This window comes from Crocodylus siamensis, chromosome 11 (assembly GCF_052110815.1).
Source record: "Crocodylus siamensis isolate JL-2025a chromosome 11, ASM5211081v1, whole genome shotgun sequence".
Taxonomy (NCBI): domain Eukaryota; kingdom Metazoa; phylum Chordata; order Crocodylia; family Crocodylidae; genus Crocodylus; species Crocodylus siamensis.
Genome location: NC_143405.1, coordinates 46422031 through 46710388, shown reverse-complemented (window position 1 = coordinate 46710388; position 288358 = coordinate 46422031). Strand labels below are relative to the sequence as shown.

Genomic DNA, 288358 nt, shown 5'->3' with positions numbered 1-288358 from the left:
CTTTATTTACCAAAGTGACTCCCGTCTACTTTTTTCTGTTTTCCAAACAGAATATACAGTGTCCAGGTTAACAGTTTTTCCTGATGCTAAATGAAGTTTAATTTGCATTGGCTTGTCCAGATTACCAACTTCTAAACGATTTCTAGACTTCATTTTTATTGCATTCATGAGGCTAAACCCTCTCTCTCAATCTGCACTAGATGCCTGGAAAGTGGCACAGATGTCAACAAGTAATGACACTTCATTAAATTGTTCCTGTTATAGTAAGTAGGTGACCATGTCTTCAAAGGTCTTTATTGCCCCAGTTTTCATCTTCTCACTAACAGTTAATTTAAAATCCACATATTGTTTGCATAGGTTCTTCTTAGAAGTTCCTACAGATTTGTTTAGCAAGGTGCTATATCTTGTTGCCAAGTTTTTCAGCTCCTCATGCCCAAAAGAGAAATCATTCCTGTTTGATGAAGAGGAAGAAGGATCCTTATTGAAAATTGATCATTCTTTCAACTCGCCTTCTGGAAATCTGTTGTCCATGTATTCACATATATGCCCAATGAATTGAATAACTGATGTAGTGTCAACAGGTGATTCAAAAGATGACAGCAAGGTTTGAACATCTTCAGAAAAATGTACAGTCTCACCAAGATACTGGGAATGAACTTTGGCATTTCTAGCTTTGCAAACTGAAATGTTTCTACTGTTATTAGTGAACTTTGTTGAAGCATTCTGCACAATTCAGCCAGTTCACCTAAGACATCATTTAGTATGGTCAGTTCAACATGATACTCCGGTTTCTGCAGTTTGTCCAAGCAGTATTTGTGAATTGGGTCGTTGTTTTCAGCCACTCCTTGTGCACAGTAGTCCATCAACACAGTATAATTCTTCATCAAGGCACTAACAGCAAAATGTCTAGAGAGCCATCTGACCTTCAGTGGCCTAAATGAAACTGTTTCACACCCAGCAGCCTTAGATAGCTCTTCAAGTTTAGAGATATATATATATATTTTTTTTTTTTTTACAGAAGACCTACTAAAAAGTCTGTATATGGTCCGTACCTCATCAAAGGTACGTCTTTCCAAGCATCATCAATCCCCAAGTCTTCCCAGTGTGCCACGCAGTGCTGCTCAAGAAGATGTGGAATAGACTGGGGAAGTACTGCAGTCACAGCATTGCACTTTCCAAGCATTACTGAAGCACCATTGGAGGTGAACATTACCATCTTTTGCATATCTAAATTGCTGTCAACATAAAATTGCCTAATTGCCACTACAATAGCAGAGCTATCACAACCTGTCAGTTTTAAAATTCCAGCAAACCTTGTCTGATGAATGAAATCGTCCATAGTTCAGAATTTTACATATAGTATTAACATTTTGCTAACAGAGATTTCTGTGCTCTTGTCAACTATCGAAGTGTGGAATGGCGATGTACGCATTTCATTCAGGGCTTTCTGATGAATTACAGAATTTATGCAGTCAATAAATTCAAATGCATAATTCTTACTTCTCCAGCTTCCAGGAATTTTAACATATTTGCCAATGTGTGGATTTCCTGCACTGATAGCATTGATAAGTTTAACTTCACTGTGAGGAGAAGATTATCAATTAACGTTTTGACTTTGTCGGCATTTGATCGCTTCCTTTTACACAGTTCTGTCCTATTTTCCCGTGTCTCACGTGTTTCAGAAAATAAACTTTTCAGGATTCCTCTGCTTTGGTTGCATAGTTTCATCACAGAATCTGTGTGAACCTTGTGTGTCAAATGGTGTTTCAAATAGTCCAATTTCCAGTCACCCCATTTTTTTCTGGTTGTCCATTTGCTATTGGCACCTGCATGCACGGAGATGGTACACAGGACATCCCAGCTTTCACGATACTGAAAAATATCTCCAAGACTTACGCGCTGCTGACCAGACACATGTGGCATGGTGGTTTCAAACATCTCCTTCAACCAGTCTTCTTTGAATCTCGAGTAGCATTTCTTCTTAGCTGGTCCACTGTATTCACCCTCTTCACACTTACGTGTGGACATTGTAAAATGAATATAAAGATGATCCTTGCAGCAGGGGAGATATTGGCCTTCCTAGAATGACAGGAAAAGCAACTAACCACTAATTTACCCTAAGCACCTTGTCTGCCTGTGCCCTTAAACCAACACAGCTGTAACCAGCACCCCCAAACTCAAGATTACACAGCTTAGGATGTTTCTAACAAAAACAACACCATTTGCAATTTCTTTTTTTGGTTTAATGCTTTTAAATTCAAATGCATAAACTAGTGACAATAAAGACAAACCACTAAATGGCTAAAAAATAGCTAAATGGCTAAAAAACTGGTGCCAGCCCCAGCCCCCACCTGGCCTCTGGGAGTGCAGCTTGGAGGGAACCTTGGCCATAAACACTGGCCTTTCTTTTGATTTGAAATTTGCTTTTATTTCTGCAGCAAATGCAGTTTAGGGAGGAGAGGATTGGGTATTCATTTGGAATTCATTTATTTTTATTTTTCACTTATTACATGCCTGTTTTTGATGGTGGAGAGATAACAACCAAAGGTCAAATCTCACTCAGATACAGCTCCCCTTTATTTAAATATGCACATGAATTTCAATAAGAATTTGCTGTATTTTCCTAAACTTATTTTAAAATCATTAACTTGTACCATTTCTAGCTTTACTGCACCATGTATGTCATATATCGGCAGTGTAAAAATAGCGAATGCAGGATCCGCTTCTTATTTATTTCAGTGAACGTTGTCCCATGCCATCTCCAAAAATTATATATAACTCTTTCCGTTTGACAGTTAAAAACACTTATTGTGGAGCAGGCTCTTATCCTGAAACATCAACAAGCAGGTACCAGATTTCCCAGAGAATTTTGATCCCTTAAAGCCAGGAACCTCAGCCCCCGTCCCCGCATTGCCTCTGGGAGTGAAGCACTTTCCCAGCTCCAGCCCCTGCCTTGCCATGCCTCTGGGAGCAAGGAGGCACATGGCGCCAGGGCTGGGAAGTGGAGCAGTTCCCCAGTGCCAGCCCCAGCCCCCGTCCCCACTTCGCTTCCAGGAGCATATGGTCTTGGGGAGGAACCGCTGCCTGAGCTTACCTCCGGTAAGTGTCCCACGCTAACCTCGGTGCTGCTGCTGCGCTCAGCTCGTTGCCCAGCTCCTCTTGAAGCCACAACCCAGCTCCTCACCAGGTGGGTGCGTGGCATTAATAAGTTTTAAAGTGAGTGCAGCCACACACACACACAGCTTAGAGGGAACCTTGGAGTCAACTGTATGGGACATAGTTTGAATTTGTCCACAAGGGCATTTGTTGTCATTGCAAAGGCCCCATCGGTATAGGCTTGAGGCACAGTAACCCTGTCCAGTTTGAAAATGCTTGAGAAGTACCCAATAATGGCATGGCCAGTTAAATCCTGGTTGACTGATTGTAGGGTCAGAGATGATGTGGTGATTGATTCATGCTTATTCTGACCATTCTTCATGCCATCGAGTAAGAAAGGAAAAGGTCAAAGAGTTTTGAAAAGGCAGACTATATTGGGCCTCTTGAGGGGAACCGAGCTGCTGGGAAGTGGAATGTCCCAGGGCACTGTCAACATAGGATTATCATAGAGTCTAGCGAGTAAGTTTACTACAGCATTTGTGCGGTGATAGGGGGGAGCAATGTTACTGAGGTCTGGCAACCATCAGGGTGGAGTGGGGCACAATGTGCCCAACACAAGATGCATTAACATGCAGTTAGGAGTCCGCTAGTTTGCTGTGCGATGAACGAGCCCGTACAGAGGCACAGTATTCTGCAACTGAACAACACAGTGCAAGGGCAGATGAACATAGCATAGAGGCATTGGCACCCCAAGGGGAGCCAAAATGAACACCCTAGAAGAGGGGGTACAGGGGAACCGTATTTGCAAGAGCAGCTGCCATCCAAATGACATAGCCTAGCATGAGCCTTTGCCAGCATGGCACGGACACACCAATATCCAGGTGGATGCAGTACAGTCTGGTTCTCCATACCTGGCTACAAAGGCTCAGCCATTTTAGAGCAACTCCTCACCATGGGAAGCACAAGGCCCTGAAGCCAACAGCTCTTGATCTGGGAGACAAATATTGGGACCACTGGATCCATAAAAGTGCTAGAAGCCAAGAGCCTCAGGGCTGCACCTTCCCAAACTAGAAGGCATGTGGGGACAGCAGAGCCACATTGCTGAAAGAGCAAAACACCACCACCCAGAGCAAACAGCTGGGGAGTTTCTCAAGCAAGGACAGGTAGCAGAAGGGGAGGAGGGCTGGAGCCAGCAAGATTGTCCCTGTTTAAGCACGGTCTTTGCCAAAGAAATATGGCCTTTGGGATAAGCAGCAACAGCATGCTCTGCCTGCTCTTGGGAGAGGGTGAGAGCACAGCCATAGGGGTGCTGCAGCCACAGTGATCAGCTATTTGGACACTGGCCTGGAGGGAGTGCACTGGAGGGATATTTGAGGTGTATTACCCACAATGCCATGCTGAGGTGAACGAAAAAGCCAATGAGGGAAGGAGACAAGGTGAGGGTGGTTTGGGCCAGTTTCATTTCCTAGGGCTAAAAAAAGTCTTTGCCACCCCAGTCACAGAGGATCCCACACCCTAACTGCCATGTACCTCCCCAGGGTTGGACCCCTTCCCCAGCACAGACCCATGAGCTAGGATAGCAGGGCCACTGGGCAGAACTGGACTATTTGGTCTTTTCTCTGCTGAACAAGTAGCAGCTCCAGTATCAAGGCTGCAGGAAGGAGGGATGAAGTGGCTGTGACCCTTCCCTCTCCCAGGATGCAGAGTAAGGGTAAGAGATTGCATTGGTACCAGTCACACATAGAAGGGTGTGAAGCTTCTGCTCAGAGCCAGACTTTGAGCATTCAAGAGAGCATTATCACAGACCTCTGACCCAGTCTTCTATCCTCATGACCTGCCGGTTGTCAGTGCCAAGTACAAATGGCTTTCTGCTTCATTAAGTACCTGGTTCATTTATTCCCTTCTTTTCATGAGATCACCACCACTGCAACACAACTTCTTGCCCTGAAGGAGTACAGATGCCCTCTTTGCTCTAAGCTCTGGGACAACCCTAAGTAGATAGTTTCATAGTTGGTAGGGTTGGAAGGGATCTGAGCAGATCATCAAGTCCGACCCCCTGCCATGGCAGGAAAGAGTACTGGGGTCAAAAGACCCCAGCAAGGTGTTCATCCAGCCTCCTCTTAAAGACCCCCAGGGTAGGAGCCAGCACCACTTCTCTTGGAAGTTGGTTCCAGTTCCTAGCCGCCCTGACCGTGAAGTCGCGCCTCCTGATGTCCAGTCTGAACCTACCCTCTGCCAGCTTGTGACCGTTATTTCTAGTCACTCCCGGTAGTGCTCAGGGGAACAGGAACTCCCCCAATGCCTGCTGGTCCCCTCTGACTAGTTTGTAACACGCCATTAGATCCCCCCCTCAGCTCTCTCTTGTGGGGGCTGAACAGGTTCAGGATCCGTAGCCTCTCCTCTGAGGGCCTGCCCTGCTGCCCCCTGATCATGTGAGTGACCTCCTCTGGACCCTCTCCACGCTATCCACATCCCTCCTGAAGTGCGGCGCCCAGAACTGGACGCAGTACTCCAACTGGGGCCTGACCAGTGCCGCATAGAGGGGGAGGATCACCTCCTTGGACCTGCTCGAGATGCATCTGTGGATGCATGACAAGGTACGGTTGGCCTTCCTGACTGCATCCCCACACTGCCGGCCCATGTTCATCTTGGCATCAATGATAACTCCAAGATCCCTTTCCGCCTCCGTGCTGACAAGAGGGGAGTTCCCCAACCTGCAGGTATGGTGCCGGTTGTTCCTCCCCAGGTGCATCACTTTGCACTTGTCTGTGTTGAATCCCATCCTATTCTCATCCGCCCACCCCTGTAACCTGTCTAGGTCCAATTGTAGCCTATTCCTCCCTTCTAGTGCACCCACATCCCCCCACATCTTCGTGTCGTCAGCAAATTTGAACAGGGTGCTTTTTACCCCCTCGTCCAAGTCACTGATGAAGATGTTGAACAGTGCGGGCCCGAAGACCGAGCCCTGGGGGACCCCACTGCCCACATCCCTCCAGGTCGAAAATGACCCGTCCACCACCACTCTCTGGGCGCGGCCCTCCAGCCAGCTGGCGATCCATCTGACTGCGTAGGTGTCGATGCCACAGTCCCCTAGTTTTTTTAATGAGAATGGGGTGAGAGACGGTGTCGAAGGCCTTCCCAAAGTCCAGAAAGACTACGTCCACTGCTACCCCTGTGTCTAAGGATTTTGTGACCTAGTCATAGAAGGCCACCGGGTTGGTCTGACCGGACTTGCCTCTAATGAACCCGTGTTTGTTGCCCCTAAACAATCTCCCCTGCTGGTCCCTTGTGGACATGCACTATGATAATTCTCTCAAAAAGCTTCCCCAGGATCGAGGTAAGACTAATTGGCCTATAGTTTCCCGGGTCCTCCTTCCTCCCTTTTTTGAAAATGGGAACCACAGTGGCCCTTTTCCAGTCCTCTGGCACCACACCAGAGCACCACGAGTGCTCGTAAAGCCATAGCAGGGGTCCTGCAATGATCGCAGCTAATTCCCTCAGCACTCTGGGGTGGAGATCGTCCAGACCAGCTGATTTCAACATGTCCAGCCCTACCAGAAGTTCCCTGACTAGATCCTCACTGACCCTTGGCCTAGGTGCACATCCCCTGGGGCCTGCAGGGGTCCCGGTATGGGGGCTGATCCGGTCCCTGCACAGGAAAATGGAGGCAAAGAAACTGTTAAATAGGTTAGCTTTGTTGTCTGGTGTGACTACCAGATTTCCTAGCATGTCTTGCAGAGGTCCCACATTACCTAGTACCTTCTTTTTACCCCCTATGTATTTAAAAAAGGACTTCTTGTTGTCCTTGATCTGGGTAGCTAGTCCCAGATCATTCAGTCACCCTGAGGTAGTCGTCATTTTAACTATTATGGTCCACATTCTGCAGAAGACAAAAGCCCAAGGGAGACCCAAGATGAGTATACATCCATCTAGAGATATTTGGGTTGCTTGGGGGCTGGAAGGGAAGGTAGGGTGCATAGGCAGGCATGGAAGTGGAAGCGAGTGCCTCTGTGTGCACAGAGGAAAGAGGCAGCAATGGGCTTACAGCTGTCTTGGGAATATTTGCTTCAAGTTCCTGGTGTTTTAGGTGCCAGGTCTCTATACTTTGGCTGTCCTGACTGGACATTTTCAGAGAAGCAAGTCTGACCAGTGTAAAAAGCCGCTTGCCAGCCCAGCTTTGGAAAGGGCCTGTAGCAGCTCTGGTCCACCACTTGCACAGGTCTGAATCATAATCCCTCCTCTCCCCTCCAGTTTCCTACTCTCTCCATAGCTCCAGCCTCACATATTCAATCTTTCTTTGTTCCCCACCAAGCAGCTTAACAAAGGAAATGTACCAGTGGAATTGAATTAATAAATTTCTACTCCAGAAGCAGTAACATCTCCAAGCGAGGGGCCTGGGGACTTTTGCCTTTCACTGTCAGCAGCAGAGCAGCCCATTGGCACATCCAGCAGCAGAGCTGCTGCTAGCATACAGCAAGCCATTTAAGTTTGGGGAGACAGGCTCCCTCCGAACTTTATCCATTGTAAGGGCTGAGAGAAACAGGCAGCTTTCAGACCTGCTCCAGAGCTCATTATGTTGAGCACTAAGGCTAGGTACAGACAGTCAAAAAGCCCGAGGCTGAATTGATTCAGTCTTTGCAGGTTAGCCTAAACTGCACACATTAAAATGAAACAGAACTGAACAGACATTTACCTTTGACTCAGGAAATGCAGTCACAGGCCTACAGTGGCTCAGGCCAGAAACCAGGGAGCGCTAGAGCACAGTTCTCTGGCTGTGTGTTTGCTTCCACTTCCTGCTGCCCCCAAGGTTTCTGGGATTTGCAGACCAGAATTACAACAGCAGGACTCTGCAGGGTTGCTCATAACTTCCTCTCCCTGCTTCCAGATGCCTCTGGGATTTGTAGTTCACAGTTGCTGCCAGCAGTAAGTTTGAGTGGGGGAAGGGAAGTTTAACCCCCCCCCGGTCCCAGACCCCAGATGAGGTTTGCCTGGGGGGGGCAGCCCCCCACCTCTGTAGACTGGGCTACATCCCTAGCCAGCCTTGATCCCCCCCATCCCATGAGCCAGCTAGGGAGCAGAGGGGCAGGGGCCAGCCCTGCTCTCTGGAGCAGATAGCATAGCACAGCCCTGGGCTGGAAAGCATGCTGCGAGACTGATTTAACTTGAACCAGGAGGGGGTTTGGGACAGAAGTTTCATAAACCAGTTTGACCCAAATCAGTTAAGTCTACATTCAACCAGGTTTATCTTGAATTAGTTTCTACCATTTTGGAACTGGTTTATGTGCACTGAGCTTCTTTTCTGTTACACATGTAAACTAGTTTCTGATCATTTAAACTGGTTTATGTGTAACTTCTGTACCTAACCTGATAGGTTTTCCAGTTCCAAGTAAGAATCCCTACCCAAGGAGCAGCTGTTCAGGTGTCCCTAGATCTCCTTAGAGAGGGCCCCTGGCCTGTCCCACAGTCCAGGCAATCTGATGTGCATATAAACGCCTGGCATCCCTGGTACAGCAGCTGGACTCTCCAACAGCCACTGCTCCTTTCCTGGTCATCTTCCTGAGATTAAAACACATTGGAAAGACACAGCCAGATGCTGGAGGAACATTGGCCAAAAGACCTCCCTGACTCTAGTCAAGAAAAGACAAACAGATTTCCTGTTTCCATCATGAATGCCTGGGAACAGAGCCTTGATGTTCCCACTAGTCTGCCTGTATGGTGGCTTCACTTGCATAGCCAGAGAAATTGCTGCTTAACAGTCACAGCCACTGTAGATTTCAGCCCTGAAAGCCAGGCAGGAAAGTCTCAAAGAACAAGAGGCTCATCAAGTGACTTCTCCCATCCTGAGCACACACTCAACCCAAGCTGAAAACAGGCCACTGCATTGCAAAGCCACTGTATCTCATCACTCACAAACACACCTTCTTTATCATGTACCAGAGAAGGGCTGGCTTGCAAAGAATGCATTTGCTCAGGGAAGGCTGTAGATGGATAGTGATTCTGGTGCCCCTACTCCACAGCTGTAGACCCTAGGCAGGATTCAAAGCCTCTGAAAGAAACGGCCTCCAGAGAACAATGCAAAGCACTGCTAACTGCTGTGCCTGCCTTACAGAAAAGGGGTTGCAGTGGTCTAGTCTCCTTTTAAGGCCGCACCCGTTACCATGCAATGATCTACAGTTTCCTCCTGGGCGTGAATTGTTTTGTTTTTACACTGTGCCATTTCGGAGAATCAAAGCCAGCTCAGAACATTCAGATACTGTATGAAGTAATGGGTGTCCCGCCAGAACACACGCAGCCTGGCTGAGGGCAGGGGAAATCCAGCAAGCAAATGAGCGACAGAAACATGCTGCAGTCTGAGAGAGTCAAACTCCTCCTCTGGCTTCAGCCCTCATGTTCCAGGGCTCCCAAAGCGCCCAAAATCACACGCAGAGCTGCAGCCAGTGTGCTGCGCTGTAGGGCTATGTGAAATTTCACCAGGTGTTTCATTTCGACACTGTTTCAACTCATTTTGAGCTCAAAACAGTGAAATCAAAATGACACAAAAGGCTTCAAAACAGCCTCAAAACAGAATGAGGGCACTTGAAACATTTCAAAAGTTTCAAGTTTTGAAGCTTTGTTTGCTTGCAGGGAAGCAAAGTAAGGAGAGGGAGGAGGAAGAGGGGGGAAGGACTGCTCTCATATTGACTGTTTCGCTGGCCAGTGACTGTGATCCTTCCCTGAGGTCCCTCCCAATCCCAGTGCTCTGGGGGAGAGACAGAAAAACAGCTGCCCCTTAACACACGCAGTTTTGTGCTTCTACATTATAGCCTACGGATGAAATGTAGAAACAGCATCAAAACAATGAAACAGTTTTGGCAAAACAAAATGGAACAGTGGTTTCAAAATGAAATGAAATGAAATGAAACTCGAAATGAAACACTGTCCTGTCCAAACAATGAAATGGAAGTCTAAATGAAAGGGTGCTGTTTCGCATAGCCGTACTACACTGCACTCTAGGGAACGGCTGAAGTTGAGTAAATATTGGTCTGATGTGAGACTGCTAAGATCTCATTTTATTCCAGGCTCTATTGCTTTCTGGCTGCCTAAGCTACATCATGTCTCTCCAAATCTCATTTTTGCCCCCTCATGAAATGGGGATAATGCATGTCTCCCGTGGGATTGTTTGTTAGTGTTTGTGATGTGGATGGAGATGATGGAAAACCACCAGTGAGAGACAAACCATCCTTATCAAATGGAAAAAGCAACACCCATGCAATACAGGGAAAGTTGATCAGCATTTTTATTACAGGAACGTGGTTTGGCAGAGCATGGTGGATATGTGAGGAAGAGGAGTAACAGAGCACCCCATGTTACAAGTCAACACGCTAGGATAGGAGGTGGTGATGACAGGAATAGCAAAGCTCCACAACGAGCTGACATATCACCTGCAGTGTCCCAAGATCACTGTCAGTGAGAGACAGGTACTGCCTGGCAGTAGGCCAGGCAGGTGGGAGGAGATGGATGTGTGCATTATCAGCAAAAAGCTGATTGCAATAGCCATGCAAGAGATAACACTGCCCAAGGCAATAACACCACCCACAGGTAAAGAGTAGAGGGAGGGGGAGGAAGGCCTGCCGCAGTGCTGGCCAAGCTAAATTGTGCCCTCTCTTCTCCCAGGCCCACCCAGCTGACCAGGGCCAACCTGGGCACTCATCATTGTAGAAACACCACCCATCCAAATCTGCTCCCTTGGGCAACTGCCCCATTTGTCCATATGATGGGCTAGCCCTGATCTGCCAAAGGAGACCATGGAAGAACAGCCAAAGTGGAAAGAGAACTAAGAGGACAGAGCCATGGAGGCCAAGGAGCCAGAAAGCATCAAGGACAAGGGAGCCAGTGTTTATGCAACCTTTCAAGACAAAGGCACAGTGTGAGGCTCTGGCAACATTGTGACTGGTGACACAGATGCCATTCCCTGCAAATCCCTAATGTGTATGCCCAGTGGTCCATGAAGGCCAGTGAGAATCTGGGAAAGGTTAGCTCCCCATGGCATCTCGCACAGCAGGTGGCTCTGCTGTCATAGATGCCCTGGCAGAAAGGCAGTGCCAGATGCAAAGAAGAGGGCAAAGGGAATGACCAGATGGCACAGGAGATGCCGGTACTTTCCCATCAGGGCACCCAAAAGGGGTCACAGACAGAGTGGGCTTGGGCTTCATTTATCTTTTGTTAAACCTTTTGCCCAAGACAGAGCTACCAAGGAGCAGCTACTGAAGGATCAGGGGCCTGCTCCCTTGGAGTCTCTCCGGTGGATAGAAGGAGATAGTTGGGCGGGCCCATATCCCCACTTGAACTATTATACAACTGCGGGAACATGTGAAGGCGGCCTGAAGAGAATGTCAACATTGCTCGTGCCAAATACACAACTCGCAAGTCAGCAGGATTGTGAGGCCACGCTCTGGAGAGGCTGAGCCCAGAACAGCAAGGTTCTGCCACAAGCAGGGATCCAGCTGGGCTGGAAGGGGTCGAGGGTGTGGGCCAAGGGACACAAGAGCCAGGCTGCCCTGGGGCCTGCACGGTGGGAGGGCCTTGCTTCCCACAGTACTGAATAAAGAGACAGAAACTTCTTCCCAAAACATTAAAGGCCCTGGAAGTCTCCCAGGAGCTCTGGGCATGGACTGTGCTAGTCACACCCAAGGGGAAGGGGGTTTTGTTGCACACACATTATGTGCCTGTCTCACTCTGCTGCCCTCTGCACATGCCAGAGCTTAACCTGTTTAGGTCTTGAATTTACTTAAATGCCATTACTACCATGCCCCAAATCAGGGGATTGAAACAGGGATATCTCCAAAGCAGTTTCAGATAGCCTTTAGAGAGCTAGGACTCCAGATGCAGTTCCTACAGGCCAGGGCCAAACACTCAACTCTGAGAACAAGGTTGATGCAGAGCCACTGCACAGGAGGCTGCATTCCCTATGCCAACAACCCCCTCCACACAGCCCAGGGCCCTTACAGCATCTCCCTTTCTCTAGCACAGGGGTTCCCAAACTGTGGTATGCATACCCCTGGGGGTACACAAGACATCTCTGGGGGATAAGTGGGAAAAATTGTGTAATGGTGGATTTAATTTTTATTATAATAATAATTGGCATTTAAGGGGTTAAAATATAAAACTGTGCAAGCAATAGGGGTACATGGGCAGCTGGCAAGTCTGGAAGAGGGTGCGCAGTAAGAAAAAGTTTGGGAACTTCTGCTTTAGCAAACTCAAAAACTTTGCAGGTGTGTGTGTGTGCACGTGTGTGTGTGGGGCGGGAGTCAGCAACAGGCAGAGCATGCTGCCTGGAAGTAAACACTGGAGAAATATTTATGGGCGTTTTCCTGGCTACAGAGACCTGTTTGTATTGTTGGGTAACGCTGGGAAGGCAGTGAGGGCTAAATAAAGTCTCTTGAGAGGATACGCTGCTACTGCTGCATATTCTGTAGTGGGAGGTTTGATCTGCTCCAGCTTGGAGGCTTTTAAACAACCAGGCCTGACTACACTCGAGGAATCACAAGGTACCTCTTTAGGTCCTCAACAAGGTGCTCACCTCATGTGAGGTGCAGAGCTGTGGCTACCAGAGGTGGAGAGAGAAGGCCAGGCAGGTTGCAGGCAGCTCCCCACTCAGCTGTCCCCAAGTCACTCTTCTGCTCAGCTCCAGCTGCAGCAAACCCTCAGCAGCTGCACAACTGTGCACCCCAAAGCTCTTTAACCCTTTGGTCTCTGGATTCTGCTACTGCACTGTGCAGAAGCTCTCTCAGAAAAAATCAAGTGAGCCTCAGAGCTACTCATGGAGCCATTCAAAGCACCAAGATGACCTAACATTACACTGGAAGAGACTTTGGATTCTGGTCACACTGCTATGAAGCAAAGAGTTTCAGTGACAGAGGCCTTCCCAGCCCTACCTATTCAACCCTCCCTGCTCCCCAGCCCCTTCCAGTTCACCAAAAATGCCAGCTTCCCCTGCCTGCTTGTCCACCACTCACAGAGCCAGCCCTGCACCTCCTCTCCTGTCCTCACAGGACAGGCACTCCCAAATCCTTTGCCAGCTGAGCTTTGTGACCCTGACTGACACAGCTGGGCTCACAGATGATGCAAGTGTAGGTAGTTATACCAGAACCCCACTTCATGCATTGCTGGGAGAGGGGCTGGGCTGGAACAGGCTGCATCCACACCAACAGCATTTTGGTGGCACAGCCCACAGGTGTAGACAGAGCCACAAAATGCTCCCAGGGCAGAGCAGGTCAGAGCACCAGCCAGAAGAAATCTGCAAGGATACTGGGGCTCCATCAAGAGCTACACCACTGGAGAGCCCAGGGAGTGATGGCAGGACAAATGGGCAGATGGAGAGCTCAAAGATTTCATCTACTTAAACACTGAATAGATATTTTAAAACATCATTTATCTCCCTCTGAGCAACCCAGTCTTCTCATCTTCTATCTGCCTCTCAGTCCCTCACAGCTCAAGCTTTCTGGGGGTTGTGTGCTTACAGACCTTCACACAAAGAGGTCCTACACTACTGCGACTTCTTGGTGCCACAGCAACTCCTTGGTGCCTATGTCAGCATAATCGCTGCCTCCTAATGATATCCTCCAGCCTTCACACTGCTGCATTTCTGCCCTCTTCCCAACACTAATTCAAAAATTCACCTCTTCTTTCAGAGTGAGGTACCAAACAAGGAGTTAGAGCATCCTCAAGGACCCAAAACCTTTTCTGGTGGCACCAGCAAGCCAAAAAGCTTCAGCAAGCCAAAAAGCTTCAGCTTCTGCACAGTTAATGGTTTAACCCCTTTTGTAGCTGATTGGCCCTTAAGCTTTTGTGTTTAGATGTTTTATGAAAGGAGAGACTTTGACCCTGGGAGCTATCAGCTCTGAAAGGTGGCAGAAAACAGTGGGTGACTTGGACAATCTGGCAGGAAGCAATTGCTCACTTGTTCTTGTTGGTCTAGATCATGCTGGATAACACATGCCCAGAAAGAGAACCAAATACAGATACCAAACACAATGCCAGCTTGCTTAGCCCTCCAGAAAGCCAGACCCATGGCAGCCTACTGAATTCAACACAGCTGTTCTTCACATTAACCTCTTCTGACTCTGGCAAACAATACTCTCACCACCTGCCTTTCCCACCACTGGATGAAGAGTGCTAACTGAAGAGTGCTGCAATTGCCCAAGAAAATGGATACCACCGATTATCTCAATCCTGATGTTGACATATTAATTGCTTCCTAAGAGGTTCTGAAGGTTTTCCAGAGGGAAGTGGAACAAATCTAAAAATATATCAGCCTGATTGGACAATAATGATTTGGACTCAGAGTGAAAGCTTGTCCTAGGGAGAGGTCCATGGGAGTTATGCTACTGCCTCCCATGGAGACAAGCATTCACCCAGGACATCAGCTGCTGCTGAGTGCACTGGGGACCCCACCACACTCCTGTGGGACATGCCATGCACCCCAGCATCGCAACACTCACGAGCCCCTGCTACCTAGAGGTATATAGAAAAAACATTTAAAGCCGTGTCTATGTCCAAATCTCCAAATCGATTCAGAGGGTTCCAGTTCAATTCAGAGCGATTAAAGGGTCCTCTGATTTGATTCAGATTCAGAAATTCGGCCACCAAAGCAGATCAAATCTCTGCCAAACCAAATCAGGGACTGAAGCTTCACACAGCCCTACTGACAATACCAGCCCCAGACTGGAGAAATGCTGCCACCTGCTGCTTATTCAACAACAAATTACCCCAGTCTTCTGAATAGGAGGAGGTTGTAAACAAGTTCAATGTGCTCACTCCCAGCTGCTTAACAAGTAGCGAAGCCCCAGACTGAGAGCAGAGCCCTACGGCTCTGGGATGTGGCCAAAGGATAGAACCGTCCGTGGAAATGGGCATGAAATGGCAGCGGTAGCTGAGCTCAGAACAGTTCAGTGCTGATCTACGCTACATAGGGAGGCACCAAATCAATCCCTGCAGCCCCAGAAGGAGAGAGAGGCATGGAAGCACTGCAGGCAGGTTGCTGGTCCATTCCCAGAGGCAAGTCCCCAATCTGCGCAGTGAGGAATAGGGACAGGAAACCTCTACTACAGGGTTTGCACTTAGGTGAGAGGGTGGAGGGGCGCAGTGAGGATCTTCTTTCCCTCAAAGGCAAGCAGATGCCAACACCCCACCTTGCTGCAGAAAAGCTGGTCCATTTCCATTTGTGCAGGTGGGAGGGAGAATCAGCACCTCCTAACCCTGGGTCATTTGGGGACACTACCACTGGCCTAATTTGGATCTGGTTACGTGTTTTATTCTCCTCTGATCCAAAGGTCCAGGGTCACCCTGTCCTCGGAGCCAAGTGCCTCCCACCTCTGTGGGAGACCTTCACCCAGATCTCCAACAAGCTTTGACATTTACTCTGAACATAGGCAGCAAGCCCAGTGGCCTCCACATTAACATCCCGGCAGGCAGGAAACCTGACTTTCTCTGAAGGGCACCAGATGTTCCAGTCACGGGAAACAGAGGCACCTGCCTTTTCGGATGTCCAGTGTCTTGACTGGAGACCACGATGGATCTTTGTTCCATGGAAGAGGCCCACTGCTTTCTAGTGCTCCCATCCATTGAGCAACTCTTAGTCCAAATTCTGATCTGCAGTATTGCTGCTACGGTGCTGGGACACTGCTGAGCTCTGCAAATGCATTGGCCCCGATTCCCAAAGACTTTGCATTCTTAGCATTCAAGCATGGCGCTGCTCTTGCCTGCCATCAATCCAGGGCCTGTTCCATAAGGCTACATCTTAGTGTACAGATATTTTCTTCTGCAGTCATTTTCTCCCTCCCCCAGCTCCATTCAGCAGCGGCCCACCCTCCCAGGAGAAGAAGCGCTGCTTTACCTAGTTGGGAATGGACCATTAGCAATGGAGTGCTCCCAACCACATCCACATAAGCCAGTGCTCATCTGTGGCCTGGTCCAGCTTAACAAAAAAGCAAGCCAATCCTCTCCCCTGTGGCAAAGAAATGCGTCTGAGTATTTGTATAAGCCTTTGGAGTCTACTGGGAAAAACTGAGCCACAAATTTGAAGCAAAACACTGGTTTGGCTAGAAGAACACATCTCCTGCCTACAGTCCCGAACCTGCATGGCTACACAACCCTCTGTCATGGAAACCTAATTGACCCTCGAACAGACTAGTCAGATTTGCAGCAGAAACCAACAAAAGTCAATAGCATGGGCCTACCTTGGGCTACCCTTTCCCAGAAGTGAGGGGTTCTAGGAAACAAATTTAGGTAAAGAAGGGAGCAGAAGATACTTTCCACGTGATAGCGGAAGCAGACACACTACAGAGCATGGTCAGACAGAACAGCCGCAGAGGGCAGCTGCGGGCAAGAAAACACCTTCATGACAATCTGTGGCACAGAGAAAGAAAGATGAACCCCCAGATCACTGCCCGGTTTGCAAGCCTTCCTTGGACTGCTTTAGAGCCTCACACCTGCTGCCTGAAGTCCTTGTGGGGAAAATCATCCAAACCTCTGTGCCCAGATTCCCTTTCCATCACCGGAAATCTGCTTTGGCAGTTAATGCACCAATTGAAAGAATCAGTAGCGCAGGCCATCAAGGAGCTGTGCCCCGGGGAACTGTTCTGGGTGTCAGCACGCCCAGCAGAGTGAAGCTTTTCTCCCTCTGGAAGAACTGAGAGAGCCATTACAAGGTATGTACACAGTACAGCATGTTACAGGCAACTGATGGAGGAGAGAAGAAGAATAACATCTGCCATCAGGTGGAAAACAGACTCCGGGAACAATGTGGTGGCACCTGGGTTTTCTCCATGGTTTAGATCACTCACTCATCTGCCCCACTGCCAGCGATTCCAAAGGTTTCTGGATAGTTGGGCCATCTTCACTGCATCGAACAGGTTGTGTTTAGCAGCTTTGTGATTGAAGGAGTTCGGTGCTGTGCTGTGGTGCCAGGCATAGGGAAATTCCTGGGGATAGTTCTGAATTGTTGAAAAAGACTACTGGTAAGCAGCTGGCTCAATAGGCTAATTTGGCTTCTACCAGCTTGGCATTTATGCCCTACAGAGGCCTGAATTGTGCCTGAAGAAACTGCAAAGGAAAGGTGTTGTTTGCAGCTCATCCAGAGCTTCCCTCTGTAGCTTTGACCAGTATGTTCTAGGTGAAGTAACACCACCACAATTCAAGGGGCCTAAGAGGAACTGGTCTCAGACCTGCCATGGGAAGGTTGGTTCCTTTACTTTTTAACAAATGGAGCCATCTCCCATTGAACAATGCTGGCAACTGCCTCAAGAAATCACGTTGAGTTTGGGCCTAACTTTCTGCTAAGAAGCTTGTTTTTATGCATTTGGCTCATATTCATCATCTTACCTGTAACTAGAGAGATAGTTGAGTAGGACACGTCCACATAGGAGCATCTGTCTCCATTCCTGTGGGCATGCATGGCCACAAAAGGCCAGGGTTAACCATGGCATGCACGTGGCTTCAGAAGGGGACAGGAAATGGCTGGGAACATATCCATGTTTGTGGGGCATTTGACTGCTGGCTGTACTGCTCGGCTGTAAAAACTGATGGGGTCCTTTCCAGCAGCTGGAACATCCAGAGGCTTCTTGGGACATAAGTGTTTCTGCTTGACCACATTGCAAAACATGGAAGCCTTTGGACAGGTGGTCCCTGTTCAGGATAAAGTTCAAAGCCTGGTTGAGAGCTGGATGAAGAACCCCATGGGCACTGACAGCCAGAGCAACCTTGGACCTTGGCCAAGTGCAACAGAGGAGAGAAAGCCCTACATGGGAAGCAAATGAGGCCAGAGGCAATGGCCCCAAATGGCCCGGGGTTAAAAAGTTTGGCCCCCGTTCCGCATAATAGTGTACTGTGCACAAAAACATGCTTTGTTATACAACCCCAAACAAGTGGGCATTCAGCAGCAGGGTGGCATCTTGGCGTGCACTTATACTTCTGCCCTAAGGGTCTATAGATATAGGGGACAGAGGGGGAGGTGGGGGGCTGGCCTCACCTCACATGGACTAGGTGTCTGAGATAACACCCGAGCACATGAGCTACAGTGCTGCCCTCAGGACCTGGTGCAGAGATTTCCTGTCCCTGCTCCTCACTGCACTGAGTGGCCAAGTGGAGACAGCGATCAGGGAATAAGCCAGAAACCCTCTCTGCAGGGCTCTCACCCTCCTGTCTCCTCCTGAAGCTGGGAAACTGGGCTTGCCATCCCTGTCTGGTGGTATCCTCTGGCTGCACCATAGGCCTCAACTGTCACTGTAGAGCTTGCTCTGGAGGACCCATGCTCATTTCCTTTCTCGTGCAGTGTGCAGGGGGGCATAGAGCTGGTTTGCATTGCAACGTCCTGCTCCAGTGGTTTTCAACCTGTGGTCTAAGGTGTCCACAAAAGAGGACAGTGCTCAATCAAAAGTATGTGAATACCCACACCTACAATTCAAAGGGATTTGCATCTACATTAAAAAACGTTAGGGGTCTGCAAATGAAAAAAAGGTTGAAAATCTCTGTTCTATTCAGTCCAGCCCCTCAGTGCACAGCTTCTGTGAGGTAGCATCCAATAAACTGTCAGTTCTTCCTGGAATCAGCAGGCGGCAGCATCTCATCAGTTTGAAGAGTTCAGTAATGACACTACAGAGTCTTGATGCTAAAGACCCATAAAATTAACCTTATCCTCAGAGACGCCAAAGTAGCAGACGTGTAGGTAGAGAGAATCTACAGCTCAGAGTCTCTCTTACTACTCCTGATCTCACTAGAGTACTGGCAGGCCTGAAGCAAACCCACGTAGATCATAGAAAATCCCAGGGCTGCATCGGAGGGTGGCTGGGGGCAGGGGATGAACTTATGACAGCAAGGGTTTGTTGTCAGAAGGGAACACACTGTACATGCTGCTTTGTGGATCTTTCTGGGGAGGAGGGGAAAGAGGGACGTTGCTGGACTCTAACAGTTCAGTAAACGCTTGACTATGTTTGTGTGGTGTAAGAAAACCTTTGATCGTTTCTACCTGCCCAGAATCCGCAGAGTCAATGCTTTGCCAGACGCTGAACACTAGGACCTACCCAAGTACCCCTAGGGGTATGTGTACCCCTGGTTGACAACCCCTGCACTAGGACACAGTTTGTAACACAAAATGCTTGAGGAATGGGCTGCTCAGTGCTCCCTTGGAACAATCAGTGATGAAAAAGCAAAAGAGAGACAGGCGATTTCTCCTCCATTACAATAGCAAGTTTAAACAGAGATCGATCCCCGAGCTACTTCACTGAGTCCATCTTTTGATCCATTGCCACTCTGGCATAGTATCCTAGGAACTGTCCATACGTAGAGTGCTTAACCTTCCCATCTCCCTGTGTAGTAACATAAATCTCTTCCACCTCTTTCAGCAGTTCTCAGCCTTTTTGAACACAAGCATCCCTCCATAGCTTCCACGACCTAAGGGGCATCCAATTTCAAAAACTAATTTATATATTAATTACAGTCCTCACCCCCTTGGGGTGGGGGTTGTATAAACAGGGACAAGCCTGTACTTGTGCTTATCTTAAGCTTCCCTGCTTACCTCCTTACACCTCAGGGCACCCTTCAAAGGATCTGGTGGCACCCAGGGTGCCCCAACACCCCTGCTGAAAAATCACTGACCTAGAGAGAAAAGTTCAGAGAGATTTTCCGTGCGGTATCATTTCAAACCATCTATATTTTCACCTTTTTGCCTGGGAGTCACTACTGAACAATTTAAAGATGCAGGAGAGGGCTTGCCAGTTTACCAGACAGAGTCCAAACATGAGTGGGGGCCACTACACTAAATCCGCAGGCCATACAGCCCCAGTGGTCACCACAAATCTGGTCAGTGCATCATAGATCTCACCCTACCCACCCCCTTTTCCCAGTACAGGTTGGGTGAAAAGGGCTCCCAGTGGCCCCCAGCGAAGTCCGAGGGCTGCATTTGTTTCTAGGTGTTTCATCAGGTTCCAGACGAACCCTCCTGCCATTCAGAATTCATGCCTGGGGTAGTGGGGCTGAGCACTGCACTGAAGGGGCCTGCATCTCCTCCTCTACCACGGGAGCAGACATGGGTGTCCTGACCCTCGGGGGTAGAGAGGAACCCCTGACTCTTGCTTCAAACACTGTCAGCAGCAGCAAGAGCAGATGTTCCTTGCTGGCAAGGAAAACATGGCCATGTCCTCCCAGGGCCAGCCTGATGTTTGCAAAGCACTTGGCAGGCATTCAGTCATACCTCAGAGCAGCGGCTGCCATGAGCTCAGGAAGGATTATCCCCACCTTGAGCTCAGTGATTTACCCTAGATCCCACAGGGAGTCTGTGGCAGAACCAGGGGTGGGTCTTGGTGCTCAAACCCTGACACCAGGCTGCCTCCCATGAGAGACCAGCAGGAGCAGAAAGCCCAGCCAGCTCTTCAGAGATACATGGGAAACATTCCCTCTCCTTGTCCATCTGCCTTAGGTGCTTATGCAGCCCAACACTGTTATACTTAAGTCTCTCACACATTTCCCTCACAACACCCCTGGGACATAGGTAAGCGCTATATCCCCATTTTACAGATGGGAACTCTGAGGTGTAGAGAGGCTACTCCATTCTCCCAAGCCCTGGGCTACAGCCCTAATCACTGAGCTACCCCTTCTCCCCATGTAGTTTTTTATTTCCCCAGTAATAGGAGAACTTCACCATAAAAACAAGTTGCTTGGGAGAGACACAATGACTTCTAAAAGGTTTCAACTCCCAGCCCCTTTGTCAGGAACACGTTCAGCTGGGAGCAAATATGCAAGTCGCTAGATACCATACACAGAAATGAGATCTGTCTTTCAGTCTGAGCGATCAACGTGGAGACAGGCCTGTAGAACACCTTTGAGCTGATGGGTTTTGCATTAGTGTCTGGCACAGATAAAGGGGCCTGTTGGCTATTTATAGGAATGCCTTGATTTGTGATGTGCCTGGGGAAAGAGCCAGCCTTTGCCTGAACAGTTGTAGGCCTCAGCCTGTGCTCTTTCAGGTGATCTCATTAGGTAACAAGGCTAAAAGCTTCTGGTACCTGAAAGATGAGCTACAGGATGAGCTTTCAGAGCAGGGGCTAGGAACCTGCACAGGTCTGAGCTTTCTGGGTTATATACTTCACCTACTTTAAAAGATGCATCATGAGGTATGGCACGTTCTGGGCACACGCTGCTCTGTGGGGGGCACATGGGCGAGATACCTGCTTCCTGAGATACCCTCTGCTGAGGCAATTAAGGAAGAGAGGACACCAATGGATTTCATTCAGTGTTATACCAACCTCCTCCAAAACACACAACATCACCAGGCCCCCTCACCTAGTTCCTACAAGTCCCAAACAGTCCCTAATTAAACAACTCTCTATTACACATAGAGGCCCTCTCCCAGGAGTACACACAGCTGCCAGGCCTGATGATGTTTGATCCCACCTAGCTCACAAGCCCAGGGGGACTGCTGTGTTCCCACAGAGAACTGCATGTTCGAGGCAAGGAGGTTTGCTTTGCTACAACATTAGTCTCTGTTAAGCCCTTAGTTCTCCATCGCTTGTCATATGCTTTGTGACTTCACCCCCTTTTAAGATGCCAGACTTCCAGGAAACAACAATTAATTCTTCGCAGAAGCTATAAAAAGCAAGTCGAGCTACCAGTGGTGCTATTTAAGTTACTGTTCATTACTTACACTCCATTTAGTTTTCTGAGTTCAAAAAAAAGTTAGAAGAAGAAATGTGACTCTCCTGATAATTACAAGGGGGAAACACTTGCACCTAAATCACCACCATTTCAACAGAATAGAAGAGCACAGCAGAGCGCTCCCAGATTAATGGCGATTCACCTACAGCAGCCTAGAGTCCAACAGCACCCCGCATCACAAGTTGTGCCCGGGCACCATGCAGGAGACCCAGTAGTTTCCAGAGTTCCCAAGTCTCTTGGGACCTGGCCATGTGACAGTGCAAAGTGTCGTGGAGGGACAAGATACCAAGGAACACATGGAAGCCAGCAAAGCAGCTAAGCCAGTTCACATTACACTCTTTCTGCAAGGCCAATTATATGAGCAAAGGCAGAATATGCTGCCACAGAGCTATTCCCTCCCACACACTGTACGGTGAAGACAAATAATAGGCATCGCCCTGCCTCAGATCAGCAGTTCTGGCAGGGAAGGGTCCTGCAGGCATCAGGCTTGTGCTGACACAAAAGAGGGGGGCCAGGTATATCAACCAAGTGCTAGACATGGTTATAAATGACCAGGAACCAGAGAAGTACCCTGTTAACACTAGTCAGAGCAAGGCAGAAATATGAGCAAGTTCCCACCCAGCCCTGGCCTCAGGATTATCTGCTCATTAAATGATCGCTCCCCATCCGCATATCAAGCTTCCCTCCACCCAAGGCTCTGGTTGTGCCTTATCTCTCTGCATCCTACCTCCTCCCACACTCATCTTTCCAGGCTGCCCCAGATCAGTCATTCATCTGCAATCTCCCTTCTGGAGAAACCCAGAGTTACCAGGATGCTCCCTCCTGGTTGTTTCCATGATGGGCCAGGCAAAGGCTGGGTGCACCACAGGCCAAGCTTTTACTTATTGCCTCTGGATGGCATCCTCCCTCACTGAATGCCTGCTGCACCTATGACCCGAGGAACAAATGCTTCTCTGTAGAAGCCCACTGATGCCACAGGAATCAAACCAGTATGAAGGAACTGGCAGTGGTGCCCAGCTCTAGCTCAATGCAAGGCCTGCAGAGGCCCCAACAACCCAGCAAGCACACAGATCTGACCACCTACAGCAGCTCCCCAAGTTTCACCCCCAGCAGAACAGCACAGCAGCTCCCTGATCAGGACCAACGTTGCCTGAAGCCTTCTTGTATTCAAGGCCCAGACCAGGAGGACCCAGGAGCCTTAGCAACCATATGCAAACCACAAAACCTCATAGCTTAAAGTTTTTGTGGCACAGCAGTCAGGCAGCTAAGTGTTTGCCCCAACCCCTCCTGCTGGGACTGTAATACCATGCTGGACTCCAAAGACATCCACATGAAGCTGTGTTACCAGGCTCAAGGCTGTTGGGTTCGTTAGGCTAGCAGGGAGAGGCAAGCCCATAAACCAGGAAAAGTTTGAGGGCAGGGAGTGCTGGTGCCATCGCGCAGTCCACTCCCATGGCACACGTTTCCTTGCATCTTGCTCTAGTCCTTGGAGCTGCCTTTGGCCTAGACAGTGCCTGATAGACAAACACACCTGCACAGGGAAGGATGTGCATTTGCTCCAACCAGCAAGCAAATGAGAAGGCTAAGCCCTATGCATGATTTCACCCCAGCAGGAGGAAGAGTATCAGTGGGCAGCCACAGGGTAGCTGCCCATGCCTGAGTGCTCCACTGGGGTCTCTGTGCCAGAGGGCAGGGGGTGTGAGCAGGGGAACTGCAGTGGTACTGCTCATGCAACCAGGCTGCAGGTGCTGCTCCAGGCTGCTGCCACATGGCCAAGGAGCTAGGGGCTGTGGAGAACCATTGGCTTGGGGGTGGAATTCACCTGCACAAAGGCTGGTTGAGTGGGGCTTTATGCAGGTTAACATCATCTTGCAGTAAATCAGTTGCTCCCCACTATCCTAGGACAACCAAGGTCAACAAAGATCCATCTGGCAGGTGCCATTCTGATCCACACTCAGCTTTTTAAAATAAAAGTGGGGTAAAATCAAAGCCAGAAGCTGAACTACAACAGGGCACTGCATTCATGCTGCAAGCAGTATGCTTAGCTTCTCCGGTCCATGGAGCCCCAGGCAGTAGCAGAAGCCTCCCCGGTGACCCACGGTGATGTAGTCTGAGGTCCAAGCTGTGGAGAACTGGGGAGTGGGAGAAGGGCTCGGGTCTACCAAGGAGTGCAGCTGTTGCTGAAATGACTGCTAAGGGGGAACAGAGAAATACAGGAAAGAAATGACTGAGCCAGTTACTGCACAGGAGGGAAAAGGGCCTGGAAATAGCCCTCAAAGTGAATCATAGGTCAGGACTGACATCGCCTTCACATAAGCTGTCTCAGACCAGACCTGGGGAATTTTATTGCTTAACAGCAACCTTCTCAAGCCTGGAATCCAGACTCCCCGAGTGATGCCAATCTGCCATTTAGAAGCGAGGAGCAGAGCCAGCTCTGCGTTACACACTGGAGTTACTGTAAGCAGTGCATGGAGGGCAGCACTATTCTCTATTATTAATGCCACTGCTGAAGTCAGTTTTAGTCATTTCAGTAATGAAACACCAACCTTGGGATTAAACGCTTTGTAGCACAAGAACTGGCGTCTGTTAAGGCGCATGTCAGGAAACCGGCCCAACGGTAGCCCACAGATGTCATTCCACTTGCTTAGCTCCATGCATTGGTGTAGATCCCAGCTGGGCAACGCTACCTCAGACCCTCACCCCCAAAGGGGTCTCAGGCTTGATGCCTGGCTCATGCTCCCCAGTCCAGCAACTGCAAGTACTTCATGTCTGGGTGGGTGGAACTGCAGGCTATCTGCAGATTTTGCGGCAACGGCTTACAAGCTGCAACCTCGGAGCTATTCTCGGAGCTGTTCTCTGCACCACAGCCATTTCCAGATGTTGAGCTGCCTGTGACTGAACCTTTTTGAAATGCCTCAAAATTACCATTTTGTTTTAGAAAGAAACTGCTTTATGGTTAAATCCATGCACAGCTGGCGGGGAGAGAGGGGGAACTCATGCTGCAGCTTTTACAAGGACTCTGCAGGTTTTCCTCAAAATTAAGCAGCAAGGGACATGGAGGGATGGGCAGGAACATGGGATCCAGAATGCATCCCCACCCAGCAGCCCAAAGAAGCAAGAACTTGGAGGAAGTTCAATGAAGGCCTCCCTAAAGGAGCTTACTGTGTAAACGTATTTGAGCCTCACAGTCTGATGGATCAGGGTCTTCTTTGGATGCATTTACCCAACTCCAGAAAAGTATGACCACTGGCCGAGCTCTGTCATGCCACCCCCACCTTGAGGTTGGCATAGTTTCGGAGTCAAATATCTCCTAAGGGGAGACCAAGAATTTGGGAGTGCCAGGTCCTCCACAAGTGACATGTCCACACTTTGATATAATGAGATATTACAATCCGAATGATATTCTATAGATCTTTGGTACCAATTGATGCCTTCTGTACTAGACACATCAATATTTTACATGGTTTAGAACCAGCCTAATCTGCCTAAATTGAAACTTGGTTTTGCCTCAAGCTTTTAAGGTCAAATTTGGTTTGCATTGAAATGCCTCTGAAGAGATCAAAATTTGGCCCTATCTGCCACCACTATTTTTCAATGTTCCCAAATAGTTGTCATTTACAGCATGCAGGTCAGTGTCCATATCTTAAAAAAAAAAGGATTACTGAAATTAGAAAAGGCTTCAGAGAAGGGCAACAAAAATAATCAGGGCTATGGAGCAGCTGCTGTACTGGGAGAGACTGAAAAGGCCAGGACTCTTCAGTTTGGAAAGGTGGTGGCTGTCAGGGGATACAATAGAGGTCTATAAAATCATGGAGGGTGAGGATAAAGTGAACAGGGAACTGTTATACGCCAAATCCCAGAATACTAGTACTGGGAGGAACCCACTGGAGTTCTAAATTATCAGAGCAGGATTTTTATTTTTTTTTTTAACAGAGCACAGTTGACACATGTTGCTGCTACAAGAAGTTGCAGAGGCGAACAGCGCAACTGGGTTCACAAAGGGATTAGACAAATTCATGGAGGCCATGTCCACTGGAGCTATTAAACAGAACAATCAAGGATGCATCATCTGACATTCCTAAACCAATGATGCTTGATTCCAGGAAAGGTATGACAGGATCACTCAAGACATGCCCCATTCATGCACTCTCCCTCCGAAGAGCCTTCTACTTGCTGCCATCAGAAACGGGCTACAGGCCTAGGTGGACCATTGGTCTGACCTGCTACGTCACTTCTGACATTATTACAATACCCAGGGTTCACAGACATTCAAAAACCAGCCAACTCCCCCATCCATCTACATTCCCCCAGCCACCACCCTCTCCACCCCAAATAAAAGTTAATGTGTACAGGGCTGTCCAAGTCATTTAAGTTTAATATTAACTGTTTGCGTCCTGTGCATACAGCAACCTGTGGAATCCTCACAACCATGCGACAGCCAACAACTTTTTTTGCCAGCTCTCACCACACAAAATGATCAGCCACTGAGTTAATTCCTGTAGCAGAAACAATGACCAAGCAATTAAACGAACAACATACTTCTAATTTGCTAAAATAAAAAAAGAGCGAGAGGACTCTCCTCTAAAAAGAAGAGGCAGACTAGTAGTGAGGTTCAAATATATATATACAGCTCAGATCACACTGGAAAAGTAACTAAAAGGCGGCTTTTAGAAGTGGAAGCTTAAAACATACTGTCTACCAGAGTCTTTAGTTGAGCAAGTGTCCGCTGTTGCAAGTTCCAAGTGCAGTGTCCATAAGGGGGCCTGAGGGTGATAGCTGTAGTGACGTTCTCCCACACTTTCACAAGACAACATGCTCATTGGCTCTCTACTAAACAGGGCCCAAGAACCAGATCCTCACCCACGCCAAACAGCTGGACTCGCTGCATAGCTTGAATGAGCATCCAGCAGTTGATTTTGAAGACACAGCAACACACACTGCATTATCATAGGGGAGGGATGAATCAATACAAAAGTCAGTCTACACACTACAAAAAAGTGCGTCATGGGTAAGGAGACTCAACTAGTCTGGCTCTTTCATCTTGATCCATGATTTCATTTAGAGAAAAGTCACAAAGGGAAATCAGAGGTACGTCGCCCAAAGGAAACGCTACTGAACTTGTACTTGTCTGCACCACTACATTTTAAAATGCCTTTTAAAATGAGATACAATACACCTGCTACCAACTCACATCGTACAAGTTTAGGAATTACAGGAGTCTGTACAGTACCTAGCTGTTATGATGCTTATTTCATTTCACTTACGTCTTATACTTGTTTGCAATGACATTTACCAGTCACAGAATTCACGGAATTCATTAAGAGACTCATTATTTACATCAAAATATTCAGCAGCACGATAGAATAGAAAAGAGCTGAGATAAGAGATCACCCTAGTGTTAACCTGAATTTGATCAGTCATGCTTCTATCTACAGGATTATTGCTTGCTTAGGCCCCAAATCTAAAAATAATAAATAGGTCTGGGAGTCTCTTTCCACTTGCTTTAACCATTCTGAACCTGTTCTCTGTAGTGCTGGTTGTTATATACAACAGAGGCTTAACATCAAAAGAAAAATACCCTCCACCAAAGAGAGGCCAAGCTGTAGAAGTACCTCATTATTCTGGACTGTTAAGGCAGCAAAATATCTATCTATACCTAGGAATTGTTCAGAGACTAAAAAATCCACCTACAATAAGTATAAACATTTTGGATACACGGTCATTTTACTTCTGCAAATTAGGTTGTGTGTGTGTGGCTTTCATTTTCTGCATAAGTCAGAGGCTAATGAGCTACAGAAACAGCACTTTAGCAAATGCCTGGAACATTAGAATTCTCTTATAACAACTTATCATGCAATGCAATAGGTTCTAAAGAGCAGACACAGCTTAAATCACACTCTATGAAATTTCCCCCTTCCATACTTCTTATATATCCTAAGTGAATGTCGTTAACACCCTATGTTCCAAGACATTTACCATTACATAAGTTCACAGAACATGGGCTACAGAAAAAGTTTTTGGTGCATTCCATGGCTAGAATTTTCTGATTTCAGCTCATTTTCTAATTTATGTATAAAAAAATGAAAATTGTTCTATGATCCCTTAGGTCACTGTGTGTTGAAAGCACTACAGATTTATGTATCAATGATTCTGGCTTCCTCAGGGACTTCGGCACATTCACCCCACTTTGTACAAGATCCCTGAGAACTTATCAAAGCATCAGCACTTCACAACTCAAAACAGCTTGTTCAGGTGCTCAGCTCTACAAGAAGCTCAAGCGAGTTTTTTGCTGTTCTCTGTATTGTGCACCAAGGCTAAAAATTCTAAGATGAGCTTCGCAGTCTTCCTGGGCCTTTCCACTACCACCGAGTGTCCACAGTTTTCCAGAATATGCACATGACAGTCAGGAATGGAGTTCGCTAGAACATCTGCTCCAGATACATCCAGGACCTAAGCAACAGAAAAAAAAGACACCAGTAAACATTCAAAGATAGTTGAATCAAAACTTACAGACTCTTCTGGGGCCCTGCTTGGGCACCTGGCAGGTTTTACACATCCAAGTGGGATACCTGGTCACTCCAAACTGCCTTTCTTTCCCACCTCAGATTCTGAGGAATAGCTCACAAAATTATCCATGGCTTCTCCTATGTTGTTTCCACCATCTTTACAAGCCATGCTTCATAGTGGAAATAATTCAGGCAGTGCCACATAAAACTACACTGGTTACAATCCTGTTTAAGCCTTGCTGTCACTGTCAAGGCAGCAGGCAGATAGGTATATATTACACAAAATCATACCGCTCCCCCATCCCACAGCAGTTTGTAACCACACTTCTAATGTGGCTTAAAGACCAGGGGAAAAACTGTGTGCATGTATCATTCAGGGACAGCATTCCAGGACTGACAGTAAGCGCTCAGACAGCATTATTCTGCACCCAGCAAGAAGTGAAGCTGATCATTTCCACCACACCCACTCGCACTGATTCCTTACTTAAGCCCCTTCTCTGCTCTCCTCCCAGTTCCTTTGTCACTGAGTCTCCCCACCACTTTACAGGATCCACAAGTCCAGAAATAGATATGACACTGGACAATATCAGCACATGCAGATACAGCCCTCTGTAGCCCCTGCTGGTTGCAGATCTCATTAGCATCTCATGGCAACCCTAGGCAGAGCTCAAGCCCAGCTCCTTTCTCATCTGCTATCAGCATGAGCTCCAAAAGCACCTTCTCCCATAGACGCTCTGGCATCTCTCCCCACAGGGGCATCTACTCCCCATCTTGCTAAGCCATCCTGGAAAGTGGCATTGGGACTGTATGAAGAACCCTGTGCAGGTGGCCAAAAGTGAGGAAGCCAGCCTGGATGAGAAGGATCCTAACCTAGATGGAAATGACTCCAGTGGTAAATGCAGACTAAGGTTGGAAGGCATCAGAGCCCCAGCCCACAGAAGACCATCATAATAGGTCCTTTCCCTAGTGACATACCAATGCGTCTCAAGCTCACCACTCACTTTATTTTAGATCCAGCCTTTAGATCCACATGGCTCCCAGTCACCCATCAGTTCTGTTCTATGTTAGTCCTCCCCCAGGATATGGCTCCCAGTTCCTTCATCCATCTGCTCAGGGCTGCTCTAAGCCAGCCTTGTACCCCAAGACTATCTGGGGGCCTGCTCAGGTCTTCATTCAAATTAGGGCAGCCTCATAATTGTGCTAGCCCAAGCCCTGCTTCTCAAGGCTCTTTACAGGATGTGAAATGCAGAAGGCAGAGAGCACAAGGGCCCTTGGGTGGGACCAGGCCAGCAACTCCATCCTGGCATGGGAGGCCCCTAAGCAGGAGGTATTCCCTGCCACCTTTCTGCCAACAGAGCAGCTTGCTGGAGCCATGGCACAGGGAAAAGCACTACTTCCCCACAGTTCCACCCCACCCCCACCTCAGCTCTAATTCTCCTCTCTTTACCCACACACATCTCTATCTGCTTCAGCCCTCCCTATTGCTCCCTCCTTTACATCCCCTTGCTCCGCTCTCCATCCTGTGCCTTTCTTTCTGCTGCCCACCCACTGAACAACATCTCTCTTGTTGCCACGACAACTCCTCATTTGCCTTAAATTCCTCTCCCAAGCCCATGTCTCTCAAGGAGCTCTCCATCCCTCACTTCAGCTGCGACTGCTCCCTCTCCACTGACAACCACACAAAGAGGATCAGAGCTCTCGGTAGCCAATGCTCCATCCTGATCTGCTCTCCCTGCCATCTCCCCTTCCCTCCCATCCATCCCCTGCTACCACCCCTCAGAGACAGTACCACCGAGCTGAGCTGACTGTGCCCTGGGGCAGACGGGGAGCTTGCATGGTTGCAACTGGTCTGAAAAGCACCGGGCATGTCAGGACAGCCGGGTAAATCAATCCTGAACTAACATGACATTCCCCTTCCTAGGTGCTATCTGCTGTGTGTGCTCATGCTGCATCCATGCATTTGGGAACAGCCACAAGCCTCATGAAAGCGCACAGACATTGAAGTAGGAATAAGTACCTGGTCTTGTTTTCCCCAGATGACCTGCGTCGGGGCTTTGATCTTACTCATGTTCTCGTGAAGCTTGTATATGGACTTCTCATCAACAATTTCCAAGAACACTTTTCAGCAGGAAAGAGACATTAGTCTGACATGTGGAATTCACTCTATTCAGTGCTAAGCCATCAGCAGGCCAAATCACATTGCACCGCACTGCACCGCTCCTCTGGCAGGCTCCCTGAGAGCTCAAGGAGGGGACCTGCCCCAGTAAAGGAGGCCTTGGCAGGGCTGGAACTAAAGCAGGACAAAACCCTGCAGGGCTCACCTTGCAGTGGCTCCTTTCCACTCTATCCAGCAGGGAGTCGGTGCTCACCCCCCTGCAGAACCACATAAAGGGCTTACTTACAAACTTCCCCTGTATCCCTCCCTGGGAGGCCAAGGATCCTTTGGGCTCCACCATGGCAAGAATTGCCTCTGGCACCACCAGCATCAACTAAAGCTGACTGATGATTAAAAATACCTTAAAATAGGCAGGGAAAGATGTGTCCACACCAGCCAAGGTGAAGGGAGCTGCTATCCCAAGCCTGGGAGATGCAACACAACCCCTGTGGCTTCCTCTCATTCTCTTGCCCACTCCACCACCCCTCCTCTCCACCCCTTACTTCATCCCCCAGGGGAATAACAATGGCTCATGAACGTGAGGGCAGTGGGAGCAATCCAAAAAGAGGAGCCAGGGCTTGGGAAAGCTTGGTCCCAAGGAACTTGGAAAAAGCTTTGGCAGGACTGTTCTGGAATTACTGCTTGCTTAACAGAAGAGGCCCAGGGCTGCAGCTGAAGGGGTTGACCTCTGGAACATGTATTGCTTACTGGAGTTGGCCCTGCCAGCTCACATGACTGCAGGAGAGGGACTGGGACATAGAAGAGCATCTGGAGTCACCATTCAGAGAGCCATAGGGCAGGGAGGAGCAAATGTGCCCTATGTTCCCTCTCAGCACTGTCCCAGCCTTTCCACCTGTGGCAGAGATCCCCACCCTGTGAAGTATCCTCTGCAGGGAAGCCCTGGTGGCGAAGTAACTAAGCCCCCATTGTGCAGGGCAGCAGAGGAGGCTGGATCTGAACCTAGACTGAGCCCTCTGGATGCCAATCACAGACACACGCCCAAGAGAGCTTGTGGCAGGCACTCAGGGGCAGACCTCTCCCACTTACATTTGCGGTAGAATTCATTGTGGGGGATGCGGACGTCGACGAGGCCCTGCAGGATCTGTAAGGAAACAGAAGCACATCAGGGCAGCTGATAGGATGCGCTGCATGCATCCAGCGTAGGGCCAGGCTGGGGAGACAGCATAGGGAGCAGTCTCCAAGGACAAAGGATGGGTCTGCAGGGATGGCTCATCCCCAGCACGCGAATGCTACTCCCTCCAGTCCTCCTGCCCATTACATAATGTGAGGTTTTGTGATACATTTCCAGGCTGTTGCAGTAATAAAGAAATGAGGCTGCCTCATGCTGCTGTAGAGTAAGACAACAGCAAATGAGTTGTACAAGCTCTAACCCCTCATAAAGGGGCTTCTGGCCCACAGGACAAAGCACCTTTTTATGCTGGAAAATCAAAATGTTCCATCAAGCCAGATGGGTGCTCTGAGCAGGTTGCCTTCACTGTTATTGCTAATGTAACATTTCCCCTTGGTGTTACTTTACATTTTCTCTTAGCTGATAATCTACTCATCCCAGACTTCCTAAGGAAAATCAGCGTAATGGCGAACCTATTCCCAAGTTCCTCTATCCTCACAATGGAGCAATTAACATTTCCTTTATACTTGCTAAAAAATGAGCAAGCGAGCAATCCTCTTCCACGCTGGATAAAACCTGTTGTGTTTATTTAGCGCTTCCTGCTATCTATCTTTGCTAAAAGGACCCAGAGACTTCCCACCCAACTGCCAGAGAATTTCAAAGTCTTCAGCATGGAAATATCAGGTTGGTCATGCTGGAAAAAAAGACTGGGAAAGCCAAGATTAAAGGGCAAGTGCAAGAATTACTGGGTGAAGTACTCTGCTCTGCATTATAGGAGTGGTCAGACTAGACGATCATAGAGGTCCCTTCTAACTTTACACTCCAGGGACATTAGCAACTGTAGAAAAATATTCCCCTCCTATCCACCATTCTTTCTGCTAAGAGGAATAACTCTGCCAAGGATGGAACCACTGCAAAGGCAAGAGAGAACCTAGGCCCAGCTTCAGGAACACCCAAGTCATTCTACCAGCAAGAGCTTCTGCAAAAAGTTACTTATAAAATAGGTTTTATTTCTACACAGAAACCTCCCAATGTTTCTATGAAGTCAAAAAGGGAAGTGATATTTAATATTCGTAAAAACCATTATCAAAATGCCAAGCAAGTCAAAACGAATGAGCCAGCTTCCATTACTGCTCTTTGCAATTCAATAAAATGAAATTAGTCATAAATAATGAGCCCCTTTGTCCTAGAGATTCAATTTCATAGGTGCTCAAAATGCAGAGGAACAGATATAATGGTGAAGCCTTCTAAAATTAATTCAGAATACAAGGGGAGGTTGGGCTCTGTCAGAAGTCTCACCTTGACCCACCCCACCTTGTTAGGCTTTTGGTTTCTTGCCTGGAGCATGAAGACCAAATGTCACAGGTTCTCTTGCAGCATACACTCCAAGGTATACTTTGTCTAGGGTCATACAAGAAGGTACCAAAGCTCGTCTTATTTAGACAGAACTGCAGCACTGAGTTTGAACCAACATAAAACCAGATTTCTTGCCTTCAAGGATAGTTTCAGACTCTGTTTGAGGGGACCAGCATGGTCCCCACCTGGTCAAGGTTCTCTCTTCCATCCTCTAAAAGTAGTCATCCTACGCAGAGAATTACAAAAGCCAGGCTGCAGCTCACAACACGAGCTTCTCAGTTCCATCACCAGTGACACTACAGTTGAGTTTAAAATCCTGTTGTTCTGGGGGAAAAAAAGAGATTTCTCTCTGAATGTGTTTTCTGGCTCATGCCCCCTCCTGGCCAAGCCTGTAGTGATTGAAGGAGGTTAATAGGGGAGGATTTCTTACTTGTTGGGGTACTTTAAAGCGAACATAAGAACAAAGTTTGAGCATCTCAGCCATTTCTTCAGGGGTTGATGGAATTAAAGGAATCCTGTCAATGCGCTCCGACTCTTTCAGCTCCCGCAAAAACTTACGGAATTTGTTATCCGTTGGATATGGCAGACCTGAGTAAAAGGAACAAGACACACACCCATGTGTTAAAATTCAGAAGCAATAACAGCACAATGCAATCTAAAGTAATAGCACTCATGTTTCTGTCTAGAGGACACTACATAAAGGACTCTACATAAAGCCTCTCAACCTCATCACAATGCACAAATACACCTTATTGCCGGGATTCTGGAGGAAGATGCAACTTCCTACAAAGTCCCATGATGCTTAAGATGAAACAGTACAAAGCAGAGTTAACGAAGCTCCTGTTCTGCCATGCCACCTCCTTGTTAGACCTGTACCATGGGAGCCCCTCACAAGTACAGCCTATCAGCTTTGCCAAATTGCCTGAGAAGTGAACAAGTGGGAACGGAAACCAGACAACCTCTGTAATTTGACAATTAAACTGAGGTTCTGCTCTCCATCTGTTGGGCAGACTTTGAGATGTTCCCTTCTCTAACTTTGTAGACCTTTTTTCCATAATAAGGCCCTGTCAAAAGAACCATAGTGTTCATGTGATGGACACTATCTCTTCCACAAGCCCCCCAGGTTACCTCCTTTTATATAAAGTGAATCCCATACCCAGTTTCATCCATGAAGTTAGAACCATGGTGATGGCAATGCAGGGACAATATTCATGAAAAGGACTGACATTTAGCAGGGGGAAACTCCCTTACCAATGTCAGAGGTTAATGTCTATGGCCTAACCCCCTGCACACTTTTTTTTTTTTTAAATCAAAAAAGAAAATAAAGTCCCCACTTATAATATTTACCAAATAATTTCCCAGTTCTCCCTGCTCACCACTGCTTCCGGGTGCCAAATGCCTCCCAAAGACTAGGCAGAGAAATTGTCAACTTAGTCAAACCCAAGAGCCTTTGATGCACTAAAGATGCATTCCATGGGAGAAGACAAAAACAGCAGCAGGAAAGCCAATGTATTCAGTTGAGGGCATGGAAGGAGAAAAGGGGAACAAGGACCTGTGAGGTATAGGGAAGGTCAAGATAGACATTGTTAAATACTTTAGGTATGTCATGCACAGAAACCTGATAGGTGGAACAGCTATGCCACAAACGGCGAGCGGCTGGAATGCCTGATCACAGGCAAGGAGGCTGTTTGCATTTTGCTTTCTGTTTTTTAATCCTTTTTTTTTTTTTTTAAATAGTTCAAATTGCAGCAACATCCAGAACCTCTCCTAATGATGCGGCAGCCACAGCAGCCTATATCCCAAAATGAAATGTCAGACAGGGCATATCCAAAGCACCCAGACTCTTGCTTACTATCCATATCTTTTGCGGTGATAGGCGTCTAAACAAAAAAAAGCAACAAAAAAACAGCACCGAGCTTTACATAGAAAATGCAGAATCAATGGCATGAAATGTTCTTTTGGAAGGTGAGAAGTCAGGATTTAAACATTTTTTTGCGTATGCTTGCAACCAGCTCTACATCAGAACTCTTCAGTATAATCAACAAGTCACGTATTGGGAAAATATCGGATGATTTAGCCAGAACCTCTCCTATATCAGATGCCCAATGCACAGACTTATTTCCATTCCTTTCTTTCTCCAGAGCAGACAGGTGGTAACCAGGTAGCATTCCTCTTTGCCTCAATATTTATTTTTTTTGTCTAGAATCTTTACTTTATTGGCTGGGAAAGGGATGCAGCAGTTGCTATGCCGAGTACATAACAAAGCTCCCGCTGCACAGACTCACACCCATTTGCAGCATTTAAAATCTAGGCTTATACTTAACATTTTGGCCAGCCACCAGGATAGGAAATGGAGGTGGCAAAACACAATGTTCTATATACACCAGGTATTTCATACATTGCACTTATTAAAGTTTTTTAATGTCATGGTCTCCAAACAGATGGAGCTGAGGAGTGGTCTTTGTAACACACCGGGGCAGAATCAACTAACAAACTTACCCTCTAGGCATTCAGAATGCACAGGAGCTGGTTCTCAGCCTCACTGATGCTGCCCTAACACCACTCTGGGCCTGTAAGGCTGTTCTCAAGCAGTGGAAGTGGACTCTATGCCTGCTTTGAGACACTTTTACACTACCAGAGAGCTGCAGAGAGGTCTTAGCCTAAGTGAAAACCAGATCAGAAGGGATGGGACAACCCAACTGAATTCCCTTGTACGTTTTCAACAGAAGTTTCTTGTCAAGTCACTTCAGATTAGGGTGACTATATGTCCTGGTCTGGCCGGGGCAGTCCTGGATTTCGGAGGTTGTGAAAATTAAAATGAACGCCCCAGGTGTGGAGGCAGAACAGCAGGAGCTATGAAATAGGAGCTCTGGCAGGCAGCAAAACTGCCCTAAAATAGTGGTTAGCTTGATTAGTGGAATGACAGTTAATACTAACTGTTACTGCACAGGAGGCTGTTAACACCTATGATTTCATAGACACTAGGGCTGGAAGGGACCTCGGAAGATCATCGAGTCCAGCCCCCAAAGTAAAGCACGCTGTGTCAGTAACAGGCCAGTGACTCCCTACAGCAGCAGAAGAGAAGGGTCCTGGATTTCACATTGTCCCATATGGTCACCCTACTTCAGATTCTCCCTTGACCTTCCACTTTCCTTCATCTCAGCTGCTCCTGTGCAAGCCATATGGCTCTGAGAGGCTCTCATTTAGAGCAGAGAAGCTGGGTTAGACTCTCCTGAGGTGCCCAACAATTAATATTGGCCTGTTGGCAGTAAGTGTCACCTTCAGACTCTGCCACAATCCATGATGAATTTTAAGTCAATGTTGTTAAGAGAGGTCTCAGCCTTTTGTGACATGATGAAGATAAAAGCAAAAGGGCACATTTAAGGATATATTGGTTGCATACTCATTCCCAAAATAGGCAAAGATTCCCTGGGGAATTTTACCAGACAAACTCATTCTGATTACAGCAGTAATCCTAAAACTAAGCCCTGTGCAAGTTTTGAAGATGAAAGGGGCACACTTGAGGTGTTAGTTACTTCCAAATATGTACAGCAGCTCCCCAGAACAGCTGCAACTTGCTGATCTGTAAAAGCCAGTGATGATCTAGAATTGTCTTTCCTGGAACTGTAGATCCTACTTCACTTTTCTAGTCCCTTCTCCTATCTGCCCTGCCTCCCTTACAATGGAAGGCAAAGGTACTCTGCCTGAAGATGGTTTGTCAGAAAACCCCACCTTGGCATAACACAAGCTCCAAGGTTGTATAAAGCAAGGATACTGCCATCTCTTCTCTTCCTTTGCAGGAGTCACCTTCTTTACTTTCCTCATCCAGAACATCCATTGCAAATGCTCCATTTTCACAACAGTTCACCACTCAAGGACAAAATCCACAACTGAGTTTCTTTAGAAACAGAGACGGCATTTTTTCAGCTAACACTGAGCAGCACAAGCACAAAGGAATGCATTGTTCTGTACACACATCAGTAACAAGTTAATTAAAAAAAAATAAAACCACCTTGAAACTGAGGCCAAACATGGAAAAGTTCCACCCTGCAGGGAGCTTAGCAGAGAAAGCCACAAAAAGGGCTGCTTAGGATGGAGACTAGAATGTAGCCTTTGCTGGGTTTATATCACGGTCTATGTAACCAAGTGCTCTGTGTTTCAGGAGCTCATGTACTTTTTCAAGCAGATTTGCTAACTACTGTGATGGAATATCTAAACTGGGTTCTAGTCTTAGCATATCATCTCCTAGGGCATTTATACACCTGCACCAGGAGTGGGGGAGGGGTGCACTTTAATTAGAGCGGCTCTGAGAGTTGTTCTAATTAAAGTGCCCAGAGCATCTCATGTATCAGTGTTGAATGAGGGTTAGCTAAGCGCCTCCACTGCCATTTTTCAGCATGGGGATGCTAATACCCAAGACACTGGAGTCTGCTGGAGTGTGGTAACTACCATGCTCCAGCAGACTTGATTAATCAAATCTGCTCCAACACACTGTAATTACAATGCGTTAGAGCAGCCTTGCTGCATGTGTATAGGTGCCCCAAGTGCCAAATACACAACAGCAACTGCATCACATTTAGCACCACCTTGAGGTTCTCTCAGTCACTGGCGACACGTAGGGGGTGCACGCGGATGCATGTGTACCCCCTGAGATCAGCCATGCACCTCCTGAAGCAACAGCTGGTGATCAGCTGCTGGGGGATCCCTCCCCCATTGGTGATCTGGTGCCCCCCAGACTCAAGAGGCACCCGTCACCCATGCCCTCAGTTAATTCTCACCAACACTTGGACTTTGGTACACTACTCACCTGCAGGGCACACAAGAGACAGGCTGCAAACCTCTGCAGGGTACTGAGCAGCATAAACTCCTGCAACATTTCCACCCATTGAAGTGCCAACCAGGTGAAAGGGTTTTCTATTCAGCTTGATGCACTCAACAAACTGAAAGGGAAACCAGGTGTTATTAGGCCAAAGGAAACAACTGCACAGAATTAGTCACCGGAGAAAAGTAAATTAAAAGCATTCAAACGCTACAGCAGATTATCCATCGGGGAGGGAAAATCCCCTATGGCCAGGGGATCCACAAAACCTCAGGATGCTTGTGTGTCCCTTTGGAACCAGAAGGAACACAATGCTTGTAAAAAGTATGTGGTACAAAGACTTGCATGTGATTCATAAGATAAACTCAGAAATTTCCAACAAGAATCTGTACCGTCAAAACCACTCTGATTTGTGGTCTGAGTCCTTGGTAACAGAAGAATTGCTTTATTATTTTTCTGCAGACAGCAAATGAGCAAAAGCTAAAAACTGGCATTGTCCCCAGCTGCCTTGAGCCTAAAAGAGTTGGCCACCACTGCTCTAGGCTGTTTTTCACAGGTCTTCATGACTTTTTGGCAGCACCTGACCTCTGCCAAGGTAGGCAATTAATGGCACATATAGAAGTGGTGCTTTGGATGACAATGTCTAGCAGTGGGAACTCCATACATTATCACTGTTTTACAGTGCTTGAAAGACCAGCCAAGACACAGGTCCCTACCCTAGGGAAGTATACAAACCCAGCAGTCACCAATCAAGCATCAGGTGCTAACTTTCACTCACTACAGACCCTGGCTAGATTTGATCTGCTAACATTTACAGCATCTGTAGGAAGTTACTAAACCTGGGTAGCTCCTTTACTCATTTAAGAGGATGTGAAACTGTCTCTAAATATAACCTGCAGGATGATCTACAGATGATGACAAAATCATACTGTTTCACTCCTCCCACCTTCAGCTAGGTCTTGTTCCTGCTCCCTCCTCTGTTCCTGTCCCACTTATCTTGATTATCTCAATAAGGTAGGAGGGTGTGAGGGGAACAGGGGGATGGGGAGCAGTCTTCTAGAAACAAAACAGTACCCTACCTGGTGTGATTTCTACTGCACCTTTAGCAACTGACTCTCCATTTTAAGAGCTCTGCCTAGGAGCTCGAGAGAGACATGATGTTCCTACACCAGCAGTCGCTGTTCTGTATATGCGGATATGATGGCCCCTCCACACTGCTCTAGCAAGGTAAAGTGGCCTCAGCATAAATATGTACAAAGGCTGGAATACATTATACACTAAAGTCAAACAAGACAAGGCATAACTGTCATAGATGAGGCACATAGGAAAGCTGATCTGGCTATGATGCCAAAGGAAATGGGCAGAACAGACTGACAGTTTTGGCTGAGATGGAAAGTCAGCGCTATTTCAGCTGCACTCTCACCTGCTAGTGGGGTGTGAAGCCAAGAGGAGGCCAGGGTAATAGGTGGTGATCCTACTACCTTGTCAATTTTCACTGCTGGCAGTCAAAACAGGTTGCAGGGCTGAGATAAAGTGATCACTTTAGTTCAGGTGGGGAAACTGTCACTGCTTCCCGCATGTATGTGCATTGGAGTGCTTCCCTTCAGTCCTGCCCTCTCCCAGCCCTGAGTGATGCCTTTTTGCGCCACTCAGCCATTGCACTGAAAGGAAAGCTTTCCTTTTTTACCATCTATAGTGCAAAGCACAAGAACTCTGCTATCATCTTCAGCTCCTGTGAGCTACAGGGCATTACAACGGTGCTGGCTCCTGAAGCACCAAGTTCTGACTGTAATTTGTACATAGAATTTTATAACATTTTCAGCTAGGCCAGGGGCAGGCAAAGTCTGGCCTGCAAGCCAGATCAGGCCCGCGGCAGACTCCATTTCCCAGCAGCCCCTGCCTGTGTCACTGTGGCCAGTTTCCATGGAGTTCCCAGCAGTGGCAGGGCCAAGACAGTGCAGGGCCACCAGTACCAGCACGGGGTGCAGCTGGGTAGGAAGCTGCTCCAGGGTTGGGATCTTGCAGTTGACATGTGATCACGAACCGGGACAAAGCTGCAATCTGCTGCCCAAATGCCCCACGCAGGGGCATGCAGGCAGCGGATTGCAGCTCTGCCATGGCTCCGGACCACACTGTCACTGTGCAAGATCCTAGCCACAGCCTCGAAGGGCACACAAGAGCCTCCCAGTACTGCCGGGACTGGTCTCCATGGAAACCCTGGTCCTGTGCTGTCAGGGCTTCATCTCTGCTAGGGTCTCCATGGAAACCTGCCGCAACGATGCAGGCAGGGGCTGGTAGGAAATGGAAGTCTGGTCACCAGCCGGATCCACCATTTTGCCCACTCCTGGGTTAGGCACTCAGTACTTGAAGGAACTGAGGATTATTTTTTAAAAAGCCTCAATCAGGAAGTTCCTTCTGCAGGGTGGCTTGAGCTTGGCATGTTTTATATAACATAGAATGCACAAAATCCGAAAGGCAACAGTAGCCTAGCCAGGACAGAGCCGAGCTCGTAGCGTGGGACAGGGGAGCAGTAATCTGCACTTGCCAGGATGATTTCCATTGGAAATGAAAGGAAGGAAGCAACTGTAGCTTCCCTGGAATAGCCTGAAGTGTTACACCTACCTACTAGAGAGGTGCACTGATACATCAGTCTGATATCAGATCATACCAATATAAAGAAAATTAGCTGCATCGGAAATCAGCTCAATGCATCTGATAATTTGGGCAATAAGTGCCTCTGCATGTGTGCAGCCACAGCACAGCACATAGGCAGCAAGGAGCAGAGCCCAGCAGCTTGGGGGGTGCTTGCAGCTGGTAAGTCTGCTGTGGTAGAAGGGGAGGGGCAAGGGGGGGGCAGATCAATGCCCCTGAGGTGAGGGAAGGAGGAGACAGGGGGAGGTGTTGCCCAGCCAGGGCGGGGTGGGGCACAAGACTGAGCCATGGCTTGTCTGACAGTATGGCTCCCACCCTGCTTGCACCACAGGAGGCATGGGGTTGGGGTGGGGGAGTTCCCCTGGATCTGTGCAGGAGAGGGCGGGCGGGCTGGAGCCAGGGCTGTGCCAGGCTCTTCTCGGCAGGGGCTGGGCTCAGGGCAGGTGGCAGCAGTGCTGGGGTGGGCTACAGCAAAATTTGGGGTGGCTGCAGCCCCATAGTCCCCTCCCAGTGCTGCTGCAACTGCCTGCCTGGCACAGCCCTGGCTCAATGCTCCATTTCAACCCACCTGCTGAGAAGAGCCAGGGCTGTGCTGGGCAGGCGATGTGGGCTCTGGGAAGGTGGGCTATGGGGAGGCTACAGCAAAGTTTGGGGCAACACCAGCCCCCTCTGTAGCCCCCCTCCCAGCGCTGCTTCCAACTACCCCAAGCCCAGCCCCACACCAAGAAGAGCCTGGCGCAGCCTTGGCTGCAGCCCACCTGCCTGCCTCGCCCCATGCAGATCCAAGGGCACACACAGCTCCCCGCCCCCATGCCCTCACAGGGTACAAGCAGCTGTGAGACCCGCCCCCTTCCTCCCACCCCCCAACAAGCCGTGGCTCAGTCCTCCATCGTACTCCACCCCAGCTGGGCAGCACCTGCCCCTGCGCCCTCCCTCCCTCACCATAGGAGGCATTGATCCGCCCCTGCCACACCTCTTCCCTCCCCTTCCACCACAACACACTTACCAGCTGCACACAGCTGTATCAGAAATTGGATTGGTATCAGCCAATATGCCTCCTTAAAAATCAGCTACTGGCATCAGCCTCCAAAATCTCTATCGGTGTGTGGCAGAAGGCCACCTCTGTTTCTCCCAGAAAACTCTGCTCTGTAACAATGTGATTAAGATGGGCCCTGCAGAGGATACACACCTTGCCCTATCTTTAGGTAACCTGAGCTGGATACATTCCTGAGGGAGGGGGGAAACCTGCTCCCTCTGCCTATGTGTCTGGCATCACATACCTGGGTGAGGGGCTTGGGCTCCCTAGGGAGCCCAGCAACCAGTGATGCATTTCAAATTTGTTGGCTGACAGCCAACAGGTGCTGGCCTCCATTGGACCAGGTAAATGAGGTCATAAGGGCTATATAAGTTAAGGACTGCCCAGGAGGAGGGGGGCAGCAGCCATGAGAAAGACTCAGAGAGAGAGGAAAGCTGAACCATCTGAAACTTGCTCTCCCTGTCAAAACTCATGATCAAGGAACTGCCTGCCTCCAGAGGGAATCTCCACCTGCCTCTGGATGATACTTGTGAGTAAGCTACCTGAGATCTAACTAGATATATAGCTTGCAGTAACTCAGATGCATGATTAAAGGCTACCCAGCCATGCCAGTTTGCTCTATGGGATTTCTCTGATATTGCTCTACCCTGTACCGTATTGCAACCCTACCTCTTGTAACCAATAAAGTTCTCCTTTGTACCTAGCATGGGAGACTTATTGGGTGTGGGTCTAGATTATGCCTTGGGGTCCCTTTGGGTTGACTGACTAAGGGAGACCACTACTTGTGTTTCTGACTGAGAGAAGCACCCCCAAGTGCTTGAAGTGAGTCAAGTACCCTCGAGGGCTACTAGGCCTGCATTTCCCAGGGTGCACAGAGCCAGAATAAAGCCTAGTCCTGGGTGATGACAGTTTTTACCCCAGGCTAGCGGGTGTGCTCCAGGAAGGGGGTTGGCCAGACATGAGGTGCCCCCAGGGAGGCACTTGGAGCCTGGAAGGTGGTCGGGCGCAGTGAAGTGGGTGGTTCAACACAGGAATGCCCCCTACTGGCCCACCACATGTGCATCAGAAATTGGATCAGTATCAGTCAATATGCTTCCTTAAAAATTGGCTACTGGTATCAGCCCCAAAAATCTCTATTGGTGTACCACTACTACCTACTGTCCTTAGATTGGGCCTAAAAGAACGATACAGTCCTAAGTAAGTCCTGCATCCTTCCCAAGTGCCACTCCAGACCCCTTCCCCTGCCCCATCTGCCACTCTGATTTCTGCCCTGGCTGCTATTCTGCTTTCATCTCTCTGACCTACATGCCACTGTGCTGCCTCTTTAACCTGTCATATGCCACACACAGGGACTGCCAGTATCAGTTGTGGCATACCGCAGGTTGGCCATCCCTGCCCCAGAAGGTAGAATAAATACAGAACACACCAGAGCTAAGGACCTTACCTCATGAATTCTTTTAACTTGCCCATTAATGGAGTAGTCGTCTAAGGATGACCGGGTAGTGCCTTCGTGGCCAGGCATGTCAACACACACCAAGTGCAGATTCTTTGGCAGGAACTGTGGAAATAGAGCTCTGGGAAGTTAGTCTGCAGAAATGCTGTTATGAAACAAGGAAGAAAACTGGTGGCTGCAGGGGGAAAGGAACACCATTTCCCACTACAACCCCTCAAGACACTTGGCATGACCAACAGCTGCAACAATGGCTTTTCCAAGCTTGAAAACATGGAATAGACCAAAAGGAGAAAGAAAGAGAATGGGAACAGGATTATGAATGTTTGGTAAGTGAAATCATTACATGCTTAGGGCAAGACTCATTGCCCACAGAACAAGGAGGCACACACAACACTTCCCTGTCCCAGCACAGCCATGCCACAAAAGATCTGTCTTCACTGCCCTCAAACTATGACCCCAGTGTCTCCCAGACACACCTGGGCTAGTATGAAAGTAGCAAATTCAGGTACCAGTAGCAGCACAGCCATGAGCACCAAAACTGAGAAGCTGGGTAAATCCTTAGCATGAACCAACACAGCAGTGCCTTGGCTAGTCTAAAGTAGAATCAGGTACAGCTAGACAAGCTGCAGTTACTACAGGCATCCCGGAAGATGAAAGGCAGTTTCGGTGGATCTAAACCAGGGGCGGGCAATTATTTTGAGCGGAGGGCTTACCCAGTTTTGGCATGCTGTTGAGGACTGCATGGGTAGCCCCACCCCCTCGTCACCATCTCAGGACCAAGGTCTGAATGTCTTGGGACCAATGTCCCAGAGCCAGTACCGGTGGGGCCCAGAGCAGGGTGCAGGCTGGCAGGGGTCTGTGGAGCCGGGCTGGCCTGCACCAGCAGGGAGGGGGAGCTGGTCCGGCTCCATAGAGCCCCTGCCAGCTGGGACCCCACACTCCTGCCATCCTGCTCTGGGCCCCACTGGCACTGGCCCCGGGACACTGGTGCAGGCTCTATGCTCCCACTGGCTCCGCACCCACTCACACTCAGTGCCCCCCAGCCCCACGGTACAGGTGGGGGGCAGCACACAGCCCCAACCCCCTGCTTGCCAGCCGGGAAGAAGCTGGTGCTGAGCGTGGGGAAAAGCGGCCCCTCGCCCACCCCATGGCTGGTGCCCCGCGCTGCAGGCTCTCACAGCCAGTCCCGGGGCCAGTGCCAGTGGGGCCCAGAGCAGGCACAGGTAGACCTAGGCAGGCTGTGAGCAGCTGCAGTGCAGGGCGCTGGCCATGGGGCAGGTGAGGGGCTGCTTTTCCCCACGCTCAGCACTAGCTTGTAACCCGCCCCCACTGCCAGCCTGGCAGTGGGCCGTGTTACAAGGTGGTGCCGAGTGGTGGTGGTGGGGGCAAGCAGCCCCTCCCTGACCCGCTCGCAGCTGGCCTGGGGCTGCCTGTGCCTGCTCAGAACAACAACAACACCCGACCCCCCCCACCCCCCCACGCGGGCTGCGAGCGCCTGCAGCACGCGGTGCCAGCCATGGGGTGCATGAGGGGCTGCTTTTCTCCACGCAGGGAAGGAGCCCAGAGAAAAGCTGAGCATGGGGGGAAGTGGCCCTGCCCCATGCCCAGTACCCCACTCTGCAGGCACTCACAGCCCACATGGGGCTGTCCAGGGCGGCACAGACAGCCCCACGACGGCTGCAAGCAGCTGCAGTGCGAGGCATCGGGTATAAGCAGGGAGGGGCTGCTTCCTCCCCCAACTCCTTCCTTGCCCAGGGTCACCCCCACCCCCCTCCGCCCCTCTTACCTGAACTTCCCAGACCAAAAAGCCCGGCTGGGGGTCCGGCTGGGGGGCAAGGCCAGGTGGGCCCCACTGTTGTTGGAGCCCGCCAGGCTTCCCCTGGGTCCTACTGTCATTTTTGACAGGAACCAAGGGCAGAGAAATATTTATTTTCCAAATTTTTTTAGGGGCCCCCCAGGCCAGATAAAATAGCCTCATATGCCGGATTTGGCTCGTGGGCTGGATTTTGCCCACCCCGATCTAGACTATTCTCAGGTGTGGCAGATGACAGAACAAGGAGCAATGGTCTTAAGTTGCAGCAAGAAAAGTTTAGGTTAGATATTAGGAAAAACTCTCTCGTTAGGAGGGTAGTAAAGCACTGGAACAGGTTACCTAGAGAGGTGGTGGAGTCTGCAATCCTTAGAGGTTTTTAAGACCCAGCTAGATAAAGCTTTGGCTAGGATGATATAGTAGGGGACAATCCTGCTCTGAGCAGGCGGTTGGACTAAATGACCTCCTGAGGTCCCTTCCACTCCTAATTTTCTGTGATTTTCCTTTGTGGCCTCCCCTTCCATGCCATCACTGGAAAAGAGCAGCTCTGCTTCCAACTGGTGGCTCCACAGCAGCACTGCAGACAGGAGTCATCATAGCAAGGCACAGAGCCCCTGCATCCCCACTATTACTGGCTGTGCCATTGTTCCGTCATGACAAACTGGGTCCTACAGCCACGCCCGGCCTAAGGGAGACTATGCCCATTTTGTGCCACCCACAAGCTCTTCTCTCCTAGATTTTCTGGTCTTAAGGATTCCTTGCAGCAGGTACCCACAAGGAACAGAGAGTCAATCTAGTCCTGTGTCAGTACCAGAAATTACCTGTTATTTTTATTATTCATTGGACTCCATCCCAGTAAGTTTGGGCACACAAACCTTCTCACACTTCTAAAATTGAGGAGATGGAACACATCAATCTATCATGACAGCAGGAACTAGGATACTTCCAGCACTCGTGCTTACTACAGCTAGCTCTCTAGTGGGCTAGCAAGCAACCAAGAAAGTAAGTGTTCTTTTGTTGTGGCAAGAATTTATTACTGGAGAAGTGGAAACGCACCTTGACTACAGACAGCCACATGTCTTTGTGGGCAGAAAATCCATGTAACATCAGTATGGATGGTTTGTTCCCAGGCCTCCCTCGATAGGAATAGCAGAACTGGTAGTCATCATAATACGCGTACCTAACCTGCATACCCAGTGCTCGACGCCAGTACCTAAGAACAGAGAAACAGGCAAAGCCAGTTAGCAACATAGGACACCAAAGTGTAATCCAGTGTTCAGAGCACAGGGCAGGCAGAGAAATCTCCTGCGTTTGTGTCCCACCTCTAACTTGCTGCATCTCAGTCACTAGAAGGGGAGCCCTTTTTGGTGTAGCCCCAGCACAGGAACCTGGCTCCTCCTTGCAGCAAGCTGTTCCTGCCACAGCTGATTCCTACTCCTTTCGCTTACTTTCTGGGGAGCTTTTAAGGCTTCCAATGGGACACACCCAAATGACACCACTTCTGCTTTCTTACTAGGGCTAAGTGTTCCTCCTTAAAGGGACATGCCACCCTGTTACAGTGAGTTGCTACAGAGGTTCACTGGGGACATCAATCAAGCAGCTACCCGTCTGCATGAGTTCCTTGTGTCTTACATAAGTATGCTGACTCTCACAAACTGCATATCCACCACACCACCACAGAGCTCCCAGAATTCTTTATTAGTGGCATTTTCGGCTTAACGCACACCAAGAGCTATATGCTGCCAGACGTAAGCAAGACAAATGCTCCAGAAAAGGACCACAGGGCTATTTCCAAGCACAATCTGGGGAAGCAGCACTTGCACTACATGCTCCTATCAACTGCTAACAGAGGGACGGTGGTGGCCCAGAGGCTGGAATGGTATCTAGGTACAGCAATGTTCTATAACCTAGCAGGTGTTAATAAGAAAGTAGTGGTCTGGTGAATACTGGACACACGTAATCTGCTCAATAATGAAAAACAAGAGTACTTCAGCTGCTTAACCAAACAAGGACTAACTTGAGCCCTGTAAGTCAGATTCTAATTTATATTCCATTGAAGAGGAATGCAATTATCTTTACAGCAGTTGGCAGAGTTACTATGTATTCATATTACTCTGAGGTCACAAGCTAACCCCTGTCTGCATATCATGCAATGATTTGGCTATTCCTGGTTGTCAGGATGTTGACATATACATCAGAATTTGTGATACTGGACATATCAGAACCTATGATGCCACTAACAATGGGCGATGCCATCGTAGTTGACAGGGCAGGCAGATTACCCAGCACAAAGCTGAGGCACAACTGCAATCCTCCTGTGTTAAAACCCTCATTTTGAGGGCTTTCACTGGACTGAAGAGGTAACCAGGCTTTTTGCTTGTTCTATGCACAGACATAAATTTGACCCTGACTAAGTAAATGCCTTAAGACAACAAGTCACAAAGGCACCCATATAAACTAGTGAAGGACGAGACATTAATGTTTAAGCAACTGAGCCTGATGGATGAATTTAACACTCAACAAGAAAGGTTGTTCTGACCATCCTTGCTCGGGCTATTCTCAAGAGGCCTGCCTATTTTGAGAAGTGGAGATTGCCCATGTGTCACAACAGGACTGGATCACATTATGTACTAGCTGTATTATTTACTAAACGTAACGTTTACAGAGAGAATGAACAAAGATCTATTTTAATGATAAAGCATCAATAAGCTACGAAAAATTCAGAAGCAGTCAGATTCAAACAAAGCAAGGGCAGGGTGGGGGGTGCGAACAGATGCAAGCACTCTCCAGAGCTGTTGGAAATTCTGTAATACAATAAGCATATACAGGCAGTCCTCGACTTACAACGTTTCAAGTTGCAATGAACGGCACTTACAATGTTTATAAATTGACACCCTGTTTCAACTTTATGACATCAGTTTTGAGTTTACAACTCTTGAACCAACGTCATGCCACACCAGCGAGCAAGCTCGCTGTGTTGCCCATCTCCCTGGAGAACACCTGTCCAAACTTCCTTGGACACTTTCTTTAAGAAAGCAGACAAGACTCCAGAAAAACCTGCAGCCAAGCCTCCGGAAAGGACTCCAACCAAGAGCCCTTCAAAAAGTCCAGCAAAGTCACCTCAAAGAAGTCCTTCAGAATCAATGCGATTGCTATTTACAATTAAATGATTAATGTAGCTATATTACTCATCTATAATTGATAGAACAGAAAATTCTGGGTTATTTTTGGTCAAAATAGGGTATCAAGGCTTGGTTCAGAAACCAATCCCCCATTTATAATGTTGTTTCCTATGGGAAAATTGGTTCTGAGTTACAACTTTTCAACTTAAGACATGGTTGTCAGGAACCAATTGTGTCATAAGTCCAAGGACTGCCTGTACATATCGTATTGTTTGTAATATTCATAGAAGTTACTAGAAGAAGCAAGAAATCCAGATGCAACCAACAGGAATTAAAAAACTTGACTTCAGAAAAGAAAGATACAGATGCCTTCTTCAAGAGGAAGATATCCCACCAGCCTCTGCTCCCCACTTGCTGATGCAGGCAGCAGGTCCATGATTTCTCCCTTCCTCAGCCAAACTCCTATGCAAAGCCATTTCTGGACCTGCCTGCAGTTGCTTTCCTCCCCACGCTCCCCACTGAAATATTCACAAACAACAGGAAGCAAGTTCTAATCCCGTCCGTCCACAGGTGACTCTAGTGTCCCCTGAACACTGAACAGCTACGATTCGTAGTCACCCACTAAACTTTGTCTGCCACAACTCAATGTAATTTAGAGAGATAGGAAGCTACACCCGATGTGTATGTGGCTGCGACCAAATCTCTATTGTGGGTTTGCTGAGTTCTTCTGCAGGATTCCTCTACCCCTACATCCTACTCCCTTGCCTCAGGCTGATAAGCCTGCTCTGCTTTTAGGGCTTGACCCTCCCTTTTAGGGTTTGACTCCAGTAAGGACACAGAAATTAAGTAGGCGCAAAAAGGAAATAAACAACAAAACATCCATCCTCAAAGGGTTTGCTACTGTAGCCCACATCTCCACCAGAACTGCCATTCTGGATTCGGCCTAAGGTCCCACTAATCCAATACCCTATCTCCAGCCAGACGCAAGCACAGTAACAGATGTGTTCCTCTACCAGACACTGTCGAGAAAGCACCACTGTGGGTGTGGAATTTATCTAGAAATTATCCATCCTCACTCCTGATGGTCTGAGATTGATTTAAACCAGAGGTGGGCAAAATATGGCCCACAGGCTGAATCCGGCTCACCAAGGGATTTTATCCTGCCTGTGCCGGGTCACTTAGCCTCACCTGGCGCAGGCACAGAGGGCAGCCTGGGTCATGGCACATGCAGCTGGTCTTGCCGCCCAAAGGCATGCAGAGGGGCTAGGGCAACAGAGAGGCCAGACTCTGCATCCTGGCAGCTCCTTCTAGCTGCTGCCACTAACGTCACTGCTGGCGTTGGACCCAGCCCCACTGCCTGGGCACCGTGGCCCGTTCGCTTCACACCCACCCACCAGGAGCACCGGACAGAGTGGGCAGGCAGGATCTTCATGGAGATCAGTCCAGGACCCTGGTGCTCAGCCAGGGAGATGAGATGGGGCCATGGGCAGATGGGAAGTAACATCCAGAAGAACAGGCAGGCAAGGCCAACGACAGGGGCGGGTCTGGGATCCTGGGGCAGTGACAGTGCAGGGCTGGGGGCCAGGACCCAGGGTAGAACCACAATCCTTTGCCTACACATCCTTGCAACAAGCACCAGTTTCATAGATTTCATAGACATTAGGGCTGGAAGGGACCTCAGAAGATCTTCAAGTCCAGCCCCCTGTCCCAGGGGCAGGAAGTCAGCTGGGGTCATAGGATCCCAGCAAGATAAACATCCAGATGTCTCTTGAAGGCGTTCAAAGTAGGTGCTTGAGCCACCTCCGGTGGCAGGCTATTCCAAAACCTTAGGGGCTCAGACAGTAAAGAAGTTCTTCCTTATGTCCAGCCTGAAATGGTCATGGACAAGTTTGTGACCGTGTGATCTTGTTACCCCCCAGGGTGCTCTGGTGAACAGACGTTCCGCCAGATCCTGGTGGTCACCCCTTATAAACTTAAAGGCAGCCACCAGATCGCCCTTCAGCCTGTCATCATAAGGTCTGTTTTCCTGACCTCTGATCATGTGCGTGGCTCTTCTCTGGACTCTCTCAAGCTTCTCCACATCCTTTTTGAATTGTGGGGCCCAAAACTGGATGCAGTACTCCAGCTGCAGCCTTACCAAGGCTGAGTACAACAGGAGAACGATGTCCCGGGATTTGCTTGAGAAGCATCTATGGATGCAAGCCAGAGCTTTGTTCACTTTACTAGCTGCAGCATCTCCCTGAAGGCTCATGTTCACCTTGTGGTCAATCATGACCCCCAAGTCCCTTTTGTCCATAGTGCTAGCCAGCGTAGCACTGCCGAACCTATACATACGCTGCAGGTTTTTCTTCCCAAGGTGGAGAACCTTGCATTTTTCGGTGTTAAACATCACCAGGTTCTTGTCTGCCCATTTCCTGAGCCTGTCAAGGTCAGCCTAGATCGTCCTCCTGTCCTCAGGTGTGAATGCTTTACCTCAAAGTTTGGTGTCGTCAGCGAACTTGGCCTGTTTGCTTCTGATACCGATGCCCGCATCATTAATGAAGATGTTGAATAGTATAGGCCCAAGGACAGACTCTTGAGGGACCCCACTGGTCACAGGGCACCGTGACAATTGACTTCCATCAACAACCACCCTCTGGGTCCGACCACAGAGCCAATTCCCCAGCAGGTGAATCGTGGTGGACCCAAGGCCACAGTTGGCCAGTTTTGCTAAGAGGCGATCATGGGATAGCAGATTTAAGGCTTTTTTTAAAGTTGAGATATATGACATCAATCTCTTTTCCCTTGTCCAGGTGATAGGTCACCTGGTCGTAGAAGGAAATAAGATTGGTCAAGCAAGACCTACCCATAACAAATCCGTGCTGGCTATCCCTCAGGATACTGGCATCAGCCAGTCTATTAAGAATGGTGTCTTTGACAACCTTTTCTAAGACCTTCCCCAGGACAGAGGTCAGGCTGATGGGCCTATAGTTTGCTGGGTCCACTTTCCTCCCTTTCTTGAAGATAGGCACCACATTGGCCTTCTTCCAATCTTTGGGCACTACACCAGAGCACCAGGAGTTCTCAAGGATCCATGCCAGGGGCTGGGCTATGATGTCTGCCAGCTCCCTGAGTACCCTGGGGTGTAAACTGTCAAGGCCAGCTGGCTGGAAGGTATCCAGCCTCTCAGGGTGTTTCTTCACAAGGTCAGCATTGATGGAAGGTAAGGAATCTCCCTCACCCAGGCCTTCCCATCCTGTAAGGGCACCCTTGGGACTGGTGAAAAACCAACGCAAAGTATCCATTTAGCAAGTTGGCTTTTTCCTGGGCGTCAGCTGTCAGTTGTCCCATCTGGTTTAACAGGAGTCCATGTTGCCCTTGCTTTTCCTCTGGCTCCCCACATATCTAAAAAAGGACTTTTTATTGTTCTTGATACTTGTAGTTAATTGGAGTTCCGTCGCGCCATGGCTTTTCTGATTTGGTCTCTGCAGGTCTGGACCAGTGCAGATCCTTGGAGGTGGATCCAGTCCTCCATCCTTTGTAGGTGTTTGTTTTTAGATGCAGGAGGTCCGCTAGTTCCCTGCAGAGCCAAGGGGACTGCTGTGCCCTTTTGCTGCCTTTCCGCCAAAATGGAATAGACTTTGCTTGTATATCCGGGATTGCTCCCTGGAGGAGCAACCACTCTTCTTGAACTCCCCTCCCTTTTGCATCATGGTCCCTTGGGGCCTCACCGACAAGCCTCCTGAGTTTGTCAAAGTCAGCTTTCCAGAAGTTGAGGACTTCTGTATTGCTGACTGACTTGCCAGCTTTACGGCAGATGGTAAAGGTGATCAGCTTGTGGTCACTGTCACCCAGCTTCCCTTTGATAGTTAGGTAACCGATCAGGTTGTCCCCTGTTGCCAGTACCAGGTCAAGCAGCACTTTACCTCTTTTTGGTCCTTAGACTTCTTGAGTCAGGTAGAGCTCATCCACGCATGAGAGAAAGCTTTGTGACCATTCAGATTTGGCCAAGCACTCTTCCCACAAGATGTCTGGGTAGTTGAAGTCTCCCATGACAATCATGGGCAGGGGGGCATGATGGCCCTGTGCTGTCACTGTCGCAAGATCCCAGCCCCACCTGCCTGCCCTGCTCCCAGACGCTGCTCCCTGCCCACCCGCAGTCCCATTCCATCAGCACAATCAATTGCATCCTGCCCACAGGGCTCCCGGCCTGGTCTCCATAGAGATCCTGGGGCTGGGGCTGGGACCAGGATCACAGGGCTGTGACAGTGTCTGGCTGGGCCCCAAACCAGAACCACTTAGGGAGTTTTGGTGAGCGGGCAGGGATGGTGCGGGTTCTGACCTGGCCCGTAACAGGTCACCAAACTCCGTAAGTGGCCTTCCAGCCCAAATAATTGCCGCAATTTAAACCCAAACACGTGATTTTAACTTTTTGTTGGTGGTACCATAAGTATACATATTTGTCATCATGCAATCATCCAGTCCTCAGGCAGGCTTCACCCAAAAACAAACAAACAAAAGTATCAGGCCCCTCACCACTTCTTCCTTCAACAGGTACCTGCAGAAGCCACGAGAGGCCCAATTCTTTTTTTTCTGCGGAGCCTGCCCGCCTCTCCCACAGCCAAGGGGCAAGAGGACAGCTGCATCATTGCAATTTGCAGCATTGCAAACTCATCTAAAACCCCCAAAACTGACACATGTATAACGTATGCTGCCATTAAGCCACACAAATGACATTTTCATGACATGTACATCGTGACAATCATCACATGTACAAGTGCCCCTAAATTCCAGGGATAAAAGAAGATTCAAGGCTGGCAGCTCTCTCTCCTGTGATTGGAGAGAATGAGACGCAACCAACTAATGAGGAAGACTATAATACTTCTCTCGAGCACTTCTGCTCAGGAGAGAGATCCAGACAAACCCAAGTTCTATTAACCTGAAAACATTTTTACATTTTTCTCATTAACTACACACATACACACACACACACACACACACACACTTACACACACATACCTACACATACACACTATACATACATGTATATACCCACATACACTATATACATACACGCACACACACCCCTAAATATATCTATCTATCTATACAGGTATAGATAGATAGATAGATAGATATAAATTAATCCTGGGGGAAGATGCGACTGCAGAGAACATGACAAAGAACAGAACATGCAGGTTACTGTTAGAATTTAAGAAACAGGCAAACCACCTGATCACTGATCAAATCCATGACACCAGCTGATCGCTTACTAGTCTTGCCATTTTGAAATAAGACTGACCAAGCCATTTGAAGTACAATGGCAGTACATACTATAGGGAACTCACTGAGTGCTACTGAAGCTTCTCTCAGGGAAACCCATTATCCCATTCTCCCTTGGGAAACGGCAAGCTGCAGCAATGCAGCTTTTCATGAAATATCCATAAAAATTACACAGGCTCTCCTGACAACTGCATTTGCAGTGCAGATTACTGCTGTACAGGGGGTTTCTACTTTCGGGAGCGAGAAAGTGCCATGTTTCCAGTCCATCTTGCTGGAAGCTTGCCCCAACCCTGTCCACAGAAGCAGCATTAAGCCTTTGCCAGTCTCTCCTTTATTTTTAATTCCCTCTGTCCTTTTGTTTCTTTTTTTTCATAAACTGCTGGAATCCACATTCCACTGTGACAATTGCTCCTGCCCACACATTCCAAGTTGCCCTCTTGATGGATGTGGCTATCCAGCAAGCAGTTTGTCCCCAGCCTGCTCTCACGTACAATGAAGCATGCAAACGATGCCTGTTCCCAGAGGGAACTTGGCTCCTTCTCCAGTGAAAGCAGGCGAGGTAATCAAGATGTGCCTAGCAACCTGGAACAAAGGCACAGCCCAAAGACAGGAGCCCTACAAGTGGGAGTTCAATACAGAAATGCAGTTTTATTCATCCTGAGACTGTTTTATGTTATGAACAGTAAGAAAACAAGCACGCTGTGGCTGAGCTCTATTGACACATTAAGGTTCTAATCTCTATAATCACCAAACATGTCCAAAACATGTTAGTCATTTGACAATTTGTGTTACATTTTAGCAAGCCTCAATGATATTCCTTGCCACTAAAAAATCCTGTCTTTGAAAGTGTTTCAAAGCTGAACATTACGTCTTTCTTTCCTACAGGCCAAAAGGGACCACTGCATTGAACCCAGCTCCCCCTACCATGCAGTTCAATTCCTGCCCAAAGCCACAGAAGAGTTCTGTGCCAATCAAGTCACTCAGCCTCTGGTTCCCATCTTGCCTCCTCCCTCCTGCACCTGTGTTATCTTGTTGATGGCAAGCTCTTTGAAACAAGAGTCAGTCCAACATCTAGAACAACAGGACGCTATGTATGTGCAGGCCTGTTGGCAGTTCTCTACGAGTTAGTGTTAAGAATCATATAAGAATGGGAATAATACAAATAATAGGATGAATGGGGACAGCATCTTTGGAGAAAAACTGGAAGTTATCAAGCACAGTCTGTCAGCCTGGGAACCACACATTTTAGATTAGCTATGTTCCAGCATGGACCCAAAAAAAATTAAAAAATATTAACATAGGCAGTGCTAAAATTCAAGTGCTCTTGACTCACCAATAATAAATTCTGATCAGTGCTGAAGGCCACAGGAGAAAGGATGCTACAAATGCTAGAATTGGGATAGCCAGGGTGCCTCCAGCTATTACAAACATGTTCAGCACATCAAGGTCCATGTTGCTCTAAGTCTCGACTTCACCTGCATAAATGAATAAGGATCCAAAGGTTAATAACAAACAGACACTAACATCAATAAATAACTAAGTCAAGACTGCAGGGAGAGGAGGAAATTGTTAAAGGCACCACAGTATAGAGCAGATACCAGGCAGGCAGGCAGCTAAGTGGCTTTCAGCTTGAAAACAGTTATTGCTTTCATACCCGCAACAGATCTGACTTCTGAAAACTTATTCTTTCTCAGGATCATGCCAGGGACTGGAACAACTGCTCTCATGATGAGTTCAGACAAAAATTAAAGACACTGGATTATAATTTAGTTCTCACAGCACTTTGCATATATGCAAAACAGGGATTCTCTCCGCTCACTCCATCACACCACCCACACCGCCTGAGGGCTGAACAAGAACACAACTAAAATGAGCTTATTAAGAATTTATTTCACCCAGTCTCCTCCATCTCCCTTCCCCCCACCCCTAAAATCTGTTGTACGATAGCTGACCTAGAATTTGACAGCCTGTGTCCTGCTCCAGGCTCATGACTGCTTTATACAGACATCTGCTAATCAAGGAGCAGAACCTATTACTGGTCTCAGGAAAAATGGGAAAAGAGCCCTGGCATCTTTTACTGCATCATATTTTTACTCATGCAATCCAAATTAATCCCCCTCAGAAAAAATACCAAGGCACCCCACTGTCTTTCCACAGTGCTGAGAACACTTGTGCTTGCTATGTTAAAAAAGTCCCTGCTTCTACCATGAAGTACTCCAAATTCAGGATCTCATTATGCTACTACATTTTCAGGGACAGCTAACACACCCCACTTTTTGAAGTGCAACTATCTACCTACTGTGATGAGATCTGTTTGCTTGTTTCTCACCTTGCCTATCCCCCAGGGAGCAGGCAAGCACTTCAGTATTAAAGGATTAATCCTGCCCCACAGACATCACGAGCATATTATCCAGTTCCCGATGCTGAACATCTGACGTCAGTGGCAATGTGTAGGGAGTGCACAGGGGTGCATGTGCACCCCCTTAGAGCTCCAGTGCGTCTCCTGATCAGCCACACTCGCCACTTAGGTGATGGGTGGCGGGGCAGGCAGGAGCTCCGATGCCCCCCCTGCAAGCATCAGCCAATCGCTGCAGCCACTCCCAGGAGCAGCTATAGCAATCAGCTGCAGGGGAACTCCCTCCGGGCAGCATGACCTGCCGCCAGGGGACCCTCCCTCCCTCTCCCCACCTGGCAGCGAGATTGGCTGCAGGGGACCCCCCGCTTCCAGGCAGTGAAACTGGTCGCAGGGGGGCACATGTCCCTCCTGACTAAGGTGGCACCAGTCGCCCATGTCTGATGTGCCATGCATTTTCTCAATAACTGTTCCTTCACAAGAGCACATTTCAAATCCAAGGATTATCGAGTTCCAGGTCCCCTCCCTCACAATCTGTCCATGTTACGTCTAAACTTAATCAGATTTGTGGATAAATCTTTCTGAGTTTGGTGTGACTGTTTTAAGTCATTCTGATAACTGTTCAGTATACAGGTTGCCAAAGAGAAACCAGACAATTGTAATTATAAACTGTGCCAACATACAGCTGTGATACGCAGGTCCTATTAAAATAAGCAAACATATTAAAACTATATATTGTGACCCACATTGGCCAGAGGAATGAGCCTGGAAGCTGTTCTGCTATTTGGCATCCACCAGCCCTTGTACCACCAGTCTGCATACACTCTCCAGCAAATTAGTGGTATCACCAATTTGAGTAGGTCTCTAGCCATACACCTTAATCTTGTCCCAAAAACAGCTTGGAGCTACCATTTGGCCCCTATGAACATCTCACTGCACATCTTTGCATTAAACTTTGGTGGTACATGAGCGTGTAACAGATGAAAAACATTTACCATAACTTCTTGCAAAAATTAATTAGTTTATGGGAAGAGGAGTTACATACCATGATCCAAATGTAACAGTAAGAGTCTTTTAGCTTACCTTAGAGAGATGCCCTCCTCCAGGATGAGAATGCCACTGCCAAAATGTACCAATGATGTTCTGGAAAAACTAGTAAAAAGGAAAAGGCAAAATTATATTCCTGTCACTTTCTTCTGCCAGACCTAGAAACAGAAACACTACTCATTTAAAAAATTCAAGCCATCCAGCATGACAACACATTCAGAATAAACATCCAGTCCACATCCAGAACAAAGATTAAAGGAAAGCAAAAAGATTAGAAACTGGTGAGGTAGCAGAAACAATCCAGGGTCTACTCGTGGTACCCAGGCACTAGGTAACTTAGCAGTAATTGCTGGACTTAACTGGGGGGAAAATGAAAGATGGAAACTGAAAATGAGGATGATGATGGTTAAGAAAATTAAGGCAGACTAGGTTTCATAGTTTCATAGTTTCTAGGGTCGGAAGGGACCTGAGTAGATCATCTAGTCCGACCCCCCGCCATGGCAGGAAAGAGTACTGGGGTCATACGACTCCAGCAAGGTGTTCATCTAACCTCCCCTTAAAAACCCCCAGGGTAGGAGCCTGCACCACTTCTCTTGGAAGTTGGTTCCAGATCCTAGCCGCCCTGACTGTGAAGTAGCGCCTCCTGATATCCAGCCTAAATCTACCCTCCGCCAGCTTGTGACCGTTATTCCTGGTCACTCCCGGCAGTGCTCGGGGGAACAGGGACTCCCCCAATGCCTGCTGATCCCCCCTGACTAGTTTATAACAGGCCACTAGATCCCCCCTCAGCCTTCTCTTTTTTACGGTTCAGGTCCTGTAGCCTCTCCTCATAGGGCCTGCCCTGCTGTCCCCTGATCATGAAAGTGGCCCTCCTCTGGACCCTCTCCATGCTGTCCACATCCCTCTTGAAGTACGGTGCCCAGAACTGGACGCAGTACTCCAACTGGGGCCTGACCAGTGCTGCATAGAGGGGGAGTATCACCTCCTTGGACCTGCTCGAGATGCATCTGTGGATGCATGACAAGGTATGGTTGGCCTTCCTGACTGCATCCCCACACTGCCAGCCCATGTTCATCTTGGACTCAATGATGACTCCAAGATCCTTTTCCGCCTCCGTGCTGACAAGAGGGGAGTTCCCCAACCTGCAGGTATGGTGCCGGTTGTTCCTCCCCAGGTGCATCACTTTGCACTTGTCTGTGTTGAATCCCATCCTATTCTCATCCGCCCACCCTTGTAACCTGTCTAGGTCCGATTGAAGCCTGATGCTACCTTCTAGTGTGCCCACATCCCCCCACATCTTAGTGTCATCAGCAAATTTGAACAGGGTGCTTTTTACCCCCTCATCCAAGTCAGTGATGAAGATGTTGAACAGTGCAGGCCCGAGGACCGAGCCCTGCGGAGCCCCACTGCCCACGTCCCTCCAGGTTGAGAGAGACCCATCCACTACCACCCTCTGGGTGCGGCCCTCCAGCCAGTTGGTGATCCATTTGATTGTGTGGGTGTCGACACCACAGCCCCCCAGTTTCTTAATGAGAACGGGGTGCGAGACAGTGTCGAAAGCCTTCCGGAAGTCCAGGAAGACTATGTCCACTGCTACCCCTGCATCTAGTGATTTGGTGATCTGATCCTAAAAGGCCACCAGGTTGGTCTGACAGGACCTGCCACTGATGAACCCGTGTTGGTTGCCCCTAAGCATGCAGTCCCCTGCTGGCCCCTCCTGGATGTGTGCCAGAATACTTTTCTCAAACAGTTTGCCTAGGATCGAGGTAAGACTAACTGGCTATAGTTTCCCGGGTCCTCCTTCTTCCCCTTTTTGAAGATGGGAACCACGTTGGCCCTCTTCCAGTCCTCCGGCACCACACCAGAGCACCACGAGTGCTCGTAAAGCCGTGCCAGGGGTCCTGCAATGACCTCGGCCAATTCCTTTAGAACTCTAGGGTGGAGATCATCTGGACCGGCTGACTTGAATACGTCCAGTCCCTCCAGAAGTTCCCTAACTAGTTCCTCACTAACCCTGGGCCCAGGTATGCCTCCCCTGGGGCCCGAGGGGGGCCCAGCAGGGAGATGGCTGTTCTGGTCCCTACTTAGGAAGACAGAGGCAAAGAAATCGTTAAACATGTTAGCTTTGTCGTCTGGTGTGACGACCAAATTTCCCAAGGTTCTTTGGGTGAATCTGATCTCTTTTATTAGACCAACTGAAACAGTTAGAAAAACATTTTTAAAAGCACGCTTTTGGGTTTAAAAACCCTTCACCAAGCTGAAGAAGTTTCTGCAGTTGGTGTGTGCTCTTCCTGGATGAAATGAAAAGTAAAGCCAGAGGCCGGGCTCGTCTGCATGCAGGATAGGCAGTCAGCGAAGATGTAAACTGAGGAGTTAATAATGGGTGAAAGACAGGCTGGATGGAAGGAGAAGGGGAATGAATAGTGGAGAAGTACCTGGGGAGCCAGATGTCAGGCAGGTTATAATGTGTCGTAAATCCAATGTCTATATTTAATCCATGATTTTTAGTATCCAGGGGGGTTGAAGAAGTGAAGTTCATAGGCTTGTCTCTGAGAATTGTTTTATAAGTTTCTTTTGAGGATTCAAGCTGAGAGATTGAAGAGAGAGTGGTTTTGTTGTGAGAACGTACCCCCACAGGTAACTGGGTATTCTTGTCTTTGATGGATTTCCGGTGTGTGTTAATTCTGGTGCACAGTTGTTGTTTGGTCTCTCCTACGTATTTTCCATCAGGGAATTTGGTGCACTGGATGAGATATATTACATTTCTGGAGGCGCATAGAGATGAGCCTATGAACTTCACTTCATCAACCCTCTTGATACTAAAAATCATGGACTAGGTGGAGTGCAAGACTTTGGATTTATGACACATTATAACTTGCCTGACATCTGACTCTCCAGGTACTTCTCCACTGTTCATCCCCCTTCTATCTCCCCACAGCCATCATGTCTCTCACCCACTGACTCCTCAGTTTACATCTTCACTGACTGCCTGTCTTGTACCAGCCTGGCCTCTGGCTTCTTTACTTTTCATTCCATCCAGGAAGAGCACACACTAGCTGCAGAGACTTCCTTAGCCTGACAAAGGGTTTTTAAACCCAAAAGCTTGCTTTAAAAAAGATGTTTTTCCAACTCTTTAAGTTGGTCTAATAAAAAAAACTAGATTCACCCAAAGAACCTTTTTCTGCCTATGCACTGCTACAACATACACCCCTGCAACATATTAAGAAAATTAATGCATTTAAGGTATCTTAACCAAAATTTAGCCTGCTCCTATTTATCTAAAAAAAAATCATCTTTCCACAATGATTTTATGTAACTTCAAAACACTTGGATAACTGGGTCTGTAACGTACCAGACATGGACATTTCTTTGTACATCCAAATCAAGGGCTCTTTCTGCAAAATAGTTAGCAGTTCTAGGTGGAGCAGATTTCAGGCTACAGTATGTAATACAGACATTATACAACAAACTGCAACCGACTAACATCAACTGCATGACGGTGTCTGAAAACTTGGCTAACAGGTCCAGGTATTCTGAGATTCCCTTGAAGAGGGATAGGCTGGCATGGGTAGGAAGTGTTTGATTCCCTGCAGCAGCTCTGCATTAAGGTTCAACATGCAAAGTCATATTTACCAGCTCCCTGTCTGCAGCCTGTTCCTTGGATACCCATGACAGCTGTTGCAACTCACATGACTACAGATACCCAATGAACACTACCCTTACCCAGGAAACAATATTCCTAGCAAGCCAAGTGCATCTGACAAATCTGGACAGAGATCTTGGATGCCCTTTTCTCAGCACCAATGTCACACAAGCAGCTTTCAGTACCTCCACGTAAGTGCACACATGTGTTTCATGTCATTTCCTCTATTTCAGATCCGAAGCAGAATTTTTTAGGTTACTGAAGTGTTTCACCCAATTCGACTTTTGCTCCCTCCAAAGTAACTCTGCTGGCACAAACAGCATTACTAGACTTCGGGACAATCATCCTAAAGGATTGTTCTGCTTCCAACCAAGTTAAAACAGCTGCCAGGGGCTGTGGGATGGATACAAATAGTCAGACAACAACACAGCACCTATTTATTCCTCCCACACCACCTGCTTTACGGGGTAATAACAAAGGAGCCGCACAAGCCAGACAATCTAGAGGAAATTAATTTTACATATCTACTCCTGCAGCAGAGGTAACAGCAATACTGATGACCCCCAGCAGCTATTCACCCAGTCTTCTAACCTCCAGAAACAGTTTGTGACACTAAAGGAGAACAGCAGGAAATGTAACAGAGAAAAACCTTACAGCAAGACTGAGTATGTTTCCATGCTCCCAATACAGTGCCCTCAAGGACTAGGCAGAGTGCAAGAACAGCAAAACGTAGCCCTAGGGAAAGAATAAGACTAATTTTGTTTTGCAATATGCACCTCAGCTTTAGCTAGATTTTTTGTTTCTTCTTTTTTTTTAAAAAAAAGACCAAGGTAACTCTTGTTGTCTAACGAGGCCTACATTTTTCCTGTTCTAAGCCAACATGATCAAAAGAGGATGTGTATTTAACTACCTTTTAGAGCCAACAGGAAGCATTTTGGTTCTGTCAAAATTCAGTTATAACAACAAAAATCCATAACATTTATTTGTTAACAGCTAGAAGGCAGCGGGTTACATACAATCTGTTACCAAAAGATAAATTATCTCAACTAGTAGGAAGTAAGTTTAAAACCAATACAAGGAAGCTCTTTTCTACATAGCATGCAATGAAAGCATGGAATGCACTGTCACCAGATGTTGTGGGAGCTGACACAGTTTAGCCAGTCTGGAAAAGGGACTGGACAAATTAATGGAGGCAAGCGGTATCAGTAGCTATTGACTATGAGAATTAGGGGTACAGCCTCTGAATTACAGCTTTCCAAACCTCAAATGCTGGAGGCTGAAAGTGAGAAAGTAACAGTGGGAAAAACCCTGGTCATCCCCTGTTCCCTCTCCTTTTGAGCCTCCACTCTCTGCCATTATGTGAAATAAGCCCATTTGATGTGCCATGAGGTCATAAACTTCGGCCCATGATGAAAACTATAAGTCTCCTTTCATAAGGGATATGAGACACATCAACTGATTACTTGGGACAAGTAAAAACAAAACAAAACCAGGTGATGGATCAGGGCCAGGATCAGGAAGAACAGGGCGGCTGCCCCACGGGACATCTCTGGGAGGTGGCTGAAGTAGACCCTGTCTCCCCACTCCAGCCGCCAGTTGGCTTTGGCAGCTGGAGTTGTATGGGTCTCCTGCAGGAAAAGTACAGAGTACCTCCTCTCCTGGAGGAAGGAAGGAGAGTACCTGGCACCTGCAGAGACTCATCCTGCAGCCACGCACACTGAGGGTAACCACAGTGAGAGACCTTATTGGTGGGAGCTATTGTTAGGCGTGGCAGGGATTTCACAGAGGCAACACCAACCACAGGACCCATCAATCCCGCCATCCTGCCAAACACAAAGAGGGAGTCATAAAAGCTGTGGGACTCAGTGATAGTTTCTGGCATTGCTCCACTTGTGTCCCTTGTCTTCCTCCACCAGAGCCCTCACTGAGTTGAGGACTTAGTGGAAATTCCCCCAGCAGTCCAAAATGAGAGGGAGATGCAAGAACTGGAGCAACTCCTCCCTGGGTACCACTGGGGCCAAGAAGTCTGCCAGCTCTATGGAGCTCACAGACTCCCAGTTGCCATCCTGCTGGTTCTGTAGTTTGGTGGGTTCTTCCTGGCTGCCAGGTGGGGTGAGCATTTCCCCCTCCTCCACCCATGTGGGAACAGAGGCCCAGGGGAAGGCTGCCACATGGTCCACTACATAGTCTTGGGCCCCCTGGGCATTTTTTTACATATGCAAGCGCCAGGTGCTTTGAAAAGCACCTAGTGCTGCGTTGCTTTCAGTTGTATAAATGACAAAACGTGTGTTAGCGTGCAGAAAATGGCAGCGGTGCGCTTTTAAACTAATGCACAAGGTGTTTTAATTCAACAGTGCACTGCTGCCATTTTCTCCACACTGACGTGCATTTTGCCACTTATACAACTGCAAGCAATACAGCACCATGCGCGTCAGGTCGCATATGGAGCAGACTCACTTAATGGAGTCTGCTCCAACACATCGGATCTCCGGCACATCCGGGCATGAAAATGTATGTGTATAAATGTCCCCTGATACTGGAAAAGATGCAGTCCCTCAGGGTGAGGGAGGGGGTAGCATGGGTAGTGGCAGGGCAAATGGAAGAGGTTCCTGTGCCTTTGGGGATGGGGAGGTGTTCGGTGGGGCACCCTGTTTCTCCCCCTTCAGCACCAGGGCCACAGGGCACACTGGGGTAGCTTTGATCGGGGGGGAGGAAGTTCAGGCATCTGCAGGATGACAGTGACTTCCCTAGAGCCCTGGGAAAAGGACTCTTCCCCATCAGGCCCACTAGCATGACCCCAGACACAGACCCCCCACCACTGGAGTGGCCAGAGGGGGCGGGCTCCATTGCTGGACATTCCCCAGGAGTGGCTGGGGCCAAGGCTCCAGTGCCTGCAGTGGTAGGGAGCAGGTCGCAACCAGCACCGTTGGGATCTCCTCCATGGGCTCCTCTACCACAACATGGCCATGCCATCCTGGGCCCTCCTCCACAGTGGTAACAACTTATCTTTTTCAATTTTTGTGGGGATGGGATTTCTGCAGCTCAAGAGATGGGGAGCATGACATCAACATCAGCCCCCCATCTTAAGTGATGAGAGGGGAGCCTTCTCCATATCAGAGGGCCTGAACTGCACCTGATCCTCACACTTTGCTTTGCTCTGGATGCCAGATTGCTGCCTATATGGGACCAGCACCCACCCAGCTTCAGGGTGGCCCAGGGAGGGGTCATCCTGGGGCACCAGGAGCACTATGGGGATATGAAGGGCTGGTGGTGGGGTGGTAGGGGCAGGTGTTCTTTGGAACCCCACTGGTGGCTGTGGCATGGGGTCCCCTGAATTTGCAGAGGGGGCTGGATGCTGGGGTGCTGGTGGCACCCCTCTCCTTGGCAGGGGTTGCAGTGCCCCTCATTGCTAACTGAGGGGGCACTCTTGGTAGGTGTCCTGGTACCTGGCATTAGAAGCACCTCACCTCCCTTGACATGTAGCTGTAAAGGTCCCCCTCCCTCTGCCTCTGCTGTCAGTTGGATGGTGACTGGGTGGTGGAAGGACTGGATATGGCAGAAGCTGGGGTCCTGGCACCCCAGCAAGAGAGGGATGACTGGAGAGAGGACTCTCTCTAGGCCTTGCAGAAAGGGCATGAGGGCCCAGTTAGGAGTAATGGAGGGGACAGGGCTGATAACCACCAAGGTCCCAAGATTTCGAGGGAGACATGCTTGCCTCACACTGTGAGCCCCGTCCTGCCACCTCTTGCATGGCACCCTCCATGGCAAGGTAGAAGACACCGTTACCACAGTGCCCAGAGGCTGCCACAATCTTCAGGGGGCCCACTGCTCAAGCAAGCACAAGCACATAATTTTCAAAGGGGAGCAGCTCTACTTCAGGCATGTCAAAGCACACCCCATTGTGCCTGCTGATGGCAGGGAGGGGGCCACAACTGCTTGACATGGTGCGGGCAGGAGGCAGAGGACCGAGCTGTTGAGGCTGCATGGAAACCTGCAGGTCAGGTGCTGGGCTGAGCAGCGGGGCTTGCAGAGCTGAAGGAAGGCTGAGTGGGTAGCACTTGCTAATGCTGGTCCTTGCAGGTGCTGCTAATTTGGTTTTGGGGGGACCCCCTCCAGCTAACTGGGTGGTGTGGGAGGACAAACAAGCAACATACAGGAGGGAGTGGGGAAGCACGCCGCTGGCTTACTCAGCGGTCCACAAGACACTGGGAGAAGTGGAGTGGAGCACAGGAGTTACCACAGGAGGGTAGACATGGGGTTGCTGCTAGAGCAGCCAGAAAGCCAGCTGGTGGGGTTGATGATGGAGGGGTCCCACTGGCTCTGTGGGGTCCCCACTTGCTGCAGGAGGCTGTGGCAGCAGGTGGTGGGTTAGGCAGAAGGCCCCCCTGCCCCCACAAGGGGGGGGAGGGGGCTCTTGGTCCAGGCAAGGTGGTGGTCATGCAGGGGGCAGGAGCCTGCAGCGCTCAGCTGGGCTCCGGCTACTCCCTGGCCCGCAGCTCCAGCAGCAGCCAGGGGGGAGTTGTGATGCCCCTAGTGGATACAGGATATGGGGCAAGATGGGCCTATGGTCTAACCCAGCAAATGGCAATTCTTATATGTAATGAAGTTTACAATCAGCTAATGGCAGATCTGGGAGCAAAAGCCAAGAGCACTGCTTCCTAGAGACATGAGCTAACATTAGACCCAAGCTATTTCTCTAATTAAAACTTTCTTGAAAAAAATCCAGAATAAAACCCTGTTACCCAACAGTCACGGGGCTGCCAGAGACGATATGTAATTAAGCAGTGGAACAAAGGCAGAAGGCAAAAGAGTACTTACACCACCCAGAACAGGGCCCAGACAGCTCATAACCAAATGGCCAAGTGAAAATAATTTGATTCATGAGTATCAAAAGCACAAGGAAGAGCCAAAAGAATTACCACTAAGTACTCATCAGGCAATAAAAGATTCATTTCCATCAATACAACTGACTAACCAGAAGTTTCAAAAGCAAAAAATCCCACTTACCAGTACAGTACGTTAGCTGCATTGTCACACAAGGGCTGTCAGCCAGAAAGGACTGACATGCCAGGCTAAATGAGATTTGAATCTTAGTCTATACTCTCTCTTTTATGCCAATTCAAGGCTCAGCAAAAAAGAGAAAAAAAATTCTGAGAGAAATAACTCAAGCATTTTTCTTCATTCAAAAAAAGTTAGACCCAGGTAGGATTCAACAGCACTACACTGTGCAGCATGATTAAAAGAAGGAAGACAAGTCACAAAAACTGAATTAATGTAAACCGGTGATTTCCCAGCCAGGATACTGTGGCACCCAGGGGTGCCCTTCAAAAGTACCATGGGGTGCCATGCACTGTTAGGTGTGCAAACATGATTCACAAGATAAACCCAGGGATTTTTAATAGGAATTTGTTAAACACATTCTCTTCTGATCTACTGTGACCCTGCCAAGTTCTTTACAGCAGAAAAAACACTCTATTATTTTTCTGTAGTCAAAAATGAGTGAAGCCTAAGGACTGGAATCTAGTAGAGTACTTGAGAACCATTGACCTAAGCTCATTTAATATCATTCACGAGATTCAAGAAGATTTAAACATGAAGCAGCAAGATACCGGAGCATCATCCCTCGCGTGCTGACACTTCTCTAGTATTAGCAGTTTCTCATATGCTGCATCTCGGGGAATGTTACATAATCTACCCAGCAAACTCTTTCTGATGAAATCATGTTTAGCTAACGGAGGATAACAGACATAACCGGGAGTGCTGCTTCCAATGATTACTGAACACATATGTGTATTTAGGGCTCAGTTTGACAGAGGGAAGAAAAGGAAAGCTAACTTGTATGCTGCGCAGATCTATGCAAGGTCATAGAGGACTTCTATACTGCAGAAATTATATATATCATTAAGCAGGCAGACTGAATTCAAACACAGCAGGTATCTGCACAGAACTGTTGGGAATAAAAAGATCATTCTGCATCTGCTCTGTGCCCGATTTAGCCAGGTTTGTTCCAAGATGCTCGGTTTCTGACTTGTGTCAACAGATTTTTAAATTCAGAAGCTGGGAGGTTACACAGTCAGATGATATATATAAATTCATCTTATTATTTGAAATATTTCAAGAAGAAACAATAAAATACAGGCTTACTACCCCATGAAAGGAATCCCAGGGTTTGAGGAGCCTAGTACAACAGACTGGGCATGCCCGGCGCCACAATGTTCAACTTTTCCTCCTCTTACTTGCTAGCACAATTTGAACCAGGTCAGTCTGTTCTCCTTGAAAGCTGCCTCCTGCTTACAGCTCCACATCTACAGAGAAATAATACTAATCGCAACATGACTTATGACATCACTGCCTCTATGACATCACGTGCGTGTCACACTCTGGAATCTTTCAGCAGCTGCCTGTCACCTGCCGCAAAGTACCCGAGACGCCCCGATGTGGAGCCCAGCCGGGAATCCATTCCCGTGAGGACTGGCGTTAAAGACGAAACCTTTAGCTTTAACAACCACAACATCATTTCTGCCGGTCTTCAGAGGGAGGCTCCCGTCGACTCGCCTTCCCCGCGCTGGTCCTTTGTGCGACACAAGAGGCGCAGGCCTGAATCCACTCCTGCCCGAAACAGTTTCTCCCTCTTTCTCTCTCTCATGATACCAGGCCGCCAACCACAGCAATGACTGATGACCACCCCGAAACAATCCAATTCTTCAGGCAGCGCCTGCTAAGGAAAAGCCTCCCTCCTCCTGCCACCTCCGCAGCCCCTGTCCCTCGAGCACCGCACGGTTGAAGGAGGGTGCGCACAGCATGGCACGTCACGTCTGCAGACCCGGTGGCCTGGCCGGGGCCAGGGTCGCTATAACTTGCGGCTGCGGGGCCGAGGGGGGGAAAGGCCACGAGGGTACAACCCACGCCCAGGGCCCAGGGCGCCGGCACCCACGTGCGGGACAGCTATGCCAGGGGCCTGCGGGGTGGGGGGAGCCCGCGGCTCCTCTCTCTGCCCCCGCCGGGGACCACCCCGGGGGGCAGGATCCCGCCCGCCCCCCCACCCGCGCCCGCGCTCGCGCTCACCCGGCTCCGCTCCGGCCCCTGCAGCACTGGCGGCAGCGGCGCTGCCTCTCCGCGCCTTAAAGGCAGGGCGGCGAGACCTCCCCCGCCGACAGAAAACGCTGCGGCGCATCGCCGCCCCGCCCGCGCCGCAGAGCCCGCCCGGGTGTGGCTCCCTTCACCCGCCTCCGGCGGGGGGCGGCACTTTCCCTTCCACAACTTGACATTTTGGAAGAGGGTATGATGTATGATAAGACCCAGCTCCACTTCTTCAATGGACAAGGGAGAACCTACAACCAACTCTCGTCAGCGGCTCAGTTGCCTTCCACGAGAACCGGGAAGGCTCAATGCCCCTGCTATTTTTCTAGGTGAAAAACAGGTACCGAAAAGGGGCACAAACCCAACTCGTACAAATCCTTTGCAGGTCCCCTTTACTCTGACCACTGCTCTTAAATCTCACACATTACCAATATTTGCCTTAAATCTGTGGTTTAAAAGATATAACTCCCACCTATCTAGGTGATAATGGTTGTTGTAAAGATGTGCCATTCGGTTTTAAAGCCTTTTTTAAAACAATGCTTATCATTAAAAAGAAAAGAATACCCCTCTTCTGTTAACTTGGAAGACAATTAATTAACTCTATGTCCAGAGTAGCTGTAACATTGATTAATGATGCTCTTTTGCTATTGATAGCATTTTACACAAGACGCTCATGTTGGTGTTAAGCAGAAACAGCCACGACCGTTTCAGTTCCACATGACAAGCATACAAATCAGACTGTCCCAAAGAGAAATGCAAAGCTAGCAATACAAAAAGGACACTTGCAAGCTTAAAACAGGATTTCCTGCATTTAAAGGACCCCTCTTCACTCCCTTTTAATATTAAGCATGTAGGGAAGCATCCAGACGAGCATGGACGTGTGGTATACGGCACTGCAGACCCATCTGCAGTGCTACAGACCCCACATGCAAGCATTTCCCACACTCCCACTTTGCAGCTTGTGGGGTTTTTTGATCCGGGGAAATCCCAGGGTCAAAAAGACCCAAGCCAAAAAAAAGCAGGGCAGTACACATGGCAGCACTATGTGTCACCCAAGACCAGAGCCTGGCCAGCTGGAGCCACACACTGGCTGCCAGCCAGGCTCCCTGCTGCAGGTGCGCTGTGGCTGCATCTCCCAGGGCCCCTAGGACAAGGGCTGGATTAATGCATAGGCAAACTAGGCACATACCTAGGTCCCTACATGTAGAAGGGGCCCAGTTATGCTTATTTTATGTACTATAATTATTGAGTGAAAAAAAGTAGGGGCCCACAAGTTAGGTTGTCTAGGGCCCACTAAAGGGTTAATCCAGCCCTGCCCAGGACCGGGGTGGATAAGGCTGCTGGGAACAACATAACTGGTGGCCCCAACCTCCCCTACCCCACCCGGCATAACCTGCCACACACCAGAGCGCACACAGCACGGGCTTTCCTTGGGGACAAGTAACAGCAGCACAAGGTATAGCGCTGCTTTTTGTCCCCAGGCAAACATATTCCCACTCCTCTGGAGGTACCCACAGGGGTTTATTCGAGCCTTTTGCTACATTCTCTGCTTTGGGCCTGTGCAGAGTTTCCCAACTAAGCCAGGATATTTGGGTTTCACAATCCCTTCAAGAACGTCTGAGGTTATGTGCAGCTGCACCCTTTAGAGAACCATAGCATCTGCTCCCCTCTTATTATATAAAGCAACAAGAAGCTTTTCAACACTAATTTCCCTGGGTAGTCTTGATTCTGCCTCATCTTCAAAATCAGATACTAAATCCCTTTGCTTTGCTCTTCTTAATTCTGTTTAACATGCTTTCCCTCCCACAGGGCTTTAAATCAATCCATTTTGGATGGAATTTACCCTTAAAAACTTGCAATTGTTCCTCCATATTAAAAAGTTGCTAATGTTGCAATTAATAGCTTAAAAAGGAGTAAAAGGTAATCAAGGAAAATACAGACCAGGGAGGTTTACCTAACTCTCTTATGCTTGTTTTTGTCAATTTGTTAATGTGTGTGTAGCAGCCTTTGAACCTGGCTGTTGCATATTCATTTATTATGTAATATTATCTTACAAGTATTTCTATAACTTCAGTACCTGGCAAATACGTGGTGAAATTAATCCAATACCAAACAAGTTCAGGCCATCAGTAAGTGTGACTTCGCTGGATCAAATGGCTTTTCTGTTGTAAGAAAAACTGTGTTCCTTGAGCCTCCTGGGACCTTCTGAAGAAGGGAAATAGCTGATAAAGAGTGTTCTGGGGCAGAGTGCATTTGGGTTTTCTGAGAACTTCTGATAAGGTCCCTTATAAAAGATGTATTTGCAAGAAGATAAGGGAGTACTGAAGTACAAGGAAGAGTGTTACAATCTAGTTAGACACAATCCCTATGCGGACATTACTTGGTTTTGTTTGAACAGATTCAGTGTCAATTTTAAATAAATTGAGATAAAGCTGGATACATTGAAATCAGGGTTTGCACTAGTTTTAACTCAGTCAGTTTTCATGTAGACAAAGCTTAAATGATACCAAAATGGGGCCTGCTTATTCTGAAATAAATAAGATTTGGACCAAAACAATTAAAGGTGAGAATTATAAGTAAACAAGCTATTTTGTCCTAGTTGTCATGGCCTTAGCAACAGAGACTCAGTGAGGGAGTCAATGAATCAATATTCCTCTGAATGGAAAGAGGTTGATAGTGGAGGGCTTCAGGGTCTGTATTGAGACATCATGTGACTAAAGCATAAGCAGCTACACCAAAGCTTATCCTCCACAACACGCAGGGTTTGCAACAGCACAGCTGTAACTGTAGCTGGTCATTGATTGCTAGGACCAGAGCAAAATCTCAAGTAAAAAACAAGAAGAATGCTGTATTTACTTGAATCTAAGATGAGGGTCGCACCCCCCCAATCAGCATGGGGGGAAAGCCCCTTGTCTTAGATTCATGTACAAAGTGGAGTGGGGGGCAGATGGCTGCTGCAGCTTTGACTGGCTATGAGCCCAGGTTGGGGCCAGAGTCAGACTCACCCATAGCAGCCCTCTTCTCTCCCCCTTGCTGCTTGCCCTCTGCAGCTTCTGCCCCCACCCTGTTCCCCTCCTCCCTTAAGTTACTGTCAGGCACAGCCCAGCTTGACTGGGGCTGGATTCTCTCCAGGGCACAGAGCGCATGGCAACTCCATTCCCTGCCTGGCCAGTCAGTAGTGCCAACACTGCTGCATGGCCAGCAAAGACTGCTCTTCCATGTGCCGTGTTCCCAGGAGAGAACAGGGCAGTGTCTGACAGTAAATGGGGTGGATGACAGAGGCAGAGACTGGGGAATGGGGTGGAGGGAGGAAGAGGCAGAGGCTGCCAGGAGCTGGGGGTAAGAGTGTTGGGGGGGGCGGGGTAGGATGGCTGCAGGGAGAAGTCGGGACAGAGGGCAAGGGGGCCCCCACCTACTGCTTTCCCTGTTTTGGTAGTCAGGCTGAGGGGATGAATTCAAGACAATCCTCTGATACTTAGGTTCTATATCTGGAGAGTTATAACAACTTTTAAATTGTCCATATATATAATCTCATTATTATGGGGGCTGTCTTGAATTCAGGGACATCTTAGATTCAAGTAAATATGACACTTACACAGTTTGCCTCTCCCTGTGGCTGACATGCCCCTACCCCAAAGCAATCCCCAGCTGCCAGGACAGTGAAGCCTTGGAGTCAGCAAAAGTAGATATAATTACAACAGCTCTGAAGCAGGTCTTCACTTATGCTAAGGGCCCTGAACCTGCATAGAACAGCCCTGAGCCTGGGTAAAGAAAGTTGGCTTATTTTCTGATTACATCAGCAAAGAGCTGCCAGAAGACAGGCCAAGAGGCAAAACTGGCTAAAAGGTGAGTTTATCCATGGGTGGAAGTTTTATGAGTCATCAGCATAAAGATAGTATGATAAAAGCGCACAAGATAAGTTGCAGAGGGAGATGAGAAAGGAAAGGCCAGGAATTGAAGGAGTGAGGAGATAGGAGCCCGTTAACTGAGAATCTTCTAAGGCAGCATTTCTCAACCCATGGGCCATGACCCAAAAGTGGGTGACAAGAATATTTCAAAGGGTCATGAGCTGCAGTAGGGCAGAGGGGTGGCAGGAGGAGATGCTGCTCAGGGGTGTGAGAGGAACCATGACCAGGCTGCCCGGTGTGGTGCAGCAGCCCTGGCACAGGGCAGAGGGGGTGTGCCACAGGCCTCTCTCTTCTCCTCCTCCCTCTAGCCACTGCTGGAGCCGGACTCACTCCATTGCCGCCTGCATGAGCTAGAGCTGCTACAGACACTACACTCTGGTCCGAGTGGGATGGGGGCAGCTGGGTGCCCCTCTGGTGGGGGCTTGCAGTTCGGGAGTGAGGGACACGAGGATGGCCCAGGGAGGCAGGGGACTGGGGGTTGGGCACCAGCAGGGACAGGGAGGTGTGGGTCAGGACAGGCCATGGATCTTTGCAAATGGGTCCCTGTCAGAAAAAGGGCGAGAACCACTGTTCTAAGGGACAATTAACAGCTGCTCTTACCATGCACTCCAAAAGAGGCATCAAGAGCAGATGGAGAGTGCGAAGCTGTGTTGCTGTGACCATTGGGTTCTCTGGCAGAAGAATGACCATCTGCAGAAGCTGGGAAGGACTACTTGGACCCTTCCAGCTGCTAAATAGACAGCACCCAAGGGGCATGGTGACTGAGGCACCTCTAGTGTTTTAAAGCTTTGGAAGGATTATAACTGGGGCTCAGAAACATTTCCATCTATACATCTCTAGTCTGCACCAAAGTACTTAAATGACCCCAATTCCTGAAGTATCCAAGTAGTTAATGATATTTAATGTAAACCTCATGAGAATACTTCTGTCAGAGATTTTACAGATGGGAAATTGAAGCACTGAGAGGCAAGGTGACATGCCAGGTTCTCATAGACAGCCTGTGGCAAAATGAGGACTCAAACACAGGTCTTCCAAATACCCCAACAGCACCCTAATTACTGCATCATCCTTTCCTTTACATACAGGGGCAGCAGTCACACCTTTGAGCACTGAGTTTCAGTTATTTCCATGGCCATCACGGGTGTTGTTAAGACACCCTTTAGTCTAAAGATTAGTATTCCTCTGTTATGTGAAGAAATATTTCTGATAAATTCAAATAGTCTATTAGTAGCCTAGCAACAGTCAGATATAGGCCTGTGTTCACTGTCCTATAGTTCCAGCTAAACCCCCTGCTGTGCCTATAATCAACCCTAAGTATTTGACAAGCAGGAGGATGGATCATCAAAACCTACCCAGGCAAGAGGATATTTGTTAAGGGACTGCAACAAAAATCTGTGTTTGTGACTTAGGAAAGATCTAGGGAATCTGTTAATAATACCAGTAGTAAACTACTGCACTTAGGAAATGAAAATTGAGACCAGAATTGTAATACTTACTTTTGGCTGCTTGTGTAAACAGATTTCTGAATATCTCCATTTGTCTCTTCATTTGCACTTTACTGTTACTCAGCCTATGACATCTAGTGCAGATGGATACCATAGACTGCCATTTTACTCCATATGAATTAATTTTTGTAATCAAATTGCCTCCTATCACTTCATTAAACTCCATATTCCTAATCCTAGTGGTGGTGTCAGAATTTAGGCTGAATATTAACCCTGTAACGTGACCCAAGCCCAGTAGGGGGGAGGTGACCTAATTGAGCAAGTACGTATTCTTAATCTGAATAGCAGCACGGTTCAAGTTTACAGAATCAGAAATAACCATCCAACGTATCCAAGAAACAAGCCTGTGAGCTTAATCCACAAAGTGGAAGAACACTGAATATTTCTCCTACCTCAGAAGACATCGTTCGCAGAAGGCTGACATTGATGAAGAAATCAAACATTGCCTTAAATGTGCAAGTGCAGTCTTCAGATGCCTGAGGAAATGTATGTTCAAAGGTCGTGACATCAGATCCAAAACCAAGCTCATAGTTTATCAACCAGTTGTGATTCCCCACCTTACTGTATGGAGCTGAGACATGGACAACATAGAGGAAACATCTCAAGTCATTGAAGAAGTACCATCAACACTGCCTGCAGAAGATCCTTCAGATCAAGGGGGGAGACAGACACACCAACATTAATATCCTCTTGCAAGAAAACACCACAAGCATCAAGGTGATGCTCATTCGACATCAATGACACTGGGCCAGCCACATCATCCAGATGTCCAACTCCAGACTGTCAAAGCAAGTTTTATTCTCCCAGCTCAGTCGAGGCATACACTCAAGAGGAGGGTAAAGAAAGCACTTCAAGGACGTCTTCAAGGCCAACTTGAAAAAAATGCAACATCAACATTAAATCATGAGAGACTGTCACCCAGAACCACCCCAAATGGAGAAAGAGTCTACTGCAAAGATCTCAGTACTTTGTAACCTTACAATGACAGCAGGAGACAGAAAAGCAGGAGCAGCAAAAACTGCATGTCGTGGACCAAATCAAGAGTCTGGAGGCACCAATCCTGCATGGAAACATGGGCCCAAGTTCCAGCAGCGTGTGTCAATCCCAGATTAGCCTCATGAGCTATCTTTAGACCCACAGATAGGACAATCATGAAAGACAATCGACGTCTGTGAGGGATTGCCTAAGTGGTTTCAACTTGTATTCAGTACCGCATAGTTATGGAAAACTAAAGTTTTGATTGCACTCAGAATACCACATTTTCACTAAATAAAAGCCTCTATAGCATTTTGCACTGATGGCACAGAAAGCCTCTGAAAATGTAGCTTTGCATTTAAAATAGAGGAATCACTGCAAATATAGCAGGCAAACGTGTGTCTAGTCTGTAAACCAAAGATTCTTCTTACAATGCTTCATCTCCATCTATTTCTACTCAGACCAGTATCAGTGCAGCTTGGTCTTGAGTACTTTGAACTACTATGAAAAATCTCAATGGGACTATGAGTAAAACACAGCCCTATGAATAAAGCCACTTGTCATAATTTTAAATTACCCTTACTTTTACTCTTCATCAGGCAGAAAGGGTCCAGTATCCAATCAGAAAACATAAAGACTAACACTGTTTCTAGCTTCTAAAACAAGAAAATTAATTTTATACAATTAGCCAAGACATATTCACATATGAGGAATTGGGAATAGTACTTGCTTAATTCTATTAATCAGCACTTTAATGCATATATTAAACTAGCATATGCAAGTTTAAACTAGCATAATGCGTATATTAAAACTAGCTGTACAAAATAGTTTGCAATGCTTAGTCATTTACTATCTTAAAATTTTACCATGCAAATATAAATTACATCTTTTTTAAATTACATCTTTGACTACTAGGACGTACCACATACTACTAAAATTATAACTTCAGTCACTGTGACATATTTAAACAGTGCTTTGAAGTTACTAATCCATAATTTTCACAGGTCTGAAGGCTTCAGAATTTTTGTTTTCTTCTCAGATTATCCTTGCCCTCTTCTAAAAATACTGCTAGGTGACCTCTTTCAGGAGACAGGTTGAAAATGTGATGATGTGATATTCTTGAAATACATTGGAAATCAGGCTTTTGAATTTTAAATCTGCTATTTTTTACTGCCATTTATGAAGAGGTTTAAAAACAGTTAATCTAAAGAGAGAAAACTAGTAGTAATTTTTTCAAAATAAGACAAGGGCATTTTAGAATATTGGTAAATAAATACAGTAAAAATGTCAATCAAAGTAAAATAAGGCTCTGTTGATTCAAAGAGAAGATAATTGTCTTGCACACTGAATAATCTGATCATCTATCACTAAATTTAGAAATGAAACTGTGTGCGGTTCCTATTAAATTAGCCTGCAAATAAAACTTGCTGACCATACAAACATTTTGATCTACAGATATGTTTTTAAAACTAGCTGTACAAAATAGTTTGCAATGCTTAGTCATTTACCATTAAAATTAAAATTTTACCATGCAAATATAAAAATAAACCACAAAATGTGATAAAAGTCAGTAGAAGTGCTCAGAGGAGTTCAATCCTTAGTAAATCCAAGGGAAGTAAATGTACCTTTATAACGACATCTATGATTTTGAATACAGCTCTTTTTGCTTCTTCAAAAGACCTCATATTGCAGGAACAGATTTTTATGCTTAGAGTTGCATTACAAAAGAAGAGCAATACAGAGATGCCCAACATCTTCAAGGCCTTGGGCAAAAGTGAACGGCTGCAATCAGTCTGTGCATGAGCGACTGGTGCCTACCAAGTCTAGCAGGAGCCAGTGATGGGAGGTGGGAAGCCAATTTTAGGGGGGGCACAAGTTCTCTCCATGCCCCCCTACCAGCCAGAGTGCTTGCTGTCAGGGGGGGCACCAGCACTCTCAGGGGGGCACATGCCCCCCTGCACCCCACCTACATGTGACCTATGAGTCTGTGCATATGTATGAACTCTTCCAGTCTCAGCTTTGGCAGCAGTTTAAATCAAGCTAGCTCTAGGCTAGGGACAGACATTCAAAAACTCTGAGCCTGAATTGATTCAATCTTTTCAGGTTAGTCTGACCTGACTAGGCTAAATCAGTTTTGTAACTGGACAGACATCTCAGAAATGCAGGCACATGCCCGCAGTGACTCAGTCTAGAAGCTGGGGGGTGCTGGAGCATCCCATCCTTCCTTCAATAGCATGGAGCTGAGGGGAACGTGGCCAGGCTCTGGCAGGATGCTGTGACTAGCCCAGCAGGGAACCGATAACAGTGTTTATCACACAATTAAGGCAACAACAGAAGGACATTACCAGCTACTTGTTGATTCTGCCTGTTGATTCTATCTGTTGATTCAGCACAGCCCGTAGCCAGCATTTGGTCTACTAGCTAATACACAGACACCTCCACAGCAAGGCACAGGGGAGGGGGGAATTCCTGTTTAGCAGGGAGTGGTAAGGGGGAGAGGGGAAGCAGCCTGCAGTCTCTGAAGCTCTGGCCAGGGAGCAGAGGGAAGGGGCCAGCCCTGCTGTGGAACAGAGAGCCCTGCCTAGCCCAAAGAGCGTGCCAGGATGCTGGGGCTGTCTGGTTTATCTTAAACCAGCAAGAGGTCTGCAACAGACATTACATAAACCAGTTTGAGCCAAATCAGTTCAGTCTGATACTACATTGTAACTTGCCGTGCCCCTCCAGAGCTCCCCACTTAGGCTTTTCTAGCCGCCCTGAGCCAACTGCAGTCCTGCGGACCGACAGTTTGCCCCAACACCAGTTACCTAGACCACCAAAGCTTCTCTCCTGCCACATCTTTGATGGAAATTTTAATCTTTGGGGTTGCTGTTACTCTCAGCTCAGTGGTGTCTTGCTAAGGTCACTTGTTAGCACAAGGAACTCAGGGCTCCATCTCCTCTACACTCCACCTAATGCCAACCTGTTGTTACTCTGATGTTGCATGGACGCAGTGTTACCACTCTCATTCTGTCCTGTAGGTCTGGTGTTGTCCTCTCAGCCCTGTCCACTGTAGGGCTTCCAGGTCTCCTCTTCTGGTATAAACCTTCGATAATAGTCGGCCAAACCCAGAAAAGAGCATGTTTGTTTGTTTGTTTGTTTGTGAAGGTTTATATTTCTCTATGGTCTCTACTTTGCTCACCAGTGGGCGTATGGGCCCCTGTCCCACACAAAACCCAAGGTAGTTGCTCTCATGCATTCCCAATGCACACTTGTTAGGGTTCGTGGTCATCTTAAACTGGCGTAGTTTTTGTAATACTGTTCCACGTGTTGCTGATGTTCCAGCCATGACTGAGAATAAATTACAAGATTGTCAATGCATGCCGCTGTGTACCTTGTATGTGGCTCTAGGATGTTATCTATCAGCCTTTGAAAGGAGGCTGCCATGTCGTGGAGGCCAAATGGCATCTGTGTGAATTCAAACAGTCCCCATGGCATACCGAAAGCTGTTTTTTGTTGGTTTTTCCTTGCCATGGGGATCTGCCAGAGTAGAGATATACTTTGCCTGACCTATCCGTTCCAGTAGCTCTTCTACATGTGGCATGGGGAATGCGTTGAAATGTGCCACTGTGTTGAGCCCCCTACAAATCTTTAGTTACCTGTGGATTTTAGTACAGTCACCATGGGGCTTCTCCAGAGGCTTTGTGATGGTACTATCACCCCTTGTCTAAGCATTTTCTGTATTTCCTCATATACCTGCATTTGCAGGTGGTGGGGAACTGGTTTCCACTTTTCACCCCTTTTGGCGTATTTATTTTGTGCATCGCACCCCTAGCCTTTCTGGGTACCTTGCTGAATACATCACTGAATTTGTCAATGATCCACCTCAGCTCCTTTTGCTGTTCATTGGTGAGGCTGTCTGCTATCTGTATCCTACCCCTTTGTGTGCTTCCTCCTACCTTGGGGCCTAGCTCTTTGCTTATCTTTTCAGGACTCAACAGCCATTCCTCTGGCTCCCTCCAGGCCTTCAATAGATTTACATGGTAGATCTGGTGTTCCCTTAGGTGCCCTTGGTGGTATACTTCATAATCTATGGGTCCAGCTCTCCTTGTTATATAAAAAGGCCTTTGCCATTTGGTTAATAATTTATTTGCAGAAGAAGGAAACAAAACCAACACTTTATCCCTGGGCTGAAACTCCCTCTCTTGTGCCTTTTGATCATAACTGGTTTTCTGCCATTGCTGTGCCCTCTCCATACTCACCTGTGCTAACCACTGGGCTTCCTTAAGGCATTCCATCATGTCCTGCCTATATTGTTGAGCCCCAACTTGTTTGTGCCCTGGCCTTTTCCACTCTTCCCTGGCTGCTTGCAATAGGTTTTGGGGCTTGTGGCTGAATATCAATTTAAAAGGTCTGAACTGGGTGGATGCCTGAGGTGCCTCTCTCAGAGAAAACATTTGTTGCACAAAAAACAGGTCCCATTTCCTGGGCTCTTTCTGCATGCTTCATCACAATAAGCATTTAATTGTGCCATTTAGGCACTCCACCAAGCTATTTGTCTGGGGTGGTAAACTGATGATTGAAGATGCTTAACGCCCAGCATGTGACATATGGCCTTTAACACCCCTGACAAAATTTTTTACCCTGGTCAGTAATGATTTCCCTGGGTACTTCGAAATAGGAAATCCATTTTAACAATTCTTCCACGATCCAAGACATGGTGGCTGTTCAGAGTGGTATTACCTCCAGGTATCGTGTGGCATAATCAATTAAGATGAGTATGTACTGGTGCCCAGCACTACTTTTGGTGAATGGACCCACAACATCAAGGGCAACTCGGTCAAATGGAGTGTTAACGATAGGCATTACCTGTAAGGGTGCCCTCTGTGGCCGTCTTTCCTCCACCAACTGACACTCTGCACAGGACCCACACCAGCATGCTACTTCTCACATGCCTGCCCAAAAGAACCATCGTTTGATTTTGCCTAGCGTTTTCTGTCTTCTGAAGTGTCTGCCTATGGGTGTTCCATGGGCCATGTCCCACACCGTCCTTCAGAATGCTTAGGGCACCAATAATTGTCAGACATGCTCACACCCTTCTGATTGCTTTATCTGGTTTATCTGATTGCTTTATAACCCATCCCAAATCTTGAAATGTGGTCACTTACTTGTAGCTCCGGTCTCACAACTTGTCCTTTGACGCTGGCAACTTCATCTTCTCGGATCCTCGTGAACTCTTCTTCTTCATCTTGCACGATCTTGAAGCGTGAACCTGTTGGGCCCACTCCCAAGCTAATAAACGGTTCTTCCTCAGAGGAGCTAGGCTCTTCTTCCTCTGCTATCCAGCCTTCTACTTGGGGCCATCCCTTCCTTTCCAATTCTGCCTGTTTTACTTTGTTTAGGACATTGTATAATGGGGACCAATCTCTCCCCACGGTCATTTTCCCATCGAGCTCTGGGGTGAATCCCACCTTATCTGGCCTGCTCTTTTGGCTATTCTAGCCCTCATGTATCCTCTCCAATACCTTTCAGCCCTACCATGGATGCACCTCATCCTGGCTTGCACCACGTTATGGCGTTTTCTGGTATTATGCCAGATCATATGAGCATCTGCAAACAGCCTGTATTGAGTGTGGCCCATAAAGCCCATCCCACTATCCATGCTGTAACCTTGGGGTGGTCCCACAGCATAACCTCATTCCCCTCGCCGAAGCTACAGTCCATCTCTTCCAGGGGTTTTCTATTATCTCACCTTTCCCAGGGCCCTGTTGTGCCACCTGCTGGTCTCCAACAGTCATGTGGTCCTTGAGGACACTCTCTAGCCACACGTCCAGTATGCCCACAAGGTGGCATAATACTTTCTTCCCTGCCTGTCTTGAAGGGCCTCGATGACATTCCTCCTCCCTACGTACTGTCTCCTCTCATTTTTATAAGACTTTTCCTTCACCGTCTCTACATCTGATGCAGCATAAGCTTTGGCAATTCTCTGGGCCTCTTCAGCCGACTTAGGCAGATGTCGTCTTACCCATAATTGCATCCCTCCCTCTAGGTCTTGGATAAACTGTTCTAACAGTATTTGGTCTGCAAGCGCCTCCCTGCCTACCATGGCTGAGGGCACCCATCTGTCTAACAGATCTCTTAATAGCTGCATCAAGATCTGGGGTTTCTTATCATCTTTCTCTTTTTTAGCACTAAGGAGTCTCCTGTAGTGCTCTGGGGTTAATTTGAACCAATGTAGAATTGCCTGCTTGACTGTCATAGTCATATGCTTCATCCCTGGGGAGCACCCTATATGCTGCTTGGGCCTTTCCAATCAGTAGTGACCCTAACTGCCCAGCCCATAGGAATCTATCCAATCCAGTTTGTATGGCGCTCACTTCAAAGGCCTCTATAAATGCTTCAGCACCATCTTTTGACATTTTATGCATTTTAAAAGGCAGACAAGTTATGCCTCAACCATTCATTTGCTGTAGGGCATGTTGCTGTTGGACCTTAAGTACTTTCATCACCACTTGTAGTATATGTCCTAACAGCTCTACTTGTGGTATCATGTTGACCTCCATTTCGGTATCAGCCTCCAGGGTTCCATTAGAGCTTATCCCCCTTATTCATGGCCAAATGCACCAATTTGTAATTTGCCGTGCCTGTCCAGAGGTCCGCGCTTAGGTTTTTCTAGCCGCCCTAAGCTAACTGTGGTCCTGTGGGCTGACAGTTTGCCTCCGACACCAGTTACCTAGACTACCAAAGCTTCTTGTCTGCCATGTCCTTGATGGAAGTTTTAATTTTGGGGGTTGCTGTTACTCCCAGCTCAGGTGTCTTGCTAAGGTCACTTGTCAGCCTGAGGATCTTGGGGCTCCACCTCCCTTATGCCCCACCTAGCGCCAGCCCATTGATACTTTGCTGTTTAGATGGATGCAGTGTTGTTACCAGTCATTGCTCTCGTTCTGTCCTGTAGGTCTGTTATTGTCCTGTCAGCCCTCTCCACTGTAGGGCTTCCAGGTCTCCTCTTCTGGTAAGTGTACTGACTTCGCTGTGTCTCCGGGCTCCTGTATTTTGTGGATGAAGACCCCAGAATCTGAGTGATTCTGCACAAAACTGCATTCCATTTTCTCATTGCATTTTAATTTCTCCCTCTCATCCCTGCCAATCACAGTTATTGCACTGTTGAACCAGAAATATTTCAACTGCAGCTAAAAATATAAAATAGAATTAACAATGACACATCAATAAAGAAAGATGCAGCAGGCTTTAAAATGTTCTCTGTTCCAAGGAACAGCAGCCAACTGAGCAGGCACAGCCTGTTCTATGAGCGGCAAGGTTCACATGTCTCCAACACGGTCAGCTTTCTGTTAATCTTGAGAGTGAGTGGAAGGTACTATATCTCTCTCAGGAATTGCAGCCAGTCTGTGACTGGATTTAGTGGCATGAGACATAGTTGTCTATGAGAGTTTGATACATAAGCATGAAGGGCAAAGACTTGTTCAGTATGGATGAATGACCAGGGTGAGGTATCACACCTTCCCCTCCTTTCTTCCCAGACCTGTTCACTCTGGTGCTCCCTGATTCTGCACTGCATCTATTACTCTCTCCTGCTCTCTTTACTTGACAGTAGGTTCACCACCAAAATCTAGATTCAGAGAGTCTGAGGTCTGAAGGGAACATGAGGTCATTTAATTTGACCACAAAACACACAGGGCAGAGAATTTTACCCAGCTACCGCTTTATTGAGCCGAATAACTTTCACAAATGTATCTCTGCTACAATGGCAATGATTTGAAGACATTAAAGGTATGTCTTCACAGCAAAGGTAACCCAAGCTCATTCTACTAATACCCAGATTAGCATGTGACAATAAAGTTGTAGCTTGTTCCAGCTAAAGACATAAGATCAAAGATATAACCCAGCACCATGGTCCCTGACAATGTCCTCTCCCAAAGTACAGCTTGTGCCTGGCCATCAGAAATTTACTTTTCTGAACTGGGAGGCACTGAGAACTTTACACAGGAGCCCAGGAAGTACAAACTCTGCTACAATACACTGCCAGGAACACAGAGTGACCTGGGGAAATGTACCACAAAGAACCATGGAAAACCCTGCTAGAAATCCAACTCAGTATATGGGCTGGCCTGGAGCATTTGCAGGTGCAGTACCATTAGGTACAGCAGCACTGTTTCGAAGGCACTTGGAGGTCATGCATGTTGTGTACACAAAGCAGATCTCTCTTCTTGGCTAAGGATCTTTCTGCCCATTTGCTTGTAAACTGTTTGTTCTTTTTACAATAAAACAAAAAGCCATTGAATCACATCCGCTTCATCAGGGAAACAAGTCCCTGTATCACCAGGAAGCAATCTGCTTTGTTGAGATCTCCTCTAACTTTCTAGAATGGAAAAAAGTCCAGACATATCCTATTTTTAAATTTAGTTGGTTCATTGTTTGTCAGCCATGAGAGTCAACCCTCACCTTTTCCCTGCATCAGGCATTTAAGAAGCAGAAAGAAATCCCTTTTAAAGTGCTAAGTTTGGAGAAAGCTGCATTGTGACAGTGTCTATTTATAGGTATATGCTGGCCATGATATGTTTCAGCATTGTTATGAAAAGCCAAGCATGGTTTCCCCAAGGAGCAGAGCTGATGAGAAATGCTTCCAGACCTCTACAGCTGCCCAGTAAGACTGGGGAGGCTGCTAGCAAACAGCATGGACAACATTTGTGTTAGAACACTGCTGGAATCTTGTTGACTTCAGTGCTGAAGAACTTGAACCCAGTGGGCTGCTTTAGACACCCTCACATGTGACAAGTGAGACATAAGGAACAAATGTTCATCACGACAAGCAATTGTAATACAGTTCTAACCCACAAACAAATCTTCCTCAGTGTCGGCACTGCCTAGAAATGTAAATCCCAATGAGATCCTGCCCTTTTGACCACTGATTTCCTGGTACAAAGGGCAGAGGGATGAAGAATATTTTTTCTGCTTCTCACATGTGGTTTCGTTATATAAGGGGTAAAGATCCATGCTGCAGTTTCTTCTTGCTGACCTCTTGCACAGCAACCATGTGGAAGGTTAGGGATTGTCTCTGTATTTACAGGCAGAAAAATAAATTATAGAACCTTTGCTAACACCATGACCCCTTCACCAAGCCAGGCAAAGTGGAAAGAAGTGATTCCGATTGATGGAGATAAAAGAAGGCACCTTAGGAAATCCTGTCTCTCGAAAGCAAGCCAGCCACTCCTCCACTTTCCCTATGGCTAAGTGACTGAGCCAAACCTTGGTAGGTTATGGAGACACATCTGCACTCGCTCTGCCTCTCAGGCACATCTTTCCCCAAGACAGAGCAGAAAGAGCGACTGTGCAGGAGGCACCTTGGGGTGCAACAGTCTCCCTCAAGAAGGAGTGATATTCTAACCACTAGAATAAGCTGAGGCCTCAACATGTATTTGCTAATGCCCTCCTAGCCCCAGCTGCAGGCTTTTAGATTTCCAGTTTGGCAGCCTCAATGACCATCTGGAGTGAGATGTGGGAAAGGAGCAAATGGGCCTGGCAGGGCTTAAGCTGGGAGCCAACAAGCATTTGCCCCTGTACAAGCTCCTCAGCCCTGCTCAGGGAGATCCTGCTTCACATTTTCTGGAGCGTCACCATTTTTTCTACTTTCAGCATATGAAAATCCACACTTCTGATGAACAAATGGCATCTTCCTGACCAAATGCATTAACACCTACAGCTTGCTTCAAGGTCAGCTGTATTAAAAAATCAGTAATAAATTAGACACAAAAGTGCAGCATTAGAGTGATTTGGTAGCCATGATGATCCAAGAATTATGCAAGAGGGCAGGATTTCTTAGGGTGATATCTTTTATTGGACCAACAGTATAGTTGGGATAGAGTTAGACAAGCTTTCAAATGCTAGACATTCTTCACCGGGTTGGAGTGATCTGAATGACCACTCTCACATAAATGTGGCATTAACAAACAAGAAAATTAAGACCATTATGTGTCTGATCATTAGCATTTTCTGAGAACATGTGCCAGAAGCAAACGACCTACAAACTAGAAACATCAGCTTTTTTACCCTCTTGTCACCAGTCACACATACACATACACATGGCTGGTAAACAGTGTCTCTAGTATATTAACAGAAGTATCCACGTCCAACTATACCTGGTTCAAAAGGTAACAGAGAAACCAACAAGACATTTAAATAGTTAGGCAACAGTTGTGTGAAGAACCTACCATTCACTGAAGCAGCACCGAACCTCAGCCTTGGTGAGGCTGCAGCTGGAGTACTTCATCCAATTCTGGGCTCCACACTTTACAAAGGACGTGGAGAAGCCTGAAAGAGTTGAGGAGAGCCATGTACATGGTCAAAGGTCAAGAGAGCTGGCCTTATGAGAAGAGGCTGAGGGACAGGGGGCTCTTCAGCCGGGAGAGGCGAAGTCTCAGGGGGACTTGGCGGCAGCCTATAAGTATGTCAGGGGTGTGCATCAGGATCTGGGGAAACACCTGTTCACCAGGGCTCCCCAAGGGAAGATGAGGTCAAGCAGTCATAAACTGCTGGAAGACCATTTTAGACGGGACATGAGAAAAAATTCCTTTACCATCCGAGTCTCCAAAGTCTGGAATAGACTCCTCGCAGAAGTGATGCAAGCACCTACTCCAGAAATGTTCAAGAAGCGTTTGGATGATTATCACGCTGGGGTCATCTGACCTCAGCTGACTTCCTGCCCTTTGGGCAGGGAGCCGGATCTGATGTCTCATGAGGTCCCTTACAGCCGTAATGTCTGTGAAATCTACCTAGACTCCTGACAGCTCCGGGCAAACTTTTAGTATCAGGCCCCACCTTCACCAGAAATGATGATAATTTTTAAATGACCATTTTTGGGCCCACTTTCTGTCTGGGCTCTGGGTGGCTGCCCAGTTCGCCCATGCCTGTGTCTGGCTCTGCACTGAAGCGAAGCCTAGAACTGTCAGAACCAGTTCCAAGAACTATTACAGGGCTAATGCCTTCTGCCTCTTTAAAAGCCAGCAACACAGCTCAGTTACTTCTGTTCTTTGCTAGGACTAACCATGCGTGAGGCCTCAGAAAGGAGTCACAGTAACAATCCTTGCATAATGTTTGGACCAGCAGATAACTCTAATTTACTGTCCACTTTTATCCAGTTTTTTGTAAAACAAAAAACAAAGGACTCTTTATCTTCATTTTCCCCTCTGAGATTGTTCAGCAAGCTGAGGTTGTGTTTCATGACCCTGGAAGAAATAACTTGGCTCTGATTTACTCAGTTAGAAGACCTTTTGTAGGGGGCTGTCTCCAGTTGATACAGGAGGTGGCCGATTTTCTCACTTGTCAGCTATTCTTGAAGCAGATACAGTATTCCCCCATCTATCATCTCCCTCTGTTCTTCTAGGTGCTGTAACACAGCCAAAGAGACTTGGAAAAAAGGCTCAGATACATCTGAAGGGTGGGAAGCAAAACATGCCCTGCAGTAAAAAGCTGAAGGCTTTTTTATAATGTACCCAGGACTTCGACCACAGATACTGTGTCACCTCTTTCCCTTCTCAGGTGTGTCGGGTGGCACAGTATGGGGTGGGGTATGGCTAGAACAGGTAATGAAGATTATACCATAATGTGAATTCAAGCATCCCAGCTGAAACTGATCTGTTACAACTGCCCTGCAAGAAATGTGGCTTGTCCCATGTTGCATCTCTGCTGCGTGGAATAGTCTTTCCTAAATTAGTTTATTCTCAAAGAAGTGACCCTCATTCATAACTGGGGGACTGATGCAAAACCAGGCCTGAGCTAGGATACTGTGCATACTTTATCCTCACTGCTTTCCCCTCTTTAATGGTAGAGATTTTAAATTAATTCTTAATGAGTTTTGCAGTAAAGGGCATTTTCACACCTGCTGTGGGGTGGGGGCAGATGCTTTAATTACAGCATCTCTGAGAGCCTCTCTAATTAAAGCACATGCAGCATGTCATATATCATTGTCCCCATGCTTCAAAATGGCAGCAGGGGCGCTTTAAGTAAAGCTCATCAACCAAGCACATTATTTTCCCTTTGCAGGCTGGCTATTAATTAGTTACTTTGCACAAAGGCAACTAATGCTGTATTTTTTATATACATCTGTACTGATCTAGCAAGCCTGCAATGCTTAGAAAACCAACTTGCAACAAAGAGAAGACAAAATATTGTTTTCTGTGTTACAGCCCTATAAGAAAAGGAAAATCTCTGATTTTTGAGTGCCTAATTTTTGTGCTCTCCAAAGCATGCCTTATTTTCAAGGGTGTTAGGCACAGTGCCTGCCATTGACTTGGCCTCCAGTTTCAGGTGCTCAAGATAGGTAAAAATCAAGCCCAAAGCACCTCCAGCTGGGCAATCAAAACCTGTTATCATATCTGAAATTTTGGGTTTTTACCCATCTGTTAGTTTCATTGGTGGTAAAGCAATGCCATCATCCTACAGGGCTATGGATACTTCACTCTGTGGCTCACATGCACTATAGAAATGCACAGTTATCCCATTTAAAATCCAATATCTTAGAGCTCCTTCAGGCTAGAAATCTAAGTTCCATACTATCAGAAAGGATAAGTTTCTAGCTTTTAAAAGGAGGTGAACAGCACCAAATACCTCTAGACATTGCCAAGATGTCCTATTTTAAAACTAAGACAATTTATATACAGAAAACCTATTTTAGGCGTTTATTCAACTATTTAAACATTTCCTTCAGAGGCCTGTTCATTCCACAGATTTCATGAAAAATTGGCAAGGATCAAGCCTAGATAAGAACACAGTTGCATATTCTATTCATGATGCGTGTGGGATTGTTGGGTGGTTGTTGCATGACTGAGCCTTGGAGAACTCCTGATTTTGGTACCTGTCAGCAATGTTACAATTCCAAACTCATGAGAGTGCAACTTTCCACCTCACCACACTAGGAGACATTCTTGCTTTCTCCCTCACTCACTTTCTCTCTAGAGAGATAATAGTAATGCCAATGGTAAGGTACATGTGGCTATATTTATTTATACATAGCTACTATAAATCCACTTCTTTAATCTCTGCCCTCATTTCGTCATCAAGAAAGCAATTTCCCCTGACATTTTACATGGCACAAAGCTGCTCAAGACAGGTTTTTTGTTTCTGTTTTTTTTCGAGAATTTAGAAAAAAAGTTTATAAAGGAGTTTGGTATTTAAAGGGTTGATATTTAAAAAATTTTCTTCTTGTTGCTTTTTCTGAAAGGATTCCAAACTTTTTCTCTTTGTATCTTCAATTTGACTTGAGCTGGAAACAGTGCTCTTGCTTTGTTGAACAGACAGAGGAGAATTTTTTTTTCTTGAGATATAGGCAGTCAGGCAGCAATGTCAACAGGGCATGATTAGGTGGGGAAAACTGTCCAGTCAACCTTTGCTACCCTGGACAGTTTACAGGTATCCCTGACAATGTCACAACTAGGATCTCCAGTTAGAGGACATGGGGCTACAGCAACCTGCAGTTCCACTCCCCCATCCCATGGGAAGTTTGGGGGCTGAGCCGACTGTCAATGAGCACACTCCTGTCTGATCCACGTATGTGGTCCCAGAGCCCCACCACCACTGAGAGACTGGAGACCTTCACACACCACCAGCACCAGAAGACCCTATGATCTCTGCTGGAACCAGGAAACCAGGCACAGAAAGATAACACAGAAACGGAGAGTGAGAGAACAGGAATCCGAGCTCCAGTAGGAGATGCAAGGCCTCCCGTCTCCCAGCTCTGCCTGTGTCTTGAGTGCCAGGAGTGGTGTAGCACTCTGAGAACTCAAAATCAGTAATCATGTGGCCCTGAGCTCTACACACCTGCACAGTTTGAAAACAAGGAAAAATAGACCCAGATAAACTTCAGTAACAAAAAACTTAAATGTCTGGGGTTTTATTTATTTATTTATTTTATTAAAGAAATAAGACTAATGATCAGAAAAAAGAGTTCCAGCCAATTGATGGTGTCTCTTGTTCTCTTAAAAATATCTGTGTTAATTCATTATCACTCTCCCAGGCAGTCTCAATGAGGAATCATTGCTACATGTCTGTTGGCACTGTATATTAATATATAGTGATAATTAACTTATGGCCAATGTTTCCACTTCCACAATATATGGCACTGAACATTTTGAGCTAAACTGAGTTTCTCAGCTAAACAGTCATCTCATTCCTCCTTTCAGATCTGTCATCTTTTGTATCTAGTCCGAATCATTCAAGGGACAAGTGCTGCATTTTGTGTTAGTTCCATTTGTACCTATTTAAAATATTTTGAAGCCGCTACTTGGACTTTTTGGTTTTTAAGTATCATTCTTTCCCAGGACATTTTGTATTACCTCAGCTCTTGGTAATTGATATGAGATAAGCCCCAGCTTGCCTCATTCCTCTGCTGTGACTTGTTAGTTATTTATATTTGCTTACTTGTTAATTTATTTAAAGGTTTTCTTTAGTTGCTTTTGATTGTTACCTTCTTTTTCTAGTTTTCTTGGTGCTTTTCTGTTTTGCCTTAAATGTTGCTCTTTTGCCAAGATAGTTGTGCATCCATCAGTGAAGTACTAAGCCATTTAGAGTCCTCACTCTGCAACTTGGCTACCTCCTGTTCCTCCTTCTGCTTTAAAATCAAGTAGATGGCAGTCAGTCCCATGAAGAGAGCTATAGGTACCTATCAGAACCTCTTACCCTCCCTGCAGCCCTTCCCCAGGATACATCCCTACTGTATCAGCCCCACAGACAAGACAGCAGCCTCCAAATTTTCCACTTGTTTTTAAATGAAGGACAAGAAGTGACTTGATGGCAGGACATAAGCACCAGCAGAGGGAGAAAACACTGGTTACAAAATGGCTCTTTAACCTAGAAGAGAAAGGTGTAATAAGAACCAGTGGCTGAGAGAGAAAGCCAGATGAATTCAAATTCGAAATAAAACACATTTGACAATGAGACTGATCAGCCATTGGAATAAGCCACCAAGAGAAGCAGCGGAAGCTCCAACTCTTGCGTGAGGCTTCACTGCACATGCAGCCCAGGACAGGCAGAATATCCTCATTACAGAGAAGTGAGGACTCATTCATACTAGGCCATGCTATGAATTCATCAGCATTGCATTGGGGAAAATATGTCCGTCCTTCCTGGGCCCCTGCACAGAAGTGCTATTTACCTGCCAGGTCAAGAAAGCTAACAACTGGTGTCAAGCCATAGGTCCCACTCTGGGAGAGCTCCTAGCCTAGCTGTTGTTAATGCAACTCACATATCATGAGAAGTATAAAAGGAAAGATACGGGGCATGAAACATGGATTACGGCATTTCAGCAATGATACCTTGTGCTGAGAAGACACAAGTGAGGAGATCAGACAATGCACAAACATATGTGGAGAAACAGAGATGCTGACAGATGCAAGTTGCACTATTAGTGCAAAACCATCAGCCCAAAGTGGTGGGAATACAACAGGGTCCAGACCTGGGGTAAACAGAGCAGATTTCCCTAACTGCTGCACAAGGAAGGCTACCTTCCTGAAACTGTGAAAGAAGTTTGTTTCATCTCTCCAGCACCTGGACACACAGATGACAGAGGCCAGATCAGTCCACCAGCAGGTTGCTATTGCCATCCCCCAAACTCCTGAGAGTCATTGGCTAGTCAGTTGATGTGGATAAATTAATTGTGTGTGTTGTGGCGTGGAAGACTGCCCAGTAATTCTGGCAGTAACTTACCCAGGCTAATAAAAAATAACTGGGTTTCAAGTAAATGGGGCTGTCTAAACTGTGCTGTGCCCACTGCCGTTGTGCAACCAGTAACTGATTCGCCTGGCGGTGAACATGAATACGGCAATCAAAAAGGACAGAAACCGCTCACTCATTATGCAAGACTCAGTTGACCCGAGAGGTTCATGACACCAACAGGGAATAAGCTGACAGGGTGCATGTGACCAGAGTAGACTTTGATCTTGTGTCTTCTAATTAGAACAAACTGCAACTTTATTCTTGCCCAATAATCAGGATATCAATGGGGGTAGCTTGCAGTGACAGCATGCCCTCCATATTTTCTCTGGCTAGCTGTTGTGCAAGATGTGTTTTTGTCAAAGCCAAAGGTGTCATGCTCATCCAAGGATAACCTGTGTCACTAAATCTGTTATTGGTTGGACCCAAAGGGCCCTCCCTTCCTAGTGTCTATTGTCCAGTGATTCAGACCTTTGACTAAATCCTAGATATTTCAGTCTTCCATCTCATAGAATCGGCTAAGTTCTTTAGTTTACTAAGTAAACTAAATTCTAAAGCAAAGAATGACATTCTCAATATGCTATTGTTGATTTTATTTTATGCATTTAGGGGCAGGTGTTCTAGTTACACCAGTACCACAATGACAATCATCAGGAGCAAGGTGGAGAAATGAACATGTGCTGAGAGAATGGGGTATGATTTTGTGAAGAACAACTTGGACTTGGGGGCTTTCATCCCCAAAGCAGATCTAATTGAGGCTTCTAGCCACCACATGCAAAGCCCTGCATAAATCTGCCCTACCATATTTGTGCTGTCTTGAAATGCTTTACATGTTGTCACCTGGCTATGCCCTCTGCACTGCCCAGCCTTGCCAATGCTTTCAGCAGCTTTCCACACAAGCACCTCTGGGCTTTCTTCCACAACCTCCCTTGCCCAGGATGACTCCTACCAACCCAACAGCAAGGTCCCTATTCTGCCCACACCCATGTAGGCTCCTTTTACAAAACACTTCTCTTGAGCTGCCCACAGTGAATCAAGCTGACAGCCATAATCAGTTTGTGAGGTCCTGAGAGCAGAGATTGACTTCCCCTGGAGTTTGGAAAGCTTCCAGCATACTGGGACTGATATTTCAATTAAAGTAATACTAATATCAGTAACATTTTATGTAAGCCTAGGGACGGGATGCTGTGTTTCAAAGTGAAAGAGCAACTCCTCCAGATTCGGGAAGTTGGCTTCAAGCTTCTGGTGATCCCTTGAGGCAGAAGTTCAATTTCTCATCATTCCCTGGCCCAGCACAAAAAAAAAAATAAAAAAGGAGGAAGTCAGCAATTCTTGTTAAGTGGTTTGTGATCCCCGCAGTTAACTTAATTTAAATAGCAGCCTTAGCTCTGGAAACAGGATTCCACACGCACGCACAAACACACACACACACACAAGCAGATTGTACCCGCTCACTTTTGGCCGAGGTTTAAAGATGTTGGGCATCTTTTTTGTGTTGCTCTTCTTTTGCAATGCAACTCTGAGCATAAAAATCTGCTCCTTCAATGTGAGGACTTTTGGAGAAGCAAAAAGAGCCATACCTGAAGTCGTAGATGTCATTGTAAAGGTACGTTCACTGCTCCTGGATTCAGTAAACAATGAACTCTTTGAGGACTTTTATCTAATTCATCTTGAGGCTTATTTTATTTCTGCATGCTTGAATTGCAAGATAATAGATGCCCAAGCATTACAAAACATTTTGTACAGCTAGTAGTAAAATATATATCTGTAGACCAAAAATGTCTGGTTGGCAAGTTTTAGTTGCGAGCTAATCTAAATATAAAAATTCTAGTTTCCTTTGGAAATTTAGAATTATGAGGAAAGAGTCTGACTGTACAATGTGCAAGAAAAATAGTTTTGCTTTGGTTTTTTACTTAGAAAGCTTTCATTTAGTTTGATCATTAGCCTTATTTCTTTAATGGTAAATCCGAAGTGCCTGTCTCATTAAGAAAAATCATCATTGCATGATACTTCTGTTAGCTGGACAGTATAACCAGACATCAAACCTTCTTCATAAAGGATCAGTACAAGAGCACCGATTTATAAGTCAAGACCCTGATTTCTAACCTTTCTCAAAGGAAGTTGCATTACCACTTTTTCAAAGCATTTCTTGAAAGAGGCCATCTAACAATGTTTTTAGAAAGGGTACAGAATAATCTGAAAGATGAATCCTGCAACTGTCAATTGGATTAAAATTATGGATCTGTTACTTCAAAGATTCTAACATCTAAAGATGTTACAGTGGCTGAATGTGTATTTGTAGTAGCATGAATGTACACATTTATTCTTATCAGCAACAATATAATTTAAAAGTATTTAATATATACATTAAAGCCTTCATGAACAGAATTGGGGAGACATTACTCACAATTTTTTGTAAGTGGATGCGTCTCATGTTACCTTATCAGGGTTAGCACCTCTGCAAGTAAAAGGTTCTTATTCGTAATGTTCTCTAATTGTGCACTGGACACATCTGATGAAGGGTAGCTTTATACCCACTGCACAACTTGCTCATTGAAGAAATCCACATGGAACTGTTTTAGATGAGTACACATTTAGAGTATCAGGCCATTTATTAGTGTTCTTCTCTCTTCAAATAGTACCTGAGATGGAGACACTTTTCCTTGAAAACCAGTTTGAAGTCCGTGTTTCCACTTTGTCCTGTGCCCATTGCTTCCATTAAACCAGAAGTAATTTACACTGAACTTACTTCAGTTGTCGCTATTTTGAGTTCTCCTGAAATTGTATCATTTCCAGTTATCCTGGTATAGCATTATACCTCATTTAGGTTTCCTACTGAGGGCAACACATCCCTTTCCATATGTAAAATATCTACTGAAAATATGAAGAATAGATTGGTTTTTGATGGTCCTGCAACACACAGCAGCCCTAATGGTGCCTGAACTGGACAGCTAGGGATTTCCCTAGTGCATGGGAAACCCCACATAGTATGGTATCCAGACCATGCAGTCTTCATCCAGTTCTATAGCTGTAGAGGACATGCTGGGAGCATCTGTAGGTGGGAAGGCTATCACTCTGATCATCTTATGTAGGGGTTACAAGATGAAGGCAGGGTAGATATGCACCTTTATAAACTAACTATGCAGTGAAAGGACAGCATAGAATATAAGGCAGACTGAGTGATGATCAGTGCGTAGGAAAGCAGAAGGAAGAGGTACAGGGAGAAAGGGGTAGGTACAAGCTGACATAAGTTATAACTGCCTTGCAGCTGCTCTACCTGATTGGCGGGGGGAGGGTGGTAGTCCTTATATTTAAGCCACTTTGAAAAAAGTAAAGAACCATTGAAATGAGCCTTTCCATATCTCTAGGCACACTGTTGCACTTGATAGTTCAGCAATGGCATGTGCTATATGGTCCGTAAGTCCAGCTTTGGGTCTAACATATTTACATTTAAAATATATAACGGCATAGTCACAAATGATTAGTCTCACACACATGATAATCACATGTGAGGGGAGAAAAATTTCTAGAAAAGTCCCTGGAAAATCTCTTCATGTTCCTGACACAGCTGTCCACCCAAAAAATAGATACTATGTTTACATTAACTAGTGATTGCATCCAGAGTTTACTAGGCGCTTGTCCAAACCAAGACAAGTCAGTGCCTGTTCCAAACAACTTTTATTCCAAGGGTCTGCTCTTGCAGACACACATATGTTTGACTTTTTCCATGCCATCAGTCCCAACAGGCCAGTGATGTTTCTCAGGAGCTCAGTCCAGCTTTCTCTGAAGTCAGTGGAAAGACTCCGATTGACTGCAGCAGAAACTAGTGCTGATGCATTAAGGCTCCTATTTGTGACAACACTGGACACTGCTGCTCCCAAAACCTAAGTATGTACTCTGGATTCCTTTAAGAGTCAATTGGATGTTTATCTTGCTGGGATCCTGTGACCCCAGCTGACTTCCTTCCTTCCTCAATGATCTTCCTAGGTCCCTTCCAGCCCTAATGTCTATGAAATCTATTAAATCTATGTGGCCACAAAGGCAGAATTCAGGAAGACTTATGCATCCCAGATCCCCATGACTTGGATAGAAATACCTAGTGCATCCCACAGGGATTCACACCAGCTAACAGGCTATGCAGGAAGAGGCCAGCCACCAGGAAATGTGGAAGAGGGATGTGTGTCCAGGACTCAGTCCTGTTCTGGGACCAGGTAGCACTTCTGTAGTTCCCTGCAGCCTTGACCTGTGTGCTCCTGACAGGCTGCAGGTATAACAAACACCCTCATAGGTGTTGAGAATAAGGGAAATGATGTGTTGTTTGCAAGCCACTGTGACCATGAGTGTGGCTGAGACTTAGCTGTGAGCCCTTATGTTTGTATGATCTCTTTTGTTGTTGAAAGTTACTCACTGAGAAGAAATGTCATGTATTTTGTTCATGCTAATGGCAGTTATACATTTTTTTAATTCTCTCATTTGTTTTTAAATTCCCTCAGTTTGAAATGACATGGGAGAGAGGGTTTTATACCCCCAAATAAGTCAGTTGCCTATATAGGAAAACATCAAAACAAAAGAGCCCAGACAGGCACTCAGGCAGCACGATTCTCTTCCAACACCAAGGCAGTAAAATACCTTATTTGTTCATACATTACAATGAATAATGGATCACTTTTAGAAACTGCCAAAAATGTTAGCCAAAATTACGTTTTTATCAGGCATCCTTGCTGGATATCTGACAGCAGCCTTCCATAGTTAGCTAAACCAAAGTTACCTGTAGAAGAAGCCAACCAATGACATCATAAGAGAGTCAGAGCACAGAAGCCAACAAGAGACAGCAACATTTGCTGGAAGAAAACAAACCATATATTTATACAAGTCTACAGCAGGGGTGAGGGCAAAGGAACCAATGATATTCTGGTAAGCATTGCAGTGAAAGAGTCAAGACGTGGATATAGCCATTCTCAAAATGCAGGTAGGGAAATTGGCCAACAAGGTCCTTTATGCACTCATGGATCCCATTATTAAATGCAAAAATGACTTTAGCTTACTGCACATGTGCCTCCATGGACCTCAGTTGGAATGGTGGATATTATGGGCATGTGCAGTAGTTAAGTGTCCCAGTACCTAGCTAGATACTTTCAAGTGTGGACATGAGAAGGAACAACTAAGTACAGATATGGCTGGAGCTTCATAAGCACAAACTAGGAACTGGAGTGCATAACCATGCTTTTGAATCCTAGCCCTAGCAAGCAAAGTTATTTGGTAAGGTGCTCCTGGGCCTAAAGGACAGCGGACAAGTTAAAACCACAAGATGGTGAAGACAGACAAAAATAGCATCGGCTGATGTGCAGAAGTACCAGCTAGGGAAAACAAACAGTTCTCTCACCAGCGGCAGAGTTTGTTCACATCCTCAAGGATTTTCTGAATGGTTCATAAAAGTTTTCAAATAAGAATGAGCTACATGGGGCAACCACCCAGCTTGGAAAGAAAGGACACTCCCTTCACCTTCAGTAGCTAGCACTACAGTCATGTTCTTTCTCCATCTACATCCCCATCCCAATCACCTGCAAGATAGTCTCACAAAGGGCATTTCCACCTTGTCATGACCATTGGTTTTCAGTGCTTGCTTTGTTCTCTCTCTTCTTTTCTTTCTTGTCTCTTTTTAAATTTCCAGTCCTTCCATGCACCCTTAATGCAATCCTAACCCTTTGCCCTTTCCTATTGCAGGTTATTTCTCGTTGTGACATCATGCTAGTGATGGAAATAAAGGACACCCAAAACAAAACATGCCCTTTTTTAATGGAGAAGCTTAACAGGTAAGGTGAACTACTCAAGTACACTGAAACACATAAGCAAGACCATGAAGTCATGAGAAGTGGCGGGAAAACAGAGACAAATAGGAATTGCCATACTGGGTCAGAACCATGCTTCATATAGCGTAGTACCCTTGAAGGAAGTCGGTGCCAGCTGTTTCAGAGAAAGGTGTGAGAAGCCTACAGCAGGCAATAATCTGGCCCCAAAGAATTTCCACCTAAACTAATCCCTGGAAATCAGAGATTAAAGCCTTAACGAGGTTTTATCTCACTTTCTAAATTTAGCCAGTTAGCCTTAGCTATTATACCTCTGCATGTTCCCATTGTTTACATAAAAAATCCAATCCTTCTTCGACTTATTCTGTTTTTGGCCTCAGTTACATCCAGTGGCAATGAGTTCCACAATCTAATTATACATCCTGCAAAAAAAATATTTCTGTTTGTCAATTTTGAACTTTTCCACCTTAAATATCAAACTATGAGGCAGGCAGGCAAGGGTCTTTGAGTAGATGTGATATCTTTTATTAGACCAACTGGGTAATAAAAGAGATCACATCTACTCAAAGAACCTTGCCTGCCTATGTCCTTAGATCAACATGGCTACAGCCAAAAACCCAGAAACTATGAGACAGGCAGATAAAAGGCTTCCAACTTACTTTCTCTACCACCTGCATTATTTTATACATTTTTACTATGAGGTATCTTTTTTACTCCTTTCCAAGGCAAAGGGTACCAATCTTTTCAAACGCTCTTCACAAGAAAGTGTTCCATGCCCCTAATTGTCTTATTGAAGACATCTAACACAAATTCACATACCATCTTGGACATAAACGTCTGATTAAAGTGGGCTTTGAAAAAGTTAATTGATAAACTGACACAGAAAAAGGTAGTAATATTAATACAAAATGACTTTGCTAGATAGAGATAATATTGACATTAAAATGATGCACCCATTACTTACTGTTCTGGAAAATAATAATGTACAACTGAATAGAAATGTGATATGGAAAAAGAACAAATAGCCTGGTATGAGCTCAAGGTCAAAAAGAGCAGAATGAAAGTTTTATAAGGAAAACAATGAGTGAATATACCACACAATACAATATACAATTGTCAGTCTCTTATCTCTGTAACCCACCACAAAAAGTCACTTTTTCTGACCCTTGCACATGTTCACTCATGTAAATTTAAATGGAAACCTAATTGTTATATACAGAGACATCCACTTAAACATTCTCTTTTTAGTCTCTCAAATGGAACAGAAAAAGAATTCAAGTATGTGATTAGTGAACGATTAGGAAGAAAAACCTATAAGGAACAATATGCTTTCATCTATAGGTAAGTGAATCCTCTACTGTTTCCTTTTGCAAACTGTACCTACACCATGGTGATTACAAACTAGTGTAGAATATAGCTGTGCATTGCCTTAGCAATGTCAGTGCCGGGGACTCTGGTATGCCAACTCTCACATGCCTGCACTGGCTTCCCTTTCATGCCCGAATAGCAATCAGGCTTCTACTCGACACAGAAAGCCCTACCTAGATTGGATCCTGGCTGTTTAGAGACTCCTGGCCCCACTGAAGCCAATGGCAACTTTTTCACTGGTTTTAAACAGCGTTAGGATTTCATCTTCTGTTTCTCCACATGCACCAATTTGGTGATAATCATTCATCCAAACCAACAGCTTCAGACAAAAAAACCCCCCAAAACAGTAGATTCCCATTCTGCATTTATGGAATTAGTCCTTGCCTAGATTTGGGATTGACCTCAGTTTTTGTTGCAGCTATTATTTTTACCAAGCTTCAGTCTTTGGATGCAAAGCAAATGCTAACTCCTTGATCTAGGAATCACAGCTGATGTTGAAGCATGCTCTTATTCAAACTACCTACCATACTGATATTTTGTAAGGTCTTCACAACTGTAATATAACGTAACTTCTACCACTACCAAGAAAATCACTGACTACAGAAACAAACCTGAGCAAGCTGTCAGTAAGAACAATATGTAATATTCTTTATATGGATCCTATTGTGTGGCAGACCAAAACTGGTATCAGTGAAGCAAACCTATCAGTATCCTGACCGTCAGCCTGGGGATGAAGATGCTTTTTCTAGAGAACCCTTTGTTGTCCGGTTCCAGTCTCCAAGAAGTGGTAAGACATCACCAAGAGCTAATTTCGATAAATAAAATGAGAAAACAGTGAGTAAGACTGAGTTTCACTATAAGCAGGATATCATGGGTGTGGGTAGCTTGCTGTAGAACTGCAAGGAGAATGTTCAGGGACATAGTAGCTTCACTGCAAACAGACCTCAACATTTAGAACTCATTTTAATCATAGGATTGTCAAAAAGTTGCAAATTGGAAAGGAAGTTTCACCCCCTCTACTAGGCCATGTGCATGGCACAGGACAGATGAAAGTGTCAGAAATCTTATGTCACAAGACCTCTCTCATGGCAAACAGTTCACCTGCAAAACACGGTCCAGTAACATACCAGGCACTCATTTCTCACCAAGATCAACAGGTACTCGGGATTTCTCAGAATCGGCTCTAGTTCCCCTAATCAAAGATGGAGAAGTAAAAGGTCGCTCATTGTTGATTTCTTCATAAATACAATCTAGACTTGTGTCTCCAGGTTTGCACTGATGGTATGATACAAATGTGCTTTGACTGCTGCTGATACAGCAATACAAGCTAGTATAGTTACTGATTTTCTGTAGGGCTCATGGCTTCTCATGCGACCAGCACCACAAACCATGCTAACATCATATATCATATGAGAAAGGTGATAGCAATGGGAGAATGCATGCAATAGTGCTGTTAATATTTAGTTAAATAAAAGATATAGGTCCTTGGAAGAAGCCATTTCACCTTCACATTGGATATTTTTCAGCTAAAAGAAAAGCAGACAGTGGGTTTTTTTCCTATGTGGCAAAACCTTCAAACTTGCAACATGTGGTACATTACTGATCACAGTCATGTCAAAAGGAACTCTAACAGGTGGACTCTTAAGGTTTGATTGCATGAAGTCAGGGGTAAGCAACCTATTAGGAGTGGTAGGCCAAATAACGCAGCTCAGTCAAAAGTCAGGCCATCGCTCATGATGCAGGTGTCACTGCTTCTTCCATCCACCAATTTACTGCTGAAACATTTGTCCAACACTGTTGTCATTTTTTCCTGTCCCACTGCTGATGTCTTGAGTCAGATGCTGTTGTTTGGTGGGTCAGATCTAGTTTGCAGGCTGTAGGTGGCCGACCCCAGCATTATGTACTGAGCATTCTGGTCCTGACCCAGCAGAATACTTGACCAGTGGTCCTCAACCTTTTAGCCCCATGAGCCAGAGAAGTGGCCCAGTCAAGCCCTGGAGTTCCAGCATCACCCCTTGTGTGCTGGGATTGGGTCCCAGGGGTTTGGTGCTATCCCTCACGTACCAGGATTGCAGACCAGAGGGCCATCACCACCCGCTTCCACACCAGGATCCCAGGGGGTAGTGCTGCCTCCTCCCAACCCCCCACAGCAAAATTGAGTTCTGGGACCCAGTGCCACCCCCACCCAGCCCTGGGATTGGGTGCCAGATCCAGTGTGCAGTGCCCAAGGCTTCCCATGGACTTCTAGCAAGGGGGCAGTGCCACTGTGGCTAGATGACATGGTGCTGCAGGCCAGATCCAGACATTGAGCACCCCTGTACTAGTGCAGGAGCTTAGCTCTGTGTATGCAAGTAGCTGCAATGGGATGAATTCATGCTTTAAAACTGTTGGACCAGGACTAAAACACTCAGTATGACATAGGATTAAGTCTTACTAAAACATTTGTTAGACTTACTGTTAACATGATCCCTAAACCTACACATTTATAAGATTTCACAATACAGAAAAACATTTGTTTCAAAGTTTTAAAGGTTAGATCTGCTTCCCCAAGAGACACAAGGTTCTATGTGCATGGTCGCAAGAAAAGCTGCTTAATGGGAGTATCATTAAGACTTATTTTAACTATACTCATAAAAAGTTGCTTGAATAAAGAGTTTTTGTTGGTTTTTTGTTTTTTGTTTTTTTTTTAACTAGAAACCCCCTTTTTCTAAAAGAAGAGCACATGCTTATTTTCCATTTCATCCAGTTTTTTCTGACCTGTTTGATTAAATGTCTTCTAACCTTTATGAAGTGATTTTTTTCATGTTATTTTGCTTTGCCTCGAAGCTGTCTCAGACTTTGTGATAATCCCTCAGCACACAACCCCTGAAACAGCTGTGCGAGAAATTGATGAACTCTACGATGTCTATTTAGATGTGAAACAGCAATGGAAATCTAAGGTTAGTCACCTTGAAGTTCAAATGTACACTCCTAATTAGTTTATACTAAACATAGGCTTGAGGCAGAGAGAAGAGTGAAGCTCAAATTGCCCATTTCCAGCCTATCTGCATATGGGAAATAAGATAAACTGTAGTGTGTATGTTTTTCAAAGGTGGATTGTGCCAGACTCCCCTTATTTCTCTCCACAAAGACAAACACCTCTCCATGAGTATGCACCAGAGAGGGAGAACAGCTATTTAATTACAATAACAAAAGGGGCATAAATTGGCTGTTAATAAACTTAGGCTGGTTTCTAGCTCTCACAAGAGTGAAGTTGTAGAGCAGTCTTGAAGTAGCAGTGCAGACACTCCACTGCTTTCAAGAGGGTGCTGGATAGGTTTATGAACAGGACTATCTAACATTGTTTCCTGGAGAGAGCAGGAGCCCATGATCTTCATCAACCTGCTGGATGCTAAAAATCATGGACTAAATATAGACATTGGATTTATGACACATTATAACCTGCCTGACATCTGACTCCCCAGGTACCTCTCCACTATTCATCCCCTTCTCTCCCCCCACCCAGCCTGTCTCTCACCCATTGACTCCTCAATCTCCATCTTCACTGACTGCCTTCACTGACTGCCTATCCTGCATGCAGACCAGCCCGGCCTCTGGCTTCTTTACTCTTCATTCCATCCAGGAAGAGCACACACCAACTGCTGAAACTTCCTCAGCCTGACAAAGGGTTTTTGAACCCAAAAGCTTACTTAAAAATTGTTTTCCAACTATTTAAGTTGGTTTAATAAAAGATATCAGATTCACCCAAAGAACCTTGTCTGCCTATGTCCTTAGACCAACACGGCTACAACCTACACCCCTGTGTTTAGAGAGGAAATTTAAGTGGCATCATAGGAACTTTGATCATCTTGTGGACATGGTATGAGAACTGCATTCTTAAACTTTGTTTGGGGCAATTAAAAACTATACAGTTTGGCTGCAACAAGTAGTTTAAAGAACTTTTCCCAAGCTTGGTGTTCTGGTTTCATTTCAGTTCTTCCCTTACCACAGTGCTTACACGCAAAGAAACAACTTCCTCAAAGGAAAGCCCCAGCATAAAAAATCAAATAATATTTTAAAACAATCCTTTCATATCTTCTACCATGAAATACAGAAGCTTAACTAGATTGCTGGATTTTTTTCTCTTTTTAAACTAAATGTCCACATTTGCATATGTACACATCCATCCTCCACCCACATGCTTCCCAAATAACATGAAAAAAACTATTATTTAAAGAACACTGTCAAGTAATCTGACATGACATGAGCCAAACCAAACCAAACCAACAAATGTTAACCTTGGCTCCTTAGAGTTACTGAATTGGAGCAGTGTCTGCCTTTTCAGGCTTTCCATAATAAGCCAGATCTGAACAAAAGTTCTGAGTTTTGGATCTAGTGTCTGAATGTCCCAGAGGCACCAGTTCTGGGGGATATTTGGGTCTAAAAATGTCAAGGTAAGTTTAGAACTGGATCCTGGTCAGATGAATGAGCTGAGATAAAAATCTGGCTTGGAGCCATCTCATGTCTGACCAGCCTTCAGACAGTTACGATTTGCTGAAGTTCTCTGTATTCTAATAGCCCAATCATGTTCCTTTTTAAATCAACGTAAAGGCTACTATTAGGCCAAAATACACCCCTTCTGAATGCCATGGATATCACTGAAGTTACATCTTGAAAGATTATGACCTGATACATTCCCTGTGATAAGCATCAGGACCTTTGTATTAATCTTATTTCTGTACTCAGAAACCTCTGTTTTTATTGAGATTTTTAAATAGTATCTTTAAGGATTTGTTAGTAGTGATGATTTCACTAACTTCTCTTACCATCCTGCTTTCCAGAACTTTATCTTCATGGGAGACTTCAATGCTGGCTGTGGCTATGTTGCAAAAAAACACTGGAAGGACATCAGGCTGAAAACTCAATCTGAATTTGTGTGGTTAATTGGCGACACCAATGACACAACAGTTAAAGGGAGCACAAGATGCCCATATGACAGGTAATAATAGTTCACTTGCGAAATGCTCCCTGCTCAAAAAAACCCTAAAGGGATTATACAGAATGCTGGCAATGCCTTTCAAATACTGTGTGTTATGGCTTCAAAGGTTATGCAGAGCTCAGTTGGAGTGGGCGATAAGAATCCTTTTAATCATAACTACAAAGAAACGTGCAGGTTTCGTTGGTGAGCAGTTTCCCAGAGAACCAGCATTAGAAACACCCGTACACTGAGATGAATAACAGGCAATTATATAGCAGTTTGCATCTTCAGAGAGCTTTAACAAACATTAACTAAGTGAAAGGCACCCCTGCAAAGACAACCTGATCAATAATGAGTGGTTTTCAGGATCTACAGTTACAATAAGCTCCTTATTTTGGTTACTGCTCTTATCTTTTCAAATGACAAATGCAAAAATCAGGTTTTGCTTTAAGGCTAAGATTCCTAGTGCTCCAGATGGCAAGCCATGCTCCTATGATAAACAGAATGGTTTATGGACAATAAACATCCTGCTCATTAGCAAGTACAGCCTTAAAAACTCTTAACTCTTTTGATTTCCTTTATCAAGGGGGACTTTAGGGGATTCAGATACCTGAGGTCCTGTGATATATGCATTGAAACTACTGCTTTGAATTGCTACATTATTATAGCTTGTTTAAATACAAAGCTTTCAATACTGGGCTCCAAGGTTTTGGCCCTCAGAGCATTTAGGTACCTAATGCTCAATGAAGCCATCAGAAATTTGCTGTCTAAACCTGTCTGAGGATCCAAGTCCAAAGAACTAATTAGGGACCATATGATTGCTTCCCTTTTAGGTGCTGGGCTTTTGCTGTGATTTAAATCCAAAATCACAGTAGCTGATGCGACCACAAATGGCACTATGAGCAGAGTGTTTCCAGCTAGATTGGGGAACTTGCAATTGCCCAGTTATTCTTTTGACAGTAGCCTCCATCCAGAGCTGAGTTGGAGCAATTCCACTGTGCCCTGAGAGCCAGACAATGGGTCTGGGTTTGCTGCATGTAGTAGCTGTCTACCTGGCATCACCCAGCTAATAGTAAATAGACTAACAACAGCTTGGGCGTAGAACATGAACAACACTCGCAGGCTCTGCCCATGGGTGTTTGAACCAAGCATCCCAGAGGCAACCAGCAACCTTCCTACAATTTATCTGTGCTCTTTTTTTCCCCCTCACACAAATGTCCCATCCTAAATAAGCAACACCTCAGCATACTAAACAAGGCTTCCGATTCACAGAGCATTTTGTCATATGTTATATCCCACCTCCACCCCCTGGGGGCGCAAAAAAGGAAAACTCATTTGGTTACATGATGTTCCTCCTCCAGCAGGGCACATAAGTAATTGGGGCAATGTCAGTTGAGAGGGGCTCTTGGCAGGATCATCCCACTTGGAGGATAATGTTCAAGATGCATAGATTTGCTGTACGTGGATGCACAGCTTTGAGGAGAGGGAGACAACTGACTTGGGAGCCCCTCTGTAAGCAGACTGTATCACATTTACTGCATAGTTTATTTTTTCTTCTGTCCCATTAAAGAGCAATGTGCGGGGACCCTGTCAAATGGGAGATTGAGGACTGAGTGTTTAGGTGCACAAAGCTCCCCCACTCCTCTACACATACACAGAGCAGTGAGAAACGGGTGCATTTTCTCACCTCAGACACCAAATGGGACAACAGTTTGGAGTAAGCTATTCTCCCTGCTGATTCCTTAATACCACTGTCTAGCCTCAGTGCTGGCACTCGTCTTGCAGAGGAGGCAATTTGCCCATCCTCCATATGTCAGCATCCACGGCATCTTCCCATCACTCTGGATTAGGTTCTGACAAATCCCTGAACCTTGTTTCCAAGAGAGCAGCAACAAGCAGAGAGAGCCAGTGAAGCTCTGTAAAGGCTCAAAATCCAATTTGGCTCTAAATAAAGCCCTGTGTTTGCAAGCAACCTGTGGCACTAGAACTCAGCACTCCTGTCTGTTTGCTCAGACAGCTCTAACTGGGTCATCCCTTTTGCCAATACAGTCAGAGCTACATTTCCTGGTTCATTCACAGCAGCAAGAATCCCACAGCCAACAGAACTGTGAAGGAAACTTTCTCCTGACCATGCAACCCTCATGACAGCTGCAGTGAATGTTGGAGCAATGACATGGCCATTATAGGACAAGCCTCGTTATAGAACAACCCAAACTCCCACTGACTTGGGCATTGTCCATACTGGGGATTTGCCCTGCTGGCCACCAGATATGGCCTAGCTCCACACTACTCACATGTTAAGACCCTCGTATAAGTCAGACAGAGATCTTTGCCTGTCTTCCAGTACCTGGCCACCAGTGGCTGGAGCAGGGGAAACACTATAGTGAAGGCCTTCAATATTTGTGGGTGTTCAATAAATAGATCATACCTTATGTGTTTATCAGTCAATCAAATGCAGCTTCTGTTAACAGACTGAGCTCTCCTGGGAGAAAGGGGACATTGATTTTACAGTCTAGTAAATGGCATAGATTTGAGCAGTCAGGAACCTGGCTAAGGCTTTAATTTGAGGAAGAGCAGCAGATTCTGCAAAGGACATGAGCCCCAGTCCTCCTATAGGAATGGGAAATCAGAGCCTTTGTATGTAAAGTTTGAGTTTGTTTTTCCTTTGCCTTCTGATCTGTGAGCCTTTATGGCGTACTTAGGACACATTTCTAGGCTTTCCTCCACAACCCGAGGGCAAAGAATGATACTTTAATGAAAGCTGCAGTTCCCCTATGATTGATCACTATGTCTCAGGTGCTGGAGCTTTTATAAGAACACTACAGCTGGTGAGGCTCACAGCAATATCATGAGGAATGGCAACCCTGCCCAGTGCTTAGTGTGGAGAGGAGATCCGCTTAGCTCTGTTTCCTGCATGAATGCGACATTACCAAGTAATACACATCTACGGATTCCCTGAAGATCTATGCAGGACACTGGGACTGAGAACGTGCAGCAGAGAAGTTGTTAATGGTGAGAGTGTTGTTGCCCTGGTTACATGTTGCTAAGTAGACACACAACATCAGAGTTAGCTTCAGTCAGACAGATATCTAAGAAGGTGTGGTTGGGATGGACACATCTAAATGGTTCTCTGCTTTCTTTAGAATCGTGATCACTGGAAAGCAGCTCATCAAGGCTGTTGTCCCAAGCTCTACACATATCTTTGATTTCCAGAATGCTTTTAATCTGACTGAAGAACAGGTATGTGATCCTTCCATGGTTTTGCATTAACAGACCACCTCTGCAGCACTGAATAATGAATTGGTCTGGTCAAAGACCATTTCTGGATGGTATGCATTGAATGCATTGATTCCTACTCCACACACACAATGCCAAAATGTTTTCATGTGCAGCTTGTTCACTGAGAGGACCATCAGCTTCAGCAGGTGTGTGACTGTTTTGTCTCTTAGAAGTAGTAAACACTGTAGAATGGGAGAGAGGAATTTTCAAAATGGTGAGGTTAAATGATCACACTCCCGCAAGACTTTCAGCCTGGAGTCACTCAGCATAAGTCCATTCGTAGCATCTGATGAAGTGGGCTGTCACACGTGAAAACTAACATATCTCTGAACAAGCAAGTCTCTAAGGTGCCACCCTGCCCTGCCTTCTGCCAGGGGTGGTTCCAGAGGTGGGGTGGCACAGTTTCAACTGCTTTGGCTGCACTGCACGTGTGAACTCTCAGCATGAGATTTGGCCAGAGCTCTGCTTTTATGCAGCTCTGGAGTCCAGAGGGGAGGAGGAAGAAAGGGAAGGATGAACAATAGTAGTGTTCAATCCCTGAGCTCCAGAGGCATGGAAAAACAAGGGCTCCAGCCAGACTCTGTGCTGACAGGGCAGTGAATATGCACAGCACAGCTAACAGGGTGGGCAGCTGCACCCCCTTTGCCACATTCCTGGATCCGCTACTATCTTCTGCCCAACTTCAGACTAAACAAACTACTTCTCTCAGAGTGACAGAAACAATAGTATTCATATTGCTCTTGCTGTACAATGCTTTATTTATAAAATTGATCTCACCTTCTTCCTGAACACTCATAAGACTTATACATGGACTTCACCTACCATTGAAATGTTACCACCTCTAGAGCCAAGTCTGGAAAATGCAGTCATATCACATAACCAACTACATGGGACAAGAGTGGTATCCAACAATGCAGCTGTATTGTATACTACATACTATGACTATTTTTTTCTTTCAACTTCCCAGGCTCTAGCAGTGAGTGACCACTTTCCAATAGAGTTTGAGCTGAAAATGAGCAGAAGTTCCCCAAGATCTTTTGCGCCCATGAAAACAGCAGCAAGGAAGAATCACCACTTTTCATCATAAGTGCATTGGATCTTCTTAATATTAGAATCTTCTTAATATTTCTCATGAAAATCAACAAAAATCTAACATGCACAACAGAGCTAACTTTTTTTTTTAATTCCGGTTAAATGTTTTCTTCCCAAATACAGTATTTACTGAACAACTCCTCTATAGTTTGTTTAAATGTGAAAGCTAGAAAGATGAATGAAATCTTTTGGTCTTTATAACAATTTTAAGCTAAGTAAAAATAAATGAACTAAAATCATCAGTTTTGGATTCCAGTCAAGCTGAATACAACCTTAGTGAGATGTTGTCAATTAAATGCTTGTATATGGCTCTACATGTAAATTTGTTGACTGAGAAGTCTATGCTTAAATATTCTAGATCTGTGCTTCTGAAACTGTGGTACATGCATCCCTGGAGGCAAATGTCTAGAGGTATGCAAAAGGAAAGGATGAGAAAGCCTAACAAAGAAAAGGGGACATATAAATGGGAAAAAAGAAGAAAAAAGAAAAATGAAGAACAGCTTTAAATGTCTCGGGTTGTTGAAGAGGCTATATTGTGGTTGTAGGGGCATAACAAGATTACTTTTTTATTACCCATTGTATGGTTTCATAGGGGTGCGCAGCAGAGTGACAAACTGAAAGGGGGACATGATGCCAAACTGTTTGAGAACCTCTGTTCTGGAGTTTTGATTTCTGGAAGTCATTTAAGTAACAAGAAATTTAAGTGTCAAATCCTCCTTAGTGCTTGGAGGGCAGCATTTTCTTGTTCTGCACTTGCAGACAGCTGCTCAGCTGGTGTGAATTTTCATAGCTGTACTGACTTCAGTGGAGCAAGAACAATTTGCCCAATCTGAGGATCTGCCATGCAGCTCTGACTCAGCCATCACTCAACAAAATGAATCTGTCTCCAAATACGTTGGGCTTACCAACAAACAACTTCAAGGTAAACAGATTATTCCAACTGTTCTCTGAGCCTAATCTGCATATAAAATTAACTTTTCCAAACAGGAGATTTTACCACATCTTCAACTCTCCTATGAAATGTGAACTTTCATTTCTACCGAGGAGAACTTTTACAATCTTATCTCTGATGCCTGATGCAAAAGCTTGCAATTAAAGAATTTTTTTTTTGCAAAAATCTAGTTGGCCTAATAAAAGATATCACCTCTATCATGAGTCCTGCTTGCTTCATTTTATTATCTTTTAGCTGAACATTTTTTTTAGATGAAGAACTTCTCTTTGTGAATGCTTTCCCATTTATTCCATGCATCCATTCCCATTTCTTGGATATATATATATAAAACTCTGATTAGTGATAGTGAAAGTTTTTTATAAATTAAAGCTATCTTAGATATCTAAGCTTTTAAGCAAGATGCCTAGTCCCCTGAAAGATGGACTTGTTCTGGACAAGTTCCAGAGATCAGGCTAATTAGTGCTGACATTAGTAAAAACAACATGAATGATATTTTGGAGACCTGGGAAGGAGCAGGGTTAAAATCTGTCCATGACAGTACAGTGGTAGCTGTCACGTTTCTGCTGAATTAAGACTTATCAAAGGCTTTCCACATTTGTGGTGTTCTGCATTAGAGGCAGAAGTCATTTTCTCCCACAGAATTACAGAAATGGCATCTTAAAAAAGCTATTTCCCTTTTCTTCATGAAAGTAGCCGGGAAGTAACAATGCCCTGTTTGTTCTCACTCCACCATAAGCCAATCACTCTTCCTGTGGCTTACATTCATCTTTCCTTCCACAAACCTCAGGTGTGACTGCAGATCAGGAGAGGTCTCCTGTGGACTTTCCTAATAAAGCAACATTGCCATTTCCAATATAGCCTAGTAATAGCAAAACCTTTTATTGCTTCTAGCTTTTATAAAGTTTATTTGCATTTTGCCCCAAAACCCTTTGTAGTAGCAAATTCCATAACAGGTCATTTTAAAATTGCAATGGATAATTTTGTTTAATGCCACAAATATCCAAGCTTTGTATAAAAATGTTATGCCTAACACAATGAAGTAAAGAATATGAGAAGGAAGGAAAAGGCAAATAAGATGCTCGATTTAAAAGGATAAGATAGATGTGTCTGTGCGGAAGCTTATTCCACGAGGAAAATGGATTTGAAGATAGAAAATAAGTTTATAATGGATCAAGTTAGTGGGAAAAGAGATGTTCTGCAGGAATTAATTTTAAAATGACAGATAAGGCAGAGGACCCACTGGGAGCACCTCAGTGAAGAACAGTGCATTTGTTCTACCCGTGCTATATCTGGAAGCAGATAGAGCATTCACGTTGGCTGTGCACCGGCAAACAGGTGTACCATAGATATCAGTACATGCCCAGCACAGAACTAGAGGCTGCATTCCTCATATGTCACTTTAAGCCTAAGGATTTTTGTGGTGATATCTTTCATTGGACTAACTGTATAGTTGTGAGGGACATAGATGCTTGTTCCTCCCAGCTGTGCAGTTGGTCCTTGACTATCATTTTTTTCTGGATCATCATAGCTATAACAACAGCCCACTCTACTATTTTATGACTAAATCAATCATGCAGACGTGCTCCTAATTTCATCATCTTGCCTGGTTATAGTGTACTAAAGACAAAGCCAAGCCAAAGACAAAGCAAATATCCATACGGCTATATTTTATTTACAAAGCAACTACCATTTCCAGGCTTTGTGCGTCTTAATATGCACTGCCTGTCTTTTCGGCAACTATCAGAAAGTAATGTACAAAGAAACGAGGATCGCTTTGAATACAAAAATGGGCAGATTTTTTAAGGTACTCACAAAAATGTCACTGTATTTTACTGAAATGTCTTGTGTGTTTAATCTTCAGCTGTAGTCCTGATCTAAAATCTGAAAAAATACAACTGAAGTAATTATTTTTGCCCCAGACACAATGTTACCTTAAGTCACTCTTTAGATGCAGTTATCCAGAGGATCAGACATCTAACAATTATACAGGAAAAAGTGTGCTTATCCACGTACCTCATGGTGGGATGGTGCAAAGCTCCTGTTAGATACAATATACGGCATGGAGGTGCAATAAGATTCATGTTCCCTGGAGCATGATCAGGAGATGACATTCAAGCCTAATAATCTCCTGTTAGTTTTCCATAAAGAGTAAAGAATGTAACGCACAAAAACTGATACAAGATCCCCCAGGGACTCTAGCCATACCTTCGTTCTGAGCACCTACCAGTGTTTAATCGTTCATGGTGTACTCACAATGGAGAGCTAAAAGATGTGAATAAATGTATACGGGACACCTGTGATTGAAGGGACTGTGCGCAAGTGTGGGAGTCAGGCAAACTGGATTCTATTCCCAGTTATGCCACAGTGTAGCAGTATGGCCTTAGGTACATCCCATCAGTGATGCCTTAGGGTTGTTGGGGCCCTCGGCAGGAGAGTCATTTGGGGCCCCTTAGAGGCTTAATTATAATGACCTACGTATCGTGAATCTTTTTAATATTCTTTGGGGGAATTTGATAAATAGTCAAGTGTTAAAATGCAAATAGAGCCACTTCCTTGCAAAAACTTCACCCCCCCCCCAAAAAACATTTGTTGCAAAATTTCAGGGCCCTCTAAAGTGTGGGATCCTGGGCGGTTGCCCAGTTTACCCTCCCCTGAGGCCACTACTGGTCTCTTATACTCCTCTGTGTACAAAGTTCCCCCATGTGTAACAGGCTTACTCATCTTCGTGGAGCATTTTGTGATTTACAGCTGAGCAACTGCTATGTCAATACAAACAGTGTTTCGGTTTTTAGAGATTCTCTGCTAATTTCTAAACTTTGACTTCTATCACTGATGTATCTGCCTCTGTATTTGTTTCAATTTTCACACCAGTTATCTATAGCAAAAAGTTATTTAAAACAATTCGGAGTCTGCATAATCTCAAAAGCTATCACTTTAGTCTTCTACCTCCCTTCCTGCCATCCCACAGCTATCACTCTACCCTCTTCCCCCATGACACACAAACTGGAGGTGCAAGAGCAGCACCAGAAAGAAACCTCATAAACAAAAGCCTAATCTAAATCCCACTGACATCAACAGGAATCAAGAGGAATATGAATAAGCTTCAGGCTCAGGTTTTCCACCACCACATGCACACTCAAAAGTAGAGTGTGTGTGATCACAATGGCTCTGTTGTTATACTGAATGCCAGAGCCAAAGACAATGGCAAAAAAATTAAAAGCAGAAAGTCACCAACAGTGTTTTCAACAAGGAACTCCATCACATTTCAGTTTTGCAGGCATGTGAGATAAAGCAAACACTTATGCATTTTGCTGACTAAGGATGTGATTGCTCACATGGCTACATTTAAATACACACATAAGTGCTTTGTTGAATCAAGGCAGACTAGTTTTTTCTTTTTTTTTTTTTGAGTAGATGCGATATCTTTTATTAGACCAACCAAGTAGCCGTAAAAAAGTTCTTAAAAAGCTTTCGGGCACAAACACCCTTCTTCAGACATAGGGGGTCTCTGCTGTACTGAGACTCCAAGGAATGAGAGAAGCTGAAAGTGTGGCAGGATGTCAGTGAGAATGTAAATAGGTAGAAACATTGGTGATGCATAGGGAGTGCTTGCGGGTGCATGTGCACCCACCCGAGATTGGCCGTGCCCCCCGGAGAAGTGCCAGCAGCAGTGATCAGCTGTTGGGAAAAAAGGGGGGGGGGGGCCTAATGGGACTCAGCCCCTTCAAACACCAGGGCAACCTGGCAGCGGGCTGCTGCAGCAGGGGAGAGAGGTGCTCCAGGCTCACACCCAGCCCAACACAGCAGGAAGGTAGGTAAGGAAGGTAGGTTTCTTTAGTTTCTGGGTTTGGGGTGGGGAGGGGAGGAGATCAAGACCCCCACAGTGCAGGAGGGAGCGGGGCAGGGCCAAATCATTCACCCCCACCCCTGCTGTACTGTGGGGGTTGTCCAATGACCCAGCCCAGCCAGAGCCCCATTCCCTGTGAACGGGGCCCTGGCTGGGTTGGGTCCTGAGGCAGGGGAGCCCGGCGGCTCCCACCACTGTGCTCACTGCGGGGGAGCGGCTGCACATTCCCCCAACCCCTTGGCTCCAACATGCTGTGTCCCTGGATGAGCCACTGGGCTCTGACTGTCCCACGACCCAGCCTGGTCAGGGCCCAGTTCCTGGAGAATGGAGCCCCGGCCAGACCAGGTCTTGGGACTGGGGAGGCGAGGGGGCACATGGCGACAACCCTGTTAGAAATATTATTAAAAATGCATTATCAATAGCAGATTTAGAAAAACACAGCTGCTAGCCCTCCTTGTCTCCTTAGTGGGGGGGGGGGGGGGGTTGGAAATTGAAGGGAAAACTACCAAGGGCTCCTTGTACTAAGGTATCACTCTCTCTTTGTTCTGCAAATTTACTATCTCTTTGTTACACTAAATCACACTTTCTTTCATGGCGCCCACATTTTTTTAGGCTAGATAAGAGTAATTGCCATCTTAGCCTTGGGGTTGAACCTTGAATAACCTCGGGTCCCTTCTAAGCACGCGCAATAAGCTAATACATATTAAGCCTATCCGCCCCGCATACTTAAGTAGTTAATTGTAATACACATGCGATGTATGATGTGATGTATTCACATGCATGTTTGTATGAACCGGAAATGAGTTGTAAGAGTTCCTGCTTCTCTACACGTGTTCAGGAGAGAGGGGATAAAAGCCAACTGATGGGTGTTCTCCGCGGGCAGAGCGTTTGATCTTTTGTCTCTCTCTCTGACCCTATTTGCAAATATATACCCTTTTGTATCACCAACAATGTGTGCCTGAAGGATCATTAATATTCATTGAGCCTCCAAAGAAACGAACCGAGAGAGTTTTTTTTACTTCAACCCCACCCACCACCCCTCTAAGGTGCTTATTACGTCATTTTAATAAATTTGCAAGGCCGGCCGATTACGGAGTAAAAATGAAAAAAGGTGATTTAACTAAGTTTTGTCAACTCGAGTGGCCAACATTTGGGGTCCACTGGACCCCGAAAGGATCCTTTGTGCTAAAAGAACTGATAGCTATCCATGAAATTGTTGTGCAGAATGGGTATTGGAATCAGTTTCCTTATATTGATTGTTGGTTGTGGGTGGTTCAAAATCAGCCACCTTGGATTAAGAATTACTTAGTAAAGTCTCATGTGATGCTTGTTAAGAAAAAGACTCGGGGGGGGCGCCTGTACTCCCTGAGTCTAATGAGGGGGGGGATTCTGAATTGGCTGAGTACCGGACCCGCGCCCCGGTTGCCCTGTCGGGTAGCGAAGATGAGTCAGATGCCTCCTCGGGGTCCAGTCCTTCTGCACCACCGCCCCCTCCCTTAGAGAGACCACCACCGACGTACCAAAGCATACCTAATGAGTTAGAGCGTGAGCCTCAGCCAAGTGCCTCATCTGAATCAGGAAATAAGGGTTATTATTTGCACAAGCCTGTAGAGTCACAGCCAGTGCTGAACTGTCCGATGCGAGAGGTTATTGGGGAAGGAGGCAATGCAACTTTTGTCTACACCCCATTTAGCACTTCAGATTTATTTAACTGGAAGAATCAGAGCCCCTCTTTTCGTGAAGACCCTGAAAAGATGAGGGACTTGTTTCGATCTATTGGGCAGACTCATCGACCCACTTGGGCTGATGTCCAGATGATGCTCCAGACCCTCCTAACCCCGGAGGAGAGGAGATTAGTGTTGGGAATAGCGGAACGTATTGCGACAGCCAGAGTTGAGTCAGAGGGTGCTGCTGGTCGTACTCTGCATGATACCTGCCCTGTAGAAGAGCCAAGATGGGATAATCATACTGCCGAAGGCAGAGAGCTGAGTGCATGGTATCTGGGAATTACAGTGGAAGCAATGGGAAAGGCAGTGCCTCGGGTTACCAATCTGTCTAAGTTGTATGAAGTGAGACAGGGAAAAGAGGAGGATCCCTCAGCTTTCCTTGGGAGGCTGTATGAGGCGTTTCGCAGGTTTTCGGATCTGGATCCAGAAGCCCCAGATAACCATTGTATGGTAAATCTTATGTTTATTGGTCAATCTGCTGCTGATATCCGTAAGAAGTTACAGAAAACTGAGGGAGGTGCGGGGAAACCGATTTCAGAGCTGGTGGAAATTGCATATAAGGTGTATGGGAATCGTGAGCAAGTGCAGGAGCGCAAGGAGGATAAAAAGGCTCAGCGACAGATGGCAGCACTAGCAGCTGCTATAACTGGAGGGAACTCTGGAAAGGCTGGGATACAGAAGGGGAAAGGAGAAAGAGTGGGAGCAGATGTTTGTGCTTATTGCAAAGAGAAAGGACACTGGAAGAGGGAATGCCCGAAGTTGAAAGAGAAGAGAGAGAAGGAACCGAGAGGTCACCTCATGCGGGCAGAAGACAAGGGTGAGGATTCAGAATGAAGGGGACAGGGATCTAAGACCACTACCCTTCGGGTTGGAGCCCGAGAAGATCCCATGGTAACCATTAGGGTTGGTGGCAAAAACTTTGAAGCCTTGGTGGATACTGGGGCTACATTTTCAATGATTCCAGAAAAAACCCCCTGTGCAGGAACTAGTGAACAGCATGTACTTGTGGAAGGGATTGAGGGAACACAGACCCGACTCCCTGTTTGTAAACCACTCCTCACCAAAGTGGGGGACCATTTGCTCGAGCACTCCTTTGTGTATTCTCCAAGTTGCCCGGTTGCACTCCTTGGGCGGGACTTACTCACAAAATTGCAAGCTGAGATCTTTTTCAGAGACGATCAGATGGTGGTCCAGCTACCTGTCAAGCAGAGCTCGAACTATCAGATGGCTCTCCTGGAGGACCGACGCCCTGCAGTAAGTCCAGAAGATCACATGACTGGAGTAGACCCCTCGGTATGGGCTGATGGAACCCCTGTGCGAGCTAAGTTCGTCTCCCCAGTAAGGATTGTACTCAAGGATGGGGAGGGGCCCGTTCGGGTAAAGCAGTATCCACTCAGCCGAGCGGCCAGAGCTGGACTCAAGCCGTTAATAGAGAAATACAAGAGGTACGGATGGCTAGTGGAAGGGTCCTCACCCTATAACACCCCCATTCTTGGAGTGCCGAAGGCAGATGGGGTCTCATACAGACTGGTCCAAGACCTACGGGCAGTAAATAAGAAGGTCCTTTCAGACCATCCTGTAGTCCCGAACCCTCACACGATTTTGACACAAGTACCGGGGGAAGCTGAAATATTTTCAGTGCTAGATTTGAAAGATGCTTTCTTCTCTATTCCCCTTCACCGAGAGAGTCAAAAATTGTTTGCTTTTGAATGGGAGGATCCAGACACTTTCCATAAAGCCCAACTCATGTGGACAGTTCTCCCACAAGGATTCGTAGCAGCCCCTCATATTTTTGGACTTGCCCTTCAGAAGGACTTGGAGGAGTGGAAGGGATCACACCCCGCAGTGACTCTCCTCCAGTATGTGGATGACCTGTTAGTTGCAAGCCCAAACTTGCAGCTCTGCGAGGAAGCCACCAGGTCCCTCCTAAATACTCTGGGGAGAAAAGGATATAAAGTCTCTAGAGAGAAAGCCCAGATATGTCAGCCTGAAGTCACATTTTTGGGATATAAGCTCTCAAAAGGAGTCAGAGCCCTGAGTGCAGATCGCATACAGGCAATCCAAGGTCTAACCCCACCCAAGTCACCCAAGGAGCTGCGGGCATTCCTAGGGCTAACTGGGTTCTGTCGACTATGGATACCAGATTATGGTGGGAAGGCTAGACCACTGTATGAATCCCTGACTAAGGAGAGTCTTACTAAATGGAAATGGAATAAAGAAATGCAGCATGCCTTTGATCTGCTTAAGGCAGCATTAACCCAGCCCCCTGCCCTGGCCATCCCAAACAGTAAAAAGCCATATCGACTGTATGTTCATGAGAATCGAGGGGTTGCATCAGGGGTGCTGACACAGCCATTGGGCCCGACCTGGAGACCCGTGGGATATTACTCAAAGGTTCTAGATCCAGTTGCACTCGGGTGGCCAGCCTGTCTTCGGGCTGTGGCAGCCACAGCAGTGGTTGTTGAAGAAGCCCAGAAGATAGTCATGGGTGCGGATATGGAAATACTCACTTCCTCATGGAGTTCCCCAGATCCTAGGGACTGAGGGAGGGAAATTTCTTAACCCCTCCAGACAATCACGGTACGAGATATTTTTGCTCTCTAATCCAGGACTTACTTTCAAACATACTACAGCCTTAAACCCTGCAACCTTGCTGCCGGAGCCAGGGAAACCGACGCATGACTGCCTTGAGGTCCTGAATCAAACTACGCAGGTGCGACCTGATCTTGCTGAGGACCCAATTGAGGACCCAGATGTTGAATACTTCGTAGACGGCTCCAGCTCTGTCATCAATGGAAAAAGACGAACAGGATGTGCAGTGGTAACCTTGGATAAGGTAGTATGGAGGGAGTCATTGCCGAGCTCATGGTCGGCACAGGCCGCGGAACTCACTGCGCTCACCCGAGCATTACAGCTGGGGACAGACCAGCAGGTTAATATATACACTGACTCTCGCTATGCTTTTTCTACAGTCCATGCACACGGAGTATTGTGGAAAGAAAGGGGTTTCATTACGGCCTCTGGGAATAAGATTGCTAATGGCCCCCAGATTATCAAGCTACTAGAGGCACTCCACCAGCCTAAAGAGGTAGCAGTCATTCATGTGCGGGCCCATGGGAAGGCTGCTGAGGAAAAGCATAAGCTTGGAAATGCAAAGGCTGATGCAGCAGCAAAGGAAGCTGCATTTATTGGAGGAGAAGCGGAGGAGGTATCCAAGCAGGCCATGTCCCATGCCATATGGCCAGACATCCAGGATTTAGTCCCACAGTATTCCCCTGAAGAAGATAAATTTGCACAGAGAGCTTGTGCAGAAAAAAACTCCCAGGGGTGGTGGATAGTACCAGGAGGGAAAGTCATGATACCCAGGCCATTGCTTCGGGAGGTGCTGCAACAGCTCCATGCAAGAACCCATATGGGAGGCTTGGCCATGGGTGATCTAATGATCCGCCAAGCAGTAGCCCCAGGGCTATATGTAGAAGCTCAGCGCATTGCTACCAAGTGCATCACATGCCAGAAAGTAAACCCCCGAAGGAAACCCCCTGTGCCGATGGGAGGTAGACCCTGGGCAGCGTACCCTGGACAGGCATGGCAGATTGATTTTGCCGAGCTCCCACGGTCTGGACATCACGGGTTTTTACTTGTCATGGTAGACCAGCTCTCTGGTTGGGTCGAGGCCTGGCCCACCAGAACTGCCACTGCGGCTACAGTAGTGAAGTATTTGTTGCAGGAGATCATTCCCCGGTATTCCCTGCCTGAGTCCATCGAGTCGGATCAAGGACAACACTTCGTGGGAAAGGTGGTTCAAGAAGTCGCGCAAACTCTCAAGGTTACTTGGAAACTACACACACCATGGAGACCACAGAGTTCAGGACAAGTGGAATGCATGAATAGGACTTTAAAGACTTTGCTCACCAAAATCTGTATTGAAACACGCCTTAAGTGGCCTCAAGCATTGCCGCTCGCTCTTACTAGCATTCGAAACACTCCCCGACGGGGCCTCAAATTGACCCCATATGAAATTATGTTTGGCAAGCCCCCTCGAGTCTTACCTCCTGGGATGTGAGAGAATGTAACTTTTGAATTAGGTAATAGTGAGCTTCATATGTACGTTATTGCTTTGCAGTCTGTCTTGTCTTCTCTTCACAGGTATGCAGCCTCCTTTCAGTGCCTGCCTTTAGACGTACCGGTACATGACTTCTCCCCGGGAGACTGGGTCTTGGTGCAGCGGTGGAAAAAGGAACCTCTGACTGAGAGGTGGAGTGGCCCTTTCCAGGTACTTCTAACAACCCACACCGCTGTAAAGATTGCTGGCCATGACCGTTGGATACACCATACCCGTGTGAAACGACATCCACAAGCGTCAGAGGACAACAACTCCCAAGACGAACTCACTCCGGAAGCTGAGTCGTCTTCGGAACAAGAAGCCAGCAAGTGGAGCTGTGAACCTACGGGTGATCTCCAAGTGCGCCTGAGACGGCTTAATCAGAGCTCAGAAAATTAGTCAAGAAAGTAAAAGGGAAAATATGGTGGGAATCTTAATGTGCCTTGTTGTTATCTGCATAATGAAAGAAGCAGGATTGCGTAGCCTTAGCCGCTGGCCTATGCCCCCGCTTTCCCCAATTGTTTCCCCAGGGACAAATTTGTATGTTGACATGATGGAAAGAATTGCAGGTACTTTTAATCTTACCAACTGCTGGGCCTGTGGGGGGCTTCGGGAGGCCGGAGGCCAGTGGCCTTGGAGGGCTTTTCCTTTGGCCCCAAAATGGCTAGTAAGTAGTAAGGCAGATGTTAAAAGTACTAGTCAAAAATGGGATGAGAACCACAGTTGGGAACTTTCCCAAGTGGCATTAGGAGAGTATTGCATCAGTAATAATGGTACAGGAAAAAGGTTGGGACACAGCCGTTGCATATGGACTTTAAAAGTAAGGTGGATGAACCTTACAAGATTAGAACGGCTTTATTATCCCAATAGCCCAGGGTATAATCGGCTAGTGTGGCAGCATCCTAATGGAACAATTGTGTGGTTTAATAAGTATTGGAGTGCCACAAATCGAAGTGATGATCGAACAGATTGTACAGACAAGAACCAGGATGGGCTATGGGAATGTTCCATGAAAGGAGGCCACGCAGTTGCTGGTCCTTTGGGTCCAGAAGGAGGCTTGGGGTTTCCCGAGATGCCCTATGGTTGGGCCCCTCCAAATGCCACCAGTAGAGAAAATAGGGCCTTAAGAGGATACTGTTGGATTTGTGGACGACGGGCCTATACAATACTACCACAGGGGTGGACAGGAACTTGCTATATGGGAGTAATTGTACCAGCTTTCTTTTTATTACCGTCTGAGGTTGGAAATAAGCTGGGAGTCTCTTTGTATGATGATTGGAAAAGGGCCAAGAGAAGTATTGATGTAAGTTTGACACAGGGTAGCTCCCAAAAGTGGAAGGAGGATGAGTGGCCTCCTCAGAGGATTATTGAGTATTATGGACCAGCTACATGGGCTAACGATGGGAGTTGGGGATACCGGACACCAATATATATGCTGAATAGAATCATCAGGTTGCAGGCAGTCTTGGAAATAATTACCAACCAGACTGCCACTGCTCTCGAGTTATTGGCCCGACAGAGTTCTCAGATGAGAGCAGCCATATACCAAAATCGGATGGCCTTAGACTATTTACTTGCAGAGGATGGCGGAGTCTGCGGAAAGCTCAACCTTTCTAATTGTTGCCTCCAAATAGATGACAACGGAAAAGCCGTCTTAGAGATTGCCAAAGAGATTAGGAAAATAGCCCATGTACCAATACAAACGTGGGAAACCACATGGAATAAGGACTGGTGGTTTCAATTATTTGGAGGACCCTGGTGGAAAAAAGTAGGGTTTGTGCTTTTGTGTGCTCTAACTGGTTTGATTTTTATCCCTTGCCTTATTCCTTGTCTTACTAGATTGATAACCACCACAGTAGAAGGAATGCAGGTCGCAGCAGTCCCTCTAAAAGCACAGACTGTAGCAAAAGTCATGGTCCTCAGAAAAATTCCTCGTAATTATCTTGATATGCCCAAATGAAGTAAAGATCAGAAAGCATCTTGAGGGGGGATATTGTTAGAAATATTATTAAAAATGCATTATCAATAGCAGATTTAGAAAAACACAGCTGCTAGCCCTCCTTGTCTCCTTAGTGGGGGGGGGGGGGGTTGGAAATTGAAGGGAAAACTACCAAGGGCTCTTTGTACTAAGGTATCACTCTCTCTTTGTTCTGCAAATTTACTATCTCTTTGTTACACTAAATCACACTTTCTTTCATGGCGCCCACATTTTTTTAGGCTAGATAAGAGTAATTGCCATCTTAGCCTTGGGGTTGAACCTTGAATAACCTCGGGTCCCTTCTAAGCACGCGCAATAAGCTAATACATATTAAGCCTATCCGCCCCGCATACTTAAGTAGTTAATTGTAATACACATGCGATGTATGATGTGACGTATTCACATGCATGTTTGTATGAACCGGAAATGAGTTGTAAGAGTTCCTGCTTCTCTACACGTGTTCAGGAGAGAGGGGATAAAAGCCAACTGATGGGTGTTCTCCGCGGGCAGAGCGTTTGATCTTTTGTCTCTCTCTCTGACCCTATTTGCAAATATATACCCTTTTGTATCACCAACAATGTGTGCCTGAAGGATCATTAATATTCATTGAGCCTCCAAAGAAACGAACCGAGAGAGTTTTTTTTACTTCAACCCCACCCACCTCCCCGAGATCTTCGCATGGGGCAAGGGCGGGCTGCCGCTGTGAAGCAAGCTGGGCTCTGCCTGCTTCGGCCTTGCTGCAGCCTTTGGAAACAGTGTGGCACAGTGCCATGTGCCTTGCTGCCCGGCCGTGGGATATGCATGGAAGCATGCCGCTTCCCCTCCACCCCTCACCCCTTAGTCAGCGATCAGTGCCCCCCAGTATTAGGAAGCACCAGTCACCCATGGGTAGAAATTAGAAAGACAAAAGGTAAAACAGGGAAGGGGAGGGGTAGAAAAAGCAGGGGGGGGAAGGCAAAAGGGAGACAGCCCAGTGATAGTAACACAAGGTAAAAAAGAGGCTATCTATGAAAAAGGAAATAGTTGAAAATTAGGAAGACAAAGGGCAGAAAAATAGGGGAGGGGAGGGGAGGGGAGAAAAGGTGGGGGAAAAGAAGAATGTAAGAGGTCAGATTCGGCAGGTACCCGGTGAATCAGATGTTAGGCAGGTTATAATGTGCCATAAAACCACTGTCAATATTGAGTCTATGTTTTAGTATCCAGTAGATTTAGGAAACAACTAGCTACTTGCCCATCAAGATAGATGGATTTCAGGGAGTGTTTACATGCCCTCCCTCTCGCTCCCCATTCACCCTTCAAAGTCAGACATGTAAAGACTCCCTCTGCTGCCACCTCCTCCAGCTTTTGGTGCAGGGGCTTCTTCCCCTCACCCACCTCCACCTCACAGTGGGGCTTCCCCCCGGATCCCCTCCTTTCCTCCCCCTCCCTACCGGCTTTTGTCGGGGCCAGACAGTGGGGGGCACCGCCACTATGACCCCCTCCTCCCCTCCCCACTTCTTTCCCTTCCTTCACTCCTTACCACCCAGCTCCAACAACAGCCACCATCATGACCCCCCCGCCTTCACTTCCCCCCACCGTGTGCCCACCCAGGCCAGCCTCCCTTCCTGCCTGCTGCCTCCCCCTTCCTGCTTGCTGTTGTCTGGGCTCCTACCTCACTCCCCTTCCCTGCCACTGCCCAGCCCTGACAACAGCTGCCCCTGTCACCTCTCCCTTTGCCTCCCCCTGCCCCGCTCTCCTCCCCTCCTCTGTGACCACCCCCTTTCACCTCCCTCCCTGCCCGCCACCTCCCCCTCCCCCTGCCCCTCCCTGCCAGCTGTTCTCAGGGGTGGCAGGAATGGGCAGCAGGGTGGGGTGCCACCTCCGTGACCCCACCCTTTGCCCTCAGGCAGGGTACATTGGGAAGCCCTGCTGCTCGGGCGGCTGGGGCGTGTTCACCGCCACCACAAACTTCCCCAGCACCAGCTTGAACTTGGGCCCCCGCAGCCAATCACCACTTGCCCTCTTGGTGGCACATGCGCAGTTAGCCAAAAGCATTAAAGACAGACACACAGACAGCCAGACAGACTAAGCCCTTTCTATATAGAAAGTTCATAGGCTCCACTACGAAAGGTATTTTGTAAGTCCCCTTTGAGAGTTAGAACTGAGAGATCAGAGAGGGAGTGAGTGTCCTGCGAGAAGTGGGCACCCACAGGTATTGCGTATTCTTGTCTTTGATTGATTGCCGGTGTGCATTCATTCTGGCGCGCAGTTGTTGTTTTGTTTCTCCTACCTATTTTCTGTCAAGGCATTTGGTGCACTGGATGAGATATATTACATTTCTGGAGGTACAGGTGTAAGATCCGGGAATGGTGATGGTTCTGTTGTGGGATGTAGTAACTGTGGGGGTGGTGGAGATGTGTTGGCAGGTTTTGCATTCTTTTGTCCTGGCATAGTCTGGATCCAGTGGCTGTGGTTTGGATCGTAGGGAGTTTGCATTCTGGTGATGAAGTTAGTGAGGTTCGGTTTTGTTTAAAAGCTAGGATGGGTAGCTCTGGAAAGATCTCTTTAAGAATGGGGTCTTCTTCTAGCATGGGTTGCAATTGTTTGAAGATTTTCTGTGTAGGTTCCAGGGAAGGGTGATATGTCATAACTAATGGTGTGCAATTTGTGGGGATTTTCTTTTCATACTGCAGCAAATCTTCATGTGGTATCTGGGTGGCTCTTTCAAAAGTGTGATCTCTCTCTCTTGAGGAGTGTCCTTGCTGCAAATGTGGTGGTATCAGAGAGTTTGGCTGCAAATTATAGCTTTCTTGGTGTGTTTAGGGTGATCACTGGCTCTGTATAGATAATATATGTTTTGTCTGGGGGTTTCTTGTATATGGTGGTTTAAATTTTGCCATCTTGGATATTGATCATGGTTTCCAAAAAGGAAAAGCCTTGTTGAATGAAGGCTTTAAATAGTTGCTTCAGTCAGAAAAGATAACTGATGAACCCGCTGCTGTTGGTGGGCCATATTGCAAACTTCTGCAACACTGATACTGCACTGAAATAGTCGAATATATGCTGATTAGCAGCAGTTTGTTTTGCTATTTCCATTGATGTGGCATTTACTACATGGGCCCAAGGCACATTCTGACTGCTGCTTTCTCCATTTACCAAAATGCTGAGAAACAGGAGAGCATAAGATGGAATCACTTCAAAAAAGTAAAAGAAATCTGAAAATCAGCCTTACAATTTCCCTTCTTCCCAATCCATAGGCAACTGTTACAAGCATTTTCATTCTCTGTTTGCAAATACTCCATCCTGTTTAGGATATGCCAATTTTCTTTTTTCTTTCTTTCTTTCTTTTTTTTTCCCCCATACCACACATCTCTAGGTATATTTAGTTGTGCTTGAGTAAAATTGTGTTGTTAGGGCATCCCCTTGTGGCACTGTTGCAAATCTCTATTTGGCACTTAGTGAGATAAACTGCAATGAGACATACAAAAAACTAGAACTCTTGGTTCCAAAATGATACCTTTTATTAGACCAACTGGAAAATGGCAAGAAAATTGTAGTTTTCTGCAAGCTTTCAGGATCAAAGTCCGTTCGTCAGGCTCTGGGAAAAGTGTAGATGGTACAAGATGGTAAAAAGTCCCCATAGGTAGGAAATAAACTGACAAAGGGATTTTGATCCTGAAAGCTTGCAGAAAAGGACAATTTTCTTGCCATTTTCCAGTTGGTCTAATAAAAAGTATCATTTTGGAACCAAGAGTTCTAGTTTTTTGTATATGTCTTTTTGTCTCAGACCAACACAGCTACCAAATACACCCCTGACTCATAAACTGCAATGACATTTTTAATGCTACAACCTGCTCTGGACAGATTGCCACCGTCGTGCCTTTTCACTCCAGCATATATTTCCTCTGTTTCCAGGTGGCAGTAGCATAGCAGGCAACCTGACCACACAAAAGAAGAACATTTTTATTGTTAACCTTGAATATCACCTGTAGCTGGCAGGTACATATGTCACACCGGATACTTCTTTGTACCAATTACACTTTATACAGTCAACTACACAAACCACAGAGGTTGTCTGTTTTGGTGCAGTACACCTGACCTCTAAAGCATCTCTCTGCTCAGTGACTATGAATGAGTTTTGGAACCAAAGAATGACAATTTTTTGGCTCTTGCCCTATTTACTTACTGTCCACAGAGTATTTAACAAGGAAACATACTGTGAGTGACCATTTTAAAAATCTGTTCACACATCTGAGACTGGAAACAGTCCACAGAAATATGCACTGGCAGGATAGAGCAAATGGTGGGAGCAGCTGTATGTCATCAGATAAGAATCTTACTTGGCATGCTGCATAACTAGCTGAATAAGAACAACAGAGCACTCACTTTTGTTCATTCAATGAACAATGGAAAAAATGCTCATTACCTTGAAGAAAAACCTCCGGTCAAATCTGGGCTCCAATGAAGTCAAAGACAAAAATCATAGATTCAGTAAATCCAAGACATTACCCTGGGCTTCAACCTTTCCTTGTAAATGCTCTGTGAAAAACAATTTTAATTCAAGCTTAATTTTGCATTCATTACGTCTTCACCGGGCTGAAAGATATTGCTGCCTGAGTTAGTATTTTGATCACCAACATTTTGAGCCTAGACAGTAAATAGGTTAGTCTTATGTAGGATGTGAAATAAGGCTTCAACTTCGTTAACTGAAATGTTCACAGGGGTATTGAAAAACGCCATTCAGTGAAAATACGTTTTATGCACATTTCCCCTGTACTGTTGTGTACCTAAACCACTGCAATGTGCCCATCACGGGGTGGGGGGAGAAAGAGGGAGGACACTTACCTCAAGGCTCACACAAAGCTTGTAGGGATGCGTGAAGCTTCAGCTGCTGATTCAGTTTGGAGGAGATTCGGCCCGATTTGGCAGCCAAATCTCTGAATCCGAATCGAATCAGAAATTAATCTCTCTGAATCGAATCAGAAGCCTCTGAATTGATTTGGAAAGATTCAATGATTTGGCCATAGACAGCTTATATGTTTTTTCTACATACCTCAGGGTACCAGGCACAGCTCATGAATGCTGAGATGGTGGGGTGGATGGAACATCCCATGGGAGCACAGGGAGGTAGGTCCCCTGTGCGCTCAGCAGTGGACCTGGAAGTGGAACAGAAGCATTGGTCCACTTCCAGGTCCACCGCAAAGCACACAGGGGACCCCACCAATCCCTCAGGTTGGCAACTGGTGCCTCCTGGGTCTGGGAGGATACCTGGAGTCCCCCCACAGCCAATTGCCAAGCTGGGAGGGCACAGGGGTGGGGGGTGCTACCACCAAGCATGCAGGGGGCCATCCCATGCTCCTGTGGGATGCTCCATCTGCCCCACCATCTCAGCATTCACGAGCCGTGCCTGGTACCTCAAGGTATGTAGAAAAAACCTTTAAAGTAGGGCTGTGTGAAACAGCACCGTTTCACTTCAACTTCCATTTTGCCATTTTTAAGGAACAGTGTTTCATTTCACTGTTTTGAAGCATTGTTTAGTTTTGTTTCATTGAAACTGTTTTGCTTTTTCCTTGCTGTTTCAACGTGTTTTGACGTTTAGCCCATAGGCTATAATAGGGAATCATGAAAGTGCCTATAACTTTGTCATTTCTTTCCTGATTTGAATGAAAACATCAGGAATGGTAGCCCCTGCTGAGGCCACAAAGCCTGCCAAGCTTTAAGGTTTCTGGGAAACTGCACCTCAAAGTGCTGACAAGCAAAACTTGTGTCACGTGTGTGTTAAGGAGGAACAGGGTGAAAACAGCAGGCATGTCTCAGCAGCCCCTGCTGAAACCATGAAGCCTTCTGGGTTTCAAGGAGATAGGTGCATAGGTGCTGATACTGCTGAGCTGCTGAAAGACACAGCTCAGTAAACTGACCCCAAGGCACAGAGAAAGCTCAGTTCAAACAATGCTTTTTATGCAGTTTTTCCATCCCTCCCCCAGAGCACTGGGATTGGAAGGGAACTCAGGGAAGGATCAGTCACTGGCCAGCTACACATGTAAATATTAGATTAGTCCTTTCCCCTTCTTCCCCCTCCCTCCCTAATTTCTGTTCAGCTGCAAGCAAGCCCGGGTTTCAAAACTCGAAACATTTTGAAACTTTTGAAATGTTTTGAGTGCCCTCATTTCGTTTCAAAGCTGTTTCGTAGCCTTTCATTTCATTTCAATTTTGCTATTTTGGTTTTGCTGTTTTGCGCTCCAAATGCGTGGAAACAGCTTCAGAACGAAACACCCATTGAAATCTTGCACTGCGCTAATATAAAACTGAATATGGCTGAATTGCTGATACTCCAAATCAGAATCGAATCTTCAGATTTGACCAAATCGAATCTGTCGGGACAGTGATCCGAATCAGCAAATCGAATCACTGCCCCCTGAACTGGGCCAAATCCGAATCGAATACAGCCCGCTTTGCACACTCCTAAAAGCCTGCACATCAGGAACTAGAAATCCTTTTTCTCCTAGATCTTTGGTGAGGTCACATCAGGCGTGTATCAAGACTGGGTATCCTCTTTCTACAGCTTGTATTAACTCCTGAGAGGGCTACTGCAAGCAATGATAGCTACTTTAAGGAGGTGCTGACTTGGTATCATGGTGCAAAAAAAGCACTGCCTGTCTCTCCATAGGAGCCATGCAGACAACTGCAGACAATGTGGTGGTGGCAAGGCCTCCTTTCAGATATCCCTGACCTCCATGCAGAGCTCTCAGGATCTGCTGGCTTTTACAACAGTCTCCTGCTTCCACCAGCAGCAGTGTTTGCCAGAAGCAACACTTGCCAGCAGAATTCAGAAGTATCCTGGGAGGAAAATCTTGAGGTATTCCCTGCCCCTCCATGTTTTTTTCTGGAGAGTCCCAGTGCCTTAGGGATTCTCTATTTAGCTTTTAAATAGATGCAATTAGGCTGTAGCAAAAGTCCTATCAAACCACCCCACCCTCCTGGCAAAAAAAATCCCCCCAACAGTGCCACAAGGGGACGCCCTAACAACACACATTACTCAAACACGACTAAATATATCTGTCAGTCTCTTTGAACTTGTGACTTTTATCTGGAGTTCTTCACACGAAACACCAATGTGTTACTGCACACATGCTAATCAAGCTCTATTTTTAAGGCTAGGGACAGAAGTTACACATAAACCAGTTTAAGTCATCAGAATTTGGTTTAAACCTGTAACAGAACAAAAGCTCAGTGCACATAAACAAGTTTCAAAATGGCTGATTTGGGTCAAACTGGTTTATGAAACTTCTGTCCCAGACCCCTTCCTGGTTCAGGTTAAATCACTCCCTCAACATCCCAGCATGCTTTCCAGCCCTGGGCTTGGCTGTGCTGTCTGCTCCAGCAGAGAAGGGTTGGGGGGAGGGGGAAGAGGCAGGGACTGCCCCTCCTTTTCTGGCAAACCCTGGCTGGTGTCTGGGGCCAGGGAGGGGGGTTAAACTTCCCTTCCCCCAAATACAGAGTTGCCCTGCCCTGCTAAAAACTTACTGCTGGGTGCAACTGTGGACCACAAATCCTAGCGGCACCTGGAAGCAGGAAGTGATAAGCAACCCTGCAAAGTCCTGCTACTGTGATTCTGGACTCCAAAGCCCATAGAGCTTGGGGGCAGCAGGAAGAGGAAGCAAACATACAGCTCATGTGGGCTACATGCCAGACAGCCATGCTGTAGTGCCCCCCGGCATCTGCCCTGCGCCACTGCAGGCATGGGGCTGCATTTCCTGAATCAAAACCAAATGTCTGTCCAATTGTTTCTCAGTTTAACCTCTACAGCTTAGACTGACCTGCAAAGACTGAATCGATTCAGCCTTAGGCTTTTTGACCATCTGTACTTAGCCTAAAGGGTTAATTAAAGCAACCCTTTCATTATTATTTATCATAAAACTATTTATTTTCTTTCCATACACAGGCTTGGTTTACTTGCTATTTTAAATAAAAACCACCACCACTGAGGGCTTATATATAAAATATAATTGTAAATAGAGTATTTTCATGTTCTCAGATGTTAATGCCTGCATTGTATTTTACAATATAGGTCAACAAGAATAGCAATTTAGAAATAGGAATTTACATACTGGCAACGGAACCAGAAACCTCTATTTAAGTATGATACAGTGATTAAGAAAAAGGGTGTCATTTTGTCAGACAGTTATTCACACTGAACTCCAGTACTGTTAATGGGACTGCACGCATGCTTTAAATTAATCACGTGTCAGTATTTGCAGTACTGGGACCTTAAACAGTTAAAGAATGCTAAAGAACTCCCAAATATCTGTTCATATGCCTCCTCTTCTATATACTCTCCCACCCTTTTTTAACAAAGTAATATCAGATAGATTTGCCTTTTCTTTATGTTATGAAAAACCTGAATGTTACCCTCCTAAAATTAATTGAGAGTTAAGCAAGGTATAAGTCCTCGGAAAGTTGATAGACTTGGTGACAGCAATAACTTTGTATAACCCTATACCATTCAAAACATGCAGACGTATGTGCACAGCTATGAATGTAAAATATAAGTCTGACAATTCTAAAGTATACTTTAAAGACGTGTTCCCAAAGGGTCCTTGTAAAGTATCATTAACTTAAAATGAATATTTGGCAAGAAACAGATTTTTTACTCCAACAGAACTATTTTGATAACCTTTCAAAAGAATCAGCCTATTGATTATTAATTACTGTCGTAGACTTTTAATGACAAATTGCTTTGGTAGATCAGGCTATTTCCTGTTGGGCTCTGAGGGGGGCCTTGGCATTGACCTGTGGTGCTTCAAGGAACGACAGAAAGAATGCTGGGTAGTCGTTTTCCCTGTTCATGCTGGGGTGCACAGTGCAGGGAAACTTTGGGAGATTCATACATTTCCCTTGAAATAGAAGGCTTCACAGTGCATATTAATAAATGTTTAGTTAAGATGTTTTCATATCTTTGAGTTACCATCACATGGGGAAAGTTCATTTTAAAATAAGCATTCACTAATATGAACCAGGAAGTTTGACCTTTCCAGACAGGCGTTAGTACCAGCAAATTTTTTCCAATGGCGCAGACACATCTGGGGTAGGTACAGAATACCATTCACACTACAGAGCCCAGCATAAGAACTTTTCCAAGCTATTTCTTGCAGAATATTATTTGCTGTTCTTCCTTTCCCTAATTACTGGACCCCACAGAGATTCCTTAGCTGCTTTTGTGCTTGAGGCACAGTTTTACTGTTTGTGCTTCAGCATTATCATTTGAGGGTTAGCACAATATGCAGTGGTTTCCTGAGGAAACGAAGGTGCAGAGATAGATGAAGACCATCAACAGTTGGTCTGTAGCAGCAGATTGATTCTTACTGAGTACATAAGTCCCTATCACCAATTCTAAATCATAAGTCTATATCACCAATAAACAAGGATTGAGGGCTGACTGCCCAAGACAGTGACAAAGTAATTCAGGTCTAGTAAACCTGACTGGGGTGGATATAGACAGGGTGTAGGCATGGATAGGGCTGAGGCTGCCAATTTTATAGCATCAGCTTACCCTCCTCCTCTGGTGGCACCCTGAAGGTATAAGGAGCATGAGCACGAGGAGTATGAGGAGGTGTGGGAAGACCTAGGTATGGGGCAAGAAATTAGTGGCCTTGTACAATACCCTTGACTGACTTCAAACTTGCTAAGCAAAAATCCAGTCTAGAGCTAATGCAACTCAAAGTATCCTTCACTATGACTTGGGCCCTCTCCTCTGTATAATTTTTTGTGCCACCCTGGAAGCACTCTGGCCTCTCTTCTTGTGCGGGAAAGAGCACAGGATAAGATGGCTATATGAAAGCTAGAATCAGGACAGAAGCTGGAGAAACGGTGAAAAAGGTAAAAGATATTTCATGAACTGTTGAAAGGCATTGATTTAAAAGAAATGAAGGCTTCTAAGGAGGACTGATTTTAATGACAAAAAAGAGCTGGGCACAAGGTAGAGTAGATTTGCAAATTACAGACCAATGAAATCAGAGATGTGCACCATAAGCTTTTGTAAGTTTACTTCATCAGATGCTGTGTTAAAAAGAGTTAACTGTGTTTCATTCCTCAAGTGCTTTCACAAACATGGACATAACAGTTAAGTAACTAGCCCAAAATTGGAAAGAAATTAAGTATCGGAAAGAGATGAAAACTCATGGTTTCAGACTCCCATGTTTACATCAGAGTCATCTAAGGGTAAAATATGGTGTTGTTTTAGAAGCTACTGATCTTTGGACACCCCATAACAGTTAGGTTCTCTAGTCATTTATAGCCCTGGAAAGACATTAAGGGAGACTTCAAGTGACTACTAAATTGCAGTGAAAGCCTGAGGTTATTTGTTGGTATATTAGACACTATATAAAATGACACAGAATATTTAGTTTAGACATTTTACTACCTACAAATGTATTACGTCTTTTCCTGAATGAGCGTTGTTTGACTCGGTGCCTGTTGCTTAGCTCTACACAAGTAACCTCTAGACTCATTCATCTGTAGAGTCTTTAAACAGGACAAATAAAAACAAAGCAGCAGAGGAAAACCTATGGTTTCTTATCAAACCAAGACACACAATTTATCTGGCACATGCAAGTAAATCCAAAAAGTGCATTTAAAATAAGTTTGAAAGTTAAATTATGTAGTAAGTAGAGGAGGGTCTGAGTAAGAAAACTTAAAACTTCTTTCCCATAGAATGGGCAATTAAAGGAGGAAATCGTTACAGAGTTTGCATAACTTGACTTAAAAACAAACAGCCCTGCTAGGCAACAAGCCCACAGTTCTGCATTACTAATATACACAGCAAACATCAAAGCTCACGATAACTTGTCACTTTTTGATGGATGGTGGAAGATTCCATTCTTGATGTAGAAAGTATCCCTTACAATTCTAGACTTGGCATGTGTTGGAGCCTTGCCTTCTATAACAAAGCCTCCTGAAAAATAAGAATATGCAATTATTTTAATACATTAAACAGTCTGATAGTCACACTGATAACATAAATTTGCCTTTACGTACCAGGCCTAACCCTACATCATAAAGCTGAATATCCTTCACTCCCATGAAACCAGCACCTCAAAAACTGTGCTCAGGAGCCCCCTTGCCTATTTTGTACAGAGCAGGTTATACATTAGTTGATTTCCCCAGCTTGCGACAGTCACAATCTGGAATATTAATTAGGTAAAAGTGAGATATGTGCCTCTGGATATCCTGACTTTTGCAAGCTTCCAGAGAGGTACTTGCTATATGGGTTTTTTTGTTTTTGTTTTTAATGTAGCATGAAAGCATGGAGGAATTCAGCCTGCAGGAGGAAACACCATACTGCACTGCAGCCCTAAGTAGATTGCCTCCTCCTCCTGTTATTGGCTGGGATCCTAGCCAGGAAGAGGAAGAGGCCCACACCCAGTACCCTTTCCTAAAGGCACATTAGTCTTGTTTTGGATCCCAGGCATACCCTGAAATAACTGCTATTTTGCTACAGTTTTCAGCAAAATTGAACAACTAATTTTTTTTTAAATACGGGCAGTCCTCGACTTACAACATTCTGAGTTACAACATTTCGCACTTACAGTGATATAAATTGACACCTTGTTTCAACTTTGATGTTAGTTTCAACTTTACAACGCTTGATCCAACGTGACGCCACGCCACGCCAGCAAACAAGTTTGCTGTGTCACCATCTCCCTGGAGAACATCTGTCCAAACTTCCTTAGACACTTTCTTTAAGCAAGCAGACAAGACTCCGGAAAAACCTGCAGCCAAGACTCCTGAGAAGACTCCAGCCAAAAGCCCTTCAAAAGGTCCAGCAAAGTCACCTCAAGGAAGTCCAAAATTCTGGGTGAAAATAGGGTATTGGGCTTTTGTTCACGAACTAATCCCCCATTTATAACATTGTTTCTTGTGAGAAAATTGGTTCCAAGTTACAACGTTTTGATTTAAGATGTGGTTTTCAGGAACCAATTGTGTCGCAAGTCCAAGGACTGCCTGTAAAGACACACCCACCCACCTTCTCCCCTCCCCCCAAAAAAAGCAGGTTAGGCACCAGGCAAATTAAATAAGTCATATGTAATAATTATGCCCTGGCACTATAAACGTACACTGTTCAACTAAGTTATCCCAAAGACACCAACAGGCCTGTTCAGGAGACCAAAGTTAAGCCCATGCGTTGACACTAGTGAAACCGGAGCCATGGAGATGCACTAATAACTCAAGGGAAACAAAGTAAGAGTTAACCCTTTTTATTTTTATGGCTGTAGTCCAGGGGGACTAAACCAGCAGGGTAGGAAAGAGGAGAAAGAAACTGAACAACATTACTCCGGGCTGGATTTTCATCCAACACAATTATTCTACAAGGAACTTTCCACCTTACCTAAGCGCCAGCCATACTCCCAGGATGACAGCACTGGATAAGAGAATTTATCCTCTGGGCTCTTCTGCTTTCTCTCCTGCAGATACAGGTGCCTCCCTTTGCCCTCCCGGGATATGCCCTGGTACAGCAGACGCATTGTTCCAGGGGATGCAGGTCTCATCTCAGGAAGAAGGGGCTCCTGAACCCCCTCTTCCTGCTTCCTGGGAAGGCTGACATCCTTTGGCTGCCTCTCTTGATGGCTTATCCCATTTTTCTTGAAACCAGTTTCCTCCCCCTGATTCCCTTCCTCCTGCTCCCTGGAGGAGAAGATAGTTGGCAGAAAGCATTTCGTCCTGGGACCACTGCAGGGCTGGAGCCTGGGAAATTTCTGCCTATATTTTGTGTTCCAGCCGACTCTACTGAATAACTCCTTCTCAATCAACTCCTTCCAGCAATCCTGGTCTCGTGTGGTCAGTAGATCCTTCATGATCCCAGGCAGAGGGCCCTGGTCCTGGAGCAGGAGCCTGGAATCCGGCTGCGGTGCGTTGTGTTTGGTACTAGTTATTTCCTGCCTCTGGTGTCCAAGGAAACAGAGGCACAAAGGGGTCAGTGGAGCCTGGGCTCAAGTTACAGACACTTCACAGAGGAAACAGAGAAGAAAGGGTCCACACAAGAGTCTCCCCTGCAGACATGCATCTTCTTCTGTCCCAAGCACACACACACCTCGCCAGCCTGTTGTTGCAAATGGTATTTAAAGAAGCATTTAAAGTTTATTTTCTACCTGTGGGGACTTTTTAACATCTTTAAATTTTCCCTGAGCCTGAAGAAGGGAAAAAGCGTGCATGCCCGAAAGCTTGCAGAAAAAGATAATTTTTTTTTTTTTTGCGATTTCCAGTTGGTCTAATAAAAGGGATCATCTCAGAACCAAGAGTTCTGGAGTTTTGCATTTGAAGAAGGCCATTTAGTGTTTCCCAAAAGCTGAAAATCCCTCTGAGAACAGCTGTAATCTGAAGCCAGCCAACAGGTGGAACTACTTACCCTGTAACCGGCTGCCTGTGATTGGAGGACTTGCAAATCTCAATAGCTGCAGAAATAGTCAACTTCCCTTTCCTTTATAACCCACCTTATTTGAAGGGACTGGAGTTTAGGTATAGGATAACTTGGAAGATATTAGTAACTTGCACTTTAGGTATGGAAACACAAAAGGAAAGACTTCAGCCCTACTGACCTTACCAGCAAAATTGCCTTTGATTTCAATAGTAGTGCCAGCTTTGCCTAAGTGCATACAAGCTCTCAAAGGCTGTGTGAAAAAGCTGATTTCCTTGGTTTTAATTTGTTCTCAGTTGGAACCAGTCCAGATGCTCTGAGCAGAAGTCAACTAGGTTTCCCTCCCGCCCCCAATTTCCTGGCAAATGTATGATCTGGTCCTTCAAAACTGCACTGGGTGTTAGTTGTTGTGTTTTGCTGACAAAATGAGGGCAAGTTTTGACTGATTCTGGTTTTGTCATAGTTTCAAGCAGCTGAAGTGCTAGAGCAGGATGTGTTGATTAGAGTAACTGCCACAGGCCTGGCTCAGGTCCAAGGGGAAGACCAGTAAAGGAGACATCCTTGACAACCAACTAATATTTTCCCTGTCAATGACAGTACTACGCAACACTTTGGTTACGTCTTTTATTTTTAAAATCGTTTCTGATGAAAGGCAACCTGGATACGGAAAGCAGGCTCCAGTAAAACTGTATTGCAAAATTAAGAGCTCCTGCAATGCAGGTCAGCAGCATAAAAAAGAGGAGGAAGAATGAATGGAAAAATAAAACAGTGGAATTCGTGGAGGAGCAACGTTTCTCCTGTTGTACTTAGAGCATTGCGAGGCAGCAACCACACCTATAATAAAAAGGAAAATTTGGGCCCCTGGAATTCAGCCACAAATTATGTTTCAGGTTCCAAATCTTCTCCCCAGTTTCCAGATTTCATAGTAAACTAGAATTAAAAGGGAGGGGAATCTTAAATAACAAATTCATGAAACACTGAATTATGTCTTTTGAAACTGTTTTGCCTAAAAGCACAACAGAGAGTATAATACTGCTTTTGTATGCAACATAGAAGAAACACCCACCACAAATGTTGGACCTTTGCGTCTTATAAGAAAACTTTATAGTTAGACCTTTAACCAGCTGCCTCCTACAACAAACATGAGACTGTCTCCACATCCATTAGGTCCTATACAATAAAACAAGAGAAAAAAAATATCCATTTGTTTTTGTTGGGCAGTGCTGTCATCAATTTAAAATATACAGCGTATGTAGACTCTCCCATAAAAATTGTCTAATCTCTCCCAAACACGGACCACCAAGATCTTGCTTCTGAGGAGGATAATTCAGTAGATGAATAAATGCTTTCACAGTTGCAAAAGGCCAAGATTTTTTAAACTAGACTTTTGTATATTTTTTCAAATGTTTGCAATGGTTGAACTCCCACAAAGATAAATGCTGAAAAACAGATGTGAATAAAATGTGAAATGGCATTTAGATTTATAGTCAATAGCGCCCAATCAAGCAGACTTTAAATCCTTGCTTTAAACACTTAAGTTTTGCAGTTCAATCTGTTTTGCCTGCCCAGAAGTAGGTGCATAAGTTTCCAGTCAAATTTGCTAATTTGAGTCACTAGACTACAAGAGACACTGCCAGTTTTAATCAGCATAACAAGGTTGATACATACTTAAAGTAACAGCCAGTGTCAAAGGAAACAGTTGTACAGCAACAATCATTAGTATTACTTTTAAATGACTATTAATTTTAAGACTCACTTCTGCAATTGACTGTTGGCAGACTTCTATGCCTAAATTGGACTTCATTACTTTCTTAAGGGGCACAGGGATTACCTGCATATAAAATGACAAGGTGGGGGTCTGGCTAATTATGCATTCATCACTTACTAGCCTATTCATTTGAAAGACTGTATTTGTTCTTTTCCCCTGGTGGTTTAAATTAAGCAAGGGCACTTTGCTTTACTTGGTTTGTCCTGTAAATAAGACTGCTGTACAAGACAAGGCACTGTCTGTACAGTGCTGGTATTACCATTGTTCTGTGAAATGTCCAATGGAATAGCAACCTAAGTACTATTTTTAGCTGTCTTTCATTTTAAGTCCATTTTTCTATCCTTCCAAATTTTAAAATAGTGGTAAATGGCTTACAAGTGAAGTCTTTAACTCTCAGTAGGTAAAGAAGTGTGAAACCCGTTGTAGAAGCATATGCCCCATGCTCAAGTCCATTAAGGATGAGCATATGCCCTGTGCCCAACTGCCCCCTCCAGTTCCCACAGAAGGACAAAGCACAGATCTAGTAGCCCACTACCACCACCCTCAGTTCCCTTGTAGTTCAAAACCACTGGCAGTGGAGCACTCCATTAAATAGACAGGGAAAGCAGAGAACAAGATCCAGACTAACTACAGTGTCTCAAAAGCCATTCTTCCTGCAGGGTGCATAACTCTACTTTCTTCTCGAGTATGTGCTAGTAGAGATCCCCTCTACCTGTAGCTAGCAAACATTCAAAGAGTGGTTTGTACATCCCAGGTGCATCAGGAGGATAAAACTGACATCCCAAAGAGAAGCAGATTAACTGACTAGTGCAACTAACCAACCATGCTGCAGACTTCTGAGACATTCCAGTACTATGGTGTGGAAGAACAAAAAAGGGCTACCTAAGTCAGTGATTTTCCATCTGTGGTCCACAGACCCCTGGAGGTGCAAAGACTGTCTAAGGGGGTCCATAAAATATGACTATGAGCAATCAAAAGTATGCAAATACCCACACTTACCATCCAAATAGGGTCTGCACCTCCATTCAAAATTTTTTAGGGGTCTGCAAATGAAAAAAGGTTGAAAGCCACTGACCTAAGGTGGGTGGCAGGCAGAGATTGCTGCAAGGTGGACCACTGACTGAGTGAAAAGGCCATTGGTTTTAAATATAACAAGTAGCTGAGATCCTTCAAGCAGAGGACATAGGCCAGGTCCAGGCTGTTTCAGGTTCTCACACTGAAAACCTACTTCACTGAGAGCATCTCCTCCTAGTCCATGTTTTCCTGCTTAAGTCTACAAGAGTGGTCTCTACCCATGGTACATAGCTTGTTGACAGCCAGTCAGAGGCAGTGACTGGGTCTAGGAAAGATGGAGCATCTACTGTCCTACTGCAATATTAAATCCCAAACAACCAGGAGATGGATCAGAAAATGGCTAATTAACCTACTAATGAAGTCCAAAATGGCCTAAGCTTGTCAATCAGAAGAATGATCATGGCTGCCTCACAGTCATAGAGATTACTCTAAGAATAAGCAAAAAGAGGGAAAGATGAAGCAACAAGACCTTTTTTTGTGGCATGAGAATCATTCCTGAAAAAGGGAAAGGAAAGAAGTATGAGGCAGCAAAAAATTAATTTAAGTAATTCCTACTTTTTCTGCACTATAGTTGTTCCTTCTCACTGACAAAAGGAGCACAGAAAATGGAGGGAGCATGACAAAACAGGTACAGGCATGGTCTGGTCAGACACTGCTGCTCATGGAGTACAACAACCATGCCCACATGCTGGGCACTCCTCGCTGCCGAACAAATGAGAATGCATAGAACGAGCTATGAGATGGCTGCCTCGCTGCCCCACACAACATGTTGAGGTTTCTGGTCATTTCTTGGATTGGGGGGCGGGGCTTATTTGAAAAAAAACAACAACCAATCTCTCTCTTGGAAGTAATGACAATGTTCAAGGCCATCACAGGCTTATCCAATAGGCCATTTGAATTAAGTGTTGGTACCCACTGAGATTTGGAAGGAGAGTCCAGCATCTCTTCCAGAAGCACGAGCATCCATGTTTCTCTTGCACTCTGCTGATTGTCCAGGGAACCAGCCTGCAGAAATGAGTGCAGCAGAAATCATGGGCACCCTGATTAGATTGTGGAGTTTGGGCCCTACCCTGCCGAGCTCAGTACAATCAGTCAGGAACAGTCTGAACACCAGGAAGGTGGGGCTGTCACCCTGACCCTTATTATGGGGCAGTTTGGTGGAGAATCGATTCGCACATGCCTCCAATCTGGACAGAATGTCCGGAGCATTATTTTTAAACACTTGAACAGCTTACAGAGCAAGGAAAGAGGCTGCTTCCCGTCCTGGAGATGAAGCCCCTTTCCAGGCAGGGGTGGCTCTTGGGCTAAGAGCCAAACAAACACAATTCCTGTTACAAGCCTGCATGAAGCAGGGCTTCAGTCCAGAGGCTTCTCTTCAGGCCCAGACATGTGGGAGATTGGGGGAAGGGCCTCCTACAGAGCCTTGAGGAACTATGCAGGCAGAAAACCCCACGGACAGCCCCCACAGGAGGGCAGATAGGCAAAGAAACTTCAGCTAACCTGCTCATTAATAATGCAGCATTTACTCTAGTCTAAGATGTCTTCAAAGTTAAGGTTACCCCCTAATAATTAGGTTCTAGACATGCATCCACAGATGCATCTCGAGCAGGTCCAGGGAGGTGATCCTCCCCCTCTATGCGGCACTGGTCAGGCCGCAGCTGGAGTACTGCGTCCAGTTCTGGGCGCCACACTTCAAGAGGGACGTGGACGATATGGAAAGAGTCCAGAGGAGGGCCACTCGTATGATCAGGGGTCAGCAGGGCAGGCCTTATGAGGAGAGGCTACGGGACCTGAACCTGTTTAGCCTCCACAAGAGAAGGTTAAGGGGGGACCTTGTGGCCTGCTACAAACTGGTCAGGAGGGATCAGCAGGCATTGGGGGAGTCCCTGTTCCCCTGTGCGCTGCCAGGAGTGACCAGGAATAACGGTCACAAGCTGGCGGAGGGTAGGTTTAGATTAGATATTAGGAGGCGCTACTTCACAGTCAGGGCGGCTAGGGCCTGGAACCGGCTTCCAGGGGAAGTGGTGCAGGCTCCTAGCCTGGGGATTTTTAAAAGGAAGTTAGATGAGCACCTTGCCGGGGTCATCTGACCCCGGTGCTCTTTCCTGCCAAGGCAGGGGGTCGGACTAGATGATCTACCTAGGTCCCTTCCGACTCTAGCTACTATGAAACTATGGAAAATTATACATTTGTTATAAATTTTCTGCATCTGGAATCTAATTTTGGGGGGTCTCTTAAAAGTTGCCATCCCACTGGTGCAGCAGGCAGACAGTAGCAGGGAAGCAGAAAATTGAAAAAGCAAAACCAAGGGGACAGGTGGGGCGAAAGCTAAGGCAAGGGAGCAGGCAACCTACCCCTTATCCCTTGCCCCCCTGGTGACTACCATGCTACTATTTACCTGCTCCTCCTCCTGCTTTCCCCTGTGGTCCAAATACAGGTGGAGCCCCAGGGCTGCTCTCACTGCACGCTGCAGGAAGGAGCTGTGCTGGGAGCCTGGCTTGACACTCTGCAGACCTCTCTTTCCTAGCCCTGCTTCTTTTCCCCCTCCCCATTTGCTGGGGGACAGGAGGAGGTGGAGAAGGGAAGGAAGCAGGGCAGGAAAGGAGAAATCTGTGGGGTAATGAGTGGGGTTCCAAGCACAGCTGCTTCCTGCAGCAGGGGCAGGCTGGAGGCCAAAACAGCAGCAGGTGCAGACTCCTTCCCTGTCTGGCTCCCTGCTGGTAAGGAAGGAGAGGGAAGAGGCGGGAGGGAATCTGGACAGGGAGCAGAGCTACTGCTACTGTCCCTGCCCTAGCTGGGCCCCCTGCACAGCTATTTCTCACAGCTCCCAGTTGTGATACACGATTCTAAGACGAGACAGTTTTCCGCATGATGAATGGGGAAAAAAACAACATTATAAAGTCCTTGAAAACGAGGGTTGGAAAGGACCTCAAGGAGGTTATCTAGTCCAACCCCCAGCTCAAAGCAGGTCAACTCCTAACTATATCACAACAGCCACGGCTTTGTCTACCCAGGTCTTAAAAACATCCAAGGATGGAGATTCCACCACCTCTCTGGGTAACCTCTTCCAGTGTTTTACTACCCTTCTAGTGAGAAAGTTGTTCCTAATATCTCACCTAAACCTCCCTTGCTGCAATTTGAGACCATTGCTCCTTGTTCTGTCATCTGTTACCATGGAGAACAGTTCAGCCCCATCCTCTTTGGAACCACAATTCAGGTAGTTGAGGGGTGCTATTTAATCAGAAGTCATGTGCCCCAGCCCCTTATGTTTATTGCCCTTCACTGGACTCTCGTTTATCGTTTATCCTTTCTGTAGCAGGGCCCTGAAAGCTGGACACAGTACTCCAGATGTGGCCTCACCAGTGCCAAATAGAGGGGAATCATCACTTCCCTTGATCTGCTGGCAGCACTCCTACCAATGCAATCTCATCTTAGAATCAAGTACAGGCAGTCCGCAACTTACAATGTTTCAAGTTACGTTTTGCACTTACAACATTTATAAATTGACACTGTTTAAACTTTCCGATGTCAGTTTCAAGTTTACAATGCTTGATCTGACACCACGCCAGCAAACAAGTTCGCTGCGTCACCCATCTACCTGGAGAACATCTGTCCAAACTTCCTTGGACACATTCTTTAAGCAAGCAGACAAGACTCCGGAAAAACCTGCAGCCAAGACTCCTGAGAAGACTCCAGTCAAAGGCCCTTCAAAAAGTCCAGCAGAGTCACCTCAAAGAAGTCCTTCCAAATCAATGTGATTGCTACTTACAATACACATTAATGTAGATATGTACTTGTCTATAATTGAGTACAAAATTCTGGGTTATTTCTGGTGAAACAAACAGGGTATCATATCCCTCATTTATAATGGTTTCATATGAGAAAATCGGTTCCGAGTTAAGCTGAAACATTGCAAGACACAGTTTTCAGGAACCAATTGTGTCATAAGTCTGTAAATCCAGTAAGGACTACCTGGTGAAAGGATGCTTACAATTGCCTCTTGAGAAAGCTCAGGGAGCAATTCCTCGACCTACCTTCAGCAGTTGCAGGATACCCAATTCAAAGTGGGAAATGCACAAAGAACCCAGCTCCTTCCTCCAGGACACAGAAGTGCATCCTCTGACTCGGTGATCTTTAGATCTTCTCTAGCCCTGCTCTGCTGTGGGACTTCTTTCAGCTAACCTGATAAAGCACCCTTCTAGGCAAACTCATTGGAACTGCATCTGGTCCATGCCGTGGCAGTGTGAGGGTTAATCTGTAAATGCCACCGCATGCAGAGGGCAAGAAAGATATATAGGGAAAAACAACTCAGAAGAAACAGGACCAATTTGTTCTGCTGCTGGAGGTAAAGAAAGTGGAAGCCCTAGCCAAAGGGCAAGGCTGAGCACTGAAACCTCAAACAACAAGGGACTCTTTCCCAAGGATAAACAGGAGAAATTTGCCACAAATGAATTTTTGCTTGGAAAAGTGGTCTCAGACACTGGCAGCATTATGATCAGTATATTGTGAATTGCTATGTAAATGTAGGTCCCCTGCTTAGAAAATAGGTAAGCAAATCAATACCGGAATCTGAAATTTACCCCCTCTCCTCCCCCAAACTCTGTTTTTCTGCCCTACCCTGTCCCAAGACATTTTGCTGGAAGGTGCTCAAGGGGTCAGTGCTTCTTCAAGAGCATGGACTCTATTCACAGGCTTGTTTCCCCTCTTGGGGAATTTCTCACCAAACATACATCTGCATCAGAGAACTGCTCTATTACTGCGAGGTTAGCTCAAAGCAAGATTCCTAAAGCTCTAGGTACCCCCAGAAGTTAAAACAAAATCTGTTTCAGAGCAGGTTATTCTATAATAACCAGCTGAATTCAACACCTTAAGAACTGCTACTCTTCCCCATAAGGCTAAAATTTATGATGAAACTTTAACGCCGGATATTCGTGGAAACTGCTCAGCCTAGAGGAAGCTGCCTATAAAGTAGTATAAAACTTCCGAAAGAGGAAATATTCTTTCCATCTCCTTCCCTCCCCTCAACTCCCCAGTTTCTCTATTCGTCCTCCCAAAGCCAGTAGTGTTGTGAAGGGTCAGCTGAAGTGATGTTGGAGGCAAACATGCCCATGTAATCTGAGCAGATGACTACCAGCGGAGCTCCCATGTTGGTTCTCGCTCAGCTGCTTCTGTTCCCTGCTGCAAGCACCTGGGAGAGCAAAAGGTAAGAAGTTCAGTAGTGCTGAAGGTGCCTTTAATTCCAGTTTTTATGAAGATGGGCAGCCAGATAAAAGACAGAGGGCTTGGAGTAGCAGCTGGCGAAAGCTTATGTTTGGATAAAAGCTGCTTCTTTCTTTGCCAGCTTCAATATACCCTTCCAGGCTGCCTTCAAAAGAAACAGCTAGCTCTTTTAGGAATCACTCAGCTTTAATTTATTTCAACTCTGTAAGAAGAAAAGAAAAAAAGACACTCCACTCCTTTGTTCTCATCTTTCACACTGCCCCAGCTCAAACTGATGAAGCAGCTTCTTCCTGCTGAAAGGATTTTGGGGAAGTTAAACACATTCCTGTTATATCATCTGTCATGTCACGGAAAGTTTAAATTTGCAAAATCCAAACGGCTATCATCTTCCAAGATACACAAAGAGGCAATACCACTGCTATTACTGGAAATCATCATCACATATTAGTGCTCCCTTCTTGGCTGCACATAGAGTTGGCAATTCAGACTTGTAAGTAGAAGTGCAAAATTTGACATTTTAATGAATAAAGCTGTAATTTCACAGTGGACTGAGATTTGCTCCTAAAGCCAAGGGAGGAAGAAGCGACCTTGCCACCAATATGACAGGAGTTGCATAAAAATGAAGCTGAATTTAACTGGTATAAATAGCCCATTTGCAAACAAAGTTTAGCAAGTGAGAATAAAGCATTTAGGCGAGGGACAGATATTACACATAAACTGGTTTACGTGATTAGAAACTAGTTTAAACCTACAGAACAGATGTTCAGTGCACATAAGCCAGCTTGAAAATGGCTAAAACCGGTGTGACATAAGCTGGGTTGAACGTATTATCGGACTTAACTGATTTGGGTCAAACCAATTTATGCAACGTCCGTCCCAGACCTCTTCCTGGTTTAACTTAAATGAGAGTGCCCCAGCATCCCAAATGCTTTGCAGCACTGGGCAGGACTCTGTTCCAGAGAGCTAGGCTGCCCCCTCCCCTCTGCTCCCTGGCTGGAGCTCTGGCAGATATAGCAGGCACAGTGGCATCTGCCTGGCTTCCTCCTTCCCACCCCCACATACACCCTCTCTGCTCAAGCAGGGATTCCCCCCCACAGCACCCACCATAGCATGCATGCAGTATACTAGCTAATGCTGAGAGGTGTCTGTGTAAGACAGGCAGGACAAAGGCTGGTAATCAAAAGGTAACTGGTAGTGTTCCTTCCTTGGAAAAAGTTGTTCAAGAAGAACTTGAACTAATGAGAAGGGAAGTCACTCTTGTTTACTCAGCTTGGACAACTGCAAACAGTATTTCCCAGCCCCCACCAAGCAGAGGTTCAAGCGGACCTAGCAGAAAACTAATCAAACCTAGTTAACCATAAATAGAAAATATTCAGATAAAATGCAAGATGGGAAAGTCCTTGGCAGCAGCAGCTTGCTCACCACTTCTCAGGATTTCTAGAAACTTCTAGTTGGAGAGTTGTTTGAGAAACATCTGCTAGTTTCTATGGCAACATATTGCCAAGCTAAACCTACTGAGACAAAGGTGCAATAAGAAGTTGGAAACCACCTTCTGTGATCAACACAAGTCTCTAAAGTTACCAGAGATTAGTCCCTGGACTATCAGCACTGAACCACCTTGAAGAGGGAGAATTATTTTTCATGTGCAGTCCTGGCCACAGCTGCTAAGCAAGGTTGCTGGAACCAGATGTATACATCTGCTAGGAACTAGATTAAAGCCACCAACTCACTTAAAACCTACTGAACAGGGTCATATGGGAAGCAATACCTCGCACTAGACCCAAGACGCATTGTGGTTTGTGACCTTAGGGTTACAGGCTCCATCTTTTACATGCATCTGCAAGTCCATCTACCACTTGATTACGTAACAGGTTAGCTAATCATCTGGGCCAAATTCCACATGCATACCATCAGCCTACATGTATGTAATTCAAGTGAAGCAGGTGGCTACACAAAATGAACTTAAAAGCTAGCAATGTTCAGAACAACCAGCTTAAAGCACAGGTTACAGCTACACAGCACGTGACCATTTACACTAAGTTAATTTCTGCCCCGATATATCCATAAGCCAGTTGCCTTTTGCATTTATTAAAATGATCCAAGCAGACTGCCTACCGATACCAGCTGACAGTCATGTCAAAGACTGTCACTGCAAGAATTATTTTTGCTTCCATTTTAAACATCGTGCCCTGCTCCTCCTCGCTCAACTCAGGATGCAGGTGGGTGGGAAAATTTAAACATGGCCTTAAATTGGTTCACTGATAGTTTTTTGTTTTTTAATTGAAAACAAATATGGTGCAGGACCTTAAGCAGAATTGGCTACTTGAAGGATTTGCCTCACTGAGGCCTAATTTTAAGGAAACAGAACAATTGGGGTGTTTTCCACATGCAGTTGGAAGTCAGCTAGGAGTCTACATAGGTGAACAATGCTGTAGCTTTAATTTGGTTAACATAGTACAAATATGAAGGGACAAAAAAATAATCAAAGGTGGTTTTTAACATGCATGTTTAATGAAGCCAACATCTGTATTTAATAAGTTAAGATACAATTTTACAATCCAGCACTTTATTTCCAGTTTATTTAATTTTTGCTTCCTAGTTTACAATGCAGTCAGCATTTCACATTAAGGCACAAAGCACAGTAAAAACCTATTCCTCAACTTCCCACAAAAAGGACTGTGCTCAAGGGTAGTGCACCAATGTACAAATCCTACAAGAGAGAGCTGTAAAGTGGAAACCTCTTACTATAGACAGGAGGTAAAGCATCAACAAAATCAGAGTGTCTTCCCTAATCATACAAAATTTAAAAAGCGTCATTTGGGGAATCTTACCAACACCACAGTAGTTGGCAGTAATGCTCAGCTATGCATTTGGAATACATTTTTTTGTATTTTTCTCGGCCTTTTACAAGAAACATGAAAGCTACAACATGCAGGTGTTCATTCCTTAGTACTAGGGAAAAAAGGATGAACCTTTTTGCTTTCTAGTAGTCTATCGCATGAGGGGGATTTCAGGATGAGATGTGTGGTTTAATGAAGTCATCAGATTGCAAGGTGATCAAAGTGGCTTGCACCTACAACAGTTACCCTGTTGTTTCACAGCAGTACTACTGTTTTAGATGCTCTTCTATAGAGCCATTTTTTAAAATTCATGACTATAGCTTCCCATCACTTGCTTTTTCTTCCCCACACCTGTCCCAATGTTATTAAAAGAACACCCTTTGGTCCTCTTTCCCTATAAACTGCAAACTGAGACCTCCAAAGACCTCATTATAACCAGGATTAATGCAGTGATTCTACTTAATCCACCTAACTGGAGTTTGTGCCTAGAAGCAAAGACTTTTGGGGAGTTTGAGACCCAGTCATGACTGCATACCACTCTGGCAACCTGTGGAACAATTGTCTTTAAGTTTCACCAGAAGCTCAAGCTAATTAAAACCAGTGTTACAAACATAGGGTAAAGTTAGCTGTGGAGTTTTACACAGCATTAATGCTAGGGAACTGAAAGCTCCCAGGAAGTAATTCATTCAGCTTTAGGTGTGCTGTAAAAACTAAAAAAAATCCAAGCAACTTCCTAAAATGTAAACTTAAGAAAGCATTTATTTTTTGGTAAAATATTTTAGTTTGAGTAGTAAAGCAACTTATTGCAGCTCTTCATTCCGTTAAGCATTAAAAATGGATCAAGTATACAAAGGCACATATTAAAGTACCAGTTTTACCTCATTTCTATACAGAAAAAGAATTTGAACTGGGGACAGCCCAAGTCACATTCCAAACTAAATGTAAAATCTCCAGTCAAAAAACAAAAACCTATCAGTAGTTTAAGATACCCAATTCCATAGACTATTTCCAGTTTTCAAATATCTAGTCTTCAACATCCACAAGGGAAATTAGTGTCTTGTTATCCACATGATTCTCAAAAATGTTGAATTACCCACAGACAGTACAGAAAGGTACAATTTAGAAGGATATTAAATAGATTTACATTATATATGTATTGATATTTAAAGATAGAATTGAAATGCTTCTAAAAATAAAACTCTAGAATTTACTTTCGGGTGTTCTGAAGTGTGAACTGCATATTGAGATATTGTAGTTTTGCAATAGGCCTGCACACAGTATTACTCTAAACTGCCATCACAAATGTAATACAAAAAGATTAATGCTAGAAGTGCTTAGGGAACAGTGACATGGAACGGACTTCCAGGAATGTGTTCTTCACCCCACTTCACTGCCAGAATGTAGTCACCCTTTTCCTTGACGACATATGTTACGTTGTATTGGTGGTTGCCCAAATGCTTCACTGATACTTCTTCACATGGTATGCTGGGTCCATGGACACCAACTAACAACATATTCGAACCTGTGGTGCAATAAGATAGTGTTACTGGATAGTAGTGACTGGTCCACAACAACAGGGTCACCAACCAAAGGGGCTTAGTTTGGTTTAGTTGTGGATAAAATCAAGAGTCTCTGAAGCTTGCCTCTGCCATGATCAACATAGAACAGCTTCTTATTTAAATTTCTGGATCAAACCCAGCTATGGTGTCTGATGCATCTCACACCACCAGACATAATAAATGTTGGCTCAACAATGGCAGTTTCAATTAGCAATAATCGCACCTCGGATTAACCTCAGCGGCTATGATACTGCCACTGCGCAACTTCTATCCAAGTGATCACAAGATGTGGGAGAGCCAGGTTTCATAGATTTCATAGACATTAAAGTTTTGCTTTAAAAACATATTTCAAGCTGTTATACACACTTGCAACCAAGGCTGTCCTACTATTTCCATGGTAAATGCTTCCTTTCTGGAGTCAGGTCACTAATCAGGTTTAAGAATGTGCTCAGTAACACACATTTTCTATACAGTAAAGACCAAGTTTCACCTATGCTTCTGTATACATCCTTCACAAGATGCATAATGCAACCCACAAAATAAACCTTAAGCATGCAATTTAAAAAACAAACTTCACATCAGTGCTGTAGCCCTGCTCCCTTTGGGGCTTAGTAGAGTGCCTGACTATCAGACACAAAACCCCGTCTAGACCAACAACTAATTACCTAATCTGGCCCCATTTGGTGGTCACTATGTAGCTGTAATGGATACCTGAATGCTAAAGTTACAATTCTACATTTTGAAACCAAATTATCCCCACAGCTTGTATTCCACACTACTTGAAAAAAAGCCAACGTCCGCTTCAAGGAGTTTCAACTTCTGTCCAGCTAACAGAAAAGGACTTGTTCTGTCTTACTCTCTAGAGAAGGATTTATGATTAGCTGGAAATTAATTCTTAGCCAATAAATTGCAAGTCTGCCATTCAGACTCATGCTGGACTCTGAACTGTATTGCAAACACGCAACAACCTTGAGATGACATTCTTGCATCCATACCTGCTTTGCTGCAATCCACAGAAAAAGTACTTTTTTGACCCACAAAGGCCTTTGAGAGCCCTGCTCCCCTGGAGATCACTTTGCTGGCATCAGATGAAGATTTGGGAATGGCACTATAGCACGTTTCTGTAGATGACCTTGTCACAGATTCCACCATGATTGAACTAGTTTCATTTGCACTGCCCGAGCTAACCAGTCGCTGGCCTAGGAGAAAAGATTGGAAAAAGTTGCAGGCATCTACTTTGTTAGGGCACATAGAAGGAAGTATTGAAAGGAGTGAAAAGTCCTTATATCAATAGTCACATCAAAAAGACATTTTATTTGCATTGCACCATCAACTTCTAAAAGGTTCCAATTAGGAACAGGAATTCACTGGATTAGTTTGTGGTCTCTAGTATACCCCAGAATTTAAATTCAGCCAACAGTGAATATGAGACTAAATGGAGTGCCCATGTTCTTAAACAGAGAGAAAAAAAAAACCTTTACTAGGGTCATGATAAAAAACAAAAAGGCAGTGACAGGACAGTTTGAGCACTCATCCCACTCTTATTTCAGGCTCCTTCCACAGTAGGAAGCAGACAACTGAAAGCTCATAAGTATACAGGTATTTAGCATTTCTATGCACACTGCACAAGTGACAGTTAAAGAAAATTAGACTCCTGTTCTCTTCAAACTTTATTTTGATTTGCAGACTGGGTGCTAGTTATACTTGCAAGCTATTTATAATTATATGGTACATAAACCACCATTATAATGGGAAAAAATGGACTCATTCAAGATGCATACACACCCTAGGAGCCACCTGTCTGCTGAACTCTGTATACTAACTAACATTTGCCATGCGTTGTGAAAGCAATAGTAACCCAGTGCTTAAGCAGACACATGATATTTCAGTTTTAGAGTTAACAGAGTTCAGACTTCATGAAGTTTAGCTGACAGCTTAAGGGAAAGCATTGTTGTGCTCAAGTCATTAAATGCCTTTGACTCGAGTCAACAGAAGAGTGGGTGCACATTTGGAGCAACTCACTTGGAAAGCAAAAAGGTACCCGAGTCTACAGCAGGGTAAAGAGTGTACACTTGTCTCAAGCTGTGTTATCTTGCACATGGCAGCTTTACAGATGGGTCAGCCAAGTCACTGGCAACATCAGAAATATGATCTTGCCTTCTGCATTAAGCTAATTTTAAGCAGACAATGCAGGCACACAGTTTTACAGTATTAAACTGACAGCTCTAAAGTAACATTCTATGTAGTGCTCACTTTTCCTCACGTTATTCTCTTTAATTAATTGAACTCAAGGTATAATTAAATCAGTGTCAGCTACCCAATATAGGTGTCTTATATAAGAACCATCAACAAAAAACAAGTTATACTTCCAGAGCAAGGTCCAGTAAACAATGTATTTCTAAAAACTACAGTACATTTTACCCCTCTCTCTCTTCTCATTTGTAATTCTTTCCCCATTAGCAGTTTGTCATTCAGTGAAGGACAAGCTGTACAAGTAGGTGCACATGTACTGTCCAAATATTTAACCTGCTTTGGGATAAGATCTCTCTTCTACAACACTAGTAGGAAAAATTCTTCATCCCTCATGGTCAGCACTAGATTCTAAAAACAAGACTGATAAGATAGAAATCTCCACAGCAATCAAGGAAAGCTAGTTAGGTGTACTGACAATACTACAGTTAGTATTTTTACCTGTGACTTTGGCCTTGAAAGGGCTGCCCACTATGTGGTTAGGTCCTCCATATTTAATTCCAATAAGATAGTTTCCTGGTGCCATGGGTGTATACATCACTTGGTAACCCTCTGGAGTTTCCTGGCAGTCCATTTTGACTTTTGATGGTCCTTCAATTGTAACAGAGAGGGTACCTGGACCAGCTTTGGTTGTGTTTATGAAAAACTCTGACTGTAATCCTGAAAGGAGGTTCAGCACAAAAACAATAATTTCTCATGTTCTACTTGGATGCTACAATATTTGTACAATTAGACAGGCATAAACCAGGAATTTATGATATCAAAAGGCAAGACCATGGTGTTGTAAAGCCCAGTCCCATCTTCCAGTTGGCCCAGTCCCATCCTCCAAGAGTCTTCATTCTGAACTTCCAGTTATCTGAACATAAAATAGACTAGAGACAGGAGGCAAGGATTCTGGGTCCCAGACTCTACTGTAAACCTCTTAGTGAAAGAGCCAAAAGGTGGTTGTGGGGGATGAGGAGGAAAGGAGTTGATGGGATAAGTGAATCATACATGATGAAGATAAACATTTGGAAACGGCTCTTACAAAATGGCAGGGTTGTTCAGACAGTCTGCTATAGTGGAAACAAACTTGATTTAATTGTACCTCGAGTTCAAAATAGTACATCATTTGTGTTAGCAGCAATAGTACAATGCCACTATCAAGGTGTTGTAGAAAGCTTTCTTCAAAGAAGGCTTTCAGTCTTTCAACAGACTACTGTCACCTTTGTATTTTTCAGTAATTACCATCTTGAAGCAGTTATGGCAGAGCTGACCATAAAAAGAGTTGTTTAAAAAATTCACAGAAACAGGAATGTTAAAAAGGTAACTAACAGACTATGAAGAGTGACTATCGATTGAAGCTATGGGCACTGCTATAAAAGCTTGGCAGTAAATGGTGGAGAAAGTTTCTAATCCCCATTCTCCTCCAGTAGAAAGCAAACATGGTCAGCACAACGTCTCTCCCAGTGACTGGCAGAACACAGAAAGTCCAAGTTTCTGTGAAAACCACAGAGCCTATTTTAATCTGGCATGCAGCAGCTAGTACTGGGTTCTCCTAGAAAGCCCCTGACTACTCCAACTCAATTCAAATATTGGATTACAGAGCATCTCTCTCACACGCCATCAGGAAGAGAGACAGATGGAATCAACCAATCTTTTCCAGGCACATGGTGCAATTCCTATGCAAGGGAAACACCTGGACATTAATGGCAGACATGTTGAACACCTGCAGAATTGTACATTAAATAACACTTCTTGCTTTCTACAGCAAACAAGTATCACCACCAGTTAGTCAGTGTCTCTTCATTCTTGAGAGCACTTTTCCTGGGACCTTATCTTCCTTACCTTGAAGTAATCAATTTACACCCACCAACAAAAAAAATTCATTTTTCTTTCTCTGCTTGCATATCTGCGTGTTACACCACTAACTGTCCCCCAGCATCCAACTCCTCTCCAGAAATCAGCAAATTCCAGGTATAAGTAACATTTCCTTTTCCTTGTTCACATCAGGCATGGTGTAGGAAGCGATTGCTATATAAAGGGACTAGTGAAGATTTTGCAGTTCATACCTCCTAGTTATCAGACGTACTTTACAAGCAACATTATTGTACAAAAATTCTGCCAGACTTGTTCCAGGAGTCCCCAGGCCAATAAGAACAGTTTGGAATACCCACAATTTGATAAAGGGCCATTTGATCACAATTCTCCAGAGCCAACTGATACATTTCAAATAAAAAAAAAAACACCTTTATGGATGGAGAAAACTCCAACCTGATCTGTCAGCAGCCAGCATCAAGGTAGGCTGTTTTATTCCCATGTGTTGAGCCAACTTATATATATATATATAAGCATGACTTTGTCCCCCACTGATTAGATTGCCAAGAACAGCATTAGCAGGCAATTGTTGCTATCTGCATTATACTTTTCCAGCAACAAGTTATTGCAGAGAATCCGCAGCAGAGGTAGAGAGAGAAAAGGGGGCTGGCAGTAGTGACGTCACTCTGCATATCAGAACGAAAAGCTAGTTTTACTTGGCTACCTACCAGCATGTACAGACAGTTTAAACAAGCAACCAAACATAAATCAAGATACAAAGATGCTCCTACATTTGTATTTTGTTAAGGAGGGTAAGAAGCTGAATTCCAAAAGGGTACAGACACCTTTTTCATTTGAATGACTGTTTAAAAGAAGCTGACAATATCTGGATAGATGGGAGGGCAAGAACAGAAACACTGACGTGCCAGATTTCTATTAAAAAGGAATAGTTATGCAAGATTTTACACAACCACTCTCTATCTTTCCTAATAGACTATGCACGATCTAGGAATGTCAGGTCTCCCTCCAACTCTTTCCAAAGTATAAAGGCAAACATTTCAAAATTGTAAGCTTAATGTTAGAAGGCTGCACAAATGTGAACGGATGCTTGTAGGTGGTTCTCTGCCAATATAAATTTGAGAAGTAGCTTAACGAGACTGGGTGGATGACCAAATCTAAGCCAACAGCCAACTGAATATTTGCATTCAGTACAGTTAAGAGAAGTTTCTGGAGACCCAAGTGTTCCTTTTTACAGGCTCATTATCCTATCTATAAACTGGCTAAAGTTAAAGTTTTGAAGTCTGATGGTTATAGGCTGAACTGGCTTCAAAAAAGGTTTATTTTATTTATTTTTTACTAACTGGAATAGATGCCCATCCCTAGTGCAAGATAAAAAAAAAAAAAAAAAAAAAAAAAAAAAAAAAAAAAAAATCAGTGAGTGACTATCCATGCATCTTCTAAAAGACTTGAACAGAGTTTTAAATGTCTTTTTAAAAGACCCTTTCATCTTTCTCTAGAGTTCTGCATACCTCATGTGTATGAGCTTCACATGTGGGAACGAAGCCAAAGCATTTCCAGAGCTCCGAGGGACCACCTAGGTTGAACTGAGCTAAGTTAAATTGGCACAGATCCTTCATGGAGTTGCTAACCTACTCCCATGAATTTGTGCTGCAGTAACCAATTTCCCAAAACGTATTAAAATACAGTATCTTTGTAGTCTTGCAAATTGCTAGCTGCATCCTCCTACCTCTTGGGTCTTATGACCAGGCCAACAAAGGTAAAAACAAGAGACACAGTTAGTGTAGCTACCCAGACAGGTTGGAACAACATTTTAAGACTTGGGATTAAAACAAATTACAAGATGTAGCTCTCTGGAAGAGCTGGGAGAGAATTATTCAGTTAAGTACTATACAAAAAAGTTAAAAGGCTAAAGAACCTTAGGAGAGAGGGGGGGAAAAAAAAAAGTTACCTGTGATGCCACTCTCCAGGCCTGGCCCGTATGCAGTAACAAGGGCTGGATTGCCTGCTTGTCCGGGCTCTCCAACTCTGACTTTAAAAGGACTACCCACAACATGGCTGCCATTAAATTTCACATCAATCGAGTGAATACCGTTTTCATGGGGGATGAAGCGAACAGCATATTTGTCTGCAAAAAAAAAAAATTGCGTATTTGATCCAGGAATGATGCCAGTAAGAATATTAACACATAAGAATGCATTGCAATGCAAATACAGCTTTATAACATTTCAGTAAGCTTTGGCCCCATGACAGACAGGTTCAGTTACACTAGTTATTCTTCTTTTGCACCAAGGTAAGACTTCAACATTCTCAGTTAGGACAGCGAGGCGTAGACACAATTTCCCTCATCTTGTTTACTTAGTGAGGGATCTTAACTGCCAGTTGCAGTACACTGTACAATAACACCCCCACACATGTACATTTCTTCAGTCCTCTACTTCATGCATAAATTGATGTAGACTAGCACTTGGATACATAGACCCACAAATATATGCCTGAAAACAGAAGAACTAACAGAACTTAAAAGCTCAAAAACTTGCAACCCATTTTGCATCTGGAAATGGGAAGCAGAATTCTTTGACTGTAAAATTTACTCTGTTGTGTAACTTTACACATTGAAAATGTTTACGGCTTGGAATTTCACATTTGATAGTCACTTAAATAGCATTTGTTTTATTTTCACATTAACCCCAGGGAGAAACTATTTGGCTCTACAGGTAAAATCCTAGTGCCAATGAACTTTGGAAGGGGTCCCACTGAACTGAATTCAGGACCACATGCAATCTCTGGGCATTGTAGTTGAGAAGTTATATAAATACAAGCAGCTTCTCCAGTGCCAATATTAACATGCCAACACTACTAATTACTTTGTAAATCTAACATCACATCTTTCCTGTAGTCATTAAAAGATATGCGCCCAACTACTACATAAGGAAAAACTAAAATCAATTAAGTGGATGTGACACTGAACTTTGAAGAACATCTCTATGTAGAAATCTACAACACATTAGTCGATGGACAACAGATTAAAAATAAAGCTTTCTTCAGAGCTGTAAGAAGTTATTTGCCCTGTAAAAATAATCTGTTTCTTTAAATCAGATTCAACTCATTCATCCAAACCAAATTTTCAAGTAACAGTATGAAATTTATCACTAAAATACAGGATTGGTATGTAATGCATGTCAAAGACCTGCAGTAAAATCCCTTTCCTGGTGCCAGCACACTACCAACTTCATTTTTATATTGCTTGAATTAAATTAAATTAAATTGATGAGGCAAGAACCCACACAACCCTGATTTTAAAGCTACATATTGTAACAATGCCAGAAAGTAGGCTTCTCAATCTTTGTCATCGAGTAACTTTTGTATCTTTTTATAATATAGTAAACCAGAGCCATTCTGCTAACCAGCTACATTGTAATGCAAAGACGTGGTCAGTTCGCATGAATAAGGAAACTGAATTGTTCCTTCGGGTTATTATTGATTATGCACCGATATGCGGAAATTTGTCCTGGTGTTACAATGCACTGAGGTTTCATTCATACAAGTTCTTACCTGGCTCCAGTTCAGAAACATGACACTCTTCTACAGCTCCAGAAGGGCTATGGACTTTGGCATCAATCTTGCCCTTCGCTCCATTGAGCCTTATAGCAAAGGATGCTGGCTGATTAACTTTTAATCCAGACTCCTGAGAATGCAAGGTTCTGATTACCAAATTTCATTTTCAGTTGAGGCACACCATTGTTAGACTCCTTACAGACAAAACAGCTCTTGATTTAAAAACAGAGTACTAAGAATCAAAAGGCATAATCAGTCATTTGGCAGGCAAAACAAATACGTAAGGCTCACAAGTGTAAGCAAGCTGGTAATGTTTTAAGAACTAGTAACTGAAACTAATTTATCTAGCCTTTCATAGTTGTTAGGAGCTGGAAGGGTCCTTACAGATCACTGGATCCAGCCCCCCAGCAAGGTGGGTGTCAAGACACTTTTTGAAGAAGGTCGCCAGGGTGGGTGACTCCCTCCTCTGGGGGAGCCTGTTCCAAACCCTCAGCACTCAACTTGTAAAGAAGTTTCTCCTTATGTCTAGCCTGAAGCAATCTTCAATCAGTTTATGCCCACTGTTTCTTGTCCTCCCCTGGGGGGCCTTGGTGAATAGATGCTCCCCCAGGGCCGTTAGATAAAGATGTCTTGAGAAGCCCAGTTATGCTTTCTAGAAAAACCCAACAGTTTTGTTTATACCCATAACATAATTTATACCCATCCTTAGTTTTGTACACCTACTGTCCTGGTATGAAACAACCATTAACCCTTTTCCAAAGGAATCATGCATTGACACACCAAGGGGTATACCCATTCTGGGGTGTGCAAGACAAGATGACTTACACTACACCTCTGTTTTGACTGTTATTTCAAGATTAGTTTGGGAAAGACTCAATCCAGTCATAAAAGTACATGGTTTTTCTCTTTACATGTACTCAAAAAGCTACATTTTAGTGTACCAGTCTTAGATGACAATATTTAAAACACTGAACCCATGTTATTCCAGGCCAGACCAACGTTAGAAGCCTGAAAGCCAAATCTCAACTATGCATGCTTCACAGTTGTTATAATACAGCAGGAAATGTGTTTGGGCAAAGAGCATACTGTACCTGTTCTCATTTAGAGATTCTGAAGAGGGGAATAAATGCAACTGAGCAGCATTTAAAATACAATTTAAATTAGGTTAACGTGTACCCACGAGAAGGCTAATACACCCCAGTACTGTTCTTTGAACAGCATATGCCAAACGTTCAGCTTTATCTCCCTCTTCAGGTCTTCATTAATTGACAAGAGCATTCCTGCCAAAAGTCTTTAAATGAAACACAAGAAAAACATCGATACCACAGTGACTAATTAACGCCCTTGTAACTCCGACTGGGAAATGCTAAAGAACTATTACTAGCACATCAGGTGTCAGCATTTTTGCTATGTAAAATGATAATTAAATTCTAAAGTCTAACCAAAACCTAATTAAACCAAGGAAGAAAGACGGCTCAAGCCCCTCCCACACCAAAGACCCTCTAAATAAAAAGTGATTCTCAACTGAAGTGCCAGGCCACCAGACCTTTTGAAGGGTGCCTTCTGGTGCGAGATGAGCACAAGCTTAGGTCTGTCCCCACTGAAAGGAAGTTAGCACTAATCTATAAACCGTTTTTGAAATTGGATGGCACTCAATTCACAAGCATTATGAAAGGCTGCCTCAAGTCCAAAAACATTGAGAACCACTGCCCTAACTTAACTGGGTAAACAGAGCTATAACATGAACTCCTGGATGCAACAGACACTAGCTTACTACTAGTAATACAGTGGTATAGTATATTAAAGCCTGGGTTCTCAGTCTTGTTTTTAGCTTGCCTGATTTTTTAGGTTTAAGTCAGATCTTTAAATGTTCTGTGTATTAAAAATATGCATAACCACAAAAAAATGCATAAGTATAACAGATGAGCCCAGAATGACTACAAAGCTGGAATTCACTCTTGGAGATTCACTGCTGTTTTTGAATGATTTGAGCTGCAAGTTTGTGGTTTTATGACATCAGCACATGAGTGAATTACTATCTTGAAGTCACTCTGGGGCCTCATCAATTTGCCCACATGAATCCTTAGAACAACCCTTAAGTAGAGGCCTGATTAATCACAGCTTTTAGACATATCTGCCTACAAATCAACTCCCCCACCCCATGAACAGAATGGCTAATCACCCATTCATAAGACAGTAAGAGGCTACACAGACTCGTGAGTAAACCGTCTGCGGAATCAGAGATGACTCCGTTGCAGAGTCACTGCTGCCCCTCTCGTGCGATTTCTGGGGATTACCCTACTCTTGACTCCCACATGTTAGGAACTGAAGTATAAGCATGCACCACTTACACTGGAAACCAACTGTCCAAAGGAGATTCCTAACTATATGTTCCTTCAAACAGGACAGTTTAAGGGTTGCAAGCCTTTTCTAGCTACAAATTTCAAAGTAGGGATTATCACCTAATAAATTAAGTAGCAAGACTATTTTAGCCTCTGAGAACAAGGACAAAAATCAGTCAGCCTGTGATAAATTATGAAGATGTTTCCTTATGTCTCACCTGAAGGCTGGTGACAGAGAGCCTGCGAGCATCATCTGAAGGAGCGATGACAGGAATGAGGTAGGGGCTTTCTGGAATATGATCATCATTGAACTTTATGGACACCTCATAGTTACCTGGAAGAAAACAGGACAGTATTTAAGAAGAGCCCCAGAATGTAGCTAAGGAAATTCAAATGCAATTTCAGTAGAATTTAGTAGAAATTAGAATTTAGTTTTGGTACGTACCAGGTTCTTGAACTATGTATGATACACCACAGGATCCATCTTTATGATCCTCAAATGCAATATCTGCTTTACTTGGACCTTCTACAGCAATAGAGAGTCCTCCAGCTCCAGCTTCTCTTGTCCATATGCTGAACTCGGCTGTTGAATCATACAAGAGTTCTTATTCGAAAAAAGTTACCTGCCAATTTGAAGTATACCATTCCTACGCAGTGGCATGGTAGAGTACATGCAGGTATCAGGGAAATATTACTTACATACAGTATGGGTTAAGATACTGACAGGATGAACAGTAAAGAGTCTTCATTAAGATTAATAAAGAATGTATAAGCACCACAGCTAATTATCAGGAGACCAGCTTTAGTGATGTTCATCACATTTTTTCAGCTGAAGCCCAACCTTAAAGTTTATTCTAGTCTAGTGTTTAACACGTAGACATTTTTTAAAAGTTCCTTGGTTCCATCTATATTTTTAAAGCTGTGACAGCGACATCCTTTGGAAAGTGTGCATTCTTTAGTACAGATGTGCTTTATGGGTGATAAACTAAGTAGAATCACTAAAGTTGCACAAGCATAACCCATTTTTTACTGCTGGGTGCTTGTATTAGGCATTTGTACCAGTGTAGCATGCCTATCCATTTCCCCAGTCTAAAAAGGTCCACAATAAGCCTATATTACTCATGGCATGTTTTTGGAAGACTGAAGTTTAAAGCTGAAGATTTAAAATTAAACCAGCCTTCTCCACACATGAAATACAGCTGTGTTATTTTCCTTAGATTGCATTTCTCAACTGAATACCGCAAGAGCATAAAACAATGCAGCAACATCACAATTTTAGGTTTAATTGAACCACTGAACTACACAGGAATTTGAAAAGTCAGTTTCTGCAATGTCAGCGTTACCCAGCTCATTGTTACAGAGCAACACACTCAGCAGCTCTGGTCCCGAGAGGGAAGAGAACTCTGGAATTCTTACCTGGGATACCTGTTTCTCCTCTCTCAAGTCCTGGACCCCCAGCTCGGACTTTATGAGCTCCTCCTTCACCGAGTGGCCCAACAGTGAACTGGAAGGGACTGCCAGGCACTGGCTGACCTCTGTATCTGACATCAACAGTGTGGACCCCCATTTCTTGTGGTACGAAGCGGACGCAGTATGTGTTTTTATCAACTTCAACTATTTCGGCGTTAGAAGTTCTTCCAGAGGGGCTCATTACCTGGGCTGTCATATCACCACTATCAATTTCTAAACAGAAAGCCAAAGATTAGCAAGTCACTAAAGCAGCCAAGCTGAATATTAAAAGCAAAATATGAAAGCCAATGGAAGTTCAGTCTCACTCTTCGCTGGGTGGGTTTCCAACTGCCCAAGTTGCAAGCAAACCTACTACTGAAGATACGAATAAAACAAACACACAGATTATACTTGGCATTCCAGTGGGTCTGTGCATCCATGCTCAGTTTTACCAAGGCCATGCACACCCACATACCAATAATCTACTCCTTGTCTAGAGAGCTCATGCTGCTATGCAAGCATGACAATCATTTATCAAAGCCACCAGTGAAACTGATATCACTAAGGCCACAGACAGACGTTCAAATAAAAAAAGGCACAATGGGATCCAATCCACGATCACGACAGCTGTGCCATACACCACATATGCATGGCAGGAAATATAACACTGGCACTGGGAATCAGATCCTAGTCACACCGTGTTTTCAGTGCAGGGGGAACCCAGGATCCTGCACTAACAAGCATCAAGCCAGATGCTTAGTGCTTCTGTGCCCTGGACCACTGATTATCATGGGCCACATGTTCAATTTATGGAGCAATGGGAACCAGCTACAAGAGTTACTGTATTTTGTAAAACAGCTTTTTGGCTTATTCCCTGGTTTAGTGTACTGTTAAATGGAACGAACATATGGCCGGGTTACTACAAGCTAAATAACTAGTTAATCATGCCATAAACATAATGTCTGCCAGAACCCTTATAGGCTCGGCAGTGCTATGCTGGCTAGCACTACGGAAGAAAGAGACTTAGGGTCATCATTGACCACAAGATGAACATGAGCCTGCAATGCAATGCTGCGGCTAGTAAAGTGACCAAAACACTGGCTTGCATCCATAGTTGCTTCTTAAACAAATCCTGGGATGTCATTCTCCCCTTGTACTCAGCCTTGGTGAGGCCGCAGCTGGAGTACTGCATCCAGTTTTGGGCTCCACAATTCAAAAAGGATGTGGAGAAGCTTGAGAGAGAGTCCAGAGGAGAGCCACGCGCATGATCAGAGGTCAGGAAAACAGACCTTACGACGACAGGCTGAGAGTCATGGGTCTCTTTAGCCTGGAAAAGCACAGGCTCAGGGGTGATCTGATGGCCACCTATAAGTTTATCAGGGGTGACCACCAGGATCTGGGGGAACGTTTGTTCACCAGAGCGCCCCAAGGGATGATGAGGTCAAACAGTCATAAACTACTGCAAGACCGTTTCAGGCTGGACATAAGGAAAAATTTCTTTACTGTCCGAGCCCCCGAGGAACAGCCTGCCATCGGAGGTGGTTCAAGTACCTACACTGAACACCTTCAAGAGCAAACTGGATGCTTATCTTGCTGAGATCCTATGACCCCAGCTGACTTCCTGCCCTTTGGGCAGGGGGCTGGACTTGATCTTCTGAGGTCCCTTCTAGCCCTAATGTCTACAAAATTTATGAACCCCAAGTGATCCCAGTCTCCCTGCCAGGGGTGAAGAATGCACTGCTTCCATCATTGCTGGCTTACCAGTATAGGTGAAAATATGAATTTTCACATATTTGTCCTGCCTGACAGCCTAGACCTAGAGCAGAAAGTTATCTGTGGCCTTGCTTGTTCAGCAGAACAAAAACACTTGCTCTAGGAAAAAAAAAAAAAAGTGGGGAATAAGGCATTACGAATTCTGCTCATGCTTGTAAACAGCTCTTTAAAAATGGCTGATCAGGACAGATGATTCTTGAAGAGTTACATTTACAAGGCTTCTATGGTCTTAACCAGCCAGTCATTTAACAGCATCTAAACAGTTATTTTTTCAGGGTAAAGGGAGGAGCAGGAAATTATTTTTCAATTGCTACTGCACTGCAAAAGCCATGCATGATTAATCAAAGCATATAAGATTCAAAGCAGCATTTTGCAGTATTAATTTTATCACACCAAGCAACTAATATTGTTGGAACAAGTTTAGAACATTGTTTAAACCATCTAAAATAATACATTAGTTCACCATGATAAGAAGAGTTATTTCTTACTTTCAGAATTTAAGAAAACAGTGTTGATACACTTTAAAAACAGGTCTGTGTTATGATTAATCATTAATGGCCTTGCAGTCCTTTTCTTGATTAGAGTGAAATCTGTTTGCACAGTTAGCTTTTACTAAAATCTCTGGAAGTATCCTACATTAAGCTTCTGCTTATTGACATTTTCTTTTTAACATGGCAACTGTGAAAGGAATTTATGCAAGGCATGCCAGGTAGTTAAAAAATGAGCACATTGCCAACCTCTGACTCCACATGCTCAGTGCTAAAACACACCCTCCATCCTTACAGAACCTGCATTGTGCAAATCAAGCTGCTCTGGACCCGAAAGACAAACTGATGAGCAAATACAGCTCCTGACACCAATTGGTCCATCCATGACAACAGGACACCAAGGTCTTCTCAACTGAATCTGATGATTATTCTTCAGCTCAGCAGACATAAGAGTGGAATTTGAGTGGTAACAGAAGTGAGAAAGTTTCTCCAGAGATATAGCCATTTGGAACCAAGCAACTAAGAAAAAGCAATAAGAAAATAAAGTGGGAAGGGGGGAGGAAAAAGAAAAAATATGAAAGGAGTTAAGGAAGTCAGAATACAGCAGTTTTAAAAGGTGTTTGTAGTAGAAGTGGTAAATTTAAGTAAACACGCAGTACTGCTACAGTAACCAAGCCCAACCTTTAAAACATCCAACCTTGTTAGTATAAAATGAGTATTTAAAAGCCATCTGCTCAACAAGGAGCCTCACTGACCATTTTCCCATACCACCTTTTTGCAAATACCAAGGAAGTGATAAAAAGGATGCAAAGACTGGTCACAACTAGTCAGTTTTGACAGTCTACACTACCCTCACATTTGCTAGTGGGTAAAGCAAAAACTCAAATTTGTACAGAGCAGCCACCCAGCTCATTGCACATTGTGCTTGATGGCTTGATTTTACCCATGAAACTGCTTATTTCTTCATTTGGACAACATTTACAGTAGTACTTTTTCATACCTGTAATGCGTTTCAGCTGCATCATTACGATAAGTTGTTTTCACCCCTAGCAGCATGTCCACTAAGTCAACATTTGAGATTAATTTCTTCCCACTACATTATACCTACTGGGCTTGGACAAAGTGAAGCCCTAACCACAGAAGATGAGAAAGCCTACACTTACGTAGGCTCATATAGTGAGTGACCTAGTTTACCTGGTATTTTTAAGTTAAGATCACATATGCTTCCAACAGTTGCTACAGAGGGAGCCTGCCTTGTACGTGTGATACTCTCCTTCACTCTTCCTTCACCACTTATTTTCACAGTAAATGGACTACCTGAAAGAAGCACAGCAAGTAATTTCTTCTTGGGTAAATATTTGACAGATTGTAAACTTAAGGGTAGGATTGAAACAAAAGTTTCCTTATACTTTTAGTTAGTATAATATATTTGACATTCAGGAGACATTTAGCTGATAGGTAGCCAAAGTAAACATGATAAATCCATATAACCCACATTGCTAAGTTTTGGCCCTTTACTCCTTGTATTGAACAGTAAAGCATCTAAAAAAAAAAAAAAGAGTTCAATTTTCCATATTATATTGGTACCACTTGCTAAAAACCCCATATAGTATTGAAGATGTAACAAAATTAATGGTAATGCCTTTTGGATGCTCTACAAGAAGGACCACCCCAGTTTTTTTCAGGGACAGAGGGGGAAAAAAAGTGCATACATGCAAAACCTAGTTTTAGGGAGGAAGCCACTACTCACACTTATTCAAGTTTCTTTCATCAAGTCCCCCCAGCTCTGAAGCAGTCTGCAGAAGACTAGCCTCTTAACTAAGCACTGGTCTCAAAGTACTGGCTCCATCAGGATTAAAATTTTACTAGTACGCAGCTCAAAGGAATTTAGTCCAGGGGAGTAAAGTCCCAAGCATATTTTCCCTTTATTTTGCTGCCATTAGGCATGAGGAAGAGTCTTGAACATACTGGCCATGTCCTAGTTGAAGCAGGAATTCGGGCCCGAGTCAAGCCAAGACCCACATATTAGTTACACTCACCCCCTATATTCTCCACCCCAGCCAACATTTTATCCCATTATAGTTTCATAGCTGTAGGGTCAGAAGGGACCTGAGCAGATCATCAAGTCTGACCCCCTGCCATGGCAGGAAAGAGTACTGGGGTCAAACAACCCCAGCAAGGTGACTGTCTAGCCTTGTCTTAAAGACCCCCAGGGTAGAAGCCAGCACCACTTCGCTTGGAAGTTGGTTCCAGATCCTAGCCACCCTGACAGAGAAACAGTGCCTCCTGATGTCCAATCTGAATCTACCCTCTGCCAGCTTATGACCGTTATTTCTAGTCACTCCTGGCGGTGCTCAGGGGAACAGGGACTCCAATGCCTGCTGGTCCCCCCTGACTAGTTTATAACAGGCCATTAGATCCCCCCTCAGCTTTCTCTTGTGGAGGCTGAACAGGTTCAGGTCCCGTAGCCTCTCCTCGTAGGGCCATCCTGCTGCCCCCCGATCATACGAGTGGCCCTCCTCTGGACCCTCCTCATGTTGTCCACAACCCTCTTGAAGTGCGGTGCCCAGAACTGGACGCAGTACTCCAGCTGCGGCCTGACCAGTGCTGCATAGAGGGGGAGGATCACCTCCCTGGACCTGCCTGAGATGCATCTGTGGAGGCATGACAGGGTGTGGTTGGCCTTCCTGACTGCCTCTCCACGTTTATCTTGGCATCAATGACGACTCCAAGATCCTTTTCTGCCTCTGCACTGATGAGAAGGGAGTTCCCCAGCCTGTAGGTATGGTGCTGGTTCTTCCTCCCCAGGTGTATCACCCTGCACTTGTCAGTGTTGAATCCCATCCTATTCTCACCCCTGTAACCTGCCTAGGTCTGACTATAGCCTATTCCTTCCTTCCAGCATGCCCACATCCCCCCACATCTTAGTGTCACCAGCAAATTTGAACAGGGTGCTTTTTACCCCCTCATCCAAGTCACTGATGAAGATGTTGAACAGTGCGGGCCCGAGGACTGAGCTCTGGGGGACCCCACTGCCCGCATTCCTCCAGGTCAAAAATGACCCGTCCACCACCACCCTCTGGGTGCGGCCCTCCAGCCAGTTGGCGACCCATTTGACTGCGTAGGTGTTGACACCACAGTCTCCCAGTTTTTTAATGAGAACAAGGTGAGAGACAGTGTCAAAGGCCTTCCGAAAGTCCAGAAAGACTACGTCCACTGCTACCCCTGCATCTAAGGATTTGGTGACTTGGTCGTAGAAGGCCACCAGGTTGGTCTGACAGGACCTGCCTCTAATGAACCCGTGTTGGTTGCCCCTAAGCATAACCTCCCCCGCTGGCCCCTCGTGCACCATGTTAATTCTCTCAAACAACTTACCCAGGATCAAGGTAAGACTAACTGGCCTATAGTTTCCCGGGTCCTCCTTCCTCCCTTTTTTGAAGATGGGAACAACATTGGCCCTCTTCCAGTCCTCAGGCACCTCGCCAGAGCACGAGTGCTCGTACAGCCGTGCCAGGGGTCCCTCAATGACCTCAGCTAATTCCCTCAGCACTCTGGGGTGGAGATCGTCCAGACCAGCTGATTTAAATACATCCAGTCCCTCCAGAAGTTCCCTGACCCTTGGCCTACGTGCGCCTCCCCTGGGGACTGAGGGGGGCCCAGTGGGTGGGCTGATCCAGTCCCCGCTCAGGAAAATGGAGGCAAAGTCGTTAAATAGGTTAGCTTTGCCGTCTGGTGTGACAACCAAATTTCCTAGCGTGTCTTGCACGGGGCCCACATTACCCAGTACCGTCTTTTTGCCCCCTATGCATTTAAAAAAGGACTTCTTGTTGTCCTTGATCTGGGAAGCTAGTCCCAGTCCCATCTCTGCTTTGCCTTCCTGCTTCCCCCCCTACATCCCTGAGCAACCGCAGTATAGTCCTCCCTAGTGATGGCTCCTCCCTTCCATTGGGTGTATGCCTCCCTTTTAGCTAGAAAACATTCCCGGATGCTTTTGGTGAGCCATGGGGGCTTTGTGCCCTCCTGCTCCCTTTGATCCGGGTTGGGATTACCTCCCTTTAGGGTTGGAGGATCGTCTCCTTCAGGAGCCACCACTCTTCTTAGACACCTGGCTCCCCTCCCCTCCAGGACCTCAATGCTTCCCTGACTATTCTCCTTAGCTCACTGAAGTCCACCCTCCTGAAATCTAGGGCTGCTGCCTTGCTGCAGGCCTTTGCCACCTTGCGCTGGATGGTGAATTCCAGCAGTCGATGATCACTGTCGCCCAGGTGGTCGAGCACCCACAACCCCCTCACCGTGTTGTAGCCCGTGGCCAGCACGAGGTCCAACAAGGTGTCTCCCCTGGTGGGGCTGTGCACCTCCTGGGTTAGATGGAGGTCCTGATTATCATCACTATGACACTAAAGGTTGCAATGGATTAGTCACTGTAACCTGAGATGCAGAGTACTTTTTCCCTTCAAGGTGTTACTTCATAATGCCATCTCATAGCTTAGGGAAAGTATGTGACAGGCTCTGTCACATTCTCTTACCTGGAATGTGCTCATCTGCAAATTTAGTAGATACTATGTACACACCAGGTACAGTTGGAAAATATGACACTTTGCAGGTTCCATCTTCAAGATCTTCTGTTTGAATATCTACCTTGCTAGGACCTTCAACTGCCAGTGAGATTCCACCATAACCTGTAATGCATTAGTCAGCTTAGTCCCAAGTATGTTCCAACTGAGTTTGGAACAAAGCTTCACAGTGAAACAAAATTAAAACATTCAAAACCTTGGAAGCTGATTTTCACAGCAACTGATGCAGCATTTCAGCACAGGATATAATAGTCACAAACCTTTAAGGATGGTTCTAGACACGTGTGACCCAGACACATATGACCCTACCATGATTACTCTAAGAATGAAAAGATAAATAAACATTAAAATGCCATGATATTGAGTGGAAGTAGTTTCAGGTGTATTTGGATCTTTGGAAGTAACTAGCAGTTTACGGAAAAACCGAAAAGTCTCAACTTCTAGAGAAGTTGGTTTTAAAGCTCGCTTCTACTATACTAGAATGCAGTCTCTTCATACAAAAGGTAAATTTTAAAATTAATGGTACTAAGTATTCAAGCATGCAAGAACCAACACCTAATTCAGATTTTGCAGTTAAACAACTCAGTGTTTGTTGATTTAGGACAAGAGTCCCAGTGATCCTGAGGAGGGTAGAAGGGAGGCACCAGAATGCTTTTGGTCTAGCTATTCCCAATTATTGCATAAGAACTGTGAGAAATGGAGACCTGAGATATGGCATTGACCAAAACAGTTCATTTTCCTTCTCAGGAAAATGTTCTGAAGCACCGTTACAAAACAGATCCTCCACATGGTACTAACCTGCATCCCTTGTATCTACAATGAAGTCACACATCTCAAACGTGCGTCCTTCTGTCAAGCCACGTCCTGAAACTCTTGCTCTACTGGCATCTCCTATCTCAGACTGGACCACCATGATTGTCACAGGGCTGTTTGGCACATGGCTACCATTCTTCTTAATACTGACAAGGTGTTCTCCTACTTCCCGTGGAATGAATGAGATACCTGTGGGACAGCATGAGAGTACAAATAAGGCAAGCTGATTAATTGTCTTAAAGTGTCACTATTGATTAAAAGAGTTACCTGACAGATCGAGCAGCCTTGTAATTGGAATGCAAATTAGCTTTTATTCTTAAGGACTCTTAGTCACAGGGCCAATGGGAAGGATTCCATGCATCCAAGAGGATGGATTCACTGGTGGTACGACCACCCCAAATGGTAGTACTTGTGCTTCAACTGCAGCTTAGCACACCATGTAAACAGTGAGCCAGGAGGCCAGCCTCCCTGGCTATTCTGTCCCTGGCTGCTGCAGCAGCCAAACAACTGACATTTGAGACCTGCATATTTGGTAGGGTAGTAAGTCAGCAGTAACTGGAAAAAGCTATTATTTTGCATGGTATGGGGGAGTAGGTAGGGGGGGTGGAAAACCCATGTGAAGTGCACAGAATGCAACATTACCAATGTGGTTATTGGGTAGCCTTTTCAGAAGGCAAGGCTCATCACAACCAGATGGAGCTTTAATACTAGCTGTTAAGAGACTCAGATCTGTCTCATTAATGTCCAGCAAGAAGTCAGCAGCAGAACCAAGCTTAACTTGTGACCGTCTTCTGTTGTCATCTACGGAAAGAACAGAAAATTCCTGTGAGCATGCTGTATTACTGGGTTAAAAACAAAAACAAAAAAAACCCATCCCCCCGAAGAAAAAACCCCAAAAAACCAAAACAAACAGGCCAGTCCGGCAGACTAAATGTATTTAAGCACATCATTCACCTGGCTTTGTTCTGTTTTATCATTTGAGAGCTCATACTCATTGAGAAGCACTTTCAAATCAGACATAAGTTAATACAAACTGCCTAAAATTGACTTAGTCTCTAGATAAGTAACAAGTACAGAAGAACCTCCATCCAATTTGCTTCCTAAATAAATTACAATATATCCCATAAATTATTTTTTTCCCAAAGAAAGGATAGAATTCCAGCCTCCTAAGAGGTAACAGAACTTGTACAATTACAAAATAACCAAACAATTTCTTCTGTCCAGCCTGGCAACACATGAAGGAGACGATTAATGTTACACAGTTGTTGTGCAAAAATGCGTAACTTTACGCTCAAAGCACCTATATACTCAGTCTCTGAGCAAATGTGGGACCTGACAGCCTGATCTAGAGGCCGCCCTTCATCCTTTCTAACACATTAACCGACGTGGAATTGAAATTTCACTATGTTTGGTACCAAACACTGAATAAAATCAAGTTACTACCTTTAGGTACAGGCTTAGGATCATACGCAAGTAGGGCTGGAAGGGACCTCACGAGATCAAGTCAGGCCCCTGTTCAGGGAAGGATCATCCCCAACTGAACCATCCCAGCCAATCATCTGCCCAACCTCCTCCTAAAAATTGCCAAGGATAGAGATTCAACAGCTCCTTTGGGTAACCTGTTCCAATGCTTGACCACCTTCACAGGTCTGAAAGATCCTCCTAATTGCCAACCCAAAGCTTCCTACACTGCGGCTTGAGGCCATGGCTCTTATTCCTGTCCCCTACAGCCAGAGAGAAAAACCCATCACCATACTCATTGCCCTTCAGGTATTTGATAACGCGCTTCAAACCCCCAATCTAGTCTTCTTCGGATCAAATAACCCTAATTCTTTCAGACTTTCCTCATAAGCCTTGCTTCCTAGGCTCATATACAGCTTATGGTCTACCAAAAGAAAAAGGTCCTTCTCTGTAATAGTGCAACCTAGCTGGTCATCCTCAGCCAGCATTTGTGCATGCAGTTAATTCTGCTGGGCAGCATTTTGCTGCAGATGGTCTGTGTTTGCTCCCTAGCCCTGCCTTGCAGAGTGTCTGGAATTCTACCCAACTAGGTGTCATCCGCAAAATTCTCAGAGTCTGCACTCGAACCAATCACCCAGATAATTAGTGATGATACTGAGTAATACCAGAACAAAGAGACACCCCTGGGGAACCACACTTAGTAGCTCCTCCCAACTAGACAGTGAGCCCCTGATGACTATTCACTGAGCACAATGATTCAGTCATTCTGTAACCATGTCACAGTACTTTCATCTAGTCCATTTCCTTAGCTTATTAACAAGAATGTTGTGGGAGATTACACCAAAAACCTTGCTGAAGTCCCCTGCTCTCCCTGCATCCACAGAGCCTGTCAGCTTGTCATAGAAGGAAATCAGGTTGGTCAGGTATGACTTGCTCTTGGTAACCCATGCTGGCTGTTCTCCTCTAGGTGCTTTAAAATGGATTCTTTAATGACCTGCTCCATGATCTTTCCAGGTATCTTTTCATGCTAACTAGTTTATAATCCCTGGGGCTTTCTTCATTTCCCTTACTTAAAAGATGGGCACTATATTAGCCCTTTCTGATCATCTAGGACTCCACCCAACCTCCATGAGTTCAAGAGGATAGCTCATGAATCTGAAATTACCTCTGCCAATTACTTCAGTACCCTAGGGTGCATGCCATCCAGCCCATCTACCATACAAATCAAAGCTATTCCCAACAAACTCCAAGAATTTGCTAAACCTATGTCTCTGAACACTGGATTGGCCTGCTGTCTTGGAGTGAAACTGCTTAAATGGGACTCTCTCTGTTGCAATGTTATTGTACTCAAAACCAACCATCTGTAGCTCCTTCTGAGGCAGTTAGGAATTTGTTGCACTGTGTCCTTCATACCTGTGATTTTGGCAGTGAAAGGACTGCCTGGGATATGCTTGTCATTATATTTGACTATTATGCTGTAATCTCCAGGTAGGGTGGGCAAGTAAGTAACCGTACAAGTGCCATCCTTGTTATCAATGCAGCTAATCTCTGCTTTAGAAGGTCCTTCAATGGCCAAGTCCAGTCCACCTAGTACAAGAATAATTGTTAATGTCATCATCTGATTCAAATTTAAACACATTTGGAGGGAGGCTCTTTTTACAGGAAGAGGATCAGTGACAGAGATAGGATGTATTCACTCAAAAAGTAATGAAGCTGCAAACTGCAACTTTTACCCTTCCAGAAAAAAACCAAAAACTAAATCAGCAATATATTCTGCTACAGCTAACTAGAAACCATAGCAGTGCTTCATTTAATCTACTTCATTAGCCTAATGAAAGAAAGAGAATTTACTTTAAAAAGACAGTTTGTTACCTAGAGAATTAAGTTTCTATACCTGAATATTCTTTCAGCCAGACATTTCATCTTCACATCACTACCTGAACAAATAATTTCAGACCCTTGTCTTTGCTCTGCTGTACAGAAGTTATAACCCAGCAAAATAAGGTTTTGTGTAAAACAAGTTTACGTATGTTTCAATTTTCCATTACAAAAAAAAGTAATCAAATGGTCTACTGCTTAACTTCAGCAGGCAGGGTAGATATGCATCTTTATAAGCTAATGAAAAAGATGTGTACACCCTCCCCCCACCCCAACTTCAGTATTCACTTTGAGGGATATACTATGTACATGAGTGTTTACCGACTACATTTGTGTGTCTGAACCTAGGCAAGGAGAGAAGAGTCATCTTACCTTCTCCAGCATCTTCTGTGACAATAGTAAAAGTTGCTGGTTTATTTGCTACACCATAAATAAGGCCAGGACCATACGCAGACACATTCCCACTGTTTGGATAGTTCACATAGAACTGTAATGGGCTCTCTAGGAAGAAAAAGCAAGCACAATAAAAATAAAAAACTAAAAACTTAAAAAAAAAAAAAAAAAAATCACATTTTTAGGATTGAAAAGGCCTTGGTTGAACTGCATTAAAATTCTCCAAACAGAACACAAAGGGTTTAAACCACTGAATAAATCCACAGCTTGACAAGATCCTAACCTTCCTGGGACCATTTGATAGCAGTACTTCTGGAGAACCTTACTTTTATCAGTAGATACGTATTGGAAAGTCTGCTAGACCATTATAATGGTTTACAAAATAGGGGTGTGTGAAACAGGCCATATTTGATTCAGATTCAGCCCAAATCTGAAACAGTGATTTGCTCAGTTGATTCAGATCACTGTCCCGATTTGGCTGAATCAGAATCTGACGATTCAATGCCGATTCAGAGAATCAGTGATGTGGGCAACAGACAGTTTAAAATTTTTTTTCTATATACCTCACAGTACTAGGTGGCTTATGAACGCTGCGATGCTGGGGCAGATTGACTGTTCAGTGGTGGACCTGAAAGTGGACTGGAAGTACTTATGGTCTACTTCTGGGTCTACACTCCCTTGGATGCCAGCAGAAATCCAACAATGCAAGCAGAGATGCAGGCAGACTGGTTTACTTTTCTGCAAACTCACCTCACATGTAATCCTTAAAATTACTCAAAATAATGAATGACAACACTGACTGAATATTGCTTGTTCTAAAGTATGTGAGTCATGGCACTATGCACTCCTTTATAACTTGCAAGATAGTGTAAGACAATACAGTAACCAGTTCAATTATTAGCTGTTGCTTGAGAATTCAAGCTATAGTATTCAAAATCTGCCAACTACTAAAGTTACATACCAGAGGCAAGAGTTTTAGGAAACAGTTTATTAGCCACAGCTCAAATGCAAGGTTTTCAGCTGAAACCAAAAAATCAGGCTTATTCATGCTGTTTGTCCACAAGCCTCCCTTGTTAACTTAAGCAAATGAACATCATTGCACATCAGTTTCCTACCCAGAACAGAAGTATTGCCCAATACACTCAGGCTTTCTATTCATCATGCAAAGCCCACAGAATGCAAGCGATACCAAGTATAAATGGCATGAAACTATGTTCAGTTTAAGTGAGCTATTGCACAAGTTTAGTTTCTATAACTCATGATCTTATGTGCAAAAGAACAGTTCAATTCATAAAGCGTTAAAAGAAGCCTTATTTATAACCCCTTTTAAATGAGCTGCAAGTTTTGGAATTTTGCATCTTGTTTCCCATGGTTCTGATGAAGCAGGCAGAGTTAGCCTGAATGGAAGTGTGCATGGGGCAACCGATACACATCACCCAATTTATGAAACCAGACTGAATTCCACGATAATAACTGGAGACTTTAGAGGAAGACGCTGATTTAAGGGGGGGCGGGGCAGCAGCACAGGCAATTCTATACAATCCTGGAGTATGAAAGATGAATGCAGTATAGATGTGGTCTTCTAGTTTTATTGCAACAGGAAAAAGAACTTTTTTTTTTTTTTTATTAGTTTCAGCAACTGGGTTCTTACCACAGTTTCTAATGTTTATGCTAAAACAGTCTTTAGTTTACACATGTATTAAGTACTGCTTTTGTATACCTCCAAAAAACAGTACATTTCACTGAAAAAAAAAGCGTAGTTAGAAAATTATACGTTTCAACTTCACAGTAAGTGCCACTAGAGCTGGTTCCCAAAAGCGAAATCCATTTTAGGTCTGGCTTGTACTGCGAAACCACACTAAAAGCTCCCCTCCCTCCACTTTCTCTACCACTTCCATTCCCTTGTGGGATGCTCAAAGCATTGATTCAGAAATAGAACTGTACTTGCTACTCTACAGGCTTCCTGGAAGCTCATACACTGACAAGTCACCAGCACACTCGTGCCCAGCCTGTAAAAGGGGAATGGCACAAACACTTCCAACTGGATCCCACTAAAGAAGTTACTGTCAGATACTCACCTGGAATATGGCTTCCCATATATTTTATGTGCATTTCATGTAGCCCAAACTCAGTAGGAGCATATCTGACTGTTACTGTGCCATCCTTGTTATCCACAATCTCTGGTGTAGCAGTCTTTCCAGAAGGCATATGCACTTCCCCTACGAGAGAAGGAATTTACACAGAAAGAAGCTGGAACAGATTCCTATGCACTCCCCACAATAAAAAGCCAGATTAAGAGGAGCACTAGATAATATTACATCCAAACATTTAAAACAATTAAAAGCAACTCACCAGCCAGTTCAGGTATAAACTGGTGGAAATATCAAACATTTTCTACCTTACCTAAATAAATGCAATGTAGAGGCAGATATATAGTGAACAGCCTGATGATCTGGCATAACCAGTTTTGTCTGTAGAAAGTTTAAAGCGATATACATAATGCACATCTTACTCAATTTGCTTTTACAAAGTGCTTGCCTGCAGCTATTTGGAAAAGGGAGAGAGATTTGAGCACCCTAAAGCAAATCTCATTAGGTCAACAGCCACAGATTGCAACACATTCTGTGCTGAAGAACAAGTGGGCACATTACTGGATTTGGCCATGAGGAGTGTAGAGAACCAGTAAAAAGCCCTTTACACTAATAGTTTGTAGCAACCTTAGGTGTTCCGAGAGCTAGGCTGGAAGTCTAGCTGACTCGTTAACTGATGCAGGCAGTCTGTTAAGAAAGCCCAGCACTTTCAGAAGCATCAGAAGAGATGTTACATGGCCATCAGTAGATCACGCTCAGCCATCATTTGTGCCAGGGATTTTACTCAATGACAAAGTCTGAGGGTTAAGCATGTATTCCAAGTATAGTAAGAGTTCTCCTCTAGAGGAACAGCTGATATCAGCATAGAATGATTCTCGGCATCATCTCAGACTTCCTTTTCCCTATTTAAAAATTTAATTATGCCTCAAGTGCTTAATGTTGTTGCTCTTAAGCTTACACCACATGCAGCCATACGTTTCAAGTGCAATCAGCCAAGAAGAAAAGAAAAAAAGTAGGTTAATATGTTCAAAGCGACTTTCCCAGCATATATTCTGTAGTCATAAATGGTGAAGTGTGCTGTGAAAAGCAGGATTCTACTTAGCTTGCTGTAATGGAAATGAAATGTTTACCTGTTATTTCTCCTTTCCTTACAGCAAATGGAATAACCATATCAAAGGGCTTAAATCCCATGCCATTCATGTCACCAACAGGAATGTAAGCTTCTTCTGTGACCTAAAGAAAAAAGTCAAGCTTTGTTACTGTAACAGAATGAAAACAAATCTCTTTTTAAAAAATAAACAGAAAGACAAACAGATCAAAATGTAGTCTTTGTATCAAGATGACATGAAATTAGAGTTTGCGATAATTACTGTAGAGCAATGAATCAACTGCTGGATTTTGCTTAACTTGGACAACTGCCCAGTAAAGCCACCCATAACAATTAAGTTAGCATAGATCCAAATGGGAAAAGTAGACAATGAACATGGAAGGCACACCAGAAAACAGCAGAAAACATGGAAGACAACGTAGTATGGACAAGACCCAAAAATTGCTCCATCTCAATGGGTTTAGTTACTTAGGGCCTAGAAGAGAAGGCAATTTGAGCAGCAGAGTGATTAGAACGTCAAGCAGCAAACACTGGGGGTCAGACTAGATGATCTGCTCAGGTCCCTTCCGACCCTAGAAACTATGACTGATGAAATACAAGTTTCACACTGCAGTTTTAGATTCTAGCCACTGCTTGCCATTCTACTGGGAAGGTTTCCAACTTGTACTGCAAGGCTAAATTGCACAAATAGCAGAAGTGCTCTTGTCCTCTTCATGTTTGGAATGTTACAATAAATCGGAGGAATCCCTTTAAAGCAGTGACGGGAAGCAGATTTGAATGAAGCACAAAGCCCAAAACTAGCTGATCAACTGGAAGGTAATGAATAAGTGACCACAGAAGACCAAGACAGATTCAAGCAGTTCCAAGAAGCAGGCTGTCACATCTGAAATGGAATGTAGGATGAAAAATAAGAAATTGTGTACCCAAGGTTGAAATCCAGAGGGGCATGCGCTTACTGGCTCCTGTGACAATGCTGCAACTTCATCTGCATCTTTAGCCTGGTTAGTGGCAAACGGAGGTTAATTTGATACCAAGTGCTGAAGGAATTAACACTTTTAGAGACTACATAATGCTCGACAATATAAGAATGACCCTGTCAGTCCTTTGGCGTCCTCTCCCAGGATATTTTGGGCATTTTTACACGCGCTCCACGAGGTGGGAGGGTGGGATGGGGAGTGTGCTTTAAATCAGCAAGCCATGTTAATTAGAAGTGCCCGAGCATCACATGCATCAGGATCCCCCCGCCAAAAAATGGTGGCGGGACACTTTGAACTAAAGCTCAAAGTGCCCTGCTACCATTTTTCAGCATGGGGATGCCGATCTACGTGACACCAGACTCTGCTCGAATGCATTTAAATCTGGGTTCCAGCCAACACTATTAAAACTGGATTTCCAGTGCAGAGCCGGTTCCCTGCATGTCTATAGGAGCCCCCCGATTCCCTAAAGGAACCAAACAATCCCCAACTAAAGTCCATGAATCGGAAGAATATGGTTCTTGTTGCTGAGACAATGTATTCTCGCCCCAATGCAGTCTCCCTTCCCACACACACGCCAACAGAATGACCTGAACATTAGTCTCTCCTGCTTGAACACACCACAGAAATTCAGACAAAAATCAACATTAGGTCACTCCACTTCAGCTGGAGTTGAGCTTTTTCTTGCTTTGCCAGTTCATGCCACTGCAAATCCCTGAAGTGAAGCAGCTCGCTGGGATTTTATACTGAGCTAGGGCCTATAAAAACAAAGTGATTGCTGTTTCACTAGTTAATCAAGTAAAACACTCATGTCAAATACATAATGGCTTAGTAGGTTAGGAAGTGGCCAGTTCGACTGGCCTGGGAATAGGATCATTGACCTCGAGAGGCATTTCCTGTGGAATGCTGAACAGTTGCGCAAGGAATCATGTTTCACTTGAAAGAGTCCTCAGGGACGCTAGCAGCAATCTGCCAAGCTAACTAGTATAAATAACCAACATACGTCTGGGTTTGAAGGACAGCACTAGCATATCAAGCCTTGAAATCAAGATTAGCAGGACAATGCCATTTACTGCATCTATAACAACCAGCCACTTTTACCCCTTAGTATCAAATCAAATCTACGACTTTCAGCACACTACATGACAGTGCAACTACGGAAAAAAGTAAGTATGCTCGAGGCAGCCTAGATTGTTAGCACAAGGCTAAAGCCTTGTTTTTCATAACACTAGGAAGAAACGCTGAGATGTGCTGTTTTACCTTGGAGAAACAACCAGTATTTTGACTAAGTTTGTTCTCCACTCCAGTCATCCTACACTTAACCTTGTCTTGAGGTTCAGTGTGCTGACAAAATGGTTAGTTTCACAGACATCTTTTGAGGCTGTGTTAAGCTAAGCCTCATGCTCAGTGTTTTGAGGGTCTCTCTCCAATGGCTTCTATGAATGAAGGAGAAATGTCAAAGCCTCCATCTTAGTGCATCATATGGAGACCCCTTTAAAAACAGACCTCCAAGTGACCTCTGGTTGGCAGTTGCACAAAGCATTTATAAAAAGATGACTGGGCAAGTATACCATGTTCAACAGATTAGATAACTAGCTGTTCTTAAAGTTAGAAAAATTATAAATATTGTTTGCTTGGCAAATCAGATGGGTAATATGGATATATAGCAAAAAAGCGTACCAAAACCACAAAAATTTCTTACCATTACAGTAAATGGGCTGTTAGGAATATCCACTCCACCAAAACGGACATGAATCACATAGGTTCCTGGCTTAGCAGCAGTATAAAAGATATCGTAAGTCCCATCCTCATTTTCAATAACATCTGCTTCAGCTTCCGTACCATCAGGTGTCAAAACTGTGCAAGTTACTTTCCCCTTCCCTGCAGATTTAGCATCTACTACAAAACCAACTTCCTCACCAGTCTTCACGGTGGATGCAATGCCAGGACCTGGAAGGCAATTTGGATTACAGGAAGTGTGTTTGGAGTAGCTCCCTCAGTCAGGTTCTTCTCGTAGGTATAAAACACAGAGGTCAACACTCTATTAGAGAAACAAGTGCTAACAATGAAAACATGCTGGCTAAAAATAACATGGTAATGTGGTCACAAGACCAGTTTTGTAGTGTTATGAGCTGCAGTGCTCTTTATAAAAAGCTATCATTCCAGAAAGCATGCTTTACTTTTTTATACCACTCGTGTATTCCAAAAACCCATCTCTGATGCAAAGTCCAACTTTAAAGCCTAGTCTTCTACAGCTCAGTAAAGTAGACAGGGCAAGAAAACACTGGAATAAAACTTTGGAAAATCCACCAAATTTGCTCTTACCATATAACCTAAAGCTCTTAATAAAGCCTTAGAGAACGCTCCACACTGAGCCAAGTAGCACCTTGTCTTCTATTGCTTAAGCCATGGGCTTCATGATAGCTCAATAAAATAAGATAAAAATGCCACCCTAGACTACCTAGACTGACTTGGACTATAATTAAGAACTGGAACACATTCACAATAGAGGACCATGTTTCCTTCTACATTAATTGTGGAGGGTTTTTAGTGCTCTACCAAGCGCCAGCATTTGAAGTTACTATATTCCGAGGTCCTTTCTGGTATACTTAAGGAGTTCACTGCCAACATGCTCCAGACAAATTCAGGTTTTAAAGGAGGTTATAGTTTGTGAACCAGGGCATAATAAAAGTCTCACATCTCAGATTTGCAGTACATTTAGGATACCTGCTTTTAAAGCACAAAAGGCTTTTTGTTGCTGACTTCAGCCTATCCAAAACAGTTAGCTTTTGGTTAGTTTCATGTGATATATTTCAGCATTTCTTCTCTGGAGACCACATTAGGGCTTATCCAGAAAGATCCTACATTTTCATCTTTGAAGCATTTCAAAGAGATGCTAGATTTAAGCTGATATCTGAAAAAAACAGTTGACAAAAAACCAAAACAAAACAAAACACTTTGCTGCTGTTTTCAGCCATGCTGTGTAAATCACCAAATCAAGCAGCAGCATGGCTCAAGAAACTAATGTTTTTACCTCAATTCTGAACGTGATACCTGCTGTACATCTGCTTCGGCTGTGACAAGAACCCAACTCGGTTATTTTAAAAGCTTGCAAGTGTCAGAGCTCATAAAAACCTCCCTCCCCAGATTCTGGATGTCAGCTGGCACTAGTCTGAGCTGGAAAGGTTTCACTAACACAAGTCAATCTTGCCAGGAGATTCTTCACAGCACTGTGCCTCTTCACCTTTTAAATTCACAAATGAAAGGCAGTTCCTTTACTTACCAAGCAAGGCCCAAAGGGAAAGCCCAGAATCTGGACCTTGGCTGCCCCAGCAGGAAGCAGCGCCTCCTGCCCCCAGGGCTCGTACAGATGGGGATTCTACGCCCGGCAGTTTAGAAGCTTCAGATCTTTAGATTCACGCCTTACAGACAGCAACTTCAAACAGAGAGTTTCGTCTCTGTACAGTGCCTAGCACAAAGTCCCTTGCTTGTTAACGTAAGTGTTGTCAACTTAAACTCATAACAACTGCTTCAATCACAGCCCCCATTCACAAGTTCTTAGCAAAACTCCATGTCAAGCTAACGCTACAGATGCAACCCAAGACATCTAACAGGCCGCTACAGGGTTTTGCTTAAGGACATTCTCTTGCCAAGGTTAAAGCAATAAGCCTTCCCCATAAACATGACTTTGGGGATGACCAACCCTGTTGAAAATGGCTTCTAAAAAAAGCCACTTGGGGACACAAATTACATAAGTCCTTGGTGCCTGCTACAGAAAATAGCTACCTAGATTCCATGTTTATTTTCCTCAGATTTTTATTTTCTTGGCAAAATCCACCACCTGCCCCATGAGCTTCTCTAATATTTTTTGGTGTGCTGACCAAAGAAAGAGGAAAAAGCTTCTCCAGTAGTTAAGTTCACACCAAGTCATTCAGACAGACAAGACCTGGATCCTACCTGTTGCTGAACACTTGCTGGCATCCCCAGCTGGTGATGCACGGATTCGGTAAGGAGAAGATGGGATCTCATCTCCACCATATTTAACACCAATTGTATAGCGGCCCGTCTTGTCTGGGACATAAGTTACTGTGTAAGTGCCATCTTTGTTATCATGAACATCAACTCTCTTCGGTTTGCCTTCTTGATCCTGGGGGCGCAAAAAAGCGAAGAACTGACTAAGAAAGAAAATCCAAGTCTTCAGACCACAAATTTCACAGGACTAAATGATGCATCTATTTTAGCAGAACAATAAATCTTGTCAGAACCGTATCTTGAAGTGTGCCCCAAAGGTCTCTTAAAAGCAGTTTAAAGAACTTAAAAAGAGTCTGTTCCTAGCGCGATTCTTTAAAGAGACCTTTGTAAATCTGCCAAGGCATGACAACTAAAGTTGTCCTGCATCTAAACACAATTTGTTTGTATGCAGACTGCAGATAAGAGACTTCCTGCAATCATCTTACAATTAATTGCTAATTACTTAGACAGAGATGTCAGGAAGTACTATTCATTTCCTGTATCTAGCCATATGACAATGGCTAATGTAACCCAACTTCAAGGGCTGAAGTCAGAACAAGGCTTCCAGGAGAATATAACTAGCGTTGAAAAAAAAGCTTTGCAGCCAGCTGCTTCCTGAAAGATTAGAGACGAGCAAAAGCATTATTTGGCCTACTCTTAAGCTTCCCTGGTAGCAGTGTCTTGTACCATTTTATGAGTTCAGCGTGTTATACGGAGTCCCCATTAACCTTTGACTGTCACTACAATGGACATTCAAATGTTACTACAAGGAATAATAAAAGTGTTTACAACAATTAAGGATCTGCATGGACTTGGTGGGAGTAGTGCATGCCTCAGCTTCAGTAGAAAAAGCTCCCAATCTAAAAAAAAGCAAGCATCAACTCTACACAAGCACTGCTTCTAACAAAGCAGCTCTGAATTAAGTTTCCAGCCTAACCAGTTATGAAGCATACTTCACGGCTAAATTGCAGCTTCTGGTATAAATTCAATCAAAGGTGCTTGTGCTTTGTCACCAACCTCCAAGCACCGAGACCCTACTGGTCAAATGAGTAGAGGCTTGGCCCTATTATCAAGTCTTAGGACTTTGAATTACAAGGAATGGAACACAGTGCCCAGTTACACCCTGCAAGATAGCAGACATGCTGCAAACATGGCCTTTGGGTTTTTCTGAAACTTTCTTCAGCTACTGCAAAGTAGGAGGTGCTAGTCAGAGATATAGTGCACAACGGAGCTGCTTTGTGACACTTGGAAAGTGTCACAAGAAACCATTAACGGGTCCATGGATCAAGAAAGCAAAAAGGGAGAGTGCACTTTGTGCCATGACCCTTCAATTCCAGCCCTCAGCAATAGTGTGTTTCACTAAAGCAAGGCAGTCTTACCCCAGCTGTTCAAATGCAGAGACATGTGGATGATCAAAATCAAAAGCTAGTCAGTCACAGAGGTCCTAACAGTATCACATTAGGTACAGCAGCCTTGAGAGAATCACTGCAACTACAAGACTGATTTGGGACCCAGGTGAGATCAGGTTCACAGTAAGGAGTTTCAGTCTGAAGGCAGTTCTGTGGTCTGTCACTGGACACTAAACTCTCAGGCAAGACCGTCTGAACCAAAGCTTCAGTTTTAGTCAGCGCACAACCATTTTTAACACTAGATACTTTTCAGGCCATGGCCCTTCAGAGCTGAGGTAGGCTGCGTCAGCCACCCCACACCCACCAAGAACAGCCACTGCTGAACAATGGGGAATGAGGACCATTACTTACAGTTATCTGCACAGAGAGAAGCCCTTCCCCTGCATCTTTAGCATCAACAGCAAACTCTACTGGTAGGCTGGCTGGTATGCCATACGAACTGAGACCTGGCCCACTTGCAGTCACCTTACTGGCATCGTATGTAGGAAGCACCTTTACCTTGAAAGGACTTCAAGAAAAAAAGGTGATTTTCATCAATCCAAGAAACCCGAACACCAATTACATATGTGGTATCCTATATTAAGCAAACCTAACGCCTCTAACAAAAGCACTGTTTGTCTGGGTCTTGTGCTTAGCTTCTATTAGCCCCAAGAAGCTTTCCTGAATGGCATTCACACACCCCAGAATCCTCCACTCCTACCCTTTCCACCAGAAGGATATTGGAGAAGACTAGTTTAGTTTAAAGGAAGACAGACATTTGATGGAGATGCCAGACTCAGACAAGTGCATACAGATTGAATTCCAGCAGAACAAGATTAAGCAAACCAGAGGCTAACTTACACAGACTTGCTGCATTATAGTCCTGGAAGCATATGACATTTACTCAATTTAAAAATGCCTTGATATACTGGCACATTCCACACACACTCATCCAGAACCTGCTCTCAGTCAGTCAAGTACAGAGTCTAAGAATTTTAAGACAGTTCACCCAAGCCCTGACATCCTGAAAATTTCATTTAAGCAGGAGATATTTTGGCACAATTCAGACTTTCATTGACTTACCTGCGAGGAATCTCTTCACCAGCATATATGACTGCGACTGTGTATGGGCCCTCTTGCATAGGTGTATATGTTACTGTGTGAGTGCCATCTCCATTGTCAACTACATTAACAGGCTCCACCACTCCTAAAACAGAAAAATAGGACTCTTTGTAAACAACACTATTCAAATCCCAGTTTTGGCACTGCAGAATTGCATTAGCGGTCTTGTTGCTTCAAGCTTGAAGGGGATCTGCCGATTTAAAAGCTCTATGATAAGTAACATCTTTGATCCAAGCCTCTGCCAATGAGCAGTGGACATGTATCGGAAGTCAGTTTTATATTCAGGAGCTGCCAATTTGAGATATGCCTAGCATCCATCACTAGCAGCCTGTTAGACTTTTTGATGATTAAATGGCACCAGCTATACAATTAAGCTAACAGAACACTACAAGAGAAAGCGTGCTCTTCAAAATAGTCCAGATTAAAGGCAATTACTCAAGTGCATCTGAAGAGCTTTACAAAAAGAGGGAAAGATCATAATTGCCTGAACTGTCATTTACGAGACTGCAGACATTTACTGGAATGCACCAGAGTTGGGCTCTAAAGCTGGTTAGTATATGGCATTTAGTGATTTTAGTCTCATGACCCCGTTTTGCAGCTCATTATACACAAATTAATATCTGTAGATAGGCAAGAGAGACTCTTCCACCAACTTAGCCCAAAAGACAACAGGTTAACAGAAGACTGCAGTTAAAAAGTATCCTAAGAAAATGGCACCAATTACCTGATTTTATAAGAAGCTATTCCACAGCAAGTTTTGAGCTAGATTTGGCATGCAGCGAGAAAGCAGATCCAGACAACATTTCAACGTAAGCCATATATTAACAAGTGCAGTAACTCTGGCTTTAAGAGCCAAGCAAAACTAGCAATGCAGCAGTTATAAAAAGGAAGTTTATGCAGTTGCTATGCAAAGCTTATTAATTAAAGCAGCCTTATACAGCTGATTCTTGGCTCTTGTCACATGGATTTGTTATGTGCAGCAATTGTTATCAGCAGTTAGTGAAAATTCAAACCTGTCTCGTTAGATTCACCCTTTGGGTCACCCTTAAAGAACTCTGAAATAGCTTTCAATGGAGAGCGCCATGACTGGGAATCCGTCTCATCAGCTAGAATTAAAGAACCATTACTTAAAAGGCACTCATGTTTTACACAGGCACAGACCAACACGTTCCAACAGACAACATGACACTAGTTTTAAATTCTAACTCATTGGCAACTGAATGTGTCACACATTATACACCATTGCTTAAAGGCCAAACGTGTTTGCATAACTTAAATTTTTCTAAGTAAGCTAAGCCCTCAAGTGGGACCTTTTCATGAAATGAAAGCCATCTCTTGTCTTGGTGATGAGTACTGGTCCAGTTACTTCATTGCAGAGACACCACTTATTCTCTCAAAGGGAATTTTATTGGATCTCACCACTTCCCCTTGAGTGCTCAGCTGCATTTCCTCTTGGACGAAAGAGCATAAAACATACCCCACATGGCCTAGTACTGGCCTGTTAGTCAGGAAGTCTAGTTTTGTTACCACTAGTCTACTAAAACTCCCTCAAGAAAAGCTGCTTCTTCTATGCCTCAATTTTTCCCTCATCCATTGATGCATGTTACTCGATTGCCTCCGAGTTACTTACACATCTATAGATAGAAAGCACTGTTAGGGGCACATATTTGATTTTCTTTTTGCAGGGCATTAGTATAGATGCCAAGTCTCCTTACTAAGTCACTTAGGTTCATCTGCTGTACAGATATCAATGTCTTAAAAATGTATCATGCAGAAAATAGAAGTTAAACATAGGCATTCAGTAAATGGTGGATCACCATCATGACTGATCTAAGTAAGCGTAAGGTATTAGTCAGCTGTGCCTGAAGACCGTTTCAAAAAGGTGTTTTCATAATTAATTTTTTAAAACTCCATTAAAACAGACGTTTAAGGAACAAGTTTGTCTCTAGGAAGTATTTTCTAGTTAAGATAGCAACAGAAACCAAGCCTTTTCAGTCCCTATTTCAAGGATTTTAGTGCTTTTTTCCCCTTCTCCTCACAAGAAAGGATTAGGCTAGACCATTTCATCTATACAAGTTCTTCTGAGCTGATCAACAGGCTAACCTCTCCTGGCTACAAATTCTTCTAGCACTTAGTTTAATAGCTTGGCCTTGTGCCATAATTCCTGTACAGAGAAACAAACAGGAGGGGTGCTATTAAAAAAAGCACAGAAAAAAAACTGCTGAAACTATCATATCAATAAGTTTAGAACATGGGCATGACTTGTGACTACCTACTAGTAAAGCTATGCAAAAACTTCTGCAGAACAGACTTCCCAACTCCTAAGCAGAAAAGGGCAATTTGCTTTTATCCAGTAATTTTTGGTTCTCATCAGGTTCCCTAGCCTACGTAATGTCCATCACATCTTTCAGAAATGTAAAGGACAGACACCTTGCTTCATTGCATCTTAGAAATAATCCTTAATGCTTACCTACTGAGATGTATACTTCTCAGAAAACTCTACGCCCATTGTAAACTCTCTCCTTCCTCCATAACTTTAGATGAAGACACCAAGAGTGACAAGTACTGCGCTGGGTACCCAGCTCTTTGAGAGAACAAAATTATCAGTGGGGCTGGCTTTGCCATAGGAATAGAATCCAAGGGTACAGCCTATTTGATCATCATAAATAAACTCCACTAATAAAAGAAGGGATAGTTACCTTCAAAGTAGTCAAGTTATTGGAATATTTCAGAATGCGTAGGTCCTTACCTCTAAGTCCAGCCACGACAACCTCAAGAGGTGCTATTCCAGCCTTACTCGCGTCGACAGTAAAGGACTGTGGCGTTTTGGCTCTCACACCTGTTCCTAAGCCTGGTCCCACAACTTTTACCTTGCAGGGATCAATGACATCTTTCACAGGAACCTTGAAGGGGCTTCCTACCAAGAGAATACAATACAAGTTAAATGATGCAAAAGTACTAATGGACATATTTTTTGGCTATTGGAAGCTTCACCTGTTTATGAAGTAGATGTTCACTATGTCCCCCTGTTTTTATAGTCTTCTGCATCCCTGCATGTTCTCTTTCAACATTAAAGAATAAATGCATCTGTTTCCCTATGAACTGTGTTAAAATCTAGGGCCTGACCACATAACATCAGGACAAATAAATCAATATAAGTTGAACTGATGCATGTTACACTGGGGTCTGGAGCAGAAATGATCAACTCTGGTGGCAGCTGCTGAAACAAGCCAACCTATATCCTGTTCATACTCAGCAGAAGAAAGTTAACCCAAGATAGAAGCAGGCAAAAACCTACACCTGTAACTTGAACCTTGATATTTCCCAGGGTAAACTGCATCAGATTCTAGAGTGCTACACCACTGTTCAGATCTATACTGTGTCTAAGCCTTGTTTACACCTGTGTCAGTGTCATGGAAGACACGCACGCTGGCACTGCCCTACACTTCAGAAATGGCTTAAAGAGGTCTAGTTTGGGACAGACCAAACAAATGGTATCACTCGGCTTTACAAACAGTCATCTGCATTAAGCACTCAAAGCACTGCTGAGTTTCAAGGGCCGCCGGCTACCGTAGGACTAGAACAATGTTTCCTGGACCATCACTGGCTACAATATGGGAAGTAAGGGTTTTTTGGTGACATTAATATCCCTGAACTGAGGCACACCAGCTACCAAGCAGGCCAACCCTACTAACTTTACTATTCAGGTATGGTTTCTCTGCTACAGACTAAAGCCCAACTTGCTGTAACTTAATTGTCATGGACTTTGCTCAGTTAACATTTGCCAGGTCAATTGCTCATGAAGTTTTTGTAAACTATTCTGCCATAAACAGCCCAAGTTTGTAGGACATTGTGTGTCCATCTCTGTACAGCACGTCACCTGAAGCAGTCAGACAGCAGAAGTTAGATTGCCAATTGGCCTTAGCCTTGACACTTCATGTTTGTTTGAGAGCCTGACCATTTGTTAGCAAGATTACAGCATTCAGAAGCAAGTATTGGAAGTGCGACTCCAAGAAGCACCTCACCAATATACAGGGCTATAGCAAAGAGACACTTCACTGCAGAAAGTAAAGCCTTCAGCTTAAAGAGATGAGGAGAAAGAACCAGAGAAACATCTGAAGTGCCTGAAGCCTGCCATTGGAAATACCTGGGCTACGTGCCACAGGGTTCTGGACCCAGAGTGCTGGCCACAACTGGGGTTTCATTGCTGAACTTATTTTTCTGGTGACCCGACTCTGCCCTGCTGCTGTAGAGTGCCCAGCTGCAAATCATTTGCTTTTCAACATTCAAGAATGAAGAGCAGACACGAGACAGGCCAAGAGTATGAAGAGACCTGCAGACATCCATCCCTTGGAATTTTCCAAGTTAAATGAGTGGGACTGGCAGGATGGAGTCTGTTCCACCTGATGTGCCAAGTAAGAATGTGCGTTACTCTTCAATACACAACGGTCAAGGTAAATCGTGCAGAAATAGTTCAGTAGAAATTAAGTCAGCAATTTAATCTGCCTTTTGTGTTTTTTTAGCCTTTGACATTATGCAAAAAGCCACCACGAGTTCAAGCATGAACTGATGCAGACAAATGGCACTTGGAAAGTTGTGGTCATTTACTACTGCAGCATTTCCTCTTGAGATCTAGTGCTCCTTCCAGGAAAAACAAGCAGGCAAGTGTTTGGGCACATCAAATGGAAAGCATTTGCAGGGATAAAATCCCAACGTAGAGCATCACCTTCACATCAACTATCCTTTTTTTCTTCCTTTTAAGATGGATTTGTAGTAATTTGCTCACTTGAGAGGCTGATTGCTTAGCCTCACCCTGTCAAGGGTTAGCAAGCTACTGCTTGTTTCAACATCGATTACCAGAATGGAACAGAGCACTTCTAGAATGGGAGGTCCCACACTGCAGCAATCTACATGCTGACCCAATCATTCCATTCTAAAAGGGTTAACCAGAGGGGAGGGTGAAGTCACATTAAGTTCAGATCTGGGACACCATGATACCAATCAGAGGAAAGACCGAAGAGCCATTCTTTCAAATAATCAGAAGTACATGTAGCACGGGTACACAAAGTGCTTTCTTATTTTGTTGCTTTGGGCACCTGTCCATACCTTTATGCTAGCTCACAACAGTAGCTAAAACAGAGTGGTCTGGCTTCAATTAATTTTGCAAGCGATCTTTAAAAACAGGCCATATTTCTAAGTAGATTACTAAAAATCCCAAAGAGAAGCACGAATTTCAAAAGCCTGCCCAGTGCTCCAAACAGAAGCAATAGAACAAGACAGCCAAACCAGCAGCAGAATTGGCATCTACCAGTAAGACGTGCAAGATAAGCAAAGAGCTTTTTCTTAAAGCGTATCTATAAATCTTGGATCAAACCACTGCATACCATGAAGTTTCAGAGCCAAGACTTGATTCTAGTGCTTCAAATATGAAGACCAGCTGTACCATCATGTCTAGGCAGACCTTTCCATTTAGCTCAATGTTGGGTTAAGGTTACCTATAGATCTGAACAGCACTTACCAGGTATGTGTTCTCCTCCATATGTGATATTCACATCATATTCTCCTGGAGCATAAGGGATATATTCAGCACTGCAACTACCATCTTTGTTATCTTTGCAGCTTATTTTTGATTCTGAAGGACCTTCAACAGTTATTCCGAGCCCGCCAATCCCTGCCCCTCTGCAAAAACAACATTGTTATTCTTTCATATCTGCAAAATTACTATATCCAGCCTATCTAATAGTCATTGCATCAAGTAACTACAGGTTGACTGCATTTTACCCTAGATGTTTTGCATTTAAACTCATGAGTTAAAACCCCTGTTAAGATATAGAAGTTGTTGTGCATGATTTGGGATGGAAGGTGCTAGGTGAGTGTAATTTCATTTCTGCCTCGTTTCACTGACAACTTCTATTCATAGTAGTTCTAGGAGCTAACAAACGCACTTAATGAGCTGGCCTCACATGGACAGTACCTCCACAGACAGATGAAAAATAATCTGAAGCTCCCAATTTGTAGTAGTTATACAGGATTTAGTGTTACATCAAAGAGGCATGGCACTGCTTGCCTGCTACTGCTCCTTCTACACAACCAGCAATGTTTACCTGGTGACAACAGTAAATGCATTTGGCTTATTTGTGAAAGCTTCTTGGAGTCCAGGTCCTTTGGCCTGCACACGTGAAGGATGGCAGCCTTCAGTCACATCCACTTTAAACGGACTGTTTGGAACAGGTACACCATCATAAGTCACTTCAACTCTGTGTGGGCCTGTCAAAGGAAAATAAAAACCCAGTGGTTTAAGTGCTCAACAACAGCCTTTGAGAACCTGTGCATTCAAGACTTGTTGTAAGTTAATAAGGAAGAGGCACCGCTCTTCCTTCAGCATCAGAAATTGAATGTTTAGCATTACCCCTGCGTATTGTGCTTTAAATTTTATGTTTCTTAATAGCATGTTCTTCTACAGTTATACACTTGAATGGATGAAGAGTTACAGTACATGTAACTCCATTCCACTGATTCCCTGCAGAAGTAAAATCTGGTGGCAGAGCTAAATGGATTTTATAAACATGAACAACTTGAATTTGCTGGCAAAGTTTGACAAATCCATTAAAATAAATAATAAAAACAAATAGCAGCTATTTTCAGCCTGACATCTACTCTCCCTTAGCGCAATTAGAAATAAACTACCTTTCTCAAAGGGCGTAAATGCTACTGCATAGGTTCCATCAGCATTGTCTTTGACCAGACAGTCTGTAGACGCTCCAGAAGGATTTGTAATTTGTGCTTTGACATGGTCTCCTCCAGTCTTTGTTAGGGGTGTGGCATCTACTGTGAAATCTGTGGTAGCTTCTCTAAAGACATCTGCAGAATAAGATTAAACAAAAAAAAAACAAAAACAAAAAAACAAAAAAAACCCCCACGCTTAACTCTAAAAGACACTTTGGTAAAGAGATACAAAATTAAGTTCCCATGCAGAGTCAGAGTCAAGAGCTGCAATACCACAGGGAGGGGTATATCTGCTTTCAAGTTATTGGTCTAACTATTCTGCATAGAAACAGAAAGTCCCACAACTTAAGGTACTATTTACCACAAACTCCTGTGGTAAACCCCCACCCCCTTTCACCTCACAGTAACAAATATAGGTGCATCCAGATCATCATGTTTCAAAGCTTCCTACCTACCTTTCCCTTCAACGCCTGGTCCGAACACTTTGATTTTGCTTGTGTCCACAGCTGGCTCAACTTTGACATGGGCAGGGAACTTTGGCACTTGTTCCCCTCCATATTTCATCTTTACTGTGTACAATCCAGCAGTCAGTGGCACATATGTGACGGTGTAAGTTCCATCTTTATTGTCCTGAACTTGGACATCTGCTCTAGATCCAGAATCTGACACTACTTCTACACCCAAGTCCCCAGGCCCAGCTTCTGTGCAGTCAACATTCAGTAGTCCTGGTTCGCCCACTTTCCCACGTTGAAGACCTGGGCCTGTAGCAATTACTTTGGAGACATCAAAGGGCATCTCGATGTCTGCTTTAAATGGAGAACCAGGGATGTGCACCTCTTCAAAGAGAATGTTTACAAAATACTCTCCAGCTTTAGTTGGAAGATAGGAGACTGAGCATGTTCCATCCCCATTGTCTGAGCATTCGATTTTAGCTTCACAGGGGCCTTCTACTGTCAAACCCAGACCTCCAGTGCCTGCGCCTTTAGTATCTATAGTGAATTCAGCTGGTTTTCCAACAAGACCTCCTCGAAGGCCTGGACCATGAGCTTTTACCTAGGATAAGATATTCAGCAACATGTCATTGCATTTCTGTAGCAGCACAACACATTACTTCAGTCTGATAAATCTGTTATTTATGACTTTATTATCAACAAATAAAGTTCTTTGCTTCCCTTTCATGGGAGCAGATGTCCAAAGTTATATTAAAATGGAAAATTTTCTATGCATTCTGTTTCCATAAGTTATGGAAGAGCAGGCATTTTCCTCAAGCCTATGTGAGGCTGGCATTTGTACACCCAAACAGAAGCAGCAGGGTGAAGGAGACACATTTATACAGAAGTACCATGGCATGACTTGAGTAAAATTCAGTAGTCTAACCCAGACGTGTCAAATGTAAAGAGCCTGTGGACCAGATCCAGGCCAGCACCGTCTTCCAGCCCACAATACCACCTGCCACGTGCAGCATGTGCTCGTCCCGGCCCTGCATGCAACAGAGCCAGTCTGAGGCCTGTACTGCATGTAATGTCCATGCCAGAGGTGCAGATGCCATATTTGCATGCAGGGCCAGGCTGGCATGGGCATCACATGTCACACCTATAGATGGAGAAGATCCACATGCTGGATCCGGAGTGCGGAGCTGGTCAAGGATCCCAATCCAGCCTACAGAACCAGCCCTGTGCCCTTTAAATCTAACCTGTGGGGCCAGTTAAGTTTCACTTACCTGGTCTAACCAGTATTATAATTGGGAGAAACATTGCTGGATGCTGCCTTTTGGCTAACAGGGCAAATCATCTTTCAAATATTTAATTAGGACCAAGCTTTTTTGGACTCATGTTCTCACATAGCAACTTGGTCTTAAAACTGTCTTGTTGAAGACCCACCTGTTACATTTTCCACAAACACAAGCTGTGGTGGTCAAATGAGACCTAGAAGTCTCTGAGAAGGATTAGTCGTTTGTAAATTAGGTGGGGAAAACCAGTATGTAAAATGTTAAAAGCAATGGCTATTAATTTACCTTGGTCGGATCTGGAGGCAGAGCAGCTTCCACCGTGAAGGGACTTCCTGGAACCGGATGGCCATCGTAACTTACATCCACCATGTAAACTCCTTCTTCTCTGGGGATATACTTTGCAGTGCTGCACTCTTTGCCTAGAACTGGCTCCACCAAACATGGCACAGCTTTCCTCACAGGACTGGCAATATTAACATCCAGTTTACCCTGTCCACCAGCTCCTTTTGTATCAATTATGAATTCTTGATCCTTCCCTACCTCCACCCCTTAAAGAGGGAGAAAACCCATATTAATAATGCATGATTACATGGGTTTAAAAACAGCCTACGTCCTGGTCATTTCAACCTCTAGAAACACCTCTCTTACACAGAGAGCTGAAAGACAAGGATTTCTTCAGCCAACGTGTTCCTACTTCAAGAAGACTTTCTAAAAGCAGAAGAGCAAAGGAAAAAAAATAAATAGAGAGGGCTCTGTAACTGGAAGTCAGAAGCAAGACTGCCTAGACTTAGACGTACCCTGCACACATCTGAACTAAAGATGCTTACTGAAGAGCGTTCCAAGATTTGACATGGAATTCAGGTTTTTTCATTTTACCAATTGAACAGTCTTGCAGTAATTTTGCCTATTTGGAGCAAAATGGTAAGCCTGACCCAAATTACTTCGCTCCATATTACTGTCAGCGCAAAAGAGAATTCTACCAGTCTTCAAGAGTCTTTTAGAAAGACTCCAGCTGAAGTACGATTCTTAGCCACTTCAAAAAGAACACAGCCTCTTTGTAACAAGGCATAACTATCCAAACCCAAGTTTGCAATGTTAGGTTGAAAAGCAGTGTGCTTGTCGATATGACTGAATTGCTTGTTCTAGTAGCCTGATTCCACGGGTACTTAGCTGTTTGTCTGACCTATCTCCCACTGAAGAAAAAAAAACCTAACAGAGTTAAGAAACTAAAAACAGCAGATGGGCTCCTAAACCCTTTGGAAAAAAGATTAGTTGAGACCAGATTACTTATAATTAGGCTCCTCTCAGATAATAGTTTACCAGAGTTTCTAACTATCAGAAAGCAGTGCTTGCAAAATAGTAGTACCTACTGCTGTACCAACTGAGATTGAAGACTGATTCTAGAGAAAGACCACTGAGGTTTAAAGTCTACAAAACAAGTCTAGTTAATTCATGCCTTGGATCTTTTGGACACCAGGCTTTTTTTTTTTTTTTTTTAAACAGTTTTTCACTACAAGTGCAAAATGATTCAGCAAGCAGCCAAGTCCAATTCTCTCTGGATGGAGGGAGTATTAACGTCTAAGGTCTGAGGTACCCTTCTTGCAACTTAAACAAACAATTAACACAAAAGTTTGGCACAGTTTAAAATTAAAAAAAAAAAAAAAGAAGTCAACCCTATGAACCATTACCAAGCATCTAGAAGTAGATATCTACAATTTTATGGACCTTCCTTGCCACTACTACTACTACTACAACAACAACAACAAGATCAAACTTCAAATTAGATTTGGCTTTAAAACTTGGAAACAGAATAGATTTAAAAACTAGGCCTAGATGAAGCAAAGCATCTTCTAGCTAGAACCAGGAACTATTTATGCAAAGCCATTTATGCAGAAGTACTTGGCACCTTTCATTTTAGACTGCAGCAGTAATTTAACAAGTTTAACTTACAAGAGCAGTCCTGCACATATCTAGCATTACAAACCCACATGGTTTCTAAGTTTTGATTGAAGCAAGCTTTCAAGGAGAATAGCTTTGTTCAGTGACAGGAAGGTTTGTAGGATTTAAAAAGGCTAGACCAGGTTGTGTACAATTCAACACTGCAGGTGTACTTACTGTTTTCAAGTCCATTAACTTTAATTTTGCTCATGTCTAGTGGTGCAGCAACACCCACAGTGAAAGGGCTCTTGGGGACAGGATCACCACCATAAGTTACTGAAATCTTCATTGGACCCTAACAAGAAAAGTGATGTAGCAGATTAGGCTTTCAACCATTGTACATAGACGCTTTTACTATTCAGGAACTACATTTTGCTTTATTCCTCAAGGTGTTTAGGCAGACAGCGGACAGACTCCAGCAGCCCTGTTAACCCCCAGCTTTCTTGCTTCTAGGGCATTAAATCTTTTTAGTTCAAAGCAGCAAAAGTGGGGAAAGCTCTCTCTCCTTTCAGTCTACAGAAGACCATTTGAATCACTTGGCAAAAACTGAGGCCCCAATCTTTTCCCACCCTCCCAAGCCCAGGCATGACATCTGAATGAATGACCCAGCACTAAAGACCAGATCTCTCATTCCACAGTATGGAGTGAGCATGCCAAATCCAGCCCTGAAGAGACTGTTATTATTATAGCATTTGAAATACCAAGGTTTTAAGCTGTACAACTCAGAACAGAGAGATTAATCCTCCTGCGTACTTTGGCTAGAATGCCACATAGTCATGGCAAGTTTCAGCCGAAGATGTGTGCTGCTTTTATTCTCTCCTACCACAGTCCATATTTTTGCTATAGTCACTGTTTGCTTACTTTACGTTCTTGGCTGGTTCAGGTCCCAAGTGAAATCATGAATGTTTCATACAAGCCTGTGAATAGCTTCCATGATTATTTTCAATCAAACATACAAATGGGTAGCTGCAGCAACACCCCAAGGGAAGTAGATAGAGTTGAGTAAATAGCATTAAGCCAAGACCTTCTTCCTCCCTCCCTCCCTCCCCAACTGCTGATGTTCTTTGGAAGCTAACTGCCTAGCAATTCCTCCCACCCGCAAATTCATAGTCTACACCCTGTTAAGGGCACAGCTTGTCTTGGTGCAGGATTCCTACAAACCTGAAGTAAAATGGACCTCAGATTTAGGTAAAAATCTGCTTGCATTTTTGCCTAGTAACCATATAGAGATGTCTCTTCCTTTTTCTCCAGACAGCCAAGTTTTCTCCCCTCTTATCACAAAGCACTTCCCTACTACCGAGACCTGGTAAGCTAGACTTGCTGTTTCATGGCTTTCTGTACAGTACTCCCAGTATTACCCCAGCTGCAGTCTGAAATGCTACAAGCGCTATTAAGTGCATCTACGACCTACGGCCTCTATGAAAAAAACCTTAAAACTGAATTCTAACAAGCAGCTCAAAGCTGCAGAATGCGTACAAGTCTCTAGGTTTCCTGCGTTCCACCTCTGGAGTAGACATGAAATCCTAGAAATAGTAAGCCTGGATGTAGGATGAATACACTGCTCGAGCCATTTAGTTAAGCTCCAAATACCAAGTGTTCAACTGTATACACACAGTTCCCTGTGGCTAAGGAGAATGCAGTTTAGCTCCATGTAAGCCTTCAGATAAGAGCACAAGAATCCAGTTGTACTTAACCAGGGTTAGGAGTTGTTTAATATTTGATAAGCAGCACAAAACACAGCAGTATGTACAGGTTTACACCAGTTTCTCCTGCAAGGTTTATTCACTCTTCTACATAAAAATTTCGCAACTATCCCTTCATTCCCTCCTAATCTTGCTACCCCACCTCTAAAAAGCACACACATGAGCTGTTCTGTGCAACCAGGGTATTATTTCCCAAGCATTACACCACCCACTATAAATTTGTGGGTCTGACAGAAAGCTGGCAGAGTGCCTGCTCTTTTAGTCTTGCTGAATAGTTCAGCTTTGCTAGCTAGAAACTGCAGGCCAAGGAACAGCTATAGCTCTATGAAAAAAAAAAAAAGAGTGGTTAGACATGCCAGCAGTAGCAACTATTCTATTGTATATCTGGAAAAGATCTGAAGATAGATCAACTCTCCTTATAGCTTAATAAAATCCAAACTCTTTTACTCAATGAAATAATTCCTCCCCTCTTCCTCCCTCCTCTTCCCCCCACCCTATCTCCAGCAATTAGCAACTGCCAGAAAAGTGTCTTGAAAACAGTAAGCAATGATTGAAGACAATGCTTTGCTTATAGTTTGGCAAACCCAGTTTAAGAGGGCAACGCTGGTCTTCCGAAATAAAATCAGATATTGCTTTATCCTGAATTCAAGAGCTGTTGTCTGGTCTGATTCACTTCCAATGATCACTAGTCTGCCCATACATTACAAACAATGATACATTATTTGCACTATTCAAATACAAGAGTTGCAAAGCTCCTATTAACTGCTTTGTTCACATTTTTAATTGCTCTTCTGAGCATATCAAACTCAGACAAACCAAAGCTGCACCAAATATTAGTAGAGGAAATTTATGACGTACCATGAATGCGTTACTAGAGCCTTTGCTTGGTCAAGATGATTGTATAGAAGGGAACATCAATTTTATAGTAATCAAAGCTAGAGGTTAGACTAGGATCAGCGGTTCTCAGCCTTTTTTGTACCAGGAACCATTTGTGAACACTGATGGCCAGTCCCAACCCAGTAAATAGTTTATGTGCCAGTGCCTCTCACTTCCAATGTAGCCCCTAACCCCAGACCTGGAGGTGACCCTCCTGACTTGCTGCCCCCAGGCCCTATCTCCTAGTGTGGGGCAGAGGAAGCATGTGCCCCCCCCAGATTTGTGCACCCGCAGCAGGCAGAGCTGCAGCCTGGCCAGACCAACATGGGCAGGAACCACCTCCACAGCCCAGTGGGCAGGACTCAACATGGGAGGGCAAAGCAGGCAGTCAGACTCATTGCTGTCACTGCCACCAGAACCCCCGCACTAGCCACACTGCCAGTAGAGCGTGTGCGCACTACCCTCACCTTCTCCCACCACCAGCCACTCACGCATTGGGTTGTGGCTCTGCCCTGCCACCATGGCCTGGCAGCTGCCACTCCCCTCAGGACCACAGGTCTACCCCAGAGAGGAGGTAGGGTGGCAGACAGCATCACCTGTGCACCCCACTGTGCATCCTCCTGACATGTCATTTATGCTCCTCTGCCTCCTGCATAGACTGACTTGCAGGGAGCTGTTCTCCATGCTGCCTGGCTGGCACGTGCATGTGTGCACATATATGCACATGGCACCCCCTGCCCAATTGCTCTCCTCCCATTCCCCCCAGCCCCAAACAGGCCCTGGCAAGCTGGAACTCTGGCAGCCTGCAAGGGGAAACCTGTGGTTTACCAGGTTTTCCCTCTTTAAAAGGAGAATCCATTTTTAAAGTTTGCTGGTTCATTTTTTTGAAGTTTTGTTCACAACTCTTCCATATGTTCCTCCAAACTGCTTTTGGGTCACAAACCACAGGTTGAGAAACACTGGACTAGATGGACCTCCTGAGGTCCCTTCCAAACCCAATTTTCTATGATTCTATGAAAGTAATTTTACACCAGCATTAGAGCTTCTTACCACCTCTGGTCTGCCAAACCATTCAGTTATGTTTGGGGAACTCAGCATTACAATTAGCCATGACTGCAAGAGGTAGTGTAAGCCAACTGTAACCAGGAATCCCACAGCAATTATTTAACCTACATCTCTCAGTCAGTCATCATTGTTCTGTTCTCTCTTGTCCCATTACCCTTTGCTTCAGGATGCAAACTTGCACACAGTGTTTACGAACAGAGTTCTTTTTGTACGAGCACACAAGAAGGATGGACATACAAGTATAAAATTTGCAGCCAGTTACACCATGAAAAAAGCAAACAAAGCCAAAAATGTAGAATCCACTCCCAGGCTAGTGAATTGTGACAAGAATCATTTCCTTCTAGGGCCAAAACTTGAACTGCATGCCATCATGCCAAATGGATCTAAATTTGAAAAGTCTTTGGGGCTGATAACCAACTAGTTAACCTTAAAGCAAGACAGCTTAACATTTATAGCAGCATGAAATCCACACACTCCCTTGTGCTAAGTCCACTTAGCTGGAACTTGACCTGTACAAAAAAAATCGGAGCTCATTTGACTGCAGGCAAGTTTCACTTTCTGAAGTGCAGCATGTAAGATCATATCAGATTTTGTATGAATGCAGGTAATAAAGCAAGTGGCCCATTTCCACCTCTTATTCTGATCTGCCATCTTCTGGAAGCATCAGTTTGCTATTACAGCATGATCCAACTGGAATGGTTTGTCACCAAATAATTTCCAGAAATCAAGATAACTATTGGCAACATATTTCTAATCACCATTTCTTCAACCATAACTGTTCTACAAACTTTTTATAGCAATATGTTAATTGGACAGAAAGTGCCAAACACGATCGTATCTACAGTTTTATGTTAATGATTGTTTTTCTTCTTAGCTCAATTAAGGAACTCAAGCACCCAATTCATTTACACTGAGATACTTGTACTGCAGGTGCATCACTTTCCTTTGAGAAAGGCAGGCCTACCTGCTGAAGTGGGGTATACTTGATGGTATGAGAATAATCATAGTTGTCAATGACATCCATGTCCATCACAGCCTCTCCTGGCATAGGTCCGCTGAACTGCACACCCAATGGTGCTTTCCCAGCACCCTTAGTGAATACTGTGAAGTGTGTTGGTTTGCCATTTTCCACACCTTAAGGGGAAGAGATTTAACATGTTGCAGGTGCTGAAGCTCCAAGTATAGCTAGTATAGACCAAATATTATGTATAAAATTTATATAGCCCATAATGATCAAACAAGAGGTTACAAGTGCTATCTTCACTGTTAAGTAGAATCAAGCTGAATTTAAAACTAGTTTCAAACACTAACTTAGATTTGGGCATAATATGATCCCATCCCAGAACCCTATCTGGAGAAAGCTGTGACGCAATTCTTAACATGAATTCACTACTGCTCACCCACATAATTGAGCCATGCTAGTGTCATCCACCAGTGTTTAAATGAAAAAAAAAATCTCACCACTTTTGTTTAGTCCAGGTCCTTCAGCTTTCACCTTGCTGGCGTCATGCGATGGATCCACTTTAACTCTGAAAGGACTGGCAGGAATTTCCTGGTATACAAAAATGTTATGTTATAACATTTCAGCAGTTTTTGAATCTGGTAGCTCAGAGAGTAAGAGGTATCTGCCTTCTAGCAGCAATATTTCTGTTCAAGGAGAACAGAAAAAAAAAGTGACAACTCTTCTTCATTGGAAGCTTAGGCTGCTATATAAGTTTCTGTGAATCATCTCCAAGATGGCCCCCCCAGCTTTACTCAGTAAACTACTAACATGTTGTTTGTATTTTTTTTTTTACCCCAACTGTCCCACAGTCCAGAGGCAAGGCAAAAAACCCAACCAAAGCTTTTGGGTAGATCAAGATTAAGGAGGGGGGTAGGCAACAGTGGCAGACAGAGCAGGGAGCAGATCAGACATGGGAGGAGGATCAGAGTCGCACCGACAGGGTGTGGAGCTAGTTGTAGCACATCTGCCAAAAAGGTTGGATGCTCAAAAGCAGCGGGGCCATTTTAGTCTTATGTTTCTCAGCTTGCACAAGGAGGCCACCCAAAAAAACAACTTTGGAAGAAGTTGCCGCATTTTTGGAGCTAGTACAATAGGAGAATACTGAAATGCCATCAGTTCCAGAGTCTAGAATGATAAAAGTTACTTCTTCCTTGATGAATTTGGGGAAATGCACAAGTTTGAAAGTTTTTACTAAAGTAAGTGACCAGTAAATAAAGCAAATAAATGAAAGCTTTTACTTACAATGCAGAGAACCTAAGATCTAGATGATTTTTCTTTCTTTTTTTAACAACATTAGTTCTTACTGGCTTATGCACTGAGATCTGTTAAGTTTTCTTAGGGAGGAGAAGCTATTTTGGAAACCAATTACCTTCAATAGACCTACCGAGGCCAGAGGTCAAGTGACCCAAATGCATGCTTTCACTTTGCCAGCTCTGCACAGCACATAATTAAAGTTTTAGTCCACAACCCACCCTGATCAGATTCGCTATTCTTCAAGCGGGCCTACAAAAGGGTTCTTGAAAGCAGTGACTAGACCGTGCACATTTGAACTACGATTTGTAATCAGCTGTCTTTATGCTGCTAAGCAGCATAAATTGAGCCAGCATCAAAGCCAACCATGCTCAGAAGCACTAGGCGGCATGAGCTCAGCTTTAGATCAAAAGATGAGGGAAGAAAAGGTAAAAAAGCCTGACATTCTCCGGGGACTCTCTGCAATACAAATGTAAAGTACAAACCTCTCCTGCAAAAAGCACTTTGATAGTGTACCGCCCAGCAGCTGGTGGCATGTACTTCACTGTAAACGTGTCATTAGCATTGTGTATGATGTCAAAGTCTATGTCTTCTTCCTCATCACTTATCACGCGAGCATCACACTTAATGCCAACACTGACATCACCTAGGAGACAGCAGTAAAAAGCTGTTCAGAAGGTACTGGCCATACAACTGAACGTCATTTTGATTTCAAGCCACGGGACAGACATAATGGCCAAATGAGCACCTGCATAAAAAGTCCATATGATAAAATTCAACCCATCTTTCGCTCGTTTCCTTTTTTATCAAGGAAGAGAGAGCAGGTTTCTCTGCTGAAGTTTGTTTGTGCAGGAAATCATAGATACACAAGGAGGAGCATCTGAAGGAGTTAAATAGTTTTGCTACAAAGGCAGGAATAACCGGACTATGTGTACCTTCTCCTGCATCTGTGCAGTCAACTGTGAAGTGAGTAGGCTCATTGGCTTTCAAACCAGTTCTCTCAACACCAGGGCCAACCACTTTCACTTTCTGAGGATGACTGCCTTGGCCTATCAGGACCTGGATGGAATAGATAGGAATTACCTCATATTCAAATCACATGCCAAACTAGTAAGAGTTTGAATACTTAAATGCTAAACTACCTAGAGCTTTTCCACAGCCTGTAGAAAGACTTCCCTAGTCAAATGTTCTGATAACAATAAAACATAAAAAGATATGCTAACTTGCTGAAGGAAGTATGGCACTTTTTAGCTAGACAGATGCTTTAAACAGATAGCTAAAACTGACAACTCTTTAAAAATCTTAAAGAAGGGTGGTTCTACTGACAAGTGATTATCAATATGCATAAAGGAGGTGCAGCCCAGGGCCGAGTGCCTGCATATTTTAGAAGCTGCACCAATTGCTTCCAGCTAAGAAGTACCACAGCTTTTGTGCTTACCCTAAATGGGCTATTAGGTACATTGGCTCCTCCCCAGATCACAGCAATGGTATGTTTGATTGGTTTAACTGGAAAGTAAGAGCAGGCATAAGTTCCATCTGGTTTGCTCTTCATTTGTACGTCAAGAGGACATCCTTCACCATCCTGAAATGGAGAAGCTGCATTAGATACAGTGACTAGACAATCATGTGCAAACAGAAGGAATAAGTAACTTTAAAAAGCTGATCTCAATAGCTACAGCTCTGCTAGTGGCAGCTGACATACAAGGCCACCAGCAATAATGAAAAAGATTTATGCAGTTAACTCCAAGTCCCCCCAGATACTTGAACTGTCAAACTTCCTCACATCTAGATGTGAATTCTAATAGACTCTGTCAAAAGGGACCATGTGTAGACATCCCCACAAAAGGGACTAAGCCTCATTGCCAGAAATAGGAAGCATTGAGTAAGGCATGTTGCAACCCTACACCTGAGACACTTTATAGTCTGCACTGAACAAAGCTAGCTATTCAGTACTCAAGAGAGGTGCCATCTTGTTCTGAATTAAGCTCATGTCAAAGAACATGCCGTTCAACAGCAAGGGACAAACAAGTCAGACTTGCACAGCAGGTACTAGGCACGTTGCCATTCTATAAACCTGCTGCAAGTACTTTTGTCAGCATACACTAGAAAGTCCTTTACTATTGAGTGACAAGTTCTACAGAACTTGTTTTGCTTTTTACCCGTGCATATATCTTTAATGGAGCTTTCCCAGCTTCCTTTGTTTCAACTGTAAACTCAGCAGGATTGTTTACGATGCATCCAGTTCTCTCCAATCCTGGACCATAAGCCTTCACCTAAGAAGTTGGCAGGGGGAAAAGGAAAAGCAAGTTTTACCATCCAAGCTAAATCAAGCAATTTAAAATAGAAAGCAGGACCCCAGCAGTTTCTTACATTTCTGGGAGTGCCCAGGCACAAGGTTCACCAAAAAAAAAAAAACAAGACAAGACTAGAGAAGTTAGGATTTGTCTACTTCAACAGTCATAAATACAGGAGTCAAGTCAGATATCCAATTTCATTTGTACTGCTTGGAGCCACCTCTTCCAAAAGTCACAGCTCTACCAAATAAAATTCAAATTTTGTACAAGAGCCTTTGTCTTACCTTATCTGGATTGAAGTCTCCTGAAGCTGGTCGGATGAAAGCCATGTATGGACTGTCTTTTATGTCTTCATCATCGCACATAACATGAACAGCATATTCACCAGGCTCTTTAGGCCAGTATTTCACATCACATGAGCCATCATTCTTGTCATCACATTCTATTTTAGCTTGAGATGGGCCTTCAATTGCAAAGCCTAAAGGAAACACTTGTTTAGTCATATTTATAGTCTGGGCCTCCAAAAACAAACTAGTAGTCACAAATCTAGGCTCAACACTAAATCACATACCACTCTTCTTAAGTATTCCCCCAATTTGTCCATCTTTTCCTCACTCACTGCTCTATGATGCCTTTCTTATGGGTAAGTCCTGTTCCCTTCTAGACATAATGCCTACCCAACAGAACACAAATGCCCCCATTGCTGGCATGTCCCCCTAAAATCCAGCAAATATTAAGGACATTAGGAAATTTTCCTCCTCTGCAACTATAATTCTCAGATGTAACTAGTAGTTAGCTAGCAGTGACCAAGAGACCTCACTGTTACCATTTTAGACCAATTATTGGGCAGTTAACCTGCATTTAAACCACCTTCGCCAAGATGACCAGTACAACTTACCAAGAGAGCCAACTTCTGTGCCAATGGATTCTACCACAAAATCAGCAGATTTACCAACAATCCCTTCATGAAGTCCTGGTCCCCAGGCTCTTACTTTCTGAGGACCTGCTTCAGGACCTACTTGAACGTCAAAGGGGCTAGAAGACAGGCAGGACAAAGCTCATAATTAGAAAAATGAGAAAGATAAATCCAACCTTCCCCCCACCACCCACCCCAGAGCTGCAAGGAAAACGTGTTCTGGACCTTTTCCATCACTGGGTCAATACTGCAATATTTAGACTGTTTGCTTGATTCCTCTACATTGAGAGCTTGTCTGGCCAAAATCCTAGATAGCTTGCAGTTAAAAAAGTTCCTTTGTACAGCTCATGAGTTTAATGCAGGGGTGAGCAAAATGCAGCCTGGTGCCAGATATGTCCCGCCATGCCATTCTATCTGGCCCACGGGGCCCCTAAAAATTTTTGAAAATTAATATTTATCTGCCCTGGGCTGCCTGTCATGTGGCCCTCAATGGCTTGTCAAAACTCAGTAAGCGGCCCTCTGCCCAAAATAAATTGCCTGCCCTTGGTTTAATGCAAACCTGAGTATTGAAGATCTGCATAGGCCTCTACAAAAATCTAATCATCTTTGAATATATCTTTACCGTGCAAGCTCTGTTGTTTCTGGAATAGAAATAAGCCTACAAATCCAAGCAACTATTTATTCGCAAAATACTTCTTGCTAGAGCTTCTTGGAAGACAAGCTTGACCACAGTAGGTTTTTGTTGTTTTTTGTTTGAGTTTTTTTTGGTATTTGCTTGCATGATATTGAAGGATTAAAAATGAAGTTTTCCAACTCACCTCTTGGGGATATTGTGTCCACCCCATAAAATAGTGACCACATATTTCCCTGGGCTGGCTGGATAATACTCAAAGGCATGTACCCCATCCACAAAGTCTTTTTGTTTCACAAGTTCCTCCAACCCCTCTGCAGGAAAAGCAATTCAAAGTTAGACTTAAGATGTCAGCTGGCAACGCTCTGGCTACTCAGGCAAGTTCGTGTTTTCTAGTATTTACTTTAATTTTGTGAGGATAAAGATGCTTTCACCAGAAAGTCTGGTAAAAAGGGGAAGTTAGTTCCAGTTGCCCTCAAAAAAGGCAGAGATGGCAAATGTTTCCAGAAGAAACAGATGAGTGAAAGCGTTTTAAGTTTCCAAACTTAACAGGTTCCCCTATGTTTTATTTTCTCTAAGTCTGCAGCATGATGCATATCATATGTTAAAACAAAAAAGCTCAACATTTGTCAGATTTTTTTATGACCACAAATATTTAGGGTATGCCTACTTTTAGTTTTCCTCAAGATGAAGAATCTTGCGAGAAAAGCTTAAAATCCTGAAATTTATATTGGTACATGTGTTACCTTTCCCGCCCCCCAACCACATTAAACCATGCAGTCACTTAAACTTATCACTTCCCTCATCATTAAGGGGATACCAGATGTCCAAAACTAGGGGATTTGCTCAGAAATTTACTAAAATTAAGCAGTTGAACTTCAAGTACAGACCAAAGTGAGCCAAAGTCTGCGGGGGGGGGGGGGGGGGGGGGGGGGGGGGGCACAAAAAAAACCATAAGCCACTTGCTTGCAAAGATACCAGATATTATGATGCATGGTCCAGCTGGAAAGAGTCAAGGAACTAGAATGATCCTGGGGAATTTAGTGAGAACCTTAAGATGAAAGTTCCCCTTCATCCGAAGTGTCTTGTATTTGCAATATCTAGGACTTCAAAAAAACTCAGCATTTAGGATGTCAGTACTTCTCAAAGACATCACAGAAAATCTAGTTCTATGGTAGCAGAACAGCTGCCATCCTGTCACGGGTGCACATGATGTGAGTTCAGTGAGTTGATGGCTGAAGCTATTTAAGATGGTATGTGAACCAATGTCTAACGAGTCACTGCAACAGATGACTGGAGAACTGAGGACTTCAAATTCTCAAGCACTTAATTAGAAAGATCTTAAGTCTCTAGTATTAGGCATTCAGGCTGGTTCTCCAGCAAGCCAAACCAAACTTATCCAGGCCAACTGCTTAAGTGGAGTTCATGATAGACATCAGGCATCAGAAACTCCCTTAGAATCTTTGTTATTAGAGACCAGGCCATAAATAAGGATAAGGTATCTGCTTAATATCACTCAGCCAGCAGCTATGATCCTCTGCTTCAGTATGAAATGTGGCAACTTCTGCTAAGAAGTGTCAAGAGAGATGTTTCGTGGAAGACTAGATACTTTCCACCACAGTGGCAGCAGCAGCACTAAAAGTCACTCCAATACAAAGCCTAAGTAAAACAAAGCACGTTGATGTATGAAGGCACCTAGTCACCCATTTTGTAACTCATATCCCATGAATGCATAAATGTTCTAGAAATGAAGATCTTTCTGGCATGCAGACAACTAACAACGGGGATGGACCCACATTTGGATGTGCCACTCCATTTTGGGCTCTTGTCTCTCCTCCACAATAGCCCAAAACAAAACAAAACAAAACAAAACAAAACAAAACAAAACACAAAACAAAACAAAACAAAACAAAGCAACAGCTACAAGAATTTCACATACTTACTTGGTCCTTTTATGGTCACACTGATCTCTCCACTCCCAGCTGCTTTAGTGTCAACCTTGAAGTCTGCAGTTTCTCTAATCCGTACTCCCTTAGGTTGCAGGCCTCGACCACTGGCACGACAAGCATTTGGATTGCAAGCTGCAAGTGAATTTCAGACATGAATATACTCTTTGATTCTACAAATAAAATGTAGCCAAGACAGCTTGGAACAGCATTTAACTAAGAGTTGACTCAGGGCAACTGAAGTTTAGTTTCCTGCTTTGGGAAGTCTTAATGCCATTCTATACCCCTGGAGTGAACCAACAGAGTTGTTCTAGCTATTACACAGGTCCTTGAGGCTTTTGAGCCATGGTGTTTGGAACACTGGGGCATAGCTCAAGTTACACAAGTCACATTTTTAAGGATAGAAAGCCAAAAAAAAAGCCACCAAGCAATGATACCTAGCTTGCACACGTTTGGGACCAACTGTTGCCATGCACGTTCCAGCAATATTAGACGTTTTGTTACCATACTAATAAAACTGAAGCTTCGTTTCCCTTGCATCTCTTTCTGCATTTTATATGAAGGTCAAACAACACTATATAAAATTTCACTGTAGGGGTATATTGTAGTGAGAAGCGTGGAGGATTCCATGTGGGCCTCCTCCACCCAAACCTCTTAAGCAGGTTTTTTCTCCCCCTTTCTTTCTTTGCCATTGTCTCCACACCTGTGAAGCAAACTGGGCTACGTGATGGAAGGCAGGTAACAGGGTGGGGGCTTTAGCTCCCCATCCTCTTAGGAATGCCCTCCTGAGTATGAGGGGAAGCAGAGCCTCTGTCCCTCTGCCCAGTAACCAGTGATGCATTTCAAATTGGTTGGCTGGCAGCCAAAATCCTGGCTGGGTCAGACAGGTAGCTGATATCAGACAGTCAATATAAAGCCAAGACTGCCCAGGAGGAAGGGGTGGCAGCCCCGATGAAGACAAAGTAACTGAACCCCAGCAGCTCTCTCTCTCTCTCAACACATGGACACACTACAAACAGCCTGTCCCCAGAGGAAAGCTCTATCAGCCTCTGCATGATACTTATAAGTAATCAACTTGAGATCTAACTAGATATATAGCTTGCAGTAACACAGATGTGTAATTAAAGGCTACCCAGCCACTCTGTTTGCTCCAAGATATTTTTCTGATATTGTTCTATCCTGTACCCTACTCCAAACCTACTCCTTGTAATCAATAAAAGTTCTCCTCTGCACCTAGCATTGAAGACTTATTGGCAGAGGATCTAAATTATGCCTTGGGGTCCTCTTGGTCCAGCTGACTAAAGGAGACCACTATTTGTGCTTCAGACTAAGGGAAGTACCCCAAGTTCTTACAGTGGGTTCAGTGCCAAAGGCTACAAGGCCCGTGTACCCCAGGGGGCACAGGGCCTAATAACAGTCTGCACCTCTGGGTGGTGGCAGCTACCCCAAGGCTTACAGGTACGCTCCAGGAAGGGGGCCAGCCAGGTGTGAAGTGCCCCCAGGGAGGCACTCAGAGCCTGGAAGGTGGTCAGGCACAGTGAGGTGGGTGGCTCAGCACAGGAGCCCCCCACTACAAGAAGTACTATGGGCTGAGGAAGAGGGCAAGAACTGCACTCTGATTTGCACAAGTGACTTCCCCGTACACTAGACTCCTTGGAAGACATGAAAGTTTAAGCCCTTACTTTACTGCAGGATCCTATCAACAACAGAAGGCTTGCCATGCCACTAGAGCCCTTCACATGTGGAGAATGATCCCTAATGAGAGAAGACGAGCAAGATGGTAAGTTTTTTTTCAGTTTTAGTTTATGTTTATCCTTTATGTTTATGTAAATTATTTTTCCCAGCCCTGGGCAGAGTTAAAGTGGAAGCAGACTCTACAAAATAAAAATAGTTGAAAATTATGAATAAACTTGGGCATGACATTATGCCATTCCAACTACCAAGAGGTCTTCAAGCCAAGAGTGTTCCAAAAGACCTAGATTTAAAAAAAAAAAAAAAAAAGAGGTGTGACCATGGCTTCATGGTGGTCTACTGTAAGCATGGATTTTATCCCCACCCCCTTTCCTGTTGCATCTATTATGCTTATGACAGGAGCAGAGAAGACTCACCGAGCATTTCATCCTGCATTTTGCACATCAAACAGATGATTTCTACCCTAATCCCTGAACAGTTATATCCATTAGTATTATTTTAGAGAAGCAGACTTCCTAACAATCTGTATTAACAAGGTCAAGGCAGAAATCGCATAGCCCTTGCACAACTGGGTTTGGCAGTTAGCTTGTGGTTAAGCAAAATTTCACTTGACTTGCAAGACAGAAATCTCATTATGACTTTACTCAATATTTCATATTTTGCTCACAACTTTCATTCCAAGAAAAACAGAAGCAAAAGAAACTGTTGGATCAACAAAAAACAAAAAACCCACAAGCTGCAGGCTAGAAGCTTAAAGACAGCAAACATGAAGGAAGGAATCACCCTGCACACCTCTTACCAACAGAGCTCGCTCAATTATGAGACGACTAGCAGTGAAGTCCAAAATTCCACAAATGAAGGGTAGCTCAGGAGAGATGAGCAGAGATCTAAAAGCATAGGAGCAGGCAAGGATGGAACAGAAAGCGAGTTAGGTGTCAGTTAAGGAGGAAATTGAGACAAAGTAAATAGTCAATTAAGAGGCAGAGCTGAAGAATAGTGAAACACCTGAACAGCTGAATAAAAATAAATAATTAAATAAAAATAAACTCTCTCTTCTAAAAAAAAAAAAATAAGAGGGCATGTTCAAGTTAAAAGGAGACTAGTAGCTCAAGACATATGTAACAGCCTAAGACCCCATGCATGGCCAGAATGCCCCTTCGTGGCCACCATGATCCTGTTGTGCCTTCAGTCTTCTAAGCAGGTCTCCCCTTCTCCTTGCCTGCCACGCCATGAAGTAAGTAAGTATTTAGAAAACTGCTTGCAGGATCCCCAAGCAAGATCTCCAGAGCTTTGGTCTCACTACACAGTGCCTTAAAAGCTTATTATGTGACTGCAGCCATCCCTTACATGGGGGCAGGCAATTGTTTCGGGCAGAGGGTGGCTTACTGAGTTTTGGCAAGCCACCAAGGGCCACATGACAGGCAGTCAGGGCAGATAAATATTAAATTTTCTAATTTTTAGGGGCTCCACGGGCCGGATAGAATGGCCTGGCAGGCTGCATCTAGCCCACGGGCTGCATTTTGCCCACCCCTGCCTTATACCATGCCCATGTCTCTCAGATATCACTGCACAATTACTCCCTGGTCAGGGCCTTGGTCCTTTTCTCAGGCTGCAAGCCTCCAGGCCTCTAGCCCCAGTCCCTCTCACTCTGGGCAACTGCCCCTGACCCTGGTCTCTGCCCTTCTCAGGTCTTGTGGCCCAATCCTTGTCCTGCTCTAGGCAAATAACCTGCTCTGGCCCTGCCTGCCCAGGGCCCCCGACCTGGTCCCCATTCTCTCTTGGGCAATGACCCTACTTTGGTGCCAAAGCCCACTCTATGTCCTGGGCCCCCTGCCAATCCCCAAGAGTCCCAAACCTAAACCATGGGTTAGAAAACAAAACTGAAGGTCTGGCTCCTGCCTTAACAAAAAGCATCTGACCTCAGGCCCAAAAAAGTATCCCGTCTCCAACTCATCTAAGCTTGGGTCAGGCAGTCCTCAGCCAATAGCAGAACTTGTCAGTCTATTAAGGCAAATGAAGACCATCTGAGCAACCCAACCATGAGCTTCTCAATGCCTAGCTCTCTAAATCCAATCCCCAAATGGGGTTCCTGGGTGCTGTCCATCTCACAGCTATGCACCACTGTTTTGACATTCTACTGCCCCCCTTATCTTAGTCTCCCCATTATCACCTGTGGTCAATTACTCCCTGCCTCCCAGGTGATAGTCCTAATTAAAGAACTAATTAGCAGTTTTCTGCTGCATCTCATCTCGCCTGCTTGTTTGCTTGCCCCACGGCAATTACCAAGAATCTGCTTTTGTTTTGTAAAAAGAAGCCTCTGGCTCCATTATACACTCTTTTTTTTAAAAGTAATATGGTGTAACTGAACTACATGAATGGACAAGATGAATCATTTGTTCACCTGCACATAATTATTAAATCCTTTAGTGCCCTGTAGCATGTGAAGCGTTCACGCATATCCTGTGATCAAATCCACTGTGGGCAGAAGCCAAATCTAAACTTAGAAAAGGATCAGAGTGCCCTTCTGGACATACCTTCACCAACAAAGACAGCAAAGGGACTTTTTGGAATAGGCTCTCCAGCAAATGTCACTCTGACAGAGTGAGGACCAGCTTGAGTAGGTTTGTAGATGCAACGGTAGGTTTGGTTCCCTTTGTCTTCAATTGCAACTTCCAGTGTATTTTTTCCATGAGGATCCTCTACTTCCGCATTAATATCCCCCACACCAGCACCTGCAGGTAAACAAACAGCTGGAGCTCAGCCTTGAGTGCAAAGTCCCTTTGTTAGTTTCCTGGGAAAAAAGATTCAGTTTTGACTTGACCGATTTCCTTCCTCTTGGAATCCCTGTTCTCACAGAGTAGCCAGCCACAAAGGGTTCAAGCCACAGCAGCCAAGTAAACTGCTGTGTCTAGAAACCATCATGTGGTGAAGTAGGGAATGAAATACAGCAGTCAGGAGGATAGACAGACGTTTCTGGTTTTAATACAAGGTTTATTTCTGACCTGGCCAGCTACTTGCACCCACCTGCCTCTTCAGTTACAATTCCAGCATTCTCTCTCCTGTCCCATCCCGACTCCTTTGCACTGCTTTACAATCCCATTTGCTAAGCTACAAATTGTAGCTACATCCAATTACCAAGAGCAACTAGAGAAAACCCTACCACCTCCTCCAGCAGGATAGTACCAAAATTCTTTACCATCCAAGGCAATATGAGTCTCTATAGGTACTCATACTTAAAACATACTGGTACATGTGACCACACACACTAGAACTGATCTTTCCTCTTAGTGTTTGCAGCCTGCCATTTTGTTGTCATTGAATCTTTATTTCTTTGGGGTCAGGTTTAAGAGCTGTTAAACCAACACCCTTTTTCTGAGTATGATGCCTTCCCCCAGTTAAATGTTTCCCTGTTATTCACATCAAGCATCTGTTATTCTACCATCCCATATCAATGAACAAGCCACCAAGGTGTTTTTCCAACATTAATGCCTTATGAGTCCAGACAAGTCTAAGGCACAGTATTCTGGCAAACCATTTGGTTTCTAATTGGGAGAGGAAGTCATGTGGCACTTCTAGACTACACAGCTATAATAGGGCTTTTGGGGGAGGTTAGGGGGGGGTTACTTATTTATTTTTTTATTTAAAACCCTCGGGCAGAAAGCAGTTAATATATTATTAAATGTCTAAATATTCAAACCACTCTTTAAAATTTCACATCGCTCTAACTATTGTTAGTGGTTCATAACGCCTTATTCGTGCACAGTATTCCATAACAGCAGAGAAGAAGCCAGGCTAAATAGTGGGATTATGGAAGAAAACTAGCAACTTCACAGGCTTCTCTCAGAAAGCTTGCAAGACACACTGGTTCAATCAAGCCAGACATCTTCAAGCATTAAGCTACAAGAGTTCTTTTAATGAGGCTGAGTGCAGACCAGGTTAGCCATTTACGGAGCTTATATACAGAAAACTATAGAAATAGGTCTCCAACCACCACCAAAAGGTGTATCATCACATCCTCACTTAAAATAGGAAGTGAGGAAACAAGTCGGTATCCTGCTCTGCACACTACAGCAAGTTCATGACAGTTCCAGCTTACGCCATATCTTCATCTTTGGTTTCCCTTGTTCCAATTACACCAACTATTTCATAGGCAGCAACTGACTGGGAGCATTACAACTATACCTTCAGTTCTGGAATACCTAATACCACTGACAAATATGCAAGTTAACTTTCATTTTTCAGCCTCACAAATAACACAGACTTCTGTAAAACAAGTGGATGCTATCTCCTTTTACCAGTCTGAAGTCACACTAGATGACAAAAAGCTACAAAAATACTGCAGCCCAGACAAGTTAGGAAAGTTCAGAGAACTATTCTAAAGTATTTGTTGTGCAACTTAAAGCTCTCTATAGCTCATTTAAGCATGCTTACCCGCTGTGTAGAGATCAAAATAGGTGGCTTTGTTGGCGATGTTCCCTGCTGCCTCCAAGCCTGGCCCTTTTGCTGTTACTTTGCTAGCATCTCCCTGGGCTTTGTCCACATTTACTTCAAATGGACTCTTTGAAATATGCTGCCCAGCAAACAGAACTGAAACCTAGAGACAGAGAGGACAGACAGAGTTAGTACCACGGGAGTTATGATTAAGGTAAGTCTAGGCTATAACCAGAGCAAAAAAGTTGACTGCACTATTGAGTGATAATATTGAGTGCTTGAACTCTTGTGGTCAGAAGTTAAGTTCAGTGGTCTTGTGCCAACCTTTATGCACTGAAAGTGAGGAAGTTCACATCAGCTGCATGGTGGCCCTTGACACTGAAGGTACTTCAGCTGTTTACCACTTTCTTAGAAAGGACTGGAAACTGGCTGGCTGCAAGCCACCTCTCAATAGAACAGTTCAGTTGAAATCCCATTGTCTGAAGAAAACTCCACCATTTCACTGTTACTATTTGAAACCGCTGCCAGTCCCACTGTGACCTAGACAAGGGGTGCTCAGCCTTCAGCCCCCAGATCCCCACCATGGGGCCAGAAATTCAGCAGTCGGAAAGCTGTGGCATCACTTCCCCTCCACCAAAATTTCTGGGCCCATGGGAAGTCCTGGGTTCTGTGCCCTGGATCTGGTGCGTTACCCCTCGGATAGGCTATGCACCCCTTATCTCAACCACAGGGCCAAAAAGCTGAACATCACAGACCTGGAAAATAGCAGATCATAGCCAAGCAGCATACATTTTTCTAACGAAGACTGAATGTTAAAAAAAGGTTCAAGAGACTTTTGGCTGTGGTCATGAAGACTATATTCAATTTCACATAGGGCAATCTTTTCCTCACTGTACCCTAGTCTGGAGGTTGACACTCTCAGAGTCCAGTCAAGAAACAAGGGAAGAACTTGGCACCTGCCAGGTTGGAGTGCTGTGGTACTGCAAATGAAAGGGCACTGGAAAAGTGGCATGCATTCCACCAACTTCCATCCAGCTGACTTACAGAAGATCACAGGTGAAAAAAACACTGCAGTACTGATACTAGGGGAACAGCTGACACAATGCAGCTATCTTGAGATTTTTTTGCCATTTTCTTTCTGTGATAACATGTACTGGCATGGCAACTGATTAGAGCCAAGATCGAATTGCTTGCCCATATCCCAGTGCTGTAAGTCCATAAGCCAGCGCACTCCATTTATCCCCAGGAACCAAGCCCCTGACCCTCCTGCACCACTAAGGAGCTCAGCAGCAGAGCAGTAAAGCCCTGGGGCACTAACCAAGTACATTCCCTGGACGGGGAAGGCAGGCAGCAGCAGCTGGGAGTTGAACATAGTGCTGGCTGCAAGGTCATGTTCCACCCATCCAGAAAGAATCAGTGAGAACCCTCCCTCCCAAACCCCTAAAGCTTGAATGTCCTATTAGTGTCCTATTAGAAAGACAGAAAATGGAATACAAGTTACATGTAACCAAAGATGTACTAGTTAACTACTCTCAGTAGTAAACAGGGTCTCTTAAAGGGTGTATTGTAATAAATATTTTAAATGCACACTAATCCTGAACACCCAGAATCTTCCAGCTCACTCACCTTGTGAGGTCCAGTAACTTTTGGCACATACTGTACAGTGTAAGTTTTGTTCTTGTCGTTGTCAGGTGTTACCTTTGCCTAGGAAATGGGGAACATTTCAGAAGTTAAAGCTTACACTGAGCATTTTCAGCATCAAATTTTGCTACTTACATCTATGGCAGAAGTTGCCAGGACAGCAATTATATTGCTACTTCAGCTCTCCAAAGCTAGTTTATAAAAATGTCACAATGACTTCTAGAAATGTGGATGAAAGTAACATTATGGCATCCCAAGTTTTACTATAATTCAAGAACTCCATGTTGCAAAAGAACTTAACACTAGAATCAGCATATACAATCGCAAGGTCTTACATGGTGCCCAATGAGTGCCAAGTAATTAGCAACTGGTGTTACACTAAGAGGACAAATGAGCAAGTAATGAATTGATGCTTGTTATCTTAAATATACGGTGTTTTGGGTTTGGTTATTTTTTGGACACTTTGGTTGGTCAAATGTACTTCAGGTATTCACTGCAATATATTTAACAATTCGACTATGCTAAATGTAACACAAGGCTCACTGTTTGCTCTTCAACTGAAAGAGTCAGCTGTGATCAAAAAGAGCACTTGTAAACAAGAGGCTTTGACTTGGTAGATACTGTGAAGCACATGGAAAAAGCCAGACGGCTATACAAAGTTAGAGTTCATAGAGTGGTTCAAAATTCAGCATGCATCAGGATCGTTCAGACATACCTCTCTTCCACGCCCGCCCCCACTCCAACATTTAAAATGGCTGTGAAGGTAAGCAAGCAGTGGCACTGTTCCCAAACTAAGGAACTCCTGCATGCCTCAGCCTCCAGTCTCTGGAGGTTCCTGAAGACAGCTGAGCACTTAGTGGCAATCTGGGCCCTCCCTTTCACCTGCGGTGGGAGGCAGAGCTGAGTACTACAGGACTGCTGGGTTGTGCACACACTTCAAGAAGTGCTTTAAAAGATGTCCCTCAATGAAAATCTTTTTTTTTCTTTTGGTCAAATATGTACATCTATCCTCACTGTCTGGATACTCAAGGCCCTTTGAGTGCTTCAAATAAAATGCCATGAGCAGACATGCTAACCTGAGCAAGATGAACCTTTTTTTTTTTTTTTTTTGAAGAGGTGCTGCACGCAATTTGATAATCAACTACTGTGACCCACTGCTCACAATATATGGTCAATGAAGCTGGTTTCTTCTATAGTCAGAAACAATTTTCTTGATAAAATAGGTTTACCAGACACACCTCTTCCCTGTTGCCTTCTGGATCTTCTACAAAGACCATCAGATCTCCCTGCCCAGCACTGATAGTGTCTACAGTAAAGTTGGCGGGTTGCTTTACCATGTTTCCATGTGGCTCAATTCCTGAGGATACAACAGAAGAGTACACTTAGTGCTACAACAATTATAAAAGAGATGGTTTGAGACAATGCTACTCTGACACTAGTTTCCCCATAACCACTGCCTCCTAGTTTAACATTTAGCCAATCATGAGCTTCATAGGAAGTAGTGCAGCTACAAAAACCATTTTAAATTAACTCTTTAGGCTGTAACACCAACCTCATAGCAGAGCTCACTGTTCTAGCACAAGCCAGAACTTCTATCATTCAGCTTTGAATCAATGATTCAAAACTGCAGGAAAAATATTCAGAAGATATATTGTGTATGGTAGAAAAAGGGTAGCTTCAGTTACTGCTTATAAGAACTGTTTTGGTAGGTTAATTTGTTTCGTATTCTGTTATACGGTATAAAATGGTCTGTTGTATTGCTTGAGCCACAAGCTACGCTGAAGTTTAAGAAATTGGAGAAGTGGTACAGAAGTTCTGGGTTACTCCATAAGGCCACATTTCAGAGAACACAAGTTTGAAAGTACATCTAAAAAGTGTCATGCTACTTTCAAATCATACAGCTGACAGTAGAAGGGTTGGTTTGTCTACCCGCTTCTACAATCATTCCCCAATGCAAGTCATTTTAATGTTGCCAGAGCTAAGGTTACACCAGCACAAATACGGATGGTCTTTACCAAGGATCTGAGGGGTACTGCAAGACTCTAGAGCATTTCAGTTTAATATTATAGGGAAGTTTTACTCAAACCGAGTGGCCCTATGGTTCTTTGCTATCCTAGCACAGGACCCGTTTCAGCAGGCGTTCATAAAAAACTAAAGAAGTTTATTCATCTCTTTATGCTTTGCCCTTAGCACGTCATGCTGTTATCAGACTGAGGGGGTGGGAAAAAACTTCCCAAAGTTGCTAGTTCCAGGCTAGTCTAAAACACATTCATCTCTCATGTCCAAGCACTTATTATTTAGAGAGGTTCTAAACTTCAACAAAGCTTTTTCTCTACACTACAGCACAATTAGTGGAAAGTGCAACATCCAATGGATTGTAAAGGAAGTGGTTGCAAGCAACTAAGTTCCTGAACCTGTTTATCTTTAGAAAACAATAATGTAGGAGCAATGGGAGGAAAATGTAGGCTTTCAATAGGAAATATGAACGTTCTGATAAGGTGTTAAAACAGTTTGCATATTCATTCTTTCAGACTACCAAAGCTATTTCTAGACTGAAACATTTACTATGTATTTTATAGACTCAGCCTCAGTACCTTTCCCCCATTTTATCAGCAGGGAGTGGACACTGACTTTCTTTAGAGGAGCATGGTAACAAAATGGATATTAGACCTCTGAGGCTGTGTAGTATGTAGGACTGCAGGCAAGTCTGTAGTGCTGCACGTTCAGCTGTTTTCTGCGCTGCAAGGGAACAGTGGGGTCGGGGGAGGGGGGGGGAGGAGGCCAACCCCTGGATATCCAGGGGTCAAAACAACCTGCGCAAAGAAAGAAAAAAAAAAAGCAGAATGGCTTGTGGGGGCAGCGTGCACTGCTCAAAACTGGAGCCTGGCTGGCCAGAGCCACACTCTGGCTGGTAAACAGGCTTCAAGCAGCAGGATAGGTGCTGCTGTGGCACCAGGAGGCCCCCAGGACCCAGGGTAAGGCTACTGGGGCCAGCCCAGCCCTGGCCCCAGCTTTCCCTCCCCACCCCCCAGAGTATACTGGGCATGTGGGCAAAGGGCATGTGGAACAGGCATTCCCCAGGTGCACTGCCGCTACTCATCCCTGGGGAACTAAATGCCCATGCTCATATGGATGTGTGTGGCCCAAGTGTCCCAACTAATAATCCCAGGCTTGGTCCTCCAGACTAAGTCACCTTGGGACAGACAGCATTGCTTTGTCTCTGATCAGGTCGCTAAGTTATAATAAAAGGCTCACTAGTTTTGTACAAAAACACTTTGAAACTGATTCACTAGGCACCATTAATGTTCTCATGGCAGGCTATGGAGCATTACCTCTCCTCTAAGTGAGGACTTTCAGTTGTCTTTATTGCCAAAAGGGAAACAAACAAAAAAAACCACACACACACCACAGTAAACCCATATCTTTGCCTGCTCACTTACCATAATTAGAATTGGAATAAAAATTAAAAAAGCAATTCTAAAGTCATCTGTATGTCCAGATAAACTGCCCCCAAGAATACTTCCTGCAATTTTAAGAATACCCACTTTGACTGTGCTTTTATTTTACCACTTTAAAAAGTACTTTATACTTCTATAAAGTAAAGTAGCAAGAACCATCACCCTGTTTGGAGGATTGCTTGCGGCAGCACTGGCATTTTAAGCATCATTATATGGTGCTTTTTACTTGTGTCATCCAACTTTCCCCAGCAGTGACTTGTGGAAACCAATATTTTAAGTGCCAGACAGGCCAGTTTGCAGAACAGGTTCAGAGGGTTTGGGGAACTTTGCAAGTAAGAACTAGGAGCGTCTTTTGGACTATATCCATGTTTTTTCTGAAACTAGGTACTAAGAGAAATTTGGAAATTTAACGCATATAAGAAGTCCAGAAATTCTTTGAAGAACAAAGATAAGTCAAGTAAATATCCTACAGTGCCTCTACTTGCAAACATTAGTTGTTACCTTTCCCATAAGCTCTTGCTTTCTTTGGGTTCAGCTTGGGCTTCAGTGGAGCACCCGGTTTGAGTTTTGCTTTGGGAAACTGTGATAAGTAAGTCATTACAGAGTGCTCATCCACATCTGGGTGAATAATTTCTTCAGGGGCAATGACCTGGAAGATATACAGGTTACAGTATACAATACTTAATTCATCTCCTGTTAGGTCAAGAGGCAGGCAATTATTTTTGCCCATGGGCCACACAGACAGTTCTGTCGAGCTGCCAGGGGCCAGTCAGCACCCCTGCCATCCCCCTCCTTGTGCAACAGCCCAGATCCCATGTACCACTGCCAACAGCGCACAGCCCCCAGGTCACCCCACCTCTCTAGGCAGCGGCAGCAGCAGCAGCAGCAGCAGTTGCTCCTTCTGGCTGCCACCACCACTGGGCCCAGCCCCATAGTACTGGCAGGGACCCACATGCACAGCCCAGACCCTGGCCCACTGCGGACTCAGCCCAATGGAGCTGACCAGCAGGAATCAGTGGACAGCCCTGACCCCAGCCCGCCCCTGCTCCGGACTGCCCACCCATGTTGAGCAGCAGCAGCCAGGATGAAGCTGCGGCTCAGTGAAGGGGAAAAGCAGCCCCTCTCCCTTGCCGCTGCCAGGCGCATTTGCTGCAGCTGCCCAGATCTCACACCCAAGCTGCCCCACCACTCCTCTCTGCCACTGTCACTGCCACTGCCCCCAGCCTCACAGTACTGGCAGGGCTGCCACTGCTGCCCCAGAGGAACTGCACGGCAGCCCAGGTGGGGCTCTAGGTGGCTACACAGCAGCACCCGGCAGTGGCAAGGGGGAAGCCACTTTTGCTCCACACTGAGCAGCAGTTTCTGCCTGGCTGCCATTGCTGTTAAGCATGGGTAGGCAATCCGGAGCAAGCACGGAGCAGACTGGGGTCAGAGCTGTGTGCTAGTTCTGGCTGGTCCGGAGCTGGTCTGCTCCACTGGGCTGAGTCCAGAGCAGGCATGCAACAGGTTGGACTCAGGGCTGTGCACACGGGTCCATGCCAGTACTGCGGGGCTAGGGCCAATGGAAGCAGCAGCTGGAAGGAGCCACTGCCACCAGAGCTGCCCAGAAAGGCAGTCCAGCTGTGGAGCCACCCCAACCCCGCAGTGTGCCCAGGGAGAAACAGGATGCACCATGGGATGGAGAGTGCCTAGGCCAGGTGGGATCAAGGTACTCCATGTGGGCTAGACAGAGTCCCTCCATGGGCGAGAGCTGGCCTGGGGGCCATATTTTTCCCCACCCCGTGTTAGATCAACATGACACCTGCTGAAACATACAGTACTTATTAATATTACATACATGCACGTGAAAAGAAGGTTACATACTGGATTACCTCCTTTCGACAGTGAAGCTCAGCAGTGTTAGACACAAGACTAACATTTCCAACTACAGTAATTAATGTCGTATCATTGGTGAATTTAGTAGCAAAGAGTGGGAAGCATGTGCAGTGATAACCTCTACTTATCTAGTTTTAGGGAAAAGGCTGACGTTGCTACCTGTTTCCTTTAATGAGATACTGAAAAAAACATAACACCATTTAATACAAGCCAAGACCACTGCAACTGAGATCCTGGGAACATAACGTTGGAACGCTTAAGAGGGCTGTAAAATTCTGTGGTTTTTATATCTTGCTGCCAGCTATCACCACATTTGGCAGTCTGCTCTGCACTATGCTATAAACATGCTAGTTTGGGTATCTCTACATGGTAACATGTCGTGCCACCTATGTCACAGCAGAGACTGGTCACAGCCATAAAGACATTAATATTTCAGCTTAAATTTGCAGCAGTGTACCCACTGCACAGCTTTAAGCAGTTCTGTCCCAACATACTATGAACAGGAAGACAATGCAGTTTGATGGCACCCTGGCTCTCATTGCTCATTCAAAAGAACAATCCTTGCAGGAAACAACCTTTATGCAGCATTCAGAACAAACATTAACACTAAGGACCCTGCTCACAAAAGTGCACTTTGTTTAAGGGAGAACATTTCTGTAAACTATAGAATGCAGTTCTCAAATCAGCTCTGGGGGGCAAGGTCTAGGTTTGTCCCGTCTTGCCCCAAGTTTCTTTTCGAATATTTCTTTTCATGCACCCTTACAATTAACGGGCAAGTCCCATCAACTATTAAGACTTACGTTTCCAGGTGCTGTCTCAAAATAAAAACTTTGAATTATTTGGAGTGCTTCTCTTCCTACTGAGATACAAGCCGGACAACTGACCACAACTAAAAAGTAGTTTGCATTCAAAGTTAGTGCAGCAAAAAACCTTGCTGCAGTGTTTCCAGTTAGTCCAATGTCTAGTTTGAGGTTCCAATTTGGTTCAAGAATCCATTTCACCCCAAGCTCCATTATCTGGTGCCCTGCTAATTTCTGAACTTGTTTCTCCTCTCATTTAAAGCTACGCTGGACATTCTGAAACAATTCAGGTAATTGATAACTGCAAATAAACTGTACACCCTAGAAAATTCAGAATAACCATGTCTTTTGGTCCATGAAACTCTCTCAAGCCAAATACTTCATTTAATATGAGCGAGCAGCAATTGTAAAGCCAAATGCTGCTGCCCATTCAATAGGTATCCTCATTTCCATGCATCCTTTTCTTTTCTTTTTTTTAAACAGCTATAGTTCTTACTTGTGGCACACCCAGCCAGTCATCAGCTTGCTGCATGGCTTCCCGAGCATTGTCAACTGGTTTCTTAGGGTCCCAGGCCTCCCAATCAGGGCAGAGACCTAAAAAGGTTAAAATTAAAACCATCATGTCAAAAACCTCAATAAGCGTCTTTAGTAAAAAAAAAAAAATAAGCCTATCCAACACTGCCTGATCTGAATAGATAGAAGGCTGCTTTTCCCGTCTAAAGCAAATGGCTGTCAGGAAATGAGTTTCCATTAAGGCCTACCAGGGATGCTCACTCTATATTGATATTAGAAACCTTGTTTCCTCAAGAACTTTAGAACCTTGCTCATTCTAGCTCGTCACAGCCACCAGCCTCCCAAGGTAGGGGAAATGAAGTTTCTATTTGTGACAACCACCCAGAGGTGGGTATGCTGCTAAGTGAAACCTTCTGAGGCCTCAAGGGACTTCTTAGCTATCCTGGGAGCCAAGTAGTTCATCTGGAAAGACTCCAGTTCACATTGCCAAGAATTCACAACTAGCTTGTTTAGCTTTGAGCATTCGCATCAGACTGAAATGTTTTAAAAACTTACACTAAGAGATGGAGGAAGAGTGAGTGGAAAGAGACACCTCTTCACACTGTATAAAAGAGCACCACAATAACCCATATTTCACCACTGAATTCTTTTTTTTTTTTTTTTTTTAATACCAGTGAGGCCCACACAATTTCATTAGGTTAGCACAAAGTAGTTACATCAGCGAGACAAATATTGCACAGCATAGGGAACTTTACCCCAGCCTTTGCCCCTGAAATCACATTATATAATTTACTCTGCATGATGCAGGCAGAGTCACTGGATGTTTAGCGCAGAAGAGGTTTAGGTATATAACCTGTGATTGCAACCTGTGCAGCCCCTCTCTCAGAAGCCCTCCTACACAGCCACCTACTAGCATCAGAAGTTAAAAGACCAGCAGAGATGGCATCTCCAGTGGACAGCTTATGCTATCAGTTGAGTTTTTAAAACTGACTTTTTTTTTTTTTTTTTTTTAAACTTTTTACATTTATAGCTTCCCTCTATCTACAGCAGGGGCGGGCAATTATTTCAGGCAGAGGGCTGCTTACTGAGTTTTGGCAAGCCATTGAGGGCCGCATGACAGGCAGCCGGGGCAAATAAACATTAATCATCTCAATTTTTTTTAGGGGCCCCGCAGGCCAGATAGAATGGCCTGGTGGGCCACATTTTGCCCGCCCCTGATCTACAGTTACTAGCTTGAACTCTGCTGCCCTTTCATAAACTAGTCTCACCTAAAGTTCCGATACAACTGACCTTGCAGTGCTGAAGACAAACCTCAAAAAACACCACAAGAAACAGAAGAGCAAGGAGACAAACAGAAGCCTTACCAGGAGCACAACTGTCAACAAGGGCACCCAGTGCTTTGCCATCCTGCCAGTTTTGATTGAAGTTTGTGATGGGTAAGTATGGAATCTTGTTCTGGATCCATCCCAGCAATCGCTGTTTAGGGGTCTGTTTCTTGGCATCATCGTCACCTTCATCTTCCCATACAGGCATGGAGATAGAATAATGGAGGATGAGGGTCCATATTAGGCCAAGGATCAACTTTAAGTTCCCATCCACAATGGCTTTGCTATCTGCAAGACAGAAGCATAAAACTGGTCAGTCCTCAATCTAAACAGTCAACTAAGGAGATAAGTCTAGTGCACCACTTCAGATGCTACAAGCCAGGCCTAGGATCTTTCAGGCTCATTCATGTAACTCAGTTCCTCATCTGATCCAGTGGCTAAGATATGGGTGGGAAATTATTTGGGTCCGCAGGCCACAAGGAATTTTGGTGAGCTGCTGCAGCCCCCCAACACCCCCCTCCACTTGTGCAACAACTCATCAAAACTCCTTAAGCAGCTCTGCTCCCCACTCATACAGGCTGGAATTGAGGGGCTATGACAGCATGGGGCTGGGGCCGAGCTGTGATCCACTCCCTGCACACCCCTGCCCATGGTGTCCATCGCTGGCCCATGTGGGCAATGGGACGCAGCTCTGGCCTACCCCAGCCCTGCACTGTCACTGCCCCGTGATCTCGGCCCCACCTGTCTGCATCTGTCTCACTCGTGGCGGCAAGTGTGGGGTGGACTTGCTGGGGTACCTGGACAGTGGGGCTGGGTTCAGCAGTTGCAGCAGCTGGGAAGCAAGTCTGGCACACATGCCACAGCCTGGGCCGGGCGCAACCGATGGACCTGTTGCGGGCTGGATCTGGCCCGCAGGCCATATTTTGCCCACCCCTGGTCTAAGACCTAGCAATTCAGAAAACAATTCCAGAAAGCTCTCTACAGCTGTGGTTCTCAGCCTTTGGTACCTTATGTACCACCTGCTGATCGACACAGCAAAAGCAAAACCAGAAGTCCCACCGTAGCACTTCTGGTTCCTCTGCCACGAACACAGTCCCAGACCACAGCCTGGGGCAAAGCAGCCTGCATGGGGCCCCCCCCCCCTCCCTGTCCCTTGGCACACTGACGCTGGAGAGTGGAAGTCCCAGTGCACTGGACACAGCGGGAGGGGCAGTGGCCAGAACTTCTGGCCCAAACAGACAAAGACGCCTCCAACCCGCCAAGCGGGGAGGCAGGCCAAACTCAAAACGTGGTAACCACGTACCCCCTGCCCATATCTTGCATGCTCCTAGGGGTATGCATACCACGGGTTGAGAAACACTGCTCTATAGGGTCATTTTGTAGAAGGCTTACAACACACTTTGATGTAGTCAGAGATCTCACATAAATAGATAACCCCTGCAATTCATGAGTACTGCAGAGCTATTATGCATCACTTCAGAATGTTTTTCCTTGCTTTAAAGCACGCAGCCCCTCAGCTTCATTTAGTGTCTCTTGAAACCTTGTTTAAGTGCATTAACAATTTATGTGCAAGCACTTCACTGGTGCAGGGTAGCTTCTGTTAACAGTGCTCCAGAATGGAGACTGCTCCCTGCCCATGGGGCAGGTGTCAGTTATACTCCCAAAGCAAGGATGATTATCACCGCAATCTTTTGCACACAGCTTCCATCTGTCTGCCTTCAAGAAGTATCTGTGTTTATCAAACAAGCCTTAAATGAGACGTAATGACAGATTTCACAAGGGAAGTGTCTGAGAAGCAAGTGGAGGATGTGCCAGGGGAGACCTAACGCAACAGTTTGCTACTCTCCATACAAATAGTACTTCCCTTCCCCTCTTCCCACCAAGCTGACTGCGAACTAGCTTAGCCTGCTATTATGTACAAGGGACCAGTGAAGGCAAAAGAACACCTGGCACTGGGTTTTATATCCAGGACCAAATTCAAAGGCACTACTCCAAGCCCAGACCATAACCAGGAAGAAACCAGAGCAGGGTCCTGGAGCATTCTGCTGTATTTGGTATAGCTGGGGACAGGCTGTGCGGTCACCTGCATCCACAAGGCCTATGGAGAGTTCAACTATGCAAATGTCGGGCTCTCGGCCACTGCGGCAAGCACGGAGCAGTCACAAGGGGGTTTCTAAGACAGAACAGCAACACTTTAGACGGGTTCACAAGGTCATTCAGGAAGTCTTACAGATGGCCAACACTACTAAATCAGTAGGTCCAATATCTGAAATTGGGCTCAGCCAAGATGGTGGGAGTAGGGAAGGAAAGGTATTGAGCAGTAACTAGAGTAGCAGGTTGGGGGGGAGGAAGAAAAAGCCACACACACATTATGCAATTATGTTTTGAAAGGCAGTTTAAGTTTTATTCCCCCGCCTCTTCCTCCAGACCTGTTTGCTTTCTTATAGGAAAGTTAAGAATGAAAAACCTCAGGCATCTTTTGAAACCAGGGCTTGCTTGCAGGACCAGGCATTCCCGTTTTAAAATTGCTAGTGTTTCCAATCATGATGACAGAAGATAAGTTCCTCACTTTTGCCCATCAGCCATGCTGTGGGATTACACTGTATCAAGAGCCAGAGACCACTCATATGGAGCCATTCAGTTTAAGAAAGTAAGTTGGTGACATCTGTGATACAATGCATCAAGGGTGACATACTGCAACCCAAACTAGTGACCTCTTCAATTGGATACAGTGAATGCCTTTGCAGTAAACTTTGGTTAGAGGAAGTGTCAGGGAGATGAGGACCATGGACAGATGCAGTATTTTTGAACCATGGGAGGGAGGAGGGGAGACAAGGCAGACCATGAGCAAGCACCCTATGGGCTTTGCTTCCACTCTCGGAGCCAGGAGACCCAGAACAAAGAGGCGGAGAGCACTGAAGACTGCTCAACCAAGTCTGCTCCGCTCCCTCTGCCCTGTGGCAGCAGCTGAAGTGGCGCATGGAGCTTCAGCTCCAGCAGCCCCTGGTACCCCTTCGCTGGAAGACATGCTGCTTCATGCAGCAAGGAGCTGTACGTCTGCCTACAGCTGAAGGGTTTCAAAATATAGCTACACTGGAAATGCTTCAAATGTTATGTCCGTCTGTCCCCTAGCTGACTACCTTTAAGTGACTGCAACTGCCATGCAATAGCATCTTTGGCAGATAAATGTTTTAGCTTTTTGGCTGAGGCACAAGTGTGCAAAGAATGCATCCATCTAAGTGACAGCTCTCCTTCTGCATGTGCTAGTCTCATAACTGGAAAAACTCCTAAAATCCAGAAAAAAAGTCTACAGTAGAAAGGAAAGGAAATAAAACGCAGATGCTTATTTTGAGCTGGGAGGTGGCAGTGTTCGAGAGACCACTGTGCTGCTATCCAGCTAGCTGATCAGATATGGGAGCTTTAAAAAATAAAATAAAATAAAAAGGTCAAGTAGTTTTGCCTCATAGTTTCATAGTAGCTAGAGTCGGAAGGGACCTAGGTAGATCATCTAGTCCGACCCCCTGCCTTAGCAGGAAAGAGCACCAGGGTCAGATGACCCCGGCAAGGTGCTCATCTAACTTCCTTTTAAAAATCCCCAGGCTAGGAGCCTGCACCACTTCCCCTGGAAGCTGGTTCCAGGCCCTAGCCGCCCTGACTGTGAAGTAGCGCCTCCTAATATCTAATCTAAACTTACCCTCCGCCAGTTTGTGACCGTTATTCCTGGTCACTCCTGGCCGCGCACGGGGGAACAGGGACTCCCCCAATACCTGCTGATCCCCCCTGACCAGTTTGTAACAGTCATGTTGCTGTTAGCATCTTCATTAGATGACCTTAAAATGGCAGACCAGTCCCTCAGAACACACTCATCTTAAAAATAATCCCAGGACGTTTTGCAACTGAAGTGTTTTCAGTTCGCTTCTCCTTGCCCAGCATCTGCTAGGCATGTCCTCTTTCACTATGATCCATTTTATCTAGATAAAAGACAACATGTTACCATTGTAAAAATGAGGCTTAAATTTTGGCTCTCCCATTTCCGAGATGGGCAAGTTGAAAAAGCTGCTGACTGCAGACGATGAGCCCTGTACAAGAATGTTCTTTTGGAGTCAATACACAAAAGAGGTAGTTAATATTTACAGAATTTCACAACGGAGTAGTACATGCTGCACAGACAACGGCATTGTAACATTAAGACCTTGAACAGTGTTTTGCCTTTGAGTGATAAGAGTTTGACCGTTATTCTTAAATTCTGCAAGACATTTTACATACCTTGCTTGAGTGTGGAGGGAGAAAGAGAAACAATTGCCAAGTACCAGCGCATGCGAATATTTGTAATAGGCCACACTAGGACCACTACACTAATTTGAGAGAAATAAGGCTTACCCAGGCTCAAGAAACTTAAAGTTAGATGTTCCAAGATGAACTTCACATAAACTAAAACACACAGTCCCATATAGAACTCCAACTGTTAAAAAGTTTCACTTAAATCTGAAAACTTACTGGAGAAGAAAGAACTTTCCCCACACTCAGTTACAGCAGACTTCCCCAAATGAAGCTTTACTAAGAAGCCCAAGGGAAAAAGCTGTATTACTACTTTAAATTAAATAAAAGCTTCCCAAATCTAAGGCTAGATTGGGAGCTCCAAGAACCCCGCAAGACTTTGCAAACTAAAAGAAGCTGCCTATGGTCCAAAGGACCTCACATCCAGCATGCCTGAGTTTTATTTTGACATGCTGCTCTTAGCCTGTCATTGTTAAAGCCATATACACATATACTACTTTAAACTGTGGTTGTGGGTTAAATAAGTAGTTACTTACAGCTTAATTTAGTCTCCCTGGTTTGTATTCCCAGGATATGCAAGTGACTATCAAAATACTGGCTAGGTTAAAACAAGGTGTCCTCTCTGCCACTGTCACTGCATGAAACACCCTTTTACATTTTGTTTTTATGGCACACAAATGCAAGTCAACATTTGGAGGGATCACAGCACAGCAACCAATTAAATCTTAGTTTAGCAGGGTGGATAAAAGTGTATGATAAAAAAAAGTTGGATTTAAAATGTAAAGTTAAATTTTTTTTAAATTAAAATTGTACTTCTTTATACTTTGAATTTATAATTATGTTTTTTCCATTTAAAAAAATTAAATTTCCATTTAAGCTATTTAATACAACATAGACCAGGGTATAAATTCAGTACAAACTATTAAAATAATTTAAATACATTGAGTCAATGAGCCTGTACTGAAAACCCTGGCTTTAAAGGCTGATTTTCTTCTATATAACAGCGAGGTGGGGAAAACATCTAATTTTTGAGGTCAAACTTGAAACCCTATATTTTTAAAGGTAGTCGGGGTTTGACCCTGCAAGGGATGAAGGTCTAGACTACTGGATGCAAAGGATCAAAGTCATCACAGGTGTTGAACCTGGCTTCTGACTAAAGAGTACACGTGATGTCTGCCAATCGAGATCGTCCAGAGCCCACCCAGATGGTAATAAAAAAAAAAAAAATAATCAGAGTTTGGTCTCTCTACTGGAGCCGACTCACTCAGCTCTCAACCTATGAATATTTATGGAAGCTTATCTGCCAGCTCATAGAAAACAACCATCTGTTCAGTAATTACCAACCCCTACTTCTGGGCAGTTGTGGATACTTTAGTTAAATGGCCTTTTTGGGTTCCTTTGCATATGTACAAAGATGCAAAACAAGAGAAGCAGAGCACTTGAAGGTAACTAAAGCACTGCAGCACAGCAGGCCAATGAGTTATAATAGAAGAAATCGTGGATTGCTGGAAGGGAGGGTCTATCTGTTAGTTTGTGTAGAGGGAGATGGAACAGAGTAAAAGGAGCAGAGCATGCAACAGGAAGGACCAACACTAAGCTGAAGACAGCGTAGGAAAAAGGAGAAAAAAAGGCTGAATCATCTAGTGAAGAAGAAATATGCATTTCATTTTTATAGACAAATACTACATTTTATTATGCTATATCCAAACATGTTACGCTATATTTAAAAGCTATAATGAGACATACATACATACACACACACACACACACGTAGCTGGGGTACCTAGGAACCATATGTACCAAATATATTATAAAAACTGTATTTAGTTGTAAATCAACTTGTTTTATTATAATCAACCAATGCAAATCCATCTTTCTTAAAATAAAAGACTGGGAAAGTTGATTTAAAAAAAAACCAAAAACCCAGTTACTTAAAAATCAGGCTTTTGCCTTGCCAATTTAAAGCAACTCGATTTAAATCAATCTACCCTGTGGCTTGGAGGTCTGATTCATTTCCTGCAATGCCACCCCCGCTCCCCGCCACACTAGGTGTGCCTCAGCAGCAGCCCTTGATAAGAACAAAGCAGAAGTAGCAGTATTAGTTCCCAGTTTCAGGGATTACTTTAATGAGATCAGATCCAGCAACAGGTATGCTTGCAGCCCATCTGAATGGGAAAATAGGGCAGGCTTCCTTGAGCCTTAGAAAAAGGTAGCTGTGACTTTTTCCAACAGTATTTTGTCACTAAGGGGTGCACCTTACATATGCCTACAGTGGGGTCAACAGTGCACAGCTTCTGCATTGTCTACATGTCTGAGGTATCACTCCGGGTTTTTAAGCCCTGACACGTTGGGATTCTTCCCCAGACAAGCGTGGAAGATCTTGTCCTTCCAGCAGAGAGTGAGGGACAGAAAGAAGAGCAAGAATTCTTGATGAAGGACTAGAAGCTATGCTCATTTGGCCTGTTTCCTCAGTGAAGAGGACTGTTCCCCACCCAAGCATAATCAAAACCTAGATTGTAGCCTGCTGCTCAGCTAGTAAACTAGCCTGGGCTTGAAAACCCCTCCAAAAATGCATGACGTGGGAGTTGCTCCCAGATGCGTCATCTAGTCCAGAATCTTCCTATTGCAAACTACATCATCCTTTCTAGTTCAGGCTCTTGTCAAGTTCATCTTAACTAACTTAAATTCTTATACTCCTCCACCTCCTCCTCCCCATTGGGAGTCTGTTCCAAAACGTTGCTCAACTTTTGGTGAGGTCTGAGTGGATAGGGGTGGAGAAAAGGGTTGGGAAGGATACACTTAAATTACAGGATACAAATTTAGACAGATACTCTTGTAGCTGTGATTTCTTATTCCAAAGAAGAGGGGGAAAAAGTCAATTTGAAGAGCCCCTGAACCCATCGAAAGCCACTCCATGTGCAAGTCAAGGTTATGGATGCATATTCAAAAAGTGGCAACTAGTGCAAACCACCATATACAGTATTTCTGAACTTGAAGGTACTGGGGGGAGAAGAAGAAATAGGGAGAAGAGACCATAGCCAAGGATTTTCTGGTTTACTCCAAAGCTGACCATTTGCCCCATTTCTGGGTCATTTACAGAAAAAGGATGGGATGCCAACTACCACATGGTGAAAGAATGACAAATTTCTAACTTGCCTCCATTTAAAGAATCTTCAAAAGTGGACATCCCTGCTTGGACAAGGTAACATCATCATGCAGTAAAAGTTAGTCTCACTGACTCAGCTCTCAAAAGTGTTGGACACTCCAAGTTTAGAGGTTTTTTGCTTGATTCTTACACTTGTGCCTACCTTGTATGCCAACAGTATTTTTAAAAAATGGAACCAACTGAGAAGAGACTTCCATTTTTAGTGGGCACATTTTCTATGACAGTTGGATAAAGAGCCCTGTGTATTTGCAGAACAAGCTTAAAAAGAGGGAATGCAGTGCTGATTTCTCAATCAGTTTTTAAAACCTTATGAAAATGCATCTGATTACCAGTTCTCCAGTTACTGCTTGCACACAAATACCAACAAGATGAGCACGTGTCTGCTTGTAACTATACTGTACATAGGAGGAGCAGTCGGATGAAATTCTGCTGTGCAGGGTAGAACAGGAGAGTCCAATCACCAAGTATCAGTTTCTGGGACAACTTAATTAGTGACCAGACTACATAAATCAAGGTAGTCAAGTGGTTTGTTAGTGGATTCTTGCCTAAAGCCCCCCACACACACACTTCTCCCATGTGGAAGCGGACTGCACTACCACAGCTGTCCAAAAGCAAGAAGCAGAGGTTGAAACATTTGGAGGCATCACCTAGGAAGAACACAGCCCAGGCTAAATGTTTTATTTACCCTGTTCACACATCACTATATGACTTGACATTAGTGTACAAATCTTATGCATCCATCTGACTGATTCCTTTTTACAAAGCCTTGCATTCCCCAGTGTCAGACACTGACCTTTGCTTCCATACAGTCATGCAACTCTACTGCAGCTCTTTAACATGTACTCCCTTTAGAGGCAGATAATTAACAGAATTCTTTTTGTTCAGCTTGCTGACAGTTGGCTCTGGATATGCCAGCACAAGTGGCTTACTTCTGGTTGTGTGCTGAGGCTTGAGAAGCTGCACAGAGAAGATTTAAAAGTTTCAGAGAGGATAAGGGGTTAGTTGCTGTTTGAGAGTCTCTTAGGCATACCCACAAAGCAGTATTATGTTATGTCAGCAGAACCAGGCTTCATCTAATCCATCATTTAGAGACTGCCAAATCAAGAATCCACTGGGCTCAGCCAGCTGGCCAAGCACAGGATATAGAAACATTGCTAAAGTACTTTCCCAGCCTTCAGTCTCCTTACTTAGACTATTACTGGGAACAGGAAGGACTAAGTTACCCTGAACAGCAAGGGCCTAGTGATGAAAAATGTGGAGACCTTGTCAGCTTAACTTCTACGCTGTTCCTATAACAACAGATACCAAAAATAAGGCACGAGCCTCAACGGGAATAGAGGAGGAACACCAGAAAGGGTAAAGAAGAGGTCCTTGAACAGAAGAGAGAGAAATTCTGGCAGATGCTTTCCAATCAAGTCCAGGCTAACAGAGAAATGAACCTTTAACAGCATGTTAGACGTACTTGTGTAGGATGATTTAGACGGGGGTGATTCTGCCCTGAGCAGAGGGTTGGAGCAGATGACCTGTCTGGATTGCTTCCAGCCCTGGTTCTAATGATTCAGTGATCAACTAACCAATGGCCTGATGCAGTTGCATAGCTAGGCACTGTCCAACCCAAGCAAAAATACAGTATGAGCAGAAAGCATTTAAAGTTTATGTTAAACCTTAGTAGCAACCCTGGCTTCCCAATTACATTGTTTAGTTTGTACCTTTACTTCATTAGCCAGCAAGACCAATCAGGCAACTTGGGTGGGGGGGAAATCAAAGCCTTGCCCTTGGGGTAGTTTTACTTTGCTAGCTCAGGAAAGTTACCACCAGGAATGGATTCACTAATCTGCCAGCATGCAGACAAGCGAAGCGTTAGGCTGCCACAGTAACTCTACCTTCTCGTACAACTTCATGCTAACTCCACAAAGACACTACCAGATTACCTTCTCTCTGCCAACAGAGCTCACACAACACTGGCAAACATGGAAAAGCCCATTTTGGTAACTATGTTTGTAAACTAGCGTTTTAAGTTTCTTGTTTTTATTAATAAATACTCAGCACTTAGGCAGTTATTTGGTAGCAAGAGAGGAAGAAAAACCAAAAATCAGTCTTGGTTCTCCCATGACACCACAGAGATCCTAGATTGTAATTCTTATGCTTTTATTATCCCATTAACTAAGTGGCAGCATGCCCACATAATTACACAGTCCAAGGCTTGCAATATACGCTACTACTTGAGCGTAGTAACCAAAGCTTAAACTATAAACTGATGTATAATATTTTCTTTAGATTCAACATCAATGCAAGACTGGTAGCACCACACTCAGACAATCCTGGCAAAGCCTGTTAACTTCATATAGTTACATTTTAGTTCTGAGCCAATGTTGTGGATCAAATTAGTGACTAATTTGGGTGCCTCACCATGAAGACACTGAATCATAGAAGTAGGGTTGGAAGGGACCTTGTAGAACTTCAAGTCCAACCCCCTGCCTGGGCAGGAGAAAAAACTGGGCTCAAAAGTAGTAAACATCTAAGCCAGTTTACTACTTATGGCATTACACAACATCCGATCACACCAAGCCAGGTAGAAAGTTGCCAACTCTGTGCAAGGTACACTATTTTATATGTGTACCTTCTACCAAGCCCAGGGTTGAATGCCAGGAACCTAAAAGCCACCCTCAAGTTTTGATTGCAAGTTTTTATCCACGCCACTCTCGATACATATGCCAGAACTAAGGATCATACAGCTGCTGCATAAAACAACATGGGAACATTGGACACTCAGGGCTGGCAATACTTCAGAAAAGCTATATTAGAGCCAAAGAAGTCATGAAATACCCGATTAAGCAAGCCTCAGGTTTTCTGGTTTAAGCTTCCAGGGTGTACACAAGTCGCACTTGCAAGGCTTCTCTGCTCCCATTCAGCCTGGAAACTCAAGTTTCTATGGCCACTGGATTTAAAAGAAACTGGGACTTGAGGGCACCAAAACCCCACATTTTAATAGCAACATTCTGAAACCCAGATTGGGATAGCTGAAGTGAAACACTGCATTTACACCCTTTGTACATAGCACAACCTTTACTGCATGTTTTTTAAAAGATACACAACTAACCTCATTTTTGTCTAGAGGCAAAACATTCAGTAAAATCATGATCTGGGGAGGGAGAAGTAATCCCCCAAAGCCAGCATCACAATGTAGAGACATCCAAATCATTTCTACCTTTTCCTCCTATTAAAAAATGTCTTCAGATAAAGACTAAAAACACTGAAGCAGGACAAATACTAGGCAAGTGCAATCAACGCTCCTTGAACTTAACCCGACTGTAGAGAACTACAAGTCATTTTCTAGCAAACAATAAGTGGAAACAAGATAAGCTACTGCAACTATTACATAGTTTCCTTCATAAACAGAGCCTATATACATAAGAGTTCTGTTCACCAGCTTAAAGAAGAGACATAAAGAACACCTAAAAATTGAGTAGATTCAATTTTCTGGGCTCTTAGGCAGCTTGCGAGAACGAACATAAAAGAGTCTTATGAACACTGCAAAGATCTGAGAAAGTTAAATACCCTCAAAATTTGCAATTCTGCTCTACCAGATGGTGTTATTTTCTGTTCTGTTAAGTTACCCTTTGGTTTTGGGGGGGTTTTGTTTTGTTTTGTTTTGTTTTTGAGAGAGAGCCAATCACCTATATTAGAGGCAAAATCATCCTGTGCTTCAGGACAGTGTTAATATAATTTTTAGGAAAGGCACACTTCCCTACATAGAGCATGATTGGAAATTTACAGCCCTTAATTAGCAGGCAGTGAGGCCACTTTGACTTTTATCAAAAACCCATATAAGGTATTGCTATTAGGAACTACTGTTACTCATCAGAAGGCCAACTTACTAGTGCAACATCCACTACTGGAAGAGATGCATTGAAGTATCTGTGTTTTTTGCAATGACTCTATTGATACTGGAGTCACCACTGTATGTGCGCCACCTACACCAAGTCTTTTCAGATGGTATCATATCTCCGTTCACTCAGGAAGCACTTCACGAATAGAGCTGCTGTTTTAAGTATTTTCCACTGTTTGGCACACGCACATGGAAGTTTGTACATGAGAGAGTCACTTTAGAAGTGAGCAATTTGATAAAGGAAGTTCGCTGTAGTGTGTTGTACGCATTCATTCCACAAACTATGGTGTCTGTTAAAGCCACTAGCAACACCCTCCATGGGGAAAAAATGTCAGTCACATGGGTTTCTTTGTGCTTTCAAGACATATTTCCACCACTTCCTTCCATAACCCCTTGTTGTAGGGCCACCTAAAGATGTCAGGGCTGTAGAAACTGCTTGTTACTTGGGAAACAGGTTGCCACTTCACCAAGTGCCAGTGCCAGGCAGCTCTCCCCCATGCTACCTAGCTCATCCACGGTAACACCCAAAACGCCCAGTTAGGGGCCCCCCCATTACAGATACGATGTGCACAAACTGGAGAGTCCAGCAAAAGGCAATGGAAGTGGATAGGGGGCTGGGGCATTTCTTGTGATAAACGTCAGCTACTATCTTGCAACCCTGGAGCCTTCCATTTTTTATTGAGCCTTCAAACCGCACCTCATTTCCGCTGCTTGTGTGATTTTTGTCCTTTTCGAGGTGCACAGATTTTATCACCAGGGCTCTTCACAACACTTTTCCATCCATGCACCAAGGCACAGTGGTTTCTATTACAGGCCTCAAATGGCAGAAGTCCTCACATCCACTATGCTGGATAGGCAGAGGGAAGATATTATTTTAAAAATTTTTTCCTCCCTCCTCAGAGAATATCGCTGAAGCCTTACGTTTGCGGGAAGTCAAGGAGGTTTTCCTGCAAAAACAAGACCAAAAAAGGCCAAAAAATGACTGCTCTAAAGGGGCAGCTGGGCACTCGGATCCCCTTTTTTCCTTCCTGTAAGTGCAAAGTCATTAGGAAAGGCTATCCACACTAGTAAGGAAATAGGACTTCTCCAAAAAAAGATTTGTAGATAGACACAGTACTGAGTTCTTTGGTACCGTTTTATCAGTTAGAGAAGCCATATGCTAAAACATGCATAATGTGGCCAAGTTCTGGCATCTGAGACAACAAAGGCAAAAACTGTTGATACTCTACATCACAAGTATCTGAGGGAGTCATCTTTGACACAAAGCCCTGCCTTCATCTGAGAAGAGGGCAAGGCAGGATGAATGTCTGAGCTTAGCAATTCTGCGGTAAAGACAGACAAGTTAATCACAAGAAGATCATGCTTTGGGCTCCCTGGCCTGCTTTGTTTCCAAAAGTAGCTTTGTGTCAAGTCTCTCTTTCAGAGAGTTTAAGCAGTTTTAAATACTGCCTGGGTATCATTAATCCATTTTCACCAACATGCCCAGGAAGTGGCAACGTTGTATAAAAAGCTGAACGCGGGCAACCGTTCTTGTTCACCATTTAAGAATAATTTGTTCACTGCCAGATGGATCCTCTTGCAGCTGTACTACCAGGAAGGCAAAGTATCCAGCTGCCAACTGAGTTAAGTCACAAGTACAGTATTTTCTGTGTGCATCTGTGATCCCTTTTAAAAGGGACAGTCTGAACGTTCAATCTTTATATACCAGCAAGCTTTCATAAGTGCTGCTTTGTTAGCAGCTAGCTTGTCCCTTGCCAGTTCTCCAAGGCAGTCTGCCAACACTACTAAGTTAGCCACCACCACATTTTGTATTGTAAACCTCTGGCTGTTAGTCTGGCAGTTGTGGTATGAAACAGGAGGCACAGTAATACTTCCTGTTCCAATAAATTCCTCCACACCCCACCTGTGGAACTCTGCTCCCATTTATTACCGATTGAGAAACTAGCTCTCAAACCCCCTTCCTGCATCCTTGAGGCCTGCTGCAACACGCCCTGCAGAAATGACATCATTGACAAGCACTGCTCTGACAATAGGCCCCATGAGCACAGGCCCCTCTTATACTTAACAAAGCACATTCCTCCTTAGTGAGGTCACCTCTTGCTCCTGTACTAGAGCCCCCAGAAGTGGCTAATGAGATCACAGCTTGCTCTCTATATGGGACAGGCCAGACTGAAATGCTGCTTTAGACACTATGGCCACAAGGCAGTGTAAGGCTTGTTTATATTCTAGGGAGGTTCCTTAGGCAGTTTTGCTCGTCTCTAATAAGGCAGTACACAGGTAGCTTTCCTGAAATCTATTGCTGCTACATCTGTAGTGCTGCTCCATACCACTGAATGCCTGTCTGAGATATCTTTAATTGCTTTATTGTAGAGTTAAAGCACTTATTATTGCGAAGCTGTGCCTAGACTGCAGCAAGAAGAGCATCCTGGAAGGGACGCATTCGACTCCTACCTCCTTTATGGTTTACTGTAGAAAGGACTCTACGTCTTTTGTGAAATGGTGCTTCTACTTCAGTTACAAGGTGTCTTGTTTAACCTGAAGGGGCTGGAGCACTAGGGCACTTACACACATGCGGGGAGTCTGCTGCAATGCACTAGAAATCCAGAGCACACAGACTGACACGTGCTGGCAACCTCACACGCCGTGTGCCATCAGCATGTAAGCGCTGAGAAAATGGAGGTGGTGCACTTTGAACTAAAACGTGTTCAATGTACTTTAGGTCAGAGCACACCACCACCATTTTCTCAGCACTGACATGCTCTGTGCCACCGATGCACCTGTTCCCAATGCAGTACATGTGTAAAAAAAAAAAGGCCCCTAGAGAAGCAAACAGACAATACCAAATACTGAGCTACTAGCATTGCAACTGCTCCTCACTAATGCAAGGTTAGAAGAAAGGGTTCCCCAATTAGAGCACAAGGGCTTGGGGGTACACTGCAGTCACATGTTTCAATGAAGCTTGGGGTACTAGAAACTGTAGAACTACAGCAGTCAGAGACTTTCAGATCGACTGCCCAAGCCTGATAGCTGGGATCCTAGTTAAACACTCTGCTGCAGCACTGCTTAACTCTTCTATGAATAACCAGGCCTCAGGCATGTGCAGGGGTGAACTAGCAGTTTGTCTGGGTACGTCTGTGCTGCAGCAGAGGCAGCCAAAAACGTCAGCAGTGCCCCGCTGACTTCTCCAGGTTGAGTAGGTGAGCTCTCGATAGCTTTGTTTAAGAAGGGAATAGATGCAGGTTTAAGATTTAAAGTACCCTTTGACATCTGAGGTCAAAGTCCATTTCCTTAACTCCCTCCGACTTACAGATTCCAACATGTTAGTGCTTGACTAGACTTCACTTCAGCAGACTAGATCTGCGTGACAGCTTGCTGTCCTCAGCAATGATGTCCCAACACCTTGTACATCTCTGAATAAGCTGCCTCCCAAACTAGAAGCAGGACAGAACTAGCCAACTAGCTCTGTGCCTAGGTAGTCTTAAAGTTAACCCACTCCTAGCTGCCCCTTTACAGTGGTCGACTACTTCTTAGGCAGGAAGAAACCCCCTCACAGCTGCACTGCCTGAGATAGTAAGCTTATGGTCCAGGCACAGCTCTAAACTATCTGCTCCAGGCACTGTATGTCTGCTGATCTCGCTTTTTCCATCATCCACAAAAAGCTCCTTGCTGATTCCAAGGCCATCAGGACACTATGCAACAGCCTCAAGTCCTATAAAGCACTTTTAGGCAAACTTTCTTAGTCTACTTCCAATTTCATGGATATTTAACTTTCTGCTTGCTTTTAAAGAAAGCCCATCTAGTCCCTGCCATGTGCCATTGATTTAGAAGGTCATTGGCAAGAACCTGGCCTGAAGTTTCAGCACTACAGGACGGCCTAGTAGAGAAACGCAAGCTAGAGATAGTAGTTGATCCCCCAATTCAGCCATTTTTAAACTGGCCTTATTGCAGGGATTCTCTCTCCTCCTAGGGCCAGAAGTCAAGTATATTGGGACCAAAACAAGAGCCTAAGAATACAGGCAGGTAACAGAGCATAGGACTCAGATGAGTAGCCTAGGAAGGGAATCCATCCTTAGGGACCAGCCCGAGGGAAGTGCTACCAAGTACATTGAGTCAGTACAGGAAACAAGTAATTTCACAACTGCCTTGGGGAAAAGTAGAGTACAGAGTAAGTTTGCCATTCCCCATTTTCTTGTTTTCCCACTTGAAAGCGAAGGGTAACTCACTGATGGTTAGTCGTTTCCTCTCAGCACTTTGTGCCACAGTACATGATGTCTAAGTTTAAAGTCAAACTGTACAAGCAATATAAAAAAGGTTTGGAGACACCAGGATGACCCCTATATTTCTCAAAGAGCATGTTTACTCACACAGGGTGTAGGTCAAGATAGTTTTTAAGTGGCAGTGAGTAGAAGACTGCGAAGATAAACAAGCCTATTCAGATATGGCTCAGTAATGTCTTCTGTGCAGCATATGCCAAGTATTAAAGCCACAGTGGATAGAATTTTTGAAGCCAAAACCAACACGTTGGAAATAATCAGGAGTGATTACTGTTTGGGGAAATCCTTGGCTACAATGTACACTTTGATTCAGATTTTCCATTTGGAACCATCCAGAGTCCCTGCACTAAAACACAGGATTGGTAGAAGGAAATCCCCATTCATACAGCCCTGAACAGTTCAGCCAGGCTTTGCTACATACTACAGTGGTGGAAAACAAGGTGAGGGCTCAACATTAAATTTAGCATTCATCAGCTTATTAAAATCAGGGAATTTACTGAGCTAGTTACCACAGCTGTACCTGCATCTTGCAGTCTAAGCCTTTTGAGAAAGACATGGGAAAAGTTTGTGCCCCTCCCCCTTTCATTTTAAGGGCTGTGCAATTTTTCCACTTCACATTATTTGCATTTATTTTAAACATGCTTGTATTGCATGACTGGCAGACTGATCATCTCATTTCATGGCAACAAGTTCTCCAGGAGGTGTCTTTTGGAATCAAGTTAACAAGCTGTCAGTTGTTTAGTAAAAGCCTTGCCACACAGCTACCCCAAGGTTGTTTGCAATCTGCCAATGCCAGTATTACTGCTGACAACAGTCTGTTGCCCTGATACTATCATTCCCCTGGGCAGGGAGAAAAGGAAAGCAAGTTGCCCAATGCCAGCTGCATCTCAATATCTACTCTATAAAGATAAGAATTCGGTTTCCAGATATGCTTATTTGGTCATAGCAAAACAAGCCCCATGGCTTGTACTCCACTAGCAGCTGGAAGCCAGTAATGCTTAACAGTCTACTGGCAATAAAAGAATTACTGGTTTGTGGTCCTATAAGGTCGTGCTCCAAAATCCTTGAAAGATGCTGCAAGTGACCTTGAAATCAGTGCTGCATTAGGAGCTTAGGGTATTTATACACACGCTCTGGGAGGTTGGGGGTGCAGGGAGGCACTTTAAAATTAGAACCGCTCTAAGAGTGGCTCTAATTAGAGCGCCCAGAACATCACATGCATCAGCATCCCTGGTGCTGAATAATGGGGTGCGGGAGTGTGCTTTCAGTAAGGCTCATTCAAGCTGTAGTTAAAGTGCTCCTGCCACCATTTTTCAGCATCGGGATGCCAATACATGTGACACTGGAGTCTGCTGGAGCACAGTAATTACCACGCTCCAGCAGACTCGATTAAATGGAGCCATTACAATGTGGAGCAGCCTCAATGCAGACATGTAGGTGCCCTTAGAGGCTAGTCACCACTGTTCACTGAACTCCATATCAGAAAAAGATCATAAGCTTACCCAAAGCAAGGCACTTTTCCTGACAGAACTCTTCTTCAAGCAAGGAAATTAAAGACCATTACACTGCACTGCAAGAGCAGGCTAGCTGGAAGCCTGTTACATGAATCCTACTTGCATCCAAGTCAAACCATTTATACATTTGGCAAAGTAAGCCCACAAGTCTACAAAGAACAGAGAGAAGAGACAGGACAAGAAGGATGGAGGAGGGATTTTTAAGAGGTCCCCAAAAAAGCGTTCTGCTGTGCATTTTTGCAGCGACTATTTGAACATCCTGAGTTTTGTCCCTGCATAAATTCAGTTCCTTTGTAACTGCCCGCCCCAGTGAGCCTCAGGGATCAAGACCACTACTTCCAAAAGGACAAGGAAGTCCAAACCTAGAAGGCAAGTGTCCTGAGGCTAGTTATTAGGAGGAAGAAGTCTCCCCAAAGTCTCAGGTTCTCATTTTACATTATATCCCAGAATGTGGAGACAGCTGTACTGCCACCTATTCATGAAGTTAAACATTGGCATCCTCCATTACAAAGTGAATATTTAAGACCTTTACATTTAAACAGTCTGCAAGGACAGTGCTGGGTTTGTGTAATTTCAGCTAGAAGTTGCTAATGTAAATAGCAAAATGTTGGCTTACAGCCCAAACAGCACATCTTGGTGGTCACTGTCAGACAATCCCCCTTTGAGAACAGCTTCCCAAACAAGGATAGCAGCGATGAATCTGCATGAAGCGCATTCTGCATGGGTGGTCTCAAAGCACCTCAATGAGAGCCATATGGGATTAATATAGCTTTAACACATATTAGCCACAGCTGTTTAATGCTCCTACAGTGCAGATGAATGGCTATAGAATACAACTCTCTGGTATTCAAACTAGAGATAGTCGTATTGCTTTAAGGAGTCTCCATAGCCAGAGGGAAGAGCTTCTGATCCATTATCCACTAAGCTTAACAGTTTCCATCAGAGTGTCAACAAGCCCTTCAAAAAGAAAAGAAAATCCCTGAGGCTTGTCAGTTTTCTAGACAATTACAGCTGCGTCAAGATAGTTTGTCAGTGTTGTTTCCACTCAGCTACTCTGAGTTCATTTTCTGGAGTGCAGGGAGTGGAGCTTGTACCATTTAATGAAGTTATATTTTACATCGGTTGGGAGACTTTTCCTATTTTCTTGAGAGAAGTACAGGCAAGTTCAAAAGCTCTGCAGGACACTGAAGTGTGCCTAAGAGGATGCTACTTAGAAAGGCCAACTTCAGAAGTTAGGGCAAGGACAGAAGAGCCTCTTAACAGTGACCATTTCAACTTAATCCACCTTTACAAAGTTTAGCTCTCTTCTCAAGCAGACAGAATTGGAGATTAAAAGTATTAAAGGTCATCTAAAATATTCAGTACTTACCCTGTTCCCTTCCTCCTTTTTGAAGAGGGAGAAAGTATTTACTAACAGATATGGCTGCAGTCCACTACAGCCAGTAATTTAGAGATACCCATCATGCTGGATTCCAGCTGCAGCCAGTCACTCTTTACTTTGAAAAAAGCTTTGCTATAGTTCGGTTACTTCTGCTACTGATTCAGGCAATATCAAAATGCAGAGCAAGTGGTCTACAGGGCACCTCTGTTGGATTACTTAATTTGTTCATATAGGAAAGACTTTGAAAACAAAGGAGCAGAGCTGAGCAGAGCCCATGGGGGGGCAAGGGCAAGTGTGGGATGCCTGCTCAGGGCTCCCCACCCTGCTGTCCTCACCCCAAGGCCACAGCAGAAAGCCCACATCCGCCCCTGCCCTACACACAGGATTGGAAGACACATGCGTGTCCCCCAATCAGTTCCCTCCCTGGGAAGGTATGCAGCAGCAGGGAACTGCCCTGGCTCTCCACTCCTTGGACAAATTAGTGGCTCTGTCCCACTCTCTACCCTAGCCCCAGGCCCCATGCACCACTCTAGCGGGACAGTGTCCCCAGGCCCAGTCCTTGCCCAATTCTCTCCCTCACTATGGGGACCTCAATCTGCCCTCCCCCCGGCCGCCCCACCACCACCACCACCACCACCACCACAGACTTACCTACAGGTAGCTGGGGAAGCAGCTCTCCACTGCTGCCTAGGGCTGTATTCCTGGTCATGTGCACATACACATACACCCCTCCCCCTGCATCCAGTTCCCTGCCAGCCTGCGGTGGGAAACCTTTTATTTCCCATGTTCTTCCGTGGGGATGCAAAGCCTGGATCCCTGTATGATACCAGGAATCCGAGACAAATGCTGTCCCAGAGCCATGCAGCCCAGGACCAGGACTTGATGCACCCATTTTGGGACTGCCTCTTTCCAAGGGGGGCCAGGACCCTCGGGCCCCCACATACTCAGCACCTATGGTACCTACACAGATGAGTTCAGTTTGGAAGCTACCAGAATGTTTTATTTAGCACAAGGATTTCCTATTTGAACACTTTTTAGAAGCTAGGCTCCCGTGAACTCTGTTACCTTAAGAAGTAAGCATCTCACACAGGAACGCCTGCTGCAGAAGTAATTCACACGCTTGGAGAGCATGTGCAATCTACTTCATGGTAGATTCACTACCTGAAAAATATTCATCTGCTTCACAGAAGTTTGCAGATTAGATAGACTGTCAAATAGTCCACAGAGAGCTAGCTAGGTTAGAGACAATCGGTAACTGTGTGATGAGCACAGAGGTGGTCTGACACCCATGTAGCCCACACACTGAGAAAGTCTGTATCCTTATATTGGATCTCAAAGCAGAGTTTAGGTTTTTACATGTGCAGGTATCTGGTAGACAACCAAACACAGTTCAGCTACCAGTCCAGCAGTTAGCATGAAAAATGTTCTAGAGAGCAATACGAGAGTCTGTTGAAAAGTTAATACACATATTCCAGCATAATTTCTTTTTGTCCAGAAACCTACAAGGATAAAACAAGACTACCTATAGCCAGCACAGGCTGGACTATCTTTTGGACATCCATAGTAGAAGCCTGTAACTATACCATTATGTGGTTGCAAGGTACTTAACAGACTTCTCCCCCGCACCCAAGTTAACAAGGCAAGCTACTTGCCCCAGGGATTAGGTATTTCCATGAGTTTGGCAGCCATTGGTTGCATATAAAAGACTTCAGCTAACTGGACGCCTCACCAACATGCAATGCAAGTCTCCTTTAGCTTGCAGGCCAGACTGTTCCACTTAAACCTTGGATGCATGTTTCAGTTTAAAAACTTTCATTGTCCAGTCTTATGTTTGGAAGCTTTTATATTGCATAAGTAGAAAAATCATAAAAGTGCACTGCAGTTTGTTAAAGCCTGTATTTAGGCAATAAACTGGTTAATTACAAGTCAGATATGTAGACTTCCTCTGCACCAAGAAGTTTCTCTCCTTATCCTTCTGCCCCTGTGCAAGTAAAGCCTTTTTAAATAGTCCAAGTACTTCAGGCTCAGTTGTGCACCATTTCTATACTGGAATACAGCTTATTCCTCCCATTTCAAATGTTAAGCACGTGGTTATACTGCACACAATATTTGTAATTGCTTCACTCATGTAGCATGCTATACTGACCTTTGTACTGCTACAGCTGTAAGCAGAGTTATGTTAGTATACAAGAACATACAGACTTGGGAAGTTCAATGATGACTGCAAATGCAGAGAGGACACAACTGGATCTTCTTACTTCAGGCTCACATGGCAGATCCACCTGCCAGCCTCTTTCAACTGCTCCCCATTTCCACAGCACTAGCAAATCAAGCCAAGTTCCAATTGCTGCATCCCACAGAAGGGATAAAAAAAATCCATGGCAAGCGAGTTATCATGAACCGATATTGCACAAGTATTGCCAGAGGGGAAGATTATTCTGCATAAAAAAGCTGGAAATGTGGAAAATCCAACCTGCAGGTTTGGACAGGGGGTCAGTCTACAAGGCTGCCAGTTAGATGACTGGTCTGTCAAGTATGTATGTATGACAAGTAGATCCAAAACTTAATTTTTGCAGGCCATTTTCAACTGGTGTCTGTTCTCCATGTCCTAGTCCAAGTCTGCTTGAAGGAGGTAGCATCAATGTTGTTTAATAAGCACTGAGAAGTCTGACAGTCATACATCGTGGCCAGCAGGTTCCAGGTGGGGATCAGGGTGCTCCCACCCCACCTAGAGCTGCAGCATGTCCCAATCCCCACCCCACCCAGAACCTGCCAGCCATGTCCACAGCTTACACCAGCACCCATCCAGTGCAGCGGAAGCAGCCCTGGATGGGCATCCATAAGCCATGGCAGGTTCCAGGCAGGGTAGGGATCGGGGCATCTGCCCAGGTCCACAGCTGATGCCACCACAGCAGTGCTGAGCAGGGACAGTCCCACTTGCCCACCCAGTGCAGCGGAGACAGCCCTGCCTGTCCAGCACCATGCGGCAGCCAGACCCAAAGCTGCTGGCTGCCCGTGGGCTAATTCTATGAGTTCAAGGCTGCCTGCCCGCGGGCTAGATACAGTAAGTTGGTGGGCCAGATCTGGCACACAGGTTGTATTTTTGCATATCCCTGGTCTAGTTGCTTCTGTCACAACATGAATACCAAGGACAAGTTATGATAGAAATCAACTCGTCTATCTATAGTGCCTACTGGATTTGCCTTTGTGTAGAGGGCAAATTCAAAGCTACAAGTTACTGGCACATACTAATCATTTGCACCACAGTTTAAGACCAAAAAGCAAGCTAGCAGCAGCAGCACGTGCCAGACTCCACTGTCTATGTCTATGGAGTCCCCTTTGATAGGTTTGAACCTCTCCCTCAAAAAGGTAAGACTAGTTCTCCCAAACTCTCCCTTCCAGAAGAGACCTGCCCCCTGCCCACCGTTAAGGATAGAATCCCTCCTTTTAAGAGCCTGTCATTTTATTCCCATCACTGTAAAGATGAACACTTCAATTGAATAAAACAACTTCTATGCCACTATACTTTTTAGTACAGCACAGGCATCTTTAACCCAAATCTCATCCTAATGTCAATTTATCTTCTCCTCAGCAGCCACAGCACTAGTGGTACCAGAATACCCTTTCAGAGTCAATAAAGGCAGATCTGGTGGCGACAGAGTTAATTCTCTTCATCACTAGGCCTTTACATATGCACACGTGCTCCCATCTGTGCAGCTGCAGATGTCTGCAAGTCATTAGCTTGCTTAGTAATGCTCACTTACCAACCACCAATCACGTAACTATGACAGCACCAAGGTCAGGGCTGTGTCTTCCAAGCTTTAGAATAGATTGGTAATGAACAGAGTGAGAGTTTAAGTCAGTGCTTTCTCCTACCCAGAGCAGGGAGGCCTGGCTACAAAAAGGCACTGAGAGTCAGTTTCCCCAGCAGGCACCGAATCAGTTGTGGACCATGCCCACATTTGTATGACCTAAGAGAGGACTTAAGCTTTAAAAAGGAAAAGGTTTAAGCAAAGTGCAAAATATTCCAGGTCTCAAACTGAAGCATCTGAAAACCATAAGAGTTGAGCTGTCCCTTACTCCTTAGTTTGCTTTAGCCCACCAAGCTGCGATGGTTTAGCTAATGTTTGTTACGTTGAATGACTCTAAAGCCCAACTAGCTGCAATTCCTCCATTTGATAAGCTTTGAAACTCAGACAAGGCATGCATCACTAATTAGCTTTCTACTTTTTCAATAGTAAAACCATTCATGAGGATCTCCCAAGATATGCTTTGGAAGGTCAGGAATGTTGAAGTCTTTCCTTTTGACTGTCACCGATTTCTAGAGATAATACTGCATTTTCCCCAGTTATCTCACTCCTGAAGCCCACAAGGACTCACCCTTCATGCCATTAACATGACTAATCTCTTCTTACAAGAGCTTGCTTTTTAAGTTTTGGAGCCCTTCCACAGTGCTTCCCCATACCATCAGAAACTGTTATTACTGCTGCCTACAGCTTCAAATATGTTTTGAACAAGGAAAGGTTTCTACACAGGAGCAACTTGATTTATAAGCCACACTCGGAACCATGCAGTTGCTCTTCATTTTGATCCATGAAGAAACTGATTCTAGTTCAAAACTTATCATTTTTTATTCCTTTGCTCAAGCAAAGCCAGGTTTCACATTAGCCATATACCATGTATCTTTACAGGCATTCATTCAGTTAATACAGATGCAGCTTACTCTGACCAAGGTGCACAATGTATATTGATGGGAACAAGCCATCAAAATATTCTGTCACCAGGCTACATTTGCACTTGGCTCTAACAGCAATAATGTGGTTCTGGCGTTATGACCACTTCTCCCCCCACCAGATGGTACGCTCTCATAGTACCCCTAGCTTTTGCCAGCCTATTAACCACTATTGTGAACCAAGGTCTTCATCTACTAGGTCTTCATTTACCACATCCCCAACTATCAGTTTGTGCAACACTCCCAGAATAGCAATACCTTAAATAACTTTAGGCATCAGGTTCCTACACAGAGTAAAATGTGTTTAGATAGCAGCAATAGCACCTTCTGAAAACCGGTTTATTTTTAGCTACACTGCTGACCACAAGCAGCATGAGACTGAAGCACTCCGACACTAGTCCGAGTCTTTCTGCAATCAATCTATAGATTGTTATAGCAGTCTATAACAAAAGCTATCTGGCTATAACATAGCCAGATCCCTGCCTCCTCTCCTAAGCCCCCCCAAACACAAAGTTTGAACAGGGATGTCATCTGACAGGCTTGTCAGCATCTAAATGCCACGAATGATTGTTCTCTGTGATTTTGGTGGAAATGTTAGCTCAAGAAGCACGTTAAAGAGCCCAGAACAGAACTACAGGCAAATCTCCCTCATCTCAAATGGTGCTCCCTAGCACCAGCATGAAGACAGGCTCTTCTCACACCAACTACCTTGCAGAGATCATTTGGTGTGCACCTTCAGGTGCTGCAGCAGCAGATGCATGATGTTTCTGGCATGCAGCACAGAATGGGGACAAGTGGGTGAGGTGCTTGCTCATTTTCATAGCAACAACCATTTCATAGCAACTGCCTTTCCCAATGCAGTCTAGACACAACCTACTGTTGAACTGCACACCACGGTGCTTTTACAATCCCTGACTCACGCTGGGAATGGCAAGGCCAAGCTAGCTTCGGAGGTCCATTTGTCTGGCCAGCCACTGCCTATGTGAATTTTTACAAAATGTGGGAAACACTGCCTGAGAGTATGTTAGCACAAAACAGATCAATCGTAAGCTTCCTTCACTAATATTTTACTAGAGGATGAAGAATGGCATGTTGGTGCTTTGCACTTCCAGATGCCTCAATGACGGGGATTAATTTAAGTCTTATAAAACAAAACACGAGGAGTCCCATTTCATTTCCTCTAGGTACTGTTAGCTTAAGTTAGGGCTCTCTGCCATTTGAACACTACCTAAATAAAACAAGCTTTGCCAAAGACAGTCCATGAGGTGCTAGGCTGCCCTAACTCAGAGAGGCATGAGCTTTCAGTAGGAAGAAGTAAATTTAAATACAAAGAATAAGGAAAGGAATGGCAACTGCTAAGAGGAAAAATGGGTTGAAGAGATCAAAGAAAAGGGGTTATGTTTCCTTGCCACAAGAGTAATGTGCAAGACAACAGACAATTGCAGAACTGCTGTTTAATGCAAAAGCTGTTTGCCTATGATTGCTGCAGAACAAGTAGCAAACTTAATCCCCTGAACCCAACTGTGGTATGTCTCTGTCTAAGAACATGCTGCCAGTAAATTTATCCTTAAAATAAAAGCCTCCAAGTTGCTAATCTCAGTCCTTACCCCGCCTAGCTACAGTAAACTACAGTGAAAAGAGTAATCTTAGAAGTGACTGACATAAGCAGTTAGATCCAATCTGATCTGGCTGATCACAGGGGCAGTTATTTTAACTGCTGTCTACATATAGAGTGGGTGTTAACCTGTCACATTTCAAAGAGGGTGGCTTCATTCCTACCACATACTGCTTTGCTCTACAGCAATGACACAAAAGCCCAGAAGCCAGGCAAGTGTTGAAAGCGTTTCCACCCCACCCATGTTTAACAGCACAGCTTGGTTTATTGAACTGTAAAATCAGAACTGAAGTTGCAGATGGCCTTACGGCTGTTTACTACCATGTCCCACCCTTGCACATGCAGTTCTCTGTAGCGTGCCACAAAACACAACTGTTTGACGTTATGTTCAGCTACGTTTTGTATGCTCAGCTACGTTTTGTAGCCGCTTTTCTTACAGGCGTAACCCAATCGCTTCTATTTGCTTATAGCAGGCGCGTCCTAGAACGCCATTATCAGTGGATTCTTGGACGACTCAGCCACTGAGGGCGGATGCAACAGGAAGTGGTAAATCACCGGTTGTGGTTATTTCTTCTCACCTACTTTACCACAGCATAGCAGCCCTTTGTCAGAAACCAAGATTGCTAACTCTTCTCTATGGCTGGAAGAGTTCACTCTGGCCCTTCTACTCCCTCTGCTCCTGAAGAAAGATTGTATTGCGCCCACAATGCAACACCTACAATCAGCATAAAGACATCGGAGCTGCTCTAGGTTGAGCAAGGCAAGGACCCCAGAAGCCCGGTGCTGAGGACAGCTAGGTTTGCTCCCCTAGTACTCCCTTTCCAAAGAGAAGTGATCAGGCAAGAAGGAAGGCTGGCTCCTTAGTACAGGATTTTTACTTTACACACCACTCCAGTTCACCGAGAGCCAACCTACTACTACAGACTGCCACCATCTCATTGAAGGATCTCAACAGTTTCACAGAAGCTCCTTAAAAAGAACGTTTCCCAAACTTCTGGGGCCAAGACTGTCGTTCCTCAGTCCTGCTTTCCCATGTGAAGGGCCACCAGGAATTTGCCAAATCAAACTAAACTGAAAACACGGCAGAGTTGCAGGGCCTGGCAGACGGCAGCCTCACAGAATCACTTTGGGAATGACTGTTGTAAAGGTCTGCCAGCCCGACCCCACAGGCTACCACAGCACACATCTAGTATTAGCTTTGTAATCCACTTAGGGAAAGCAAGGGTTGTTCTTCAAGCCCTGAATGTCAGCTGATCCTGTTTCTACTCACTGGCTGTCTTTGAACACAGATATCCTATACTGACATCTGTTCCCTCTCATTATGATCTTTTGGACCCTTCTGTAAAATTCAGACTAAACCAGTTATCCAATTTTTTCCTTTAGAACTTTTTGGAGACTGAGGAACATTTGCTTAGTAACTGGATTACATAGCCAAAGAGCCACTTGCACATATGGTTACAACAGTTCAAGCGGCGAGTGCATCTTAGCTTATCGTCTAGAGACCCATGGAAACCTTGCTAAGTCCCATCTTAACAGATATTTCAAACCTCAGTATTTTGCTCCAAAAACAAGTCAATAGACTCCGGAGCAACGTGGTGTCAACCTTCACATCATCACCTGTTTTAGGTCTGCCACCTCCCCATACATTTCCTGAACTGCAGTACTTTTGCATTACCATCTAAGCTAAGGTTTAACTACTGGTATAGTGTGTGAGTGTTCATAGACAAGATTAAATTAGAAGAGTCTGTTGTGTGTGTGTGCGCACTATTGTCAATTAGCACTGGTCATAACTACTACTCCACACATCCGACTCAGTTAAAACAGCGTTGGTCTTCCAGGTACTCATGTTCCAAGTTCCAACAGTTTCTAGCACACACACACGCCCGACTACATGGATCATAGGAACCATTTTCCCTACTCTGTAGAATGCAGCGCATCTCCTAAGCTAGGAGTTCACCAAGGGAAGAGGCTGGAAGTGTTGTTCAGGAGTAATGACAAGACATCTCACTAGCATTAATGTCTGGATACCCATTAAGCTACCTGCCAGTCAGTCAGCTACTTATATGAACTACAGTAAAGGCATAGGCCAAGGGTCCGTGAGGATCTAGTCGAGGAACTTCTGGAAGGACCAGATGTATTTAAATCAGCTGGTCCAGACGATCTCCACCCCAGAGTGCTGAGGGAATTAGCTGAGGTCATTGCGGGACCCCTGGCATGGCTTTACAAGCACTTGTGGTGCTCTGGTATGGTGCCACAGGACTGGAAGAGGGCCAGTGTGGTTCCCATCTTCAAAAAGGGGAGGAAGGAGGACCCAGGAAACTGTAAGCCAGTTAGTCTTACCTTGATCCTGGGTAAGTTGTTTGAGAGAATTAACATTGTGCATGTCCACAAGGGGCCAGCAGGGGAGATTATGCTTAGGGGCAACCAACACGAGTTCATTAGAGGCAGGTCCTGTCAGACCAACCTGGTGGCCTTCTACGACCAAGTCACCAAATCCTTAGATGCAGGGGAAGCAGTGGATGTAGTTTTTCTGGACTTTGGGAAGGCCTTTGACACTGTCTCTCACCCCATTCTCATCAAGAAACTGGGAGACTGTGGTGGTGTCGACACCTACACAGTCAAATGGGTCACCAAATGGCTGGAGGGCCGCACCCAGAGGGTGGTGGTGGACAGGTCATTTTCGACCTGGAGGAATGTGGGCAGTCAGGTCCCCCAGGCCCGCACTGTTCAACATCTTCATCAGCAACTTGGACAAGGGGGTAAAAAGCACCCTGTTCAAATTTGCTGATGACACCAAGACGTGAGCACGTTAGAAGGAAGGAATAAGCTACAATCAGACCTAGACAGGTTACAGGGGTGGGCGGACAAGAACAGGATGGGATTCAACACTGACAAGTGCAGGGTGATACACCCGGGAAGGAAGAACCAGCACCATACCTACAGGCTGGAGAACTCCCTTCTCATCAGTGCAGAGGCAGAAAAGGATCTCGGAGTCATCGCTGATGCCAAGATGAACATGGGCCAGCAATGTGGGGATGCAGTCAGGAAGGCCAACCACACCTTGTCATGCCTCCACAGATGCATCTCAAGCAGGTCCAGGGAGGTGATCCTCCCCCTCTATGTGACACTGGTCAGGCCCCAGCTGGAGTACTGTGTCCAGTTCTGGGTGCCGCACTTCAAGAGGGATGCGGATAACATGGAAAGGGTCCAGAGGAGGCCACCCGCATGATCGGGGCAGCAGGGCCTCCACAAGAGAAGGCTGAGGGGGGATCTAGTGGCCTGTTACAAACTAGTCAGGGGGACCAGGAGGCACTGGGGGAGTCCCTGTTCCCCCGAGCACTACCAGGAGTGACTAGAAATAACGGTTACAAGCTGGCAGAGGGTAGATTCAGACTAGACATCAGGAGGCACTACCTCTCTGTCAGGACGGCTAGGAACTGGAACCAACTTCCAAGACAAGTGGTGCTGGCTCCTACCCTGGGGGTCTTTAAGACAAAGCTAGACAATCACCTTGCTGGGGTCGTTTGACCCCAGTACTCTTTCCTGCCATGGCACAGGTTTGACTTGATGATCTGCTCAGGTCCCTTCCAACCCTACTAACTATGAAACTATGACCTTAAAGTCACAGCCAAGCATTTAAAACAAAAACAAACAAACAAAAAAAACTTAAGTTGGTAGAAAATAGATTAGATTTGATGTGCCTAGCTTCTTAAAAGCCAGAAGAGGTTCTCTCTAAATTCTGGCTGGTTAACGAATAACCAGGTCTAGCTTTATATTTTATGTGGGAAGTTCTCTTCCTACATCTAAGCTCAAAATACTAAGCCAGGACCAAAGGCCTCTAAAAATGTATGTTTGGTTTTGACAAAGTCAGTGGAAGCCTACAAGAGTATCTGCAATTCAACCTCTGAACCCAAAAGAGGCAGAACTACTACGCTACCCCCAGGTACTTTGGTAAAACAAAGTGATAGACATTAGCAATCCACACCATGGCCAGGAAACAGTTTTTGTCTTGGCCCACTGAATCCAACTGAAAATGCAGAACCAAAGCTTAAAAGGGAAACAATTCTTTTTTCACATTTTAAGCATTACTGCTCCATTTAAGATTGGAGGTCTGAAACTTGCCTGCAATTAAGGCTTTGCCACAGCTCTCAACCTGAGGGTCCTACACCCAAGAAAGGAATCCAGTCCCCCAGGATCACAAGCAGCTACTACAAGGGAGCTCTTCCCTCCTGTTCTGCAAAACAAAAAGCGGTCCCTTGCTCTTATCTTGGAGCCTGGATACAGCTTCTTCCATAAGAGCCATCAAAAGTGCCAGAGAAATGGACGATATTGGATTTGGCGTCAACAGAGGTTAATTGGGGGGGATGGGGGTGGACAAGGTTCTTTGGGTATGTGATACCTTTTATTAGACCAACTAAATAGTTGGAAAAATTGTTCTTTGCGAGATTTCAGCACATACACCCTTCTGGGGGGTGGAGGCGCTTTTGTTTACAGGGATGCCTCCTTCCCAATCTTTACCTATGGCCATGCATATTTTGGCTAACTCTGTTGACAGTTTCTAGCTTGGATGTTATTTTCCCCTTCTGTATCCCATCACTAGGCTATGTGATGCCATATCACCAGGAAGAAAAGCTGAAGAGTTACCTGGCATGTCATATCCCCCAAAGGGGTCTGGAAGTTCATTTATTCAAATCTGTGCTATACTACTAGCAATCCAAGGAACTGACGCTTAACCATCACTGCCCCCATGACATTTTCCTACTAGCTCTATCCTCTAGAAACAGAGCCCAATGCTGTTTTGTCAAGGCTTGCATCTAGTTTCTGCTGTTGCTCAAGTGCAAAGATAACTTGGCAAGACTATCTTAAACTGATATTATGTTTAAGAGGCCTATTGTCAATGCATGGGTAAAGCAAGGTAATCTACAAAGATAAACAGGAGGCAGAAAGACTTTACATGTTTATTGTGTATGCTTCACGTGGACAGTCACTAAAGCTAGTGGTTGTGCCAGAAGATATTTCATTGGGCTTCACTGAAATAAAGCTTTAAAAAAAACCCAAAAAAAGTTAAAAAAAAAAAAAAAAAGCCATAAGAAATTACTAGTTATGGGTATGTTATTTCTCTTCATTGCTAGGTTCTACTTCATGTACTGGTGGGGGTAGGTAGTTACAAAGTTCTTGTGCTACTATTGGAATTAAAATTCCTCCTTCCCTGTATCCTAGCATAGTGGAGTTCTTTCCAAAGCAGAACGAAATCCCATGTAGCATACTGCTATAGCTTCCCTGGAAGCTAGAAGGATCTTTAAAAAGAAAAAACTTTGCCAACCAACAGCAGTAAGTAGACAAATCTTGCAAGCCACTGAGAACAGGTTGCATACTGAGCTGTTGACTTGGCCATACCATTTGATTATCACTAGGTGCACAAGTTTCTGGCAAGACGAGCACTACCGTACCTGTGATTCAGTCAAGCACATAAGAAGTCTAAGAAGCCAGTCCAAAAGCAACATTAGAGCGTGGGGTGGGTAGATTTCACTGCCTGTTATTTGAGGAGGTTTACAGAACAGTCACCTGTTTTCAAAGGCTTGTCATCATAACTACTGTTAATCTCACATTGCATTTCATATTTTGAAATTCTACATGAGCTTATTCCAAGACAATTCTAGTCAAAAGTAATAGTTAAAAAACTTAGTATTAAGGAACTAGTTTTGTTTTTGTTGTAGTCCAAATGAAAACTTTGACTACGCACTCCAGCTTACCAGTTGGATGTTCCCACCCTTGCTCCAGTGTCAGTTCATCCCCTTCTTCTAGAGACTACCTGCAGAGCCATTTTTCCCCTTTTGCACTTCAGTCAATGCTGCTGAAGTTCCAATAGACTAACTGCTCCGCTAAAATGGAGACACCCTGAGTCTGCCATAGGGAGACCCATTTTCAGGTTTTCAAGAGTAACTCTAGAGGGGAAAAGAACTACACGTCACCTTCCTAAGGAGTAGTAACTTGCTTTTAAGGTTTATTGGATATTTTCCCTACGAGCAGCCTTCAGGGAAATTACAGGTTAGTAGCAGACAGAAAGCAAGTGTATTTTGACTGCCTTATGATGTGTTAATAGCACCCAAGGTGAGAAGTAGAGAAGTAGAGAGCCCCAAGATTTATTCGTGTTGGTTTTTTAAGCAATTAGTTCTGAGAATTATTAGACTGGACAAGTACAAAAAAGAAACCAAGAAGAGAGCTTGCAAGATATCTCACTTCTCAAACTCAAAATCTGTTTAGGTGTCCAACATAGCTGTGACAACCTAAGCAAGTTAAGTTGTGGCCTCAGCACTTTTTCTTACAGTAAACTGCCTTTAGTCCAGTCATCTCTTCTGCTCAAAGAAATATGAGGCTATGCAACATTAGCAGGCTCTTCAAGTCAGGAGCCGAGGCATGCCAGAAAGAGGTGGGAAACCTCTGCTGCAGAATCTTATAGGACAGGCATGGCCACTAGTAGCTGAAGTACTCAAAGAGTGCATTGTTTAGCCTATGGCCTAGGTTCACTGTGGTTTGGGCTTCGCTGCTGAAGAAGGGTGCTTTCAACAGACAGAATTTGAGTAGGGTAGCATACCCACTTCCAAAACATGCTCCTTGTATTTCTTATAGGAAGGTTAACCATTTGTTTCCCAATGTTCTGCTAGCTGGGATTCTGCACTGGGAAAACAAAGGAACATCAGAAGAACTGCTTTCTCTCTCAGGAGAACAAAGACCGCTACCCTGCAGCAGGTCAACTGATGACACTCACTAAAACTTTAGTGAAGACAAAACTTGAGTTCTTCAGCAAAACCTAATTTCTTAAACAGTACTCCACAGTTAGTATGGTCAGCAACCATGATCACTGGTCTGTGCCATCTCTAGCATAACCTATTAATATAATCTGTTAATTGAACCAGACCTGAATTGCTAGAGCCCAATTACGGAAGAATCCACCTCTCCTAAAATGGTCAGCTACCATCTACTGGCATCTGGTCAAGGCTTCTAGCAGCCACATCAGCATCGGCCCCAACCCTAGAAGATGCACCTCCACCACACCAAGACACTTTGCCCCAGCATTTTGTTTGACTACATTATGGCTCCCAACAGTTAGAGGAAGCCTCCAAATCAACTATTAGGCTTACAAGCTCAGCCTTACATTTAACTGAAATCCTCATCTCCCTCTTCCTGGAGATGAACGCAGCTATGCTATGTTCTGTAGAGGGCACCTGAGCACATAGGATTAAAAGCAGTTGGCACTGCACAAGGGCATTTTCCATCTTCATATCGCCTGCACCATCAACTGCACCCTCGAATACTCAAGGCAGAGACATACCAGCAGTTACCTCAGCTTCAAATCTACCCTTTCAGAAGGGTGAGCTCATGCTTTTGAAGCATGATCAGCCCACCTGACAAAGACACTAGGACACTGGTGCCACAAAATAGTGTGCCATAACACAGTGTTCCAGCAACTGAGGAGTAAAACTTCTTTTAAGAAGTATCCTGCTGTTTTTCCTGAAATAATGCAGAAGGGTTGCCAACCCAGGCAGTGTTCAGAATTATCCACAATGCCTGTCCACCACTGGGGAAGGCGGGAGGAAGAAAATCCTATTTCCACAGCATTTTACACATGGTATTTAAGAGGTTGGTTTCACTGATGACACTATGGGGCATTTGTAGATGACACATTAAAGCAGGTTAAAATGCCCTTTTGCACAGCCTTAATGGTGTTGCTGTTTGCACAAATTCGCAAATTCGGTGCTTTATGGCACGTTAATTCCAGCCGCTGTAGCAAATTCAGCAGCATAATGCACCTTACATGACTTTGGGGCAGAGCAAACAAAAACACCTCCGAGGAGTTTTAGTTTTCTACTTTACAGCTGTGGAGGGAAATTGCCAGGGTCCATGAGACTCAGGCGCCATGCAGACAGCCCCAGCAGGCAGCCCAGCAGCAGCCCAGGAAGGCAGGCAGCCATGAAGGGGGGGAAAAAAAGCAGTGAGCCTGATTTTTTTTTCCCCTTCTTGCCTGGAGCCTGCCTGCCCGCATGAGCTGCACACGAGCCCAGCGCTTCCCTCCACAGCTGCAATGCCCCCCAGGACCACTGGGGGGGCATGCCACCGCTGCCGTGGAGGGAAGCACCAGCCCCACCCTGCAGCTCAGGGACTGCTTGACCCACCAGCAGTTTGCTCTCCCCTCTTCGCCACTGGAGAGGCAGGTAAGGACATGGATGTACACAACACATGGGCTTACTTCACCCTAAATCAAAGCAGTGTTTTTAAAAAACCACCACTTTAATTTAAACCCCCATGCCATCTACAGATGCCCCTAGACAACTACTGGAACCTTTTGGTATGGTACAACTACTGCTGAAACAATAGAGAACCACACTAGTTGTAGAATCTAGCAAAAACTAAAAACAGGTCAAAGGAAGCATTCCCAGCAGAGACCACCTATGATGGGGACCTGATTCAGGTCTCAAAATCCCTCAGTTTCAGGGCCCTACAAACCAAGATGGAGCACTCCTGCTAGATTTTCCTTAGGTTAAATCGACTTAAAAAGGTAGAGACAGACTTCAGTTTGGAACCAGCAGTTATCACTGTAACGGGTTCATTTCAGCCTAAATACAACTAGACGGAAGGTAGAAAGCTTTTCTTTTAACTTTATGGAAGGCGTTAAACAAGTCCAACAAACAAGTTGAATGGACCTGGGTAAAGACAGGCATGTTACCTACCATGTGTTTTTGGGCAGCTCAGTTTGAATAAGTTTTGCAGAGCTTACTGATTGACCATTTTTCTTGAAAGGGCAAGCAAAGATTTTTCTCCTGTGCCCCCAGCCTGGTTTTAGATTTTATTTAAACACACAAAAGCACTTGAAAACGCACTGCACATTTCTATGCTACTGCTTGGCTATTGTTCCAGGAGCACAGCAAGATCTTCGCTATGAACACACTACTTCAGAGTCTGCTATATAGCTCAGGTAAAAGGCATTAAAGCCACTTCCACAAGTGTCATTCATTCTCAGGAACTGCATGTGTGCATCTTTACATCGGCTACAACATGTATACTACTGAACGGTGACCTGCAGAACTGCTTGACAGCCCTCAGGACTTCAAGGTCTCTCTGCATCCTGCAGTTAGGTCTCAACGTAAGGCTCTTATAGTTTGGATTGTGTTGCTGCAGCACACTGTACTTCCTTCAGAATTAGAGGCATTTAGCACCAATTCCGCAGTTTTTGTACCAGGAGCTTCCCTTGAGACATCAGTGCTAGCCTACTCACGCTTTGTGCCACCTCGTCAGGTCAGAGACTACGTGTAGAACAGAAGGGTAGCAACTTGCTTCATTTTACAGGTTGCCAGCTACGCAAGTCAGCCTTCACAGTAAAACATGTTTAATCCTGAGTCACTACAAGGTATAGTGAACTGATTATGTCTAACAACTGATATTTGCAGTTACCCACAGTTAAGAGACAGGGGGAAAAATGAATTCTTGGATCACAGCCACCTGGGTAAGAGAAATGCATCCCTGTAGCACATGAGAACTATGGTACTGAAAAGCTAGTCACTTATGTTTCCAGTTAAGCACATGACCAATATTTCTCTGTAAAGCAACTATTCAGCCATTTAGATTGGAAACGGTCTCTAATTTTGTCAAACATTTTGTAGGTTTATGGGCTGCTTCCCATCTCCAAGGAGCAAATAGCTCAGCAGAACTGCACCCAGACACTACTTAAAAGTGCAAGACGAGCTTCCTGGGAATTAGCACATGCTCTTCTAATCAGAAGTCAAGCGATTTCCACACTAGAGGAATTCCGATTCTCACAGTGCCTCTAAAACAGATTTTTCTTCTTGGTCCAGATGCCTAATTTTACTCATTGGAGATATGGCCATACTTCATCCAGAACTCGCTAATGCAAGGTCACTGGGTAGTTTAGATGCCCCCCCCCCCCCCACACACACACACACTGACCCTTGCTTAATATTGTAAAAAGTTACTTTCTTGGTGGGGGAAGGAGGGGGGGAAAGGAGGGACGAACACATAGCAATGCTCTGTCAGAGCAATCCCCTTAGTCACGTCAAGTTGCTGCTTTTCAGACCTGCATTATGGCCAAGCCATTTTCCACATCCAGAAGTTGCTCTTCAGGAACAGGCAAAACTTGCCTGAAGCGTTACTTATGGTATTAACAGAACAAGTTGCAGCACCCTAAACAGACTGGCAGTTATTTAACGATCAGACCATAAATTGGCTCTTTATAATATACCGATTCAAACATAGTGAATATCAAAAGCTGTATTAGTTTACTCCGACACAGATGCACATATGCTAACTTCTATGCAACTAATCTCATCCTATTTACTACCTTGTGAATCACTCTTGTTCTGAACCTTTGGAATCATCTGCTTGCCTTATGCTTTGCAAGTCCTCTAATTTTCCTTAGCCTCTTAAGATAAAGAGAACTATCCCATACTAATTCAACTGATGACAGTCACTAAGCTCCAAAAGTGAATCAAGTTCATGGGTTCCAGTTGACATTGGTAATGGTATCAGACTTTAGATTTCTGGTCTGATTACTTTACAAGTGCATAATGAACTTGAGACTGCTCCGACACTGAGGCCTTATGTTCAAGAGGGAAGAGATTTAAAGCAGGTTAACTAACACAAGTCAGAAAAGTTCTAGGTACAAACAGCACAGGCCTTACTAGAATTTTAGCTCACATTAACATTTTCCCCTAGTTAACACACCTCAGTACTCATACCATAACACTTTTTAAATGTTGCTGGCTGAATCTACAGCTGCAAGGCACGCTTTAGCTCGGACCCCTGTGTTTGACCTTATAACATAATTAAGGTAGTAGCGGTCCAGGACTGAAACATATAGATTTTTATCCCAGCCAAAGTTACCAAGCATCTCCTCCTTAATTAAGCTCTAGGATTAGAGCAGCATGACCAGTAGGTTTCACCAACATTTCTTAAAGAACATTTCCTGGCCATTCGTTTTAGGAGAGCCTTAACTGAAGTAAATAGCAACGTTTTTAGGTCCCTTTCGTTTTACTCTTCAACTCTGTATTCAAGGCAGTTGTCACAAGGCAGACACCTCCACTTACACTAAGCTCCCAAGGCTTTGAGAAAGATCCATGTTTTGGTGGAGTTTCCACTTTAAAAAAAAACAACCTACAAAAGACAGAAATGTGTAACTTAGGACCTTACTGATCAGTAAGAGTGGTAAAGTGTCTTGTCCAGTTAGAACTGAGAGCAACTAAAAAGTTAAGGCTTTTCAGATTTCCACAGACACTTTCCCCAGGCAGCAATAAATACTCCTGTAGTTAAGAGTTAACAGTTAACAAATGCTACTGGGTAGAATTAGAAGAATGACACAATGCTAGAACTATGTCTATACTGCACAATGTAGTGCTGTACATATACTTTAGCTAGCTACGGTACCAAAAGTGATGTTGTAGCCCTGGTCCAGGCAATACGCGAAAAGCAGGATTTCTTCTGCCTTTTTTTGGACCAGCTGCATGTTTGGGCAGGGCCTATCATTCACAGAGGGCCTCAAATTTAGACTTTTGATGTCATCTCCAAACCAGGTTATACATACAGACACAAAGATACAGTGACAGGATTGAAAGAAGACGACGTTCATCATACAACTTTAAACTTGTGTCCCATTATGGGGCCACACCGCCTGTAGTGCGCTATGAATTAATATTTTTTTAATATACTGGGAGCCTCAAAAAATGGAAGTGGCCCCAGGCCTCTCTCGACCTTTAAGAGGGCCTGTGTTTGGGATAGACTTCGACAAGCTTGAGAGAGACCACTGAAGTACAAGAAGAATTCGCACATCCTTCTAGCCAGAAGCCAAGTCACTTTCACACCAGAGGAATTCTGATTTGCACCAATTCCCACAATGCCTCTAAAAAAGGGGAATTTTTCTTGCCTAATTTTACTCCATGGGATATGGCCATTTGCCTAATTTTAGGCAAATATCCAGTTGCCCAATTTTACTCAATGGGATATGGGCAGGCTTACCTGCGAGTTCTGGATTAATGAGGATTTCTGTCCACAGAAATCCTCTCCTCTCTAAAGTTTTAGAGTTTTGCATTTCTTTTTGCCTCTCTAAAGGTACGAGAAGCAGGACAGCAGTGTTAGCCTGTCAGCCCTGGTGTTAACCCGTCAGCCCAGACAGGGTTAACACCGTCTAAGCAGAATTAGCCTACAGCCCGAGACCAAGACTTCAGGTTACACTGAACTTTACAGCATTCCTCAAGTCAACACATTTATAAATATTTCCCATTGTCACCTGGTGGTGTAGTATTTTAGCAAGCCCACAAGGCAACTGCAGCACAGGAACTAGTAGCAACACTGAATGGCCATACCAACCCCACCCCCCAACCCCCTTTCTGGAAATAGTCAGATGAAGAGAGAGTCACCAAGTACAAAAAAAAGTCACAACATTCAACAGAGCAAAGGGCAGCGCTGCTGGGAGTAGTAACCACCTCCTCTGCGCTGGGTGCACACCTCGCTGGGGTTAGCTGACCCCAGCAGTCCTCCCTGCCCAGAGCAGGGGCTGGACCCAAGTCCCTCCTACCCCTACCGCTTAGCTCCCCCCACCGCACCGAGATCCCAGCACCAGCCAAAGCAAAGGGGGACAGATTAAAACCAGGAGTTTTCTGCGGAGGACGCAGACCCTCCCCGGTACCTCCCACCCTGCTGAGTCCAGCGGGCCGTCCGGGGCGGACCGCGGCAGGGAGGCGGCCCCCAGGCACCCTGCTGGGGAGGCGAGGGGAGGGGAGGGGAGGGGAGCGGAGCGGGGGCCGGGTCGGGACTCACCGATGGAGACGAGCTTGATGCTCTCGCGCTCCAGGAACTCGAGGGCCACGGAGACGTTCTCCAGCTGCATCTGGCGGAAGGTGGGCCGCGCGTGGTACTTGCGGTACATGCGCTTCTGGCTCAGCACCTCGAGCAGCGCGATGAGGCGCAGCCCGTCGCTCAGGTCATGCTGCAGGTTGCCGATGCGCTTGTTGACGCAGCGCAGGTGCTCGTTGCACCAGCGCGTGAACGTGTTCTGCTGGATCCGCTTCCACGGCGCGTCCTCCGCCAGGTCCTTCTCCGTCACCGGCATGGCGGGATCCGGCTGCGCCTGAGGCTCGGGCGGCCGCCGACTGCTGCTGCCGCTGCTGCCGGTCGCGTCCCTCCGCCTGCCCGCACCCTGGCCCCGCGCCTGCGCGCTCATGGCTCCGCCTCCTGATGTAGCGCCGCTCCCGCCCGGCTCTGCTCTGCAGCTCACCTGAGCTCTGCCGCCGCCTGCCGCGTGCGCTGCGGGACGGACAGCACAAGGTCGTGAGCGCCGCGGACACACCGCGCCGCGCGCGCCCCCGCCCTCTCCGCCAGCCCCCGGCCCCGCGTTGTGCTGCCCTCGCTGCTGCTCGGGAGGTTTCTCCTGGTCTTTGCCCTACGTTTCCCCCCCTCAACGCGGGGCCACTGCCCCTCATGGCATCAGCACGAGCCCCGCTGACCGAAGCTCGGTCCCAAACCACCCAGGGGCGTCAGGCCTGACCTGGAAGTCTTGCAGGAGAGGAGTTTTTTGAGTTTTGCACAAAGCTTTTTTTTTTTTTCTTCTTCCCCCCCAGTAACACCGAGGCCCCAAAGTCCCTGCGCTCGAAGACGTGACTCGCCGACAGCAGAACGCCCCTGGGTTGCAGGGAGGCTTGCTGCTCTCTGCCCGAGGGACCTGCTTGGGCAGGGCAGGGCAGAGGGGAGCTGTCACCTCTAAGCTCTTCATGCCCCAGGGGTTTACACCGCTCTTCTTAATGTCTCCGTGTCCCACTAGTCAAGCGAGCCTTTGGTTTACACCCCTCTTCTCAAAGGCTCAATGCAAGCAAGCCTTTGTTTTGCAGCGCTACTGCCTCTGAGCTTCTGGCTATAAGGATATTCCTGTTTCCCAGCCCTGCAGGTTGTTTTGAACTCGCACCAACTTAAACTGGTTTTTGCTTGGATCTTAAACAGAATAATGCAGCCCTAGGCCCCTAGCATCCTAGTAAAGCTTCTGGTCTGTTTTTTAACTGGAGAAAAAGAAGTGGTGTTTTCATATGGGATGATGCACCTCACCATCTGTGCTCCCCTTTTCAACATCCTAGATCTGCCTGTGGTGGCTGGCACCATAGGTTTGAGGCCTGCAGGTGTTGCCACCTTAAATCCTCTGGGTGTTGCCTTCTCATCCCTGGCTTTAGATCTGGTGGGATCAGGGCTCCAGACCTTGCGTACCCTGGAGATTCACCTCAATTCAAGCTGTTCCCCCAGGCAGCTGCCTCAATATAAAACCCCTGGTGTTGAAGGGCTCTAAACCCTTTCAACAGCTCAATCTGCTCCTGTCCCACACCTGGGTCAGCTCCGTAAGTAGCTCTGGCTGCCTACAGCAGGCTTTCATACCAATCCAGTTGTGCTAGTGGCTGGGCACCAGGGCATGGGATCTAGGCATATCCTCAAGGCATGCCTGAAAGTTAAAGCAGGGGCATGTTTTCTATGAAATCCTTTGCCAAGCAATCATGCTGTTAAAATGATGGGACTTATAACTCAAATGGGGGTGGAGGGGCACACACACGTTTTATGTATCTCTCAATCTCAGCTGGGGCCTTTTGTGGCTACTCTAATAAATGTGGTCCATAAATACCTCATGTTCTTCCCCAAGGAAGGCAGTGCTCTGTCTGCTTACAAATGACTTGTTACAGCCTTCATCAGTGAAATCTAGGGCCTGGCCTGCACTAGAGGCAGAAATCTGCCTACTAAGGTAAAAGTTTAGCAGCTGTAATAATCAAACTTGGAACTTTAATTTAAACATTCAAACTGGACAGAGGCAAATCTAACCCAAAAAAACATAAATACAATAAACTTTTAATTGCCTATTAAAAGCTGAGAAAACCAATGGCCTTGTGGTTAATGTACCGCACAGCTTTTAGAAACTAAGGGGATAGCTACATGGCACAATGCTAGTGCTATATGCAGGTACCTGAGCTAGTATAATCTAAAGAATCTAGCTTGGATACCAACAAGTATTATCACCAAGTTAGTACAGGGTACCGCCTTGGCTAATTTGCTCTGCTGAGAAGCTGTTGACCTAGGAAAAGTGCTGTTTTAATGTAGCTGCCCTGCATCTAGCACCTGAGCTTGGCTGAACAGCAATACACTGTGCCCTATCGCCATGCCTTAAGGCTGAGTTCTTTCATCTGCCACAGACATCCTGCTGGACTGTGATCAATTCATGTAGCTCTGGCTCATGCTAACAGGTATACAAGTCATTAAAGATAAGCAAGAGGGGGGCCCTACCATCTCTTTCCTCTGCTTCCTAGTTGTACAATAGAGATAACGCATTCAGCTCTCTTGTCTATTTGGCCTGCCAGCTGTTTAGAAGAGCCTGATGATACAGTTTCTTAGTGCTGGAAGTGAAACAGGTAGTAGACAGAGAGAACCATCCCAAACATACAACAGATCGGATAGGTGTAAGGGCCTGTGTTCCATAGGCATCTGCTGGTTCAACATGGCTGCAGAGGATAGAAACGGGCTGCTTGCAGATGTTTAAAAAGAAAGTGAAAAAACCCCTGCAGTTTCCAGGAAGCAGCCGTGCATTAATTCAACCCAGCTCCACAGCATCTGTATAGTTTGGGTGATTCAGTGGGTTTTTTTGACACTTTTATCTAATTGTTGATTTAATCAGCTATTAGATAAAAACACCAGAAAAGCCTCACTAAAGTGCCCAATCTATACAGACATCTGGCAAGCTGGGTCTAAGGCACTGCCTCTTCTGGGCATGTGCTGGGTTCAGTGTGGGAGCACACAGTTTAAAGCAACTCATTTTTTCAGTTTTTTTCAGACATCTGCAAGCAGCCAGGGAGTTTGTACAGCACCTAGCACACTGGGGCCCCAATACTTGCTTCTAAGTGCTAATGATCTACTGCCAGTAAACATTTTTAAAACAACAATCAAAAGGAATCTTCCTTTTAAATGGAATCATGGAGGAAGGCTTGAACTCTTACCTTTTAGATAGCTGACTAATTTATTGGCACACCACTCCCTACCAACACAAACTTTCAGATTGACTACTGACTTATGGCAGGGAACTAATAGAACTGCCTTATTTGGTGGGGTCATATTTTCTCTGTTTTGGTGAGATTTCGGTGCTAAATATATGATCGGTAAAGGGTCTGGACACCAGCCCTGATTTCTGCCCAGGCTCACATACCTACTCAACTTTTCCCACAGGAGTACTTCCATGGATTACAAGTACATATGTATATTTGTTACATCAGAGTCAATGTTCATAGGCCTTACAAATATATCAGCACCTTATTTCCTTGCCTGTTCTGTGACTGACTCTGAGGATGGTAAAAAGTCCATCAAGGGAAACAAATTGAGTACATCATTATAAATAAAATGTACATTTTGCAAAGCTATCTGGACACTCTACATTCAAATTAGAATGCTAATTTCCAGTTATGTCCTTTAAAAGCTTTTATTCTGTGCTCAGAGTGAACCGCAAGAAGGCATTTTTCAAAACAATATGGTTGTGATGGCATAAAGGTCCCTGCTAGGAAATAGGATGAGACCCCAAAAAACAAAGGTGAAAGTGAGGCAAGTCAAGAATTGAACCCAAGCCTCAACTGCAGACAGAGTGAAATGCCTTGTGCCACTGAGAAACATGATCTCTTGCTTTAGGAAAAAAACTAGCATTCAGGCCATTGATCCACTGTAAATATGACAGTAAAGTAAACTCAGTGAGCCACATTTTATGGTGTAAGGGATCTCCTTTTGTTCATCATTATTGGATCAAATGCTGAGTAAGAGCTAAGTAAGGACATCAGAACCTAGCCTACTGCTGTTGTGGATGTGGTGCTGTACATGAGAAGGTCCTTGCCAATGATAAAACAGGCTGCATGTTCTCGCTAGGCACAAGTTGGTACAGCTCAGAGCCACCCAGGACAGAAACAATAAAATGGGTTTGTTTTCAGATGCTTTTCTACACCTCACCCTCCATCTTATATTTTTCTAGATCCTTCTGGCTTGTGTGCATGGTGGGGGAGGTTAACCCCATTCCACGTACCAGGCTTTTAACATCAAGATTTATCAATTGTTTATAACTTTTTAATTCCAGCTCCCACCCACTCCACACCCACCAAAGCACACATTCCTTATGAAGAACTGTACCCACGCTGAAGGCCAAGTTTTGACCACAGCCATTTTTGCTGTTGTCTGTTCCAAAGAAGTAGAGGCAAAAAAAAATAATATGGAAGAAATGTTTAATTTTTTACTTTCTCCAACAATTTAAATACAGTAAAAAGGGGTCTGCTCAACCTCTCTAAAGGAGTTCACCTTTGGCACCAGCCCCAAATAAAACATTTAGAAAATACTCAGAGCAAGTTTGCTTCTTATTAATCTTCTCACTTCTCTCTCTTTCCCTCACTGCAAGCCAGTTCAAAATGGGGAGAAATGTGCACACAGCCACAAATAAACAGTTTTGCAAGAATCTTTTTCCTCATGTGACTGTCCATTGGGAATCCTGGTTTTCCCTGATAAAAAAAATCGCAAATTCCCTGATAAAAAATCACAAAATCTGTGATTAAAATGAAAGGCCACTATATATAGGTATCAGCTGCACACAATGTTTCATTGATATACTTACAGTTTTAAAGCAATTTGGAAGCCTACCAGTGCTCCAATCACTATAATAAAATAAATTCTAAATACCTATATATTTTAGCATTAGATTTTGGCATTTTCATCGTGGAAAATCAGAGTTCCTGCTGCTCCCTTCACTCACCAGGATGTGGGTCTAGCTGTGGTTGCCCCCCCCCATATTGCAATGAGGTGCTGAGCAGCCCTGATATGCTGTTGCCCCTCACTCCTAAGCCACAGCACCCCCCCAACCCCTGCTGGTGCCCCTCACTCCCTGCCTACCACCCCCACTCACTCCCTCCTGACAGCAGCTCCCCTCCCCACCACACCCTGCTACTTTGTGGTGCTGCGCAGCCCTGACATGCCAGTGCCCTGCCCATGACATTGCCTCTCACTCCCAAGCCACAGGCCCCCCAGCCCTGCCAGCCCTCACTCCAGACCTGCAGCCCCTGCCTACCCCCCACTTGCTCCGTTCCAGGACACGGGTCCAGCTGCAGTTGTCCCCCATGCTGCTTTGTGGCTCTGAGCAGTGCTGGCCCTAGCTGTTTCTGCTCCCTGAACCTGTTGGCAGCAATAAGGGCTGGGTTCAAGTCTTGGGCGGTCTCAGATAAGTTTAGCTTTGGCTCCAGCCCGCACCTAGAAACCTGGGACAACTAGATTTAAACTGGGGTGTCCTGAATGAACATACTTCTCCCTTGCAACGTACCAACAAAATCCAGGTTTATTATAGGACAAAAGGGAAAGAAAAACAAAGTACAGCTTAAAGCACTTTTAAACACTAAGGCTTCAGTTCTGTAGTCCAGAACAGGTAGGAAGGTAAACAACTGTAAATAAATACTACCGCTTTCTTAGCGGACTCTTATTCTTACAACCACTTAAGGTCGGCTAGTTCCAAATGCCCATTTCCAAAGCTTGCCCAACATTGTGCAGTTGTAGCATGTAGGAGGTGGAGAGGGTGCCATGGCCACTGCCCCCTCCCTGTGGGAGCAGGAGGCAAGGCAGGTGCCCTGGCTCCCCAGCACTGCTAGGCAGGCAGGCAAAAGACCCTGCCTGCCCACCCACCCCACTGACTCCTTCTGCAGCCCCCAACCCCCACCCCCAGTCCTGGCAGTCACCTGCACCCACACCTAGTCCACAGCCCCCCCCCCCAGCACCCCTCATTCCTGACTCACAGTCCCCTGCTGGAGGGGGCCCCCAGCTGGCCTCCAGCCCCTTGGAAGCCCCACTTACCCCAAAGGCTCCAAGAGGGAAAGTGAGCCTGAACCAAGCCCTGGCTGAGTCAAGAGTATCCAGCCCCACCCCTTCCCTCCCCCCCCCCCCCCCCCCCCCCAGGGCTTTGGCTTTGCCACCCTTTCTGCAAAAAGCTCTTGCAGGCTGGGTGGGGCTCTGCCAGGCTGCAGAGTTCTTTGCACAAATGGACTATCCACAGGTATCTCCATTAAAATGAAAAATCCACATTTCTCTCCATGAAAAGGGAAATCTATGGGGTTTTCCATTTTTTCCATGGGAAACAGAAAACTTGGATACCTGATGACTCCTAAGTGCTATGGGCAGTCTGAGGCTCAGGCCCTGAACTGAATCTAGCTTGCTTGTCTTTGCTGTCTACCAACGAGATGTGATGCACCAAAAGACCAATCCAACTTGGAGCAGAAGCAGGCTTCCAGCAGCAGCTGCCCTGATCAGGGACAAAAAGATGTCTTCTGAAGGCAATGGTGGAAGGAGCTCCATGGGAGTAGGAGCTGTGCAGCCGCCTAAAAGCCAATCACAGATCAGAGAGTTCTTGTGAAATGTGCAGGAACTTCAGCCACGGCGGTCACCCTGCAGCTGTGGTTGTGACTCTGGCTTGCTTCCTATCACTTTTCCTCCAAGGCTGCCAAGAGCTTGCCAGTATAGTGCCCAGGTACCAGGACTGTGCCCAGGGCCATAGTTAGCCCCCAACATTGATTTACTTATAAACTAAACTTGAAGCCATTTCAACAAAAATGAACAAAAACACGAGCTAACCCAAACATCCACACTTGCTGAAACACCTTCTTGGCACTGTATATTATTACAAGTGTGTTAATGCATGCCTGAGAGAAATTCCTTGCATGTATATTTGCACAAGTAAATGTGTGTATGTTCAGAGAGTGATTTTTCAACACTGCATTCAAAAGCAGATCCGGTTTCTTTTATTTGTTCTAGATGGCAACCATTTTTCTTCGCCAGCTCCTCTACTGCTCAATGAGATGTGTACGTAGAGGGAAGAACATCGTCAGTATTAATTTCACCTTTAGCAACTAAAAGAATGATGTATTCCCACCATTTTGAAAATGCTGTTACTCACTGTTTTTTCCTACCAGTTCAATGGAAAACTGAACCTGAAAAATCCTCCTCTGCTAAAAAAAAGAAACCTATGAAAATATCGCTATGGAAGAATAGGTACACAGTAGTACACTGAATTACAATGCAACTGAGAATAAAAAAAAGAGACAAAGATAGGTTAAAAGTGCCAGCCTTGACAGGGGGTCCCACTAAAGTCAGTAGGATTCTTGCTTGAAGTCCTTTTGATGGGAAAAAACTTCATCATTATACATACAGCATAGTGCTAAGACCATGTGACAAGAATGACATGTCCTTCCACGTCCACATTGCACTTCACCAGGTAATACTTATGCCACTGACATTTCGTTGAAATCAAAAGTACTGAAATGGGTGTCACAAGCCCTGTATTACTAATATTTGAAGGAAATTATCTTTTTGCTTCAGGGGAAGGGGAGGGCTCTTGTAACTAAAGGAACTGAGTACTGTCTGTAATGCTCCCTTGTGGTTTGGGTGTGTCTGGCATACAGGAAAGTGACAACTGTGAAAATCACTCTCCTAAATCAGTTGGGCTGAAAATACCATAATGCATACACCCAGAATGAGTGGAGCATATTTGGTTCTGCAACCCAGTTTGTCTCTAATGACAAAAGCATCTAGATACCAATATGAAATGCCTCTGAAGAGTTCTGACTGTAAAAGTACATCTTGGACATATCTGTTATGCACAGCCGGAGTCAAATGAAAGATCTAGGGGATCAAGTGAAGTCTGTTATTTGTAGTCCTTCTTAGCCCTCCAAGCCCCTCTCATCTTACCCCCTAATTAAAAGCTGTATGTTCTCAAGAAATGATTTTCCAGGCAAACCTCTGCAAAAGGAGTGTACAGTTTTTCTGAAGACTAGTGATAGCAGTAGGGAATAGCAGCTCTGAATTCCTGCTATTTCAGGAAAGGGTGGTCTTTTAACACTTTACTTACAACAGGAGGGTGTGGGGGAGATGCCATTACTGGAATTCACTAAATTAGTAAGCTGACAGCACATGATAGTAGCTGACTCATGAAGCCTGAGGTTTGCTTCATAATAACCAACTTTATCACAGTCTCATGTGATGATGTGCTCTTGGATCATTCAAGATCAGCTACTGCTTATGAAAGAGATCCCAGACATCTAGGATACCAGGCATATCAGAATCAAAAAGCTTTTGTATTCTTTAGAGACAACTTCCCTTGTTCTTTAGAGAAAAAAGAAGCAGAAGTAATATCAAATGCTAATCTAACTTCTGCAACATTTGGAGAGAGAGAAATTCCCGGTAAATAAAGATTTTCGACTTAGATTTTGGAGGTAGGAAAACTTGCTCTGTTTCTGGCACTGTTTTTCCCTCTATTTTTGCAATACCCTCATCTACTGTTCTTTGCTTTTCCACTTGGGAACAGTAACTTAAAATATATCTATAGCCCTAATACATGAGCAAATAACTGATCTCAACAAAAGTACCCACAGAATAGCTGAAAGACACACGCCGCTTTACAGCTACATCCTATCTCAGCAGCGATACCTTTTGAAAAAACAGTAATATGCCCATATCCTTTCTAAAGCTCTTTGTCAAACCCACACATAAGGGTTCCTTAGACTTGGGAGTTGTCAGGGCAATGGATGCTAGGACAAGGATTGCAGCACCCAGACATTTTTGGAAAGTTAGCAGTCAATTTAAAACATTCATAGGTCTTCAGCATGTAACAGTCTTAAGCAAACACAGTGTGGCATTGTCTGTTTCAACAAAAGCACATGTACAAAAAGTGCTACAAAGTAAAACCTAGAACTTAGCACATTCTAGGCACTAAATGCTAACTAATCCTCCCAATACCCATGCAAGAGAAGTATTATTCCAGTCATGTTAAATGTGGGGAAACTAAGGCACATTGAGAGATTAAGAGGCTGTTTTTGGAGGTGTCAAACAATTGATTTCAGCAGGGGCTCCTGATGGTTTGTACCTCTGAAAAAAAACCACTCCCTAAATGACTTGCGTATAGTCACATGATTAGTAGGAGTTCCTGTGTCACCATTTTGTGCTCAACAGCACTGTCTCTCAAGTGTCAAAGGGCCTTTGTACACACACACAACAAAATTGGTCTTTAAAGCAGCTTAAATGCCCTTTTGCACCACTTTAATAGTGTTGCTGTTTGCACGCTCCACAGCGTATTCCACTTTAAATGACTTTGGTATGTAGCAAGATAAAACACCTCTGAGGTGTTTTAGTTTGCTACCTAACAAAGTGTAATAGTGCATGGGGCACTGGAAGGTGACATGCTCAGGGCTTGACAGGCCCTGGGCAGCTCAGGGGCTGTGAGACCCGGTGGCAGCCCATGCAGGCAGGATCCATAGTTTCATAGTTTCATAGTAGCTAGAGTCGGAAGGGACCTAGGTAGATCATCTAGTCCGACCCCCTGCCTTAGCAGGAAAGAGCACCGGGGTCAGATGACCCCGGCAAGGTGCTCATCTAACTTTCTTTTAAAAATCCCCAGGCTAGGAGCCTGCACCACTTCCCCTGGAAGCTGGTTCCAGGCCCTAGCCGCCCTGACTGTGAAGTAGCGCCTCCTAATATCTAATCTAAACTTACCCTCCGCCAGTTTGTGACCGTTATTCCTGGTCACTCCTGGCAGCGCACGGGGGAACAGGGACTCCCCCAATACCTGCTGATCCCCCCTGACCAGTTTGTAGCAGGCCACAAGGTCCCCCCTTAACCTTCTCTTGTGGAGGCTAAACAGGTTCAGGTCCCGTAGCCTATCCTCATAAGGCCTGCCCTGCTGACCCCTGATCATACGAGTGGCCCTCCTCTGAACTCTTTCCATATTGTCCACGTCCCTCTTGAAGTGTGGCGCCCAGAACTGGACGCAGTACTCCAGCTGCGGCCTGACCAGTGCCGCATAGAGGGGGAGGATCACCTCCCTGGACCTGCTCGAGATGCATCTGTGGATGCATGACAGGGTACGATTGGCCTTCTTGACTACCTCCCCACACTGCCGGCCCATGTTCATCGTGGAGTCAATGACGACTCCAAGATCCTTTTTTCGTGCTGGCAAGAGGGGAGTTCCCCAACCTGTAAGTGTGGTGCCGGTTCTTCCTCCCCATGTGCAACACCTTGCACTTATCAGTGTTAAACCCCATCCTATTCTCATCCGCCCACCGTTGCAACCTGTCAAGGTCAGTTTGTAGCCTATTGCACCCTTCTAGTGCACCCACATCCCCCCACATCTTAGTGTCATCAGCAAACTTGAACAGGGTGCTTTCTACCCCCTCATCCAAGTCACTGATGAAGATGTTGAACAGTGCAGGCCCGAGGACCGAGCCCTGCGGAGCCCCACTGCCCACGTCCTTCCAGGTCGAGAAGAACACTGAAGGGGAAAAAAAAAAAGCAGCCAGCCTGATCTTCCCCCCCCCCCCCAGCCTGCCTGAGCTGTGTGGGGGCCTGGTGCTTCCCTCTGTGGCTGCAGGGGTGGGGAAGGGCGGTTCTTCCCTCTGTGGGGGCGGCGGTGGCAATGCTTCCTTCTGTGGCTGCAGTGCCCCTCAGGACTGCCCAGGCCAGGTGCCAGCGGGCAGGTGCCACCTGGGGGGCCCCCTGTGTAAGTCAGGGACCACTTGGCCTGCTGGCCATTCACACCCCCACCCCACCACCAAAGATGCAGTTAATGATCAGGCCCCCATCCTTGTGTACATACTGAGGGGGTTTAGTTCAGTTTACTTCTCCCTAAATTGAAGCAGTGTTTTAAAAAACCCATTGTTTCAATGTAGGGAAAACTAAACAGAACTAAACCCCTGTGGTGCATACAAGCAGCCAAGTTTCCCCAGTACAGAGCAGAAATATTCTTCTTGCCATTCCGCTGACAGCTTTAAAAGGGAGCCTAACACTTTTCTCCTTTTATCAATGAAATAGCCCTTCAGCGTCCTTTTCCACAGCTCTGACCTCACAGGCCACCTTGGTTCAAGGTGACCTATGCCAGCAGAAGGAAAAGGGAAGACAATTCATTAAGGCTTAGCACTGATTTCATGGGTTGCGTCCTGAAGATATTTTTGGAAGTCTTATGCAGTGGCTGTCTGGGAAGGGGAAAAATTCTTAGCCTCTACAGTAGCATCTGTAAAAATGTGATCAGTTTGTTTTGAGCTGTGGGCACTCTGGCTATTCTAACTCTCCTTGCCTTCCATATTCTTACCCTGGATCCAAACAGGAACATTGGTGAGAACAAGCTGGTTGAAGTGCAGTCTAGTGGAGATGTCTACAGTGGAGATGATAGTGACCATTTGTTCTTAAGCCTGTATCTTGGGAATCTATTTATGGCAGCAATTGCTTATAGAGAATCAAGCAGCAGCTACAGCTAGGGTGCTACTGTCTTCTATTCTTGGCCAGAAGTGTTACCACCTTCTCTTTTGTATGGACAGATCTTACACTTCCCATGTATGCTTTTACCATTTCAAGTTTATACTCCTGCAATGAGTGCTACTGTATTTTATGTATATCTAGGAGCTGAAACCAGTAAAGAATAAAGCTGCCTATTTAGTGAGCAGTTTCATGCTGGGAGTATGTCACACTACCATTGCTTTGGGATATGTGCTGTCTGCAGATTGTCCTTCAGTTCAGATTTAAAGTGTTGATTTTGACCTTCAAAGCTGTAAATGACCTAAGACATGCCTACTCCCTCTGCCATTCTACCTTACCACCTTAACAGGCATGGGAGGAGCTGATGGCAGGGATTTCCCTAGGACAGCCTCTGGATTTTGGGATGCCCTCTACTTCTTGGTCCAAAATAGCCTGACTTGTTCCTCTTCAGGACCTTCTGTAAGGATCAGCTATTTTCCTGGGTCTTTGGGAAGGATAGGAGGAAATATAGACAAAATTCAGTAGAGTCTCAGGAGAAATAGGGTTAACATAATTGTGCAATGTAGCTTCCTATGTAGCTTCCTATGTGATGCATCACCTATGTGATGCAGGTGACAGGAGATAGCTCACAACATTAGACAGGCACCTTTTGGGCTGAGATATAGAAATAAATAAATGCCCGGTCATTTCCACGTACTAAAACAGTGGTTTTCAACCTGTGGTCCAGGGACCCCTGGGGATCCTCAGACTATGTCTAAGGTGTCCGTGAAAGATAACTGCAATCAATCAAAAGTGTATGAATACCCACACTTACAATTCAAAGGAGTCTACACCTCCATTCAAAAATTTTAAAGGGGTTCGCACCTCCATTTGAAATTGTTTAGGGGTCCACAAATGAAAAAAGGTTGAAAATCACTGTACTAGAAGATATTTAGATTGGTCCCATCATCTGTTCCCATCCAAACTCCCACCTAGAACTCTGATTACAAAAATGCCTGCTCCAGAACTACGGCAATGAGTAGTTAAATGACATTTAATGTCAATAATTACATTTTAAATTAAGTGAAAAATCAGGGTTTCACTTCAAAGATTGAGGGTCAAGCCAGAGCTCATGCAGTATCTCCAAAAATATGTACAATACACCGAGTTCATTAGACAGTTTGAGGGGCCACTTGTACATGACCTCCAAGTCATAAATGACCACTAATCCATTAAGAATACAGCTGGGCACACATTGTTGCCCATGTCCTTGGGCTCCTCTAGGTAGCAAAATTCAGAAGCATCTGTCTGGGTTTAAACGTCTCCAAAACAAAATGGATTGCTTCTTTCAAGCTGTGCAGGTCTCAAGAAATCCAGCTGAAAGCTCTTCCCTGTTTACTGCTGTTGTTGGGTTTTTCAGTTTTTACTCCAGGACAAAACTGATATGTTTGAGTGCAGACGACTGGCCAAGCTCCTCGTCTGGACAGCTGGATGAACCATACAAAGGAATGTCTTCCACAGGAACAGTTTATATATTTTAAACAAGCCAGAAGACTGCTTTTATGTGAAATAAACAACACTGCTGACCTATCTGTAACCAAAGGGAAAGGTTACTAGCTTATTAGGTTATCTTGGCAGTTCATGCTTTAGGAGGCAGGGTCAGTTATGATGAGAATGCAGATGAAGGGAATGGCTGAATGCATGAGTATTCATGGTATTTAGTAAGAATGGCAGAACACAGCTGACTATTCATAACTATCACTTCCATTCTGTTCTTCTCACGATGAATAAAAAAAATTATGAAACAAAAACAACCACTCAAAATGCTTTTGCCCTTTGTAACTCTAAAATGCCCAGCTCTCCCTTTCATTTTTTTAACTTCTCACAAAATGTATTACTACCAGACTGAAAATGTGCATGAGAATTGTAAGTCCAATAGCTGATTTTTAAAGCTCTTTTCTGGCCCTCTGGAATGGCTAAGAAGCCTTCGCTGTACCATCAAAACAGTTCTCAGATACTGTCCCAGTGCTCTCTCCTGAAAGGTGCTGGGCACTCTTGCCTTGCTCCAGCTGAGCAATTAAGTGTACACAACTGAGCATCTGAGGAGGGGGCCGAGTTTCATAGTTTCATAGTTTCATAGTAGCTAGAGTCGGAAGGGACCTAGGTAGATCATCTAGTCCGACCCCCTGCCTTGGCAGGAAAGAGCACCGGGGTCAGATGACCCCGGCAAGGTGCTCATCTAACTTCCTTTTAAAAATCCCCAGGCTAGGAGCCTGCACCACTTCCCCTGGAAGCTGGTTCCAGGCCCTAGCCGCCCTGACTGTGAAGTAGCGCCTCCTAATATCTAATCTAAACTTACCCTCCACCAGCTTGTGACCGTTATTCCTGGTCACTCCTGGCAGCGCACGGGGGAACAGGGACTCCCCCAATACCTGCTGATCCCCCCTGACCAGTTTGTAGCAGGCCACAAGGTCCCCCCTTAACCTTCTCTTGTGGAGGCTAAACAGGTTCAGGTCCCATAGCCTCTCCTCATAAGGCCTGCCCTGCTGACCCCTGATCATACGAGTGGCCCTCCTCTGAACTCTTTCCATATCGTCCACGTCCCTCTTGAAGTGTGGCGCCCAGAACTGGACGCAGTACTCCAGCTGCGGCCTGACCAGTGCCGCATAGAGGGGGAGGATCACCTCCCTGGACCTGCTCGAGATGCATCTGTGGATGCATGACAGGGTACGGTTGGCCTTCTTGACTGCCTCCCCACACTGCCGGCCCATGTTCATCGTGGAGTCAATGACGACTCCAAGATCCTTTTCCGTCTCCGTGCTGGCAAGAGGGGAGTTCCCCAACCTGTAAGTGTGGTGCCGGTTCTTCCTCCCCATGTGCAACACCTTGCACTTATCAGTGTTAAACCCCATCCTATTCTCATCTGCCCACCGTTGCAACCTGTCAAGGTCAGCTTGTAGCCTATTGCACCCTTCTAGTGCACCCACATCCCCCCACATCTTAGTGTCATCAGCAAACTTGAACAGGGTGCTTTCTACCCCCTCATCCAAGTCACTGATGAAGATGTTGAACAGTGCGGGCCCGAGGACCGAGCCCTGCGGAACCCCACTGCCCACGTCCTTCCAGGTTAAATTGCATGTCGGGCTTGTATTCAATGGGATGTCTTTTCTCTGCTTGCATGTAACACTATAAACTTTATAATGCCACACCTAATCAGTCCCAGACATTTTGGAGAACATGTTAGGCATCAGTGGGCAGCCCCCTGCTGATTTTCAGTGAAAATCTGACCAACACCAGGAGGATGCCATGGAGGTATCAGTGCCTCTTGGACCTACTTAGCTGAGCCATCTGCATCTTTGTAACTGCTGAGACATTGATGCATGCCAGCATAACAGTGCACCTCGGCTTAGCCCTGCCCATCCTCCCAATACAATTTAAAAGTGTTAACTGAAAAAGAAAGAAAAGAGAATAGGACTGGGTCAGAGGGAGGGAAGGGGAAGCATAAGGGAACAGGGTTGCACATAGAGGTCCTGGCCAAAGGAAGCAGGTGAGGATGGTTCTGGAAAGTCCTTGAAGCAAAAGAGGATGCGAGAAGGCACACAGGGAGCTGATGGGGTGAGACAGGGATATATTGAGATGAGCGAATGTCAACTCGGAGCTCCGCTGGGGGCCTGATCCCGGGTCCAGGCCAGGCAAGCATTCCAGGAGCTCGGGCACAATTCCAGCTTCCCCCCGGCAACATGTGCGGAGGTCGGGTGGGCTGCGCTGCTGGCTCAGGGGCCGCAGGGTTAGAACCGGGTTGACCTTGTGCCCGACGTGGGACTTAGAAAAATTTCTCCCGGTGTGTGGCGAGCAGTTGATATGGGCCTCCTGGCCCAGCCCGGAAGTCTGTATGAAGTCGTTTTTGACCGCGCCATCTGACCTGTCAATCCAGGCGGGCAGATGCTTTTGGTGGTTTGCCCCGGTGGCGGGGCCGGGTGCCACATCCACAAAACTTCCAGGAATAGTTTGCGGAGATTTTCGGGGTCACACTTTTCAGGACCCCAGATGCCCATCTTTGGTTCCAGGAGGGCGGCGAGCGTAAGCTCCGGGGCACAGCCATGCTGCTCCAAGCAGTGGTGTCCAAGTTTTGTGCCCCACTGCCTTGTCCACCGAGGGCCTGATCCTGGCAGGGCCAGGCTGGGCCAGAGTTCCAGGAGCCTGGCCACGATTCCGGCTTCACCCTGGTGACCTGCATGGAGGGCTGCCCGGGCCAGCCGCCCCTGGCCGGGGTCGCTGGGCTCTGACCCCGGGGCCCCGCACGTCTGCTGGGACCCTCCGAGCCGCCTCCGGCCCGCCCGACCCGAGGCAAAGAAACCTCTAGTCTCCCTGCAAGTCAATGGGACCATTTACATGCTTTGAGCTAAACATCTACTTGTGTTTTGTTTGACTAGGGCTAAAATATTCAGTATCGTACAGGATCAAGTATTCACAACCCAGCACTACAGTCTGTATGTAGTAAGTGGGAGATCTCATTGTATACAGACAGCAGAGTAAGGCCCTGAAGAGATTAATCTGAAGAGATTAATCTGTTGACAAGCGAGAGGACCCCCATGAGTGAAGGAGGGGTAACACTGAGCTAGTGAGCTGGAAGTCAGGCGACCTGTGTTGTAGTCCTTCCACTGTCACTGTCTCCGTCTCACAGTGACGCCAGGAAAATGAGTCAACTTCCTTGAGCTTCTTCTTCCCCATCGATGAAATAGGAGAGAGCAATAATGCTTACCTACCTACCTTTGTGAAGAGCTCCAAAATCTACAAGCAGAAGAGACAGTATGCAGCATGCTGACACAAGGAGGGAGCTAGCAAAGACATTACTGGTGAGGTCAGTTGAAAGGCAGGTACTAGGTTTGTCTGGTTCTATGTACATCCCTCAAGAAAGCTGAACCTGGCTAGATGTAACAGAGAAAGAGCCCTGTCACACTGTCACATGCTGCCTGATTCACATTGGCCAAAAGATTAAAAATAGTTCCTTTTCAATCTAGGAATGTTCCAATTCAAAGTGAATCAACTCAGCAAGCCTGGCTTAATTGGCATGGAATTGCACACGATATCTTGGGTACAGTGCTCCCAGCTAGCAACACTGTCTTAATAAATCATATACATTGTATTTGCCTGGTGGTAAAAAGCAGTGGCAAAGGGGTTGTGCTGTAAAGAGAAGAAAAATAGCCCCCAAAATGCACAGCCCTTATAATTTAGGGTCACTAGAAGCAAAGTACAGCCTCAGCAGAAGGCCTATGCCCTACCTGAGATCATATTTAGAGGGCCTCAGAAAGACTTATGTTTTCAGCAAGCCCTTCAAGCAAGGATTAGTTTCATTCTGAAATCAAAGCCCGGAATACCAAGAGGAACAGAGCGAAGGCACACAATGGTAATCACATTGCCAGCCTCGGGATGGCTCGGAGGTGTGCATCCATGGATGCCCCTCCCAAGGTGATGCTCTTGGCACATCAAACCAAACAGACTGGGCCTGATCCTGAGCTTGTATGCTCCTTCAGATTCTCAAATGGAACGATTCCCCTCCCCCGCAATGGAGAATCCTTCTGTGATGCGGGAGCCATCTGCATTGTCATTACAGGTATTATGGATGACTCCATTTCCCTGGTTATTTTTATAATGCTGCTAGCTGGAGCACACAGAATTGCTTCAAAGGAGGCAATAACAGGTCTGGTAAAAAGCTGAGTGGGGGAGGGATGATACAGGAGGACAGCACCTTCAAACAGCAACTCTAACAAGGTCTGAACCATTAAGGGGTTTAGGGGTGTGGAGAAGCTCCTTGGATGGCTCCTTTCAAACTTGGAAGCAAAAGCACAAAGTCTCTAAAAAAGGGACTAGCTAAGGTGAACTACCAGAAACTGTTGAAGATGTTAATGAAAACATGCCAGTCTGACTGCTGCACAGACATAGGAGGAAGATACAGTGAGCAAAACAGGCTGCTTCTCCCTGCAAGAGATGGAATTAGGTGGGCCAAGGGCCAAGGTAAAAATAACATTCTTTTATACAATATAAGCCCCTTTCTGGTTTTACTCTCTAAATGCTGTGTAATTGTAAGTAAAATAAATAACAATTTGCTCTGAAGATGCTGGTTCTGTGTCATTGCAAACACAAGTGATCACAGGCTCTGAAAGGGAAATTCCCATGGGGTCCCAACATGAGCTGGACCTACTAAAGAAGTTGTGGTTGGTATCTGGGGCTGTAAGCCAGGCCCTGGTCTAAGGCCTCAACAAGAGAATTTCAGCCCCATAAAAGTAAAGGGCTGAGGCCCGTCAGTGAGGTCCTGAGAAGGGACAGGGCTACTGCTCATACTTTGGTTGTCTTTTCTATTTAGATTATAAGCTCTTCATGGTAGGGACTATATTTTATGTGTCTGTTCATTAACTAGTATGGTGTGGGGCTGTGTGTTTACTAAAATACTACAGCTATTAAGATATATAGATGCTTTGATCTCATTACACAAGTGGTTCTCTCATGCCTGGTGCTGATACACACAGTGCTTTGCTTTGGACTGGGATTCATCTCCATGTTTTAGTAAGTTTTAGATATTAGGAAGAATTTTCTCACTAGGAAGTTAGTAAAGCACTGGAACAGGTTACCCAGACAGGTGGTGAAAGCTCCATTCTTGGAGGTTTTCAAAACCTGGCTAAACAAAGCTTCAGCTAGGATGATCTAGTTGGGGATGGTCCTGCTTTGAGCAGGGGGTTGGACTAGATGTGACCCTCTGAGGTCCTTGCCAACCCTAATTTTCTATGATTCTAAGTTTCAACACCAAGCCCTACCCAGTGCTTCCCACCTCATACTCAACAGTACAGTCAGGACAGCAGCTCAAGCTCCCTGGATGGTTAGCATACTGTACACACCAGTGGTTCCCAAACTCTGACAGGTTGTGCACCACCAATTTAAAATGACACAACTTTAAGTACCACCAGCAAATTTGTGTTATATAAAGTAATTATAATAAATCTGTTAATGTGTACCACTACCAGGTTGTCTGCATACCACTAGTGGTATCTGTACCACAGATTGGGAACCACTGCTGTACACAATGGAATGGAAATTGTGGACCCCCTTGGGTCTGATGTGCTGATGCATTGCTACAATTACCCAAGGGGGTTGGGGCCCACTCCTAAACCAGCAGTGAGTAGACAGTCTGCATTAGGTGAACCAGCAGTGCCCTCTGCCAAGTTCCAGATAGAGGATTCCTCGGAGATTCAGGGCTCTGCAGGGCAGCTGCAAGTTTGGTATGTGTGGATGCCACAAGAGCAGTGTTTCTCAACCCATGAGTCGTGACCCAAAAGTGTGTCGCAAGAATATATGAAACGGTCGTGAACAAACTTTAAAAATGGATTTTCCTTTAAAGAAGAAAACATCAGAAACCATGGCTTTTCCCTTGCAGGCTGTCAGAATTCCAGCCTACAAGGGGCTGCTTGGGGCCCCCATGCCCTACACGCACCCCCTGCCCCACACGGTGGAGGGGCTAGGGCCAGGGTCTAGGGGCAGGGTCAATGGGTCGAGAGTGAGGGGCAATGGGTCGAGACTGGCCATCAACGTTTGCAAATGGGTTGTGGTACAAAAAAGTTGAGAACGACTGCACTTGCACTAGAAAACATGTCACCAACTCTGCCAAGTGCCAGCCATAAATAGAGGCCTTGCAAAGCATAAAAATATGCCCTGGTGCCACATGCAGCCTCAGCTCCAGGGCTCCTCCCCAGCATTCACCCTCATGAACAAGAGAGACTGCTCCTGTTCTGTCAGGGAGACAGTGACAATCTTAGACTAAGCAGCCTTTTTGACTGGACCCTGCTGGCTCTCCATCTGTCTGTCACATGGCTCTCTCCCACATGTCTGTGCTAGTTCCCTTCCACCTCTCCTCTGAAGCTGAAATAAGTTACATCTTTTATTTGCAGAGCATCTCCAGGGTTATGGGAGATCGATAGTCATGTAGGCATGAAAATTAGACACTCACTTCCTTCCCTGCTACATCCTCTTTATCTTACCTCTCTAGACTCACATATGGGGTGTGATATTCCTCTCAGTCTACCAGGATGTGTGTGGTGTGACAGCCACAAGATTGCCAAGTTCAGGCCATGTAATGTTTTTTGCAGTTACACAGCAAACACCAGGATGTTGAAACCAATTTGTTAATGCTTAGTAAGGGGCAGGAACATACAGAAAGGAGTACATTCAGCTCTAGATTATACCATCTTCTTCCTATGACCCAGATGTGAGAATGGGCATGTCTACCATGCACCCAACTGTGTGGTTGTTACTGCACAGTCATTTAGTACTTGCTTTAGCAAGTACTAAGCAACTGCACAGTAACCACCATTACTGCATGTTCCCAGTGGCACATGGGTCATTTCCGACTCTACTGCACAGTAGTGTCGGCATCGCGGTTCGTGCTTGCCAACACTATGTCACCATAGCTTGTCACTACAGTGACATACCACCTTGTGTAGACGTGTCTAAGATGAACAAACCATACATTGAACCAGAGAAGGAAAGAGGTAATAACTTCTCCCTGGACAGGAACAGAAAATATTCCCAGTGCACAACACCTGCCACAAGTGTCAGCCTACAGACAAGGCCCTCCAGCTGTCATCAACTGCCAGGAGGGAACAAGACAAAAAGGGAACAGGCAAGCCTCAGAGGCAGCTGCTTTGACCACAAACATATATATCCCTAAGGGAAGCTGGGTTTATAGGATTAAGAGATGAGGCTGGATTAGGGGAATGAGGGATTCCTTTCGGAAAGGGAAGTCTCTCTGAAGGCGAGTGACTATGAAGGTTTCCCTGAGTTGTTCTCCAGCTGTGGCACAAGCTCTATTTATTCTCTTGCTTTTTGAAGCAAAAAATATTTTCTTGGAATTGCTTCCTCTTTTGTCCCCACTGTGACTACTGAGATAACTGTGCCTTATAGTCTGGAAGCAAATGAAGGTGCGACTGTCAGATGTACTAGCACAGCTGTGCTAACATAATCAAGCTACCATGCCTAACAGTAGCAGTGAAGACAGTGGCACAAGCTTTCATGTGTGGTAGCTGAGTATAAATCATTCAGGGACTCTAGTATGTACCTGACTGGTAGTGTGTGCATCTGCTGTTGCTACGTGTACTAGTTAGGTTAGGCTAATATCAATGGCCTGGTATGTGCCACTAGATTCTGGCAAGTTCAGCAGGAGAATATGATGCATGAGTGTTTGCAAACTGATAAAATGCAGCTGCAAAATACATTGAGCGGTGTCATCATTGGTGCTCCTGGAGGGTGACACTGCATTTAATGGGCTGGCTACATTCCAAGGAAGCCTCTTATCCTCTTCCCGGCCCTAAACACTAGATGGGGAATAAATATTGGCAGAGGTTGCCTGTCTGGGGGAGAGGGGGAAAAGGGCTAAAAGTAGCCCAGTCAGGGTATGGGGATTAGGAAGAGCACAGCCCTGGGGTTGGGGTGAGCAGCTGGCCTTTTCCAGCCTGGGGTTGCACTCTGAATGTGTGTAGATGTTCAGTGGATTGGGCTAACCTGTTTCTGATCAAACTTAGTTCTTCTCCTCAGGTGAATTAGTTTAGATCAGGCCAACCATTTGTGTCTGCTATAACCTCCCCAGAAAGATCCACACTTACATTGGCTTAACCCTAGTTAGATTGATCTAAGTGTAATGTCTGCACATACTGGCTTAACCCTAGTTAGATTGATCTAAGCGTAATGTCTGCACATACGTTAAAGAACAAAGGCATCAATTTAAGAAAATCTCCCCTCCTGATATCTTTAGTCAGTGCACACTGTTTGCTACCTCTGCCATTTATATAGGACATCATCTGCCACTTAAGAAGGACAAAAGCAATGGCCACCAAATGTCTGTGGGACAAAAATAAAGCTTGATGTTTTCTGAATGAGTAACTGTATGTCCCATGCATAGCCAGTGCATGAACTTACATAAAAACCATGAGTTGCAACAACCTGTCTCTCACCTACTGACCACCTCAATTTACATTTTCTTTGACTGGCATTCTTGCATACATACTGGCTTCTGCCTGCTTTACCACTTCATCCAGGAAGAGCACAGACCATCTGCAGATGTTTCTTCAGCCTGACAAAGGGTGTTTGTGCCCAAAACCTTGCTAAGAAGAATTTTTCTAACTATTTGAGTTGGTCTAATAAAAAATATTGGATTTATCCAAAGAACCTTTTCTTTCTAAGTTGCAACAAGTCATTAGTCTTGCTTAGATAGGACAGCAGAGGCATTCCCCCAGCAAGACAGACAGTTGTGAAGAAAAAGTCAAGCCTCCCCACTCCAAACTCCAGGGCTAGGGACAGAAGTTACACATAAACCAGTATAAATGATCAAAAACTGGTTCAACTCTGTAACACAGCAGAAGTTCAGTGCACATAAACTGCTTTCAAAATGGCCAAAGTCAGTTTAAGATACACCTGGATGGATATAGACTTAACCAATTTAAAGTTACATTGGTTTATTGAACTTCTGTCCCAGATCCCCTCCAGATTCAAATCAACTCACAGTCCTCCAGCATCCCAGGATGCTTTGCACCTCCCCCACAAGCCCTCGCAGCGTGGATGGGCTAGCTCTGGCCCAAGCTTTTTGCTCCAGGCCACCAGGGAGGCATGCCTTAGTGTCCTCCAGCTTCTGGCCAGAGCCACTGCAGGCATGTGGCTGCTTTTCCAGAAAGAAAAGTGAATGTTTGTTCTACACAGCTTAGACTAGTCTGAGAACATTGTCTTGATTCAGCTTCAGGCTTTTTGACTGTCTGTACTTAGCCCAAGAGGCAAAAATACCAGCCTACTCATGCTTGGGTAAACAGGAAAAAGAACTGCCTGCCCAGACAGGACCTACCTCAGTTTCCACTCAAGTCAATGAGAACTCTACACCTTCCTCAATGGAAGGTTACAATTGCACACCACAACTAATGTCAACTTGTGCAAGCAATCACCCATATTCATCTAAGGTTCTCAACTAAATTTAAGAGGGAAGTATTTTACAATGCTGCCATCTACTGCCAATAGATAAGACCAACAAGGGCATTCTTCAGAGTAGGCTATAAACTCCTGGAGTGTCAGGTCCTGTCTTGATGCTCCACTGCTTTGTGCCTATGTAGTTATTTGCATCCATACAGAATAGTTACAAAATGCTACCATCCATTTGCTTTTACAGTTACTTTGCACAGACCAGACTGGCTGTCCAGAGTGCAAAACAATGGGGAACCACACCCTTACAACACTGTTATACACAAGTACAACATTTTGACAGAGCTTAAGGAGAGGGAATCCAGACTTCGTAAACTCACCATCTTTCTAGTTTAAAGATAGTCAACTTCTAATTACCCAAGCACACAATTCTGATTGTGTCTACCTTTGTGTCAGTTGGGAGCCACTCCACAGAAGACAGCGGAGCTAGTCCACTGCAAAGTCAGCTACCCTGCGAGTTGGATACACGCTTCCTCTTGCTAAGAGTCAGAAAATACAACATCACTGGAAACCGATACAAGGTAAAGAGCTTGCTAACCCCCTCTTTGGTAGAAATTGAAAAAAATGTGATGATAGACATAATCTACTTTAATCTAAGGCAGGAAAGGGGATGTGCTGCTGCTGCTGCAGATTGGGGAATATCTTCTAATGCTACAGGAATGCAATTATGTCATGCTAAGTAACCCACACACCCTGCAATTGCCTCACAGCCATTCTGAAATGAGAAAGGACAACAATGTTCTCCATAACTAGAGGGACGTATTGTTACAGCTGAAGTTAAGGCATAAATTTTTGCTGATAGGACTCATAACTGGGAAAATCTACACAGCATAACAATAGGCTATTGAGACTGAAGTTACATTTCTCATGACCTGGAATGAAGGGTACAGATACGTGCTCCCTTGGTAAGAAAAAATTTTCAGAAAAAAAAAATTTAGAGAAGCTCTCTAATCACTGTGATCTGTCACACAGATGCAAGGACTTCACTGGATAGGGTACCACCTGCACTCTGGCCCTACTAACCAACCACACTATGTTTTGATGTGATCTGTCAAAAACTGGCACTTCACACTATTATTTTTATTTCTAACAAAGGAACCTTATCATCACAGAAAGAGAATTAAGTACCTTTCATATGTGATTGAAATGCTTTGTTTTTAAAATGGTGATTTCCTATCTCAGAGAACAAATCTTATATTTGTTATGGGTCCATATAAAGCACTAAAAGTTCCTGAATACCAAATGTGCTCTTCAAAAGGAAGAACTGAGACTAGTTACACCTGACATGTTTAGACATAAGACACTATAAACGTTGCTCATCAGCTCCCCACCTATTGTGTGCAACTGGAAATGCTGCACACAGGCATGTCACTGGAAGGAAACAGAAAAATCAGTCACTGTCAAGCCAGAAAAACCCAACTAGGATCATAATGGTCAAAACACATGGCTGACTAATTCCATGTACCTTGTTTCATTTAGAGCTTTTTTAAAAAAACACTTTCCATCAGCTAGTCCAAAATATCATAGAATCATAGAAGTCGGGTTGGAAGGGATCTTGTAGATCTTCAAGTCCGACCCCCTGCCTGGGCAGGAGAAAAACTGTGCTCGAATGACTCCAGCCAGATAGGCATCAAACCTCTTCTTAAAGACCCCCAGGGTAGGAGCCAGCACCACTTCCCTTGGAAGTTGGTTCCAGATCCTAGCCACCCTGGCTGTGAAGTAGTTCTTACAGATGTCTAATCTAAACCTCCTCCCCAACAACTTGTGGCCGTTATTCCTTGTTATGCCGGGGGGCGCTAGGGGAAACAAGGCCTCTCCCAAACCCTTCTGGTCCCCCCTAGTGAGTTTATAGACGGTCACCAGGTCCCCCCTCAGCCTTCTCTTGTGAAGGCTGAACGGGTTCAGGTCCCATAGCCTCTCCTTGTAGGGTCTGCCCTGCTGTCCCTGGATCATGTGGGTGGCTCTCCACTGGACCCTCTCCATGTTGTCCACATCCCTCCTGAAGTGGGGCGCACAGAACTGGACGCAGTACTCCAGCTGACCAGCGTCGCATAGAGGGGGAGGATCACCTCCTTGGCCCTACCTGAGATTCACCTGTGGGTGCATGACAAGGTCCGGTTAGCCCTGCCAACCCTGACTTCGCATTGTCAGCCCATGTTCATCTTGGAGTCGATAATGACTCCAAGATCCCTTTCTGCCTCCATGCTCTCAAAAAGGGAGTTTCCCATCTTATAAGTGTGCTGCTGGTTACTACTGCCCAAGTGCAGCACCCTGCACTTGTCAGTATTGAAACACATCCTGTTTTTGTTAGCCCACCCCTGCAACCTATCCAGGTCTTGCTTCAGTCTTTCCCTCCCTACTAGCATGCTCACCTCACCCCAAATTTTGGTATCATCAGCAAAATGCTCTTCACCCCCTCGTCCAAATCGCTGATAAAGAAATTGAATAGCGCGGGCCCAAGGACCGAGCCCTGGGGGACTCCGCTGCCCACTTCCCCCAGGTCAAATATGTCATGCATTAGGGCTTAAAAAGTCCAACCCAACGAATGAGTCATCACTCAGTGTATGAAATCTCATATCTTCATGGTGGCTCATAAATAAGACAAACTAAACCCTATAGCAAGTCATAAGTAAACAATAAAACATGCTGCAATCAGAATCAGCTGTGGCCAGCATGTTAGAACAAGGGCATAGCGCCCACACAGAAATGAAAAAAGAATGTGATACCATCGCCATTTGCCTTTTGGCTAATGAATTCTGGATTTCAACTGAATTGAGTTTTTTTATACAATCAGTGGGTGGGGCTAGGAGCCACACATGAGAGGCCACTGCAGATGTCTACTTGTAATCAAAAAAATATTATCCTAACCACTGCTGCTCTAAGCCTAATAGTCAACTGGCCCCCTCTCCTGTGGCAGCTGTCATCTCCTGCCTTCCCATTAAAGTTCAGTATCTCCAGCTGAGGACATGCTACTGACTCCTTGCTGGGTAAAGCATTTGCTCTCACTGGATCTCAAAATTATCTGCAGTCTTTACTGTTAAGATGTAGTCAGAGACCTTGGGGAAATCACATTTTAAGAGAGCAAGTCCTTTACTCTTAAGGCATTTATAAAAGTATTAGGAAGCCCAGTAACATATGTAACTACTGTTCTATACACTGGGATGGGTCCACAGTAGTATTTATTTTTAGGAATTGTAATGTCAAAATGTGTTGTAAAAAAGATAGATTGTGGATGGAGAAAGGATTGATCACTATTGGCATCATTTGGGAACCAGAAGTCAGCATCTGTAGGTTCAGATCTAGTATCAGCTCATGGTTCTGGAATATACTTCAAGGCTTCATACAGGGAAAAGCAGCATTTTGCAAAATAATTATATCCAAAGGCACCTCACACTTATGGGAAAGCTCTGCTCCATGGTGCTTGTCTCTACAGCCATGCAGAAGGGAGCAGGCAGGAGAGCACGCAGCGGGGCTCCAGGAGCCTTCATCCGAAATCTAGAGCTTCCCTCCTCTGACGTAAGGTGCTGTTGTCCTCCCTCTGCTAGTCTCTTGGGATCCCTTTACTCCCATAAAGGAGTTTGCTTTACTCTTTTATCTGAGTAAAGCAAACCTAGCTTTGGAGTGACTTTCACTGCCTTGAGCATGGTGCTTAAAGGCCCAGCCATTGCAGTTTCTGTATCTAGGGTATGGAAATTGCAATGGCTAGACCTTTAAGCTCAAGGCAATGAGAGTGACTAGGAACCTAAGTTTGCTTTACCCCAATAAAACAACCTTGCTTGTGAAGACGAAACACATTTTCCCACTTGTAAAAGGCTTTGGGAAATGACGCTTTTGCCAGTGCTCTCATACCCTGCTTATTTACTGGTTGATTATTCAGACCAGACGTTTATCTTCAGATCATCAGAGGAAGTAGATTCTTTTATTCAGGCAAAAAACAGGATATGCTTCAGCAGGAATGGATTTGTGTGCTGGGAGGAAGCGGCAGGCTGACTTCTTTGTTTAAACTTGTTGCTGTGACTAACCTTCTCCATGTCTAGCATTATGCATGCTGTGCACCCTTTCCTTAACACCTTGATCATGACTCTGGGGGTGGCTGAATTTGCTGAATGCTTCTAGCATTTCACAGAAAATCAGTGGTGTCCATCATGGATCCCAGGTGAAAAAAAAATGTTCCTGAGCCATCTCTGAGAACCAATTATGGCTCTGGGACTTGCTGTGGCTGTCGAAGCTGGTTCCTCAGATCTCAAGGGTTGGATGGGGCTGGTGAGTTTGCTGTTTCTGCTCTCTCTCTTGCTTTTTTTATAACTAGCAACTCCAGTTACTTTCTTCATCACTCCTTGCTGCTGTAAGAACAACAGCAGTCTCCCTGATTTGGGCTGGGATGCTGGCTGCTAGCAGGGAACTAGGAATAAGAGCAGACAGCCAACCCTCTTTTCTCTGGGAGTAAGACGTTTGATGTCTCTCCACAGGGCAAGGGCTCCCACTCCCTTATGACTGTCCCAGCTATACTGGGATTTGTGGCAGTCATGGGAATTGGGAATGCTGATAAATTACATGTAGAAAAATTCCTCAGTGAGAGGAGGGAGAATAAACACACCCCCCCCCCCAAGTATAAAATCTTCTTAGAGCCAAGCTTCATGAACTCTTGTGCTCACTGAGGCTGAGACTGACACCCTCCCACACCTGACTAATGGAAGTCCATCAGGGAACTCATCATGATCGATGGTCAGGATCCATCTTCCCAAGCAGTGCACAGGCTTGGGGCTACAAGGCAGCTCCTCCACAGCTACTGTTTCAGCCTGTGGGACACATTATACCTCAATAACTCAAGCCATATCGGCATGGATCCTGTGGCCCCTGTCTTTGTTCAACTTCCTGTGGCCTCCCCTACAATATTTTTGATCCACATGCAGACTGCTACTGTAGCATGCTTAGGCAGGGTTGGATGAGGGCAATTTGGGACCCTTTGCACACCCTATGTGCAGTTGCCCGCCCCCTACCCCCACCCTTTTGCCTGAGTAACAGCAGCCCATCCTTCTCTCCCCGTGACCTTGGCTCACTCCAGCAGGGTTAAAGGAATGTCTGCATTGTTGCCAGCAAGACAGAGAAACCCCCTTCTCGGGGAGGATGATAGCCATCAGATTAGCTCTGTCTCAGACAGGGAGTGTCCCAGCCCATGACTGCTCCCTCCTCATTCATACACAAACCTAGGCAATGAGTGGACGGCAAGGATGGGTCCAGGACCAGATACTAGGGGATCACATACTTTGCACAATTGAAATCCCAGCCCTACTGAACAAACATCAACCCTGTTTCAAACTGTTGCATGCCTGGCTGAGGGGGAGGGCAGCTACTACTTCGAAGCCCAGAGGTTTTAGCACATGTTTTCCAGTATTTTATTTGCTCCTTATGTTTAATACCAGATTATCAGGTTCTCTGCTCTTTTGCTGGTCTTTCAGTTTTGCCTCTCCCTGAAGCTTTGTCTGAATTTTGCCAGAAGTTGCAGGACTCCCTTGGTAAACCTCCCCATGGGATAACAACAGCTGCCTCACTAGCAGGGTGGGGTTTGCCTTCCCTCAACCCAAATAGCTACACGTGAGGTGAAGGTGTCATGCAGCACCCCAGCATCCAAGAGAACTTCCCACACCTTGTAACTTGAGCTAGGGAACCCACTTTGATTTCTAAGCCCTACAAGGGGAACAAACACCTGAACAGACATGGTCCATCTACCTTTGTAAACTTGCATGTGATTTCTAGTCTCTTTCTTATTTGATCTTCGTCTCTTTGTGCCAGTTCGGGCCCTATACAGCATGACCACATATTTTGATCTGTAATTATCTTTAGCACCCCAGGCACTCTGCATTTAATGATAAATATTAAATTATTTTTTTAAGAAGAAAAGCCCGTGATTTAGTATTATGCAGTTTTCCTGGAATCTTACTTATAAAGCCGGTTCCCTGAATTATCGTGTTGTAGAACGTAGTGGCCAACGTGTATGTTCCTCACCCCTATTGATCATTCCCAGATTCAAGTTCCAAGAACAGTTGTTTGATTGACCAAAGACAAGTACAATTGCCTACAGTGTACATAGGATTAAGTCTTGCAAGTCACCTGGAAACAATAACACTCGTTAGACTAAGTAGCTAAGTATCATCAACTAAGTTGAAACAAGACAATGTACTTTGTTTGAGGGATATGTATTCAATATTAATCTTTCTTACTAAGAGAGCTATTATATTTGGTAATACATTGAAAAAAACCCAAATATTGTAATTAAAAGCTGTTTCAGAACAAAAATCAAAATGTTTAACAAATGCTGGGCAAAACTTTTCAACATTATCAACATGTTTTTCTAGGATTTCCTTTCCCCCTGCAAAAAAAATGTAGCTATTCTAGTTTCAGGAGGCATTTTGATTTCAACAGATTCTAATATTTAAATAAAATCTGGTCTCATCAATGTTTCTCTGACTCATTCTCCTTATTAATGATGTTTCATTAATCATTAGTCTCTCAGTCACAAAAGTTCAGCTAAGAACCTAAAGTGTGCTTTGTAGACATGTAAATAGAGGAACATGAATTATTTTTTAAGTGGTAACTCATGAACAGAAAAACATGTTCAACTACTTATTAAAGCAGGCCTCTAATGGAATGGAAGCAAAGCTGTGCTCTTATATTTGAGAAATCTTGGAAGTGGTCTCAAGAAAAGAGGTTGCATAGTATGGATGAATTTTGTGCAGGTTCTATATTAAGTTCCTCATATTAGAAAATATGCACAGGAAGCTTTTAGAGGCAAAAGAAATATCTCTTCATATAAATGTGATGGTCAAAGACCTGTTGCTGGTGCAATCATTGGTGGAATCCAGTAAGCAACACTGGTGTCCACAATACAAAAGGGTGTTGAAAAAGCTGGAAAAAGCACAAGAATGACTGAAGGAGGGAAACCATGTCTTAAAGAGAAAGTCTCAAGCTCCTTTTAGTGAAAGAGGCGGTTAAGGGGAATTGGTCACAGTCTATATGTAGTCATACAATGAACAGCCAATGGAGACAATTCTCTGTCTAGCCAAGATATGGCACTACCTGGTGGCTGGCAGCTGAGGTTAGTCAAACTTAGACGGTAGAATGAAATCCAGTTTTTAAAGTCAGGGTCCTTATGCATTGGAACCCATTCCTAGGTTGTGGTCCATCATTAACTAGATGTTTTTTTCTAAAAGATCTATTCTAGTTCAGACAGGAATGAATTTGGGGAAGCCCTATGGCTGATGTTATATAGAAGGTCAGGCTAGATGATCATGAGGTTCCCCCCTTTGCTGACATAATTGATTGATTCTAGTGCACATATACCTGCCCTACATGTTACAAGAGTTGTAACATTTTACTCCTGTTAGGAATAAAAATTAGATTATCATTTCTACTTTTTCCACTGCAGCAGTTAAAGGAATTCTTTCCTCCTTTCTATATTTCTTGTAAACTATTTTAGAGGTAAAATAGCTAAACCTTTAGTGCTAAAGGAAGGATTTTTTTTTCCCCTACAGTATAAAATTTGTTTCAGGTTGAAATGATGACTAAGGAGGGTTGAACAATTCCCAGGACAGCTGGCATTTAGTTTTTTTGCAGTGCAAAGCTGGCCCTCCTTTCATTACTGATAACAGATTTATGACTTTAGGCGTTGGCTCTTTTATCAATGCTATGTTTTCAGGCTTCATTAAATGAATAGACTTTCAACTGCAAAAACAAAGAGCTGAATCAGGAAGTCAAATGGCCTTTGTGTATGCAATTTCATATTCACTTTTCATTTATTTTCTTAGTAAGTTTATTAGGTATTTCTTTTTGGTAACCTGCTCTTTTAAAAAAAAGGCTTCTCTTTACTGTAGTTAAAGCATATATATTCTTGAGGGAAGCAGACAGAATTTTCCCCATTGTTTTCCCATCATGTTTGTTTTCACTACTACTTCAAGAGGAAAAGCTCTTTGCAAAAACAGGAAATAGCAAAATCCTTTGCACTACAGTGCCACACACACAATGAGTGTACATGTTTTAAACCTAAACTTCAGGAAAAGTAGTAGCATGTACCAAAAGACCATCAATGGGAGTTTTCCCATTGACTTGAATGGTGGCAAAATCAACTCCTTTATGAGTAAGACTCATTGCCTTATCTGAGTTTGGGTTGGATTTAACTAATTATAATCCGCCTATGTAACAGTCTCCCTATAAAATCAGTTAGAGACGAAATTGGTTATTTTCAGTACTAATCTGGTACCTGGGGCTGCTGTGTGCTGTGAAGCAGTTGCTATGTTTCACCCCACAGATGAACGCATTTCAGTTTATAGCAAATATATTACTTACAAATTTACTGCTTAAAATCTTTAGGTACTTGTACCTGTGACAGGGGTCTAATCCCCAAGCCTTTATTCTGTAACCCTAAATTGAAATGGTGGAGCATAGAATAAAACCTTGAGGACTATGTCAAAACCCTTTATGATTAGAGGCCTGAAGAGCAAGCCATTTGAGAAAAGGCTTACAGATATGGGGCTGTTCAGCCTAGAAAAGAGATTTCAGGGGGATTTGGTGGCAGCTTACAAACATATCAGGGGAGAGTATCAGGGGCTAGGTGAACAAATTCACCAGAGCGCCCCAGAGGAAAACCAGGAGCAACCCTCCTAGAAGAAGGTTTCAGACTGGATATAAGGAAAAACTTCTTCATGGTTCATGTGACCAGACTCTGGAATAGACTCCCAGCAGGGGTTGTGCAGGCACCTACTCTAGAGATCTTCAAAAGGAGACTGGACATGCACCTTGCTGGGGTTATTTGACCCCAGCACTCTTTCCTGCCCAGAGCGAGGTGGAGGGTGGGGCTGGATCCAATGATCTCACAAGGTCTCTTCCAGCCTTAAACTTCTGTGAATCTGTAAACCATTTAAATTTTTCCATCACGTTACAGTGAGGGGCCAATCCTTTTGGGGGTTTTTTGTTTGTTTATTTGTTTGTTTTGTTTTTTGGTGTTAAGAGCCAGAGCCTGTCTGCAGCTGGTGGGGGTGAGCTGCCAGTGGGCCAAGCAGCCCCTGAGCTGCAGGAGGCCCTGGTCCCTCCCATTACAGCAGTGGTGCCCCCTGGGCCCATCCAGATGGGCTCCTAGTGGGCCAGGTGCTGCCCCAGCTCAGAGGTAGCACCCAGCCCAATCCGCTGTTCCCTGAGCCCCCCCCTCCAGGGAGCAGCACCCGGTGGGCTTCCAGCGGGCAGGCTCCCAGTGGGTGGGCTCAGGGAAGAGTTGGATCGAGCTGGGTGCTGCCACCAAGCTGGGACAGCATCCAGCCCATTAGCAGCCTGCCCAGGCAACCCCAGGGGGCACCGCCACTACAGAGGGAAGGCCCAGGGTCCCCCCACAGCTCAGTGGCCACTCAGCCTGCCGGCAGTGTGCCCTGCCCTCCCCCAGCCATGGGCAAGCTCCACTGAAAAAAAAAAAAGATGAGCCCCTCCACCTTCAGGCTTCTGCTGAAAGCAGAAGCAGTGAAGGGCACAATCCTTTTCTTTGGTGGAGCCTGCCTGCCTCTCTCGTAGCCAGGGGGTGAGCTGCCGGTGGGCCAAGCACCCCCTAAGCTGTGGGGGACCCTGGTCCTTCCCTCCACAGTGGCGGTGCTCCCCCAGGGCTGCTGCTAGCAGGCCTCAGCTTGGAGGCAGCACCCAGCCAGATCCAACTCTTCCCTGACCCCGAGCAGGGGTAGCACCCGGCCCACCAGCAGCCTGCCCAGGCAGCTCTGTGTGGTACCACCACCACGGAGGACCGGGGCCCTCCGCAGCTCAGGACCCAAGCGGCTCACCCCTGGTTGTGGGAGAGGCGGGTAGGCTCCACCACAAAAAGGATCAGGGCCCTCACCACTTCTGCCTTTATCAGGCACCTGCTCAAGGCAGAAGCAGTGAGGGGTCCAATCCATCCCTGAAGCAAGACAGCAAAACTTCTTCAAAGGGAGAATTAGAAGATGGGACAGGAACCAAAAGAGAAAGATGGGGGAAAATCTGGAGGGCACCTTTCAACCAGGCCCATCACCACAGACTAATGGAGCAACCTCAACATGGGCAGAATGAGCAGGGGGCACTTTGGCAGGAGGCTCTTTGGGCAAGGGCTGTTGTTTCATTTGTATGCAGCCCAGCATGATGATATCCTGGTCCAAGACTATGGCTCCAAATAAATAATAATAAACTGCTTCCCTATCATCTTTGGCAAGCTCTGCTGATGTTTAGGAGGCTGGGAACCCTGCAGACTCATTTCCTGTGGAATGTATCAACATTTCCCTGGAGTCCTGCACATCTGACTTCTGCACAGAGACCCTAGGACTGCCCCTGAGGCACTGGTGGGAATGTACTTCACCGCATTTCAGCTCGACTTTAGCTCCTTTTTAATTTATGTATCCAGCAGTACGCTTTTTTGTTCCATAGACAGTTACCCTGTTTATTTCTCTTTCCTTGTCTATTTTCCATGTCTTAAGCCTGGAGGCAGCATAACAGACTACAAAAAGCCATTTGACGTAAGTCAGCAAAAACTTATGGGCTGCTTCTATTGTGGAGTACATTTTCATGGGTTAATATAAAGAGGAGATTAACGATTTCAGGCTTTTCTCTTCCCACTCTTCCAAACTGCAAGTGTTCACACTTTACAAGAACAGTGATAGGCATTTTTCTGGTAACACACCAAAATAAATCAAACACATGCTGCCTGGAGATCTTACCTTTCTCTAATCAAGAGATCCAGCTGTAGTCAGTAAGCAGGTTCTTTGAATCCAACTCTAGCAGCAGAGAAGGTCAAATAAAACAGCAACTTTAAGTTTATTCTGACAAAAGTCTACACATTTGTCAGAGCTTACCATCTTACCCGCAACGTGGGCTATCTTCATTTTCAGATATTGTTACTAGATTATGTCAGTAAAAAATTGTACAAAATCCAGTAAATCGCAAAGGTATGGAGAGACTGAAATAGCCTGAATAGGTTTCCTCATTTGAATTAGGTAATGAAAGAAAAGCAACGAATCCAATACATTGTTTTGGAGATGCATATTACCCAGACTGAAGCTTAATTAGATGGTGTTCTAGATTGAATTAAAAGACGTGACTATTTAAATAAGAAGGATATGTATTAAATTCTTCTCTGATCAATTTAGTCTTGATTACCAAAAGAAGGTATTATCTTCCTATGATTTCGGTAACATCACAAATGATAATCAAATAAAGTGAATCAATGCTAAAATTATTACCTTGTGCAATCATATGCTGGCATTCCATGATACTTGAAACAATGTGTCTCATTTCACTTACATTTAAAAATATATTTGTTTTTTCTCGACAAACCCAACACAGACTTGATAGAATGGATTATGCCTGACGTGACTTTGTAAAAACATAGCATCTTCCAGTTGTTGCATACCAGGAATTGTTGCCCTAAACAACGCTTTTCTCAAGACCGCATAATAGATTGCACTCGCCAAAAAAGCAATGCATTGGAAATTCTTAACAAGTTTTTACTTTGCCCCACTAATTTGTGAGCTCTCTCTAAACACATTGTAGATCTACTAAAGCTGAGCCGCTCTGAGCTTCAGACTACCACACCCCAAATTCTGCTTTCTGAAGGTGAGCATAGAAAACAATGTGGGAGGGAAAGAATTGGGAGTTTCTAGCAGAAGAGTAAGCTTATGTGCAAAGTCTCAGTTAAGAATATGTCCCCCTTCCACTTACCTGGCTCAGAAATAAAGAGAAACAGCCCAGAGCCCCTGCTGAATCCCAAGGCAGTCTCTGCTCTGACTGCCCTGCTCCTCCAAGCTCAGTTGCCTCGTTACAAATTCCTTTGTACTGTCCAGTCTCATGCGTTCCTGGAAAGGGATCTGATGAAAGTGCTGATGTTTAGCTGCTGAATTACTGTTGTCTGAGAAGCAGGAGGTTACCAGACTGCTGGTTTGATCTTCATTTCATTTCCAGCTGAAAAAAAAGGACAAAAATTAACTCTTTCATGTCTTCCAAATCTCTCTAAAGCCCAAACCTCTGAGCATACCTGGTTTGAGTTAGATCTGTGCCCCACCCTTTATTAGAAGGGAGGGGTAGGTCTTGTATTTTTTACAGCAGTAAAGCTTAGAAGAACAGAAACAGCTCACCTGGTGAAAGCCGGGACATTATTTTTAGATCTGGGGCGCAATTTTGCAATTACTTGGGTGTAAAGCTGGAAGAACCACACCAAAGCCAATAGGCATATACTTTGCTATGGGCAATTTTACTAGGGAGCCAAATCCTCAAAGCTTTGTGCTATTCCACACAATCCTTCCACAAACAAATCCCCATTGAAGGCAGTGGGTATATTGTGACCTTTCCTAGAAAAAGGCCCTGGAGAGGGCAATTCTTCTCTGTTTCCCTTCCAGAATTTCCTTCCCTTGGGGAACAGAGGTTCTGGGAAGGGTAAGATTCACTCCCAGGAGCAAACCCAAGGATTTGGGTATGTGCTGAAGCTAATAAGGGATTGACACTGAAGGCTTCTGTCTCCACTGTAGCCAGGGCTGTATGCCATGATGATACCACCTTATGCTCTTGGCTTTCTAGCTTTTTATGCTCACGTCAGAGCAGCATCCATAGACATGGGGCTGCAGACATAGGCAGATTAATG

The 288358-nt window shown here is 45.0% G+C and overlaps 3 protein-coding genes and 1 pseudogene across 7 annotated transcripts; 1 reads left to right on the top strand and 3 right to left on the bottom strand.

Annotated features, from left to right (window-relative positions):
- Nucleotides 1–25680: 25680 nt before the first annotated feature.
- ABHD6 (abhydrolase domain containing 6, acylglycerol lipase) lies at nt 25681–67305 on the bottom strand. The gene is made up of 10 exons (XM_090022465.1): nt 67192–67305; nt 56520–56588; nt 54417–54558; nt 45756–45912; nt 42881–42994; nt 37737–37869; nt 33360–33517; nt 31492–31546; nt 30307–30407; nt 25681–28233 (listed from the first exon to the last, which is right to left on the bottom strand). The coding sequence occupies exons 3-10, from the start codon at nt 54533–54535 to the stop codon at nt 28057–28059; spliced, it is 1014 nt and encodes a 337-aa protein (XP_089878591.1). The 5' UTR covers nt 54536–54558; nt 56520–56588; nt 67192–67305; the 3' UTR covers nt 25681–28056.
- A 23354-nt stretch (nt 67306–90659) lies between these two features.
- DNASE1L3 (deoxyribonuclease 1L3) lies at nt 90660–106937 on the top strand. The gene is made up of 8 exons (XM_090021761.1): nt 90660–90896; nt 95015–95103; nt 96346–96438; nt 97140–97252; nt 99292–99404; nt 101286–101443; nt 104566–104662; nt 105669–106937. The coding sequence occupies exons 1-8, from the start codon at nt 90765–90767 to the stop codon at nt 105786–105788; spliced, it is 915 nt and encodes a 304-aa protein (XP_089877887.1). The 5' UTR covers nt 90660–90764; the 3' UTR covers nt 105789–106937.
- A 35403-nt stretch (nt 106938–142340) lies between these two features.
- FLNB (filamin B) lies at nt 142341–287610 on the bottom strand. Of its 5 annotated transcripts, XM_090022805.1 has the most exons (48): nt 287443–287603; nt 253225–253710; nt 215590–215838; nt 214209–214306; nt 211539–211686; nt 208818–208936; nt 207565–207642; nt 205939–206101; nt 204042–204239; nt 199813–199950; nt 198057–198183; nt 197221–197357; nt 196607–196800; nt 196188–196301; nt 195467–195610; nt 194964–195087; nt 194514–194674; nt 193236–193326; nt 192739–192908; nt 188308–188425; nt 186478–186740; nt 184919–185516; nt 184425–184598; nt 183842–184004; nt 183256–183416; nt 180487–180654; nt 177699–177822; nt 176988–177144; nt 175174–175363; nt 172919–173166; nt 171166–171240; nt 170265–170367; nt 169123–169263; nt 167024–167152; nt 166187–166360; nt 163955–164113; nt 163298–163501; nt 162452–162604; nt 159120–159242; nt 158226–158444; nt 155632–155898; nt 154661–154798; nt 154434–154549; nt 151871–152003; nt 150267–150443; nt 146942–147160; nt 145246–145449; nt 142341–144213 (listed from the first exon to the last, which is right to left on the bottom strand). In XM_090022805.1, exons 2-48 carry the CDS (start codon nt 253625–253627, stop codon nt 144026–144028), a joined length of 8142 nt encoding a protein of 2713 aa, XP_089878931.1. In that variant the 5' UTR covers nt 253628–253710; nt 287443–287603; the 3' UTR covers nt 142341–144025. The 5 variants fall into 5 exon arrangements, with proteins under 5 accessions (XP_089878931.1, XP_089878934.1, XP_089878932.1 ...); XM_090022808.1 differs by lacking the exon at nt 146942–147160 and having other exon boundaries at nt 287443–287610; XM_090022806.1 differs by lacking the exon at nt 171166–171240 and having other exon boundaries at nt 287443–287601.
- Nucleotides 144450–144518, bottom strand: LOC149855805 (U4 spliceosomal RNA; annotated as a pseudogene).
- Nucleotides 287611–288358: the final 748 nt, after the last annotated feature.

Coding starts and splice junctions, on each gene's coding strand:
- ABHD6 (XM_090022465.1), bottom strand. CDS start 54,535: ATGGACCTTGATGTGCTGAACATGTTTGTAATAGCTGGAGGCACCCTG. Junction 42,995..45,755: donor TGTGGCTGTCTGTAGTCAAG/GTGCGTTTCCAC, acceptor CTATTTCCACAG/TTCCTGCCAAAGAATCTGCA. Junction 31,547..33,359: donor GCTTTAAAGTACCCCAACAA/GTAAGAAATCCT, acceptor GTTTCCTTACAG/ATCCTGCAGGGCCTCGTCGA.
- DNASE1L3 (XM_090021761.1), top strand. CDS start 90,765: ATGTTGGGCATCTTTTTTGTGTTGCTCTTCTTTTGCAATGCAACTCTG. Junction 90,897..95,014: donor TCGTAGATGTCATTGTAAAG/GTACGTTCACTG, acceptor TTCCTATTGCAG/GTTATTTCTCGTTGTGACAT. Junction 95,104..96,345: donor TTAATGGAGAAGCTTAACAG/GTAAGGTGAACT, acceptor TTCTCTTTTTAG/TCTCTCAAATGGAACAGAAA.
- FLNB (XM_090022805.1), bottom strand. CDS start 253,627: ATGAGCGCGCAGGCGCGGGGCCAGGGTGCGGGCAGGCGGAGGGACGCG. Junction 195,088..195,466: donor TACCTAATAGCCCATTTAGG/GTAAGCACAAAA, acceptor TATTCCATCCAG/GTCCTGATAGGCCAAGGCAG. Junction 192,909..193,235: donor ACCTGGACTAAACAAAAGTG/GTGAGATTTTTT, acceptor CTTCCCCTTAAG/GTGTGGAAAATGGCAAACCA.